This window comes from Thunnus thynnus, chromosome 9 (assembly GCF_963924715.1).
Source record: "Thunnus thynnus chromosome 9, fThuThy2.1, whole genome shotgun sequence".
NCBI lineage: Eukaryota > Metazoa > Chordata > Actinopteri > Scombriformes > Scombridae > Thunnus > Thunnus thynnus.
Window position 1 is genome coordinate 13,011,675 of NC_089525.1, and position 288,358 is coordinate 13,300,032.

Sequence of the window (288,358 nt, forward strand, 5' to 3'; positions counted from 1 at the left end):
AATCGGTGCTGGATTCTTGTTGTGCTGTTTGGCGTAAAAAAAGAAAGGAATATGGCTAACCAGGGGAAGTGTGCTGCAATTGAAATAAGATTAAGAGACTCTAGTCAAAGGACAACAAATCAGATAGCATCTTGTGATGGAAAAGTAACGTTTAGCTGCTGACCATGTAGGCTCAAGCTTACAAGTCCTCTCAAATGGTGAAATTAACCATGCTTGCCACCTGAGCTGCCAAGTCCCCAGGCAAGCTATGGCTCTGTTCAAAGCATGGAAATTTGCTTTGTGGATTGCAGCCATGTCCTTACTCTGTGGTATGTATAATTGCAGTGGTGGCTCTTACATTCACATGTGAAATGCAAATGCCTATAGCGATTGTTCTTCTTCTCCCAGGTTTCCTGCTTCTTGTCCGTTACGCTTCGCTAAAACAATTCCACATCGCCTTCAGCAAATCAGCTTCTCTTTTGCACTGCTCCCTTTATTCCTCTGTTCATTAAAGTTTCATGCCAGATTTTTACTTTGATAACATATGCATATTGTATGTCATGCTGCTGGATGCAGGTAGCATCATAGGGGCTGAAAAAGTCTGAAAGAAGTCCACATCCTTCATACTGAGGCTTTGTAAACTGTCATATGCTTCTGCTGTTTCCCTCATATCTTTACAGATGTGTCATTGCAAGTTATGAAACACTTTGACAGCAAGAAGAAACATTTTATTGTGATGTTAAAACTCATTCATCCGACCGATCACACCGTTATGAGAGGCTGCGTGTGTTATCGGATAGACTATTTGAATTTCCATAGGTTGTCACGCAGCGATGACAGGCTATATTTCCAATGCACACGCAATCTGTGATACACCATCTCAGAGTTTTGATTAAGAGAATAAAGTATGAGGAGCTCTATATACAGACAGATGGAAAATGCAATTTCCGCACTCGACAACCATATGTTCAGAGTTTTCCATATTGATTTCTAATCAAAGACTCAACTGGAATCTTACGGATGTAGTGAAACAGGATGCACCTCCCTTAGTGTTTTGAGGATAGTTATCACCTGTGTTTAATTCTTTGGTCACCCTCCACAACCTGCTAGCTTTGGTTTTCTGTACAAAGTTATAGCTGATCAATAACATATCACAAATAAATACAACCCCTCCCAAAAAAACAAATGTATAAACTATAATATGTAAATAAAATATAAATATATGTGCACTGAGAGCTATATCAAGGTAAAGTTTTAGTACTATCAAAGGTGTTGAGGTGAATGAGTTTCAGTTGTGCAGAGGTCCAGGCTTGCCAGTGTAAAGGAAAAGCAAAGCAGTATAGAAATGATTTATAGCACCCGTAATGTTTTAACAATTAGATAAAATATATTGGTGTTTACCAGCATATCTGGGCCGAGGCCTGACAGGGTAAATAATTTGATGCTGTCGAACTCAACAGGGAAAGTCCCAGCCTCTATCTTTCTCTCTCCTCTCTCAGTTTCACTTTTTTTTTTTCCTACAGCTTCCTGATGCATTTGCGCTACTCTCTTCTTGCCCCGAAAAATCACTTTGTCACATAGCGACGCATCATTTCACATGCTAAATTTTTAAAAACTGGAACTGGAAATCCTTTCTTAGCATGCAATATCCATTAGGGAGAAAATTATTCATATGATTCCCCTGCATTATTTATCACTTAATGAAGAGAAATATGTGCCCCTCACGCTCTCACCATTGTTACCCGCCAATACTTTACCTCTCAGGATTTCAGGTCCGTCTTTACAGGATCCCACTGTGCCTTCACCGGATAATCTAGAGTGAGAAACGACTTTTGATCACATAGTAATGGGATTTAAAGTGCCCTCATTCCTCCATCACCTCTGGAAGATTCACTTCATGGAGGTCCCATAAATCTCTCTAGAGGTTGTTGGGGTCTATGTTGCTGCTTTTTACTACACATTTGCTTTATTGTGGGATTGTGGGGAAGATTTTTTGGTCTTTAGGGCAGACATACATGAATAACTAATACCGTACCAAAACCTACACTCACCCTCTTTCCTCTCCAGCACTGTGTGCTGCACCATCTCTTACTGAATGCACCGGCAGACCATCAGCTTCAAGAGTGGAGATATAATATAAAACACGGGCAGAATGTAATTTAGAAAGACAGAAAAATATCTTTGAACACCATCACATGTATTTATTCAGGAGTCAATTGTAGTCGCTGAAAATAACTGCAAAGCATCATGCAGATATGCCTGTGTCAAATACAAACTGTCATAGGGTGTTACAGTCAAGGTTGGCTTGACTGTGTATTGGGTTAGGGAGCTTTTTGTTGTTCTGCTGTGTAGGGGGAGCAGATGGAGACTTTGCAGGTGGGAGAATCAGGCTTCTGTTCCTGGTAGAAGCAGGGAGTGGAAGAGCAGTATGTCTGCTGCTTATATCCCAGCCTCTCCAGGGTTTCTAATATCACAGTATTGAGGGTGATAAATGGACCTGCAAAGGCGACACTAACCAAGTTCATGGTTCAGTGATTTGGTCACCCAGTTTTTTTTTTCTTCTCTTGTACACATTTCAACAGAACGGATAATAATTCTTAAAGGATCCTCATCAAACTGGACCTAACAAATTTCAGCATGTGTGTGTGTGCTTGTGTACATAATTGGATTTACGAATGCAAACACAGGATTGTATATGTTTATAATACATAACAGGAAATGCAATCAAGTTTGGCCGCTTGTGCGCATATGCTTACATGTTTGCAAATTGAGGTAAATACCAGAGACATTGTAAATGTGCAGAAGCTGACCTTTTACCACAAATAAACAATGCTACTGATGCTGGTTCTCTACACCCTGCAGCTTTCATGGGTCACCAAGAACACTTGAATCTGAACACACATGTAGAAACACTAATGTTTTTGACAGTAGTGTGTGTGTTTAAACAAATAAAAGAAAAATGAATAACTGTAGCTTGGTTACAGTATCACTTGAGGTTTGATTATTTTCAGGATATTATATATTTGAATTATTTTTGATGTTTGTGTAAGGCTGTGCTGGACATAGCTTTCCTTTTCTGTTTCTAGTACCATCCTGTAGACCTTTACCTTTGTTTACGCATCTGCTCTTATGATTTTTCCCTCACTTGATAAATAATTGACATGCTCTTCTCCTTTGATATGTACTTTTAATGCTTTTTTCACCAACCTTGTAAAAGTCTGCACTCATAGTACTCCTTTCCTGCTGAGTTTAGAGTGCACCTCAGCACAGTCACTGATTTCATGGTGACAGCCTCTTTAATTTAATATTCACATATTGTTCAATACATTTTTATTTTCAGAAAGAAAAAGATAAACATGCAAAACACAAATTGTGTGCCTGGTGTAACATGAGTATTGCTAATTTACAAAAAACAACAGTAGGTAAGTGCCTTTCTGTTCACTTGCATTTGTACCTGGTACATTGCATTATGTCAGTACAAAGGCTTTTTATGTGGCTGTTTTGTACAGTAGGATGTTGTTAAACTCATAATGCACATCTACAGCTCATAACATTTAGTGTATTGTTGACAAAAGTTATTGCCTGCACACCGGAGCCTCATTTATTGTGTGCTCCAGGCAAGAAACATTTCAAAGTGAGAAATTGTCTTTGAGAAACATTTTTGCTCTGGCAAGTGCATTTTTAATAGAATGGTTTGACACACACACTGCATAGACTCAAAACAGTTTGAATGCAGCCTTTGAAATGTTTTGATTTTCTCATTTTAAGATCACATCAAGGTTTCAAAGTCTTGGGAGGAACCCTTTCTATCTATTATTCAATCAATATCTAAGTTCAGAATTATTCAGTATTACATCGTAGATCAGTCTTTGCACACTGGTGTCAGTATACTTGTTTGTGTTTATTATGATGTTAATTGCAATGGATAGCAGAAACTCAATTTTTAGAGAGCAGGCCATTTAAATGAACAAACCACTGAGATAAACAAAGTAGTTGAGGTAGCAAAAGTGTGAGGGACCAGTAAAAAGAAGGTATGATTATTTGCTTTCTTCTCCACCTGTGAGACCTTGCTTATGCTCATCGGGTGGCAGCAATGACAGGAGGAAACCTGCTAATTAGTTCCCTCTGTAAAGGGGCGGGGCGCCAGGAGTCTCCAGCTGTCATTACTAGCAATGATAAAGGGGAAAGAGATATGGCTGCACAGGGGATACGATGCTCTAATTTGTCCTTTTATATGAGGAGAGTCAAGAATCCGTTTGGAATAGAATCGGTACATCTCTGTGAAACATCTGATTGAACGTTACAATAATTCCTTGTACAGCATTATGAAACCCATTTATGGGCCAAGAGTGATGAATACTATCCATTCATTCCCATTATCTTGTGTTTGAAGATTAATATACTGCATAAAACTACCACATCATACACACAGGAAATCCCCACAAGAAACATGGACGCAAAGTTTCAGCAAAAGTCTAGGAAATACAATAGAAAAAAAAAAAAAAAGTTCACTAGCATCTTTTTCTGCTTATTACAACTCAATGAAGACAATTTGACACAAAAGTGATTATGCATCCAGGCTAGAAAATGTGAAATAGGAGCACCAACGGGACGCAGATTCATAAACAGGCAGAGAAAAGTGATATTCTGTTGAAATGCAAATTCTTTGAGGGTTTTGTTCCAGAGGCATGCAGGGTGAAATTGGCCTTTAAACACATTGGCATACTAATGTCTTGAGGTGTCTCCACCTTCAGCCCGTTCAGAATAACCATGGCATTATAATTGACTCGTAGTTCACAATGGTAATGCATACATTTGCATCAGACAGAATTAGACATTTCTGTGCTCTTAGGTGTGTCTGAGAGTGTGTGTCGAGTGTGTGCACATATTCCAACTTATGGAGACAGAAGAGAGACCAGATGCATCCTTCATGCAGTGCTTTGAGAATCTAAGTGTGGTGCTGCTGCTAACCCCGACAAGGTTCGACTGGTCTGTTAGTTTGCTTTGTCCTGCAGCTGTTTGATTTGTTGCATCTTTTTGTTTTTTCATTTTCTTTTTTTACTCTCTATTCAGTATCTTTCTCCGTTGTAAAGTGAGTCTTTCAGGAGATCAAGGTCTACAAATTATATGAAAAAAATATGTAATTCATTTAATTGGACACAGCAAAATGTCATAAACATACACACATTCTTGACACAGAAGAAGAACTATTTAAATATGAAGTTTAGTATTTAAGCTCCCGGCCAGTCTTCCTCTTACTTTTAGACTCATGTCTTGACCACAAACATTGTTCTTATCCTCTAATGTATTAAAATACAGCTGCCAGTCGAGTGTATCACAGTTTCAGTTTTGATGCAGTCAACTGCTAATACTGTAACGTTTAGCTTGAAAAGGTAGATTTTAATCAATCAGGCATCATGCATTATGGGGTCTCTGTTGTAGTGTGCAGGCTGCAGATGCATATTTGTCTCAGTGAGTCAGCGCTACGATTGGCATTCAGTTGAACTCCCTGCAGGATTTCAAGCAATAAATATGGAAATCTGAGCATGAGAGCCAAGCTCTTGTCTAGCTGCTTTTTGCCTATTGCACAGTTTAGTCAAGTATCACTTCAGCATAAACAGACTGATAGCAAACAGTGAGATTTGAGGTTTCTCAACTGGCAACTATTTACTTCAACATGATCCCTCGGAAAACATTTAACACATCAAAATTAAACATCGCTGCCTTTCCTGGGTACCTCTACGACTGTGTGCTAGTAATTATACTTAAATATACTTTGCTGATGTGATAATGAGTAGAAGAGGCACTGAATCATCTGTGTACATGAGATTTTGCAGTTTAAAGACTTGTATTAGGGAAAGACCAGCAGATCCCTTGGCGCTTGGCACAAAAATATCCCTAAATCCCCTCTCCTACCCTGGGCAGTGACACATGCTGTGACTAACCCTTTTTTCGAATAAATGCCGTTTAGATTATTGTACAGAAAAGCGTGTCCTAATAAATACAGTGTGGTAGTAAACATTGAACTGTGTCTGATGAAAATATTATAATTAAGAGCATGCATCAATAGCTCTATTATGACTCTTTGTTTCCTCGACTATTGGGGTCCCAGGAAGATCTCCTGATTTCTGAGGCTAGTACTGGAAAAGTACCTGATGTGGGACACAGTAATCAGCCTCTTCCTGAGATCAAGCCACTGTGAGCGGAGTGTCTCAAAAAAACATAAATGTGTTTTGAAACCACAAAAAAAGCAGTTCAACCAAGCTTAAAAATGGATGTTTACAAGGAGAAATGATGAAAGAGTATGTACAATTTACGGGGGGATTAACGTGGGTTGACTGGACATGAACTGCGAGTAAAACCATGAAAGTATTACAACACCATCAAGATTCCCTGAAAGTCTGAGGACTGAAAAGATGAATTTTCTACCATGCCAAACAAACTATTTATGCAGTTTGAAGGTGCAAAAATTGGCATTGGATTTTTATTAATTTGACCAATATTTATCTTCTTTTTGACTTTGCTATCTTTAAGATAATTTTGGGGTTTTGTGGCCTCATGACTGGCAGCTGCTCCACCACATTTTGAATACGGGACTCAGGACCACATTTCTGTGGCCTTGTGTTTGTGTCAGTGTGCGTGTACCCTGAGCTGCTTGATGGCAATTGAAGTGAATATTATGAAAACAACAAACTAAATGGGGGAGTAATACATTACAAGGTTATCATTCCATCACATTTTCGGCCGTAAAATGAGAAGATTGTGGTTTAAAGTGGAAATCTTACACTTTAATACTTGTGTTTATATACAGCTGGCACCATTTCACAGTGAGCCAACAATGTAATAACTTCTATGGGTTCACATTCATGCCACGGTTACATCTGCCCCCTCTTCACTTTCTATCTTTAATATTCGATCTGCAAATCAAAGGTGGAAGGGCATGAAAGGTGCTGAGTAAGTCGGTCAAGGTCTGGCAGAGATTACTGTGTCGGTCTCTGGGGTAAAGCTACAATAAGAGACACAAATAGGACGCAAATTACTCAATATAAAGCAGGAAGTATTTTATAGTGCCCATATGTGTAATCCTGGACATCTGTTACAGATATAAGTGACAGAAGCACTTGATTCATTTTATTGTAAACAACAGAACAGAACAGGATAGGCTGATTAATCTGTAACATGTTGAGATTAATCAGGCTCTCCTTTGTGTGTGTGCTATTCTTGATCCTTGATCCTATTACATATACGTTTGTGTGTATTTGTTTGTAGTTGTAGTAATTTGAGTGTGATAGTACCTACTTAATATGATGACAATGATAGTAATATTGTACCTATATATAGTGTAATATTATAGTAGTATTATGGTACTTATAATTGTGATATAATCATTTGTTGTTCATCTATCTTCATTGTTCATAGAGTATGTTGTTGAGCAACCTTTGTTCCTGAAACCTTTGTTGAATAATTGCTGTGAATCCTGAGTTGATGCGTTGTGAAATTATTCCTATAGTGTATATATGCTGCAACCATCTAATACCACTGTATGTGTTTGTGCAGTAGGATACATGAATGGTAATAATAATATAATCTATCTATAGTGCTCTTTTGAGGTTACTCAAAGACACTTTAACACACTAACAACATATGACACATATGACACACAACATTAGTCACACATTGAAATCAGTTCTGAAAAGGTGAGTTTTGATTAGTGATTTGATCGGTGCAGTCCCGGATGTGTTTAGGGAGAGAGTTCAAGAGGGAGGGGGCAGCTATGGAGAGGGCTCTGTCGCCCCCAGGTCAGGTGCTTAGGTCCTGAGTGGTGGAGACAGGAGGTTAGCGTCAGAGGAGCGGAGGTTGTGGGAAGGAGTGTGGTGGTGGAGCAGGTCGGTGAGGTAGGAAGGGTTATGGAGGGCTTTGTGAGTATAAATAAATCTAATTGGTCTAGTTGTCAGACTTTGTTTTGATGAGCTGCCTGAATTCATGAAAGATGCTGAAGCACCATTGTTGGCTAGACTTTCAGTGTTTTATATTATAAAGGAAGATGTGGTGTGTAATAGGTCTATTATATATATGATACCATAACATTTGTTATTAAGTAACTCTGGGCAGACAAAGCTATTCCCCCATGGAATGTTTTTCATATGTGAAATCCATATCCCAGGCCAGTTTTTACTGCACTGCACCTGTTTTTTAAGAGGATTGCTCAGAACCCAAGAAATGTTTCTGTACGTTTTTGAAGCACATGAAAACAGAGTTCAAAGCTATTACTTGATTGTCTTTTGTTGTTTCCAAGTATGACGGTTATCTGATCATTTTGCTGTTACATCTGTGATCAAAGAAATCACGTGTTGATACAAAAATCCAGCTTTTAGCCTGTAGTAAATTACACAAACCTTACATGCAGCAGTGAAGCACCATGATCAAGTTCTGATCACTTTTAATATTAAGAGTTTGTGCATAATGGTGTAATGTGTGTGTCATCCTCCATCGTCCGTACCTCTTGTCGTCTTTGGGGATCCCAAACTCATTATTGAATTTTCAAAAGCACAAGTGTTCTGAGAACACCTGACCACACAGCAGCATGAGCCAAGGGCTTTATCTGTCATCACTAGCAAATTGAAGCTGTATTATCCTTCTCATTATGTGGCTACTTATCAAACATATTAATCATTTCACACAAGATACTGATTTAAATGATTTTATTACAAGCACAAGTAAATTATGGGCCTCTGGGGAAAAGGAGTTTCACTGGTTTGAAAGCAAAGAAACACTGATGGCTACCATCAGATTTTTGTTTTTTTACAATATCCAAAGCCATTTTTTTTAATTGTTGCACATAAAAACATACATTTACTGGTCATATCAACACAAGTATGCCATTAACAATTCAAGTAAATGTCAGGAATGTGGACTGAGGACACCACCACAGAGAAACACAGAGACAGATTTTTCAAAGGTCTTCTTAAAGCCACAGGCGTCACAAGACCCAGGCACAAGGCAGAGCTCGAAATAATAAAGTCTATTACTAGATTAGTAGGTTAGTCTCAACATTAACTCTCTACAGGCCTATCTATACAATGCAATAAGTGTAGTTTCAAACCAACACTGATACTATCACCAAGCAAAGAAATGAACAGAGGGACTAAAGTAGTTGAAAACAGATGAAAAAGAGCAACTTTTTGATACATGCACAAGCATAACTATACATAAAGAGATTGGCCTGAAGTATCTTTAGTGGTGTTATCTTGCTAACTTTGCGGTAATCTCAGGTTTTGTTTCCATGTCACAAGGATGGCTGACTTTTAACTGAGGTAGATTGTAACATATGCTGCATCTTAAGTTCAGAGCAAAGATCAAAATATTTAATTAACTAACTAATCAGCTCTTAGAAAAACTAAGAATGAGGGAACTGTACTCACATTAAAGAGACAAGAGGCCAAGAGCACTGGGCATAGTAAAATCAAGTGTTCACTTTGCTTTCCATGTTAATTTATCAGGGACGTAATATATGTCAGATGAACAGGTCCATTCTTACTATTAAACATGCTTCTAACAAATGCAGATAGTTCACTACAGCCTGTTATAATTGTACTTAAGTTTTCTCAACAGTCATTAGTTCACTGTACAGTAGCTACTGTGTTGCTATCACTGTGCAACATGAGGCGAACTTTTAATAGACAACTGAAGATTGTGTTGTCCCTGCAGTGCCATAATGCTGGGCGGTGTTAATTGTATATGTTTTACGTTTCTAATGTTTTTCTTTTTATGTCTGTTGTTCTGTCTTTTATTGCTATTGTGAAGCCCTTTGTGACATCTGGTCTTGAAAGTTGCTATACTTATTTACTTACTTACTAATAAAAGAGAAACTAACAGCTCAGGAGCAATGCTCAGTGAAATAACTATTGATCTTCCAGCGGAAATGATGCTGTCCCAGCAACTAAAGACATTATATGATTAAGTTGGGTTTAAGATAAACACATTGTAATAGTTAAAAGCAACAGCATTACTGCTGCAGAAGCAGACAATTACTGAAAAAATACTGCAGATAGAGTAAATGTGTAGCCTAAATAAAAAAAAGGTCTGAAAGCCTCTGTGCAGTACTGGAGAACCTGTATCACATGTTGATTTTACCATTTAGCTTTTCTAATCTGAGAGTCAAGAGTGTTGATGATTTCTGTGGGAATATATTCTTAAAAGAAATCAATACCTAACCAAAACAGGGAACACAATAATACTATATAATATTACTGCATATTGGGTTATTGCCCAGATATTCTTTTCTTCTGCAGAGGACAATGTAAGTGGATGGTCCCTTTTAAGACTATTGTCTTAAAAGGGAGTCTTATTAGTACAAAGACAACAAAATCTTAATACTTTAAGTACTTACTGCTTATTTTCTGGGCTGAAATAATTCTTAATTGATATACAGCTCTGGTCATCAGACTGTCAGTTGTCTTGTCTTGCTTTTCTGTCTTATTTATTTATCTCTTCTCCTTGCATCTCCTGCTTGACATTTTGTCCTTAATCTTGACTGTATTTGACAGATCTGTGCTTTGTTGTCCTATGTATGTTTTTTTCTTCTGTTTTTCTTTTCTACTGTTCTGTGCATCCTGTAGTCTGTTGCTATTTCCCTTCATGTTTCTTGACAGGAGTTGTTAACTTTGCAGTTCTATATAAAGAATGTTGGGTATTTTGTAACATCTGGCCACAGACAAGTGAAAAGATTTGCCATTTAGGACTGAGGAAATTTCCACTCATTTGCATTTTTATTGTCCATTAATGATAATCAAGCTCAGAAATAAATCTAATAAATGGTATCTAATGGTGGAACTCTCCATTAGCAGACATATATTTTACCACAGTAAGGATAGTAATACTTTGAGAGAGATTTAAATAGTGGTTAAAATTTTATGTATTTCTTGTATGTATTATATATGCTACAAATGTTGTTTTCAAATTAAGGGGTCAATGTTTATTCTCAATTCAAAGTGATAGTAATATCACTGTGACACTGTGGTGTAAGAAATCCTACTCATAGGCTAGTTGAGCTCTTGAACTTGTTTCTATCTGAGGGTTGTTTGCTGACCTTTGAGGTTAGCTAGAGATATCTTTGCCTTAAGCCTTATGTCTTAGAAACTGTGTGGATCATGATGACCTTGTTTGAAGTCATTGACCATGAGGTCTCTGTGAGATCATCATATGACCATACTTGTTTGTAACAAGGTGTAACAGTTTGTGGAAGTGTCCATTTAGGGACCTGATTGTTTTAAATTTTGCTTCTGTAGAGGTATAAAGCTTTCTGTTTTGTGTTTGCAATTTTCAGAGAAAAGGCTGACTGAACAACATGCTTTCTCTCCAAAAATACAAGATAATCATATTTTTGTTTTGTGTTTTTGTATTTGGACATTTGCATAATTGTTATTGATTGTGTGATGGATTGTACAATGTCTACAACTGCTTCAACAAGTAACAATGTTTAATGCTTTCTTTATGTCTTTGTGTGGTTTTTGAGCAACGATGAAAAATTTCCACGTCAAAACAAATGATGTGTCTGGCAGTGTATCCTTGTAAGCTCTGTATGCTGTTTGTAAGTTACTATGAGATAAAACTACCTGTGTGTAAGAGTCATTTCAACCTCAATCAATCAAAAGACTAAATCATGTTCAAATATACTGCGTATTGTTCCAAAAAAAGTGTTTTTTTATGTTTACAGTCAATTCTGTTCATTTTTAATAGTCTGCAATTTCTAGTATACAGAAGGTGTTGTATGCAATAATGTTGATAACCTTATTAAGCGTGTTAACCTTAGATCATTAACCATGTAGAGCATACTATTTTGTTATTTCTGTCTTTCTTTCTTTCTTTTTCTTTTTTGCTCCTACATTCCAATTCTTTTATTTTTATGAAACAGTTTTCTGATTGTTCTGATTGAAGGCGAAATAATATGACTTTTCCTTTTTTTGTTTTGTTTTGTTTTTTTACTATTTATCACATGTGGGCAAATTAATTTGAATCAAAATAATGGAATAGAAACTCTCAATATTTTGTAGTTTTGACACATCATATTTCAAAAATTGTCAGAGAAAGGTAGTGGGATAGTGGGTGGAGAGCTAATATGCCTGCATTCTGATGTTGTGATGCTCATACTGACTCCTAAGGCATAGATATTAGTCTCCGGCATGCTTTTGAACTAACCCATCCAGTCGCCTTGGGCACAACATTCATCTGTTTGTGACTGAGTTGACACTCTCCTTGAGAGAAAAATTGTCCCTGTGAGTATGAATGACTCATCTGTACCCACCTGAAAAACTCACACACCCTCAACATGGTGTATTGACGTCCAAGCCCCCTCTCAGAAACCCTTGCAGTGTTGTTTTTTTGTTTGTTATGTTGATGGCTGTCAATAACTCCTAAGGGAGATGGGCAATTACATGCAACAAAAGTCCTTGTTCAGACTTGGACGAAGGACATTGTGAGTCATGGTCAACACCTGAAACTTCCCAACTATTGCTTCCTGTGCTTAAAACACAACAGGTCATACAGTGTGAATACATGCATTACATCTGTCTGCTGATGTTTGTGTCTCTGCCTCTTCTGTGATGGATTTTTTTTCAAGAGGAATTTTCACTGCATGATTATTGAATGTCAGTAAAAAAAAAAAAGTCAACTCAAGTGTTATTGTTTGTTTAAACCTCAAAAGCAGTGCTGTTATTTTATTCAACACTTTTTTAGGTTTGATGTATGAAGAGCTTGATTTCATCTCCCTATAATGCTGCAGGAAATGTAAAAGTCTGCTATTCAAATTCATAAGAAAAGCCAAAGTCAGCTTTATTTAAACAGGACATTTAAAAACAAATGGAGTACTGCACAACGGATAAAAAAAAAAAAAATGAAACACATAACAGACTGACACAAGGACAATAGAGGAGTGACACCGAAAAGACAAAACACTGATGATACAGTATTGATCTCAATTGGATTTAAAGGCCAAGGAGAAGAGATGGGTCTTCAGCCAAGATTTTAAAATGTCAACAGAGGGAGCAGACTTATGTGGAGGGATCAACTATTCCATATTATCATGTGGCCACTGAAATCCGCTGGAGTCATATAATATATAACAATTAGCTGATTCACTGATTAGTTGATCCACTAAAAAATCTGCAACTGTTTTGATAATCAATTAATTGTCTACAGCAAAAAAAGCCAAAAATTCACTTCTTCCAGCCTCTCACATTTGAATACTTGCTGGTTTTCTTAGTCGTCTATGATAGTGAACTGAATATCTTTGGAGTGTTGGTCAAAAGAAAAAAAAACAAGAAATCGATAACAACTTCAAACTTCATCCCTGCAAAAAACATATTATGCAGCTTCTTAGCTGTCTAACTAAACTATGCAGCATGAGGAGACCTTGGATTTGCCTCCTCTTCATTCATTCACTATATTCAGCCTCATAAAAGTCCTTTACAGTCTTCTCTGCTCTTAACAGTTTACTAGTATTTTATCTTGATTTAAAGGGAGATTCCAAGAAAATGTAATAACTGTGTAAGAATTTCCCCGTAGGACCAGATTGTAGCACTAGAAAGAATCCTTTATTTGGATGATATAGTGTTTTTTGTGAAATATGACAAAATCCCAGTTTTGATGAGCTGTCAGAGAAGGCAGAGTTGCGAGGCATAAATCCTCTACTCCTTTTCATGTATGATGCGTGTGCCCTTGGTTACCTAGTAACTCTCCTCTCCATCTCCAATCGGCGCTCCCAACATCCAGGCCGAGATCGCGCAGCGCGCTCTCGCGAAGCTCGCGTTGAGCCCTAGAGTCAAGGCAAAAGCGTCAAAATGCACCAGGACTATAGGAGGAGCGCTTCCCGCTGAAAAAAAAACACAACAAACACGGGAGAAATACATTTAAAATGACAGAGGAGTGAGGATAATGAGAGCCGTTAACGCTTCACAGGAAGGTCATTCCCGAAAAACATAAGCAGCGCGCAGACTATACGGATATTTGGAGTACATACCCGACTGCAAGTGAAGACCCCGAAACAGTGAAACATTGTCCCGGCTTTTTATTTTCAGAAATCAAGGCATGGGGGGATTTACATCTCGGCAAGGCAGGTGAGTCATTTCATGATACTTGATAAGCAGCTGTGGAAAAAAAAATCTTAAGGCTGCGTGGTGAGTGACTTAAAAGGATCCGGGATAAATTGGCACATCGGGCTACTTGGATTGAAATTACATGACTTGCATCTCTATTTTTTTTTCTGAAAAAAAGAAAGAGTGGCAGGCTATTTTGCAATGCTACCTCGACGCAGCGCTGTAAACTGGCACGAAGCACGTATAGACAGGCTACTTCCAAAACGCATTTGGATTTTTGTGACTTGAACGGACTACCCGGAGTCTTTATTAGAGGCTGGGAAAACTGCGCCTTGTGCGCACACTGGCACATGTATCATGCTCCAACACCCTGCGCTGCCCACGTCAATGCAGAAAATAAACGCCTGGGATAATTTGTTCAGAGCACTTGTTACTTGGGCATAAAGACATCTTGTGATGGAGCAGTGACGCGCAAGCTCTCTCTCTCTCTCTCTTCGCTCTTCCCCCCTAACAGAAATGAAATAGCCAGGTGACTCGCTGTAGGCAAATGGAAAAATAGCAAGCTCTGAAGAATAACGGAAATGAAACGAAGAATTCAAAACCGCGCAGGATGACATCAGATTTAAGATTTTATAACGCGAGTGGGATCTGCCACTAGAGTTTGTGGCAAGCTGTACTGAGGATAATCTGCCACAGGCGTATATGTGGGGATTCCCAATATCCAATTCTTATTTTTAAGTTAAGCACATGAATTGGTTGTCTTTAAAGTTCATTGGTGAATACACAGCTTGCTCAGTTTAAATGCCTAATTGTAATGCAGGAGGTTCAGAGCTTTGTGTCATTTTGAGTGACAAACACATTGAACTTGAGTCATATCTTTAATTAATGTGGTGCATATAGGTATTATTTCCATGCCTACTTATCTCTGACATGCTTTCTGATAGTAGCATTGAAATCCACCTCTACATTACGCAAAGGCATTGATCTTTTAGACTTATGCCATGAGTCTGCTAATTTTTTTTTTTTTTTGTAGTAAACAGCATCTTTGTTAATCCCGAAACCACATGCACAGATTTCTTATGGAAGGAGAGGTGTTCATTTTAAAGCACCATAATGATCCCTGCAGGCCTCATACATCTACTTTCTCACATTGTGAAATTCTTGGACACATGGCGCAAGCTTACCAAGATAAATAGTCTCTTTGTAGTCAGTGGGCAGAAAGAATAATTAACTGTGAGAGGTGAATTCCCTAAAAGAAAGAAGAAAATGTCAAGCAAGAGTTGTCATGGTGATTGGTTGAATAAGCAATGTGTCCCTGAAACATAAGCATTTAGGAAATGATCCAGCCTTTTATTTGGCATGCATACCACGTTGTTGATGAAAGAAGCCCTTAATGGGCAATAATAACACAGACACATAGAATTCCTAGATCTTGCTGCGCGCCTTTAAAACCACCCTATGAAATCTGATTAGGAGTCTTTGGATTTCTGGTTTGATTTGGAGGAAAATTGTGCTCATTTATATTGAATGTGTGTCTTCAATATCATGTGTTATGCATTCTGCTGCTGCTGCTGCTTGCGAATTCTCTCTCTCTGGCCCTTCGGTGTTTGTATTCCAGTCCAGCAAAGTGCTATTTTTCAAGTTCCCTGCTGTTTTACTATCCATTATTCACTCTTTTACTGAATTATTCGGGGCTATGCTCGAGCTGTGTAACAATCATGGCAGCTTAATTTTTTTACCACAAAAAAATGAGGCTTTCTGTTTTGGCTGTTTGTAGCGTAATTACCTGGAAGAGTGCTCAACGAACATGCTCATTTGCTAGGCAGATTGGACTGGAGGGGCTGGGTTATCCAGGAGTGGTCAATGTGTGATCACTGACAGGCACACACACACTAACATACACTAACACACACACGTTTCTAGCAGCATTTCAAAGTGTAGCATTTAGTCTGTTGTTTACCCCCAAGTCTCGGGACTGCTCAAGAAAAGCTCGACAAGACTCGCTGTCTGCTGGAAAGGTCAGCAAGGCTTCGTCCTGACCTAACATGAATACACCTGAGTCCGTCTTGGCCTGTCTTAACATGGATGAGCCACTCATTGGTCTCTAGCCTGAGAGGCCTCTTGTTCTTTAGCCTTCACTTTCTCATTCAGCATGCTCTGGTTATTTTTCTCACATCCAATCGCCTGGACGGAGGTGTGTGGGCACACGTGCTCCTGCGTGTATATGCCGAGGTGTGTTTTGTATATATGAAAGAGGCTGCGGAAGGTTATTTGTGTTTTCTAATATTCTTCATTGTGTTTGACATGTTGTCTTGAAACAGCAAGAGCGGGAGCTGAATATTTTCCCAAATGGATACCTCTGACCTTCTGAAAATAAGTCCTATCACTGCTTATCCTACACCCGAGGAAAAGCCTGTCATTGTTCTAGCACGGTTTTCACAACTTGTGCAATGTCATGCACCCATAAACAAAACAGGTTATTGTGAAGTATTTGGATTTAATGCAGATTAGTTTTCACTAATTTACCAAGCAAACAGCATGATTCCATTGGCCTTGATGGCTGATGGTTATAAAGACTCAGTGTATAAATGTCTTACCAAACTCCTTTTAAACTATCACTTCTTCTGTTGGCACTAGAGAAGAGAATCATTTAGAGTCTTCACATTATTGCCACTTAAAATGTAAATGATTTGAAGCCATCTCAGGGTTTTAATTGCCCTAAACAATAGCAATGGTGCATAGAGGTCTGAAAACCGATGAGGCAAAAAGCAGAAAAATCTTTTCAACTAAAGTCAAACTGTGCATGAGGACTGAGCATTTTCTTAATCCATTCACAGACGTAGATGAACAGTGACTAATGAATTAGGATAAACTTGTCGCTTCATATTTGCTCAGGACGGCTTGCTTTCATCATCATTAAATCACACCTTTTGTGACGGAAATACCGAAAAAATACCCCTATTGTGTTTTTTAAAGATATTGCTAGAAATGAGCCACAATTCACTAGATAGGTTTGTGTCACAGTCATTTTAATAATGAATAAGACATATTTGTTCAATCTGTGAGAAGATGAAAGAGCCTTTGTTTGACTAACAAAATGGTTTTGGCCTTAGGCACAAAGATATGCCTCAAGTCTACTGCACATAACATATTTAACAGAGATTTTACATTGTTGATGGCCCAAAAACATCTCCCCTGACTAACAGGTTTCCCTGCCAAAGACCAATGTCTGCTTAGTAAACAAGATTCTTTTGGACATCGCCATTCTAACTACAAAGCAGATGTCACACAGTATGTCTCCACTCACTGTCTGCCAGAAGTTATCTATTTATTATTTATCTATTAATTAGACGATTTACACTCAATAACACACGGACCGCACAGGCAGCCTACTGAGTTCAAATCAGAGATGTGACTTGATGTGCAGCAGCAGCGAGGAGCTATTTTTGATTGTTTTTCCCTTTTTTAAAGAAGACTTTTTAAAAATGCATCAAATGGAGAGACACAGCGAGAGGTGGGGGTGGGGGAGTGAGAGGCTGTCATGATAGGGAGAGAGGGTTCTCAGATGCAAAGCTGTATTTTAGACTTACATAAGCTTAGACTGGGATGAAGCTCAGTTCAATTTCATTCATGTGGAACATGCAAACGACATGAATGACCTTTTTTTTAACTCTGGCGTACAGGAATCAATCCACTGAAGCAGTGTATGCAAGTTTGTTTACATCCCATTGATTCTATTTTGTGGCAGCCGCTTGGTTTGCACACTGTGATGCTCTCCACTTTCACTTTAAGACAACTAACTAACTCTCGAATTTATGTCTACATTTCTGCACTTTCTGTCCTCTAATAGTCCACATCTGGAGCTTACCAGCTCATTTAAATTTTAAAAATCTTAAGTCTAGAAGGAACAAAAAAAAAAAAAATCAGTAATTCTGTGCTCATGTTGTGGCTGACAGAGGTGAAGTCCTGCCTGTTTGTTTCCAAAAAGTTCACCTTAATCCGCATGATTCAAATTGCATTTTATTCCACTTAATCCACCCTGAGAATATACAGACAAGTGACGGGGAATCAACACTTTTAAATCCTGGGGATGAACGTTACTGTCCAGGTAAAGTTGATGTGGCAGAGTGTGCCTTTCCCCTGTCAATTCTCCAGCTTCTTATCCAACTAAGCAATCACTAAGCCCCTTTCTCTCCTCATTTTCTTAACATGGAGTGAGTATTGTGTGGGTCTGGCAGGACACAGAGGCGAGGGCCCGTCTAATTCATGGGGTAAATTAGTGGAGATAAGGCCTGAGTCAGTACCTCCAGCCTACCATAGATCCCCTGGGGCAGGCTCTTAAGGAGCTTAGTAAAAGCCTGTCGTATGAAGACATGACATGGAGCTGGCTAAATGGGCTACGTTGGAGTGTCTTCCATCAACCTAATATTCATATATGGGTCACTGTCGTTCAAGCTTTAATCCCATTCAATTTATTCATTCTCAGTTATTAATTCAGAGTTTCAGGAAAATGTGGCACTATGTGTAAGAAAGGTGAAAGAGGGTGTATTAGTGAGGCTCTAATGCAGCTGCACAGCAAACTGACAAAACACTTAGGCCCACTCATAAGACCATGTTGTGTAAGACTATGAGTCTGTGCCACTAAAAATCAATAATGAATGCTGGTTTACCCAGAACTCCTCCAGAGTCACTGGGTCACATACACTGGGGAAACAATTAGAGGCTTCCTCTCGCTTCACAGTACTGCAGCTTCTTTTTTTTTTTTTTTTTTTTGTAGCTGCACGCATTTCCCTTAATTTTCCTCTAGGGTCCAGCAGCATGTCTGTGCTGCTGTTGAGAAATTACAGATACCGGCCGCAAAGTCTTTTCCAGCAAGAACTACAAAAGGCCACGTCAGGTCCCTGTGATATATATGTGGGGCCATGTGAAGTGGAAAGCATGGTGACGGATAGGACACCAGTCTTGCGGGTGTGTGTTAACCTCATAATGCTGACAGATTACAGATTTAAATATTTTAAATCTCACAGAGCACATGCTGCTGGTGATGAAGAGTGTGGAAATGACTGCAGTAATGCAAGAGATTAATAGAGATCTTTTCTCACTCTCCCACACACAACGCCACCAGTCGGCCATCGTATACTCACAGAACCCTGCGTCGCAAATTTATCGTCTTTTTTTTTTCCACTCCGACGTTGCTTGTTTCATCTCCACACGAACACACACACATCTGTTACACTGGCAAACAAATATTGATGTTTTTTTTTATTATTATGTTTTAACTTTATCCAAATCACTGCTGTTATTGAGCAAGCATCAATGTCATGCTGCTTCATCTCTCTATCTCTCTTAAGGCAAATTGTAAATAATGTAGAGGCATTTTCTGTTTTTAGGCAGACTGAGCACCACACTTTTTTTTTTTATCTGTGATTGTGATCGCACACAGAGAAGGCGTTAGACCTTAGCTAGAGCTCTAGCTGCTAGAGACCTTGCTTATTTAGCTTGTATTATTCATTTCACTATTTTGACCACTGAGGAACCTGATGAACGAATAAAAATATTATGTGTGTCATAAAGATAAAGTACCAGAGTGTGATGGCTCAGTCGTTGTTGCCTCTCAGCAGAAGGGCCCACGGTTTGTCCCTGTATTCTACCATCATTCACAGCATTTTTTTATTTTTTTTTTTACTCATGGCTGCAGCCAGGATTTCACAAACACTGAGGTCAAGAGTTCAAATTCCCTCACAGATATTTGACTAGCCCCTCAAAATGAAAATAATATGTTCCCCCCAAATTTTCTATATTAATTCAAGTGTTAAATTGATGTACTTTTACTTTTTTATTACCAGAATCAGACCTAAAAACTCACCATGTGTAACAGAAGAATGTAAATTCCTCTTCAGGTTATTAAAAAAAACCCAAATTCCCGCAAACAATAGTAAATATGTGTCCTTGGTGTCCAGTGGTAGCTACATCTGCATCTTTACTCACATTTCCTCCCACATTCCACATACATACAAATCAGGTAGACTGGAGACTCTGAATGCCTGTAGGTATGAATTTGATGGAGTGGATGTCTGTGTATGTGTCAGCCCTTTGATTGGTGTCCAGCGTGTCCTGTCGTAGTTGTAGCCTGCAGTAACCTGAGTTGGAATAAATATGGATCAGCAATTAGTAAGCAACCAAATCTAATAGTTTTATGATGTGGAAGCTTTTTTTAAATGTGCCTTAATGACCTTGTAAACCATCTACCTTAATAGGATACCTGCTTTGGGATTGGTTTATTTTGGTGCTTACATGTAGACCTGCTCCTCACTGTAGTCTATTTATATCTCTTGCCAGCTTGGCAATGCTTCCTGATAGCCTTTGAGGACAGAGAAATTCCTCCATCAAGCTCAGGGCCCATCTGTGCCCATATTCCTCCCAAAAGGAGCCATCCTCCACAATTATAGCCTTCTTCCAATGATACCATCATCATGCCATCATTTTGTGTAAGAACAGGCTCCAGGAAATTGACTTGATATTAATCTGACAAAATTACCAAGAAAGGAAATTAGACTGGGGATTTTTTTCTGGCATTGATTGTGTTTTAAAGGCAAGATGCACGCTTTGCATTGCTCTGGGAGCTTTAGTAATAGAACATTTAGCTTATTGATTATTAAAAAATATTCTGTGACAAAACATATCAGGCTCTAAAACCCATGCTAAACAGAGTTTATTTCACCTATCATGTTCTCTATGACATGCTACAGCTCATTACATTGATACAGATCCAGATTCACCTGAAAATCTGGGTCATTACAGAAATAGTCTTGTGGCTGACTCTCCCAAGATGGCAGCTCTGATGAATTGGTGGCTGTAGGTCACTATGACAATGGTTAGTGTGGAAAAATGAGGATGAGAGGAAGGGCTCAGGATTTTGATGAGTGTCTTGTTGATTTGAGGTTTTTTTAATCAAGAAAAGTTCAATTTTTGAGGAGTTTGGTGATGTGGGCGAACACATAAGACTAAGGGGATCCTCGAGGCACTTTTCTGATCCTTTAAGTAGCACAGATTTGAGGATTTTGCTATAACTGCCCAAATGATATGCTCCAAAATCCATAATCGCATATGATTTGTAGAATGCTGTACCTACTGTATGTGGGATGCAATTTGAACCATGAATATTAATAGGCTGCGTGGCATTTTAAATACATCTTGATGTTTGTCTTGCCCAGTGAAAACCTGGAAAGAGACACATGTATTCAGTGTCTTGAGGGACTACAACCGGAAGGTAGATTTGCGGCGAGAGACTCCAGAGTTGTAGTTTCTCTCATAGGTCCTTTCGGCCTGCATTCACTGTGAATTTCAACCGGGTTTAAGTACAGGTGTTGAATGATATAATAGTGGTGGGCAGTTCAGTCCTGAAGCTGAAGAGTGAAATGATATTGTTGGATAGAAATGGTTCTGTGAGAGTAGCAGGAATGGAGAAGGGATCAGAGAGGATAAGAGCAAGGACAGGAGGAAGAGGTGAGATTGAAACGAAACAAGAGGAAAATGGTTAGGTTGGAGAAAGGTAAGCCTGGATAAGCCTTTTGACAAGTGAGCTCTGGGCTGGAGAAAGCCAGTCAAACAAAAATCTCCCATGTTTGTTTTATTCATGCTGCGGACAACTATGGCTTTACTATCTTTTTTTTTGTTGTTGTTGTTGTTTTACAGCGATACGCAAAGTACAAGCAGAATACAAATGCTACTGAATTGTATCCTGGAGTTTTTCCTGTGCTCTCTCTTTTATGTGAAGATTTTTGATTGAGCCAGATCTCCCTGCCATGTTGAAAATAACTAAATGATTCAACGTTTTTCTGACACCCCAGAATTTACTGGCATTCTCATCTCTTATTCTCTTTAATCACATCCTCTTCCAGTCCAAAACCTGCTGCACACACATTTCATGCATTTAAAATTCTACAGAACCCCTAACTCCAAAGCAAACGGTGACAATAGGCATTTATTGTTGAAGCTTTTTGGTAGCCTGGCACTCAGTAATATGTTAACTAATGGGATGTCGAATGGAGTTATTTGCTGTTGCTGCTGAAGAATAACAATTCACCAAACAGGATATTGAATTTACATTCTCTGAACCTCCTCTTGATTTGTATGACCAAGCTATCTCCCAAGTCTACATCCGAAATAAATTATTGAAATGAAGAAGCATTGTGAATTTTACAGTGCAAAAGGCATCAGAACTGCAAAATATATTTTCAGGAGGACTGCTAGACTGCTACACACCATTTTACTTGATTGAAAATACACCTGAAGGAAAGTCATTAGCCAGCGTACACACATACACACGCACACTTACACACTGCACCCCAAGACTCCTCAGGGTTGATTCTAATGATACCCATGTGATTTATCCAGCAGATCCATGATCAGTGTGTAAAAAGGAATCCAGAACTGACCTAATAAGCCATATCTTTGCCTTTGTTTCCCACTGTGCTTTTTGAAAGACATTAGGAAGCACGAATGAGGAAACCTTATCACAAAAGATGTCGTAAATGTGACATATATCCTCAGGGACGATTGCGCTTTGTGTCTCTGTGGCCCACTTTTCCTTCATATTGGTGCTTTGCTGCACATGAATGACAAACAGTAGCATCACATGTAAAGGTCTTTCTAGTCGAATCCATTAGCAAAGGTCCGGAGCAGAGGCAACATATCCTCCATTGAGGAAATGTTTACTCTTTGCATTTAATTGTTCAACACAGTGTGAAAGGACTTGTCGAATTGGGTTAAACGTGGATCCTCAGTTTCCCTTTTAATCTGAGACTTGCACCCCATACCCACGCAAAAACAAAATGCTGCTACAGATAAAAAGCAACCAAAACAGTAGAGCATGGATATAGTGGTGAATGGCTCATAGAGGATATTTATGTAATCTCGGGGCACCAGGGCTGACTCAAACCCGACTCAGAGCTGCTGTTGCAGAGAGAGGCCCAAGGACAGTAGCAAATTTTCTAAATCCCTGGTAGACACAGAAAGTTAAGACAAGCAGTGTTGCAATAAAACAAAGCCCAACCCATTTATCTGAGCATCCCACACAACCCCTGGCCCAGATTTACAGCCCCGGGCATCCAGAGCTACCAAATCTTCTGGCAGCCTCTGCCACAGATATTGATAGGAAGCGCGAGAATTTTGAGCTGGAGGGGCTAACTTCCCAAAACATGAGCTGTCCCTTAATGCAGCTTGGAATCACACACCAAAAGTGTTTGATATAAAAATGTCATGCACTACTGTATAATCACATTGTAAATTGTGGTAAATTGTTTCTCATTGATTTTGCTCTTTCTCTGAACTTGCCTAGTAAGTATCTGATGGTATGTGGCATTAAGAGTTTATGGATTGTTTGACAAAGCCAGGTCTTTGATGAGCATTTGTACCCTCAGAGACAGAACACAGCCGCTATTCCATCAGCAACAAAATGCCTGTTTGAAAACAAATAAAAACAGGCCCTCTCTCATCATTAGATCTAAAGAACTTAATCCTGTGCAGAGGCGGTTCCTCTCTTTCCACTAAAAACCTTTTCTTTGTATCCATCACTTATGGATTTCCGTCATGGTGTATGTCTGCATACCAAGTTGCTAATGCTAACCTCTGGAGGCAGAGGGCAATCTTCGCCATCATGCCCCCTCTTTAGGTTATCCCGAGGGTGCAGATACAGATACTTTTTAAATTATCCACAAGATAAAAAAAAAAAGATCTGTGGATTACAATAAGTCTTGTGCTGAGCTAGAAAAAAACATTAGTTATTATATCAAATGCTTTTGTTCCTGAAAAGTTAAAGCATTGCAGTTTGCTGCTATCATATAGTACAAACAAGCTTTGAATAAAGGATTTTATTCCTGCTGAGTGAAAATTTTCCCTTGATTTATCTCAGCATTTTTTCACTGCCAACTCATAAAACATGAAAAGGACAATACAAATCACCCCCACACACAAACATACACTCCACCACACAGAGACACACCTACACAAGCCAGTATTTATGGTAGCCAGTCTTTCTGTCCACCGCAGGGGTAAATATTGGTAATAGGTGACATACCATTTCGGCTCCGGGGGCTTTGCTTTTAGTATCTATGAAAATTGCAGGAAGGCCTTGTAGTCACATGAAATTGTACAGCAGGCATGGAGGCACTCTCATTGTTGTGTTTGCTCCTCGCAGAAGCTCCAAGGCTCTTCAGCTGGAAAACAACAATGGCCTCGTTGTTCTGTCTCTTCTACATTCATGCCTGGTAAAAGGAACATAAAACTCCCTTCCCTCTGCGAGCCCCTGCTAGTTGCTCTTGTATCGGCACAGTTCAGGCACAGAGGAATAGTTTTCAAAGTGTCACCGTTTAGGGCATGGTTTGGATGTCAGCAGCTAAATGAATAAATAATGTGCCCTCAAGTTGCATTTGATGTAGCGGGATCTGATCTGATATGACTTTTCACTCAAGCTAGCTAACATCCAGATGTTAGAGGAAAACCTTTTTTTTCCCCCCTCCGGTTGCTAATGAAACATGGAACAGGGAAAGCATTCGACGACAACAAGAACATTACGAAGAAGGTTGGAAAGAGGCAGATGGGTGGGATTGTTTTCTCATAAAAGCAAAATTGTATTGATCTTGCTGTGTTGCGTTGTGTGTAAAATCCTTATGCACGATCACAATTAAACAATGTATCTACAGTGTGTGTTGGTATTGCTCTGGGCTTCTTTGCTGCTAAGTAGGCATAGAATAGGAAGAGAGATACAGTGCGTGTTGTGTGCAGTTTTTGAGGAAGTGCAGACAACCCGAGGCCAGATTTGCCTGCAGTGTTTGGACATGGCCTACTTCTAAGAGTCATTAATGTGGTCTTCTACTCTGTTTTAAGTACACAAATGGGATTTTAATTCATACTCAGAGTTCCGTATGCAGAGTGTCTTTTCTTTCTACTGCAGGCTAACCTAAATTCAGAGCTGTAGTTTACAATAATAGAAGATCTTGATAAAATATCATGGATTTCAGAAAGTGGTGACATCCTGTATGTGTGGCGCCTCACTGTATGACCTTGAGTACCCTCGGTAAGCCGCAGTGTCTGAGGATGTGTGCGGTTGGTACCGTAGTGGCCCACTCTTGTCTCATGGACTTTGTAGTGCGTGTGTGTGTGTTTGAATAATGTCCTGCAGGAGACACTCTAAGTGCAACGTCTAGGACTCAGGCGTCAGCAGTAATATCAGGGCAACCTCTCCTCTCCTCTGTGTGCAATGGCATGGGGGATATTACAGCATTAGAGCGCATGAATTATAGCCATATTGTTAGCTCAATGTCAGGGGACATTGACGTGTTTCTGGTACCAGCATGGCATCAGTCAAAAGCTAGAAAAGGAGAAATGGGGATTATGAAATGTATTTTAAGTATTTTCCTGCACACACTGTTTTGGACTCTGGTGATAAATGTAAGCCAATTTCACTGAATAATGCTATATTGAATTAGGATGCCACATTTGTCACAAACTGTTGTGAGCTTAAGGCCGCTCCACTGTTTGATCTGAAGGCTGCTGCGCTATCACAGAGCCAGGTGTGACTGAGTATTCTGTATCATAGTAAATGGATCTGTGCATTTCCCCAAAGAGAGATGGGGGGCGGGGGGAGGGAGAAAAAAGAGAAAAGACCAACCAGTGCAATAACAAAGGATGCATTACCTAATAGATTTGGCAGAAATACAGAGTTCAGGGTGGTCTGATAAAGCTGGGTTACAGTACTTTAATCAATCACTAAGAACACGAGCAAATTTAGGAAGAAGCCTGACATTCAAGATAGGCTTTCAGACAGGATTAGAAATAGTGAATGGAGAGTAGACATATCTGCCAGGGCGAGCCGAAAGGACTGTTGTCAGGGGACAATGTTCCCTACTCCATGTGTGATATTGAAGCATGTCTCTGCCTTACACTCCCCCCACACACATTCTGTCTTCCCGGCCTTGCCCCTCAGTTACACTTGTTTTTTTTTTCAGTGAATGCAGATGAGTATTAGAAACAAGACAGCTTCGGTCTCCTCTATTGTTTACTCTCTCCCCTCAAGAAAGGGCACTGTCATTTAAAATGTCCCTCAGAGCTCATCATCATGTGGATTCTCTGGCCTGACTAATAATATCTAGAATATCAATGTGAACATGCAACATGTTTTTCTATACAGACACTGGAGGAAAAGCAGCTGCTTTTTTCCCCTCTAGGACATCTTTCTTGGTGCACCAGAAACTTTGTTGAATTTCTGATTAGCTGTTTTCTAAATTCAAGGATAAATTTGAGTATATCCTAGATTTTTTTTTTTAATTATCTATTTCCTGAAGCTTTCAGGTCCTCTAAAGGGAAATCCATGGCTCCAGCTCCAGCCCTTTAGCCCGAGTGGGATCAATGGGAAAAGCAGTCAGGGACTGTGATGGTGCTGGATAAGGGGACAGTTCAACTGTGGTGATTGATATCACCTCACTAATCCTCCTACATCTCCTCTAAATCCACCTGGATGTAGCTCTGAATGAGCCTGTAATGTGATGAATTAAGATTTAAACGCTCAGACCTCATTTACATTTCCAAATTTTTCATTCTTAATACAGTATAGATTATTTATTATTTGACAGAAGTGAAAACTAAAACTTGTATTTTTTTATGCTATTTTGTAGCATTGTAGCATTTACAGCATTTAGGCTCTGCTGATGCTGCAAATATCTTTATTTACATTCACATCTCCTTTTCATAATTTAAAAGCATTCCACTGCAAACCAGGCTTTCTCTGAAATGTCAAACACTGTGTCACATAATGAATATTAAAATGTTATTCATTTCTTAAACAGCTCTTATTAATGGCTGAGACTGGCCATGCGGTTCAGCATGTGTTTGTTTGGTCTTTGTTTACGCTGAAGATGAAGGTCACCCCCTCATTAGTGCAGCAGCATCTTTTTTGATGTTGTGATATACATAGTAATCAAGTGTGGCTCACATTGCTGTTTACTGTTGACCTTTAGTTAAAAGCACATCACTGTTGGATTGGCTCGAAACTTAATTATGCTCCCATAAAACTCCAGGCATCATGTACGGTGGACAGACCTCATTTAATCTGTTGTCATTAGGCTACAGTAACCCTGTGCTTCCTCTGTAAATAGGGCCCGCGCCATAATGCTCATGAATCTATTATGCATTTTTTTTTTATGTTATAAAAAAAATAGATGCTGTGGGTTTTGCTGTGTCAAGCGCACTCGTGTACATCTCAGCTTTCAACTATGTATTCAGAAATCCTGCTTGTCACACAACAATACACTTTGGCACCTCTCACTTCTCTGCAACTACCAGGCATTTGCATGTCAATAGCATCATTCTACCACTGTGCTTTTGGCATTTGTGAATACTCTGCAAGGAAGCCAAGTAGTCGAGGTCTTTGAAAAGAAACAGAATCATGCGTTGTGTGTTGCTGCGTTCATTAACACGTTATTTTCTCAAAATCCATCGTGGCTTAACTGTTCATCAATCACAGTTATGATTCAGGACAGTGGTAACAGTATGTGCAGCATTTGAAAGCACATGCCTGAAGCTGAGGATATATGATGCAACAGGAAAAAAAAACACACTGTGATGCTTTTAGATCATAACAAATTAATTAATTCGTGTTCTTACATGAAGTCTAGGGTCTAACACCATATTTTACCAAGATTTGAAATATCTCTCTGTTTGCACATTACTGTAACTGCTGCAAATGCTAAGGCACCTAATGCATTATTAGCTCATTAATTTTACAGGCAGCATCTGGGTCATGTCTCTGCTCAGTATATGCATGATTCTGTGGAGCCCTTCACACCGAATGATAAAGCTGATCTTTTAATTTTCACTGAGAACTGCAGCCTACTTACCTTAAATTAAAGCTGTTATTTAGCTTATTAGGCCATGGAAAGATTCATTTTCTCAGCATACTTACAGTATATATTGTACGTGCCTTGCCTGCACACATGCACATATACACACACACACACATGCACAAAGCTATTACGTTTCACAGTGCAGCTCCAACAGCTTTCATTTTATTGTAAAAAAAATAACTAATTTCACATTCTTCTGGACAAGTTGATCTGAATTTTTAATCTTTGTCTGCAGAAAACATAATTCAAAATGCAGTGGATGAAAGTGGTGAATTACATGCACTCAGTGCAGGGCTTCACTGCTTTTTGAAATGGTGCATAGCTAAGTGTTGTCCTCAGGATGATCGGCTCTTCAAAGGCCTGGCTTTGTACTGTATGGTTTATGAGGATACTTCTGTTTGTGTTTTAGTTGCTGTAATGGAGGGGGGGTGGGGGTTGTGCATGGTAGTGGCATTACAACCGCAAGAATTAATTTTCTCTGTTCCTAGCAGGAAATGTCCACCAAATTGCAGACATTACTGCATTGCAAATTACCCACATAATCCCATTTTTAGATGTATTTTGTATAGTATTCATTGGAAAGATGGTCCAAATCACATTATCGCGAGAACCATCCTTCTGGCCCAGAGGAATAGTTTTGTTCTTTTTAAATAATTGCTCACCAACGTGGGTTTCTTTTAGCTGCATTATCTGCATGCGATTCTGTCTCTGCAAAATGGTTATTCAGGCCAAGGACAGCTGCATGGCCTCTTTAACACTGAGTAAAAGAGTCAATAGTAGCCATAGGAGCTGATCCATCTAAGATTTTATAATGCAGTGCCAATGAACTTGGAACCCTGATTGTGAGAGATCAACTCCCTGTTGTAATTACCATCCAGACCTCAATTAACTCACAGCAAAACCCCAGTTCAACTCTATATGTTTGTGAAGTGTTAATAGCTGCTTAAAGAAAAATGTTTCCCCCCGCCATCCCTGTCAATTCTTCACTTGGATCAATGTTCAATGCACTGCATATTGTTAGATACATTACTTAAAATGACACTCTTTAAACATCCAATAAAGAGTTTGAATTGGAAATAACCCATTTATCCCAAATGATACCCTCATTAATTGTAGAACCATAATCAATCAATAAAGTTAAGTGAGTTCTGTTTTCAGGCAGTAACTCTGATAACTGGCAGGGAGTTACATGACAAGCAGCATTTAGACCAAAGAGTGCAGCAGCAGTAATACACAGCAGTTCACATTTAAAGTGATTGTCATAAACTTTGATTTGCTTTATATACGTGGCGCCATGCCAGCGCTGCACAGGTTCCTTGCACTTGCCTGAATTTTATTAGGGATGCATCCCAGAAGGCTAAAAATCCTCCTTTCCACTGTAAGTCAGAAATTGATGTTAGCGCTGCCATGTTATACGTGCTGTCCTCACAGCAGAGGAGATGAGATGAGCTGCTTGAAATATCTGTTGAATTCTCCTTGGTATGCTCGAGTGTACCTTCTCTAGGAATTCAGTCATGTTTCACATGTGTAGTGCAATCAAATGTATTCACAGATGTAGGATGATTTGACCAACAACTAGCGAGCACAGCATTCAGAATGTTGTATGTTAGTAGTCTATACAGCAAATATCTGATTCACACTCAGCATGATGCATGAAAATGCTAATTTTTGTGAATTTTATCAGGTTATAATGCTGAATATGAAACACACAGAAGCCATAAAAATTCAGGCCTACTCCTTTTTTCTTTTACCCTTTCTTTCTCTAGTTTTTTATGATCAATATTGTTTGAAAAGTTGTGTCAAAGAAAGAAAGGGAAGGAAAGGAACAACACCAAGTCTACAGCCATGCTTGTAGTGGCTCTGTGAGGCTGTAAAGAAGCACAGTGGTGCCTTGAGCTACATGCTAATTTCAGAATGCTAACATGCTTGCAATGACAATGCTGACATGCTGATGTTCAGCAGGTATGATATTTATTTTGTTCACCAACTTCGTTTAGTGTGCTGCCATGCTAATATTTGCTAATTAGAACTATGGTGATAGGAATGTCAGTAGTTTTGCTGTTTTGTATTCAAACCAAAGTATTAGACTAATTAAAATTTTGACCTAATGATGGCACTACATGAAAACTCAGGGGATCCCCAAAGTCGTTAAGAGTCACCCTCCATGAATGTGAAATGTCCAACAGTTAATGGAGATATTTCCTTCTGGACCAAAGTGGTGAACTGACCGAAAGACTAACATTGCCATTTCTAGAGCTCCTTGCATGGCTAAAAATTCTCCAAAATTCATGGCTTACTGTTTGTATGTGCATTGTAATAATATGGCTGTGAACACCAATGAGAGATTGTCTGTAATGGATAAATGGATGGATGCCAGCTTTTAATTAGATATGCCTTGTTTATTGTCAATGATTTGGTCATTTCCGAAGACACAACGGAAGAAATTTTTGTCTTGTGCTCTCTCTTTAGCAGCACTTTGGAGCTGTGTTGGCAGGGTGATAGGAATTGCACACAAAACACTTCGTCAAGAGAACACATCCCACCCTGCAAACGGCATCTGTGGGAGCTTGGATAATGAGTATGCCATGTGTAAAGCCTTAATGTGTTTACATACAGCTAGATTAGAGACGGACCCAATACTTGCCCCTGCGGTTTCTCAAAGAATCCCTGTGGGCTACTTGAGTGATTAGCTACTTTGAGTTTTTTCAGTAGGAGTGTCTAGTGGGACTCTGCAGTGGATCAATAGGAGTTAGGATGATGAACTGTTGGGGAAATTTCTCTATTTATCATTTTTTAAATGTAAGCTCCTCAGTCCTTTCCCGTCTAATTGAGTCAGTTAGCCTTGATTAATATCCCTGTACCCCCACATATTGTTTCACGTATCGTATTACTGCCTAAACTGTATCTGACACTCAGAGGCGTGCACACCCAGTCAAGAGAAAAGAGAGGCAATACAGACTGCTTCTACTTGCTGTTTTAGGACTTCTAGATCAAATCTGTCCCTATCATTTTAGTCAGAAAGAGCAAACAGTTGTTTCAAGCACCGTCAGCAGTTAACAGAATGGCCATTATTTATTTGCTGTGCCACCACTCAATTCATCTCAACATGTACTCACCTGGAATCTGTCTTTATTTGGCCCGCCAGGCTCACCTCTCTATGCTTCCTGGGCCGTTTGGCTAGTAATGATACTCATGGCAGCATTTATCCGCCAGCCAGAAGAAGGGGTGGAGACACACAGCTTAGCAGGCGGCCGCAGCAGCAGCAGCGCTTTCATTCCTCACCGTCTCCCTTTTGCTTCTTTAAAAATATGTCAGCATCACCGTGGTGATTAGCAGTCAGAATGTGCTGCGTCTTTGTCCTTGATTTAATGCCAAATCTCCTAAGTAATAATGACTGCACAGGCTCTGTGTCTGACGAAAAAAGCAAAGGATCCTTTCCTTTGCTTTTTGCTAGTGGGCTCTCATCCCTCACTGTTATAGCAGCACTGGTTCCCAGCAGGAGTCTTATGAAGCCACACTTTGGTTTTGACATTTTGTGAATGCTGTTTCTGAAACATGCCAATCTCCTTGATTTGATATGGCGTGCTGTTGTTCGTCAAGCCCAGGAGCTTATATAAAGTGCGTGCCAGAGAGAGGAGATGGTATTTGTGTATACATTCATTATTGATTTTGCTGTGTTGAAATCCATGTTTGCCTATGTGAAATAAACATGTGTAAACAGACAATTTACAGATATGCTTTCCACATCATTGACACACAGAGGCCAGAGAGCAATCCTATCATCATAAGCTGAGCTGGTCTCAAAATGGAGTTTTCGCACTGATGTAGACTAGTGTCTTTCTGGAGCACAAATGGAAGGTGAAGACACTCAATTAAGTTTCTGCCGTTGCCTCTCACATTTTAATGAGTTCAGCTGAGGTAACAGCCTGGCTACATAGGTTCCTGTCTTCTGGTTCCTGTCTTGTTGCCTGTCTCTTATTGTTTCTATAATGGCACATTCAGCCTTGCTTATAATGTAACAGCACCAGAAGCATTTGTAATCAGTGATTACACTGCTCTCAGGTCAGGACGGCTCACTTCATTTGAAGTTAGATGTTTCAGAGGACTAATACAGCTTTGTGAATGCTTTTGTTGCAGACTAGCTACTATAATAACAGAGTGGGGAGAGTCAGAAGCTCCATCTACTCAGAACTCTTATTGGTTCCTTTTTTATCAGAGTCCATTCAGCCTCTCTCTAAGGGATGTCAGGGCGTAGGAGTACATTTGGCTCTGTGCTCAGACTTTTATTGCGATGCAGAGATCTCTCCGCTGTAGGAGAACAAAGGGTCTTCTACAGTAAGTGTACATGGCTGTGGGCTCGGACCAAAATAAAGAGGAATAAAGTCTATGTATTTCCTTTTAAATGTGGGATCCGTATGGGTACAACTCACATGTTGTGCCGTTGAATAATGATGAAAGGGGATTGGACCGGATGAATTTAACATGTCTTATTAATCAGGAAACGGAGAATAGGGGAGGCGGGTGTTTAACGGCATGTACTTGGTGGAGTGCCGTCTTGCATTAAGGGCTAATAAGAGCGTCAGCACAACACCCAACCAACCCACCACCCCCGCCCCTCCTCCCCCACCTTCCCCTCTCCTCCTCCCCCCGCCTCCATCAGCCCAGTTGTATTTATTACGGGCTGCAAGGCCACGGTGATGAGACGATCAATATTTCTGGGATGATGAGGGAGAACTCATGCAATCTCTCTCTCTCCCTCTGTTCCTCCCTTGGCAGTGCTTCAGCAGGTAGAGAGATCAAAGCAGAGAGGACCTCTGAGATGCTGTTGGAGGGGAGACTGATGAAGAGTCCTCTGTGCTGTGTGTCCTCTAAACACACACACTCAATCACACTGTCCTATGTCCTTGCTATGTCCTGATTAAAAAGTTTGACCTGATGTATTTTATCTCAACTAGAATTAGTGTTATCACACTTATTCTGCTGCTGTCTGCAGATCTAAACAGAAATTGCTTTGGTTGAAATTAAAAATCTAAATCGGGGTGCACCTACTGTATGGGGAATTATACTAGACCTGCAATGATTAGTCGACCAATCAATTAGGCAATCGACAGAAAACTAATCAGTGACTATTTATAATCGAATAATTGTGTAATTGCAAAAATGCCAAATAGTTTCTGATTTCAGCTCCTCAAATGTGATGATTTAATGTCTTTACTGAATATTGTTGGGTTTTCAACTGTTGGTTGGACAAAATAAGGCTTTGTCTCTGGAGGATTATAATGGGCATTTTTCACTGTTTTCTGACATTTTATTGACAAAATGATTAATTGAGAAAGTAATCAGCAGATTAGTCAATAATGAAATTAATTGGTAGTTGCAGCCCTAAATGATACAGTGCATTTTTGTAAAACCTCCTTTGGACAGACATTTTAAAGTTATTATTATTATCTGTCTTAGTTTAGGAAGTTTCAATATGTGGAGGTCCTTATACACAGAGCTCAAAATAGATCATAAACAGAATTTAATTAAAATTCAAGTTGCAACTGTTTTTGAAGAGGGATCAGACATGTAGACACGGGGGAGCTGATGCTTTATAGGATTTTATAGTGTCGCCAGTTTATTAGGTACACCTAGCTACTGTAAAACTACTGCAGTCTAATACATCAGCCCAGCAAATACAGTATATCCTACATTAATGAAGGTTATTATGTGTGGTTTCTGTTAAACAAGAGGTGCCGACTCAACTTTCAGTGATTTTGGTAGTAGTTGTGCTATATTGGGAGGTGTTTCTAATATTTAGTCTTTCCTCACTGATATAAACAGGGTGGACAAAATATTAGAAACACCTCTCAGTGTAACAGCCCGACAACATAAAGCCTCCAAAATAACCATACAGTAAAATCAACACCTCTGTAAAACACCTCCCAGAAAATTGAACATTTTAACCCTCATCAAGGTTTAATGTAATGCAGGGTTGTTGTATTTAACAGCACTGGGTTTAGATAGGTATACCTAATAAACAAGCAACTGAGGTTATTATGTCACAGGTTGTATTGTATGTTATTTGTAGGTGTTTTCTTGTTGAGCTGTGCTATAAATGTTGTAGTATGTGACATTGATCGGTACTACAATATGTACTTGTTTCTATAAAAATAAACAGGAATAAACAGGATTGTTTACAAATAACAATATATGTCATACAGTCTTTTAACATGGCAATAATGTCTTCTAGGTTTTCTGCTTGTGCTACTGGGACCCTAGTGAGCAGGGAAGGGACTTTGTCAGTGTGACTTTTCTAGCATTTTGAAGCCTTTGCCCATTCTTGGCCCCCAGCAATGCATGCCTCTTAGTCCCCAGATTGGATACGGATGACTTTTCATGTATTATCACATAGCAGGTGCTCTGTGTGCCAGAGTCCCTGAGCAGAATCATGCACCACACACATTTCATTTATACAAGTATCGACGTCGGTGGGCTCATCAGCTGTATTTACAAAATGTATGTATGTGTTCTTCATATGAAGTGAGTGCTTCCTTGTACAACTACGCGTGCGGAATCCACCGGCAGGCTTTCCGCTGATCCGCTGCTGCAGCAGATGGGAATAGTTGCCTAGCGATAACAGCACCTCCAGGAACGTCAGGATTGCTTTCTCTCAGTGGTTACTGGCCCTCCAACGGCTGCTGATACATTATAAATCATTTACACAGTCATTTTGGAATGCAATATCCTCCTCTAAATGCTGGCTTTTTCTTCTCCATTGTTATTAGAGCGAACGCTGCAGTGGGTGCCCAAGGCTGAGGGGGACCCTAAGCCACAGAAATTGAAAATTGATCAGGCAGTGTGGGAAGGTGTTGTCACTGGCACCACTGTGGTTCACCCCGGGACTGTTGATTAGCATTTACAGCAGTGTCACTGGAAGAGCCTGTATTGCCTGTAGCTACATCCTCCTCTGTCCCTTCCTCTCTCTTCATCCCAAAACCAAAAAAGGGAGTTGAAATTTAAATTCTACCATGTTCATATCTATACCGAAGGGAAATGTAGAGAAAATGCTGCATGACATTAAGCAGTACATGAAAATTTTATCATGTTATGTTCTTGTGTGTGACTGCTGCTGCTGGGTTGTAGCAGTGCTTCTCCTGTAAATATTGCTATTCTTTAACTATTAATGTAAACTTTGGGCTTTGAAGTAAAGAATAATTACCCACTGACAGTATGCCTTTCACATTTCAATTGCCCTATTAGCATTATTAGGCAAGTTGCCTAACAGTTAATTGCAATATCCAAGTCATAGGCAGGTTCTTGATTATGTGGATTGATGGTAGCACTAAGAGCTCTGTCATGTTTATGTGAGCTATTTTATGTCATGGCAGAAAAGGACTCTACAAGTCAATAAAAATGACTGACTAAAAATTGGAGCAAACTGGTGGGCTGTCAGGGAACTGTCATTAATTTTCCTGTCCTCTTCTCTTGCAGTACGGGATAGAAGATCTGACGAGCGGCGAGAGAACAGTGAGTAAGGACCTCGTTGCAGAGAGGAACTGCACAACTGCAACTGTTTCTCCTCATCTGTAAGCCGCCAGGCTTCACTATCACAGCTGATGACTGTCCCTCAGGTGGCTGGACTGCAGGGCTGAGCGAAGGCACGGGAAGCCTGTGTGTTTGCTGAGGGGCTGCCCCGGCTTGTATGTTGGTCACTTGCAGTTGCACTCGCTCACAAGGACCATGTGGTTTTCTCCAAGGAGAAGTCGTCTCCCTTCACAGAACTGGCACGGTGCCTACAGTTGCACCAATAATTTCAGCGTGTCCTTGTGGGTGTTAAGTTTTTGTTGGTGCTTTGCGGCTGTGAGAGGTCAGAACTATCACCCCACTGTGAACACACAGTACGGGAAACTCCGAGGGGTTAGGGTGCCCCTGCCTAGTGAGATTCTTGGACCAGTGGACCAATATCTGGGGGTACCGTATGCCGCCTCCCCAGTGGGGGAAAAACGCTTCATGCCCCCCGAGCCTCCTTCTTCCTGGTCAGGGATCAAGAATGCTACTCACTTTGCTCCTGTCTGCCCCCAAAATATTCACAACGCCGTGCCAGACATCATGATGCCAATATGGTTCACCTTCAACCTGGATATAGTTACCACATACATACAGGATCAACACGAGGATTGTCTTTATCTAAACATCTATGTTCCAACAGAGGATGGTGAGTGTGTCGAGTAAACAGGATGAAACCAAAACCTCTTCTCCTCTCTTCTGTCTCTGCCTCCTTCTCTCTCTTTCTGTCTTTTCTCTAAAAATTTTATGTCACCTCTGTGTTTTGCGCGGAGCATGACCTGTTGTCTGGCGCATGCTGTGTCTGTGTCCATCATCTCAACCTCCCATCTTGACTTGATCTTTCATTTAGTCTTTTCATCAACTCTCCCCTTCCATGCCACTGTTAGAGGTTCCTCTTTTGATGACTAAATGACTTATTAAAATGACTGAATAATTAAAAAAAAATCTAATCATACAAGGAAGAGATTGGAAAAACTCGGTGCACCTTCCTACCCTCACTGTCTTGACTGTTCTGGGGATTATTAGCCATTAGTGATCAGTAGCTTGCCTCATAAGTGAATGATCTACTGTAGGGTTGGTGAAATATTCTGTCTGGTACACGAGAGGCCTGTGGCATCAGCCTGACCTATGTAAGACCCTTTACTCTCCTCGCTTCAACCACAGTTTGTCCTTGCATAAAGCAAAATGCAAGACAGCCAGTTTTGTGCAAAAGGCAAACACAGATTGGGCTCTACCATGACTGAAAATCTTAAAACGTTCAGATTTCTTCATGTTGACCCTTAAATGCCCCCTATTATTTCACCACTTGAAGGAGATCCACACATGAAAATGGGCTTGAAATGTTAAGCACTCTGACAGCCAAATGGACAATGTCAAATAACACTTATCAGATTAGAATGTGAACTGCAACCTTGGAAATCTAGCTTCTCTGCCGAGGCAATGCTCAGTTCTGTGTGGCTGTAATGGGTCTTAAATAGAAGTGCATGTGAATATGGGCTTCCTGTGTCCCAGGATGCAGCAAATTCATTCCACCATTTTGGAATATTTCTGCAGCAACACCCCAGTTACTTTCTCAACAGGTCCTCTGTTGTTCTTGTTGTTGATGACTGGGAGGGGGGCGGGAGGAGGGAAGAGGGTATAGAGGGGGTCTGACTCAGTCTGAGTTGTTGCATGTCACATGCGATCTTTTCCAGAGCACCCTGTTATTTTGTAGTTTTTCCATTCATTTTACAGTCAAAAGAATATCCAAGGAATGTGCCAGGAAACCCAACAAGAAAATGTGTAGAAAAGGAGGTATGTAAAAAAGAAAAAAAAAAAGCCAACACGGAACGAAAGAGAGGATTTGAAAGAGTGAAAGAGAGAGGAGAGTGATGGTTGCATCCTTCCAAAGCCGCCAATATCACCACCTATCAACTCCCAAATCAAAGTGCTAATTGGGATGAACGTGGGACTTGTGACTCAGATCAACCTTGACATGAGTGTGAGAGATGAGTGAATGGTTGTGCTGTGTTGCATGTGTGTATGTGTGTGTGTGTGTGTGTGTGTGTGTGTGTGTGCTGTAGTGTGGCTTTACTATGAGAGAGTGTGTGTCAAGGAGTGAAAATCCAGGTCCCTAAATAAATAATGGAGTTTTGTCAAGCAATAGATCATGATGTCTAAGAATAACCTGTATTTTTTTTTTTTTTTTTTTTAATGTCATTGTATGGCTCGCTCATGTTCAAAGTGTAAGATGTTTAATTTAAATACAACTGTTGATTAAGTCAGAGGCAAGAGTGCATTTGTGAAATATTTGCACATAAAATGTGACTTGGTATGCAAAGAACTTTAGTCATGTTTCAGATTGCTCTGACAGCACTTAAGACACCAGCTTATTGCAAGTATTTGTCAAACACGACACCTGAAAGCGTCTGCGCCTCAGCCCTTGATTAAATTTACACTAAAAAGCGGAGGGCCACCTCTCTCTTAAATGTATTATTCACAATTGTTCAAATAGGGGTGGTGGGGTATTTTATTGGCATGACAGCTTTCATCTATCCATGTGGCAAATGCTCAAACACACTGCCACAGAGAAACACAGTCCAATTCCATTAACAACAGCTAAAATCTCTAATTTTCTAAGCCTGCCTAAAGGCGCTGGAGGATCTTACGAGTAGCCTTAAGACTGTGATCCTGAGCGTATCTCACTTCACAGTAAAGATTCAGTTTCAGCTGCGAGACCTCTGCTGTTGATTTCCATTGAGGCAGGAGGCAGCTATTGGCCTCACTCTGTGCACTCGTACATTCTGCTTTGGTAAACCAATTTTGTTAGAGACAGACTGGCCCTCCAGGCACTTCTGCTTCTGAATTAGTCCCAGTTGTGGAATATACACAGAAATATCTCTTTAATATTCCCCTTCCTCTTGAAATTTTTCAATTATCTTCCCCATGTTTGGTAATGAGAAAATGGTTTATCATAAGTTTCATATGTTGGTTTTGTGACACATTATTGTGCAGAGGGGTGATTGTTGAATAGCTCCTCTGTTGCCATAAACACGAAGGTTGTAATTTTCAGTCCGGCTGGAAACTCTTTATTTCAATTGCACCTTAAAAAACTGCTTCTGCTAATCTTGGCTTATGTTGAATTAACAGTGCAAATGAAGCATTATTTATCCGTCTTAGGCGATGTAGAAAGCAACCTCTGAAGCATTCTTGGTTTTGGTTAAATATTTCCAACAAGGGAGGAGTGAACTGGGGAAACAGTTTTAACAGTTCATCAGTTCCCTCATTAAAGTTTTTAATTAGTGTCATTGCAATAGTTAGATCTGTTCCATAAAGCTGTAAACACCAACTGGGTTACATATTTTCTGTTTCAAATTTGCAAAGCTTTCAATAGAGACTTGTACGATGCAGTAGAGTCATACACACTGTGCATATTCAGTACTAATAACACCTTCACCGCAAATTTTACAATGTGTAAATCTATGAATATGGTTCCTCTGGAGGAAAGAGTGATTTATTTTCCAGAAAGAAGTATGATATTTGACTCTTGATGAAATGGTTGTTTGATTGTTGCCAAGCAACAGTATGCAGTTTTGACAGGAGCACAGTAAATGGCCCTCTTACCTAGCGTGAAGCACTTTTGTTTCAATGGTGATGCCTATCAAGTGAGAGAAATACATGACCCCTGAACCTTGTAAAATGCATAGCATGAGATCTTTCTTCAGTTTTATGAGACAAGAGGTTATGTAGAGTGTTGATTTGTAGAGTGTAGAGCAACTGTAAATACAGAAAACAATCTCCAGTATGAGTTAGAAGAGTGATGGTAAGGGAATATCTCATTTTACAATTGAGAAAGTCTATCCCATAGATCCTGTGCTGTTGGGATCCTAGTGGGCATTGTGCAAGGAAACAACATAGTTATGCTGATATCAAAGATGTGGCTCATTTTCCTCCATAAAACACCCTTAGACCAAAAAGTAGTGCCTTGATAAAAGATCAAAGACAAACTCATTCACAGAATAATGGAAGCCAAAATTGTAGTAGATGTTGCCTTTCTTCAGTAAATGTATAGTTGGTTGGTATTCAGAGCTAGAGCTGCTGTGCAGCCAATTTTGCAAAATCAGCAGTGTATTCATCTTTGTTCAGAAACAATGTGATGTTTACACTGGCTAAATATAGTTCAGAGAACAACAACTGTCCATTATTTTGCTGTTCCATTGCAGCACTGCATGTCCAAGATGTCCGAGCAGGTAGTCACCGAGGTCATGTGGAGGTAGTCCAATGTGCAAGATCAGCACCGTAGCCCGTTGCTCTCTGTGAAGTAGCACACAGAGCACAGAGCAGTGACGGAGTCTGAGACATTGTAGCCTTGGTTATATCACTCACTCGTTTTCTCTGCTCTGAGTCAGAGTGAATGGGATGAAGAGAGGGGTGATGATGTGCAGGGACACATCTATGCACTATTCAGTCTCAGAGTGTTAGATTGGCTCGAGATGGGTCAATTTTGCGAGGACAAACCATGATGAGGTCAATCTTTATCTTTAAAAGAGGTTTACATTGTTAAATTGACTGACAAACTTTAAAAGAGAGCTGTAATATTGCATCCTTTTGATGAGATCCTCATTGAGGCAGAGTTCTGGTGATAAGGTGCACTCACTATGCTGCACGCTGCCTGTTTATACAATATTCACATTATTTCCTACAGGGTTTTTACAGCATGTCTCTTTCACTGCTTGTAACCTGCTTGTAAAACCTGTCCGTAGAGTCCTTCACAACGGTCTCTCTGAATAACAGTGTTTCAGAGACACACTGAGATCATTCTTCCTGACTCCTAAATTCAACCCTCATCATGCGTCTATTTGAGATAAGTGCAGCGAAATCTGTTGTACGTTTTGGCTTGATTTGTACCACTCAACTATCATTCCTATGCAGCCCTCACAAGCAGCAGGCTGCCGTGTGTTACGCAGCCCAGTGCCAGTACTGAACAGCCCAATCAGCTGCCAAACCTGTAGATTAACTACGCCAGCAGAAACATTGGACATCTTTTCCTCTTACCAGATGACCTCCAGATGCTAGAGAGCTGTGAAAACTGTGAAAGAGCCCCAATCCTGGTTTGACTACGTCTGGGCCATGGCAGACAGTAACACACCATGGTAATCCCATTGGTTGGCCGACTCAACCCAGCCTTGGGGAAGGAGGGGCTACTCTCTGCTGAGTGCTGCTGAGGAAATCTGTACGCCAAGCAGACAGGGCAAAAACTTTCCAAGAAGAGAAGAACAAATATTGGCCCATTTGAATTGAAAACAGAGCAGATGTCCCACTTTTTGTTTGACAGAAAATTACTTCTTTGGTCTTCTATGATCATCTATCTGGGACAGTTGATAACCCCCAGTGAGTGAAAGCTGTAGCTAGCCAGACATGGAACCGGTCACACTGACTTGAGATGCAAGACGCGATCTAAGCAGGAAGTTCCTATTCACAGGCCTCCTGCTGCTGTGCTGTCCAGCTTCCACAGTCAACCCAAGGCTCAATATCTCTGTTCTCTTCTTTGTTTACTCCAATAGAGGACACAGCCTGTGCAGTCCTAAAGCCCTTTTAAAAGGGAAAACACATTTTGTTGCTTCTGGTATCTCTGTTAGCTTAAACCTAACCTCTTGAGCCCTGATTTCCCCTTAATTGTATTAACTTTAACATGCACCATTTTATACACCTGTCCATGAAATTCAGCCTGACATTTATAGTATTATTGGAAACAACTGGATTTTGAATTTGAACAATGCTTTCCTACACATCATACATTTGTAATGATACACCTAAAAGTACATTTTACAGGGTTAAAGGTACCCTGTGGAGTTTTCTTGTAAATAAACAAAAGTTATGTTTACATTCAGTCCTTCTCCACAAAACACATTACTTGTATCCTTGAGGTCCAACAAATATGTTGAATGCATTTCCTCTCTCATAAACAATTTGCAGAGCTGATTCTTCTTCTACATATTTTAAATTATGCATTGTTTACATCCACGTTTGTTTCCTCTCATTTGTTGATGTGTCACTGTCATCAACAGGCAATCAGTAGAATAGCATGAAAAATTGATGTGAATCGCTTGATTTTTAAAACATTGCTCCATATCGCTTCCAGTGGTCAAAACCTTTACAGGGCACCTTTAACCAAAATCCAAAAAATGCAAATTCAGTCTGTGCTCTGTTGATTCTGATCAATTTCCAGTGCATCTCGAAATAAATATACAAATTCTTGAAATTATTCTCCTGGTTTAAATTCTGAAGGCTACATACTGACATTCTTGTTGCTTTCAAAGGCTTTGAATGAGTCAGAAATCAGCAGTGATGCATATGGTGCAGCACTTATTCAAATGACTGTTAAGCGTATGAAGCTTAAGAAATTTAAAGCCCGGTGATTGTTTTTGTAAGATGTTTGTGCAGTGTAGTCTTTGTTCACTTAATATGGGGAATAAATGGTTCATTAGGACTCAAGAATGGAGGCAAGCGACCCCGATGTGTTACCTTAGGTTGCTTTCATACTCAGAAGCCTGTGGTGTCTGTTAAACATGTCTCTTTCCATTATCAGGCTGTAAACAGGCAGAAAGACTACTTGGCTGCCTTTTATTTGTTTTTGTTTTTTTTATTTTGGGAACAGCTGAAGCGCAGTGTGAATTTTGGCTGTCCTTTACTGCAGGATTACAGCCTCCTTAACCTTTTAGCTGCGTTCTCCATCATTCTCTCTTATGTGTCCCTCCCAAGCTGTTCCTTAACCTCTACACTGGGAGACAGATTGAGAGAGATGGAGATAGACAGACAGAGGGAGAGAGAGAGAGACAGAGAGCAGACAGGACAGTAGGAAAGACAGGAGGAGAGACAGATCCAGGCTCTCTGAAAGAGAAAAATGGCCACCTGAGGATTAGAGACTGGATATAACTGCTCTAAATTGTCAAGGCTGCAACATTTCACATTTCACTAAGTCCCTTTCCACATTCTGACCTTTCTGATATTTAACTCCAAGGCCCATCTATTGTCAGTGAACCTTTTTCCAGCAAAGGAAAGGCAGTTAACATTCAGCCCTTCCACAATGTATTGAGTGAATTGTGGATTCAGTCAAGAAGTCTCTGGAGTCCGAGAGCACTCTATATCTGTGTGTTTGTGTGCATGAGTGTGTGAGTGAGTCTGTGTGTGTGTGCACATGTGTGTACATGCTTGAGTTTCTATCATGTATACCTTCACGGCTAAGCACTAGAGTGTCTTTTGTCTTCAGTTCCATCCTGTTCAAATGATAAATTTCAATACCCTTCATGTATCAAGTAGGCCATTCAAATGTGTTTTCTTTTAATCTGATTTGATAAATGCGACAGGTTTCTATTTTGCTTGTCAAGGAACATGAATAATAGCTGTTATTCTAGATGCCGCCTGTTTTGAGGCGATGCAAATGTCGACTCCTGCAGGCTGGCCGTGCAAAAAAACTCCTCAATTTATTGTAGTTTTGCTTTAATGTCACACTCTTTCACCGTGGCATCACTCTAAAAGACTGAAGGTCAAATATAGGCTCGCTTGCTGAGTCACTGCAGATGTCACATGTTTGCAGTTCCTATTATAGATCCAGCATTTGACAAACACAGGCTCACAGACAACAGGATTCAAATTGACAGAGCTTCCCTGTCGACACCTGCCATCCAATCTATGCCTGTCTGAAGCGCTATCACTCAATAACCTCGCTGTTTTACCATGTCAACAACACAGTGAATGCTAGAATAACCGTAAACGCTAAACAGGCCATAAAGAAGGCTGTTGAAGCAGTTGAAACCTCTTTGTTTGGGTGCTGGCTGTTATTCTGCTGAAACATTTTTGTAGGTCCCCGTAAAGCCTACTTAAGAAAGACATGATATCTGACAACTTCATGGCAGTCATTTCCTACACCATGAAGATGCTCCTAGCTGGCCTGATGTTGCTCTGAAAGGTGCTGTACCTGCCAGACAATAAGACTGAGACCATCATCAGGCCAACATTATCACTGATTACTTTGATGACCTAGATTACTTTGTAACATGAATTCCCTGTTTCTACTGTTGACCAGGTGACTGTCACAAAACTCTCCAGAGTTGTAAAATGAGTGTTCCTGTGTCAAACAATATGCACCAACCAAAGCATTCTCTTAATTTGGTTTAATATGATCTGTTTACAGTCTGAATGCCTCAATTTATTGAGGTGCCTGAGCTACAAAACTTGACCAATTCAATCACCAGTATCTACAGCCAGTTTGCAGTATGTGGGCTCTCACACCTGTTACACCTTTTACTGTATTTCCAGTGACTAATGCAAATTAAAAGGTCACTGCCCAGTTATACATTTAAGCTCTAAATTGTCATAGTCATATGATTATGTTTGCATGTCTAAAGCTCATATAACAGCCAATACAGACTGATATGTTCATTACACCCCACAATACATAACAGATGGACATACCGAACAAGGTCATTGTACCAGTCGTGGAATCAACCATTTCAAAAGGCTTCTCCACTTAAGAGCACATATGTACTCAGTAAATGTCATGACACTCAGCCTATTACATTATGCAATATATTGCAACTGTCAATTAACAATGGATGAGGTATTCAAACACAGCCAACCATTCATTCAAATAATAGCTTTTTAACAGACGCCTATACCAGAGAGGTTTTTTTTTTTTTTTTGATATATCTTTGGCCTTTTTTTTTTGCCTACTTTTGTGTCCATAATGTAGGTGCATCACAGTGTTTTTCACTGACTCCACCTGACTGCCTGGCAGGCACAGAAATAATATCTTGATAAGACTCTTGGTGGATTTTAACTATAAATGGGGTCTGACGGAGGAGAAAGTCTTCTCTGGGCCTGAGGGCATCATGTGACTTACAGTTCCAACTTTGGCCACCATGGCAAAATCACTGCGTCTCACTAAAATTAACAAACAGAATAGACCTGTTTCTGGTAGCTTGGATCATCCTCTGGGAACCATTAATATCACCAGGAAAAATTATGTCACTCAGGCCGTTACTAATGAAGGGTGGAAAGAGTAAAATCTAAGATAATCAAGCCATTAGATTTTGATATTAATTAGTATTATTGTTACTTATTCACAGTGGAAAATGTGTTCTAATGATGGCACTAGAGGTGGTGTACATCACCAAAAACATTTTATAATGTGCAGAAGATGGCAAAGATTCTTGATTTTTAGGGCTGTACTATTGAATTGATTGACAGACCAAATGACATTGCTAGCCTGAGGCCCTGCTGCTAGCAGGCAAGAAAAAATTACAATACATGGATATCAAACTCTAACCAATTCAGAATATCACTGTGTAAGTGGTAGGCCAAGACAGGCCTGTACACTTTATCTGTACATGGTGCGCAGGCGCCCTAGGGGGCTAGATTTTCATACTTACATGTAGCACAAGGACAACAGCACATTACCTACTGTTTAGAGCAAAGAGACAAGCTGCACACATCAGTGAGTATATATGATACACACAATCTCGTGATTTATTCAAATCCTCCCTCCTCTAGGGAAGTTGGAATCCTGCACTTGCTTCTGGATGCAGTTTAAAACCTGTTCTTTCAGCAATTTTCTTCATCCCAATTTTTATGTCATTTAGCTGGCCTGTAACTGCATGGTCTGTTGTCATTTTATTGTTAATAGGTGCACACTCTAGAGAGAGTAGAAAGTCATGAAAACCCTTTTCAAAAAGTAATTTCCTAAATATAATTAATACCCATCAGAATTGCATACTGTACTATAGTTGTTCAGTTTTTCAACAATCCTTTCAGCTAATAATGTTGTTAACCAAACTTATAGGATTGGACTCAGAGGGTTTTCCTGATAAATCTAAAAACAAAAGGTTTCTCTGAAAATGCCAGTGGTGTATGACTCTGCTCCAAATATGTTGTGTTTCAAAGTTTCCCTCTGCAAGGTGATGTGATTTTTTTGCTCAGTGTCTTTTTTAAATGAGATTTGTATTCTATTAAAACATGTATTTTTCTCTTATTGTATTGTGTATTAATAAGAAATGCCAAATGGGAATTGTGTATTTACATTAACATTGCTATTATTCATTTGTGGTCTCAAATACTGCTGTGGCTTTTTATTGAACTGCCTCTTTTCCCATATCTGTGTTGCCAAACATGCTATTTTGAATTTCCCTGTGCCTCTCTATGTCTCTCCCTGCTTCAATAATAGGGGCCCATGCAAAAAAACAGGGCGAGGATTTATCGGATAACGACGGTGATGAAGATGAAGGTATTTTCCATGGTGAACAAAGATGGTGCATGATTTCTTCTAAAAATGTCTCTGTTTTCTGATCATTTATGCTATTTTTTTAAATTATTTTTGTTTTTACTTCTAATTGCAGATGCAATCATCAAGCACCCCTGTCACATTACAGTCCGTAGAGATTGAGCAAATGTGTATGTGTGAGTGAATGTGAGGTTTCCTGATCCTAAGCTAAATTCAACCAATGAGTAGAGTGTTTGGTTTCAGAGTAAGATGAGATCTAGTAGCAGTCTAGATAACCAAGCCCAGGTTGAGTCATTTTAATATCTCACATAGTGACTGGAGCAACTGTTATTACAAGGGCAGCAGTAGTAGTGAGAGCCCCTTCTTAAGGTGTGGCTAGCAGCTGTATTTGTGGCGATAATGGCAGAGGGAAAGTGAAGCAGCAGTGTAATATCAGACTGTTCACCAGGTCTGCCAGCAGATTTAGATGAGGAGCGGCAGTTCAGGAGTGCTGCTGGAGAGGATTAGAGGCAAGAGGTGTAGAAAATGGGAAGTTGCTGCTCAGCAATCGCATTGTTCACTTTCCATATTTATCTTGGGATATTCCTGGCTCAGGGTGGATCTCTGCCGAGATTAGAATGAGAGACGATTCTTGTGCTGCAACAGAAACGGCTTAAGTCTCTGAATCTAAATCAAACCCTTGATATTGCCCCGCCCTTGTCTTCCTTTGCTACTATAGGGTGATGCAAGCATGATGTTGGGTATCAAGGATCAAGCCCTTGATTTATACTGCATTTGTTTTTCATGAGCAGATTGGATTTTTGCACATTGTGTGTACATTCTGTGGACATGATTTAATTGTATGTCTGGAGCGTGGCTGTTTGGGACCTCAACACATGTTTAAGGCATATGGACCTTCTATTTGGCAAGAAAAATGATAATGTTGGCACTGTGAATGCTGGTTTTGCTGTGGGTCCTGTGTTGGGTTTTAAACCCAGCTGAGGCCGGCTGGCCAGGGATCTCTCCAGATGTTGAAGGGTTTGTAGTGAAGCTCCTTCCTATTTGCCAGTGGGCTTTTCTCTCAAAAAGAAGCCTCATGCTGGCCTTGATCACAGAACAGGAAGCGTTGCCATGGCACCACTTTGACACACAGGTGTTTCCTCATTCAAGCCCAGGGCGAGCTGTTGCAACTGAAGCCAAATTGCCTTCGGTCTGAGGCTTGACTGTGTGTATACGTGCGAGCGTGTGGATGTTTGTCTTCCTTCAAGCAAGCCCACATGCGTCAGTGTATGGAGCCCTAAGTCCGTTCAAAATTGCTGACAAGTGCCGATCCCTTTGTCTGGCAAGTCTTTGCATGCATACACAGTGGCTTGGTCTCCAAGCTGTTGTGCAAGACTAGCCTCACTGAAAATGTGACAAGTCTATTCTTTACAGAGCGCAACTAATACTATTTACAGAGCATCACCGTAGAAGCACAATACGGTCCCAGCAGAATCTCCGCCACAGCACTGTAACTAATGTGTGACAGAGTTGGCCATCAATCCCTAAACATGATCCAGAAGATTTTCATTGTTCTGGTGGATGTGTCTATTTTTTTGAAGTGTCATAGCCCGACACATGAAACCAGTGTTCAGAGACTCCCCTCTGTTCTTCTATATTCCCTCCAAAGAGAACTGTTACCTCAGTGGAAAAAAAAGACTTTCCTCACTGAAGGATGGTTGAGTACACAACACAAACCACAAAGTCCTTATAAACTGTCTTACATACTACCACTCTCACAAGTGGCTGTACTATTATTGTGGGCAATAGCAGCCTCCTTGTCTACAATAAATGCACTGTATACATTACCGATGAAAATCAGACAGTTGTATTCAAGTTAAAGGGCAAGTAGAATCAAAACACAAGTAGAACTCCCACTCTCTCACTCTTTAAGTGATGCACCTCTCATCCACATATTCTCATTCATTCCAGGGAGCTGCTGTCTTGTCTGGCTTCTCTGTCTAACCCCCTCCATCTCTCAGTCTGTTCATCCCAGCATTACCATGCTGTCTCAGTTGGCATTCTGTCTATCCTGGGCTAATTCCTCCCCTCCCTCCACTATATTTGAGCTGCCCTCCTCCTCGTTAGAACCCTCTGGCCATGCTCTTAAATTCTAATTCAAATATGTTTTATTGGAACAATAAAAGGGTTTCTCACATTACCAAAGAGATGAAAGCAACATATGCAATTGAATAGTAATATAGAAATTTACAATAAAAAGATTGTGAAACAGCCAATAAAAACATCAAAGTGAGATGAGCAGATAAGCAAAATGGAGGAATAATATAATGACATTTATATACATACTGTATCTCTATCTGTCCGCTGGCTGTCCCTGAGGCTCTCCCTCTTAGCCACTCTGTCTGTTTGTCTCTTCCTGCGTCTTTCCGTCTGTCCCTTTGTGTGACCGCCTGTCTGTCGGAGCAACAGTCAGCCCCCTGGCACCCCCCGAACTCTATTCAAATTCTGCGCAACACTCCCTCCAGCAACATGAGTGTGTGGGCCAAGTTGCTGTGATTTACACCGTCCCACAATCAAGACTCAATTTTAGAGGCTGTTATTGCACTGTAAAAGGGAGCGCAAGCTTTCAATCAACTACCTGCTGTTGTTAGATAAAGGTGGGCATGTAAATAGAGGAAGTGAGGCTGTGTAGGAGCTAAATCTCCCAGGTGGAACATGGCAGTGGTGCCGAGGTACTGTGCCCAGTGTTAGGCAGAGTGAAGCAGCCGTCCCCACTCCACCTCTAGAGTGTCTCGCACCAGTGCTGCCTCGGCCCTCTCCCACTGATGAAAAATAGATGAGTGTGTGTGTGTGTGCGTGTGTGTGTCTGTCTGTCATTTGGCACTTTGAGACTCCAGCTCTAATCAGGAGGAATGCTTCCACCCTGTGTGAATGTGCACACACTCAGACATGTACACCCACATCCATTAAATCAGTGAAGCATGCACACATGCACGCACTTGTACACATAAACAGTGCTTGCTTCCAAGCTCTAGAAGCAAGCACTGAAGAAGACTACACACACACACTCACACACACATACATATCCATACACACACGCACACACACACACATATATATACCCCCACCCTTGCAGAAGCTCTCCATCGTTGCTGTGCCAGGGAGCAGAGCTGAGCTCCACCTGCCTGGGTATTACCATTAATTCCATTGCACAGGCCTGACTGGATCCCCATCCAGCAAAGCCCTCAGCTCAGCTCAGGCAGCCTGGAGACTGGTGAATCGACAGTGGGGGCAATTCACACACCATTCTCTCCATTCTGCCACTATCCTATTCTCTCTGATGTGGCAGGGATGAGGAATCATGCCCCTTGAAGCCCATTTATGCAGAGATATTTGGAATGCTGCTTCTCAGCTTCTTTCCAAGATAAGCATTGCTGCTAATGGCTGATCCACAAGGGCATCATTTGAGCCATTTCAAAGGATCGGAGAACCAGACTGTTACTGTGATCTTTTCTCTTTTTTTTTTCGTTTGTCCTTTACTCTTGAGTGGCACGAAATAATTGGCAAGGCAAAAACATGCAAAAACACCCTGCTTTTGAAAAGAATGGAACAAGAGTGGAGATACGCTTTGAATTAGTTCACTGAGGCACTTTGACTTTTTCCTTATGCAATGCCACAGCATGTCTGTTTGCTGTGTGCACTTTTGTAATGTGTTTATTGGTGTGCTGTCGTCAATCCTTCAGTGAGTTTGTACTGTATAACGACAGCTTTTGTGGCTCACACCAAGGACAGCGGGCTTCCCTGAAAGACTAAAGGGTTGGTCTTCTTTCACTCTGTGAGACTTAGGGATGACAGCACCTCTACAGCTTCTTCCTCTCTTCTAGATCCAGGCCAGCTGTAGGGGGCTTTGGCTAATAGCCTTGTAGGCTTCTTGCTGTGTCTTCCCTTTTATTTTCCTCAGCCTGCGTCTATCCCCGTCTCTGTTTTCTCTCTATCCTCTTACATATACATGCCACTCACTGTTTGCCCTGTTGCCAACATCAAATTTAACGCACAAACACACCAGCCAGCCAGGGAGCAAGAAGTCACCTTCACACAAAGGTCATTCCTCACGTTACATTTACTGTAGTGATGTCAAGATTCATAGTAGAGGCAAACACATCTCCTTTTCATATATCCAATGCCAAGATTCCCTTTACATAAGACATACTTCAGTTACTCCCAGAAATGTCAAGCGTTGTAGAGAACACTGTGATTTTGACATACTGCAACTGTAAGGTGCTCCTTTTTTTCTGCCCACCCCATCACTCCTGATGATGTGCAGGCTCTGAAAGTCAACTGTCTTAAAATAGCAACAGCTATGCAACAGTTTTTTTCCCCCCCATGGTCCTCCTTCCACTGTCTTCTGTGAGTCAAAAATAGAAAAATTTGTTACTGTGTGTTCCTTCACTTTAGCCTTTTTCCCTCCAAGGCCTAGTCACACACAGTGCTAGTTCATTTGATTCTGCATAAAGGGAATATTAAGCAGACATTCAGTGACATTCACAATACTGTCAGCGACTTGTACAGCCGCACAAGCAGCTGTATAATTTGGTGTAATTACACTGCCTGTTTTGCGAAGCAGCTCCCCAGAAAAACTATATGCCGTTCTTAAATGTGAACATGGCCAGTAATGGACTTGTCATGAGTGAAGCGTGAAGCTCGGCCTGACAAGAGCAATACAGTAGGGTGCATGTCATGTCCTGCCACATCAGGACATTGTCACCCGTTCTCCCACCTCAGACCTCACTGATAGCCACTGACAGCCACCATGTTTCACCAAGTGTTGACACAGTGAATGCCACCGACACTTATCTCCACTCGCCTTTGTCCTGTCCCACTACGGAGTGTCAAGGCCAGTTCTGGGGCGCTTAACGTCAGATATATGACTGACTGTTTTCAGTGGAGTGAGAGGCAAAAGGACAAAGATACGGACTTAGAGTTACCAAGCGAGAGAGAGCCAAAATAAGATAGAGGAAGAAGGAAGGAGTGCTCCCAGCCCTCCTGGTGGGTTTCACTTGCAGTAGCAACACTTAGAGGCTCGGCTCAGGACTGAGTTATGCCTCCCACTGACACTCCAATCAGTCCAGGGCTACTGTGATGCACCTATGAAAGGTTATGCTCCTCAGGTCCTCCTAAAATTCATGCTCTGTGATGTATTTGAAGGTAGGACTGTCCCCAACCCTTCTGTCTAGCAGGAAGTGAAGTGCAGCAAACTGTAGACCGTTGGATTATTTATTGGAATTTCTTTTCTCTACTTTCTACTGTTTTAATAATGTGCTCTGAGTGTATGTGACTGTACAGTAGATGATGCATGATCTCACTTGTCTGTTTGAGAGAAATACGTGAGAAAATGATCTGTTATTCAAATGATGTTTCTGTTCAGCTCACTGTTCATCGCACATCAGCTGTCATCTACATTTCAATCATGCACCAATTTTTTTTGTTTTTGTTCATCTCCAGATCATGAGTTTATTTGTCTTTTTTATTTGTATCTCATTGTGCATGGAGTTCTATTGCAAATATACTGCTGTGTGCATTAATGAATGTATCTCTGTTTCTTTTCTAGCACAGAGCTCTGTGCTACATTTTGGACCTTGTGATGCTACTGTATGGATATGTGTGTTAATGTAATGATGTATTTGCCTCGGAGAAGTAGTGAATCAGGAAGCAGTTTTTTCGAGGTAGCCAGTTAGTCACCTGTTTCACTAGATTAGGCTGTCCACAGCAACTGTTAAAGCTCTGATCTGATTGGTTAAGAAGAGCTACTCACATCATTAGCTCCAAGTCATGCCGTGCTGCAGCCCCGATTTGTCTGTAACCAGAAAGCATTATTATTATTTTTTACTGTAAACCAAAGTCCAATTGGGATCTGTTGCATGTATATTTTCCTCTGACACAAATCACTGTCAGTGAGTTACTGTATATCACATCTGTGTGGCACCTCCCACATCAGATCAAGTCAATAAATAGATTAGAACAAATGGAGCTTCAATGTCTTGTATCACACTCCCAAAGGGATTTAACTGTTGTCATGGAGACATGATGTGAATCAACAAAAGAGGTGACTGATAACATTGACATGACTAATCTCTTTTTCTTATTTCTGCCCCCTGTTCCTTCTTCCTCTTTGCCATTCTCTTTGTATCTATGGCCCATTTGTTTGAGTAGCTTGTGTAGGATATCGTTTTGCTGTTTTTCTCCCTTTCCCCTCTCTGCCCCCCTTTCCCCTCTCTGACTGTACCTTTCCATGCTTTCTCACCCCATGCATCCCCTCCTCCTCTTGTCTAAGATAAGTGTGTGCATAGAGAAGTGTCAGCTATAAATCACATTTCACTGTGTAGCCTTCTCAGATACCAGCAAGATAAAGAAAGCCATAAATAAGGCCACATCATATACAAGTTATTGCTTTGCTTTTAAATGTAACAGGGCCATGAATAACCAAGGGAATAGTGAAAAAAAAAAAAACACTTGTGAATCAAGGCTGAGCTCTACTATAGGGGTTACAGAAAAACCGTGTCTCTACAAAATGCATTTAAGTAGTTGTCCTCGGTGTTGAGCATGCTAATGTGATGGGGTGCATAACGACGAGCAGTGCCTGCAGATGGATGCAGATTGGGCTGTGCAGGATGTGGTCTGCGATTAGCTGTTCTTGAGGATTTTGAATTTTGGCTCTCAGTCACCATAGCAACCAGAATACAATACCACCCTTTTAAATCGGAGCCCATTGCTTTCTTTCTTTCTTTCTTTCTTTCTTTCTTTCTTTCTTTCATTCTTCTTTTTTCCATCTTTATTCACTTCTTTCTCCTTTCCTCACTCTTTTTTCCTTCCTTCCTTCCTCCCTTCCTTCCTTCCTTCCTTCCGGTCTGTCTTTGTGTGTGTGTCTCTCTCTCTCTGTCTTCCTCACTCTTTGCCTTCCCACCCCTTCTCATTCTCACCACTCTTAGGGCTTAGGGGGAAAAAAGAGGCAGAGAGTTGGACAGAGATGGGGGGGGAGGCGGGAGAGAAACAGGGAGAGACAGGGGAGAGTCTGTGAGTGAAAGCGATACAAAGTGAGGGAGGGGAAGGCGAGAAGCTACACAGAAAGCGGGGGTAGGGGAGAGCAGGAGTGAAAATGAGAGAGAGTTTCTTGTCTTGTCTCTCAGCTCTAGCTAGCCAGTCAGTAATTCAGTCTATTCCTCAGACAGAGGCTTTTTTCTTCCCTCTACCTCTGGATGTGCTTTATCTGGCTGGAGTGTCGCTACAGCTGGGTATCAAGCCCTGGTTCGGGAATAAAATAAACAACATTTTACCAAAACTGAAGCACAAATTTAACTGCCTGCAATGCCAAGCAGGACTGTGCAAATAAATTGTTGCACAGAGATAGGCCTGTGTAAAAAGGAGGTGCATGGTAGCATTGTGTAATTAGCTGGTACGTTTTCCCTATCACTGTCAAGCCAGATTAGCCTTCTCCCTGGTTAGGAGATGTGTCAGAGTACCTCTCTCTTTATTCTCCCTAATGGCTTCCTGCGTGTCTATATTGGGAAGTGGGTCTGCCTCCTGTAAGGCAACACAGAACCAAATACAACCCTAATAGCTTGGTTTCTAGGTAAATGACAAGTCACATTTTCAGCTGAGATGGCCAATTACTATGAAAGAGATGAACTCGACATAATGAGTAGACGTTAATTTGTTTCTCATGGAGCAGATATGATAGAATATTGCCTCCATTGCCATTAGTAGGCCAGCAGACTGTATCCTTGCAGCTGGTATCTGGGAGGTGAGCGTCAGCTTGTCTGTTTGTTGGCCACCATGTGCTGTATCTGCTGTATCTGAATCTAAGCTGACCCATGAGCGGAGTGGGTGGACGACAATGTGAATGTGTTAATGATGGCCGCTCTTGCAGACATACGAGATACTGGGGCCAAGCCTGTGATGGTCTACATCCACGGAGGATCCTACATGGAGGGGACGGGCAACATGATCGATGGGAGCGTCCTGGCCAGCTATGGAAATGTCATCGTTATCACTCTCAACTACCGCGTCGGAGTTCTTGGTAAGCATCTTTTCTTCTTTTTTTTTTTTTTTCTTCCTTCTTCAAGGACATTTTTCTGGGGCATCTTTGTAGGGCAGCTAGGTGTAATGAGCTCTGCTGATTGCCACATACACATGAAATAAGGCTGAGGGAGGAACCCGGCACTGTAAATACACAGACTGGTTCCTGTGCTTCTTGTCGATGTGGCGCTCGTGTATCAAAATCACAGTAATTGAGTGTGGTGAATGTGGGTTTGTTGTTGTGACTGGGGTTTAGAATAAATTAAGAAATTATTGTAATGAGGTAGAAAAAAAAAATGATGAGATGGGTGGGCTGCCGGAGAGATAGAGACGAGGAGAAGAGTGTTGGAGAGAATGAGGGGTTCTCTCTCTGAGTTGCGGTTGGTTGCAGATTGACTCACACAGCTGAATCCTCTTTCAGACACGTGTGTGTGTGTGTGTGTGTGAGAGAGAGAGAGAGAGAGAAAGAGGGAGAGTGGAATGGCAGAGAAAGAGAGAGAGAGAGAAAGAGAGAGAGAGAGAGAGAGCTCCATGGAAACAGCTGCAGCAACACAAAATGGAGTTTGTTAGCACACTACCAGAGCTTTGTACCTATTCCATCCATCTCTCTGACACAACTGATTTCCCTCCTCACACATTTTTTTACATTTAGAGTGGTTATGTACTGACTACAAAACACTTTGAATATAAAATGAAATTTCCATGTTGATGTTTGCACTTGTTGAGAATATTGCCTCAGATTTGGGCAAAATAGGCAGCTATTAATATTAAGGGGGATGTTGGTGTTATTCGGTATGTTTCTTATTGTCAACAAGTCTGTCTGTCAACACTCTCAGACGTAACGACTTTGTCTGTGGCAATCTGGTTCCAGCAGAATATGTTCAAAACGGGTCACAAATAGCGCAAGTAATTTCCTAAAACTGAGAAAAGCTAGGAACTGTAGTTTTTAGCAAATGTTAATCAAAGAGAGGTACATATTGCTTTTGTTGGAGACAGTTTTCAGCAGTGGATTAAAGCAAGCCTATTTGATGAACAGCAAACACTGTGGTCACAAGGAGGAATTGAGGAATAATATTAAAAGCAAACCTGTGGCGTAAAGTCAGAATACTGACTCAGAAATGGTACACAGCAATATCTATATTCAGAGTAATAAAAGTACATGTCACCCAGTGCAACAGTGTGGCTTGTTGGTGTGTTTTTAATCGTTTTTTGAACTAAAATGGAGGTCTATCGCACAGCGGATATATCAGTGGTAATCAACCTCTGGGTGGCGACCCCCCTGAGGGCTCACTCGATAAATCCAAGAGGTCACAGGATGATTAACTAGATAGGAAAGGAGAAAAAAAAATATCTGCTACAGCAAATTGTTTTTCTCAAATCTTTTCCATTTCCCTGTTACACATTGGATAGTTTTACATTACCAGGCCACTAAAATGTTTTCAGATGAAATAGTTTGAGACGAGAAAATGGTTCGGTTGAATATACACCCTGTGATGAGGTGTCATAACTACACTTGGCTTTCTTTTAAAGGGTCAAAAGGTTGGTCGAAAGGTTGGGGAACAGTGAGCTATATCAGGCTTTGACTACATAGGAAACACTTGCTAGCTTTCATTCAATCAATGTTGCTTTTGGCCTTTTTGCAGTATTTGACATTGAGTAAAATATTACATAATATATATATATATAGCTTTTTCCATGATGGAGTGGTTTGCCTCACCTTGCTGCTCAGAGAGCTCCACATGTCAAGAGCAGGAGGTTGACTGAGGAAGAGTGCTGCTTTATCCTTCCGGACATTGAGATGACTGCTGCAGTTGAATCACAGAGACACAACTACATTCATCCTGAGACTTTCTTTTTGATGGAGATGAGAGTGCTACGGCCTATCGATTTTGTCATCAGGATTGCTCGCCTTGAATGCTTTGTGTTTTCCTCTGTCATTTTTGTGGAGCATCATTTTGAGCATCGTAATCAGCCTTCAGGGTGGTAAGGTATAGGAGTACTGGCTGTGCATGCTGCTTCCTGCTCCTGCCTCTGGTTTAAAGCTGAGCACGTAAGCCTAATACAGATTCATGATCATATTTCTTTCATGGCACTTCAATTATGAGTCAGATGTTTCTTCTCTCACTGCCACATTTCGCTAAATGTCATTCTCCATGCATGCACACACACCCTCAAACACCACGTACGAGACAGCGAGACACAAAAACAACCCACACACACATTTACAGATGCAGTTTACCCCACATGCACAAACACACACTTTTGAAAACATGCACAGACATACACACATGCAGCTCACAAAGCAGCTCTCTTGATGCAGCTCTCCAGTAGCCATTCTGAGAAATGAGCAGAGAAGAAGTGATGCATGTAGTTGAGCGATAATGTCCATCGCTGTAGCATGGTCTGATAATCTCCCCATGGTACGGCTTTAAACTGTTATTACAGACACACTCATATAAACCAAATAAAACCAAGGCCAGAGAGAAATCAGACCATGATGGGCCAATTAACACTAAGCTGTCTGAAGATTTTCAGTCATAAAGTGTGGATTGCAAAACTCAGAACATGAGAAATTGTAATCACATGTCTTCATTTTATTTTTGTTTGCTGGCTTTTTTATTGAATATGGGTGATAATTTAGTCTAAACAGCATTAAGTAGAGTAGATTAACTGTTTTTATTGTGGACACACTGCACATTAGCTACTGCACTCATCGTTGAAAGCTATGCTCTCGCTGCGTAAGATCAGGTCATCTGACAGCAAGCCGAGAGCAAATACTCCAGATTTTATTTCTCTTCTTCTGTGGCTTCAATTCAAGTGCTGTGCAGCAGGACTGCCTTCATTTAAATAATGAAAAGAAAGAAAGAAAGAAAGAAAAAAAACAGTGATTTAGATTCTATGCAGGGTGAAACAGTTTCATGTAGAAATGCAAAATAAATAAATAAATAAATAGATAAATATTAATGAAAAAATGAAAGCCCTTTTAATTAGGCTGCTTAAAGGGATGAGGGAATAATGGAGACAGAGAGAATTAGACAAGATAATGAGTTTAAAGTGAAAGCAGACAAGGCAACTCAAACTGCACTCTCTGACACTAATATAGCTCTCTCACCGTCCCTGGGCAAACTGAATATGGCATTAATAATGCAGTAAACACCTTTGAAATGCACACAACAATCTGAATATTTAACTCATTTCACAGAAACAATAGGCCTAAACTATTAGGCAACAACAGCCCTCACTAACAAATCTGTACTGAAAGCATTTTTAATGTGCAGAATGAAAAAAAAACATTTTCAACAGCAAATGTCAACAAATTGGACAGCACCAAATCTTTACAAACGTCCGTAATGAATGTTTTATTTATGAGTTTCATTTATTTCATTTTTGTTACACCATATTTGCAGTTACACCATTTCTAGCTTAGCAGGGGCTTTTCGACACTTCGCTCAAATGGAGCAATCGTATTGAGAGACGGTGCTCAGAGTGTTATAAAATATAGATTTAGCATTTGTTTAGTGTTTCCAAAGGACAGGCCGCAGTGGATTTAATCTATATTTCAGCATGGTTTTATAATGTGTGCATAGCAGTTACACATTCCACAGCAAAACACAAACTGTGGGTACATGTACAGTGAGAAACAGACAGAAAAGGGCTGAGGGGAGAGAGGAGAAATACTGTAGAAAGAAGGGGTAACACGGAGGAGAGTTGTACAAATTCTATTCTGAGACTATGATGTGTCGAGTCGCCGCCACTCCTGTTCCAATTAAAGAGGAGTCCACTAAGTTTCTAGTGCCGTTCTATCATCCCCCTGCAGCTTTTAGCCCTGCGCTGCTGTAATGGTAATTATTGCTTCAAAGGGTGGACCACAATTCTCCTGAGGCCCCATTTGGAAACTTTCATATCTCAACCTTTCACTATTTAGATGAATGGGAATTCATTTCAGATTTAATCTTTAATTACTTATTGACCCACCGCACTATGATTATCACCAGATGAGATATAGAGAATAGAGTTTTACACGGTCCAGACTGTCCTGTTAGGACTTGTCACGCTCTGCTCGGGGTCAGGGACCTGAAGAGCAGAGTTTGTTTACCAAAGAGAAACAGTGTTTGGATTTCATTGATCTGTGTGTGCGAGAAAGAGAGACACTGTGAGTCTCAAAGTGTGTGACTTGTCTACCCTCTACCCATGTGCGTGTGCATACGTGTCTGTGTGTATTGTCCGTGCACGTGGTGCGCGTGCGTGTGCCTAGTTGCCGCGCCTCTCTAATGATGTGTAATGAGTCCCAGTCAGAGGGGAGTATCTTGTATCACTGCTCTTTACAAATATAATTACTCACTGGCTCTCCAGAGTATGTCAATTTCCCAGTCCATGGGGGGGGGGTGGAGGGGGGAACTTAATTACTAGTTTCCAAATGCATTAAAAATTAACAAAGGCTGCCTCTCTTTCCAAAACCCAAGGTGAGACTTCCTCTCAGCCAACTGCTCTGAAAGGAGAATGGTCAAGTACAGTCTGTACTTGTGGAGAGTTTTCACCTCTGACAGGTTTTATTTGTGACCTCTGATGTCTATCTCCCATATCTCTCTGATCGCAGCCATTTTATGGTGGGATGGTCGCCGCTGAGGACTGTCACCTCAGTACACCCAAGTTATTCAGGCCTTCAAAAGAATAGTTTTAGATCCAATCAAAATAACCTCAGCCTACTCTAGGAGTGTAAGTGAAAGCGGTGGGTGATTTGGCATTGATTTGTAGAATCGCCAAAGTTATTCTGTGTGTGGTAAGTGACTCTGCCTTTCTCTGCAATGTCGGTTGGTAATTCAGCCAGGGGATTTTGGGGGCAGAGGATATTTGTTGCTGTGTGTGAAGAATATTATACAGCAAAATCTATCACACAAGTTGGAAGAATTGTTTCTGACTACGGTGTGCAGCAGAAGCACAACTGTTTAGCTCCAACGGGAGCTGAGCAGCACCCAGTGAGTTCATGGCCTCTTGACCTAGATGCTAAACCCTGCTGGATGTTGTTTAAATAGTATTACTATAAGATGGCATCTGGATGCTTCCTGTTTGAGGCCATTGGCATTAAAAGCACATGAACACTATGACCACAATCACACTTTCTTATGATTTCAAGTGTACTGTATCTGGATAAAACCCAGATACAATTTTGTTTACTCTTAGTCACATTTATGCGTCTTTGTTGGCCAGTCCGTCTTTGTTTACATGGAATCCAGAGGGTGGTGGTAATGTACCTGAAGCTGTTTGGTAACTGTCAAAAACACCAGAAGAAGAATAACTTGTGCACTTTGGCAGTCCAGTTACAAAAATGAGCAGTTAGCAATAAGCTAGCAAACAAAGTATTCATAAATCAACACAAACATATGGAGGAATTATATGTATGAACTTTGCTTGAGATGGATTTTTACTTTATTGTATCCTTGCACAGCTTTTGTAAAGTGATGAGTATGAAAATTACATTTTTTACTACAAGTTAATGTGCAGGATATGATCTGTCTGTTTGTGGCTCATTTTTCAAACCGGATGTCTGAGATCACAAAAATCACTCTGAGTTACTGCAAAATAAAATTCGACATGACAGCCTCCTATGTGGCGAGGGTGAATCGACTTAAAATAAACTCTTCCTCTCACACGAGCTTCCCTCAGTAAGTGTTCCCAGTCTCAGTCATTTTGGTTATCATCTGATATATGAGCTCGGCGGCGAGCAAAAGAATTCTCAAACAGTAGGTGGAAGAAAAAAACGAAGGCAGAGTTCTCTTTGTCTTCTATTATCAGGAGGGGAGCTGAGATGGATATTTACTTGTTTTCATTGCCATTTGGATGAATTCATCCAAATTAAGCAGAGAACAAAAACATTTATTCATCCTATTAATGTCAGGGAGTGAGGGATTGAAGTAATGGTTTTCATGCTCCAGTCTGCAGCAGCTTGTTGAAGCTGCTCTCCTACACATCACTGCCAGAAAATTAACTCTTAAGCTGCTCTTGCCAGACACACTGCAACAAACGTCTGGCTCTGCAAGACAGGGCTGAGATGGAACCTATTGTTTCTCAGTGCTCAGCTCACCGTCCCCAAGAAGATGTTTCCTTTCTAGCTTAAAACTGTTGAAAAGTATTAATTAAAAGTGAAGGGGAGAATGCTGAGTGGGACTGAGCCCTAGATATAATGGAACAATTGCTGTCAAACAGCACTTACGCAGCTGGGGAAGAAGAATATACCGTATGTATATTACATATTATTCATGCATTTCTTCATTACAAAACTAAGTTCTCAGTTGCAGTCGGTGCACTTTGCTTTGATTGGCAGACAGCACAATGTGCACCACACCCAGAGAGTGTGTCATTTCAGATGCTGGAGACCTCCCTGATTGAAAGAATTTACTCAGTTGTTGAGAGAGGGGAACCAATCAAGACTAATTGTGTTTTCACACACTGATGGGAAAAGTCCAAAATCTGGAAGCTCCAGCTGAGTTGCCTCACAGTGTTGCCTTCATGCAGCATGTTGTTGGAAAATCAAGCCCAGGCAGACACCAGATATCCATAGACATTTTGTAGCTTTTGGCAAGCTATTGGAAGTTGAATTGAAAGGTGCCATACAAATTAAGTTTGTTACAATAATAAAGTTAGAAATAAAACGTTTTGTGAGAGTTTTTATGAAATCAAACCTTTTTTTTGACACTTCTTTTTATATATGGTTGAAAAAACTATTCAGTGTATTTACATTATGCATCAACCCCCCTTTATTATTAGTGGTAGAGTCCATCATTCCTGCGCAGGATTCATATTACCAACCCACACACTAGACGTTCACAGGAAATGTATGAATGTAGTAAAAAGTTGCAAATACAACATTTCCTACTGCTGTTTGTTCACATTAAAAGCATTTAATTTGTGAAACACAGCGCGGTTTTTATTATGAGGCAGTCACAGGAAATTTTTGACTTCAGATCCGTTTTAAATATGTTCAGGTAATATGGCAATCTGCATTTTTCGTGATGTTATTTTTCCAAGAACAGTCATCATCCAATCATATTTTGCTCACAGCTGTGAGAGAATTGAAATTTGTTTTCATTAGTTCTCATTGGATACATCTGGCAAAAAAAAAAAAAAATCACAGATACCAAATAAGAGAGTGAACTATGGACACAACAAAGCAGCAGAAATGTGGGGTTTTTTCACCTTTGGTCACAAGATAAAAGGTATTTTGGACCATTTTATGAACGTGAACCCAATTTCAACTATGACATGGTCGACCCAAACCCACTTCTGACACATATTTTTCTGTTTTTCACCAACTTTTATATTCTTCTTATGACAATTCCACATCGGTATCTATTTTTTTTTTTAGATTGATCCAGTGGCATATAAAGCATCACCTTCATGTTTTACAGTATTGTTTCTTTAAGTCTAACTACCTGCTTAGGATCACAGTCATAGCAGCGTTGTATAAAGATGTTCCACACTGAATGAACAACAAATTTCTCCTCACTGTTGTGACTCCAACTCAGATTGCTGATGTATCGTTAATGAGAATGCGTCTTTCTTTTTCATCTTACAACTAATGGATACAGGAACAAAGCTCATTATATTTCATAAGCATGACATTTCAGAAAACTGTGCCATTAAGAAATCAATTTCCACGGTACAGTAGTGCTTTTCTCTATGCAAAACACACTTTGCTGTAGCTCTGCCCTGAGATGAAAACATGTTGAGATGATCGCAGTACTTTCACCAAAACAGTAAATATGCATTACAAAGACATCAAAGAGCTAACCCAACAATTGCTTTCATCTGGTCAAGGGGTCCGCTGCAGCGTCTCATGTAAAAATGGAACACTTCACCTAAAGATGGCAATATGAAGTGCACAGATTGAACGGCAGTTCACTGAAGGAAAATGTCAGCCTTGTGTCAGTGTTTGTGGTTGAGATGCTTTATTGCTGGATGTTTGACCTTTATTGTTAGTGATGGAGGATGCGCTTCTTGTAAAGCTTTCATTTGCATCCTAAGCATTAGTAAACATTATTTCTATTCAGTCTTGTGGCGCACGAAATTTAGAGTTTTGTGGGGTAGAGATTTAAGTGCCTCCTCAAAAACAGAGAACTAATGTTTACCAAGCAGCTATCTCACACGCCCTGACATAACATGATACAGCAACAAGAGAAGGCATTTCCATTTCCACTTTAGCAAAATCTGACCCAATACTGATTCAGGGGTAGAGCTGCAATTTCCAGGTATGCCATTCGCTGCCAAACGTTTTTTTCATATTTTCAAGTGGTCCTTAAATTGAGTGTATTTGGGTCTGAGACTCAAATAAAGCACCCAATAGGCATTTCAAAATGTAGTGCATGCACAGTGGCAGGTGTTGCCAATGTAGTGATTAAGCTATTCTTTTACCTTTGGTTTTTGTGGTAGGGGCTATTAACTTACACAAATAGACGTTTCACAGTTTTGTGTGAATCCCTGGCTGGTCTTCCCCTTTGCTTCCTGAGCCAGATGCCCTTTTAACAGCCACACCAGTAAATCCCAAAATATATTCACACCAACAGGGGCTTTTGTATGATCTGCTATACTTAGTCCTGTTTGGACTGGTTTATTGCCCAGCAATTGCGAAATGACCTTGGTTTCTCAAGGATATAAATTGAAGGTCCCCTCAACCTTTAATGTGTCATTGCAAAGCATATCAGCTATATAACATCATGACTGTGGAACATCTAGCTAGTATAATGGATGTATTATCCTGCTTGCTGGGTCAGACTAAACTACATAAGTACTAAACTAGGATTTCCGGACATGTCTGAAAAGTTGTAGATGCTAATAAAACAGTAAATGGATTAGACTGTGGAACTAAATAATGCAAAATCATTAGCATTACCAAACTCATATACATTGAGGGGGACAAAATGCCACATAAAAAACAATGCAGTCTGGGTAATGGGAACTGCAAATTACTGTTTTGCTTCTCCATCGAGATATTGACACAGGGGCTGAAAATCAATTAAAAGAAAACAGAACATATCATTGTATGAAGTCTTTGAACAAATATCACTCTGTCAGAGGATGGCACCAGCAAGATGTATTGTATACCTGAAGGTGAATATTTGTATTTCTGAGACTTTTTATAACTTTAGTCTATTCCCAACTCATATTGGGCTTCTTGTTTACGGTGCCTGAAAGATCTATCTGTGGTGATTCATTGCTTGAATGCTTTGTTTTGCTTTATACTCTGCTCTAGGAGGGAGTATGGGGTTCCTAATGGCAGCACAGCTTTTCTTCTTAGTGCATTTGTCCTTGAGGGATTTTTAACTTCACAACCAAAAACACACAGGCGCTTCTTCTTCTTCTTCTCTTCCTTAGGGCAAAATACGTACAGGTAACAGCCTTATCGAACGGAAGCCAGCATGTACACCTTCCAGATGAGCCCAGTGCGGTATGTTTGATCATTCAGAGAAGGAGGAAAAAAAAGTGTGTGAATGAATAACCCCCAACCCCCCCTTTCAGTTTTTTACTCCTTCGCAGCAGTGTTGTGAAGGGTTGGAAAGGAATGATTAGAGCAGGTACAGCAAGAGTGAGGAGGGGGGGGGGGTTGAGATTTGTCCATCATCGGGTGTATCCTGTGACAGGAATGATGTGTGTAAGAAGATATATATTGGCTGGGCAGGTAGAGGTACTTGCTTCTTGTCTTGTAGAGGCATTAATCATAGCAGCGGCCAGGCCTAACCACCAAGGTCAGCAGTCCTCACATGTGTAGGAGGCACTTTCCACAGCTGCCACCACAAAGCGCTGCTGCAGAGGGGCTAACAGAGGCGGGAGCCTGGAGTCTGAAGAGGGTGAGGAGCAGGATGTTGATGAAAGTAGGAGGAGAGGAACGAGGAGGAGAATAAGGTTGGATTAGTGACGACCCCCGAGGGCGTGGTCGGTAAAGAGTGGCACTTGAGGTGGTAGTGAAGGAGATTGCTAAGCAAAGGTAGGTGGACATTTTGGGATAATGGATTAAAGTAGGCAGCACAGCCGAGGGGGGCAAAATAACAGCGTGTGATGCACTGGTACAGTGGGTGGAACTACACACTTCAGAGGGAGGAAGGTTCGAAGGGACAGCATGTGAACAAGGTCTGGTCACAATGCTTTTAATCACACCTCTTATGTAGGAGTTTGGTAATATTAAAATAGGACAGAGGTGAGAAAAATGCCTGTTCGGGGAGTTTGTTCGTGACTGCTTGGAGCTTTGAGAAAGATACCAGATGATAAAAATGCTGCTAATTTTGCAGAATACAGAGTCAGTGCAGTGCTTATACTTGGTATAGTAGTAAAGTATCCACAGAGCAACAGTAGTAAGCAAATAGGTAGCAATATAGCCTTGACAGCCTATATTACACATCAGGCAAGTGTCATCTTTCTCCTATGAGAGCTAATTTTATAGGGTCATGTGTGGTTTTGAATGTGTCGTAACAAAGGTCTATCAAATGTGTGAGAGGGCATTTCCACTCAACCACTATGAAGAAAATATAATAATTCTCTGCTGCATTATGAAACAGAAGTGCAATATATCCTTACAGTAGCTAAAAGGAGCCATGGCTGCAGTCCAGCTCAGTCCAACTACATCTCCCTCACTATTTAGAGGCCTTGATTGGTATAAAATTGATCCAAGTGGGATTTTCTACCATCTCCTTTGCCCATCCATTCTTTTCAAGCCCATAAAGGAGGAAACACTCCGGAGGGAAATGTAGAGAATTAGAACACACTGGAAGAGCTTTGTTGTAGTAAGCCAGCGTACAAGGAATTCTGTGGGCACTACCTTTGCTTGACTGCCTTCTGCTTATGTAACTTTTGCAGTCATTTCAGGTAGGTGGAAGGGAAGTGTAGTCTTAATTTTGTGGCTGTCTTTAGTCATTCTAATATTATGAATCTGATTAGTTTTCTCTTTTATGAAAATTACTGTTTTAATGAGCTGACAATCCATATTGGTTGGACAAATCCACAGTAAACTGTTTGAATAAAGTCAAGAAAAATTGTTAGATAGTTATGGCTGATAAATTACTGTATGGTTAACTTGAGGCAACTAAAACTACTCTGTTAAGGTAAGGGAAAGATTGTAGTCATGGTTAAAAGTGAATAGTGTTCACTGTTGGTAGGAGACAGAAAGGAAATTATGGTCCCCAACGTCAAAGTCACACATTTGATCACACATCTGAGCTGTTCACCTTGATCTTTGTGGGGGAGTATAACAACGTCACGGTTTTTCCGCGTTTGCTACTGAGAGATGTTATCTGCATGTCACATGAGGTCATTTGAAAAATTTGACAACTGGCTTTAGAAATAGGCCCATAATTTACAGAGTTATGAAATGAATGGTGGCTACAGAAGGGGAATAACTAAGAAAAACTAATCACCCAACAGAGACACATCAAACCTTTAGGTACAATTCAAAATAACCTTGTAAAAATAGCCACAAAAAAAAAACATGTAAACTTTCTCTGTTTCCTTAATAATTCCTTCAATTTCAAGATTATATTGAAAATGTAGATTTCACAACATCACTAAGCATTCAGAGGTCAAATACTTTTGTTTGTACAAGTCAGTCTGAGAGTTATTGAGAGTTCAGTCAATTTAACAATGACATACTTTATCTTTTTTGTTTTAACGTAATGAAGTGGTGACATCACCTCTGACTATGACTATAGCTGTGGAGAAGGACAGACAGACAGAAAACTTACTAGCATTTTTGATGCTTTGAATTAGGTAAATGTTAAATGATGTTAAGATTAAGATGTTTATTTGAAATTTTAACTATGAAATAATGACAGTCCTAATGTTATTTCCTCAGCGTGAAAATATGAAATGATATCAGTTTCAAGACACTGGTGCTGCACATTGTCAGCACAGGTAGAAAATCCTTATGACAATACAGAGAAGTCTGATAGCAACGCACAGCTACACACCTGAATCTCATCTTGACCCACCTGCCTTCGGTGCTTCATGCCCAGAATTCAAATCTTCTCATCAGTGTATTGCTCAGGATTGATTTGTTTTGATTCCAATGTAAGCAAACAGCAGCAACAACAAAAGAAATTATGTATCAACAGCAGCCTGAAGGAGGGAAATGAAATTACAGCATGGCAAAGCAGCTTACAGAAAGGAAGTAGTGCAGATGGTTGATACCTAACAATTCATTTGTACATTACATATCTACAGAGAAAGTTTGACATGAGTTGCCTGCAAATAACCTAGAAAAAATGAAGGGAAACTAATTAAAGTGCCATCATAACATGCAAAGGTTATCAGGTTAAACTAAGGAAGCTTTGTGAATGCACATGGTGTGTGTGTGTGTGTGCGTGTGTGTGCACATGCATGCACAGCAAGCCAAGACATCTACCTTTACTGAAATGGAAATTTTCCCTAATTTGCCAAACTGACATTTCGGTACTGCACACATGCTGCACAGTTCTACTTCTTTGGCTTTTATCATTTAATTTGATTTATTATGTTTATCCAAGGATTTAAATATGTTTTTCAAGGGTTTGGATTTCCAGCACAAGAGCTTAAAGGGTTATTCACAACAAATACAACTTTCAGTTTTGTAAATATCAGTATCATAATACCACACTGACAATGTCATGATGAGTGATGAAATGATGAATACTGAATCACAAATATATGTTCACAGCATCCACAGACACATTGAACTTATAGTGTAATAGAAATAAAATGCACAAAGCAATTTTCATATAGTAAGTTACACAGGCTATAATTCAATTTAATGGTTAAAAAGAAAGACAGGGATAAAAAATAATTTGTTTAGAACTCATGCTGATGGATTTGGCTTACAGGGTTGGATTTTTTTTACAGTGTCCATTCTGTATAGATTTTCAGAAACCGTGCACAAGGTAATCAACAGCAGGGCTTAATTGAGATTAGTCCGTAGAACAGAAAGAAGCTTTGTTCCTCACAGGCAAAAGAAGTTCAAGGGATTCTTGTAAATATCATGCGGGACTGATGTGAGCATCAGGTGCTGCCGAATGCCAGTTTCTCATGAATAATAGCAGTGAATGTGTTGATAAATCCTGAATGTCTTGTTGGAGTTGCATGGCTTCAGGTGTTGGCTGACATTCTCTCTGCGGAGCTGCCTGTCAAACCGACGCTGGGCCTCTGGAGCACTGTCTCTGTCTCTTTCCGTGATATTTTCAATAGCACAGTCACTGCACTTGAATATCCTGCTTCTCTTCTGCAGTGTGTGAGTATTACTGAAAATCCACAACCTCACTAGAATACTGTACCAGGATTTCTCCCCTCATATTCTGAGGTCTCATCTGTTCCTGTTTTGTTTACACAGATATGAGCCTTGCTGTGTTTCCCCATATCAAACTGTATTAGTTTCTGTCATCACTAACACGACGTAGCAGGCTAATAAAAGCATCAGTGAAGTGTGTGGCACATGGCAGCCGCTCTGGGAACGGTCGCTGCAGAGCAGCAACTCTTGTCTGGTTCCGGAGAATAGTGGGTCCTGCTCCCATATATTGGCCAAGAGCCCATGTGAGCGGTGACCGCATGTCACTTGTCCTTTACACTCACTGGCTGCATGCTGGCAAGTTGACCTTTATCATTAACCCTGCTGCGTGCCTGTCATTTGAAGTCTTTATTATTCATGCTTCCCTTTGGGTATATTGTATACCGGTGAGCATGGAGAAGGGATGTAGAACTAGTTAGCACATTTACACTCAGCAATTATAGCATTTAGCTACTGCTGAGACAATCTGAGAAAGAACACAAATCCATCAAATACAACAATGGTGTCTTCAACCCAGTTACAACCGTTTCTCATACATGCAGCAACGCACAACAACAAACATGTTCATTTTAATTCTTGCAGGTACACATATCCCTCTTTACTGATGCACACACCCACATTCAATGCTTTGAGAAAAATACAACAACTGAACTGTCTACATATTCTTTTCTATTGATTAGTCTCTTCTCTTCACCATAGTCACACTCTCTTTCATACAACAAAATTTTGTTCCATTTTTTGACTTTGATGTTTACAGCTGAGGCAGACGAGAGGCACACACTGTGGCTGAGCCACTGTTGATATTCTTTGGACACTCGTCTTTATCCGCAGCAGCGTTAATCAGCAGCCATTCTAATTAAACTCAGTTTGCACTTGAAATGCTTTAAAACATGTTCAAACACTTCTGAACGACAACTGTTTGATAGGACACATTGCTGCCTCCGTCCTGTTCGTAGGTGATAAGCGCGCCGTATGCAAAGTGAGTCGGCGGGGATGTATTTTTAAGGTGCAGATTGTCCGTGTGTAATCAGACCAAGTCAATCCACGTCTCACACCTTCCCTATGATATTATTCATGAATGTTTTTTACCTCTATCCCACATCCATTACATCTTTATCACAACTATTTTCATTATCACTCGGCTCTGCCACTTGCCTTCACTCAACCACATTCTGCTGCGTGCCAAGTCAGCAGTCTCCCACAAAAAGTAATCCACTGCCTTTACTGATGGGCTGTGATATAGCCCTCATCATTTCAGTGCTGCGGCGACAGCCGCAGAATGTGGCAAACAGGCAGTTGACACCCCACTTCTGCTCTGTCAACTATTCAATTTGAATAGAGCACTATCAAAATGAATCCTATCAAATTACCTGATTATATTATACAGCCAATTACAATGTTTTGATGCCGCTATCACCAAGGCATTTCCATTTGTAAGGGAGGTGAAATATCAGCATTATACTTTGAGCCAAATTATACAGCTTAGTTGTGCATACAGTTTGCATGTGTACTTGTTTGTAGTCCTGTCAAAGCCCTAAAAGCCCTGTATACCATATTACATAAAAGTTAGCCAAAGGACAAATTACAAAATGCTTTCGCCTCACAGAATTTTCCATCATTAAAAACAGTGCGGAGGAATGCTATTCGTTTTACAAATGGGAAAATTGCAGATGCATATTTTTTCCCCCCTTTCCTTACCCTGTCTGAATCAATTGAACAAACCGGCATGATATTTGATGGCCTGTGAGCTCCAATTATTAGAACAATATTATGGCTGGGGTAAGTCAGGGGCACACCAGTGGAATTCCAATAGTGTTTGCAAGCTATTTGTATTGGTGCTAGTCCTTCAGGGGCTGTAGAAGGGCATACAGCTCAATAACTCAATTCTTAACAATTAGCCCCTGACATGTCCCCCAGAAAACAGATAGAGAGGACTCTAGTGGATAATATTTTCCATACTGTAGAGATTATTGTTTCAAAGGCCCAAACAGCATTGGCACAGAAAGTTGTGTCTCTGTTTTCAAATCATACTTGCTGATAAGATCAGAGTTGATAAGTACATAATTCTTCATCTCTCAACTGTTTAGGTGGCTTTTATTTTGTCAGCATCAGCATGACTCTCATCACGAGCACCGCCCGCTTCTCGCTGCTCTGTAGGGAAAAAAGCTGCCTGTTCTCCTGGGTCACTAATTATCAGCAGCACTTGCAACATTTTAAATGGCACAGACCTTATCACTCTCAATTATAAATGTATTAGACTGTAATCAGAGGGGCTCGTGGATCTCGGATCTGATCTCTAGCTGGTCATGTGCTTACTGCTCCCCTCCCCTCCTCTCAGTGCACTTCCTCAACTGTGGACCCAGCAGAGAGTGACCTTGGACCGGGGGCGACCTTGCTGCATCACCGCGGTCTGATGTTATTAGATTGTCCAGGAAGGAGAAAGGTTGAAAAAACATATGCAGTCCATCTCGGCTTTCGTTTGGTCTTCGGTGTACTTTCAAGGGGATAGGGAGAACAAATAGAGCTGTCTGAGGGTGTTTGACTTTTGTGCGTGTGGGTGAAAATGTGTGCTTGTGTGCTTGTGTGTTTGATGTTTGTGTGCACACCAGCACTTGTATCTGTTCAGCCGCATATATAACTCGCAGACAGACATGGAGGTGGCATTTGGAGTCGTCTGCTCAGGGGAGAGCTTCTGCGCCTGAGGGGATCGTACTCAGTTGGGCTCTCCTTTGGATTCTGATGGGCCGTGCGCTGGGGTCTGATTGGAAAGAGGTCATAGCTTTGTGAAGGAAACCCCAGAGGCCAGCTAAAACAATTAGAAATATGTGTTTCTGGGTCACTGGAGCACCGTTACAAGTCTTGTAATACTATTTCTATTTCCTGACAGTGGAGGGAGAGGAAGTGGATTTACTCTGGCTTTTGTCTGATTCTTGATGTGATATCTCTGTGCTGGAAACACCATGCATGCTGCTTTGTTTGAACTGCTTTACGCTTGCAACAATGATGTCGATTTTCAGGCTTTTACATTATACTGTATATTCTAATCTTGCTCTCCCAAACTCAGTAGTCCTTAAGTCAACAGCAAGCTGTGCTGCAAACATAGCACTGACAATACAAATGCATGAACAGTAACCCCGCTACAAGTACGCTAAGCCTAATGTAAACATGGCCATGATTTCACATATGCACAGTGCAGCATGTACGAATGTAAGAAATATACCCACGAGAATGTATCTCAGTGTTCCATAAATATTTGATGAAATCAAAAATACCGAGTGTACAGTCTACACAAAAACACATGTGTAATTTAATTCATTGTTCCTGTAAGACTGCTGTGAGCCTAATGCTTTCATTGGAGCAAAATTGCCCGAGGCTATATACCTCTCTCTGAGGCAGCATATCTGGTGCTTAATATAGCAGTAAACAAGTTAACAATGCATGACAGGGATTAAAATGGATATAGATTCCTGAGCGACAGAAAAGCAGTGACACAGATCATATTAGTTGAACTGTTAAAAGTGTCGGAACATGATAAATAGTGATATGCAACTTAAAAAGTGATACGTGATACTCAACTCAAAAAAATCGTGACGCGCAGCTTAAAAAGTTGCATATCACTATTTTTCCTGACTCATAAAGGAACTATTATTCTTTGACTGAAATGTCAAAATCACAAGAGCTGCATTCAAAAGGCTTTCCCCCGACAACAACAATATATGGAGGGCGTTTCACCTTTTTTATTTTTCTTCATGAAATATGGAAGGGCATAGGCGGGATGAGTCAAGCTGTGCCTGTGATCAGTGGCTCCAGCTGTTATGTATGAGTGAGAATATGGAGCAATATGAATTATCATAAGTGGTATAAGGGCTGCATCAAAACAGATTATCTTCTGACTCAATAATTTTACAGAGTTGTATCACACCAGTCTAACTTGATCATCCACCCCCATCATTTTAGACATGAATTGTGTATCAATTATCTCCCCAGCTACAGAGCAGGCTGGGTTCTTAGTACAGCCTGGTATGATTTGGTATCCCAGTTCTGGCATGTAAATGCATGCACATCCTAAGGTTACATTTTTCATGCAGGATTATAAAATGCTGACTGCATGCTTTTACTCACTGCATTTGCATTTTAATGTAAACACCCATTTACATTTACTAACAATACCACTGTGGTCAAAATTATAATGGTAATATCAGCAATTGGGTGTGAATAAATAGTTTGTGGGGGGGAGAGGGAGGGGGGGTTGCTCTTAAGAAAAAGGAAAGTTTTGAGATAGAAAGCTAACACATTTTTCCATGCAAACAAGTCACGGTCCAGTGCCATTTGCTGGTGGCACTACTGCTCTGCCCATTTCCCCCCATCTTGTAAAAGGCTAAATTAGCCTCCTCTGGAGCCAATTTAGCTGAATTAAGCAGCTTAGAAAGGTCATACTTACATTTCATTTGAACTTAATAGACATTGCAATAAGAGTGCTTCTCTGTGTTTGCCTACATCACCAGCAGACACTTTCAAACTTAATAAGACCAAATATCCAGTCATTATTTCTGATCCTTCATCATCCAGAAGCTTTACAGGTGGCTAGGGCGAAAACCTCAGGTATCCAATATCTTTATGGCATTTTCCCAAATTAGGCTTCCGATCCACTGTATGTTTGGCCGCCGAGCTACCTCGTTAATTTAAATAATGAATGAATTGCGCGGGTAATTATGAAAACTGCTCACACGCGGGACTAATGCTTCTGCTGGTTTAATTAGAGCAGGAGCCTGCCACTCAGAGCTGCTCCCCATGCCAATCCGGAGGACAGAATCGTGGATTCTCAGGCTGGGAGATAAGACTCAACACAGGAGCTCAGTATGGTAAAAACCTACCACCAGTGCACAGGCAGCCACAGGTAGAAAGGCTGTAAGATTTGCAGCAGCTACAGGTAGGGATGTTACTAATAGCGAGTAATAACACAGCACACAGTCTGGTCCAGTTATCCTAAGCTAGAGACAAGAAGAGCAGTTAACCACCTGTTTTCCAATGTGGGAGCCGTTGCAATGTAGTTAACCTGTCAGAGACAAGAGGAAAGTATTGTCATCAGCATATGTCTTGATAGCACCGCAGAGAGCATTAATAGACATTAGAGAGCATTATCCATTGCACAGACAGTTAGTGGACGCTCAAGTGAAGGAATAGATGTAGGGTGATAGAACGAGGGATGATTCGATCAACACAATTGCCTTTATTTCTGTTCTGCACCTGCTAGCTGTTTGCTGCTGATGCTATCATAGAGCCAGAGGGCCTACTGGAGCATTGACTGAAACAAGATGTCCAGCTAATAAGATTCAGAATCCTTGCTTCCATTAGAACGTGTCTGTTTTCCTCCCATTATTGGCATTGTTGTTGGGTCAGTAATCCACCCTTGTAACCTCTAGGCAAACTGACTCTGACGGATACAGAGTTAACAACAAAGTGTGTCAGCTTGGATATGGCGTGTGGGGGCCGCGAGACAGGCAGCGATGCCAGTAAAGGCTGAGGCCAGACTGAGGAGAGGTGACATTGGCCTTGACTACCCAGAACCACCACAAAGCAATCTGTATAATGAGTGGTTTCCCCTCTGACTGACATGCCTTGTCATTTCATTCATAAGTCGTAGCTCGATACATCCTTCCTAACTCTAGTCAGCCCTCTCAAGCCTGAGGGAGGAGGAGAAGACAGTAGGGATGACATAAACACAGAAAGAGATGAACTGTTCTCCAGGGGAAAAGGGAATATATACTGTATATTCAGTGAAATAAATTATCACGCTGATTCAGTTGCTCTGATAACAATATTGCAATTACCGAGTAACCATGTTAACTAAAATGTGAAAATTTAGTGTTTGAATCTTTGTATTAAGTTTTTTTTTTTCTCTAAAAATGCTAATACAATTCCCTCAGCACATTTGGCAGAAATTGGTTATGCTCATTTATGTCCTCGGTGTATAACAAACGTCTGAGCTCATGTTTTTGTTTACACTACGTCTGTTTTGAAAAGTATAAGCATGTGCCCCAGATAAGCCTATAGGCTTAAGCGGCATGCAGCCGTGGTTCAGACATATGAACTCATAAACGTCTGCTATCAAATAAAGCAAAAGAAACTCAATTAAGGGAAGAGATCTGGTGGGGATTGCATCAAATTAGGTGACTGACAAGCCCAGTAATCTGGAGCATATAGCATTTTTCATCTAATAACACTCAGAGATGTCCTTGGAAAATGGAGTATGTGATGATGCTCAGCTGATAGAGAGGGAGGAGAGCCGAGCTGCCGGGGTGGGGGTCATGTACAAGTACAGTGACAATTTCTTCCGACAACGTCCCGTCTTCTTTTTGCTTCGTCAGCACGCTCTTTAAAGCAGGGATGTCGTATTTAATCAAATTACCTGCGAGAGCTGCTCCTTCTTTTATTAATTTATTGAGGGGGGATAAGGGGAGTCGGGGGTGAGTGAAGGAGCGCGGATGAGCTCCTTTGGGATGAGTGTGTTTGTGCTCTCTGAAACGTGAACCAGAGAGGGCTGACTTAACAGGAGCTGACAGTGGCAACCGCCCTAGTGCTCGGCTGTGAGAGGACCAGTCGGCTTTTTCGCTTGAGCCCCGTTAGGGAAACAGTGAGAAGAGTCATTTGAGGCTCAGAGATGGGAGCTTGGTCTGGTGCTGCTGCCGTTCAAAGGAAAACGGATCAGGTTTGACTGTAGATGTCAAGAGTTTGAGCCTCCGAAGCTGTTATGTTAAGCGATAGTGAGCTGAATCACATCTTTCTGTGACTTATTTGTGGTTTAATCATATAGCTCTAAGGTTAAAACCTCTAATCTAATTGTCCATCAAAGCTGATTTTGTCAATGAAGATAAAATGCAGGCAGTTAACAAAATGTGACAATGGCAGAGGCAGCAAAATTAACAAGACTGGATACTGCTCTGTCTCCACACCACCTCTTTCACCCCTCTCTCACTGTGTGCTTTGGCCTTCGGGCTTTCAGGTGTACAGTGCATCTGGCCAGCCTATAGGGCATGTGGAACAAAGCCACGGTGACATTTTATCTGACGGTAGCTCCTGTGGGGCCTAAGCCATGCTGCCGAACTGTCAAGCAGATTTCAGCTCGATGAGGAGGGGGAAGAAAGCCAAACAAACAGAGCCCTGGCAAAATCTCCCATCACCAAACAGTGCAGACGAGCACAGAGAGACATCCCTGGGGATCGCAGGAGGCCGAGATGAAACAGAAAGCGAGATCTAACCTTTTTGTTGTTGCTGGAACCTAGTTCTTTAGTGCTGCTAGATTAAAAGGAAGAACGGCGAAGTGAAATGAAAAAGGAATCACTTCAGCTGTTTGAACACGGAGACCCTCACTGGAAACAGGACTTCAATATCAATTGAAAAGGAAGAAAATAAAGCAAATATTGTCATCCTTTGTAGGACATGGGTACAAGTGTCTTTTGTATAGTGCATGCCCTTTGTGTTACATGCAACAATACATGACAGGCACACTCCCTCTATTGTAAAAGTGTTATGGTAATCATACACACTATTTCAAAAGCTTTTCATCCATTTTTCATTTCCCACTGTTCTTGGGGTGAGAGAACAGGCATGTTTCATCAACAAAGGAATATGTGAAGCCAAGCAAGCCAAGCACCCTCACAAGGTGGAAGGTAATAAATTCTGCATATGTACAAACCTTGCGGTTTCAGTTTCTATGAGGGAGAAATACATGCAACTGCCAATATCGACATATCAGATATGTTCAGTGTTGGCAAGCATTGTTAAACCACATTACTGCAGATTCACAATCCCATGTCATCCACCTTGATTGCTTTCCTTAGTGTAGGTCATATATCTTCTTTTGATTGTATTAGTGCAGTGCTGTTCAAAATGTGTCTGTTGGGAACGTGCTGATTTCTCAATACCTATAGAGAACAGTGCCCTTCCCCTAAATGCCTCTCATGCAGACTATTGGTACATGCTACAATTTACTGATGCTCCCTAAACACCTCACATGCAAGCTATCAGTAGACTCTACAATTTACTGATGCCCCCTAAATGCCTTACATACAAAATATTGGTAGACACTACAATGTATCCATATTCCCTTAACACCTTACATGCAGACTTTCGCGAAACTAAAATTTTTGAGCTGAGCTAAAGTTGACCGGATGAATTGTAGTGCCCGTTCAAAACATGCCTGAGACATCCTGCACTATGTCTTGAACATACATACAAAGTTCCCACATGAGGAATGGGAATGGTAGAGCATAACACTTTTTCAATTCATTCTCTATGGTAGTTCTTATCACTATGGATGTAATCCTATCTCCAACCACAATGTGGGTTGAAATGACAGAGTGGTGCTGTCCATATTAGCTCCTTGACTCCATGGACAGAAGAAGAAGCAGAAGCAATGTTGTTTATGAGGTATTTTTTATTTATTTCTGAATGTGTCTGAGACATCTTGCACTAAATCTTTAACATACATGCCAAGTTTCATTCCCAGTACACAGTTCAATTGTAGAGCTTTAAAAAGTCTCTTAAACCTTTTCAAGTCATTAACACTGCGGATGTAATCCCATCTCTTACCACAATGTGGGTTGCAAAGGCAGAGTGGCGCTGTCCATATTTCCACTCGTTGACTCAACAGGCAGAAGAAGACACAAATCACTGTTTTTATGAGGTATTTTTATATATTTCTTGAGAACCACTCATCCAAATAACACTCAACATTGCACTTCCTTGGATCCCTAGCAACACATCTTCAAGGTATGAAGTAGATTGGATGAACAGTTTTCGAGATATTCAAAGGACAAACATACATACAGACAGACAGACACACAGACAGACAGAGATTCCTTGTTTTATATAGAAAGATAGTAAATAAAATTCTCTTTAGGTCACAGTCCACAGAATGGATTCTGCATTGAAAGGTAATTATCTCTAACATCTGTGATCATAAAGCTTAGCTCTTAACCATTACTGTGTGATACTGAGTATAGTGCTTTATTGTTTTTCTCAAGCGTCAGATTTTGAGGAACCTTTAAAGTGGCTTTAATGTGCTAAATGCAGATGTGGAGGGGTCTAATTAAAGCTGCGGCACAATGAAGTTCCTCCCCCCTCACACTCATCTCTATGGAGTTGGTATTAACCTCCTGATGCTTTCGCAGGCAGATGAAGAGATACCAACCATTGATGTTAAGCTGGAACTGGAACTGCAGCCCCAGGAGGCTCTGATCAAATCCTGAACTTAGCGCTCTATTGTGCACTGTGTAGCCCAGTTCAGCCTCACATGGCCCAGCCTACCCTAGCTTATACCAAAGTGATCCTCTTGCACTATCCTCCTGGTGTGAAGAAGACAAAGATCGCAGCAGAAAGAGACAGAGATCAGCTGGAGAAGAAAGAGGGAGGAAGCAGAAAATGAGAAGGTGCAGATGGTGATTGAGAGGTACTTTAACATAGAGGGCTTGGAGGAAAGTCCACAGAAGAGTGAAGTCCTCCAGTGTCAAAGTTCACAGAAGACAGGCAGGAGTATGAAACAAGGCTTACTGCCTCCAGTTAGCATCAGACCTTTGAAAACAGGGCTTAACACTTCGTTCATAGGTGACAGACACTTTAAAGTGAGCCCTGGCTCCATTAGTTAGTGGTGTCAGGCTGTTAAGAACAAGGCTATAAACAGTTAGCGAGGTGGTTAGGCCTTTTATACCTGAACTCAGTTTGTCAGAACTGCTGCTCACCGTGATGGCTGGTGCAGATCTTGTACCCTTTTCCACATCAGAGAGTAAATGCATGCTATTACCATTGGCCCAAACGACTGCTCACATTGCCGTCGTTCCAGCACTTCATCAAATTGATATTGTGGGAAAACACACGGGCAGTGCCCAGTCTTTAGTTCGTAAACACACCTAGACTCTCTGCCAGTTCCCACTGGCTAGTGTGCTGGCCGTAGACCTAGTCAGTGTGCTTGGCTGATAATATGAATGGTAATGAGTGACTGGCTGCTGGGATTGAAAGCAAAAGTGCTGTCATAATTGAGTTAGATTAATTAAAGGAGCTACACTGTATTCTTACAGATCAGTGCATCTTGTTAGAGGGCTGTGCAATGGGTTAGGACACCAGAGGGGGTGTGTTTGTGGCCAAAGTGTATGTGTTTGTGTGTGTGTAACCTGCAGATTGTGGGTTAGGTGGGTTGCTGTGTGAGGAACTAATTGAAATGAGAGGCGATGTGCGAGTCTCAGCCAACATGGCCGGTCCATTTGTCAGGGTGACATCACTGCACTCACACCCCATCCATCTCCGCCCGGCGCCACAGAACCATGCTCCTCCTGGTGATTAATATCCATACCTCCCTCACCGCACCGCATACACTCCCCCCCTCTGAGTGCTCGCACACTGCCGCTGCTCCACACATGCACACCCACAAACAAACAAATACTCACACACACTGTGTTGGAAGCCCTCCTCTTCACTTATGCACACAGTGGCTGCGCACTCACCCGCACTCACTGCCATGGCACTCCCATTTACTCTCCCATGCGCACATGGCTGGAGCCCAGCACCCAACCAGTCACACACATAAACTTCCTAATTGTTCCAATTATAAACTGTCCTTGCTCTTTGCTGGATTTGGATGTTGTAAAGATTTTTTTGAGTCTGTGTACTGATTTCAGTTCTCATGAAAAGCTAGTTCAAATTCTCATATTATTGTTATATCATTTAGGTAAGTAAACCAAAATATTTTAAAAGAAAAAAACACCTTTATCTCTCATGTATGTGCTAGCATGCAAACATTAGGTGACTCTGGAGGATAAAAAAAATCCTAGCTATAGCAATATTCTATATTTTTGTTACTGTCTCATATGCCATAAAATTTACTAAACCAACAATGAATTGTTTGTCTCACAATATTTTCAGTCTTCCCTAACCTGTCTGTGGCACAAAACCCAAGCCTGTTTATTCCTATTGAATATATCATAATTGAATATATCGTTTTACTTTTTTTTTAAAAAGTCTAAGTAATTTTATAAAACAGCAGGGCACTGTAGTTTTTAGTAAACATTACTAAAACAGGAGTAAATGGTGTATTTGTAGGGACTATTTTCAGCTGTGGATTTGACATGCTAGCAGGTATTTAGAGCAGCAGGATGGTATATTTGGGACAGATTCAAATTAAACTACAGTGCACATGTTCATCGTAATGAAGGAAGGAATAATTGTTAGTAGGATCAACTCATTGTTGGTTTTAGTCTTTTCATGGGATTTGTTGACAATTGGAAAAAAAGATTGGAAAAGGATGCGCTGTATTGTAAACACTGTACAGGTACACGGACACATGATTAACTGCAGATGTAATTGAAAGCAGATCCAAACTTTATTTTCAGCATATGATAAGCCGAATCAAAAAGCATGTTTCTTAACAAATCCTTGCTTCTTGTAAATTTGGAGCAGGTTCCAAATCAGAACACAACCCCACTGGCAGCAGCACTACTTTTTGTAGCCAAAAATATTATACCCTTCCGAAGACAAATAAAACATCACTCATACAGCACACACCACAGTGCTAAACCTCCGGAAAACAGATGTTCATTTAAATTGCTGCCATTGATTTACAACTAAAGTTGGCAGGGTTTTACAAATGAACGGTATCAGGAATAAAAGCTGTAGAACAGGCTGCCTGAGCTTATTTTCACAAGTTCTCATCAGGAAGGGTCAACCAAAACTTAGCTCATTACGGTCAGCTATCAGAGCAACTCCAACCTGAGGAGAGGTGGAACTGGGCTTTGAAGATCCTCTAAATTATGACCTTTCTCTCCTACTCTGCTTCACTGATGTGCTTTGATAAGCCGTGCTCTGATCTCCTCTGTGGTATCACAGTGCATCACTGCACACTGCCCCATGCTTCCAGAGCTGGGTGGTGCTAAACTTTCTCACCACGCCCTCAAATTACATCACCCAGGTTTGATGTCATTTTTCACACCATCCCTTTGAACATGTGCAGCCACCAGCCAAAAAGTGAGAGACAGCACCCTACATGCAGTGTTATTTTGTTTATACAAAAAAAGAATCTTGAATATAAGAACTGTTTTAAACATCAGACATAGGTAAAAGCTAATTATTGAAATCTCTCCCTATGACGCATGTCCCTCCAAGTGGAACCAAAGCACTGGTTAACCTCACAGTTGTGAATCTCCAACACCAGTCTCTCCCTCTCCCTCTGTAGGAGCATCTAGACCCGCCTCCGCACCAGCTGTGAGATGCAAAGCTTCACTTAATGTAAAAGCATTTCGCTGTCTTTGACGAGCCACGGTCTGCGCTATTCACCAAAAGGAAAGATGTTGAGAGATACAGGAAAGAGAGAAGGTGATAGGTAGTAGAAAAAAGACCGAGGCATAGATGGAGAATAGAGAATGACACTGAGAGCAGAGGAAGACAGGAAACATGACAGAGAAACAGAGCACAGGGAGGGCTGGTGAAGGGTGGGCGGGAGAGAAGCAAAGAAGGGCGACAAAACTGAAAGCCGACAGCCGCTATAGCCGATGTGTGATTGATTGAGTGGCGTTCCGATGCCAGGGGTCATACATATGCAAACTGCTCATTTGTAGTTGCTGCCAGGACTGCTGTTCACCAGAGCCCTTGAATAGTGTCGCCTGACCACCGGGACACATCACACAATCAGATTAAGCGGCCCCAAAGTCACATGCAGGACGACCAACAGCTGCCACGTGCACCACCAGCTCTGACTTACAGTATCTGTTTTTCATCCCTGTCTGCTGTAACAAGCCCTTGTCTGTCTGTAAGAGATCTGGGTTTTAGGGGCTCAGATACGTGTCAGATGAGCTTTGGTGTTTTGTGCGGCACAGATTGTCCCTCTTGACATTTTATTGTTTGTTTGTTTTTTTCTCAGTGCTTTGTTGCACACAAACCACATTTTCCATTCGAGTGGCTCAGTCTGTATACAGCAGCACAGTATGCATGTTGATCTATCTCCAGCATCATGCATGAGGCGATCCAACTACCTTTCAGTGCAGAGTGTAGTTGCAGTGTTGGCTCCTGCTGCACACCCTGCATCTATCTGTGTCATTTTGTGCAATTGAGGCTAACATTTGAATGCAGGCATTTAGGTTTCTGTTTGGTCGCTTCACATTTTCAGCAAAGACCTGCTGTTTAGTGAGCGTGTTATCATTCGGTTTGAACTCATCCAGTGTCAAGGGGCAGGCCCCTGAAACATCACATGACTTTGTTGCCATTCAAGGCGGTATGATATTTTCTTTAATTATTGATTCGTGATGAGGCCAGCAGGAATCAGGGGCTCATACATAAATCCTTTTCACCATTTTCCAGTTTGATTCCACTATCATGTTATATTCATTCATATGGAACTAGTAATTTGTACGGGTGACAATCAAAAAGTATGGCTTTTTTTTCCCCACGACTCTTTATTTTCTCTTCCACCGGAAACAAGGATGTGGTGTTGGGTAAATGGTCTTCAGTGTTCAGGATGCCATAAAGAGGCTCTCTTGTGCTTGGCTGCCCTTCTGTCCCCCTCTCTCGCTCTCTCTCTCTCTGTTTCTCTATCTCTCTCTCCCTCTCCTGCTCTCAGATCAGACTGTGCTCCAGCCATGCTATTGGGCAGCGAGCTGTAAACAGGAGGTGTACACTGATCCAAGTGGCAGTCACCTTCATTCAGGCCCACGCCCCCCTCCTGCCCCCTTCCCTTCACACAGTCTTTTTTTTTTAGTCATGTCGGCATGCTGAAATCTTCCACCACCCAAAAAGAGAGAATGAAAAATCTTGTGGGAATGACTCTGTGCGTGGAGGATGGACCACTGGGTATGTCCCTTGCTCATCGTCAGCCTGACACACAGGCCCTTTATGTGGCTGTGTGGAGGGTGGCCCCTTCCCTCCTCTGCTTCTCATCCACACCCCAGAGGCTCCTATTCAGCCAGGGCCTGGCTGGGGGGAAGTTGGAGCTCTTTTGTAGTGGGGGATTCTTAGGGGAGGCTGTCAAGGCTGTGACTGTGTGGGCCTTTATTTCCCCAGAGAAGAGAAGAGGGAGAAAAGATAGAGGGAGAGGGCAGGAGGGAGACGGGGGGGAGTACCAAAGGAGAGTCTGGACACAGACGACCTTGTTAACCGGCACCCCCAATGAGGGAGAGGATGAGAGGGAGAAAGAAACAGGGAAAAGGCGAAGTAAAAAGCAAGAATGAATCCAGCAGAAAGCCCCAAAACTTTCCCTCCATTACGTCACCGCTGTTATTCCCATCCTCCTCCTCTCTTCTCCTCCACTCCTCCCTATCCGTTCCCTCCATCTGTCCCTGTGAAAGCTCACTCTTCAGCTCAATAACAAGCTTTTGCCCTCCCCCTCACCCTTCCTCACCCCCTTCTCACCCTCCGCCATTACTTTACACACATTCCATTATCTGGGAGACCAGGCTAAGAGAGATGTCTGGGGTCGGAGCGATCATTATCATCGCCTCTTTCCGCTACACTGTGAGTTATAGCCCACCATATAGGAAACAGACATTTAAATCATAATCAATAGAGCAATATCAATGCTGAGAGGCATGGCTAAAGGAAATCACTGCCGCGGCTCAGGAGGAAACGGAGACGCTCGCTGAGATAGTGGTGCACGCTTATTGATAAAAGACGATCAAGCCACAAAATGCATTATGTGGCATCACGCTTGGCGCTAGCTTTTCAGACAAATGAACAGTTTTGCTGATATTCAGGTGATGCAATGATTGTGGCCGGTGTGTGCAAATATGTGGAAATGGAGAGGATTTGAGCAGTGATCTCCTGGTCTTTGAACATCAGTGTCTGCTGCTCATGTATTGCTTCCGGCACAATGGCTGAAGCTCACACACCGCGGGAAGGGGACACTGTCATGCTGTATACATTAACTGACCCTCTGGTCATGTTAAGGTGACAAGGGCGGCTGAGTTCCTCGCAGGGGGAGCAGTACTACATACACACAATGTTTTCTCCGACAAGGACGATGCAAGGTGACAGGTGTGACCTGACCTGGCTGCAACCAGTCCACGGTTGCCACTGCCACTCCGGCTGAGATCAGGGCTGAATCTCTGACTGTGCTGCCACAAGGAGAAAATACCAGTTCTCCATACAGCGGACGTGCACCACATCACTGTCAAGGAAGAAGAGCTTTGAGACATGATACAAAAAACACATCATGTAATCAGTCAGGACAAATTACAGTTCTAACATGCAGAGAGGGAGCAGAGAATAACTGTTAATAACTCATTGTTTGCTGTGAATGAGAAACTCTCATGCAAATTTCATGTCTAATCCAGCTGACATGTGTAGACAGGTTAGACTCCATATTTGGAAATCTTTGTTTTTGAGACGATTTGATATGTTATTTGTTGATGACCTTTTGCAAGTGATGCATGTATGACTAGTTTTCCGAGCAGATCTTATTGAATGAATTTTGAATTTGGCATGCATGATTTAAGAGGGTTGACTTGAATGAAGTTCAGTTACATGATTCCTTTTCTCCAGTGCAGTTCAACTTCAGGGCATTTTCTTTTCCTCTGTGTTCCTCTTTCGTTTGTGAAAATAAAACATTTTCCACTGAACCATTTGAGCTTGATATACAAAACAGTGTCTTGTTTTGTAAGATAAAAAAGCCTTTGGCAAACCATATAGGACATTCCTGTAGGTATAAGGCTTGGGCTTCAGTTATTGAGACTGTTGAAAAAGCATCCCAAGTTTCATCTACAGAACACACAACAGGCACGCTTCATAATGTCACTGAGAAAATTAAATGAGTATGAATTCATTTGTGAGCACTTTACTTTCAAAGTATCAGATTAACTAGAACTATTTGTTATCTAATGATTATTTAGTTTGTTGAATTAACTTGACTGGGACACTGTAACTGTGTATACTCTTTGTGCCGAAATTAATTGGCTAAAAAAGAAGAGTTTGCATATTCATTTGAATTCAGACAGCTAACAATTATATATTATATGATACAGTTTATAATTAAATGTTTATTGTAAAGCAGCACCGAGTGTGTATTAAAAGTCTCAACTGAGTGTTAGGTTGAGTAGTGCAGTCAAGCACATAACCAGCCTGACCAAATAGTTCAGAAGCACTGAACTGCAGAATCCCAAGGTCCTGTGTAGGTGTGAGCTGTGAGCACTGCACATCGCGGTTCATGTGCAGCCAAAGCCCACGCAGTGCTGATCAGACAGGGATCATCTGCTGGATCTAGAAATCTATAATGCAATCCCTGGTGAGTAAGGAGGTTCGGAAATTTGGATAAGATATTATGTATCATTATTTAAGTAATCAGATTGTGCGTTAGGGTAATAGTATGTAAATTATTCTGTACTTTAATATTCTAGCAAAGTAGAGTGAAAGTCTGGAGGTGATTCATAGGTGATGGACATAAAGAAACAGCCATAAAACGAAACAGACCAAACATCTATAAAGCACGAAATAAAGACAATGGCCTGCTATAAATGTAAAAATAGAAATAGCCATGCCTAAAAACAATTACTTTGCTATCTTAATTGCTTTCCAAAGAAAATACTTTCTGTCACCTTTCCAATTAAAACATAACCAGCAGCTATATTAGATGTATTTTTAAATGGTGCCTGCAGCCTGTCTTGTTGTCTAAGATATTGGATTCCACCTCTACATTTTAATGACCAGTTTCATTTATAGATGCAGAGGAATAAGCTCAGCTAAACAAAAAGTCACCACAGAATAGGGCATTGAACGGCGTTTTATTCCACCAGCTGGGTATTCAATTCTAATGGTTTACATTTGTTATTTAGTAATGCCTCATATTACAATGCCAAATGGATAATGTTTACTATATCTTTTCAATTAGGCTAACAGTTGCACAGAATCCCTTTTACATGCCGGTCTCCTGACATTTCGTAACCCATCTGACATACACTTGGTGAAGTGTGAACCATTTTGCAAATGAGGGTTATTCCGAGAGAGTCGCGTCTCCTCTCTCCCCGGCACCCGAGAGAGGCTTGTAAAAGCTGTTGTCCTTTAGTTATGACGGAACACAAGTAGGAGCCGCGTGAGGAAAAAGAAAAGGAAAAGCTCTTCAATTCCTCTCTTCCCCTCTCTCTCTCTCTCTCTGTCTGTCTCTGTTCCTCTGCCTGTCTCTTTCACTCTCTCTCTCCGCATGTGCCCTGCCGCTCTGTCATCCTCAGGGATGCGTCTGAAGGAGACCATCTGTTGATCCATTTGTCTCCTGCTTTGCTTCCTGTGCCACTGCCTCTCTCCTAACGATGATCAGGCCTGGCCTTTCCCCTGCCCACCCTCTTTGTTGCTGCCAACAGGCACTCGGGGCGAGGCGGGTGTGCTGTTGGGGGTGGGGCAGGAGGTTGTGCCCTCTATAGTCTCTGATTCACACAAAGAGAGAAAATAGGGATCAGCAGACTCATGCTCTTTGTTCATATACATACCATAAACTGCTAATGAGCCCAGAGCAGCTGCTTTCTAATCTGTGTTTATTTAAAGTGAGCATCACTGTTCTGACCTAAGTCAAAAAAACACACAGATTTTATCTTTTTTTATTTATTTTGTTTTACATTGCTGATATCAAAACTATTTCCTTTTCCCCCTTAGGACTTAAACACAGAGTACTCATCATTATATGGAGGCATAGACCATGAAATAGATGTTGGAAACAAGGACCATCACTGGAGGCTTGCGAGCATTTACCACCAACACATTTATTGCTTGTGAAATGTTCGGCAGTGTTACCACTAAAGAGAAGGAGTGTGTGAGTGTGTGGGGGGGGGGGGGAAGGTTGTGGTTTCCACGCATGTCTCCCAGCTGTCACCTTGCATGCATGTTCATAGGTTTGATGGACACTGAGTCCACCATGGGGACTTCAGGGATTGCTTGCCTTTGATCTTCTCCCGCGACTCTCGATTACCCATCATTCAGCAGGGCTTAGGCCCTGGAGAGCAGCTGGGAGAGGATGGTGTGTTAACACGAGCTCTGATGTACCCAAGAGAGACTCACCGTCCAACTCAGACATCGTATAGCCGATTACACAGACACGGAGGGAAATGTACATGGATAGTTCCTGTTGTGAGTGTTTCGACTGAAGGTACAGTATGTGAGGGAATCGAAATATGTCAGCGGAAGATGGTAACTCTGATAAGATATATCATAAGGGCGCAGTCCATACGGAGGTTTTTGCAGCATCAAAATGATTGTAAATCTTATTATCACTTCTTTTTCTCGCTCTGTCCGTGGAGTTTTCATAGATCCGTAAGGTTTTCATCAGGCCTGCTCAATATATCTGATGATGGGTGTTCACCTGGGGAGACATGCCATTGATTTCCCATAAGGTGCAGATGACATGTGGTCACACGCACTCCTATTTTACCAACAACCCTGTCATCTAATAAGTCATGATTTCACCGCTGCTGTCACCTGGCTCGATGGTTCCTCTGACAAAACTGGGATTGGGTTCATCATCGCAGATAACCTTTAACCCTACTTCGTTTTTGTTTCTTTGGTCAAGCACACATTTCAGTATTCAGTACAACAATTTGACTTATTTTATTAGCTTCCTCTATGTGTATTTTTAAATCTCTTTATCTCTGTGTGTGTTTCAGGCTTCCTCAGTACAGGTGACCAGGCTGCTAAAGGGAACTACGGGCTCCTTGACCAGATCCAGGCCTTAAGGTGGATCAGCGAGAACATCGGCTTCTTCGGAGGAGACTCCAATCGCATCACTGTGTTTGGTTCTGGGATCGGAGCTTCGTGCGTCAGCCTGCTCACCCTTTCCCACCACTCTGAAGGTAGAGTACAGTAGGGGGAGGTGGGGGATGGGTGATACAGCTGTGGAGCTCATGCCTGCCGGTGTGTAGGCTGCTTGATATTAGAAACTGGCGATGCAGGAAGCGAGTTATTGAGTAATGTATTCCACTGTACTGTACAGCATAACGAATGTTTTAAGGAGCAGGTGTTTGCATTTAAATGATTGTGATGTTCATTCCCATCGGGAAATTGAAACTCTACGGCAGCTTTCAAACCACCACATGTGGGTCTTGTGATGCTCTGCTGGTTTGCTAATATCCTTCCCTACTGTATGTCACAACTGAACATGTAGGTATAATGGGGATTTTTTGTTTTGTTTTGTTTTTTGTAAGCAAGATATAAAAAAAAAGATGTGATGTGCTGAGTACATCATGTAGGGAGAGCTATTCAGTGGTCGTGCTAAATGACACGCACACTTTGCGGTTCTCTTTGTAAGCAATGTTGTTTATCTGCTGACTTCCTTAATGCTACTTCATAATGATTTACTGCTCGTGTTTGCCATGTCTTTAATACAAAATACAGCAAGCACGCTTAAGCTGGACATGCGATAAACATCCCTCATACTCATGCTCCCTTAATGCATCATTGAACTAAGATGGAACCCTGCTGCTTATAGGTAAGTTCTTGCAGGAGGTGATTTGGCTCATGTTTGCTTTGAGCTCCATCCATGACTGTCAGCCTCCAATTGCACCCTGCAGAGCCAAATGGACACAGCATCATCCTTAACCTGGAATTATTACAGTCAGTTATGTATTCGCCATCCATTTAAAAGCTGGCTGTTTCCACGTTTAATTGATAGCAGCATCGTGTACATGACAGGCTATCAGAACATTAAAGTGTCTGTGTTGTATAGCAGTGTTTATGTTTTTCCACATTGTTTATGTGGTGGTAATATTCCAAATGAGAAATCTTTATATTCAGCCATGCTCCCAGCTTGTGAACATGTTAACAAGCCACACACATGCTGCTTTGGACACACATGGTTGGAAATGTAACATGGGGCTTTTACTCTACATTACATGCAAGTGAATCACATTAAAGAAATCACTCTTGCATTAGATAGAGGGCTGGTCTTGGGCAATGCTGCGGTCAGGAAACTATTAAGTAGCGCAACTGACACCACTCGACCACCAAACACACACACACAATTCTTTTCCTCGTCACTAGGCAGAGTAGAATCTCTGTTCTCGTATTTTTGATTAGTAGACCAACGTGGATTTGAAAGAGGTCATTTGAGCTGCTTGTCTTCAGTCCCCATTACAGTGCCAGGGATTTGTGATGTGTTTTGCGTTCTCCAATTTGCATTTAAGTGTTACTAATTGCCTTGATTTCCTCCGATGAATGATGACTGCTTTTGGATTGAATTTTTACCATAAATGCCTTTTTTATTCATACTCCATAATGCTACGCTCCATGTAGCATGTTATTATACTGCCAGTGAAACCATCTCCTCTGCCTCCCAGTAAATTGGATATTACCGGGTCTGTTTTTTTCCCTGAATGGAAATGTATGCCCCACTGATGGGATAAAAAAAAGACCCAGTAAAAACTTGAGGGATCCTAGGAAATTGAAACAGGAAGTCTTCTATCACGCCAGGACTCTTGCTGCGAATGTTACCAATGGCAATCAGATTTCACACAGTCTCTCTCAGAGCACAGATTGTTGTAATTATATAAAGTTTAGGACTGGAGTGGGCTGCAGGATGTGACAGGAAATCCAAGAGAAGAAATGTCTTTTTGCACCTGCTTTCACAACCTCCGCTGTACACTACCCCTCCTTTCCTCATTCTCCTCCTCCCCTATAGTGTTGTTGAAGCGAAAACTGGTAGGATGTTCTTGTTGCCAAGACAACGCAATAAACAAGAAAGGAATCAAAGTGTCTGGATTCGCGTAGCGGTGAAAATTGAAGCAAAAATCTATAATCAAATGAATTATACACTGTGGCATGAGCACACCTGGTTTCAGGTGGCCTCTAGTAATGGATTTCTGTAATGATTTTCTATCCATGTTAGCAGACTGTTGCATCTCGGGAAGCGCGTCTTATATTGAGTTCTCTACTTTGCACTCTGAATGGAAATTAAGTCAAGAAACAAGATTGTAAACAATGCATCATAGTTCCTCCCTCATCTCCTGATTTAACTTTGTAGTCCGACTTGCTCACGAATAAAAAATTCACACTCGATCCGTAGAAATAGAGGTAGTGGTGTCACATTGAATATGACATGTTCGAGTTCTGGGGTAGAATAGGGTCGGATTGATAACATAGGATAAGACTCACATGTCTGCACGCACACATATGTGTGCACTCACACACAAACATTTTCCTTCACCTGCTGCTCAGATGCAGGATAACGAGGCACAGGTAAAAAAGAAAAAGTAAATCAGCGATGACACTCTTCGGGAGTTCCCTAGTGCGTCAGTGTATTTAATGACAGTATTCCCACTCTTACTGTACACAGTCTGTCATCACTGCCTACAGTGCACTCTCCATCTAACAGAGACTCCTTTTATGCCTGTTGGTGGCAGAGTGACAACTTACTTCAGATGCGCCATGCTCCTCCTGAAGCCTATTTAATAATCTGGATCCTCCTATATCATCTTAGCCCTCCGGCCTCTCTCTTTGATTGCCTGCTCCTCTGGCCTGGCCTTGGTGCCGTCTCCATGTGGGCGTGCCGAGAGCTCCAGTCACAGTGTACATCCATCACCGAGCCTCCCCCTTCTGGACTGCGTGAAGGCTGGCCTGGACGTCCTCTTGTGAGGGCTAGATTTTTTAGACCCGGTCCCTGCCCTGCCTCCTCCATCTAATCTCCTCCTCACTGCACCCATCTGTCTCCCTGCCTTCACAGACAGTAAATGCATGCAAGGGACACACACTTTCTCTCCATTTGCTCGTGTCTCTCTCTCTTTCTTTCTCTCTTGGTTTCTGCTCCCTCGTCTGCAGCATGTGTGGTGCGTTGCTATTAATAAGATGGCTGCCTTGTCTGCTATGTGGCAAGCAATCTAGCAGCACATCTGAGACTTTGGAAGCAGAATGGTCATTAAAAGCATAGTCTCTCTCGGTAGGAGAGTGTTTTTGACCAGCTTATTAAATGTAGCTCAACAGTTGTGTTCCCACAGAGGGAAATCTCTGTCCTCATCTTCTTTTGCTCTGGCTTCAAACAGAAAACGGCTGAAGAAGTTCAGAAGCAAGGACATTAGCCAGTCCCATGTATTATCTATCTGGCATCGCACAGGCACTAATTGAACATGCAGATTTGGCTTTTTCCCTATCTGCTAATAATCATTATGATATAAAAAGTGAGATGGCTTTTCTGCACACGAACAGAATACCAAGTAGCCAATGACTCAGACGTGTATTTGTACATGTATCTCTTAATGCATGCATATCAGAGTGGCAATATGTATGTTTCTACCTACACAACCTGCAGAAAACATAATGTATATCTGTGCACATGTGTCCAGCTGTCGTCGTATGTGCACACAGGCATGTCTATTCGCGGAGCACACGGGAGGGAACGGCTACTTGTAGAGGCGCTGAAGGTCGTTTGGTTTCTTTTTTTCTTCTCTTCCTGTAAGCAATCAGGATAAAAGCTCCGCTTCTGAGGAAGTGCTCCCGTTTTAATGGAACGTATTGGACATTAAAGACAGCTAGTGTGGAGGATCCTTCGTGCCAATGTCAGCTTTCATTTTTATTAAGACTTCTGGGTTATTGAGGACCATAAATGTGCATGTTAAATGCTTGGGTTTTATTACAGCAGTGCAATGAGAACCAAGGCTTTTAATGCAAGACACCACCTAGCAAACATTGAAAACCCTTGAACCATGAGTATTAAGAGGGCAGTGTGACAGGTACTCGGTTTTCGGCAAAGGGTAACAAGTTTTTGAATCCATTTAGCGTGAAGGGTACCATAGAAGGTGATTAAGTGAAGGGATGCATCGTGGGATGTGAAGAAATAGAGGATCAGACAGATTGAAAAAAATCAAATGGTGTGTTTCTTAAATCAAATCTGAAATATTAACTTTATTAATGGCTGATATTCATAGTGAACTACTTGCTGTGGATTTTCTCTCTAGAATTTATGATTCATGCAGTCTTGGGAAGGATGTGACTCAGAAGTCATAGGAATTGATGCATTACTGTACAATTTCCTGCAGCTGATTGGGTGAGGAACTAGGGCTTCCATTAGAGTGACTTGAGTGTGATGTAATGATTACAGTGAGACACACTGCCATGTCCTTTACAATCAAGTATGGTCAGTGAATCATCTGAGAGCACAATGAGTGGCAAACTGTTTAAAAACCAGCACTCATTATTAATATTCTGATAACGGTTGTACGTTATGTTAAACATCAGAATTCAATTCAGACACATATGTGCAATCACTTTCAACTTTTTAATATTCATCACAAATCCATCAACACTTGATAAGTGATCACTGAGTTTGAGCTAGTCTGAGTTTTTATTGTTTAACATCTGCACCGGTCACTATTTCAATCATAAGCTACACTCAGCAACACTCATCACGGTTTGTTTTTTCTGTTAACACGCCTTTTTTTCCCCCTCCACCACTTCAGACACAAGAGTCCAACCCCTGCAGTGTAAACAAAACACACTGATGACACAGATACAGAGGCAGATAAAAAAAATAAGTGAATACTAACAACGACAATCTATAATATTAATGATAATAATCATCATCATCATTATCATAATTGTAATTTGTAATATATTACAGCTTAAGGATGAATATTTGTATGTATATCAATATTAATCAAATCAGTTGTTTCAGTAATCCAAAAGTGCTTCGTTATCACATTTATTGGCTTTACACACTTGTGTTAAAACACTTGGCAAGCAGTGTTCAGATAAATGCATAGTAGTACGATTAATTCATATATTGTAGTTTTAATGCATATTAGTTTGAGCAATACAGTACAACGTTTACAATGCTAATACATAATAAAGTGCAAACATCTCACTTGGAGGAGTGTATTGTTCTTATAATTTATTATAAGAATGTTATATATATATATTCAGATTTTTTTGCTTTAGTAATTCTGCTAGTAATAGTAATTTAGTAATAGTTAAATAGAAGGTAACATCCAATGTGCCACTTTAAATTAAAGTTTTTTTATCATTTGATTTTTGTGTTGATTGTTGGGGAAGATACAGTGTATTTGATTTTATTTGTTGTTGTTAGACTATTTATTCTTTTAGCCATTTATGTACACTATGTACTATATTCTATGAAACTATGGAGAACTACAGTATGTACTATAAATTCATATATACTTTCATACATTGTAGTTTTAATACATATTCGTGTGCATTACGTATAACATTTCACTCTCATAATTTTAGTGATTCTGCTTGAATTGCTGAATATTTTAAGGTGTAATGAGATTCTGAGTGACTAGCCTGCATGAGTTCACATAGAGCAGAGGAACATCAGGGAACAGACCTCTTTGTAAGGTCTTGTCCTGGCTCTCTTGTGATTTCACTGCACAAATCAGTACAAGAGACTCCTGTGCTGTTTCGGGCATGTATTTAACTCGTGGACATATACAGGAAGGAAATAAGACTGACAACAACGTTTATTGGACTTTGAATCAATCTGCCTCTGTCAATCTTGCTGATGCAGTGCTGCCGCTGTGGGATTCAAAGCCCGCGTTGCTATGAGCGCCTAACCTCTGCTCAGACAATCATTTACCATGTACATGCAGGCTTGCAGTTGTCCTTTGAGGTAACAACACAAACACTGTTGAACTGTGTCTGCTGGGAATTGTGAGGATGCATTGAGCCTTGAGAACTTGTGCAGTTATTCATCGCTGTATCTCAAGGTATCGACACGTAATCTAAGGCTAATATGAATGCAACTCCATATATACAGAGCAGAGACCGAGGCCAACAAGCCATATAGATGAAGGGTGTGTGAGTGTTGCACATATCACTGCTTTAACTGTAATGTTACATCTGGCTATGACCTTTGAAAATAACACGTGTGGGTTTCCTATCTGAAACAAGACCCATGGGAGTTTCTCCATGTGGAATGGCCTACAGGCCTGCACACCCCCACTCCATAATGTCCCTGCACTGCACTGAGCTCTCACCGCACAGATCTGGAGGTGCGATCCATCCACACTCAGTGTTGACTTCATTTCTGTGGGCTCAAGCATCCTGTAGCAGCCATCGCCTGTCGCCTGTGGAGTTTAAACATCAAATAAAGGCACCTTGCAAGAGCTGCAATGTGAACTGGAGTCACCGGGAAAGATAGCTGCATAACCACTACCTGGGATGTTATTCATACACGATGCAGCTGCCATTGTTGTGCAAATGCTTCGTGCTTGAGAAAAACCAGGGACAATTGTCGAAGTTGAATAGACCCCATTTCTGAGGTGTCAAAGGCATTCAGCGACTCGACACTGTAAAGTTACCTGGGTGTTTGGGGCAACAGAATGCCTCCATCACAAGGTTTGATTTGGCTGTTTGCTGAAGGGTGTCTGTGCATCTCAGGGTGTGAAAAGGGCCTATGCGAGATGAGAGAATGGGGACGCTCCTTGTCAGGTGCCGTATTCTTCCACCTCGATTGACAGGAGCGATAATTAAACCAGGGGGATGCCATCTCTGCGGAGCAAGAATGCTTGTATTTATTTACGCTGACTACTCTGCTTTGTTGTCTGCCATATCTTGTGGCCGCCATTGTGTGGAGAAAGCAAACTGCTTTTAACAAGTGGCCTATGTGGCATTTTTCAGTCACTCTTTGAACGGCAATGCCTTTGACTCTGTATAGCAGAGCAAAATTGCTTTATTTTTACTAAACAAAGATGGAGTATTACTTACCAACTAAAAGGTATTGCTCTCTTTTGAACTTGAAAGAAATTGGAAATGGCCTAATTCAGGCAGTAAATAGGTTTTTTTCTCTTCACTACTCACCATTGCAAAGAGAAAATGAAGCCAAAGTTGTATTGAGCTGGAGAAAAAAGTTGGCCCTGCAGAGTAATGCAGGGTGGGAGGGTGTTATTAGGGTAAAGAAGACTCCACTGAGGTCAGATAGTCAGTTGGAGGTAACACCCTAGAAAATAATATCTAGTTGGACTGTCCATCAGAGTGAGGCAGCTTTACCTATCCCTAGCCAGAAGAGAGCAGAGGAATGAAGAATTGACAAATGGCCCGAAAACGGTGAAGGCAGTTCATTCAGGTAGTCCAGCCATCAGTCTGTCTCTGCTTGCAGCAGGTAGTTGAGCCTATAAAGCATGGAGTTATAGGTGTTAAAGAGCCCAGCAGCAGGTCAGAGAAAGAAGCAGGGGATAATTGAGTACTTTACTAAATCCATGCCTCCATCAACCAAGGTAATAGCTCAGAGCATTGCATATACCCCAGATCCACAACTGTACGGATGAGCTTCGGCAGCTTGAGCGACATGTGGCACGCATGGGCTGTCTCAGCAATATTCTCCAAGACAATACAATGAGACCCATCTGGTGATGTATCGCCGAGATTGCTTTTGGAATCTAATCGCGGCTGATGAACGAGGTGACTACAGAATATGTCATCTGTTGATGACCTGCAATCCCCAGTGAAGACGCTGGAAAGTGATTATTAGTTCAGGTAGATGCCATCTATGAATCATTCTTGATAAATCATTGTCAAGGGCGCATTCATACACCTCCTAATGGACAGTGACAGTTGTGGAGGGGGAGTAGTGGCTGCAGCTCCTGGCTATGCCCCTGCGTTCTTTGATCCTGTTAGGCTTTAGATCAATTAAACCAATAGCTGCATCATATTGCTCCCAGACTGTCTCGTCTGTTTCCCCTCTTGAGTGGTCTAATGACTTGATAGAGGTGTCTGTCTGTCTGTCTGTCTGTCCATTTCCTGCTACACTTGCCTCGACTCCAGCGCCTTAATCTGAGGCAATTTCTTCAGCTCCCTTCCCTGTTTCTTATAGCAGTTTCTTTCTTTCTCCCACCCCCATGTCTCCCTTTCGTCTTCTCACCATGTCTCTCTCTCTCTCTCTCTCTCTCTCTGCCTCAGTCTTTCTCTCTCTGGCACCAGTGTAAAGCATCCATTATAGAGCGATGCATGGGTGTCTGTGTGAGTGGGAGAGAGGGACTTGGCACTCCTCCTGCCCCACCTGCAGAGGAAGCACTGACAGCTGAGCACTGGGGGCTCATCTCTCCCCCTCCTCCTCCTCCGCCCATCTCTACATCTCTACTGACCTCCCTCCTCCTCTCACACCTTCTCTATCTCTCTCACTCTCTCATCCTCTCTTTATTCCCTGTTGTTCCACACATATTGGCCCAATTTCTGCTACCACTCACTAGTTTCCCTTACACTACTTTCCCCTTTCATTATATCCATCCATCTTTTTCTTTTTGCACTGTCTGTTCTCTTTTTTGTCTTCTTCACTGCACAATTTTGTTTCTTATCCAAGGTTGTATATGTGTTTATTCATTAAGCATTCCACACCAGGCAACACAGTTGGCTGGATGTTGAACCATGTGTTGTTAAATAGACTGTTATTTCCGTGTTTGTCTGCCAGATGAACAACCACGGTGTAATTAGATGAACTTTGCCCTTTAGTGATGACCACGAGCACTCTGTGTTTGCTTGTTTTTGCTGACAGCTCACCTCTGTGGCTAGCTAGGTCAGTCCTTCAGTGTTCATACATCTGTTTATCTCTGCTGAGAAAAAGGCGCTCAATGCCTCTGCATGAACAACAGACGGATGGTGTGGAGCTACTATGCTGTGCTTGAGAGTGCCGGTGTCAGTTTCACAGGTTTTCATAACGTGATTTATATACATCTGCTGTAGCGGGAAGGGAACACTACCTGGTGTTTCAAACTGTTTCGGGTGATGTTTTTCAAACTTCCAAATTATTTTGAAATAGGAAATGAATGATTTTGGGCACACTTAATTCTGGTTTAACTGCTTCATCTGTGCAGAGAGGCAAATACTTGTTTACCGCTTTACTTCATGATTACAGGCATCCAGGAATATATCATTCTGTTTAAATAGAGCTTGCTTGCTGCAGTCTGTGCTTACAGACAGAATGATTTGGAGGGAAAATAGTTTTTTCAGTGTGTGATAAGAAGTGTCGCATATAGAAAAAAAAACATCAGTCCAATTACTTTGCTGTAGGACTAAGCTGGTGTGATTTGCTTGGTGGGAGCCTATAACAATGTGATACAAAGAACGGAATCCATGGTATGCCATCTGGATCCCTATAAAATGCTGTAACTGTCCACTGTGTGTGTGTGTGTGTGTGTGTGTGTGTGTATGAACATGTGCACTCACAAGCCATAGCCTGCCTACCAAGACGTTCAATTCTGGGCATTGCAAATGCATTAGCCTTAGCTGTGAAATTTGCATAGTCTGAGCACAATGAAATCCCCAATGAGACGAACTTCAGCAAACATGCTGACAAGCAGAAACCTCTACTATAAAGGGCCAGCATTGTGCAACCTGACAAAAAGACTAAATCTTTAGCTCTCAGGCCCGCAAGGCTGTAATAGATTTTTAGCTTAGAGAGGTAACATAAGCTATAGATCCTTTTCAGTGGTAAAAGAGAGCGACTCACAAAATCGAATGCCTCTGTCGGAGAACAATATTGCCAATGTGCTATCTCACAACTTCAAGACAATTTCCTCCTCTAGAAGAGGAAATTCAACATCAAGTCACCATGTTCATATTTGGTTAATGTCTGGGCTGCGTCGCTACCTGTTGCTGTAGACTTTAAAGTGAAAACCTACTTAAAGAAGAAAATGGCACATGACAGCGACACTTTGACTGTAACAGAAAATAGCATCCATATGCTTTTAACAAACTAGCTTGTACAATGTTATTCACACCTTTACCTAAATCAAACGTGGGGTGAGAAACTATCTGACATGGAGAAGCACTGGATTATAATCAGGAAAAGCACATGTGTAGCTCAGGGGTTACTTTCTGAGCTTTTTGTGCTGTTTTTCTCAGTCAAATAGGAATCTCACTACCATCTGCCCTCAAAGAAGCACATAAAATGGCCAACTTTCACGGTATTAAAAATAAGATTATCCCACAGTGGCTAACCTTACACGTAAATTGCAACACTTGGTGGAGCTGCTTAACAGAAAAAGACCTCAAGGGGCACCTTAAAGCCTTTACAGTATGTGTAAGGATTTGAAAATTTGCAGGAACTAATCCAGGGACACATCAACTGCACCGGTTTTCAGCACCCTTCAGAAGATTGTCTCATTTTTCAACAAACAAAAACTTATTCCATCAGAATAATTTAAATAATAAATAAAGATGCTAGAATCACATAAAAATTATAGGTCTACACTTTTCTTTGATGTTTCAAACTTTGGGCAGTTTCATCAAGCTGTTTTGGGCTTCATATGATTTCACTGTAAAACATAATGGCTGACTCAATTCATACAGCAGTCAAATAAAAAGAAAAGTAATTTTGCTCCCCCTGAACAGCTGGAAGTCTTTTATTGTGAAGCAGCTGCAGGAAGTGCTGAGGAAGTGTTTGCTGACGGAGCACAGCCATGAAGTGGATCAGAAACCAAGTGAGGCTCCTATCTGTCAGATGAAACATTGGAACAAGGAACATAGGAATAGATCAAAACTCCCAGTGCGACTCCTATGTTATCTATGAACTAACAAATGCAGATTAAAGCAAACACTAAAAAGCAAGTTTTCTCTCAAAGCTGTTCATGATGAGCAGTTTAGTATTCACTGCAGTGGCAGAAGTAGCGGTGTGAAGAAGGAACAGAGAAGAAATTGCAGAGTACTCGAAACCCTGCCTATTTTCACACCTAAACACACCTGGCTAATTGCTGCAAAATATAAGTGTAGACATTCAGAATCTCAACATCTCTTGCCTGAGCTCTGACCCTGTCTCTTGTTCAGAACAGCTCTTCATTTAAAGTATGCAGCAGCCTTGACAGCTAAAGTGACTGCTGAACAAAGGAAAAAAGAAATGCCTGCAAAGTGAATCTTAACCCATGCATCATTTGAAGGTAACCTGGGCCCTCGTCAGACAATCAAGCTTCTGACAGACAGTCAACATTTAACTTAAACAAATAGTACTATTTGCCGACCAAAGATAATGCTGCATCATGCTTTTATGAAATGAAAAATAGGCATCGCTTGTGAAACATTTCCTCTCGTTTAAGTGAAGGCTGTTCGGAGTGCATGCATCCTACGCAGTATTTCAGATGTTGACAAACCCATATGGCATGCCACTAATCTTGATCGATGCCCACCACTGTGAATACTGCTCACACTGTAGAGGATAATGAAATGTAGCAATACAACATTTCACAAAAATCATCACAGTGATCTATTTATTATCCATTATGAGAGGCATCATGCCTTCTGCTGTTTTCCAGTTGGAAAAACAATGCAAAGAGTGTTTACTTTACAAACACAGAGCAGTACAGAGTGCTCATAAAAAAGTGTGCTCTCGTCCAACGTGCTATTCTTAGGGTTCTCCTTAGAGCCACTATCTAATTGGAGCCTTGGTTGTCCTACCGGTGAAGCTATCCTCCACACACACTTTTTATGAGGCCTGTGAGTGACTGAGATCCCCTTTCTGGGTATCTGTGGCTGTTCTCCGGCATGTCCCGGGACTCCTGCTCATCGGTGAGGGCTTCATTAGCCGGGGATGGGAGGTGGCAGCAGAGAGAGAACAGCTGTTTAGCTAACCACTTGCATTGTTAGCCAGCCTTCTCCGTATGCCTAACTGCCTAAATCCGTCCCCTAGCTGCTAATAGAATGCTCATTAGGAGAGGAGAGGGAGACTTGATGGGAAACAGCGCTACTGTGCTACAGCCCTACCAGCTTCTGCTTCTCCTCCTCTCCCTCTGGTCTCTATTAAAGAGTTGTACGGAATAAACCTTCCCTCTGTGGATCAACTACCTACCCAGCCCATTTTGACCCCCGACCCGGACCCCCTGGGAAAGACAGGGGATGTATGGTTACCTGAGTTGTCCTAGGAGACAGCCACCGGCTTCTGTGATAGCAAAACATGTTCCATACACTTGCAGAGATACAGAAAGATACAAGATTACAAAATCCCAGAGGACAGACAGATGATACCTTCTGCGCTGAGCCCTGAAGATAGAGGGGGCTAGTTTGGTGTGTGTATGTGTGGTTTTTTTTCACAAATTTACCCTGAGCGGTACGGTGTTAAATTATTCAAACACTGTAGATTGTGCTGCCGTAATTTGTCAGGAACCCAAAAGCACAAGTCTATTTCTCTGTGTCAAAACTGATGAAGCTGGCAAGGAGGATGGAAAGCTGCGACATCAGAGATGGCACGAGATGTGAATATCTGATGGTGTTCATGGGAACAGCCACATATCAGAGCCAAAAATGCTGCACCCCTGTCACAGTGAAAACACATCTCTGGCTGAAAAAGGGTGGCCCATGTTTGATTAAAATTCAAAGGAGGAAAACATGATGCCATGGAAGTGCTTCACTGAATTAACATAGGCCAGTTTCTAACATTCTCATTCCCTATGCAGAATTGCAGGGAAACAAAGTGCACAGTAACATGGGGGGAGACTGGCAGAAATCAATGTGTGGTAGAAGTGATATGCTTCGAGCTATTTACAGTAAGTGACAACATCTGTAGACTCTGCTGTCGTGTGGAAATGTACTCTGGAATAGTGTACACAGAATATATATATATATATTGCCTGTGAAGAATAAATGTATTGGCCAAGTATAAGACAACTATGATAATAAGACACGTCTCCCTTTTACAAAACCTGTTTTTGAACACTTTGTGAAGAAAACTGAATAATCAAAAAAGGTAGAGTGATATACATATCTTTTAAATTAAGATTGGGCAACATGAAAATACTATGAGACAATATAAATTTGTCAACTGCCAGACATTTTGTCGTACTGTTATTTAACCATTGTGAGCAATGTATGAGCAGGACTGCTTTCTGGAAATAATGGATTTGTAGGTGATTTTTGCATCAGTGTGATGAAGTACATTGATTTGTCAGGTATTAAACGTGCAGGATTTACAAATTCTTGGTTATTTAATTTCTTAGTGAGTTTCTTAGTGATTTTTCAGAAAAATGCACAATATCAACATAGAAATCAATATTGATATCTAAAATTACATATACCATGATACAGGATTTTTTCTTGTTAAAATGTATTCTCACATTTTAATTGAAATAATATATAGTACATCAATAACACATAAAGATTTGAAAAACATGTTGTTCAAATCAAATGCTAAACATTATAAAACTGTAGCCTACTGGTATCTTTAATTCCATTATACCATTTCAAAGACAATCAGCATTAACTGATGTATTAGTGTATTAATAATCATAAATGCTGAGCAGATGGTGAAGGTATTTTCCCCCCTGCTTACTACTCTTCTTTTCTAAACCAGCAACAGAGAAAGAAAAACAGACAGACAGGCAGGCAGGCAAACAGAACAAAGTCAAGAGAGACTGACAGAGAGTTTAAATGCGTAATGACATTTATGTCTAGTCCACAAATGTAAGAGGACATCACTTTTTAAAAAAAAACAACATTGTCTTATATTTAGGTCAATATGGTAATAGAACTGGACTTTATAACAGCCATATACTGTCGGTCATTACTTATGTTTTTGTGACTAATTTCTTGAGACATTTCTTGTGACTAATTAGACTCACTCACCATAGAAGAACAACACTACATCAACAACATCCAGTCTCTCACTGCAAGCAATATCGACATCCAAGGAGCATCGGCTTTCTGTAGTTTCAATCCAACAAAAGTTTTAAGGACCACCTCACTTTTTGAACATGATGTCAACTATGAAACTATGGATCACCTGAAGAATTTTTATTTTTCATGCCAGAAGATGCTTTGCAATAAGTGGCGTGCAGTTAAATATATCAGGAAAGAAATTATCCCACGAGGCCTATGTATCCTTAAGCCTTCCTCCTTTGGTAAGGACAATCTAGCGTTCATCACTGCATGGAACAGTGTTATTTCTTTCCATTAATAGCCATCACCATACAGTTACCTTAATGGGGAAGAAGGCAAACTCCAAAATGAGGCACTAAAGAATGAACAGCACCTTGAGACTTTTGCAAGAGAAAACAAGGACGTGCTAAAACAAATGGAGGACATTGACATGAAACTAACTGAATATGAGAATGAAATCAAAGATCTCAAGAAAGACAAATCCTTAAGAGATGAGAAGGACTACAAGAAGGGATATACATGTCCCTGGCGCAAACATAATCATAGCTCAGCACCGAAACCTCCCACTGCACCTGAGCATCATCCAACACACAATCTTTAGAAAGTTTGATTTAAGAACACAAGGACCAACATAACTCCTCAAGCCATTGTGCCCATCCCTTTTTATTTTACAAGAGTCAGTTTCCACCTCCGAAATCCCAGACCAGTGGAGATCCAAAGCCAAACACATGACGGGGCAAGAGGAAGAGATCAATTCAACTCTCTGTGGGCCAGATCTGAAGGTCAAAGAAGAAATCGGCGGTTGTCAACCTGAGCAGCACTGAACTGACCTCTACTCAGCTCTCTGCACTTGAACTTGGCCTTTCCTTTGTTCCAACCCCTTCTGTAAGTCAATGTGAACTCTTTATAGACCTATAGAAATTTCTCAGAGATGTGAGACAAAAATTATTTTTCATGAAAAAATATCCCTCTCAGAACTCTATTCCAAATAACACTTTAAAATTAAAAATACATCCAAAATCAAAAGCAATTTGTATCCACCCAAGAATAGAGCTCATTCAGTAGAGACATATTGTAGACTTGTACAACTGGAATCTGAAAATCATTTTATAAGGAAAAGTTTCACTTCACACAATTTGACAAAAAATCAACAGAAAGCATTGTCTGAACTTGAGAGTAGCAGATCCATCGTCATTAATGCAGCTGACAAAGGGGGTTCCATTGTTATTATGGACAAGTGCAATAATGGCAATGAAGTTCTCAGACAACTTGAAAATACATTGTTTTACAAAAAGCTGAAACGCGACCCAACCAAGGAATACCTTAAGGAGTTGCGAGCATTACTTGAAGAGGGTTTTCTTGATGGTGATATTTCTCTAAACATTTTAGCTGAATGAGTTTCCTTTAAAAACCTTTTTATATTTTTTATCTAAAATTCACAAAAACCCACACCAACCACTTGGGAGACCCATTGTTTCTGGGATTTGAAGTCTAATAGAGAGAATATCAAGTTTTGTAGACTACTACATTAAAGACTTTGTACCCACTTTAAGGTCCTTCATTAAAGACAGTTCTCAGTTCTTAATTTTCCTTGAAGAACTCCCACCAATTGATCCAGATGTAGTTATATGTACGTTAGACACCTCCTTACACACAAATATTGACCAGCAGCACGGCCTAGACATGCTGGAACATTTCCATAACATCAGACCAGTGAGAACACCCTCTACCACTTTCCTAGTTAATTTGGCCTCCTTTGCTCTTAAAAGTAACAACTTCTCTTTTAATGACATACCAAACTTCCAGACCTCTGGCACTGCTAAAATAACACCTCGTTTTGCATGTTTTTTTGTTGGTCACCTGGAAGAACAAATACTGTATGAATCACAAAAGAAAAAAAACCTTCCCTTTACTTGTTTCTTGGAAGCGTTATATTGATGGTGTATTTTTACTTTGGAAAGGACTAATCCCCACTCTATTACAGTTTATGAATGGCCTGAGATTCACACTTAACTATAGCCTCAAAGAAATGAATTTTCTCAATATAAATGTAACAAAAAAGATGATGTCCTCTCTTCCTCTCTTTACACTAAACCTACAGATCGGGATACACTTCTTCATGCTGAAAGCTTTCATCCCATCCCTCTTAAGAAAGTCTACCAATAAGACAACTCACTGGACTGAAAAGAACATGCCATATATCAGAACAATATGATTAAAGTAAAGAAGAGATGTTATCCACATTTTAAAAAAGAAATTACCAAGAAGATTGGCTTGTATGTGCAGAAAAAAAGTGGATTCAAAGAGCAGAGAGAACTTATCTGCAAGCTAAAAAAAAATCCTCCAAATCAAACCTTATTTACTTCACTACATTCATCCCTAAAACTCTAGATCTACATATGGTAACTTTTAGAGGAGGAAGAAACATAAGGGTCATGGGTTGTTAGAGCATGTCAGCATTGCAAACTCCTGAACCATAATTCACAACTAAACCTCCACAAGGCAACTTTGAGTGTGGAGTCTGCATATATTGCCAATATACCAAAAACCTTTAGTCTTTTAATTACCCTACCAATGGAAAAACCATTAACATTAGGGACTTTATTACCTGTAAAACAAAAATTGATATACATGACACAGTGTCCATGTGGTAAAATATATATAGGTGAGCATATCCCTTAACAGGAGCTCCATTAAGAGGAATGATATTACCACTCCTGTTGCAAGACATTTCAATAAAAAGCATCACATTTCATCTCTATTTTTATAGGCAAAGAAGTGATTAAGTCCAGCCAAAGAGGTGGTAATGTCAATTTTCTCAGGAAAAAGAGAGAAGCATTTTGGATTTTCTATTTCAAAAGTTGAAATGAATGAGGGCTTCTCAGTTAATGAGTTTTTATAGTGGTTCTTAAATGTCTATCATTTATGTGGTTTTATAGTGGTTTTTATGATGTAGCTTGCTGCTCTTCCTACTCTTTTCCTTCTCTTCTATATAGCACAAACTGCACAAACATATAAAAAGTTTTGTTTTTTTTTTGTTTTGTTTTGTTTTTAATTAAAGTGTTTTTAAAGTATGCCACATCAAATAGGTGCATTTTGGATTAAGGTCTCTTCTGTACAAACTCAAGTACCACCTCTTAGTTGCACTTCTCCAGTTAATGGACCAAATATGGTGTTACCCATGTCCCTTATTGGACACTTTGCCTCTCTGCCAGTCTGGGACATACCTACCCTATTTAAATGTTGTTTGTAATGTGTTTCATGATGACCCCGATGAAGGCCACAAGCCGAAACGCATTGGTCAAACAATAAAGTTGTTCTATATTCGACAAGTGTTGCTGGAGTTTGACCTATTTAGATGTATATTGATTTGTCAGATATTAATTGTGCAGGATTTACAAATTCTTGGTTAATTAATCCTTAACAGTACATCAATAAAAACACATAAACAAATCTTAAAATCAAGTTATTCAAATCAAACACTAAACATTATAAAACTGTAGCCTACTGGTATGTTTAATTCCATTATACCATTTCAAAGACAATCAGCATTAACTGATGTATTAGTGTATAAACACTGAGCAGCTGGTGAAGGTATTTTCCCTCCTGCTTACTACTCTTCTTTTCTAAACCAGAGACAGAGAAAGAAGAACAGACAGGCAGGCAGAGGGAGAGAGAAAGGGAGACAGCGAGGGAGGGACAGCAAAACAGTCAAAAACACAGACAGAACAAAGTCAAGAGAGACTGACCTGACAGAGAGTTTAAATGCGTAATGACATTTATGTCTGGACACAAATGTAGGACAACATCACTTTTTTGAAAAGAAAAAAACATTGTCTGATATTTAGGTCAATATGGTAATAGAAGATGAACAAACTGGACTATTTGTCATTAATGGCCATATACTGTCGATCATTATTTATGTTTTTGTAACTAATTTCTTATTTCATTGTTGAATTTCATTTGGTGAGGACAATTAAGAGTATTCATATATATAATCATTGCAATGTAAAAATTTACCACCTACATTTGTAAGAAATTGTCAGCACAAGTGAACCAACGTCAATACCCACCTACTCTATATGCTCTCTATATCTATAACCCCACAGCTGCAGAAAAGAAAGAAAAAAGAAAGAATTGAAAAATAGAAATAATCAGATTATGAAAATGATCATAATACTTTGATTATTCCTTCTCTTGTATTTCAAACATTTCAAAAAATGTAAAAGCTATATAGATTTAAGTATGTTTTGCTGTACATGTAGAACTCAAACTGTGATTGTTAATCTTAAAAACATCATGTGAGTTGTACAGATAAAGAGCAATATAGATAAATGCCATGATGCTCACAATTACCATCATTAATCATAATATCTTGAAATCTCCAAGAGCACCATAGCAACAACCTGAATGTAAATTTCTAATCTGTGTGTTACAGACCAGACCCGTGTGTTATTTTTTTTTGTGGTGATGGAGGCTGACAATGACACACTCTATAGTAATGGCAATAGGCTTACCGATGCCACTCTGAATGTGTGCTGGAAAAGAATGTCTGTGGGTGAGATATGTGTCAAGTGTTGTGACGTTAGTTGCTGTTGAATATGTGTTAGCTTGACATTGAGATAGTGGAGCGTGCCAGCATGCAGCCTAACTGATTACTCTCAGTCACACACACACACACGCGCGCGCACACACACACACACACACACACACACGAGCACGCCTGTACACACATAACTCATCTCCACAGACTCACATCGATACTGCACAAACATAAACCTACGTGCACAAACACTGGGACGCACATTCTGAACACACAGCGCACACACACACACACACACACACACACACACACACACACACACACAGACACACACACACGCAGCTCTGGCTCTGGCAGGTCCAGACCCATGGGATTGACTGTCATTAAAGGTTCGCCTGCGTAAATATTTCCCCCTATGCTCGGCTCACCTCAGCTCAGCTTCGCACACATGCAAACACACACACACACACACACACAGAGTCCATGTGTACATGTAAGTCCACATACACTCCCACTCCAGGGGATTTCATGTGGCTACAGCTGTGTGCCTACTGGCACTGGCAGCAAGAGACACAACAGAGAGAAGAGAATATAGAGGAAGATATGGAAACGGACAGCTTGCAGTGAAAGGCATGTTACCATGGAAAAGAGGACAAAAACATGAGAAAGAAAACTGTGCAGTCTTGCGTACGACCGTGATATTTTTGCTTTCCTTTTTTCTTTCCTTTCCTCCATTGCCTACAGCCTGGTTTGAATGTAAAAGACTGATAATCTGAAGTGTGACCGTTGAGGCAGAAAGGCAACTATTGAATGCCTTTCTTACCTCAGCGAGGCAGTCGCACAGCTCCACAAGCAGCATGAAAAGTTCACCAGAATGCAGACGCGTGTGTGTACGCACAAGGACACAACATAAGCAAATAGAATGACACAAGGGAGGACGGCCAGCATGCTCTCTCTCTCTCTCTCTCTCTCTCTCTCTCTCTCTCTCTCTATCTCTCTCACACACACACACACACACACACACACACACACATATACACATACCCACAAATAAATAGTGAATGAGGCTGCCAGGACAGAGACGCACTGCTCCTCACCATAGCTCAGCTCACAGCTCTCTGCCCTTGTGCCGGGACCTCGGCCTGTCACTCTGCGTTTTACTCCGTGCACCACCACTCCACTGTAAGCAGCCAACACAATTTTAGGTATTGAGGTGGTGAAGAAACTGTCCACCACTACCCATTTGGCCTTTTCAGAGCTTGACAGAAAGGACCGGAGGTAAAAATACACTGCATTCTGTCCTGCCAAAATTGAAAACGGCTGGAGTGCTGCTGTGAAAGGGGAATGTATATAGTCCTTGTTATTTGGCTGGGCCGGTCTGAAATGAGGTTGACACAGCGCCAGACATTGAGATGTTTTCTGTCACTCCATTTTTTGTTTCATATGAAATTCAATATGATACATTAGTGTTCCAAATGGAGACGCAGTGCAATAGATATTAATTACTTGTCCATTACGGTTTGTGACACTATCAATCTGTTATCAGCTGGCTACACCACTGACTGAAATTAACTGTCACTTCTCAATATCAGCCAAGTCATCTCCGTGCTTTATTGCCTTCATTACAATATTCAGTTCTTAAACGGTATCCTTATGAGATCGGACAGTAACCAAGATGTTGCTAATGCAAGAGACGGATGTCACGGCATTTTTATCTGCGCAAAGTTGGTAAATATCAAAGTAAATGTCAGTGTCAGTATCAAACACCTTACAATGGAGCAAGAATGTGTTGTGGACTTGAGGAAATAATGGGAGCACAGCCATATCATGATTTCCTGAGGTTCATGTATATTTGATAGGGCCTGCCAGATGTGGTCTTGGATGTGTGGATGTGTATCAGCAAGCAATCTCTCACTGAGCTTGCAGAAATTAGATTTCATCTCAGGCCCCCAAATCTAATACACAAGCTTATATTTACTCACAGTTGCAGAGCATCATAAGCCAATATGACCCTATAGAGGACTGGCAGAGCCGCGCAAAACACAGTTAAATGAAAATGCTCTGACCAAACTGTTCCGAAAGCCATTGAAGCTTCTTAGCCACGGACTAGCACAGAATGTAGTTGTTTCTCTCTCGTATGGGCTTAAACTGTCATTTAAAATTAAACTGACAAAAGCCCACTGACAAATAAAATAACACAAAAAAGTTAGTATTATTTAATCCGCTTACAGAGAATCATAAGTGATGTGATGAATCTGATGTATGTTTCTAACCCGTATAGAATTATCTTGCTGTAAAGAAATTTAATTCAACAAAATCATACTGAAATCATTGCAGAGCCTTTTGTATTGAGCTCAAGAACTACGTATATTGAAGATGAAATGGTTGCATGAGTCACTCGGTGCATTGAGATGCCTGTGTCTTCTTCACAATGATTGCAAAGTCACAGTTAGCATGCGGAGAGCCATTTTCCTATGCAGAGAGCCTTTGCCTGCATTGAATACTCTCCGGGGACAATAGCACCCACTGAGGAATTTTAAGAGTCTTCTTGCTTTTCTTTTCTTTTTCCTCCCCTCTTATCCTCCCATGACCTCCCCCCCATTTTTTCCCTCCCTCCCCTCTCCGTCTGTGACACAATGAGAATAGATGTCTACAGCTCAGTTCATCCATATATCTGTCTGTTTGTTTTGCTAAGATATATTTTCTAGTTTGTAGGACAGATAAATGTGTAGTCAGTGTGCTTTTGTTCAGAGGAGGCAGAAATGAAGGATCTCAGATTGATGAACACTTTGGTCAACACATTTTAATCTCTATTACCAAAGTCAACATCTCAGCAACTCGGTGTATTTCCTAATCAAAATAAAAACATTTGAACGGATTGATTTAGATTAGTTTTGCAGCAGATCGATGTTCAGTGGCCGAACGCTGAGTTCAGATAGGCTGCACAAATAGCTCTTAATTGTTGGGATTTCCAGTTGACTTGATTTGTTCGAGCATATTTTCAGGGAGCCCTTCGCTGCCAATGGAACTTTTCCAAGCCATTTTTACAGCAGGACATGTCATAACCCAATTGTCTCAACGTCCACTTACAGTAAGTGGCTATGGTGGCTAAAGAGTCTGCCACAGTAATTGACTCAATGGGAGTTTACAGTATGAAGCATGAGGCAGGGAGGGCAGACATAGTGCTCTCTAGGGATGGGCTGTTGTGACAGTGCTGCTATCTCTCCACCGTGTTACTGGCTACTCACACACACACACAAGTACAAATGCCCACACACTCACTCAATGCATGCACAAACACAGCGGCTTTCCTCTCAGCAGGTAATTCCCCAGTCAGGTGCTGCGATCACGTCTGCGCCATTCCTATCCCGGGCCTGAGTTTCATTCTCAATCTTTAATGTGTGCCCAAGAATGAGGGCGAGGAGAGGGCGACGCATATCCATCCTATTTTTGTCCGTTGTTTGCATGGTGTGCCGCCTTGAATTAGACCGAGCTTGTGTGGCTTCTGGCTGCAGGGCTACTTGCACAATGGGCAGAGCGGGGAACAGTGGTATCAGATGCTGTGAGAGAGGAACACACAGAGTGACATAGGCACAGCTAGAAGAATATGTTTACGCTGTTGGAGACTGCGCCTAGCCCGGCACATTCATGCCCGGTACAATGGCTAATCAGCTTGGACGACGCTGCTGGTGTGACCACTGACCCTAAAAGGCATCGTTAATAGGGGGAGTCTTTCTAGTAGGTAGAGCACTATAATTCCATGTGGGGTGCAGGAATTACAGCACATCCACGGGAGTTGTTTTTTTTTTTTTTTTTCCAAGTGTTTCCACTGGTTCTGGTTCATTAATGGTGGTTTAGATTAAAAGAGTTGTTGATGTTCTTGGTCAGAGAAAAAAGGTTGCTGCCCACTAGGTGCTCTGTGAGTGATGCCTAATGAGCTTCCTGAATTATATGCGTGTGTGTGTGTATTTGTGTGTGTGTGTGTGTTTGTGTGTGTGTGTGTGTGTGTGTGTGTGCATACACGCTGGTAGCTTTTATGTGGGTGGGCTGTATATTATACATATATTCCATGTTTCCTGTAGGTATTTTTGTGTAAGCTGGAGAAGGATTGGACTTCCCTAGACAAACTATTGATGATATTGAAGATAATACTGAGGATGTGCAGCTAAGCCAACATGTTAATGCTCTGTTTGTGCATGAATACCATGCACTTTGTTTGTCTTTGTATGTACACTACAATCAAATGTAATCGGGGACATATCCTTTTCTGAACCAGACTCAAAGGCTTGTAAGCAAGTGATCTGCTGTATTGGAAGACTGTGAAAAGGGCCAGGGTAAGCAATAAGCTTCCACCCACCTCCTGCTTTTAGTCGGGATGTGCATATCCATCTCAGTTTCACCTCCAGTACCCCTACAGCTCACAGCTAATTTGTTTCTGCAAGACTTGTTCACTTAGACCGACGTCCCTCTCTCTCTCTCTCTCCTTTCTCTCTCTCTCTGCCATTCTTTCTTTCCTTCTTTGCTCTGAATCCCTCTGATTCCCCCCAGGGGGGTGTACATCCCTTGTGATAATTTGTCTGTCACAAATGCAACTGCACCCTCTCCGTGGCTTTCCTTGGCCCAAAAATGAGTTTCAGCCATCCCATCTGGCTGTCACAGGCAAGATGTCGCCAAGAATAGAAGCTTCCCATCCTTCCACATTTCATGGATGAATTGTCATATTTGTGTGTGACTTACATCTTTGACCCTCCCATACTAGACATATTTTACATCAGATTTGTACTTATGGAGCTTCGCTTCCTTGAAGTCAGGGCACTCTTTGTCTCTGGCTGTCACTACTTGCTGCATGTATAAAAATGAGCCACGCTTTGGGGGCTGCTTCACAATGCAGATGGGGTGTAAAACATGGTGCATATATTTAGAAACAGGAGTCAGATGTTTTTCACTGTTATTACACAGCATCCAATTGCACAATCCTCCCATGAAAACCAGTGTCTGTGGGAGCTATAGGCACTAATCATTTCCTCTCAGCACACTGATCTGAAATCTATTTGTGGACACAGTAGGAGAGGAGAGAGGAAATCAGAAAACATCTTTAACAACTTGTCTCATCTAATGAGATTAGCAGCGCCGCTTACACAGTCATGACATGAAGATACACACAGATAACCCTGTAATAACTCATTATTCTTCCCATTTCCACATTGACGCCTAGTCAAGGCTCGCTGACAGCGCATGTTGTTGTGCGTACACAGCTATCAGGCCAATCTAGGCACTGCAGCAGTGTGGAGTGAGCGCGGTGAATACCGCTTCGAATGCCACAGCACAAAGAGAGCTAGCAACAGAGGCACACGGAGATAGCATTCTCTGCTTTTCAGAGGCTGCAGCATTAGTGACACATGCATGAGTGCAAATGGAAAAATTCACCATGCAGGCTCTCAGTTTCTCTTGGTTTGGCAGGGAGGCTGCCAGGGGAGAGAGGGACAGAAATCAATTCCCTATGTGTGTGCACGCATACATGTGTAGTCATGAGAAGTCACAGATGACGTGAACAGTAAGTGCAGTATGAGCATTTTCTTGCAGGTGCATACATTATAAGATCAATAATTATAGAAAATTAGTCTATGTGATGTCCTTCATTTGTCTAAACTTTTTTTTATCTTTTTCCTCGATAACAATGTAGCTATAGGTTTTGCATAAATTACATATTTCTTTTATAGGCTTTTCAACAAACATAAGGAAGGGTTTCTCAGTTACCAGATGTTAACTAAAGAAAGGAGAGCCTACTTGCACCCTGTGATTGTTTAATCCATCAAACACGGTGCCACACGTTTTTCCGACAACGGCGGCAAAGTACTTAAAAGCTACTGTAACCTTTAGGTGTCAAAAGATGCTTTTTAGTCTGTGGTAAGTGAGTAGGTACGTGCCTTATGCTTGTGTTGGTGTCTGTGGGCACCTTAACTGGATCACATAGGATTTTCAAATAAATAGCAGCATTATCCTGCTAAGAGTGCCAGATCCAATTTGTCGTATTGGACAATACAACATAGAAGCACCCAAAAAGTTTAGACAATCACATAGACGTGTTTGAATAGTCAGTTTAATCTGCTTTACTATGAATGACAACACGCACTAATCTGAAATGTCCCAATGTAATAAAACCCTGCCCACGCCAATGCAGGGAAATTAATTCAGAGAAAGCCCAGAAATACTGTTTGACTCAGGTGTGGTGTGCATGCCTGTGATTAGCAGCCAGATTGATGAGTTCAAGGAGGAGCGGTGGCCCTGTTGTGCTCTGCGTGCAGACAGAGGGAAGCTTGCGTGCGTGTGATGATGAGGCCTGGAGTGTGTGGTATTGACCAGTGGATGTCACGTTGTGATTTGTAGGAGATATCACACTCACCAGGCTCAGATGCACATCGATCCTGGAACCTGGGTACAGCCTGTCAATGGGGTCATTTTTATCCTCTCCTCTGCTCTCATGCCTTCTCCCCTTTTGCTTCCTGCCAATCCCCTATTTCCTCTTCTCCACTCATACCTTCTCCTTTCCTCTCACCTCCTCTTCTCCCCCATCCTTTTTTTTTTTGATCGTATTCTTCTCTCTCCTCTGTTCTGCTTTCCCATTCCCTCCCTCTTCCCTCCATCCGCCCTCATGGATCAAACTCTTTATCTGGCCTAAGCCACAGCCTGCAGGCAAGCAGGCAGTCTCTACAGAGGCTGGAGCAGAAGACCAACAGCTTCAAACAACATTATATAGGGCTGGCATGAAGCATGTCTCACACTGATAGATGAAAACACTGGCCCCTCAGACACTGCCTTTATATGGACATGAAGAAACACAAGCAGTCCTTCTGTTTCAAAGTCCACCGCTCTTCACTTAAATATTACTACAGCACCTCCCAGGATGTGAGACAGATTTAAATTTTGTCGGAATTAGGCAACAGCGCACTTTTGTGTTCTGATCCATGCAAAACAAATCCGTCGGTCTCTGGGATGAAGATGCATTTTCTTTGGCAGCTATCCTGTTGGATCATCTGCTATGAAATCAGAGTAAATCTGGTTTAGAGGGAAAACATGTGAAGCCAGGTAACAAGAATAGTTGCAGCCATAAAGGAGCAAATGCACGCAATGAATCATGGGTAGTAAGACCTATTTTGGCCATTTTATGTCATGTTTCATTTTTAATGTTTAACCAAATAAGTACTACAAATAACAATCTTGCATGGATTAAAACTCATGCACACACACACACACACACACGCATGGGCGCGCACAGCCTGGATGCTTTTGTGCTGGGAATCCAGGAAGTGTATTCAGTGACACTATTACCGTCTCAGAAATCTGTGGCTTGCCCTTTTCCTAATTCCGTCAGCTCTTGTTTTGTAGTTGATAAGTTCGATGTTAGACAGAATTTTTAATGGAACATAAAACAATGTAGGTGTTGTTTCAGGGCTGCCAGACCAATGTGAAATTATCCATGGACTAATGCATGATCAGACCAGAGGCACTTGTGATTAAGTGGATGCAGCCTGTGGTACTGTAAGCTGTAGCCATGGAGACAGCAGCTTTAACCCTGTGTTATGAAATTGCAAGTGGCCAAGGATGTAGGCTACAATTAGGCAAATTTTATAAGTATTCATCTCCCGACAGGCTTTAAATATTTCAGGTGGGATTAAACCACTTCATATATCTTAATCATTTGAACACAAACAAAAAAAAACAATAATGTGGATTCCTAGTATGAGATGAGAATTTTTTAAAAAAGAGTGAGAAAAGCAGCACTGAGAAAGAGAAAGAAAACAAGAGCCTGAGTGAAATGCTGCAAGAGGGGGAGAGCAACATTTATTGAGTGTGTCCAACTGAGTGCTAGCCTAGTTTGACTGTAGACAGAGAGAATGTTTTTGCAGCACAGGGGGCCCTGCATAGTCCACGGGTCTGTGGAGATTTGCTTACACTGAAGAGATGGTGGAGGTAAGATGGCTCAGAGGATTCAGGCTTCGCTGAACGCAGGCTTATGTCTAATAATCAGCAGGAAGGGACTCAGCGTGGTCCCTCAGAAAAGGAGACAGAGAGAGAGTGCTGTAGAGAGAGAGAGAGAGACAGAAAAACAGAGCAGAGGAAAGATTGAAGGCGAGGGAAAAAAGGAAGTACAAGATCCAGCAGGAGAGAGAAAGACATTTCCCTGTGGCCACGCAATGGCTTTTATGTGTATGACAAAATTTTGATAAGATTTGGCTGCTTTACATATTTTCACCCCTATTAGCTCTTAACGTCATGTGGGATGTTGTTGTGATAATGAATCTCTGACCTATAAAATGATACTTGGACAATCCAAATTTTCAAGGCCATCAGATGGACGCCGCATTAACATTGGTTGTTTTGGATGACATTGTTTAAGGTTGTAGTGGTTTTGCTGGATGGATTTTACAGTCGCATATATTTCAGGGCCAGACAGATAAAACTCACCACCGATGCTTCAGTGATTTTTGCCAGCTGTTCCAGATTACAAAGTACAGTCATTTATAGTGCTCACTGGCATCATCACCAACAGAACATCCTTGTCCATTAACACGGACTGAAAACTCACACATGCCCATACGTGCCACGTAATACATCAGCAGTGGCACAAAGCACAGCCACGTCATGTTACTCTCTCTCTCTCTCCAGAGATGCAGCATTGGCTCATTAAAATCAGCATTTCATCCATATTGCTGGTGTCAAAACATGACCTAAATGTGTGTGTGTGTGTTTGTTTAAGCCTGTGGATGTGTTTGAGTGTGTGTGTGTTTGTGTGTGGATTGTGGCTCTCTAACCTATCCATTGGTCGTCAAACCCACAAGGTCAAGCTTTTCTTTTTTTTTTTTCTCCTATCAGCTGTGAATTATCTCCACAAGCCACTCCACCAATCCGTGGCCCGAACCGCATGCCCATTTAACGGGCGTCTAGAGAGGGGGCAGCGCGGTCGAGGTCGGCAAACCGCGGCGCAGAGCGACGCGACGGCATTTTAGCAGGGGCCCAATGAGTGATTACCTCAGAGCTCCAGTCATAATTCAGCGTGACCTCAATCTGCCAGTAACGCTATGGCTTGATGGATCTGCTCACAGTTTGGGTGTCGGGTTCTCGCATGTCAAACACAGACAGATGATGATAGGGCTATCTGTTGCTTTTACAAAGTAAAGCGTGCTAGATATGAATGTGACACACATGTTGCTCGTCATCGTGTTCTTTTTGTTTAATTCCTCGGGATGTTGAGTGAGGAGGCATTCGCTGCGTAGATGTCACTGTAGATGCTGAAGACAAAACAATGTCACATATGGTTAACCCCCACCATGATGATGCCTGTCGTCCGACAGTCGATTCATCATCTCTGCGTCTTATCAATCAAAGTCAGCACAAATCCATGTGCATTTACACACACACATGCGCGTGCTCACTGACGCACACACAGTACACCTCCTACTGTGGATAATTAGTGGATTCCCTCAGTGGGTGATAGAGCCTGTGCTCTTCTCTCCTCTCTTTCTGACCTTCCCCTGTGAGCCTCCTACCACAGTGGGGCTCATCACATGCAGCTCTAATACATATTTATCGGTCCAGTGACAGCTCATGTGCCCTGGATTTATATCATTCTCGACAAACAATAGTAAAGCCTCAGTCACTCTTCCTCCCTTTCATCAACCAAAGGAGGAGATAAATCTAGTAATGTCAACCTGACTCCATCCTCCTCCTCAGCAGCTGGCCATCTGTGGGTTTCAGGTGCTGACAGACGTGTCACCAAGCCTTGTTGCATTCAAACCGCTCTCCTCATTTATGACAAACGGATTTGATATACGTATGTCTGTCAAATCGCCTTGGCAATCGCAGGAACAGCTCTGCTGGCAAATGTTTTCCTACAGCAACTTCTGATCAAAGACATTTAGAAAGTGGCTGTGGCATGGCTGGCAGCATTGGGATTCAGGACAGACTCCCTGCACCATGACTGGCTCTGTTTGCACAGCGCAATCGAGTCGAGATGTGAAGAGAGGCAATACCACTAAAGAGTGAGGGGAGGGGAAGGGACGGGAGAGGAGGAGGAGAAGGGAGGGATGGAAGGATTAAGCCCCAGCCCCCCTCTCTGCCTCCGAGCAGCCATCTTTCATCTTGCGGCCGCCCCTCTAATGCTTTCAAGTGGGTGAAACCCTCGACATCTGCTTCTGCTCCCTGGGACACAGCACAGGGCACCGTCCTGCAGTGACACACTTCCACAGGACATCTCAAAGGGCAGCGTCAGGGCAAGGCCACAGAAAGCTGATGGTCTCATCCACGTAGAGCGAAGCACATGATGCAGAAACAGAAAAAACGAGCATGACTTCTTGCACCAAGGTTTCATCAAAAACTTGTAGTCTGACATGTATTGAAATTTTCCCCAACAGCCACATTCACGCCCAAAAATCATTGTTCAAATACACAAATTGTGGCTTGTACTGGTAAACACATTCACCATAGATACATTTCACAGTTCACTCACCCAGACACATTAATTCTACTTACTACTTGCGAACAAATAAATGTAAATAGCTCTGTAAATAAACACTTCATCTTCGCCAAGAAGAAATAAGCCCCCCGCCGCCTCTGATTAAGACTACCAAAGTGATATATCTGGCACTTAAGTCTGCTGTTAACCTCATAAACACAAAGACTTCAACACAGCCACCCACACTGGCGCTGAAATATCACACAGAGTCTGCGTGCGTGTATGTGTCTCTGCTCGTCTTTGTGGCTTAAATGTGGAATCGTCTAATGACTTTTTTTTTTTTTTTAATACATGCCATTTCTGGAGCATTTTATCTGCTGTGGCTTTCAACATGGAATTCCTTGACTCTGGCAGCGATACTGCCATGAGCAATAAAGCGGCATGGTCAAGTGGTAGAAGCTTCATTAATGATTTTTTTCTGAGATCGGTAAAAACAGCACTTGTGAATTCGATACCATATCAGGAGGACGGATGAGTGGTGCTGTCAAGACAGAGATTGCAAGGCATTGGTGATGATGTGAGGGAGGCCTACTGGAGACACAGAGGATGTCATGTCACTTTCACTTGACTGTCTGTAAGGAGAAATTTTTCAAAAGGGATACAATTCAATTATTTCTGAGGAAATTATGTTTGTTATTTGGGATCTGTTCCTCATGGTGAAAAGTCATTTTAGATTTTCTTCATACTGCACTGCAACCAAAATGTAATTTACTGTGATTTGTGAAAGACCCTGTGAGACTATACATTTGTTCTCTTTGGCTTCCAAACCCCCCTCCACCCTTAAAGCCCACCCATCCACCCACATACACACGCCAAACTCTTATGTAGATTCACATTATAGATGGTCTGTTGACTCTTGGTACGGCATGTGTTTATTTCTGTATATTACAAGCAGGAGACCGTGGTGTTCTGTTCAGATTGGTCTTCTTTCATTATGTGCCATGTTTCATTGTGTTGCCAGGTGAATGCGTGCAGCTCCATTCCACCTGCAAAGGCAGGGAGTAGGAGTTTGGTTTTATTTATAGCAATCCACCCACAAACTCCTGTAGAATTTAGTGATCTTTTAGGTAAAAAAAATTACTTTTAACTTACACAGGGCACAATTGATGCAGAGGTACTGTGTGTGTGCGTGTGTGTGTGTGCGCGTGTGTGTGTGTGTATGTTGATGACTGCAAAAAGGAGCATCTGTGTCTATAATTGCAGTGTTTGAGGTTCATCCAATTTAAGCTACCTTGAAAAGTACATTAACAGAGGGATGGCATGGGCACAGGGTTCATATATTCGAGAACACTTCAATCGCACTCTGTTGCATTTCTGCATCTCATACTGGGGAAGGAATTCATATTTTGTACGGTATAGTGCAGCCAGTTTTGATGCATCCTCTCTTTGCAACAAAGCCTATAGAGCCATACTGGCAGCATCTGCTCCTGACAAACATAGAGATTATTACAGAGAGAGCATATAGAGATAGATTGAAGGAAGGAAGATGACAGAATGCTGATTCCCTCCTCTGTCTGCGAGTTGTCTGTGAGAACGGGCCATCTGCACATTCATTATCACAACCATGATTCCATTATTGTTCTGTGTGGCAACGAGTACTTATTCTTTCTAGCCTTTCTTATTCTTATCAACTGTGTAGCTGACAATCCCCTTTTGATCATGGCAGCAACAAAATTAACAACTATCGTGTAGTATAGTACATAACTGAATTATCCTTGTGACTCACTTAATACAATTCTGTCTCTTGTTTCCTGTGTCCTTGTGCAGGTCTGTTCCACAGAGCCATCATTCAGAGCGGGTCGGCGCTCTCCAGCTGGGCGGTAAACTACCAGCCGGTCAAGTACACGCGTCTCTTGGCAGAGAAGGTGGGCTGTAATGTCCTGGACACCTTAGATATGGTGGACTGTCTGAGGAAGAAGAGCTCCAGGGAGCTGGTGGAGCAGGACATACAACCTGCCAGGTACCACGTGGCCTTTGGACCTGTAATTGACGGTGATGTTATCCCTGATGACCCTGAGATCCTGATGGAGCAGGGCGAGTTCCTCAACTATGATATCATGCTGGGGGTCAATCAAGGTGAGGGGCTGCGGTTTGTGGAGAACGTGGTGGATTCAGAGGACGGCGTCTCTGGAAATGACTTTGATTTCTCCGTGTCGGACTTTGTGGACAGTCTATACGGATACCCGGAGGGCAAGGACACACTGAGGGAGACTATTAAGTTCATGTACACAGACTGGGCAGACAGGGACAATCCAGAGACCAGGCGCAAGACACTGGTGGCTCTGTTCACCGACCACCAGTGGGTGGAGCCTTCAGTGGTGACTGCGGATCTCCACGCTCGCTACGGCTCGCCCACCTACTTTTACGCCTTCTACCACCACTGCCAGAGCCTGATGAAGCCCGCCTGGTCAGACGCCGCTCACGGGGATGAGGTGCCCTATGTTTTTGGAATTCCCATGATTGGTCCCACTGACCTTTTCCCCTGTAACTTCTCAAAAAATGATGTCATGCTCAGTGCTGTGGTCATGACCTACTGGACCAACTTTGCCAAGACTGGGTGAGTAAAATGACTGTTAGATCTTATATTTCAACGATTATCCTAATTAGGGATTTTATCGATATCAATATTGATACTGGTACTGCTAATAGGTATTTATACTCATCAATATTCCTCCTTAATATTGATAATGGGATTCAATTTTATAACAAGGCACACAAATGCTCAATGTTTCCTTCATTCATTTATTTATTATTTTTTTAGAATCATGATCATGGTATACTTTTAACTGTTCATTGGGTGGGAGAGAGAATTAGGGTGTGAAATCTCGACCAGTGACTGGTTGTCTAGGTTACACAGGTTTGTACAGGAAAAACAACAAGCTTTACCCTCCACAGTAACAATAATTGCACACAGTTAGTAAGTTGCTCCATAGAACAGGTAACACATCAGATATAAGGAGGAATCAGGTGTAATGGCATACATTTAGGGGCACAGAGTTGCTTTATTTGGATCATGCCACCTAAAGTTATAGTGTTTAAATTTTTTCCTTACTTTACAGTTAATAACTGTGGAGTTGTTTTATCTGGTAACGAGTGTTATCTTGACTTGAGGTGGACTCCGGGCTGCTTGCCAGCTCAAACTGAGAGACTGGCTGCAGGAACAGTGAAGCAGGAGCCTCTTTGCTCAGCAAATCCAAAACACTGCAAATATATGGCATATTGTCCCATTAGCTCACCAGTGTTACCCTCGTTACACGCAACAACTGCTATACGTGTAGCTTTCGCTGTGGGTTTTCTTCTTCACTTTGCCACAGCTATACTGTTCTTCATAGCATTTCAGCCTGTCTGCTACACGGTTCACAGAATGTAAACAAGCCCACAACATAGTCGCACAGCATTAAGGAACACATCGGCTGCACATTTGGAAAAGGTTTACTTAACATTTGGCAATCTAAAAATGCTTAAGGTTAAATGAATGAATGACATTCAAATCCAGATAGCAGTACCACCCGCTGCAGGAGTTTATCAGTATTCTGGTTCTGACCAATCAGGAAACCAGTGCCAATTTAAGACCAGTCCTCTGCATTAGTCCCTAATCCTAGTTTAGATCAGACAGATGCATCGTGGGTCTAATAATAGTAGCAACAAAACATTTGTCTTTTAAACGAGTTCAGCGACACTACTTGTAAATTAGTATAACAAGTGATCACGCAATTATAAACTTGCTATGTTATTAATAGAAAGTAACAGAGAGAGAAATGCTATCTCAGTCCTATTAAAAGGACTTCTGTGCTGCATGAAAGAGGCTGCGGGAAAAAGGAAGCTCTAAAATGGATAGTACAGGACAGAAAAGGCATTTTTCAACAGAGCCATTTTTTCAGAGGTGTTTTTTGCCTGGACTTCCTGGGTCTCAGTCTGAAAACCTGAGACATATTGAATCTGAGGAAGATTAAATGTTCCTCCAGAATGTGTGCTGTGCTATTCGTGCTTGGCTGACTGTTTGGGTTGAGTATGAGTGCATGGCAAGGCCGCCTGCCTTTCTGTATACGTCTTTGTGTGTGCATGTGTGTGTTTGGCTGGAAATACTATCTATGCTCTATTATACTGAGGCCCAAAAGACACAAACTTATCAGGGAGGCATATCAAACTCTTGCCCTCGGCGGTATCGATTCACTCAGCCCGGACCTAGTCGATCACTCGTGCCCTGGGTGACTCCCGCTCCCCACCATGCTCAATTTCACCCCCACCCATCACAAAGGATGGCCATTTTGTATGACTACTAGTTATCATTTCTAACAACTGAAATTTAATTTGACAGTCCCTGTTACCAGAGAGGTATTGATCCCATCCTGAATGGGATGCTGCCTGAAATCTTGTTCTGTTTTTTTATCTGCCTCTATATCATCTGCTGTCCTATCAGGTGGCATTTACATCCAGTCGTCTGGCTGATAGGCTGAGCCCACAGGCCGCCGGCTCTGCTAGATCCTTGAACTGCTAATGGCAGACGAGTGCAGATGGACTGATGTCGGCTGTTTTGGCTCCTCAAGGAAAGCACTGAGGTCCATCAGTGATGCTCGGACTAAACAGCTGTCTCCTCTGCCTGGCAGCCATCTTGTGTCGGCACATACAAAGCGGCAATTTGTAGATACAGATGGAATCTATTACTTGTCCTTCCAAGAATATTATCGGCTGTTATAAGAAAAGAGGATGTGTTTTATTTAAATGAGAAAAGTTAGAGGCCTGGAGGTAACAATGCCAGCTGAACTTGAATCTTGAGATGTCAGTGAAATTAATTCTGATGGATGATGACAGCCTGCCTGTCTTACCTACGACCAGATTCAGCACAGTGCCATGGGCAGTAATCCCACTGCAACCTGAACCTGGCCTTCACCCTAGTAAGCAGCCAAAGTCGAAACAACAAATTGCACTTTACTGCCGACCCCATGTCAGGTTTTGTAGTTGAGATTAGGAGCAGGGCAGTGGGAGGGTAAACTGGTTCCACATCCATGCTCGCCATGTTACAGCTACTATCCACCCTATGATGTGTCACCTTGGCGTAACTCCAGACAGGGGGATTACAGGGAGACCACAAGGCACTCAGATGGTAAAGAGCCCGGGATTACATGCCAGGATAATAGAAAACTCACTGTGCTGCTCCAAAGGGTAATTTTACTCCAGTCCAAGTGAAGGATTCTACCATCAACTCTTTGGGGGTGGGTTCATCCTCCTTATTTAGCCCACACTGGGGGATATAGATCTCTCCTCCAACACCAACCAAACCCAATCTAACTCTAGAGGACATCCTTTTAATTAAGACCCAGTAGAATTCCCTTTTCCTTCCCGGCCCATCCAACAGCCATCTTCCCTATATCTGTAAAGCAGCTCTTGCTCCCCTTCCAGATGTTCATAATGAACTGACCCAGATTGCACTTCCTGCCCTCGTCTCTAAATCGGCTGTTGAAACATGTGTGACATGATGTTGAGACACTTGGGCTGCATGTCAACAGTGTGTATCATAGCAGCATTCCCCCCAAAGCTCTTCCTGTCCCTGGCTCTCATGTGTCATCTTTACAGGGCAAATCCCTGCCCATGCGCCTTTTTTTTTTTTTTTTTTCCTCCATCAGTGTCAGTGAAGCATAAAAGCATACAAAGAGTGCACGCTGTCAAATCTTCTTAGTGTGTGCGTGTGTGCATGTGTGTGTGTGTCACTGTGAGAGAGTGTGTGTTTACACTATGAGGCTGTACTTTCCTGAGAGTTCGGGATGTTTCAGAAGCTAGGGATTTACTGAGCTCCAAGTTATTTTTCTGGCTGCAACATTTGTTTTACTATTGACAGGCAAAATTGGCCTGTGCTTTATTGCCACAACAACTTCTTCTGAACAGTTTCCTCCAAAACTTTTGCCACACGTCCTCACGCTGCGATTTCCACACCCCGCTCAAACAACAAATGCAAGCGCAGCATCGGCGCACAGACGTGACTATACACAAAAACACTGGCAGAGCACTTCAGAAAAGACAGAATGATGAAAAGCCACAAAAACATCAATCATTATATATCATTAGTGCTATAAATATGTTGGTCCATCTTTCCACTATTTGTGTGGGTTTTTTTTTTTTTTTTTTTTTTGCTGGCTGGTGCTCATTTTCCCTGTTCTGTGTGCGAACTGTGCCACATGCTGTGCAGGGCCTTGCTAGGTAGTTAAAGAGCAGAGCGCTGTCATGTGCTGCATTTTTTTTCCTTCATTCTCCTTCACTGCTCCTCCATCCCTCCTCTCTCTCATTATTCTATACAAAAAAAAGAGAAAGTCTACTCATGTATTACATTCACAACATGAGCTAAAATATGCAGTATTGATTGCTTTGTCTTTAGTGACAACGGCTCCTCCAAACAAATGTAGATAGAAGCGACTACAGTCTGTCTATACTGCAGTTTAACAGCCAGCGCCTTGATTTACAACCCTGATAGTTGATTTTTTTTTTTTTTTTGTTCTCCTCCCGTTTGTCAATGGAACAACCCTCCTCTGTAGGGTTAACGACACGTACACATCAACTCTTTCTCCCGTCTGACCTCATTCACGCACTGCTTCAGCCTTTTTCTTTTACCCCAGCTGTCTAGTAGTTACATCACTCATCCCTGATCCCCCTCCTTGTCCTTTCTCCGGATTATCCCCCGTTCCCTTCAGCTTCCTTCGTTAGGGCCAACTCAACCTGTACCAGGAGTGTGTGAATGCACGGCATTGTGGAATAGCACAGCCACCTACCTACTCCATTAAATAGGCACTCACTTGATAGGAGATTTGTAGCCAATATCCTGATTTGCATTAGAGAAGGTAAGGAAGTGGTGTGGCTTGTTAAGGGGCCTGGATGCCATTGATCGGTGTCCATGCTGTGGGCTGAATGTAATGAGAGGAAGGCGACAGGGGGAGGAGGAGCAGAGGAAGTAGATCTGCATGTGTACATCCATAAGTAAGTGGTTGTCTTATTAAAGAGGAGGAGATAAATACTAAAAAATAATGATGCAGCATAATAAAAATAGATAATTAGAAAGCTGCTAATTGGTTAAAAGAAAGAGAAGGGAATGTAGGGAAGGTGTTGGGGGAGGTTCTTTCATTTTCTGCCACTCATCTAATCAAACAAATCAATAGCATCCATAATAAGGAGTGGTCCGAGAGCTGTGTCCTCCAACACTTCTGCACGCCCCAAAGTCACAGCACCTCGCCCTGCATCACTTAGCCTGCTGAACCGAAGGCTGCCATTAAATATGAACCACGCATCACTCAGCCCTCTGCCCCAGCGTGCAGCCACATGAAGGGTAAAAGAGCACAGCCTGATAATTTGCCTGCTCAGTGCTGAAGTTGCCCCCTACAACGCGCCAAGCCAAAGTCGACAAACAGAATTAGATTGAGTGTATTTATTAAAAATTTACACAGAATGCAGGGGGAAGGTGTTGGAAACCTTCTGTCAGAGAGGAAATTACAATTAGGTGCCTACTTTGTGTTACCTGGTAAGTAGATAAACAACTGCAGGGGATGAATTTGTTACACAACAGTAACAAGAATGACTAAAAAAAAAAAAAAAGAGGCTTCAACTTTGCATATTTTAGCAGCTTAGCAAAATGAGTATCAGTGCCACTGAATTAATGCATGTTCTTTGTTTTATATTGAGAAGCTATACTCAGCGCAGGATTCAGAGACCTTGAGTGTAGTGAAAATAGATTCTTGTCTTCTGCCTTAGGGCACCTAAATGTGTCTTTTCATATTTGGTGATGGCTAGGTCTATGATCATTCAAGCGCTTCAAATTACATCAGGATGAAAAGGGGAAGGAGGTACATGGGGAATGAAAAAAAGAACGAAAATGAAATTCATTCTTTCCCCTTATCTACCTTTTACATCAGTGCTTGCAGATAGAGCTTGGAATAAGTAATGAGCTCGGGCCCCCGTTCTGCAACATGTGTAGGTAGAGCTGGGAGTTGTGTCTGTCATCCAGGTGGCATGACATCTTATAGAAGAGCTGTTTAACACTTACAGAAGGCTTTTCTTTTATCAACATGAAGAGGCTCGCTGTCACCACTACACGGCATGTATGGCTTTGTGAAATGTGACATGTCTTGTGTTCAAGTGCGGCACTTGTGAGTCCCCAGAGGTCATTACACCAGGATGCGTCAGAAGTACAAACGTGCGCGCCCACACACGCGCACAGGTATACAAGTTGACAGACGCGAGATGAAGCGCACACACACAAACTCCCAGTCAATCACAGATACAAACACATGGAAGCACTTAAACACGCATGGCTGGTCAAGGTTAGCAAAGGTCAGCAGGTCATGGAGAGGGGAGGGGAAACTGAGGAGGGGATGAAGGCGATGGTTTATAAGACCACAGCCATATGAACACATCAGAGGAAATCTGAAAGGCCATTAAAACGCCTGCTTTTATGGGTGTAATAATCCCTCTCTCCTCTGCCTGGGAGTCCAGCCACAGTTCCAATGACCATCCGGATTAAGTGGGAGGTCTGACAGGAGGCAGGCTATCAGCTAATGCAGGGGAGCTCTGAGAGCCCAACAGGACCACAAACATCACATTATGCCAAGGCTGTTCATACAAGTCACAACGAGGCGTTTGCTGTAGAGCTGGACACATAGAACGAGCTCGGGAAGTGTTTGGGCAACGACGCACTGTTCAGCGTTTTATCACCAGACTGTTATAATAATTGAATGTGAAACGATACGATGACCGCAAGGTTTGAGTGCAAAGTGTCAGCTTTAATTTTAGGCTATTCAGGCACATCAAATGAACAGACAAAGCATTACAGCTCTTTTTTTGTACTTGCAAGAAATATTTTGACAGGTTAAGATAATGTTCAATAAGTGTTTTCATTTTTTATCTCTTAATGAAAATTCTTCACTGTGAGGTGACTTCTGAAAGTGTTCGGCCCATCAAGTTAAACAGACTGTTGTTATCTTATCGCCATCTTCTCTTTCCAGCCTTTTTAATTCTATTTTGTTCCGTCTGTATCACAGAGTATTCAACTGTGACTAGTCTCAGCTGACTTCATAGTCATTACATTGTTTCACATACAAACTAATAAAAGCACAAGAGCCAAAACAAAATGTCTCTGTTTACACACTCATGGCTCTCACTGTAGAGATTAAGACTTTCTGCACAGTAAAGGTACACCAACTTAAAAGTTTCTTGTTTATTATCTACAAAGGGTAATAGTTTATGAAGCTTATTTTTTTATATATATATATTTTTTTTTTTTTTTGCTTCTCTGTCAGAATAGGAAAGTGTGTCCAAACTTTTGACTGGTACTGTATGTTTGATTATGTTTTTTGTGATATTTTGTCCTCATATGCACTAGGGGTGTGCTCAAATACGAATACGTTATTCAGCAAAGCACAAATAGTGGGTTTTTTATGAACATTTATTTCGTAAAAAAATTATTTGTTTTCGTGAAGAAAACAAAAAACATGTCAAATGCCAGCACACAGGTCGGTTACATCACTATCTCAGTCTATCTCTGCTATCTTTGCTTCGCTGTTACGTCTATCAGCAGGTCTCAATGAGGGGAGTCACATCCACCTGCTACATGACGCACATTTCCTTATAAAGACATCACTCCCAGAGTTGAGGGTGTTCCCCAGAGATAAAGCTGAGCTACTAACACACGCAAAGTGCACCCATGGGAGGGTTGTTCCCCTTCACCTTTCCACAAAGTTAGGTTGTAAAAAATAGGCACCTTTGAAGTTCTTCTCTACACATTACATGCTGTGCTGTCTCTGTGTTATGGGTGTATAAATAAGTAGAGGTCTGTCTGTGCAACGGTGATGTACTCAGTTTAGCTCAGTAGTCAGTACAGTCCTCTATGATCTGGGAGACTTGAGTTCAAGACCTGGAGTGGGGACTTCCTATTTCCACTTTTATTCAAATACAAATATAAATAATTTTGCTGCCTCAACAAATATAGATACAAATACAAATACTGGGCTCTCTGCGCATCCCTAATATGCACACAGAGTGAAGACCACATAACATCTCTCTGTTAACATTCTCAACAAAAAATGCATATCACCAGTTTCAGAATGGCTGTATAATTCATAGGACTATCATATAGGATTATATTGTACAGGTGTTATAAGGTGGACCACCTGAATTCATACAGGTTGCCACCTGCAGAAAAACTATGGCAACAATTGTAGTACTCTATTACCAAGTTTGGATGGAAAACACACAGCAGCACAGCACTCAGGAAACATTATAAAGTGGATCTGACTACGTTGCTTCACACAGCACCCAGTACGCCCCAGTACAGATATATAGAGCAGGGTAACCTAGTAGCCCTCTGCACATTGAATAGTAGCAACCGAGCACAGATCACTCCTTCTGACTCTACAGCTCAGGGAAGGACTACTTCAAAGCCAGCACGCAGCCCAAAGTGGGGGCAGCAGTGGTAGAAATTGTTCAAAGGAATGTAGCCTGTTTACTATTGACTTTGCAACAATTACCCAAGCATATGTGTGTAATTAGATAAGGCAGCCAGTTGTTCTCTAATGCGGCAAATCAAATTAACTAAAGATGCCACATTGATTTCTTTGTGTTCCCTAAATTATTCATCTTCACTTGCACTGAACCATCCAGCCAGCCACCAAAGAGCTTTTCTAACTCCTCTGCACCGCCGCTCCCTTGCTCCCCGCACACACTGATTGTTTTGTGAGATCCCTCCAAGTACCTTTTAGATATTTTTGCCATCACATTTCAGCAAATTGACCCTGTTGAGAAGAGAGCATTTGCAGTTTTATGGAAATGCCCGGAATTCCCATTAACTGAGATAGCTCTGACCTCCATCATAGTTGTCATGTGCGTGCATATACATATACGTGAGAGAGAGTGAGGGAAAGAGAGGGCGGGGGGGACTTGCTTGCACATGTGGTTTGTGTGTGTGTGTATGTGTGTGTGTGTGTGTGTGTGTGTGTGTGTGTGTGTGTGTGTGTGTGTGTGTGTGTGTGTGTGTGTGTGTGTGTGTGTGTGTGTGTGTGTATGTGTGACTGCACGCACAAGACTGCTGGGTGAATTCATGATGCACGCAGGCTGCAGACAACCACGTCTCAGGCTGCTTCATTGACGTCCTGTTCTCTGGCATGTTGCACTCAGGGAGATCAATATGACCTTACCTCCACCACCCGCTCCTTTGAAACTTAATTACTGATATTCACCTACAAAGTCATCATAGTCTGGCTGTCAATATTCATTGGGGATCATTACGGGCCTAATAAAAGAGGTTATTTACGGGCTGCTCTGCTGACACCGGCCCAGGTCCAGAGATTCAGCTTCAGCCATCTCAATTTGCTTTACCTCTCTCACTCTCTCTCTCTTTCTCTCTCTCTCTCTCTCACCTCTCCCAGAAGCACTGACCTGAAAAAGAAAAATTGACAGCAGAGAAACGAACAGGAGAGAGGATGGAGGGTGAATTCTTCTGGCATGGCTTTTAATTCTCTTGGCCGTGTTTGGAGGTTTTCAGCCCGTGCCAAAAAAACACTGTAGCTGCCATATCCCTAAATCCCCAACTAAATTTGAACTTTGCTTGCCACTGACATGGCAATCAGACCCACAAAGGGATATTTCATGACATTTAGAGAAATGCCGCGCAGATCTTTGCTGCCTCCTTGCAACAACAGTTTTAACTTCTCTGCTCCAACATCAATTATTGTGTTTTCAAGGCTGCAGCGCTATTCTTCAGGTTCTTCCACAGAAAGTCATTTCATTGGTACGAAAAGCAATAGCTTGGACTGCAGAACTCCCACTCCTGGCATTGTACAGCAACAAGGCAACAAGGAGTTGTCTGATTGAGGGAGATTGCGATATGTTAATTCATTCAATAAATCAATAGCTTCACTATAATTGAAATGGTTGGCCATCCGGTGTTGATGCCAAGGTGTCGAACACTGAAAAGTGGAACAGTGAACTCTGTAGATCAAAAGAGGTATTGCATCCAGAAGAATCTCTCTCTCGCTCTCATTCGTTCGCTCTCACACATTCCTTTTGTCTCTCATTTTCAGTCTCACACACACATACATACTAATATCCATGCACACATACACACACACAGCTCTGAGTTCCCTCTTAGTGTCTTGATTAATATGGTCCACTTTACATCAGTACACTGGATGCCAATGCACACTGTGCTGCCTTCCCTGAGCAATTAGCAGAGGGGCTCCACCAGTGTTGGATTATCAACAACAAGATGCCTCCTGACGCGAGCCCTAAAGCCTGCTGACTTATTCATATGTGTTTACTTTAAAAGCCTCTGCCCTGGTTTTTGTGGGTGGGCTGCATCAGAACTGAATTAAGAACAACATCTGGGGAGAGAGAAGCGATGGGAGTGAGAGAGACAGGCATACTCTGCCTACAGAGAGGCGGCACAAATGTTGCGTGGAGATCTTGTGGTATAAATAAAATTGTACATGCCTTGAGAAAATAAGTAAATAGGAGAAATCTGTGCCAGTTGGTTCAGCTACTGAAGGTGTGTATATACCACACCACACACACCTCGATCAATTATTAACTGTAGTCTGTTGGTTTCTTTTGAGGGTTTTTGCTTTCGCCGGTGTGGGTTTCACTGAGCAAGATCAATAAAATCTCCAGAAGTGACTGAACCCCTTTCACACCAAAGTATAAGCTGTCTCTGATAATGTTATGTTTTTCTTTTAGTATTTGCATGTGCTTCCTATCCCCACATGAAGGTCAGAGAATGAATAATTAAACTTACTGTCAGAATCTTATTTAATACCCTATATCGTTTGTCTCATTTCTGTCTGCAGGGATCCCAACAAACCGGTTCCCCAAGACACCAAGTTCATCCACACCAAGGCCAACCGCTTTGAAGAGGTTGCCTGGTCCAAGTACAACCCCCAGGACCAGCTGTACCTGCATATCGGCCTGAAGCCACGTGTGCGCGACCACTACCGTGCCACCAAAGTGGCCTTCTGGAAACACCTAGTGCCCCACCTGTACAACCTCCACGACATGTTCCACTACACCTCCACCACCACCAAAGTGCCCCCGCCAGAGACCACTCAGAACACACTGTCCACCAAGAGGCCCAATGGGAAAACCTCCTGGCCATTCAACACCAAGCGGCCTCCCATGTCCCCGGCCTACAATAGTGAAGACAAAGACTCTTGGAGCGACGACGAGGAGCCGGGGCCTCTGGTGGTGGAGAACCCGCGGGATTACTCCACAGAGCTCAGCGTCACCATCGCTGTGGGAGCCTCGCTACTGTTCCTCAACGTACTGGCTTTCGCAGCCCTCTACTACCGCAAGGACAAACGGCGGCAGGACTCCGGCCACGGGCAGCCAAGCCCACAGCGCCAGAGCACCTCCAACGACATTGGCCACCACGCGCCCGAGGAGGAGATCATGTCACTGCAGATGAACCAGACGCACCATGAGTGCGAGGCGGGGAACAGCAATGAGGGGGCACTGCGCTTGGCCTCGCTGCCTGACTACACGCTCACTCTGAGGCGCTCTCCGGACGACATTCCCCTCATGACCCCCAACACCATCACCATGATCCCAAATTCTCTGGTGGGCATGCCCAACCTGCACCCCTACAACACCTTCACAACCGGCTTCAATTCCACCGGCCTGCCGCACTCCCACTCAACCACCCGCGTATAGCTTTAAGGAGGCCAGGGGCAGCCGGCGCAGGCGGGGGAGGAGGAGGCGGCAGTAGTGGTGGTGGATGAGGAGGAGCAGAGGGATGGCTGAACGGAGGAGAGGATTGTGTTTTATAAATATCACAGGGAGGGGGAGGGCTGCGAGGGGGAGGGGAGGGGAAGGGCAGGAGTCGGATTAAAACGTGAAGAGATTTAACTAGACTTTTACTACGAGGAGAGTTGCTGAGAGCTCTCTATGGATGTCAAGTTGTGCAGAGCTGCCAAAATCAAACTGCTTCCCTTCTCCTGATCGGGGAGGGGGTCTTTCTGCGGTGTTTTTTTCTAAAATAATCATTTTAAAAGCCTTTTTAAGCAGACTGAGGAGATATCAACACTTTTTTTCTTGAATTCATAACAAAAACAAAGAGAAGTGCTTTTTATTTCCCATCCCTTCCTCCTGAGGGAGACACATCTAGAACAATGGCCTCTACGTCAATATTCGCAAAATGTTTTTAATTGCTTCTTTGTTTGTTTTACGTTTCAATGCCTTACAAAGCTTGTTCTTTTTTGTCATTATTTCTATTCCCTGAGACTATTCCGAGTGGAGTGTGTTACAAGCCGATGAGACTCAAAGATGAGAGACTGAATCCAGGATGGGAACCTAGAGGATATGCAGATGTAGAGATTTTAAACCCATTTTGGGCAACGCATTTTTTTTTTCTGTTGCGTACCAACACAACAGCCACACAAATGGTGTTATCTTTTTTTAGCTCATATAGAAATGATTTGTCTGGGACAGCTCTTGCCGGGAGATGAGAAGGCAGAGATAAATACTATGTTACTGTGATTGTTTTGTTAAGAAAAAAGTGCATCTTTTACAGCCAATTTATCTGTTAAGCTATCTGATATTATCTCCACAAAGTGTGCACGTACACATGCTGCTTTGAGCACCTGTGTGTTTGTGTGCATGTGAAAATGATTTCTCTTTCCTAGCGTGCAGAGCGTGGTTAAGAGGCTGAGATAAAGGAAGAGACACATTGTCGGAACTTGCAAAAGCAAGAGTGGTGAGTGAGTGAGTCTGTATGTGTGCGAGCGAGCGAGCAAGCAAGCGAGTGTGTGTGTGTGAGCGAGTGTGTGTGTGTCCGTGCACCTGTTTTTTTGTTTGTAGGTTGTATAATGTGGTTTTGGGGGGGGGTGGGGGCTGAGTACTTTCTCATGTTGTTGATTTTGGTTCACCACCAGTAGTGTTTCTGCTGCGTCTCTGGGTGTCTGTCTTTGCGAAATAGCACTTTTGTTATTTTCAAAGTTATATATGTCTAATTTTGCTTAAAGATTACAAAATAAATCTATTATTTTACGTGTAAGAGAAAAAAAATAGCTAAAGATTCAACTGAACTAACTGACATGATTCCATTGACTTTGTAAGAGTTCCTCTTCAAAAGCAGACAGTGGCCTGTTTGCACTGAATAAACCTACATCAGTGCACACTTGTATTTCTTTGAATATATATATAAATATGGGCATACATACATATATGTATAGGGCTCCTATGGAGATATCGCTCCCACTTACAAAACAATTAAAACACTGTTCAGACTGAAAAGCACCAAGACAAATAATTTCTATGTATTGTTGTTGTCATTTTGAAACATCCCAAGCCAAGACCGCTCTAGGTGTCTTTGTAAGAGCTCTATATGTATATTTATGTATAAAATATTTAATATTTATTTATGTATACCAGATGCATACATGCTGATTGTGCCATGTGCCAAATTAAAACTGTAAAAAATGAAGAATATAAAGTTTCACTAAACTTTTTCTTCTCGCTTGATCAAAGTTCTTTTCCTCCCTTTTATGATTTTTTATTATTTCCATTTTGAATGAGTTAAAAAAGAAATATTCTTGCAGCAAGTGCAAGTCTCCCCCCAGGACTTCCTCTCTACCTCCCTCTCTCTCTCTCTCCCTTCCTCCTTGTGTTCCCTCTCTCCTTTCTCTCACTGAAACCTTTGAGAAAAACAGGCTAACAGCTTGGGGCCTATCTGCGTGCATAACTCCAGATTTTACTGTAATTCATGCAAAGTAGTGCTGCAGCAAAGGGAGATTGTGAAAAGATTGCCTTGATGTACTCACATTGCATCCTATTATATGTTATTCTCGGGGAGAAAACTGGAGTTATTGATTCTGCTAGTAAAACTGACAATTTTCATTAAGTATCTTGGCGTAGCACAGATTGTGTCCCGCGTTACAGCGAAGTGCAGTAATATGACCTGACCAGTGATCGTAGATCATTGTTGCATTTCTTAGATACTTCATGCACATAGACTTCAAAATTTTTATGAAGTATTCCATTACAACTTCCCCTCGTATTTAATGATAGGAGATGCAGCAGAGCGAGAATCACAGTCTGGTCAGCTCATCACTGATCCTGCCAGTAGCAGAAAGAGAGAAGGGGTTATTTCAGGGAAATTGCTCGGAGACTGATCTATATGAGTCATCTTGTTTTTTTTCTCTTTCTGCCTTATATGGGGCTCACCTCCTAATCAGCCTCCATCTTCAACTGAGCTGCAGCCAGTAGGAAAGAAACATGCAGTTGGTTTCTACCTGGAGCTGTCTCATATATGCAGAAACATTTAATAATGTCTCTGTGCTTGTGCTTATGAAAGAGATTGACTATGTAAATAGTCAGACTTGTTCCAGTAGCAATAATATCAGCTGTACCTTATTTACTGGCATAAAATGAATAAACATTATGGCATCAATGGTATTTTGATAAGCAAAAATATTTTTTAAAAAGTCCTAACTGCAAAATGGATGTGAACATTTCTTAATGGAATATGTCCTTAAAGGTTTGGTTCACCCAAATTACTTAAAAGTATATTTTATGACTTGCCTATTGTGGCATCCAGCCATGCTGATTTTATTTGCCAAGGTTTTGAGATTTCTGCTGCCACCCCAATACAGTGGAGGGTTGTTTGTGGTGCTCAAAGCAGAAATGTGACAGTTAAAAGAAAAGTCAAGAAACGTAACATCTATTTCCAGAAAATTGTCCTTGTTATTCTGTATAATTCATAGAACACATTGTTTTAATGATTCAATTCCAGTGAAAACACAACAAGCTATGTTTTATTCAGAGTAAGAGGGACATTGTTTCAGAGAATGAAAGTTGCTGTTAAATACTTTAAAGCTGCTATAATCATTATTTTCATATTACAGATTAAATGACTGTGTTTGTGTGAAAAGGGTAGTGACAAACCCACAGAATCTGAAGTTACCCTCAGCTCCAGGGAGCATTTTAGCATCTTTTAGCATATTGTTTTGATTTTACAGCCCACAACTTTACTGCTTTGGGTTACTCTCACCACTCCTGCCGTTTCCAGACATAGCAGGTGCATGGAGCTCTGAAAAGCTCTAAAAACACACTGTGCACCAAATGACAAACAAAGTTAGCGACTATCTGGTGCACATAGCAGAGCATTTAGCATTCAGCATTTAAACAGATTTCCCTCTGGAGTTGGTGGAGAGCAAAATAGAGCTAAAAGGATGAGTGAATATTGGACTTATATTTATCAGGTGAACACAAACATGACTCTAAATGACTCTTCAGCTGGATGTGTAAAAAATTTTATTAACTTATGTCAGTTTTGCATTTATAGTTTGTTTCTGCTGCCAGAAAATCAGTTTTTGTAGGTTAAAATTCAAATTTTCAGTGCTGTTAGCACCACAAACAAAATTCAAGAAATCAAAAATCTCAAAACCTGAGCAAACAAAATCAAACCTCTTCTCTTTAGGTTGATTAGGTAGGATCATTATTGATTCATTATTTATTACATTAAATGTTGATTACTTGACATTTTTATTTTGTTTTGTGTGTGTGTGTGTGTGCGTGTGTGTGTGTGTGTGCTTGTGTGCGTGTGTGTGTGTGTGTGTGTGTGTGTGTGTTTGTGTGTGTGTAATTTGGGTGAACCGACCCTTTAATTCAGGATATGAGTCAAAGTAGACTGTCTCCTCATCTGATCCGTCTGCAGTGGTAGGAGGTCAGTTTCCATTGGCTTCAACACACACATCCACACACACACACCGACACACACACACACATCAGTGGCACAGGGCTAAAATTGAGTGGTGGAGTTGAGAGTGAACTATCAAAGGGAAGAAATGTCATGGGAGGGCAACTTGTTTTTTGCCATGTAATTTTCCCATATGCTGTTAAAGCAGAGCAGATGTCACCGAGTATTGGCTTGGGCAGTCCTGGTGGCCTCTGGGACACGTTTTGGGATATATGTGCCGGTGAAGAGCCCCATAATTAAGTGGCGGACCAAAGAGAAAGACCATGGAAACTGCAGTGGTATGGTGCAGCCAGAAAAAAAAAAAAACAGGGTCAAATTTCTTCTGCGATCAGACACCTGAAGGCTCAATGAAATTAGTCCAAACTTCCTATGACAAGAATCACCAGCATCAGAAAAATGGGACAGTTATGAGCGAGACACTTCCACAGTCGAGATTTGTTTGCAGTTCAGTGAGTGTTTCCAATGTGACATCATTCAAGGGTTGGCTGGAATACCCCGATGGGGTTTGTGACTGCCTCGACAGCACTGAAGACAAACCCAGCCTAGGAAATGGATGTGCCAAATTACACAGTGCCACCCGCTGGGAGAGAGCTGCAGGTGTGTGTATGGGCGTCGGCGCATGTGTGTGCACGGCGCTATGTGTGCAGTTTGTGTGTGCAGATATTGAGAATTTGATTTCTACCACAGTGAACGTGTTGTTACCTATATTTCCTCTCACCCTCTCTCTCACTTTCATCTCTCTCTTCCTGTGTCTCATCCGTCTTTTCTCTTTTCTTCTTTTGTGAAAAGTTGTTTATTTTTCCTCCCTCACACAAAATGCAATCTTAGCAGCTCTACCTCTGTCTCACACAGACATGACTTCCCCATTTTCTCTTTCCTCTACTTTGTAAGGGTCATAATTTGGACTATTCACTCATGTCCCGTCATTAAAGGTCTAATTTTCTTGAGTTACTGTGTTTCTCTGCTGACTAAGCTAATGAACATTACTTATTGCAGAGCAGAGTAGAACCAGTTACTGAACCAAAACTCTTGTACTTTACATTTAAATAGCCTGTTTTTCTCCAAAGGGCAATCATACTGCATTTTGTTAAAGCATCAATAATCTATTATTTCAATGTGAACAAAACATTCTTGACAGTTTTCTTTTGTACCCACAGAGCATAGACAAATCACTGGCATATTTTTCAGGTTTGCACTGGAGCTTTTTGGTGGCATCAAACCCAGATACTGTAACACATTTTTTTCACTAGAAAGTAGGTCTGAAATCAACAAAATCAATGGTCTTTGAGGCCAAATACATCATGATAAATCTCTGTTATCTCAGTGTCATTGTACAGATTACTAAAGATGCCCTGTTACTTCTATGTTTATGTCCATAGAATGTATTTATAATCGCGCAAACTGGAGTAATCAAAATAAAATATCTATTCTTTCTGTATCTTATTGTGGTTCTCATGAATATAGAACATGACATCCATTTTCAGTGGGAGTGAGACCAAGAAGTTTGGTGCTGATAATAGTGTTGTGTATATTTTTCATCCTACAAAATGAGAAAGCATCGCAATCCAGGAGAGCATCTCTGTAAGTGTTGTGTTTGAGTGCTCTGTTCCTCCAAAAATCACACTGCTTTTGCATTAAAGGATAAGCCTGGTATATTTGATCTTTTTTTATTATTATTATCAACAACAACTCACAAACAGACCAAAACCAACAATGAATATCCAGCTAACAAGTAGCTACTGTCTATGTTGCCACAGCTAGATGTAACGTATGCCTTTGTGCCATTGAACTCATTACTGTCCAAAAACCATTAAAAACAAGGAGAAAAGAGCCAGACTGTTGCACTGGGTGACATATTCTTTAATTACCATGAACACAGCCAGTGTAGTTTATTCCTCTCAGCCCATCAAACTAACAGAGCAAGGAGTTGCATCTCCCTGCTTTTTTGTTGATGTCTGCCCAACATGGAGCTACTGTCTAGAGCAATGGCTCTCAAAGTGGGGTCCAGGGACCCCCAGAGGCCCTCAGGGGGTCCCAAGCAAAAAGGGGAATAATGTAAGTACACTATAATTCCATCCATAAGTAACACAATGACAGCCCAAATAGCTAAATTGCTTTGGCCCAGATCCAGCCCACACTTTCAGCACTTTCATCCAGCCCACATACCACGTGGAATGATGGCACTTGGGCGGTCCGCTCCTGTTTCCCAGATCTCAGCCACAAGCAAGCCCTATGTCAACCAAGAACAAACCAGATAAACCAGAACTGGCCCACATCCAGAATACACATACCTGAGAGCACCACATCTTTACGAAAAAAGGCATCCATTTTTTCTGGACCAGAAGACAGCCAGAAGTGCTGCATCATTGCCTAAAGTGGCTCACTTCCGTATGCTATCTGGGAGAGTGTATAACTATTTTGGTCATGGGTTTCATACACTTTCTGTAATAAAACATCTAAAAGCAAAAATCTTATCAAACAGGGGTCCGTGATCTAATTTGTGTCAGTTTAGGGGTCCTTGACATGAAAAAGTCTGAGAACCACTGGTCTATAGAAAATGCTATTCCAGAGTTGTTTCAGAATAAACTAGAATATCACCTGATGGTATAGCTGTTTTATGTGATTGTAATGGTTTTTGGATGACTATGGAGTTCTGTGGTGCAGAGGCATAAGCTGCCAGTTGTGGCAACACAGACACGATGATGCTTGTTAGAAAGATAAATTATTTGTTATTTTAAGTCTTTTCAGGTGATTTGGTGGTTAAAAATAAATATAATAAAACTAGTATGATCCTTTAAGTATAGCTTTTGGTGCAACACAATGTAGCAGCATTGCAAGCATGGAACAAGTTCAAGTGTAATGTACTATCTAACAGTAAAAAGGGCTGGTTTGGTTTTTATAGAGGTCTAGTAAAGAAGAGTAGCAGCCTATAGTTCATCGTGTACAAGCAGTCCCACCTGCCCCCGGCCTAAAGCTGCCTGTCGACTACATAATGATCTGCCCTCTGTAAGATGGATGGCCTGGAGATACCACTGAGGCTGCTGAGACTAAAGCCTGTACGCTCCCACTGTGTGTGAGGGAAGTAACAACAGCAGGCAACAAGCACATTTTAAACCTCTACACATTCTCTGTTTTGTATCCTGCCTTGTAAACCCTCGCACCACGAGATGCTGCAAGACTATTTTTTTCCTACTGGCTGGTCCAGCTCTGATGGCCGGATTTGGAGAAAAAGTTTAATGGCAAGATTCACAACTTCTAGGCTGTTTAATTTCTTCTCTAACTGCTCCCATCATTCACAGCATTATCTTGCAGATTCAGAGCTATTTTGCAAAGTCGATCCCCGCCAGCTGAGGCCAGGCCCCGCGCTATCTCTCAGTTGCATCAGCTGGAGTTCACCATCAGATGGCAGTCCACTAATGCCTTTCTCAGATGTGGGTTACTAGTGGTGGGGGGAAGGTTGCGTCAGTGGGACCTTTGGTGTCTGAACTCGCTGGTCTGTGCTGCTCCGGTACAGACTACAGAGAACTCCCAGAGGACTTCCTGAAAGTATCTTATCATTTAGATCACATTACAATGACTTTCAGTGGCACCAATTTGATCTTTAGTGCTAATCCAGGCTACCAGGCTTTTCACAGATCTTTTAGATCAAATACACTGAGTTTGACTTCAATATCTGAGATTACTCCGAAAAAATCTGCACCATTTTTTTCTCTGTGAAATACTGGAAACATCCTTTGAAGTTAAGCCTATTTTTCCCCCCCGAGAGGCAGAGATATTCATTTGTCTGTGATGCCTAAATGTTAGTCCTGTGCGGTGAATTGTTAAATGATTAAATTTCCAATTATTCTTACAAATAAGACAGATTTTTTTCATGGTAATTTTTACTCAAAAAGACCCAGATATTGTTAATACTTAATCATAAAGTCCAATAAATGTCTAACTTCATAAAACTTTTACACAATTCTTTTTAAAGATATACTAGTTTTGCTGATGGGAATCTAATTTGAATTCCACCATATCTCAAAATGAGTGTTTACAAATGACACAAATTGGAACCAGGTTTAAAATAGATTTAAAGTGGTATAATAATGTCAGTGAATTGATTAGACAGAAGCATCATCTCAGCTACAAAAAAATGTATCACACTGCTGAAATATACACCGGGCACCACAGGCAACTCTAAAGCCGACTGTTAGATCTTAAAAATTTCACACATTTGTCTCTCGCTCTACCGAAACTACAAATAGACTGGAAACATTTTCCACAGCCGTAAAGATGCACTGAGACCTCCTTGTGTGACTGACAGCTTACTGGCTTGGTACATTACAATAAAGAACATGCATCCACATTATGTCAATGGATTGTTTTTGGTGCCTTTTCTCTCCAGTGTTCAATTTATAACTAGTGGATGTTATTTACAATACAAAGGCTCTCCTTATTCCAAGAATGATTATATAACAATATTTGGTCCCTTTGATATGTTTTATGTTGTTTGTTTGAGTTTCAGTAATGAATTCAAATAAATTGTCTGTTTGGGTTGAAAGAGGAAGAGTGAAGTCACGTCAAAAAAGTGAAATCCCCAGTCAGCAGTGATGTAATGGCTCATTTGGAGTCCAGAGAAGGCTGGATGAGTCACATTCTTTGGGAATGAACATCTCTGAAAGGAATACACTGGTTTCCTGTCCCATACAATGAAGTCTGGAGAGTCTGAGAGCAAAACAGGAAATGACATGGCTACAGGAGGAGACTTTGATTTACGTGAGGACAACCACAAATATCTAAATAAGTCATTAAAATGTTTCCATTGCACTAATGGCTTTATAATAAGGGAGTAGTGTTTTTTTCTCTACTGAATGGGCTGAGTATTGCATTGCAATTAGTTATTACTGTTTTCTGGTGCTGTGAAAGGTTTGTTTACATCTGTAATTGTGAACACAGCAGGAAAACAGGCTAATATTCTCAATTATGATAAGTTAAGAAACACACAAATTGCTGATTTTGCATCATTTAGATAAAATCCTCAATTAGCATAAAAATATCACTCAAATTTACTATTTAATGTCAAAAAACAGCCAAGACAGGAGTCTACAGTCATGCTAATGGCTCTGTTAGGTGGGGCTTTGAGCTAAATGCTAAAATCAGCATGCTCACATGAGTGTTTACATGCACACTATTATCCTGGTTATGATTGGGGTTTTTGGAGTATCCTGGTTATGTGTTGTGCATGTGAATACCATATTTTGGTTTCAGAAACCTGGATAAGGCCTTATCCCGGTTTTTTAGAAACCTGGATATGATACATGGAGTATTCCAGTAGAAACCAGGATACTGTCATGTGTAAACACCTTATCCAGGTTTCTGAACATTCTTTGTTGGTACAGAACATAGTGGCTGGATACAAATGACCAAAACCAGGATACAACTGAGCATGAAAACACACTCAGTTACAATGCCAACATGCTGATGGCAGCTTTACTGTTTAGAATTTCCACCATCTTAGTTTAGCATGCTAGCACGCTGATATTTGCTAATTGGCACCAAAAAAAAGTACAGCTGAGGCTGCTCGGAATGTCTTTAGTTTTGTGAGCAACCAAAGTATTAGACAAATTAAACTTTTGACCTCATGGTGGCCCTAGATTATAAGTGAAGTGCTCACCAAAGTTATTACAAGTCACCCTTAGGGGGACATGAATAAATGTACCAAATTTCGTGACAGTTCATCCAAAAGTTTTGAGACATTTCACTCAAAATCATAAAGGTGGACATCCCAGTGGTGCAAGGGGAAAAGTCGGGATCACAAAAGTCATCAGGATACTGTTGTCTGAAGATTTTGTGTTAATCCATGAATGGCGCAATATTTAATTTAATAAGTGAAAGCTTTGACCTGTGGTGCTAAAGGAAATGTCAGAGGATCACCAAATTTAGTATGATTTATCCTCTGGGGACCATCATGGATATCTTCAAATGGCAGTCAATCCAATAGTTGTTGAGATATTTCAGTCTGAACCATAATAGTGGGCCCACAAACCAACCAACAGACAGACCAACACTGCCATCAAGCAAAGCTGTTAGCATGGCTAAAAAATGAAGCTATATAGGACTGTTGTAGTTTATAATTCGTGCTGCTGCAGATCTGATCGGTGTTTACTATCCAGTCATGTCAGAATATCAAAATAACAGAGAAATGTTTTCACAGTATTTATGGCTTACATGAATATATCATATGACTTGTGAAGCGGTGTCATATGAGAGATTATTTCACAGCGCACCACCAAGTCCTTTTATGGTTCAAGCTCCTCGTTCTGCCTTTTGTGAGTTCTGCAAGAATAACAAAGCAGTGATCTGAGTCCTTGATCCAGGCTCAGGGACTGGTCTCAGTTATGTAAGACCCAGTCAGAGTCTGACAATTCAGTGTGTGTGTGTGTTGGGTTGGCGGATTGGTGGGGTGTGTGTCTGTTGGGCGGTTGAGCCAGCTAATTCCTTGGGAGAGCGTTGTTAGCCAGGACCATTTCAGAAGCTCTCAGGGGAGAGTCGTTGCGCCGGTTTCTCATCAGGCAGATGACAGAACACTGCGTGCTCTGCATGCTGCTCTCATCTCGGCCAGGATAGCCTCACTGCACAGACCATATCTCTGCTTCATTTACTCATTGTCTGATAATAACAAGTGTCTCCTTTCTGCTATACTCAATTACATCTTCATTAGCTTTCTAACTAGCTTAAAACAAACCAGCATTGTGTGCAGAGATTTTAAGTCTATGTGACATTTATTACCAAGATGCCTGAGTCTATAGGTGAAAGCCGTGAGAGGTACAACATGATATTTATTATGTCTTCATCTCTCAAGACCATTCCCTGCCTCATCATAACATCAATTAATTTTAATTTATCAGCTAATGAACTCAGTTCATTCATCATTTACTCTGTCTGTTATCTAAACAAGGCGACTGGCTGACATATTGGCCTCTTACTTTCGTGTGCTGCCAATCAAATACCAGCCTCGTAGTAATTAACAGATAAGCAATGGGGAGGTGTTCCCATAAGACAAACTGATATATTACATCAGATCCCATTGAAGAGCAATCTAATAAAAATCATACAGCATAATTAGCTGCCGGTGACTTTTCGTGTACAATGAAATGACACTGTGGATTAGAGCAGGTGAAGTGTGGCAGCAATGTCAAGCACCAGACTGGATACAGAGCTACACCTCTCAAAAATGCAGTTACAAAGACACAGCAACAAACACAAAAGTGGGAACCGAATTCCAATCGAATGCCTTTCAGTTTCATCTGCCCTGTAGCGTCACGTTTCCTGCATTGTTGCAGTTCCTCGCCTTCTGTCTCCTCTGAAAACAGGATGTGCCCTTCGTTAGGGAGGGAAGTTCCATCATGTCAAAGCCAACTTTGTTTGTTACTATCCTGAACAGCTGTGGCCTCAATCAGTCAACATTGCTTTTCTCTAAGTGGAACAGACAACACAGGAGGAGCAGGTTACTCTATACCACCCCTGTGTATTTCTCTATTGTTTGAACACTTTCCCTTTTGGTCTCTCTCTGCTCCCATTATTCTTCTTTCCTTTACAGTATGTCACATTTTAAGGTAATTCTCTTTCACTTCCTCCCTCTCCCTACAGACGAGCGGCGGCTCCTGTCTCGGTCAGCAGGGTTAAATAGTTGGCCAGAGTTCAGGGCAGAGCTAAACTTTCTGAATAAATTGTCTTTTAATAAGACATAAACAGACAGGGAACAGTATCTAAAATGTCCAGCCGTCCTTCCTTTGGCCGCTGCTACTCACATCATGTCAGAAAGCAGGTCCAACCAAGCATCAGTCTATCCATAATATATTACCAGGGGCCAGTAGTATGGATGGCAGGTCGTATCAACTGACTGTCAGGGGATTTTTAAGGAGAAAACAATGACAATTCAATAAACTGCTGCTCCCTGACCTTTGGTCCCTGGTCTCCGTTTCCACGAGGGCAAAGCTTCCCTCTGCTCTCACCACTCCAAAACCAGACTCTTATGTGTGATTACAGTAAGCTGTGTGACTAAATTTGAAAGATTGTTGACTGTTGGTTTTTTCAGCATTATACTCGACTCAACTTCTTCAACAGAGCAAAAGTAATTTTGCATACTTCAGCTGAATTTTACACTCAATGAGAGAACTTGTGACTGAAAAATCACACCTTTCAACCACAACGTTTACTTCTGCCTAGTTTGTTTCTATGCTGTGTTGCTTTGACAACAGCGAGGAGTCAAGTCAGTTTTATTTGTATGGCACCATATCATAACAGAAGTTATCTCAGGGCACTTTTCATATAGAGCAGGTCTAGACTGTACTCTTTACAATATTATTTACAGAGACCCAACATTCCCTCATAAGCGAGGAGACACCTGTAAATGGATGATACTTGGTAGACCTAAACTACAGTGAAATGACAGCCAAATATAAACACAACTATGGAGGGAAAAGTCATAGCTAGGTGATTGCAAGGATGCTTTTTTTATAGCCGACTCAAACAGAGCAGAGCAACTTCCGTCCTCCAGTTCAAAGCTTTGATTTGTGGTAATAAGTTACAACAGAGTCAAAGCCCCCACCAAAGAATTACAGCACAAAGTCTAAATGATCATTGTTTCTCACAGTGCAACTGACGCACTTCCCTTTTTTCCCTATTTGAGCTAAATTTGTTGGTTTCCTGATTCAGTGGCAGAAGTGAAACTCAAAGCATAATGAGAACAGACGTACAGGAAACATGGCTACAAACAAAGACAAATGGGTGATGGGCTCCTGAGACATGTGGTGTGACACTAGCAACAGTCAGTTTGGGGGAACGTGAAGGTGTAAGCACACTGAATATAATTTGTTGTCAGTAGTGTCAGGAATATTTTTTGGAAAACTGAAAGGCTTTCAAAGGTGTGTGTGTGAGTATATAGAATCAGATGTGGGCAAGCAGATTCGATTTTGTTTTAGATCAAAATTTAAATTCAAAGACAGAAACATGGTAATATAGTCAGAATTTAGTTTTATTTATACGTGCATTCATCTGTACAACAATTTATATAAAAAAGAGTATTAACAAGAACTGTACATTGAAAACACCAGCATTTAAATGACATTTGATATTACACAGCAGATCTGAACTTGGATTTGAAATTAGTTTAAAGTGCCGTCTGTAATTTTGAACTAGACAAAGGTCAGCTTCCTTTAAATGAAAATATGGAACTGAGAATTTAGGGCCTTTTCCTGCTATTGTACTTCAAATGTGGCGTTTACATGTCCTCTATACTCCAGGCAGCATATTCTCACACATACATGGACAGATGGAAGCTTTGTCTAGTTTTAGGAATATGTCACACATCTTGGACCTGATGCTGCAGGGACGTCGCCTTGCTGGTTGGACGCGGCGTTGCCAGCGGTCTGTGTTCTTGCATTTTGGAATGGAATGGCCTTTTAATTTCTGATGTTAACCTTTTCCCCTGGAGCAGGCAGGAGAGCGTTTGCTTCCTCAGATCTGCTCTGGCGTAGATCTGCCTGTCTGCTCGGCAGTAGCCAGCCGTGTCGCCCCCAGCCTGTTTCTCCCCCCTCCACGTGGCTCTCTTCATCTCTCTGTTCACATCTCTGCAAGAGTAAGAGAGAGAAAAAACTACATAAGCTCAGGAGCCAGAATAAGAGAGAACACTGGCATGCATTGACTAATAAGCCTTGTTAAGATAAAGGGGGAGTTACGATTAAAATGTAACGTTCATGCTCTCTGTGTCAAAACCACTGATAGCACCGGATGCATGCTTTGCTTTTTGTGGTTTGCTTGTGCACATGCAGGGCAATGAAGGTGTTCATAGGACTCTGAAACACTACTGCCTTAGCGCTGATAGCAGGATCATGATGCTCATGTAGTGAAGTATGCTATTATCACTAAAGGGCGTGTAGATAGTCCACCTGAGTCCCCAGACATGGCATTTACACACAAGAGGTGCTCAGAGATAAACGGGATAGAAACAAGGTGGCTACTACGCACTCTGTTTTTCAATGCGTTACAAACATGCACTCTGTCAGCGTCTCCGCCACCATTACACACTGCAGCCTGCTGGCTTGTCAGCTTAAGTGCAAAAGGAATAAAGAAAAGATTGAGTGATAGGGGGTGTAATTCTCTTAAATACGCACCAGCAAGTTCCCGGTCCAACATGTCGATAAAACTCTCAAGTTCCCTCGTGTCTCCTAGCTTGGCTGCAGAAAGAAGACAGAAAGAAAATGAATTTGAGGAACTACAGGGAAAAAAAAACAGCCATGGAACATTTTTGTGGAGAAATGCAGCTCAGTTCAGTGGTATTTCCTTTGGACCAAATGCTGAAAAGTAATCTAAGTCCCAGAATTACATATGAACCAAACTGCTTTTGGGGTGGAAAAACAACACTTTTAGCTTCTTTTCTACAAACTGAGATAAAGCTGATCTTAAGTGCTATAAAACCTCCACAGCTCGATAGATCCCACCAAGATCTCAGTTGTAAACATCTTTTCATATTCTGTATAGTCACAGACAGAGCGAATGGCACCTCCTGGTCATCTTTTTTGTTTTGTTTTGTTTTCATCCATTGAGATGCATGCAACAAAAATACAACAGCACCTGAGCCGTCTTCACTGCTACACAACAACACAAATAACCCCTGCAGGAGACGTCACAGTCACAGCGGCAGGCGCTTTGTTGTGTAAAAACAAAAGAGCTCCCAGCCTAATGTGGAGGGTTTTTTGTGTAGCTGTGATAGTGATCAGAGCAAAAGTGATAGTGATCACTGTAAGAAGGAGGGCTATCTGGATGGAGATAGTCTGATGGATGCCTCAAGTACCTTTCGGTGCCAGCGTTATGCCTGCTGTGTGAAGCTCCTCCTCGCTGGTGTTCAAACTGTTTCCCAAAGAAGCTTCACTGCCTGGGGGGGAGAGAGGGAGGCAAAGAGGGGAGTCAGTGGAGATAATAAACAGAAGACAACCACTTAGGCCAGCCCATGCAAATGATCAACAGCAACAATGACTACAATCGAACACAATGCAAGAGTTGCACATAATGATAATAACACGCAGTAAAATGAAGGTAAACGCTTGTTCGCTGATAGCGACTCCCAAGCGTCAGCTTTTGAAAGCAGCTCGCCTGTTGAAACATTAGGGGGGCCAAAATACTTTCAATAATGACGACACATGGGAGCAGGGAAAAAACACTTTCTTCTTTTATCTCATAACCGTTGACAAACAGCAGCAAAAAAAAAAAAAAAAAAGCAAAAGACAATCGCAAAAGATGAGTTATCCATAATTGCAGTTCATTCCAGTACACAGCTATTGTTGTGAGCAAAACAGCCACTTTAATAGAAGTGTACAGGGATGTGTCCTCTTGTATTGTTAATTTCATGCAAATTAAAAGTGTCAAGCTGCAGTTGTTTGGGCTGATAAAAGGGCTCAACCGGCACCCATGGGTACTCCACACACCCTCACTCACCAGTAAATGATGCACTAAATAATGTCTTTCCTTCTCTGAGCTTTGTACAATAAGCGAACATTATTTTAATCACAGCGATGGGTGTGCTGAACAGTAACATTGTTCTCTGGCGATGATATTGTCACTCACTGTAATCTGAGTCCTCGACTCCGCTATCGTCCCCTTGCACAGTGCGAGTCTTGGCCTCCTTCAAAACGTGCTGGTAAGCGTGAGGTTTGCTTTGGGCCGGGGCCTTCAGCTCCTCCACCACATCCTGGAACTCCTGCAGCAGCTCACCAAGCTCGAGCTCCAAGTCTGTGGAAAATGTGACAGCAGTTGGAGAGAAATCACGTTATTCCACTGGAAGAGAATTTTAAGATCGTCTGAGGTTATTTCACAAACTAAAAAAAAAAAGATACAAGTCTGGGTAAAATGTGATGGGTACAATATCTTGAAAGCCCTAAATAAACTCAGTGTATTTTGTATTTTGGAAATAAAAACATCTCTGAAAGGTTTTTGACATTTTCTGATAGGACAAATAACTTGTAAGACAAATATTGTGTGGGTGAAAATGAAATTAAATAAAAGTTAAAAGCCAAAGCCTGCAGTTGAAGTTTATGTCAGTGGGTTGTGTCAGATAACTGGATGTGTGAAAATAAACCTAACAGCCCACAAGGCATATAAAACATCTAACAGCAGCCTGTAAAACACCTGGTCTGTAAACTGTGACATAAAAATATTACATTTTAACCTAAATTCAATGCTTTGGACTGTGGTAAAACAACATTTTAGGCATTTTCTTGAATAAATGCACTACCATAAGTGTAGGATCAACGGATCTCAGTTTATCCACCGTTTTATCACAAAGTCATTTTATTAGGCTGACATGACAAAAATTTTACAGTCTCCTATGGGTTATATAGGCTATACAGGCAGAAAAATGTAGTAGAATATTGCAAGAAAATATAAGATCACATATTCAAGTAAAAATGTAACAAATAAGTAAGAATAAGAAGTAAAAACGACAACATGTTCCAGAAATCTGCTGATTCTCTAAGTGTAGATTTAAGTATTATCAACGTGTTGTGATATATAAAAAAGATAGAGCAGGACATGGGTTTAAAAAGGTAAAATACACCCATTTTCTACTTTCCAGCCTCTCTGAAAGTATTATACATGTGGCTGCTGTTTCTTACAGACCTGTAATCATTATCACTCTACCATCATTACAAACTAATGTCTCAAGTAGTCGTTGGACTCACCTGTGGTCATTTCTGTGGACATGCTGGAACAGTGAAATAAAACACCACCAATCTGCTGTGTGTCTGGCTTCAGAGCGGTTTTAAACTGACAAACTGGGACTGTAGTTTTATTGTAAAGCCCTCCACACCCGCTCAGCTATAGCGCCGCGCCAGCCAATCATGTCACAGAATTAAAAAAAAACCCAGGTTCACTGTAACTGGAAAAATGTGGGCGGAAGGAAAAAACCCCAAACGCGTCTAAAGACAGAAATGAACTATTACGTAACTGAAGTTGAGGCTTACAAAGTTCCGTCGTCTCTTCATTATTCATCGTTCATTCGATTTTAAGGTGCAAGCAGCTGGCTTCAATAAGATTTTACAGTCGCTCTGGGTTTGAAGTGATGATTATCACTCCGTGTAAGAGCCCTGTCACACTGTGCAATCAGCTTGAAAAACATATTTTTACTAGATTAATTTATATTCAAATTCCTGGTTCATGAATAAACGGCACATATGTAGAAAAACGAGCTCTTTCTCCATCTGTCAAAAATAAAACTTTTAATATCACGCTATAGTGGCTGCTGAGTAGTAGTTTTATGTACTTTACGAAGAATGTCATACCATGTACGGACTATTCTTTTGGATTGCTTTTTTATTCTCTGTGTTTGTTTGTTTTATTGTGTATGTTAAGTTTTGGGATAATAATAGTTCATCTATAGCTTAATTGTAGTATATGTATAGCTGAAGCGGTGCAGTACTCTGCTCTACCGAAAGAGGGCAGGGCCAGTGCAATTTCTGTTCAAACTCCCTCAGGACAGCTGTGTGGGTCTGAGGGTCATATTATGCAATTCCCACTGAGGCAGCCTGGCATCTTTATCACTTATAACTGGTGGAAGAATGATCCTTGAAGATGATCCTGAAGATGTATCGCAGTGTAAAAATACTCCATTGCAAATAAAACTTCTCCTTCCAGACTTTTACTTGTGTATATTATATATATATATATATATATATATATATATATATATATATATGCATAGTCTATTAATAAATGTTATTATCGATTAATTATTGTTTAATATATGAAAATCAATTATATTTATGTGCTGATATGTTTTGTATCTTCAATCTGCACCTGCAAAATAACCAGTAACAAAAGTGCTAAATGTAATACAATTCCCTATTAAATGTACTCCAAAATTGTAATCGAGTAGCCTAAATGTACTTTTCATCACGGATGTTTAAAACTAGTATTTATGTTACTGTGTGAATGCAGTAAGAAGATTAAGCATTATCCAATCTGTTAAGGATATCACGATCATGAAGGCTTTTGTAGTTTAAAACTACAACTGCAACAGAAGACAAATCTGAGAGAAAAATGATTCAGAGAGCGATAAAACATTAAGAAATAGTTTTTAAAAATCAGGTGACAGGTATGCTAACAAAATAGTTGTGTAAGCACATACGGTATTGGCACATTAACATGTCTCATACAATTTAGAGGCAAAATATGTACTTAACACAAGCCCAATGATTACTCATTCTTTAGAAACACTTGAGTTGCGACAAAAACATGCTTTCAGCTCATGCAGGTAAACCAGTTGTTCTTCTAACGTCTCCTGTGTCAGCGTGACACACAAGGTAAGTGTTGTAGGAGGGGCATGTAATGAATTATGCCTTTAGCTGTGCAGTTTTAGGTTGCTGCCTCAGTCCTCAGCATTCATTTGCTGCCGGGGTAACATGTGTGATGACGATGGGCCATGGGACTCCTGATAATATGAACTGGGCTGGACTACTGCAGGTCAGTGAGCCAAATGAGCTGATGTGAAAATACAGAAATATATGTAAATGTTTTGGAGGTTTTTTTTGTAAAAATGAAATATACGCTTCATTATTTGCTTTTTGTTTGTGTGTGTGTGTTATCTCTGGGTGAGAGTAATTGGTTGAAGATAAGCAAGGGGCATCATATTACCTTTACTGTACAGTTGCCTGCTTTTAAAAGAGCTCACTGAGGCATGAAGTTTAAACCTTATCACTACCCGGGAAAACTTCCACACTCTTTCAGGTTCAAATACAACAATCAGGGCTATCAAATCATAAGAAAAAAAATGAAATGCCGGTGCTGTTTTCAAAGACATTACTCCTCACAGCTTATTTCTTCTCTCGTCAGAATCTGCTGTTTTTGGTCCATCTCAGGCAGATCATGTGTGGTTCCGTCCGGTTTTCCATCCCAGAGGAACAGGAACCTGGTATTCTGACCGGTTCACTTAGTAAACACTTTCCACCTCCGTACCAGCTCCTGACCCAGGAGTATCTATGGATGGACAAAAACAGGGGGAATTTTTACACCACTGAGCAAAAGATGGATCGCGAGGCCCTCTGCCCTGAGGAGACAAAAGCTGAGGAATGCATTATTCTACACAATGCTATCGTGGGGCCCTCAAGAGACCTTATACAGTTTCCTGTGATCATAGAGGACATCAATGACAATGCGCCTCATTTTGAAAACAGTGAAATACACCTGAGGGTGTCTGAGGACGTGACAGCGGGAACCAGTTTCTTATTAGACGCCAAGGCTCATGACAGGGATATTGGTCGTAATGGGAAGGTGCAGTACCACCTGGAAGGTTCTGGTGAGTTTTTCAGTTTAACAGTTGATGAGGAGTCTTTCATCACCCTAGTTGTGCAGACAGCTTTGGACAGGGAGACTCAGGAGCAGTATCAGATGGCGCTAGTGGCCAGCGACTGTGGCTCAGACCCTTTAAGTGCTACAGCAACTTTAATAGTCACAGTGACAGATGTTAACGACAACTGTCCAAGCTTTAGCTCTGATAGCCCCCGCAGTGTCACCATCCCCGGAGATTCCCCAAAGAACATGGTGGTTGCTCAGGTCACAGCCACAGACCCAGATTCAGGCCCAAATGCTGCCATTGTTTATTCCCTCAGCCCCAAAGTCTCTGAGCAGGCCAAAAAGCTCTTTAGCCTTGACAGCCTCACAGGGTACATCAGACTAACACAAGACCTCCAGAGTGACAACTCCGAGGAGCTGGTGTTGAAAGTGTTAGCTAGCGGCCATCACTGCCCCCCAGCAGACACTCAGGTAACCGTAACTGTGCTCCCCAAGGCAAACCAAGAGCCAACAATAAAGATCGGGTTCATAGCAGAGCATCAAAACCAGACTATGGTGTTACCAGAAAACCAGCCCCCCACTGTCTTAGCTGTTTTAGAGCTGGAAGGTGACAGCAGCTTTAAAGGCTCATCTCTTGCCATCGAGGGTGAAGTGCCTTTCACTTTGAGCCTGCAGAATGGCAAATACCTGCTTTCCACATCAAAGCCCCTAGACTACGAGATGAAAAGTGAACATCATATTTCTGTGGTTGTTCACAGAAGATCAGCTGAAGGATCTGTGATCGCTCCTACTAGGCATGTGATCAGGGTGTTGGTGGTAGATGTCAACGACAATGCTCCACAGTTCCTGCATTCTCACTACCAGCTGGAGGTGGAGGAAAACAACCAGCCAGGGATGTCACTGTTGCGGGTCTCAGCTTCAGATGCAGACAGTGGATATAACGGCAGGGTGACCTACAGGCTGGACAAACACACATCTACCATCTTTAACATTGACCCTGCGACAGGTCAACTGTCTGTGTCAGCTTCTCTGGATAGAGAACAGCAGTATGTACACATACTGACCGTGTTTGCACGAGACAGTGGCTCTCCTACCTTGGAGTCTGTGGCAACAGTATCCATTCGTGTGGTGGACCAGAATGACAATGCACCTGTTTTTCTAACCCAACATTTCATCTTCTTCATCCCTGAGAATGTAGCACAGTTTGCCCAGGTGGGGAGGGTAGGGGTGACAGACCCAGACGAAGGGAAGAATGGGAACACAGAGTTGCATGTTGTAAACAACAGTGAACCTTTTGTTGTGGATAACACCCAGGGGACATTACGCACCACAACCAACTTGGACCGCGAAACAGAGGACCGCTATGAACTCTATCTGCTGGCCAGAGATCATGGTTACCCAGTCTCTTTGACTTCCACTGCCAGGGTAACCATCTTTGTGGAGGACATCAATGACAACCAGCCAAAAGTGATCCTTCCCAACAGCAACTTCTCATGCCTGACTGTCTCCCCAGAGACGATGGCAGGTACCATGATAACAAAGATCTACGCCATCGACGAGGACTCAGGACTGAATTCAGAGATAACGTACACTGTTGTGGCGCAAGAGCCAGCACACAACGGCAGCCCCTTCCGGGTGGATTCAAGGTCAGGGAACATCACATTAGCTCAGCGTTTGGTAGGAAACAACCTGGGAATGCATCACCTGTTTATCATGGTCAGTGATGGGGGGAAACCAGCTCCACTTCATACTACTGTCTGGGTTAATCTGCTGGTCAATGAAAGCATGGAGCCCTGCCAACTTGACAGTGCACCCACCTGGACAGGGCCAGCTGACTTATTGGTTCAAAATCTCTCAAAGGCCCCCATCTGTGAGGTGGAGGAGAGCGCTACTAGATATGCTCAGCTGACACTGTTAGTAGGCCTGGGAATGTTGTTGGCATCCATCTGTTTGCTCGTGGTGACAGCTGTTTTATACCTGAAACAGAGGAGAAGACGTCCACCACAGAAAAATGAGATTCCACTCAGGCTCAAAGACAAATATTACTCTGATGACTAACAGAATAAAGCAAGCAATGTGTGTAATCCTCACTTGCACAGTGTCAAGGATAAGATCAGCCTGTGAATAAAATACATTCTGAATAATCCAGAGGCTTCTTGCATTTTAATCATCAAATTTGTTGAATTATTCTGATACACAGTTCATTCAAACATTTGTCAACTGCACAATATTGTGGAAATTAAGTTTATCCATTTTCTGATAAGATCCATGTAAGCTACCAGGAAAACATTAAAAAATATGATCTGATAAGTGAAGTATTTGAACCACCAGCAGAGACTTGTACCTTGTGCATTCTGTAGAAAACTGTATGGTGCTGTTATTTAACACAGGCACCTGGTGATGTGTACAGTATTAGCCACTATAAAATAGAGCATATCACAGCAAGGCATTGCTAAAATACCACTATTACAGTCATTATCTTTAAGGATTATTCCCCATGACCCCTGCAGCGAGAAGGCGCCTGAGGTAATGGTCCGCTAAGTTGATTGGACCTTTCTCAGATTTCCGACTCTGAGTGATGGGGAGTCTAAAGTATTTAGACACACAAAAGGGTTTAATGTTCCTCCAGTGGGGAAGTGATGAAAGTCTCTCAAGAAGCAACTCTGAGACGACCACAGGAGGCGGAGAGCAGCTGTGGACAGGTGAGAGACAGCAGAGGGAAGGCACACCATCATCTCAAGTCACTGCCTCACACCTGTTACCCGATAGCGCCGCTTCTCACCCACAGCATTGGATCGCACCCAACAGGCAGAAAACCTACTGCACCCAGTAACCCAACAGGCTTGTTGTTTTGATGACAGATGTTTGGAGCGAAATCACACTGTGTTCAAAGAAATCTTTACAAAAGGCAGTTTCTCTCTTGTGTTACTGATACATTTGTATGCTAAGTAACAATTGGGACATCAAATCAGGTTAAGTGATGCATAAAGTATGAATGAGTCAGGGTAAAATGTGTTTGCAAAATTTGTGAACACACAATTACAAAAAGAAGGCAGAGTAATTATATTAGCTTTTACAAAAGAAAAACGTTTTTATCTTTATGGTATTATCAACTATTGTGCAATCCATTCATGGTTCACCTGTGTAATAGAGGAAAGGAGGAAAACCACGAGCCAGAGTCTGTAAAACACAATGTACAACAACCTGGTTAGTAGAGAACAAGGCTTGTATAACATGAGTGGTGTCTCTGAGGATTTCTGAGCTAGCAGCTCAAAAATAAATAATCTAATAGGGTTGTACTGTGAGACTAACTACATTAACTGAGAGGAAATAAAGAGCTCCATAACAGAATTACATATTCCCCATTTGAAAAAGACGCATCTTTGCATAAGAATTATTATGCCATTAGATTAAAACATGTACAAAATTAATATTAAATCAGGTCTATTGTAGGTTTTTTAAAGAAGTTTTGTGCCTGCTTGACAAAACAGCTAACATTTGGATTTTTAGATGTTTCTAGATGCTTTCGAGTTTTTTCTTTTTTATAAAAAATGAACAAAATTATGAGGTAAAACTCTTTATGTGGCTGCTGCTGCTGCACAAATGCTGTGTCAGGAGGAAGCCTGCCATCTACTGGACACAGGTGAAGCCAAATCTGGCTCTTTATTTCTGGTATTTTGGCTAGAGGGTGAAGATGAATCAGAGGACAGTCTCTCAGTCCGCCACAGTCAAGTCACCTGAGATCAGTGAGGTTTCCGTGCTGCATGCTCCTCTGGTTCACTAACAGCACATATCAGTTTAAGCAGATTCAGCTGAACATTTGATAATGAGTTAAAGGTCGCATGAGCTGACATGGACAAAGAAGCTGGCACAGACCCAAATACCCAGGGGATTACTTCTGAGATAGACATCAAGGGTTTTATGAACATGAATGACAACAATCGAGTGCATTTTAAATACCAATGTTGCTTTCACTGTCAGAGTGACTCACTGTTGTGATTCTGAGAAATAGGTACACCTCAACAACAGCTTAAAAGGCACTATCTGACTTCATCACAAGTTGAATCATCCACATATTCGTGGTCTGAGTGCCACTTTAAGATTGCTTTTAGAGGAACATAACAGGACTAAATAGACCCATTTAAGAGACAGACGATAAAGCAGATATCAGTGTTGCCAGCTGGTATGTCACATCTTTAATTCTCAGTACTGTAATTCAAACACTGCCGTCTAACAGATAGTATCTGACAATTTCCGAAGTCTGGGGAGCATCACCTGACTGTCCACAGGCCCATATTGATGGTGTGTTGTAACCTCAGACAAATCACCTTCACTGTTCATGGACATACGGTGGCTCATTAGTCCCATAGACCACCTGAATAATTCATAAGCTGTTTCTCATGTGGTTATATTTATCAGACTGAAACTCTTTGCCACTTGGGCTTTTAAAACAAAAGGCCTTGGTGAACCTTTCCTAACTCACAGAGGTGGAAAATTTATATTTCTCCAAAAATGTCCCCTCCGCTGTATTTGCATAAATTGGTCTCTGGTGGTGCAAATATGCGTCACAATGAACATTTCTGCAAGTGTAAGATACTTGACCTCCTCATCAATCTCCGCCTCGAAGTTCATTGAAAAGCGACATTGTTTCTTTAAGATTGCACTCGCAGTCATCAGCGGAGTCTGTCCATTGTTGGGGGGAACAGAAAGCGAGTTGAGATTGATATACGGGGGCCGAAGACAAGTTGCGCATATCATCAGCGGACCAGCTGCAGTGCAGGCAGCAGTAGCCAACAAGTCCTGAACGCATCCTTCCAGACATGGGTAAGAAACTCCAGCCGCCGGAATCTACCTTTATTAGCTTTTAGCAGGTTGCACACCTCATATTGTCACATCTGCACTTTATTTTATGCGTTTGCACACTGATATGAATAGGACTATAAGAGGGCATCAGGAGTTATTAAGTTTTTTTGTTTTGTTTTGGGTTTTTTTTATTGTCAGTGTAGAGGTCGGCTACTCGGCTGATGCTCCACTGATATGAGATTTATTTCATGCTTGAGATGCGACAGGGCTACTTTCAGAGGAGCCCTGTCGCATTTGCTTTTGGTCGCAATCTCTCTCAATTTTTAAAGAGGCGAACTTGGCCTCAGCTTTGCATTTTCTTCAAGAACGAGGCCTATATTTTCATTTGAGTCTCAACCGAGAGTTTGTGAGATTTCTTGGCTCAGAGGCTCAGAGTGCTTTAGCCGGTTGTTAGTGATGTCATTAATTGCTTAATTGGTACAAGGTGTATCTGAATGCACGCGGGCAAATATTTATAAAACTGTATGTTTAAAGTTCAGGATTGTGTGCATGCTGTTATTTACTTGGTACTACTTGTATTCCTGCACTTCTAGTGACCAGAATTACTTGTACAACAGTGCAAATAACAGCATGTTACTTATTTCCTTATGTAAAAATACTGAAAATATTCTTTGTCTGTTATTTGTTCCCTCTGTTTAGACTCGCTCTTCAACACTTTAGTAAAGTTGTGCAATCTGGACAAATGGTGATCAGTCCCTCTCTGTCTGTCTCTCTCTCTCACGCGCACACACAGCCAACACTGCCGAGTAGACGTGTTCAATTAGAGTTATATATTTGGCACTCCTACCATCTGTGTTTACTGTAATGGTACCAACCACAGTCTGTCTGCTTCCATTGTGCGTGTCTGTGTGCATGCAAGCGTGTAATGGCACACATGCACACAGTTGCATTGTTTGCTTTTCCATCCTCTTCCAGCACAGAGAGCTCCCCACTATCACTTCTTGTTCCTGTGTGTCCTCCAGAAGGAAGTCTATGAGTGTGCGCATGTGTGTCAAGCATAGAGGTGCCTCTGGTCTTTGTTTGCTTGACATTGGTGGCCCTTGTACCCCCATGATGCTGTGGGACAAAGACTGTTGTCTCTGCAGTCACAAAAGCAGCCTCTCTCTCTCTTTCACTTTGTCTCTCCTCACTGTCTTCCCCCTTTTTCTCACACTCTCCATGCTGCGTTGTGAATGGAGCCAGGGTGCGAGCTGGGGTCAGAGCAGACACATCCCCATGCCCTTGGCCCTTGGCATCCATTCAAACAGCACATGACTATTAGGAAGAATGCACAGCTTTAGCAAGTGAGTGAAAAATGTTTGCAGCTGCAGCTGGATCTATAGTGATAAAGTAGCGTGAGTATATTTTCTTTAAAGGGTTGGTTTACCCAAATCACAAAACATAAATGAATAACAGAATACCCTTTGTGTAGCTATGCAGATAGTTATGTTTTTATGTGCCCAGGTTTTGAGATATCAATCTGGAGATGTTTTCCTCCATCCCAGTTCAAAGGAATTCCATTTGTGGTGTTTACAGCATTGAAAAATGAAAAATCCAGCTACTCCAGATAATCCACAGACCTTGTTCTTTCATTGGAACTACCTTTTACTCAACAAACAAACAAACAAAGTCCTTGAAAACTACTCACAACTGAAAATTGTTTCTGGAGAGCAAGGTCACTGTTGAATATTTCGAGTAGTAGGATTGAAATGTTCAAAATTGATTATTAAATCCACTGAAAATGAACTGCCAACAAATTTGATAGTAAGTTCATAGTATTAGTTAATTATAAAGTAAACAAAATATATACCCTCTCCGGTTCCAGCTTCTCCAATGTAAGGATTTGCTGCTTTTCTCAGTTTTGGACTGCTAGTCAGACAAAATAAGACATTTGAAGACTAGATTACTTTGGTCTCTGAGAAACTGTAATGGACATTTCAAATATGCATTGCAACTTACAACCTAATTTCAAGCAGCACAAGCGAAATTCAATTCCACTGAACTGCATTAGAGTAGACACAGAAATCTTATAGGGGGATATCTCAAACCAAGAGCAAATAAAACCCAAACTATATGCATGGCTAGATACCACTAGAGTGAAGTGAGACAATGTTTTTATGCAATTTGGGTGAACTGACTCTTTAATAGGTTGTTGTGCATCAGTCCTTATTGACCTAACTAGTGGCAAAAACAAAAAGGATCTGTGTCTTTATCAGAAGCATACAGTACATTTTAAGGTGCATAGTTTGTACATTGAAACAGATGATTTTTTTCTGTGCTGTCAGCTGATAATGATCCCTGATTTTCATGGTGCTCCATCTTTATTAACAGGTTGCTATGAGTGCTGTATGCGCTGTTTGGGTGGGGTGCCATACTGCTCCCTGGTCGCCACACTGCTGTGTTTCTCTGGCATTGCCCTTTTCTGCGGTTGTGGACACCAGGCACTCACAGAGACGGAGAGACTCATCGAGACTTACTTTGCCCGTAACCTCCAGGACTATATCACCCTCGCCTACATGTGCGTGGTAATATTAAGTATTCTCATCATTCAAGTGTCATCTTTTTAACCTTGCCATTGGATCTTCTCAGGCTGTTCTTTCTTTTTCAGAAGGTTAAGTGTCTTTGTAAAGCTGTATTTTAATAGTTTTTTTTCCCTTTTTAACCATATCCTTTCTCAGCATTCAATATTTCCAGTATGTCATCTATGGTTTGGCCTCCTTTTTCTTCCTCTACTGCATCGTGCTGTTGGCTGAGGGCTTCTACACCACAAGCGCTGCCAAGCAAACCTTTGGAGAGTTCAGGAGCACCATGTGTGGCCGCTGCCTCAGCTCCACGGTGAGAGGCCCAGAGTGGGACAAGTAATGGGGATTGGAGAGATTGGATGGGATTAATACACATATCACTCCCTGGTGGGCACTGAGCTGAAAATCTTAAGACTGCTAAAAAACCTTTGGGGACATGCAAAGATAAGCATACAGTGTGTGTTTAAGCGGTTGGGGGAAAAAAAAGCTGAGTGGTTGGAAGAGGAGGAGAACAGACAGTGAGATAATAAGTAAAGCTAATCAGAGAAAAAGTAAATGTGGTCACTAAATGAGTCACTGCTCATAAAAACTCACTTAGATTGCTTATGTACACCAGTGTATTATGATGACGCACCCTAATGTTTATTCTGCTTTCTCTGTGTACAGTTTATAGTGCTGACATATGTACTAGCTATGCTGTGGCTGTTGGTATTCGCCTTGTCCGCACTGCCCGTCTACTTCTTCTACAACATGGATGCCACCTGCCACACCATTGACGTTCTGACTGAGACGCCAGCAAGCATCAACCAGCTGTGTGTCGATGCAAGACAATACGGTTAGAAAAGAAATCCGTTTATGCCAATTTATGTAACAGGCTTCTCAGACAAGTTGTATTCAGTTATAGGATAAGGTGATAGTCTGTATTTTTCTTATTTTCAAAAAGGAATTGATGCTACTAACAAGTACTGTCCATGTAATCAAAGCCTGATTTAGCTTATTCCTCTCTGCCATACAGCGTCATTGTTCAATAAAACCATTAAAAATGCATCAATTAGCCACACTGTTGCTGTGGGTGACATGCTACATCATTACCATGAATATGGGCACTGTCGTTTAATTTGAGTCGATTCCACACACTCCTTCCTGTTGCTGTAAATAAATACTTGCGTATCAAATGTGTATTAATCCGCAGCTAAAAATAGTCCCCAAGAAATGCACTATTTACTATTGTTTGGGTAACATTTGCTCAAAACCACAGTGCCCAGCTATTTAACGAAATTATTTAGCCCTATAAAAACATTCATTAACATTAACATGTTCAATAGGAACCTATGTGCTTTGGATTGACTTCGCAGACAGGGTAGGGAAATCAGACAGTATTGAGAGACAGATTAATGCAATGTTGGTTTTGTTTTTTCTTCATAGGATTTCTGTACAGTAACAAAACTATAGAATAAACCAACTTTATCTTTTAATTGTATCTGTGAGATAAACCTTTATACATTTTCCACAGGGCTCCTGCCATGGAATGCAGTGCCAGGAAAAGCTTGTGGTATAACTTTGTCCACTGTTTGCAAGACCAGAGAGGTAAGAAATAGGAAATAACTCTGGCTCTGCTGCCACGTACTACAACAGGCCTGGACATGAAATAGCCTACAGTAGACATGTTATCACCACTAATGCAAATCTCTCCCTATCAGTACCAAATGACCTATGACCTCTACATTGCTGCCTTCGCCGGTGCGGGCATCACTCTCTTGGCTCTGGTGAGTGATTATCCTTCAGCCGGGGCCAGCTTGGCTGCACTTCCACAGTGGGGTACAACAATAGTGTTATGGCTCATGTGACTTAGTGACGCTCAAAGTGTAGGCGGCGAGGCATCTCAAGCCTCCATGACTGATGACTTTTGTACTATCGCTCTCTGTTCCTTTTTCTCAGCTGACACAAACATCATAATAATGCTGTAATGTCTGGTGGGTTTCCAGCCAGGCAAATGGTGCACCCATTATACTTGCATGCTCCATTACATAGGCTGTTATACGGATGGCATCTGCTATCAAATTAATGTCATAAACAGTTAATTGTTTTAGTTTGTTGTTTTTTTTGTATTTGAGTTTTCAGTTGATGATCAGAATCATCTGTATCGGCCAAATATGTTGACGCATACAAGGAATTTGACTCTGTTTAGTGGCTTTCAATGTACTTACACAGAATAACAAACACAATTATCTTCAGAAATATAGACAAGAAGTGACTATATATGTGTGAAACTGTTTCTGTGAACTGTAAACATGATACATATAGTGCAAAGTAGTGAAGACTGCAGGGAATGATGAAAAATGACTTTACTTTATATAGATATAGCAGGTGGTTATGTACAGTGTATATACAGCCTGTTCATATATACAGTAGTGAGTGAAATGTATTGCACATTTTATATTTTAGACTAAAATAAATATGTATAATTTGAAGATACAGTGGGTATTATAGTGTTTCAGGGCTTTCTTCTCTTCACTTCTGTTTTGACAATCCCTGTCTGTGCTTTTTCTTCCTCCAGCTGACCTATACTGTGTCAACCACCTATAACTTTGCAGTTCTGCGGTATCTGGGGAGAAAGGGCATAGGTGCACGGTGTTAGGTCCACCAGCTTCCTGTCCGCTCTGTCATTATTTCACCACCAACATGGGGATATAAAGGGACGGCAACAATTCTCTCTTCCACATCATTTGCACAGAACCACTTGTGATGTTGGTTCTTTGGGCCACGAACTCTTAAAAATTAAAAATCTCTTCTTTGTAATTTTACTTTTCTTGTTGGGAAGAATGTCATTATTTTGTTTTTCCTTTCATTGTTTTTTTGTTTTTTTTTTATGGATGTGAGGCTTGCTTTGACCTACATAAAGTCTTGTCAGTATTTTCAATGCTATGTCACCAAAATATTTTTAAACCATTGCTCTTGTTGCTTGCTGAGGTTAGTGTCTAAAATTCATTTCTGCTTCCCATCGCGCCCAAAATACAAATAACACACCACTAATAAATTAACATCTGTAAGAATTAACAAGCAATTTGCAACACATGTGCAGCTAGAATGCAGCTGTTACAGAGAATAGGGATTATAGGTTACCATGGCTACCATCCCTCACATCTGGTTGCCATGGTGGCAGACAAGCACGCATTTGCAGTCTCACGCTGACCTCAGGACTTTTCTCACGGGCTGGAGAAAAGCCTCAACAATGGAGTCATGCCTGTTTTAAAAGCTAGCCAATAAGGAGCCAGTTCTGGGGGCCACCTGCGCTAGAAGTCTCTGCCAAGGGTTATATTACATGTCAAGGGAGAGGGTCCTCTGGACAAAGAGAGAGTAAGACTTCTCTAAAGCCTCAATGCAGCTCTTCTGGGACAGCAACTACACACACAACACATCCACACGCTGCTGCATGACCCCCACCTCCCCCCGAATAATGGAATTGATGGATTCAGAGTTGGGGGGGGGAGGGAGCTAAAGGAAATTTAGATCATTTTGAATAGTTTCTTTCTAACAAAGGGACATACTTGTTTAGTTCTGATCTAGAAAGGTCTGAAATTGTTTCTCATACTTTTGAGATGGCGAAAGCACTAGGTGCTAACTTATCGAGAGTAATCTCATATTATTAGACCTAAAACACATTGTTGAGGTGTGACTCCCCCTGCTGTTAATGCATGAATGAGGTACTATTATAGAGATAGGACAGCTTTGTTTTGTCTCTAATTCTTTAGGAATTTTGTCGTAGTTATTGTATAACACATCTTTTACTTATTGTAGCTAATTTTACTACTATTTTTACACTTTGGTTATTACTAACAAAACCTTTTGCAACAAAATAAGTAGATTATTCTATTTGTTGGAAGCTTTACCTAGCTGTGAATGGTGGATTTGTCAAGTGGCAGCTGGCTGTTTGATGATTATTTTTTTTCTGTTGGTAATATTTGATAATAAAACGAACATTCTTTTGAAGTATTTATGCAGAGTGCCTCCGAAAATCATTTATTTGTAGTCTTTGTACAAGTGCAAGTCTGGTGTAGTATCATGGTGTTTAACTGGTGCTCCATCCTTGGCTTCTAGCCACATCTAGGGGCCAAAGTGTTTTGTAAGGTGTTTTGTATTCTCTCCTCTTGTGCCCACAGGTGCACTGTTCCCTGCACTTGGCTGTGAACCAGGTGAACCTGAGGAAGCTGAGGCACAGAGCGAAGGAGGAGAGTAGAGGCTATGACCTGTATGGGCAACTGCAGAGGGACAGAGGAGGGACTCTGTGCTCTCCGTATCCCGCGAACACATCCGACAGCTCCTGACAGCACCTATAATTTATTTGTATTTTGGCATTTGTTAAACTAATTCCCTTCATTATTTTTTGTTTTTGTGAAAAAATTGGGTATTTTGTGTTACATCAAAATTTATAAGATCATACAAATGCAGTTGGGAACTTTGATTTTGAACTGAGCCATAACAGTTCAATATTTAGTGCTGATTTCCTGTTATGTTGTTCTGCATTTGACCCATGTCTCTGTACTTTCTGAATGTCTGCTCATGTCAGCAGTTTAAGAATATGCAAGTTGAAAGGCACATATGATGAAAAGTTAAAATGTTTTCATCATATGTGCATGAAATGAAATGTTTTTTTTCATGCATAGGTCTGATTTCACAGTATGCGGTGCATGCTTGATATCCTTTTTAATGAAGGGAAAATAAAAATGCAGAGCATGCTTGATATTCTTTTTTAACAAAGAGGAAATAAACAGCATTCACTGTCTCTCAGGTTCCCATACACACACTTGGTCATTCAACCACATTCAAGGTCTTGTGTGATGAAATTCAAACAAGGTGAGTTTGGGGGGTAAAAATGAAAGACCCTTGTTTTACTCATGATCTTGCTGAGAAATGGAGAAATGCTAAATTTTAACATTACTGCTTGTTTCTGTAAATGTTGGGGCTTTTCCTGATAGTGAGGTGGAGAGCTGAAGTACATTGGAGTGTCATATTTTCGTTTTTAAAACAGTTTCCAAGTGATTGTTTTCTAGCTTTAAAGTCATTTCAAAGTCATATACATACTTTCATGGATTTTCAAGGCATGAGCACAAAAAAAGCACAAAGAGAGAGATCTTAATTTGGTATATCGCATGTTTTATTTGTAGCCAAGCACTGGAAGAGTATTCAACGCTTTGCCAGCATGTTGGCACAGTCTCATCCTCTGTAGTGCAAAAAGAGGAGTAAGGGAAGTTGTACGTTAGATGAACAGATAATCAAGATCAAGTTGGACAGTTTAACTTTCACACAGCTTAAACCACACTCACGGGTTGAGCACTGGGGAGAGCGAAACAGACGTTCAGTGTCATTTTGTACATTATTATTATAAACTGAATGTCGTTTGCAGTATACATCAGCCATTAATAAGATCAGCCCAAACAAATTAGTTTTTACATTCATAAATATTACAGCAACATTTAAAAAAATACTGACATTAGACAGGGTTGCAGTTATATAAGACAACACCATAAGGGAAACATACTGTAGATTATTATACCAGCTTATAAATATCAGATTCTCAGGTATATTAGATTTCAGGTGAACGCTGAGGTCAGCTACATCATTTTAACGGGATAGAAAATTAAATATTACAGTAAGAAGAAAACATTAACCTGACAAATGATAAGCTAACAGCCCTCATTTTTGCTTTGGATTAATGTAGGCTAACAGCTCGATTATGTAAAAATGCCCAACTCAGTTCACAGTTTATTAAGTTTCTCTCATACACTGTGAGTACCAGTACTCAAACACACCTTATAAAACTTACAGTAATCATATAAACAAGCTATTTATTATAAGCCTACATTAAACCAAAGAACCATATTATAAGTAAATATGACAGTACCTGATTGGATTGGGTTCACTTTCACAGTGAAGCTCTTTGTAATGTTCATCATTAGTCTGCATGCATACTGATTTATGATGCAATTTTTGACTTGAAAGGCAAATAATGTGATCTCAGGCTAAGACAATACACAAGAAAACCCTATGAGAACACGGAGCTATAATGAGACCCATAGTAACTTTGTGCATTCAGAAGATGAAAACATTTTCTCTTATTAATGCAACAGGTTTGGTTGTTTGAGCAGACACAATATAAAATACTATTGAAGCAGCAATTAAAATACTGACGAGAATGAATTCAAAACATGTTAAATTCAGTTTGAAGCTTCAAACACCAGCCATATTATTTTCTCAAACCATAAAGGCAAAGAACAATGCCCTGTGGCCAAAAGCAGTAAACCAAAGTCAAATGTACCTACGGCGAGTAAGCCTGTATGTAAAAACATTGAAATAAAAGTAAAGTACCATTCAGCTGAGAACTGGTAAACATCATAAAGTCCTCAGAATACTCAGATATATGTTTGAACAGAGAGGACAGGTGATGCACATTGCACGCATTAGTGGTAACGACATTATCCTTGTGCTCAGGATATTTCACATTCGGCTGAGACCTAGAATGACCAGACAAGGCGTATGTAATATGTAATATGTAATATACCATAGAGCAAAGAGACCTTCAGAATAGGCAAAGCTAAAGGACTGGAATGTTAAGGCTTGGCACGCAATCAACAGGGCAGACGCAGGATTACAAACATGCCATAATTATGAAAATTATTGTTAATTCTAATAATTATAACCTCCTCTGCACATCAGGAGTACAGACTCTAATCAGCCCCTGATCAAACACCGAAGCCTAATGTAAATATCAGAGCATGTTTGCAAAAAAATAACACATTAAAGGATGGAAATGTGCTTCACAGCAAAATAAACAGCAGTTTATGAACAACAGTAGAAAAAGCAGTGTAATTTCTGAACTTTGAGAAACACTGAACCTTAATATACAGGTTCATGTACCTAAATCATGGGACATAAAAATGATCTGTTAATGCCTGACTTGTACACTTGACAACACATCGGGCTACACTGTAGTGTAGTAGTAAGAGATAAGAGCACCACAATTGTTTAAACCCAATTCTTACACAACTGCAAAATTCAAGCTTGCAATTCCCTTCCCATTGAAGACAAACATGGTCATCTTCCATATTAGTGCAGCAATCATTTATCTTTTTCATACCTTAAATCATATTTAAGTACCGTCATACTGATAATGGGAGTTCTGACACACAATATCTGCCTGGACAGGGAACACTGTCAACTCACTGTCTGTCTCGTTGTCTGTGTCCAGAAAATACATCAGTTCTCCTGCAACAGCTAAAATATCTGATAACAAGAGAAATCGATGGTATATTCAAAGTCCCCCTAAAACTCGGGAAAAATCAGCTCTTGGACAGACAGTTGAGAAATAACAAGACCTATGTTGCTGTGCCAATAGTAGTGTGCTCTTCAAGAGAGGATTTGTAAAATCGTTTGTTGAGTGTATTATTTAAAATTTCAATTATGTTGATTAAAATAAATGCTCTGGAAGCATTATTTGATACAACCCCTGCATAGGCAGATAACGCTGAAGCTGGGTAAAATGTTTTGTGCAGCACTACTGAAAGCAGACAGAGTACCAAGATGAGTGTGCCTGTTACAGAGTGCCTGTGCCTTGGTTATAGTAACAATTCAACAAATCTAGACACTGGTCAAACCTGTGACACAACTCTCCTCAGAGCAGCTGTATCTTATCCATATTATCTGTAGGTGATACAGTATCAGTACCTTGTACCTACAGTACATGTACCATAAACAATATCTGACTGGCTCTCCAAAACTGCCCCAGGCAGGTTTCAGTCAGAGAGATTATGAAAACGTGGGTTCACACCTGACCAGTCAGCAGCAAGAAGTGCGAGCTGTTTTGCGGTTGCCATGGAGATCTATAGTACCACTCAGTAGCGTGTGGTCAATCTGGTCCTCAGCAGCCAGAACTTCCTTGACAGCTGCCTCGAATGCAGCTGTGACATTAGTGTCATCCTTAGCACTGGTCTCAAAGTAAGGGCAGCAGCCGTTCTCCTCACACCAGGCCCGTGCTTCATCCTCCCCCACTTCCCTTTGCTCCATGTCTACCTTATTCCCAAGTACCACAAAAGGGAACCGCTCAGGGTCTTTGACGTCCGAATAATGCATAAACTCCTTCTTCCAGCCGCCAAGGTTCTGGAAGCTCTGCAGATCGTTCACAGCAAATGTGAGCAGGCAGCAGTCGGCGCCTCGGTAGAAGGGCGTGCGCAGGGATTTGAAGCGCTCCTGGCCCGCTGTGTCCCAGATCTGAAGAGTAACTAGGCGCCCGTCCACCTCCAGGTCCCTGTTGAGGAACTCCACACCAATGGTGTGGAAGGACTGGGAGTCGAAGCGGTCTGTGACATAACGGTTCATCAAGGAGGACTTGCCCACTCCTCCGTCCCCCAGCAGGATCACCTTCAGCAGCAGGCTCTTCCCGCTCATCATTCTTCCACCCACCCCTCCTGACTGGGTTACAGCCCTCCACACCAGGTGGCAGACCAGGGTCAATTTAATCTAGAAAGAGGAAGACAGGCAAAAAATAGACAATGGCTTGACACAAAGCACTGTTGTAAAATAGGAAGTGAAAGATACTGACATCTCAGAAAAAAATCAATGTGCGTATGCTGATGATTCAGTGTCAATAACTAAGAGAAAGACCAGCTGTTGTAGCAACTCTCATATTCAACCTCAAATGAACCTGTCAAATATTCAGCCATATGACTGATGTGTAATGGTTGACTAGTCTGAGTGACATAATGACAGAGGTGAATGACCGAGAGGTCTGCTATAGCTCTGTCAGCTTTGTCTCTGGTTAAAGTAAGGGAGACAGTGCTGTGCTAAATGACAACAGCTCTGTTGTTTACTACATGCCACATTAATACTGACTCATTGTTGTCTACTCATGTACTATGCCTGGAAGACTAAACTGAACCGAACAGGTACCAGACTGATGTAGTGTAGGATATAGACATTATCCTAAAAGACGAGGTACAAAATGAATTTATGACATATATTGGGGATGCCGTGTAGGATTCACAACAACAGGGGCGAGTCAGGATCATGAGCCGACTCTGGGAGCGACCACTGCACCTGCGCAGACCACAAACGTGTCCCAGCTTGTTGTCAATTGTGGCTGGAGGCTAAAACTGACTAAGCCGCTTCGTCGATGGTCTCTGCGAAGCTCTACGTGAAGTGTTTCAGGACAGACGTTAACTAGGTAACAGTCCTCTTTAAAAAAAAACAACTTCCGTGCAACAAACAATAAGACTGTTCTGTAGCTTCCCTGTTAACTAACTTAGCAAGCTGGCCGGCCGGCTAGTGTGGGTGTCTTGTTGACATCCATCCTGGTCAGGCTAACGGTTAGCTTCAGTGCATGAGCCACAAAACTAATTTTAAAAGCTTTGTAAGCAACGAAAGACCAAATGTCGCAGTGAGGTGATATATCCATAAAAGAATGCATCTAATACAAATGGAACAAAAGTGTATTTTAACTCACTCAGTTTCTAATAGTTGATATGACGCGGTCTGCCCTGCTCCCCACATATGACTGGGATCGAGCGTCGTTACGTCATGTGCGCGCCCCCGTCGACGGGATAGAAACCGGGGTCCTAAAGCCCGAAGGGTCCTTTTCCGTACAGGGCGGCAACAAAGAAGAGGGGTCTATCTATAGACCTACATCACACACCCACTTTACTACACGACACACCCACTTTACACGCCCATAGGACACACCCCACCTAATGTTGTCACTTTAACAGCATGCTATGACACACCCCAGTCACCCCGAACCCTAACCATCTCACTGCTCTTGCTTAATCCTGACCAGTGGGTGTGTCATGTAGTAAAGTGGGTGTGTCATGTAGATTCTGCCAGTCAGCAGATAAACCTGTTTACAACAAAGTGTCACTGTGAGGTGTATATGGAAGCCAAGAACAGCCGTGCTTGCAATTATTTTTTAATGTCAATATCTCAAGTTCAAGAGAAAGCAAAAGGCCAATTTCCTGAGATAACGAGATGATTTAACACGAGTTATCACTGGTGGAGCATTGTCATTTGTTCATTCCTGTCTTCTCCTCTCCATGTCCTCCAACACATGGATAGCTCAACTATTTAGATCAAGCCCAAGAAGCCTTCAGGTGGCTCTTCAGGACATGGGTTCAAATCTGTCATATGTTGGTTTTCATTCCCTCTCTCCACTCACCTTTCCTTTCTCTCATTAAGTATTATAAAATGAAAATGCTTGAAAGGTAGTTATTGTTTGGTACTTCTCCCACATGAACCATCCCATCATATTATGGAGTTAATCAACCTGCCATTTTGCCGTCACACAGATGCCGTTAATAAAGGTGCTGTTAATAATAATGGGTATTCCTTGATCCGACATTTTCAGCTTAAATCAGTCGCTACAGTTGTCAAGACACTGGCATGGCACTCCTCATCTCTGATAAACATTATAAGTAATTAGAGGAAACAACCCTCTGTTTTCTCGAGATAACGGGTTGATTATACCGTTATCTCGAGATAACAAAGCTCGTTTTCTCGAGATAACGAAATAATTAACTTGTTATCTTGAGAAAACGGCATTCAAAAATGTAAGCGCGGCCTTTCTCAGTTTCCGTAGGCCTGTAACAGTGCAATAATAATCGTGTTTACTCAAGTATTGTGCTTAAGTACATTTTAAGTTTCTTATGCTTCAAGATGTATATATAAAATACTCTATTTTGAATAATAATTTGTGTCTGATGGTTTCTCCACCAATAAGTTCAATTATCTTGTTAAAATCCTTAAAATTACATCTGCTCCTTCTTTCCTTATTAAAAAGCCCAAATCTATAAATATGCAAATATATTTAATTTGAGGAGTTGAACTGTTGGACACAAGATGTTTCCTACTTCACTGTTAAGTCCATTCTCAGTGTTCTCTTTGTGCACTGGAGGCTTCAAATTTCCACATCACACCTGTGTAAGTTGCATATTGGACCAGGATTGGCTTTAAAACTAGTCGTGATGTCACAAATCCTGCTCATAGGTCTACCCCTTAAAATTGGACACAGAGAAACTTTCCACTTTCAGCAGATGAATGTGAAAACAGCCTTCTAGTGTCAAACTCTGCACATACATCATTCTGCACAGTGAAACTCAAACATAACTGTAGGAACCAGAAGAAAAACACGTTTTGGAGTGGAGGGGAACTTTAAGTAGCTATTCTATTCTGTGCTTCTTCTACTCAGAGCTGCAAGTCGATTAATCGGTTAGTTGATCAACAAAAAATTCCTCCCCTACATACTTACTCACACTCCACCAAACACACAGAAGTATTTATCACCCATCATTTATGTGTATGAATCTGTTTATCACTTGTGTGCAATACTGCACCTGCACAACAATGTGCAATATAATATATATTTGTGTATATTTAAATATGTCTCTCTCTTATCTTTCTCTTTTCTGTCTCCTTTTTTTTATAATTGTAAATATTTTATTATATACTGTAATTGGAACTAGAGCTCAAAGAAGCCAAATTTCACTGCCTTCAATGTTGCCATCTGCTGTGTTGCTGTGCATATTGCAATAAAAGCTCTTCAATCTCTCTTGAATAATCAAATAATAATTTCAGTCATTTGTCAAGAAAAAATGCCAAACACTCTGTGGTTCAAGCTTCTTAAGTGTGAGGATTTGCTGTTTTTCTTTGGCATATATAACAGTCAGCTGAATATCTTTGGGGTCTTGACAGTTGATTGGGCAAAAAAAAAGCAAATTGGAGTCCTTACAGTGGGCTCTAAGAAATTGTGAATAGCATTTTTTCACTATTTCTTAACATTTCATAGACCAAATGATTAATCATTTAATCAAGAAAATAATTTCAGATTAATCAATAATGAAAATATCGGTAGTTGCAGCCCAAGATATATTGTATCTTTCACTCCAATAGATGTATTTGCTGCAGTCTACTAGTTACTTTGCAGGTTAAAATTCAGTGTGCAAAACTCATGTTGAACCTGTGAATTGTTAAAGTTAAATTTTTCACGAGTATGAAGACAGAATTAACTGTACCTCAACCAGCTACAACAGTGATGCTACTTACACATTAATGTACTAGTATTAACAAACCAGTCATATAACATATAATAATATAACACTCACAGGAGCATTTACTTTTAATACATGTTGTTCAAATGTCTGTACTTTTTTACTTAAGTATGATTTTGAATGTTTTTAATGGACTTTATCAAAATTGTAAAGGATCTGAATATTTTTTCCACCACTTTTAAATCAGAGGGCCAAAATACCAAGTCTCATTTAAACATGACTATTTGATTAGAAAAAACTTTCTTGCAGACATTGATTGAATTTTTTTTTTTTTTTGCTTAAAATCAATGAAGAAAAGCAAATGAAGGAATGATGTTGATACTTTTTTTAAAATCAATGTCATTGTACATTTATACTAGTTTCACAACAGCAAAAGTAAATGGCCTATGACAAACATCTGTTTAACTTTGTATATGAGACAATATTTCAAAGCTGTTTTAAGACTAATGTCTTTTAGGTTTTTGTATGAGGTATTTGTTATATTAGATTTACTCTAGACACTTTTTGTTTTATATGTACCTACCCTATATACACTTGAGGTACTATAGCCTATATACTACTGCTGGACTACTGTGCTCTAGTTTTTGCAGTATAATATATTAAAATATCTTGGGAAAGAAAAAAAAAACGATTGTTGCACACTGAACACCCATAACTGTTAATTGTATGTATCTTTTTTATAGATATATTATTATGTGCATATTTTTATTGTATTTTTTATTACTTTACTGAGAGATCCACACAAGAATTCAAGAAGCTCTTGTACACCGGTACCTGAGCAAATGGCAAATTAAGTCTTGAATCTTAGGATAGGCGAATTTAGTAGTACTATTCTTGCTCCGGAGGTGTAAACTAGGTGGCGGTATAGCCCGTAATTAGTTTGCGACCAAAGAAGAAGAAGAAGAAGAAAAAGCGCAAGAAGCAGAAACGTAGAAGAAGAAGCCAGCTGTTTTTATTCCCGCTATAGCGCTGGTTGTGATCGGACAGTATCCCATTATCAACACTCTTCAAAGCGTAAAACTTAAACCAAGGATAGCTTCGTATTTCTGGTTTGGAGAACTGAGAGGAAAAGGCACCTTCATGTGTTTGTCGCAGTGACCATAAAGGTAGGAAACTGTGTAAATGCTTCGTTACTGATGCTCTGACAACACTGACACGTACGATTGAAATGTTAGTTGTGAGGCTGTTTGTTCAACCAAGTTAGTTGCCAGCAAAATAAGTACAACTGTAACACTTTCACTTGGGTAATGAGCACCAAAACAGAGCTTGATTTAATTTACTACACTGAGGAGTCACACCACCATTAAACAGATTTAACAGATTGAATTGGTTTTATTCTTTTGAAAGGTGACCTACTTCTATCTGAGCAATGAATATATTTTCTGTTCTTTTTCACCTCTCAGATGGCAGGTAGGGGCAGGCTGGTGCCCTGTGTGTGTCTGGGGCTGTTTGGCGTCCTATGCTGGGTCTGGGTCTCCTTTGCCTCCTTTCCTGATGACCAACTTCCCCTGGAGGCCTTGGATGCAGTGGACCGAGGAGCCTTTCAGCCCCAGAGTGCTCTAGCAGAGATGGAGTTCGCCTCCATCAGCTCATACAGAGGTCCTGGCAACAATGACCGCCGCAGTAACAAGGAGCTGCCCATTCTCCTGTGGTGGAGCGGAGGTTTGTTCCCACATTTTCCTGGAGACACTGAGCGCATCGATTGTGCCACATCCTCCTGCCTGGTCACAAGCAACCGCAAGGTACCAGAGATACTTAACCTTTATAAAGCTCGTTACTGAAACTCGTGGCTTAGACAGAGAGAAGATGCATGCACACATTAATATTAATAATCATCCAAAGTTGTTCTGCCAGTAATCTTGAGCTTGTTCTTGAAAGGTCCAGCTGTATAAACGGACAGCATCCATCATCTTTTATGGGACAGACTTCCGTGCATATGAGGCGCCGCTCCCTCGTCTCCGTCACCAGACCTGGGCGCTGTTCCACGAAGAGTCACCCATGAATAACTACGTGCTCTCTCATGGACCAGGAATCAGGCTGTTCAATTACACTGCCACGTTTCGCAGGGAGTCCGACTATCCTCTGACCCTGCAGTGGCTGCCCTCTCTGAACTACCTGCTGAAACCTGTAGCCGTGTCCCTGAAGGAGAAGAACCGGCTGAGGAGGGAGGGCCTGGCCCCTGTGCTCTACATGCAGTCTCACTGCGATGTGCCATCAGACAGAGACAGATACGTCCACGAGCTCATGAAGTACATCCAGGTAACAGGGCATAAATGTTCTTTCAGGGCCATATTTACTAAGAAGCACACTAGATTAATGTAGATGTTTCCAGTTTGGTGCCTGACTTATCAGGATTGCCTCATGCAACATGTATGTTAAGTTGGAATTTTATAACAACTAAAGAGCAGTCACTTCTGCATGCTGTGGCTTTGCTCTCAAAGCAGTAAATGGTGGCAGTCAGAGCAGACTGATGAGGCACATGTTGGTTTGAAGTTCCTTTTTTTTAAAAGTAAAACAGTGGTAATAGAGTCTCATTTGGCAGTTAATTAATTTAATCTCATCCTCTGGTATTTGAAAGAGCTCTTCTCTAATAGAACACTCCTTTTAATTGTCTTGTTTTGCCTCTTTTCATGTTCTGCACAAATTTTAGAATATCTTTCTGCACAGTGTTAAATACCATTATTAATAATCTCCTTTATTTTGAACCCTAATAGAGACACCCTTTAAAATAAATATCAATTGGCTCTCATGCACTGATGATCTCTAGTTTAGAGTCTTCCTCATTTCCACTTGCACATACTTGTTAGCAGGTCAAAATCATGAATGCAGTAACACCGCTGTAAGTTTAGACCTCAGTGTGATGTTTGTGAATTCCCACCAGGGAATAAAATATTAGAGTTCAACTAGGAATGTCTATTCAGGGCATTTTGGAAAATGTAGACCATTAAAAGAGTGTCAGTGTCACATGAATAATCTCTTGGCAAATGTTTCCTAACTATGCCTCCGTCTTTCTCTTTTCTGACACCTTGTTTTTCTCTCTGTAGGTGGACTCTTACGGGAAATGCTTGAACAACAAACCCCTACCTGAACATCTGAAGGACACATCTACTGCTACCAGCGAGGATCCCACTTTCATGGGTTTTGTTGCCCGCTACAAGTTCCACCTGGCACTGGAGAACGGCCGGTGTCCAGATTACATGACAGAGAAGCTGTGGCGGCCTCTCCATCAGGGCTGTGTGCCCGTCTATCGAGGCTCCTCCGTGGTGGCAGACTGGATGCCCAACGACCGTTCTGCGATCATCATAGATGACTTCCCCTCACCTAAAGCGCTTGCTGACACCCTCAAATTTCTGGATGAGAACGATAATGAATATGCAAAATATTTAGAGTTCAAACACCCCAGCCGTATTACCAATATTCGTTTGCTGGAGGCTCTAGAGACCCGTGAGTGGGGGGTTAATGACATGAGTAAACCCAACTACTTGAATGGATTTGAGTGTTACGTGTGTGACCAGGAGAATGCGCGACTGGCAGCAGAACGAGCATACAGGAAGGCTCCTAAGAAGAACCAACCTCCTCAGCCAAAAATGGCTACAAACTCTCACATGGGATGTCCACTGCCCAGTCCGGGGTATGGAAACGTCCAAGACTTACCTGCAGATGATGGGTGAGTTTGTCTTAAATTATTCACTGTGCCAGGTGTGAAAGCCCTCCACTCTTTATGCTTTAATGTGAATAATAATGTCCCGAGGGGAGAAAAATCAGTCTGTTTTAATCGTCTAATTAAAATACTCTCTGTGATGAGCCTAATCTGTTTGTATATCTGTCCGCAGATGGTTGCAAATATGGCCTCAGGATTACTGGCAGAGCCTGGACCAAGCAGAGGGGCTGGAGTCTCTGATAAGACATAACGAGTCAGACCCTTCGCTGCTGTGGAAGCACATCCAAAACATTGCTGTGAGCAGAGCCAGAGGAAAACACTGACACAGGCCCTCAAAACAAACCGAGGATGGAACACATCCAGGATTACAGGGGTGTCCTATATTATGCATCCCCTCTGTTTAAATGAGGGAGTGAAGCAGAAATGACTCATATTTTGCACCTGAGCCAAAACTCCTTTACCCATATGAGCAGTTTAGTTATACTACAACAGATTTTGATATTGATATGACCTACTTTTGTCCTTTTCGCTAAGTTCAGTAATGGGAAAATAATGTTTTAGAATGTAATATGCTAATTATTTCAAGCAGTTTTATTACCATAACTGAGGTGCCATCATTGCCCTTAGTCTGCCTTGCACAGAGGCGCATTCTCACAGGAGGCAGATTTTCATTGCACTGGGGCAGAGCCAAAGACTTGTCCTCTGTACCATGGGAGCTCTGCCTAACTGTGTGTGAAGACCATCAAGACAGTAGCCAATGAACAACACTGGCTTTTTTTTTTTTTTTTTTTTTTTAGTTACTCAGCAGGTAACTGATGGTTATTAGCTAAAGTCACATTTATATACACAGCTATTTTAAGTGACTATGCAAGGAAAGTATTATTTCACCAAGGAGTGGAGAAAGGCAACTGTAAAGTCAAGCACAACTCTCCAGACGGAGATCACCACTGCATTTTCAAAGTAGTTCTCAGGAGCAGCTCATCTAATGGACATCTTGTGGTTGATACTTTATAATATTGCTCTATTTTCTGTTACACGATGCTAAGCTCATCAGTATGTGCAATAATTTTCCGAATTATGCTTTTCTAAAACATGTAACTGCTTGAAATTGTCTTGTGCATCTACTAGCACACTACTTTTGTATCACATATTTATACCAGGGTTATATAAATCATTTTATTTTGTTAACAAAGCATCATACAAGTGAACACACTATTTTGTATCAAGAAGAACAAAGGAAGTAAACATTTTGTAAAAAGTCATTTTCTCGCATATCTAATGTACTAAATGATAATATTGTACCCCACTTGCCAGTATTAGTCTGTTCACAGTTATATATAGCACATCATAGACATATAGACACGTACAGACATATCCTTCATAGTTTACTGAGGCAGATATAGCTTTCACCACCAGGAAAAACACAAGCTTGTATAATATATAACATGTTTGCGAAATTGGAAATTTAACCTAATGTACGAATCAACATTAAGCAATCATATTGTTCATCATTACGGTCTCTTTGATCACCCAAAACCACATCATTCCTAAGTTCAAACCAAACACATTCCAAACTTCGTGAAAGACCAGTTCTCACTTTATATGCAAATGAACATGAAGGGAAGGGGACGAGGATAAGAGGCTGCTGGAGAGTCTCAATAATCAGTCGAGGGCTTTGGAGTAGCAGCTCTCACAGTGGACTTTCCCACCATGTAGGAACATATTGTAGAGAAGGTCTCCCATAGGCTTACTACACACACCACACTGAAAAATTAGGAGACTGTCGTTAGAAAATGTGATTATGAAGAAAACTGCAAAAGGCACTGTTTTTATCTTTGAAAATCATATGCCATTAAATGCCATATGCTCATTTGCTCCATAAAACACAGTAAAAACACATCTGTTGTAGCTTCAAGAAGACAGTTAACTGATTAAACCTTTGATTCATGGACTGGCAGTATGCAGCAGCTAAACATAATTTGTATTTGAGGAGTTGACTTTCTAATAAATAACTACGAAGGAACTAAGGTAAGTAATTGTACAGTACCGCTCAAAAGTTTGGAAAAAAGTTTTTCCTCCTGTGTGGGAAATACTTTGGCCAGTACCCAATTAGCTTAGCACAAAGATTTGCCATGGGGATCTGCCTACCTGCATCTCTGAAGCTTACTAAATTAACATGTTATATTTCATTTGTTAATCATACAAAAACTGAAGTGTGAAAACAGTACATTGTGGTTTCTCAGGGTTATGTGCAGGACTATTTCTTGGCTAGGCACAATGACTTCCTAAAGTCTCAGATGGTTGCTTGGCAACCTCATGATGACGATAAGACTGCAGGAAGTCACAGTGCCTGGACAAGAAAATAGTAGCTAAATTGACCTTCTCCTAGCTGTAGCGTAGTGTTTACCATTCAAACATGAGGTTGGTATCAAAGTTCTCATCTAACTTGGCAAGAAAGCGAATAAGTATATTTCAGAAAATGTCAACAATTCCTTTGAGGGGAGCAAAAGGTTATTTTCTTCAGTTCCTTCAAGGACACAAGAATTTATACAACATTTTATGGTCCAATATACACCAAATTCCTCATCCATCTTCAGCAGTATTATACAGACAATTTACCTTGAAGCAGGCAGGGTGGCAGTTGATATTGAGGTGCTCAATGGTGATCTTGGCATCATGGCCCACCAGCTCCCCGCAGTATGTACAAGTGGACGACAGCAAGTCACTTGGGACACACAGTGATTGAGACAAGTAAATTTGGGCACTGACTCAGAAACAGCTCTTGTGCAACTGCAGCTCTCTCTGGTAAAATAACCTGTGACCCTCTGTCCTGTGCAAGGGAATTTAATAAGTAAATAATCCTTTGATGTCCCCGCTTAGCCTCCTAATGAGCAGGCTTGGTGGAATTTCTGCCCTACTGCTTACACATATCTAGTTTCGTCAGAGCTGGAAATAACAAGCCAAGGGGAGAGAGGGCTCAGATTTAAAGCTGGTTTAATACAGGTTTAGGGAACTGCGTTATTACCTGGAGTGAGTGAAAGGTTTGCTGTGAGAGTAACTGATGGAACTTAATGTCAAATAATCTGATCTGAACAAGAGCAACTAGGGGAGGCTGAAATTTTCTGGAGAAAAGCAATGTGCACCCACTGCTGAAAATTTGCTGTTGAAATATTTGAAATTGTAATGCTGAAAGAAGTTGAAGTGGCGGTCGCGATACAAATACACAAAGCAGTTGAAACGAAGAGCTAAAAGAAGTTGAAGTGTTAATTTAAGGGTCAGCAGCAGGTGAAGTATTAGTTGGAGTGAAATTTCTGAAAGGAGTTGAAATGTCACTCAAAATGTAAGTGATAAATTGAACTGCAAGTGGAAGTTGAGGTGGAAATCCTGAAATCCTGAAAGATATTAGTGCCAGCTCAAATGTATAAACTGAAGGGAGACATCAGTTGAAGTATTGAAGTTGAAAGGACTCAAAGCATTTCAAGTAAATTATGTATGAATAGTGGAAGTTGTGGAAGTTAAAAGAGTAGATGTTTTTGTTGTTGTTCAAAAGGTGAAGTCCTTGCGCCTGAAAGGATTTGAAGCATCAATCAAAGTGTGAGCATTGAAAGGAGTTGAAATGCCAGTTGAAGAGAAACAGATGAATGCAGTTGAAATATCAGTTGACGTGTGAGTGGTAAAAGCAATCGAACCATCAAGAGATGAAGGCAGTCAAAGTGTCAGGGGAGAGAGGGCTCAGATTTAATACAAGTTTAGGTGATTGTGTTATTACCTGGTGTAAGTGGAGGGGCTGTTGTATGAGTCGTTGACAGAGCTTGATGTCAAATCATCTGACCCACTACGGAAACAAGAACAACAGGTAAATCATCATTAGAACAGAGTTTAGTCCGCAGTAGTTAGCTGCTGTTATTTGATCACATAAATAATATATCAGTCCTACCTATCAATGTTGTTTTTGGCGTTATGCAGGGACAGCTCTGTTGCATTGACGTACTCCTTCACATACACAAAACCCCTAGAGCAGAGGCAGGTGAAGACAGTTAATATCTATAGTTAAAATGGATTTTAGTTGTCACTTTAATATAAATGTTTAATTTGTAAAATCACTCACTTTTTGGTCTCAGGTTCTGGTGTTTGGCCATGCCGGTCCTTTTCCATCACAGTCCTGGTTTCGTAACAGGAAACAGAGTGCAGAAGCGTTAGTCGTATCTCTCACTCACTGATGACAGTAGTGTGATGGGTTACACAGAAGGACTCTACATCTGTCAAATGTAACTCAGGAGATAATCATTTTCTGCCATTGCTTGTTAATGGCATGCTGTTTAACGGACTGTGATTTGACAAAAGGACATCTCTAATACACATCATTAATCTGACATCTGGAGACTGGTAATTAGAAGGAAGGAAATGAGGGCAAATTGAAAGACAATGGGAGAGCAGACCTTGTCATTTAACTTCAGTAATAGAGTTGATTCAGGAGTCTGTCTAACCAGGCGTCACACGAAAGTTGCAGGTAACTTTAAACCCAGTATTAAGCGGATACAGCTGCGTTCCCACAGGGTTTGGCCTAAATCTCTCAACCCATAACAACCACAGAAACAGATCTGGTAGGTGAGTGTAAAATAAGCCCTTATGCCCTACATATGAGATGGTACATGTTTGATTTTAAATACACTTCATTGAATGAAACATTCATTCCACTCATAACCACAAAGAGTAATGTATATTTAATACCACATCCTTGCTTAAAGTTTCTAGCGTCATAAAAAAACGAAAAGCTCTGGTTGAAAAAAGGTATATTTACAAAAGTGAGAAAATCAACAGACCAAATAGTAGAAAATAACACTCTTGAGAAAGTATTCTTGCATTATGCTGTGTCTGACGTTAACAAGATCATAAACTCACCGATCCATAGCAGGCTCTGGCTCACTTCGTGTCTCCCTGGAAAGTAAAGAAAGCTGTATTAGACTTTTACTGTTGGCTGTAGCGGTCAATAAGCTGGACGCAATCCAGTGAACAGGAATTCTGCAGTTTTTATTAGTGTATGAAGCTGATCTCTCTGATTCACAGCTCCAGTGGGGTCATGGACCAGATTTAGTCTGTTTCTATTGTGCTGCAGCATGGAGCCCTCCTCCCATGCATTGTAATTGTAAACCTAACCTACACGCCTCTCATTTCACTGTCTAAATTCCTAGTAATCTCCCCTGTTCTTGATCATAAGTGAGTTTTGAGAATCTTAAATGTGATTAGAGGTTTATTTTCCCATCCTGATGGTGGTGATTTTGTTGACTGTGTGTCCTCGGGTTTGCAAAACAGAGGACATTCCGATATTATGATACGTTTGGCAGTGCAGGCAAAGAAGTGAACATATTCAAGTAAAAATAACACATCGAGAACAAGTTGATTATTCTTTGACAGAGCCACGGGGAAGTTTCAACTTGTATTTAGCTCGCCCTCGATTAAACGGTTGACAGCCACTGAATTTTAAAGGTGCTATAATCACATCCTGCTAAAAATGTTGGTAAAAACAAAAAAGTGCTTTAATATGCATTTACCTCTCCTCCTTCTCATCCTCCTCCTCTTCCTCCTCCTCTTCCTTCTCCTCCTCCTCTTCCTTCTCCTCCTCCTCCTCTTCCTTCTCCTCCTCCTCTTCATCTGAAGTGGTAGTGGTACTATAGTCGGTGGGTAATGTCCATTTGTCCCATGGGGAGGACCTAGAGCACAACACAAACAAAGACATGACTGGATAATGAGAGGATGAAAGGATAACATAATTGATAGTGTGCACATTGTTTAAAAAAAAAAGGCAGGAAGGGGATCTGTTTACTGCAGTTGTGAGAGAAAGTTGTAACAAATATATATATGACCTATTTTCATCAGCACCAGTGCACAATGTCTTCTGGCTCAGTGATTACAGTGTTCATGCTGCAAAAGCCCTGTTACTTCACCGTAGTGAAAGGGAAGGAGGTTATGGGAATAAAAGGAGAAGATATGCACCCGGAGCTTTTAATAAAAACATGACTTACTTTTTCTCAGACTTGACCAGCGTCTGTTGATCTTCAGCTTGGCCTACTGGTGCAGCCTTTTGGCTGAGAGGGGACATACATTGAAAGGCTTTTAGCACATAATAGACATGGATGGGTGCATGCAGATGAATGAAACATAGTGGACAGCATTGTGTGCAAGAGGATATCGAAGTGTGTCATCACCTCTCTCCTGTGTTCGTCTTCTCGGGTGGGCTAGTTTCCCATGCGCGTGCCCATGACCGATGAGAGCTGAGAAAGAAAAGCCAAAGCGGAGAGAAAGAGAGACAATGCAGAAGTTGTGACAGATCAGGCATATCAGACAACGGTAATGTGCATTGTTTGAGAATTTGATTTCTGCAGGTCCGCACTCTTCCTTTCCTCTCCATCTCTCACTCAGACATTCATAACACAATTATGCACCAGACGGGTTTAATACCTTGTGGTGTCAGTGTTGATGGGGATAATGTCATCTGCGAGGGATTCCAATGCATTACAGCTTATGCTGTCAAACACAAGCACAAAAAAATAGAGAAAAATCTAATTAGAATTTAACAAAGACTACATCACTGTCACACTGTATACAGAAAATTTTACTTAGGTGCTGAAATAATTAATCATATAGTCAATCAAAAGAAAATTAATTGCCAACAGTTTTGATATCTGAATAATTGTTTTGGTCATTTATTATTCAAAGTGGCAATCATTTGCTGGTTCCAGTTTCTCAAATGTAAGAACTTTCTATTTTCTGTTTTATATCATTATAATTTGAATATTTTTGTTGGTAGAAAAAAAATTGTAATATGAAGATATCGCTAGAATTTCTGTGGGAAGTCACAATGAGCATATTTCTCAATTTTCTTCATTTTATAGCCAGATGAATCAAAAATCTCTAACAAATGAATTGATAATTAAAAGAGTTGTTAGCAGCAGTCCTATTTAATTTAATTGTTGGCTCAAAGGCAGAAAGATTTGGATAAGTGCAATTAAGTTACTTGGTTTTTGGATCTTCGTTCTCCACAGAAGTGGGTGACACTCTAAAGAAATAAGAGAAATAACATAAAATCATCATTAGCACAGTATCAATAAGATGTAACCACAGGGCTGATTGCCAATGTGTCTGCTGATTGGGAATAATAATTATTGCAAAAACCTACAAAGCGAAACAGTTGTAGTAACTTTGATATTATATCGTAACATGATAGTATCAGTAGTACAAACAGAGGTTACAATACAGAATAGTGGAATTTGCATTATCATTCTCGTACCTGTTGATGGAAATATCTGCGAGGGGCTGGAACAGGTCAGAGGAGCTGTAATAGAGAAAAGTGGCTCATAATCAGAAACTGCTGCATTATGCATGCCGAGATGCTATCTGGCTGGCTGGAAAACAGTCACAGCTCCAAACCAATATGATTACCTGTTAGGGGATGTGGTCCCTATCGGATATGGATCAAACGGATCAGCCGAGCTGAAAAACAATTTCATACTGATTTCACTCTCAATTGTCAGCATGGCCCATCTTGTGTTGGAGGAATTCTGATCACATTGACTCATAATGGAAAGATTAAATGCAGTTTGAATGGTAAACAGAAACACAGAGGAACCCGGGGCCCAAACTTAATCAAAATCAGAATCTAGATGTATTTTACAAACGGAAAGACTATTCAGCCGCTGCATGGCAAAAATCAGTGTATTTCAGTTTTTCTTCACCTATAATGAACTCTGATTTCCGTCAATAACAATTATACCAAACACCAAATCAAAGATATTTTACCAACAAGAAAATGGTGGTGAGATAGAAAACTAAGGAGGATGGAACGCTTGAATGGCGTGATGGGAAGAGAAAAGAGGGCAAGTGAGGGTTAGCGTGGTGCTTCTCATACACTATTTACAAAGCCAGTCCATTACAAAAGCTTGAAACCCACTGAACTATTTAACGAGCATGAAAACCATCTGAATATAGTACAGAACAGACTTTTATTCTGTGCGTGTTTTCATACCTTTTGTCAGTAATGATCACAGTTTTGGTGGTTGTAGTGACTGCTTCTGTGGGGCTGGCGGGCAGAGAGACACAGCGTAGTTTCAGGCAGAGTTAGTATAAATCATTACAAGGCGTATCTGAATAGAATACATTTCTTAGCAGGAACAGCTCTGCATAGATAGATAATTGTTTAAGAGCAGCCTGTCATCTCCTTCTACCTTTGTGTTTCGCTGGATGTCTCATCTGTCTGCTTCTCCTCCTCTCGCTGCGTGCTGAGGCTGGCGGAGACAAAACAAAGACGCAATACTAATCAGTACAGAACATTCTCTTCTATTTCCAGTGGCACGCAGATAAGACGCGGCTTTCTGTTTCAAAGTATTACTCAGTCGCTTCAGGAATCTGCGACTTTGTTTCCTTCTAACACAGAGCAGGGGTTAAAATAGAATGCCGAAAGTAAGGAGCCCTGATTTACAGATCAAACTTGAGGCGGATTGGGTTTATTAAAAATCTTACACCTCAGGGAGCCGGAGCTTGGATATTTGGCCCCTTTATCTGTAGTGATAAGAATTAATGGTGCAGACAGAGGGATGGGGAGGAGAGGCCATCACAAGTCTGTCTCTTTCTCACCTGCGTGTCTCTGTGTTAATTACAATGACATCATTAGCCAGGAGATCCGGGGTGCAACTGGTCTTTGTCGGGTCTGACTCACTAAGACTTCAAACACAAAAGTCAAATACGGAAGCAGCATTTGTGTGCAAGCTCCCCTTGAAATTGTATATCCAACTTTGGCAAGGTAAGTTAAGGTAATGCTTTCAGCTTGCCACTGTCAAGGGAGCTATTGATTTTTTACTGATGAAAGGATAATTCTTCGCATAACTCTGTATTTGGGGTTTGGGTGGGAAAGAGCACTTCCTGTACCTGTCCAGTTCACCAAGCAGATCCTGACTCCAGTAATGTGGGCTGGGGGGAACCGGCTCTGCTGACTCCTCTGGACTGCGGAGGCGGAAAGAGGAGAGGAAAGGGAAGTGGAGAAGGTGATGAACAAAGAGGAATTTAGGATTCAGAGGAGATTTCAGGGCAAGAGCAGGACAGTTGAGGTAGAGGATCATTAGAAGTCCAACAGTGCCACCTTGTGGGTAATATTTAAATAAGGCAGTTTCTAAAGTGAGGATCACTTAATTGCACAATCAGTATGAAATGTATTTTTAACAAACCCATCACTGAGAGCCAGGAGATCCCCTGTTATTGGTTCACAATTGCTGAGCGCCGGAGTTGGCTCCTGCTCAACTCTGCAGACAGTAAGAGGAAAAATATATATCAGTGCACCTGCTTTGGCACACGTCTCTATTAAGCACCACACTCTTAATCAAGTCTAATTTGGGACATCCTCTTGTGTAAGGTAATTTTAAGAACCTGAAATTGAGATGTGGGTTATTTTGTGATTATTTTAAAGTGAACACAGTGGCAGTTAGCTATTATCTGTTTTCTTGCCAACCCTGCTATGACATGAATGAGGAAGTTGTTGGTTTCATACCCATCCTCTGTGTGACTGTCCGCTGAGCCTCCCTCTTCCTCTGCCAGCCCTGGCTCATCATCCTGAGAACTGGAAAGGAAATAAAAACTCTCATTATCGGGGCTGCAGGCTCTAACATGTTAGTGCCATGTTAATTTTTTTTTCATATTGGTTTCTGCTGCTTTCATCTATTTCTGCCAGTACCTGGTTGAACTTGTGTCAAAAGAAATAAGGGTGTCGGACAAGGCGGTGAGCGTGTCAACACCAGACCTGTGAAAATAGATGGAGAGCAAACACATGGCATTCCAGGGCAGCTTCCAATTTCACATGTGAAGAGAAGGAGAGCAAACATACCACAGAAATACACAAAGAAAACTACCTGAAAGTGAATTTAAAGGCCCTCAAAACTGATTTTCTCCATCAGCTTTTTACTACAGTGATTGTTCCCACATGAACAAATAACCTTCTGCTAGAACAGTTTTGATGATCTTACATTAAATATTTCTGTATTTCTTTTATTTTTCTCTGTGCTCCACTCACTGGTTTGAAGTGGGCGGGGCACATTTGGGAAAAGATGGTCACATACTTCCGTGCACCAATTAGGAGATACCAACATTTGAATCAGACAGTATGTGGGTTGTTGTCACTGTCAATAAGATCTGACCAAACTGCACAAACACAGTCCTAATGAAGCAGTTAAACAGAGTTAAACTCTAAATAAAATTTGATTTGGTTTTTGCTTATGTAGTCATGAATATAAATGTTGTAGAGAAATACTGAAGATTTGAAGCCAAGTCTTCAGGGGCTTTAAAGCTTTGCTTAAGAATTATGATATTCAACTGTTCTAGAAATATTGGAGCAAACATTATGTTGATGTTTGAGACTCATTATCACAGTTTTAGATACAATTATATGTTATACTGATATTAATAGTATGAAGTGGTGGAAAACTATTCAGATCGTTTATTTAAGTATAAGTAGCAATGCCTTACTATAAAAACACTACATTACAAGTAAAAGTCCTGCATTCACATTTTCTAAGAATTATCAGGAAATGTACCTTAAAGAACCAGTGTGTAAGATTTAGTGGCATCTAGTGGTGAGGTTGCAGATTGCAACCAACCCTTCCAAGTATGTAAGAGAACGTACGGTAGCCATGAAACTCGCAAAAAACGCAAAAGGCCCTCTTTAGAGCCAGTGTTTGCTTTGTCCGTTCTGGGCTACTGTAGAAACATAGAGGTGCAACATGGCGGACTCCATGGAAGAGGACCCACTCCCTATGTAGATATAAAGGGATCATTCTAAGGAAACGAAAACACAACGATTCTTATTTTCAAGTGATTATACACTCATTAAAACATACTTATGATTATATTCCATTACTGCCAATAGAGCCCCAAAATCTTACACACTGGTCCTTTAAATATCACAAGTGATAGTGCTAAATGCAGACAAATGGTCCCTATGTATGGTATATTATTATGTATTAAATTACTGCACTGATGCATCAATGTGCGAGCAGCATTTTACTGTTGTAGTTACTTGCTACTTAATGTATTGCATGGTAGTTTAATCTATAATAATAACAATATTGTATAAATTGATATTAAGTTGATCTTTTCATATAAAATGTCATGCAATGTAATGCAGTAAAAAGTGCAATATTTTCCTCTCAAATGTATGAGTTGAAAGGTAAAGTAGAATGCAATAGCAATACTCACCATTTAGTCTAGCACTTAAGAACAGTACTTGAGTAAATGTACTTATACTACAATATGTGGCAGCACTGATTTTGGTTAGTGGAAATCTGACCTTGGGTTTGGAAAAGGTTCTGGCTCTGGCTCTGGCTCTGTCTTCACTGTGTCCTCTTTTACAGCAGGAGATATTGGAGTAGATGCTGGTGGAGCAGGGGTTGGTGAAGCAGGGGATGCTTGAGTAGGTGACACTGGGATTGGTGACGCTGGGGTGAGTTTAACCAGAGGAAGGCCAGAAACCTCTGAATCATCGTGTTCTACATCTGCACAGACTGCTTGAACATACACAGGGATGAGTTCAGGGAGGGGAGTGGCCACCTTGGTGCACCCTGGTTTCATGTCTTCAAAGGGGTCTTTTTCTGTAACAGACACTGGCAGGGGTTCTTCTTTCACAGGCTTTGGGGCAGCATCATCATTGACATTAGCAGCTGTCTTCACACTGGTGTTGACTCTGTAAACCACACAGATAATGAAATAGTGCACTGCTAAGGACAAGGCGGTTATCTCCAACAGTAAGCTTTGAACAAAACACAAAGAAATTGGGACAATCATGTTTCTACCAACTCAGGAATATTTCCAAGATCAGGGCAATGTTATCTTTTAGCAATACAGAGAAAATTATTCATGCTTTTATTTCCCCATGCCTGGAGTATTGTACTGCCTTGTTGACCTGCCTCAGTGCCCGAGCTGTAGCTCGACTTCAGACTGTGCAGAACTCTGCAGCCAGACTTCTGATGAAGACCAAATGCTCTTCTCACATAACCGTAGTTATATCCTCTTTGCACTGGTTACCAATTTCTTTTAGAATCCATTTTAAAATCTTACTCAGACTTTACATGGCCAGGCGCCAGAGTACATCAGTGAATTCCTTACTGTCCAAAAAAGGCCTCTTAGATCCGCTGGGTTAGGCCTGCTGGCTGTTCCAGAGTCCAGGCTAAGGTCAAAGGGTGATCGAGCTTTTGCTGTACTGGCACCTTAGCTTTGGAACAGTCTTCCAGTTAGTATTCGATCTGCTGACACTGTTTCTGCTTTTAAAGCCGGTCTTAAAACACATGTTTACAGACTTGGCTTTTCGCCTGACAACTAGTCTTGTTTGCTTACATAATACAGCTCTGTTGTGCTTAAGTTTATTTCAGTAGTTTCTTGTTTTATCTTTTGGATGATTTATTTGTGAATTTCTTTTATACAGTCTTTTCACTGTATGCTTGTATTCTGCTGTTCTTGTGTTTTTCTTTTTATATTTGTGATTGTTTCTTTTGTGATGTCTATGAAAAGCGCTTTGTGCTCCTGGCTTGAAAAGTGCTATACAAATAAAAGTATTATTGTTATTAGAAACAAACTGAAGGAACAGAAACCACTTGTTGCACTGAAAACAGAAACATGGCACAGGACTTACAGTTTCCTTGGTTTGGGCTCAGGCGCAGAGGCAACAGATGTGACAGGGACGACAGGGGGCGAGGGCGGAGTGCTGACAGGTGCAACACTCTCATCATCATCAGTAATCTCCACCCTGCACATTTGTAGCCAAGCACACATGTACACACACATGAATGCACATGCGGAGTTGGAGCGTGTGCACACACATAAAAGCAGACACACGTAGACATTTGATCACATACTTGAATTCACAGATTGTGAAATTTTCTTTTCCTGTCAGAGATATTAGAGGGATCATTTACCTTTTAGCCACAAATGATGAATCGCTGTTGACTGGCGAGGTGTCATCTGCTTTGTCTTTAGAACTGTGGTTTTTCAACACATAAATAACCCCATAAATATATATACTTAAGAAACAGATTGAGTTCAAAATAAGTATTAGCATAGCAACATAAGGCATACATACTCATATATCTTAGCAGCAGAAAGCACATAAGACCGTTGCCTAGCTGCAGATTTCTTCAGAACATTGTTGGCTGTCTCTGTCCTGCAAAATGAATCATTATGATGTTAACGTAATCTCTTTTCTGGCCATATAAGTTCTAATTGGATGGCGTTCTTTGTGTTAGGAAAGTCTTACCGTTTCTCCTTCTCCTCAGGACTAAGGGCGCCCTCCTGGTTCTCTGAGGTGGACCTCACAGTGTGGGGGGCTCTGAGGAAGAGAAGCGCAAACACACACCTCATGAAAATACATTCTCACTCAGTTGCCAGCAGTTCACTGTGGATCTGATTTGTGCTGCTTGCTCACATTCTCTTGTAGTTCTCTGAAGGTTTTTTGGTGAATTGTGTTGTTCCACTGTGAATAAACACAAAAAAAATAGCTTCTATTAATGTGGGAATGGGAGAGGTCAGTCACTGCATCTCTAGTCATGCTAATAACTCATTAGCTTATTCAAGTAAGAGAAGCTCCTACCTATAGCCGTTAGATGTTGAGGACGGAGCAGGCTTGTCTAGTTTAGTGAAAACGCCTCTGAAAGGAAAACAAAAAGTTTGAATGAATAAATCATTTTTTTTCCTTCATGTAAAAAGCCTCATTCTATGCTTTTGACTTAAGTTTCTAGTTTCAAATTGGAGGCTAAATGTTTGAGCCAGAAACTGACTACGTACTCTAAAGTTTTCCAAATGTTTTGTTGCTGTAAATGTAAAAGTTCTGCTTACTCTCGCACTGTCAGTCAACACTGAAACAAAACTACACTGTATCTGAAACTAGATTTAGGTTTCTATGAGATAAGTGTCACTCTTACCTGATCAGGAATCCTGTTGGCGCTCTAAGTTCAGAACAGAGACTTCATATCAGCACGATCATGTTTTACGGAGAATTCAGAGTAGATAAGTGTGATAATAGAAACCAGTGTTTACCTTTCAGTGTCAGACTTGACGGGTGATGGAGTGGATGTTGTCGGTGAAGACACCGGACTGGTCTCGATAGGAGCCCCGTCCACACGGCCGGCTCTCACCTCTGCTATCCTACATGGATGCACAGGAACATGGTTTTGTCTGTTCAGTTAACTGAGTATGGGATCATATAGACAACTCCCTGTTTTTCAACATGTGGAAACAACATATACTAGGGTGTTCTTACCATGGCTTCTCTTCCACGGTTTCATTCTCAGGTTCACTGCGGCGCTGCAGCCAGCTGGCGTCTCCCTTCAGCTTGGTCCGCACTTTGGTGGTACGGAACACAGCTGCTCTGTCCCCCTCTGAGACACAAACACGTGCATGTCACACAACCACACACAAACACACACACACCATCTGAGATATTTTACACACTGTAGGCTGCATCATAGTGACATCTTAATCACCATCTGCTTGATAGCATGCATGATATTCAGTCCCCTTTGGGCCCACATACACCATAATCAACTGCTTGTATTCTGCATTAAAATCAGGTCAATGACAGAGGAACAGAATTTATCATCAGTCTGGCACAGAGTTACACCCTCTGATGCCCTCTGCTTCTATTGGAGGAAACACATCATCTCACATTCAGATCAGGTCAGTCAGCCTGCTCACCGTTTGACATGGTTGTTCTTGAGGTGTCACTCTCGCCTTTGTTATGTTGTCTTCGCAGGCCACCTGAAAAATGTACATCGCGTTCACATTCATCACATTCAGGTAAGTTACACGGGTTGTGTCAAAAGAAATTGTACAGATTTAACAGAAAATTGCTCTTTATTATAAATCAGTCAGTTTCAAAATGGTCATTCCCACGCTATGTTCCCTCCCAAGGAATATCTGCTCTGTAAAGCATTCCTCAGTCATCCTTTAGACATGTCGATGATCCTGTCCTTCCACTTTCCAAAAAATACTGCTATTGCCTAAATATGAATGGATACACAAAGACATGTAGCTTTGTGACTGATAGAAAATATACTCCCACAGAATGAGGCAAAAACTGTTTTCTTTTACACATATCCAAATTAGCTGACCCTTCAGTTATTTACAATCAAAAATGAACTGTTTAGAGGCAAACCCACTTCACTGGGGTACTTAAGAAGGAAGTAAAAATGCAATGAAATACTGATGAGTGCTCCTTTATCCCTAATGTAGGTGAAGACTGAAGCTTATGCAAAATTGTGACTCACTGCCAAATTCATAGTTCAAATGTAACTTGTAAAACTCTGCTGTGAATTCACTCCTTCTAAAAGCATGTTGCCACAATATTTCTTGAGGATATCCTGAATATTGATGACAGAACAATTACACTGAGGGCTCCGAAAGCATATTTATCCTAGGTTTAACACATCGGTCCACACAAGATGATTGAGAGCAATTGCATTTTAGGCAAGCAGGGTGCAGGATAGATAGACACTGACAAGCAAAAATGAGAGGGCAAACACTGACAAACACCAGTTAACACATTCAACAAACAGTTTATGTAGCATGATTGATCACTTTCACATTATCTGTCCTCACAGCTGCTGATTAATGACGATAGAAAAAGAGAAAGTATCCAAATTATTTGCTAAATCATGTTGTAATAGAACCTGCCAATCAGAGCACCTACCTGCTTAACCTTTATATCCAGCAGATTTATATCCAGGTGAGTCGAGAGTCTGTGACTGTGTGTCCCACTGTGTGTGACTTGTGTGTGCCAATGGAAAGTCTTTTCTGTCTGACAGGTGTCTGATCCCTGAGCTAGTGAACAGGTACGGGCGTGAGCACCAACAAGCCTAGCAAGTCAAGGAGGGTAGATGCGGGGTGGAGCAGTATGTGTTTGTCTATCCATGTGTGTGTGTGTGCGCGCGCGCGCGTGTGTGTGTGCGTGCGTAATGGAGGTTGCTAAGAACTCATTTTTTTTTGTTTACTACATTCGTGCTTTGTTCACAGGAGTGAGCAAGCACATACCTGGCATACAGGTGACCGACAGTCAATACTGAGGCAGAGTGCGACAAAGGGGAGCGGACAGCAACAGAGTGCACGGCATGGCATACATAAATGAGGCGAGTCGTAGCAACGTCTCCTGTGGGAACGCTCCTCTCATGCTCACTGGGTAGGAAAACCCAGGAAGCACACATCATTAAAATGAGATCAGGAGCAACATACACAACTTAAACTGATATGACCAACACTGACAGTGGTCCACACATTTTTACAAATCATACAAAAGCCAAGCTTCAATTTGAAACACATTAAATTCAAATTTTATATTTGAAGTTTGAGTACTTTGTGTTTTGTGTTGGAGGAAAACAAAAAACACTGACAATAATATACAGTGTGTTTTGGCTTGAAGACAAAACTTACATTATGACTTGTTTTAGCCTTTTGTAGTACATAATGCAGATAGAAAAGCAGATGGAAGCCTGCGATAAACAAACTGTGAAGTAACTGTGTCTGCGTATGTTGGAGAAAAAGAAACAAAATGACAAGTCTGTGCTCGGGCATTTGTCCAACAATTTCTTCAACAAATTGCAACAAAAAGCACTTTCTAAGCAATTGGCCACAGTATGCACTCTTTCAAAACACAACATGGAGATCAGCCTACCACTGTTTCTATAGAAAAAGAACAATCTCTCACATACTTTGCATATATTTACAAAGCCTGTTCAAATCAGAAAAGGGTGTGAATAGATTTCGCAACGTCAGACAGTGAAGGTGGAAGAGGAAATTACCAAGTCTTAGAGCCAAAGTTTCACTCTGGTGAGCACAGTGGCAAGTGTAAATGCTCACGTCTATTATCTACCTCGATCCCTCTCCCTCTTTCCCCTGAACAAGAAACCAGTCAGACGGCCTTGCCCAGTGCCTCTGACTCTAGCAGTGAATCATTAGGGTGCTGCTGGCGCAGAATTAAAAAGAGAATGCAAAGTATCTGAACTTCACCCCCACCTTGATTTCACCACACCAAGACATGGAATGACAAAATGCTTGACCTAGAAAAGACAAAACTCTACAGCAGCAAAATATTTAATATGAATACTGTGAAAATGAAGCATTCTGATAGCTACAGGTTCATCCGTTTCTTAACCTTGTGAAATTATGACAAATCATCATCAGTGACAGGAAAAAAAAATGTATTGTGGCTCAGGGTTTTTTTCATCACCCATCCCATTATTGTATTCGATGACAGTCGTAGAATAGTATTCTAATCACTAGCAGACACACATGCCATCCTGATGATATGCAGTATCTAATACCGGAGTTACGGTATTGCGGCATCATAAGCCCTGGCACACAGTCAGCCTTCTAATTCATCCTGAAAGTGTTGGATGTGGTTGAGGTCGGGGCTCAATGCAGGCCAGTTAAGTTCCCCCACACTAAACTTGGAAAACAAGGGGAGCATCATCATGTCAAAAGAGCAAAGGGCATTCCCCAAAATGTTGCCACGAATTTGAAAGCACACTGTTGTAGCATTAGCTGGACAGGAACGTCCACATACCTTTGGCCATACCATGTAAATGTATCACTTTAAACAATCATTTTCAACCGAGTTGTATCAGAAGAATCATTGTTTAATGGAATGTATTAACGTATTTTGACAAAAATAGCAGTCTCTCAAAGTGTACAGCACAGAGTGAAACACATGAGAATGAAGCAATAATATCTGTAAGTATTTTCACAGTGTAAGATCAGTATATTTAAGTTTGCATAAACAGTGCTGTAAATCAAGATCTCACTGCAGTGTCTGTGGACTCAAACCAGGATCATCTGCTGCCCTCTGCTGGTCAAAATGGTGCATTAATATTGAAAAGGCACAGCGTGAGGAATAAAGATAAATTGTCTGTTTTGAACTGTCTATTCAGTGTAACTGTACTAACACCCTCGGCCTTCCATGTCTCAACAGTCTTCATGTCCATGTTGCCGTCAAGCCCCTTGTCTGAGGTGAGGGTAGCTCTGCACCGTGCGTGCTATCCCCTCCTTCAGACTGACTACAGGTTTATAGCCCATGTCCTGTTTGGCACGGTCACAGCTGTAGTAGTGATGTGTTCCAGCCAGAGCCACTCTCATTGGTGTAAAGGTGGGCTTGAAGGACACTAGAGGGCGCAGGATCAGGGCCAGCAGCCAGAGAAGCAGGGCCAGTCCGTACACAAGGGCGTAGGGGAGGTGGTAGCGTGGAGCAGCATATCCCAGACCTACCAATACCTCAGACATGAAGTCCCAAAACCGAATCGGCTCATCATTAGTGATGTGGTAGGGCTGAAAGAGAGACAGAGGAGATTTAATCTTGCAGAGTCAGCACAGATTTATCCTTCCAACACAAAACCATTGGTGAAGGCATTCACTTATTAAAAGAAGACTGGTAACAGGATTTTATTTAACATCATTTTCTCAACCAGCTGTACCATGAGGTTGGCTCCGCTTCAGATTTTATTCTCACTCACTTTTCCACATATGGGGGAGTCTGGCTTCAGGCGTTCAGCAGCCAGGATGTGACCGTGAACTACATTCTCCACAAAGGTGAAATCCACCAGGTTGGTTCCATCACTGACGGAAAAAAAGAAAGAGAATGAAACAGCAGTACAGCAGGCTGTGGGCCACTACATCGCTACCATTTCCAACTTCTCAAGTGGCAGGTAAGTTGTGGGTAAGCTTAAGACGATGAGTGAGTGTGTTCAAGACAGGGAAGAGTGGGTAATAAGGTGTATAACTAAGGTTCATAGATAATCAAATTTCAGACTCCAGCAATTTCGGCACCTTTGGATTATTAATGTTCATCTCAATCTTTTAAGTTTACACACTGTCAAGGTTTTAACAAGCTGTCTATCTGTTTTTGGAAAGTCAAAATGCAGCCATATATAGGCCTTCAGGTTTAGAGGAGCACTGAAACTCGGCTGGTCACTCTTTTATTGCTGAATATCAACAATTATTTATTATAGCAGATGAATTCAGTTGGAAAGGCATAATTTATAGTTGAGGCATCAATGCAGCAAATGAACTGTCACATCCATTTGAACTCACCCAATAATGAACTTCATCTTGCCCCTGCGAGCCGTGTCCACCAGGATGGGGACCAGCTGTGGATCCCGAGGTCCAAAGATGCCATGAGGACGGATGGCAACTGTGAGGAAACCTTTCTGCTTGTCACACGCTTCGAGGACCAACTTAAACACAAAGACGGGATAAAATATTAATAATATTCAACATTGAAACTCCACTAATAAATGAATTAAATAATCTTGTTTTGAGGCAAGAGTGCCACCACTGGTTCACTGTAGTGAAACCAACAAGCTAAAATTGAAAATACCGCTGTCCTACCTTCTCTTGCTGAATTTTGGTCTCTGTGTAATAGTCAATGGGCTTCTTGGCGTATGGTAAGTCCTCTCTCCCATTCTTAATGTCTGTCCCCTCAAACACCACACTGGCACTGCTCGTCAAGACCAGTTTCTGGACAAAACAAATAGTTAAAACACTTCACATCTCTCATCCTTGAACAGTAAATTGTAGGTTTAAAACAAAAAAAGAAAAGCCCACTCTCTCATCCCCGAACCCTCACCTGTACTCCAGTTTCAACGCAGGTCTCAATAACAGTGCGCGTGCCCTGAATGTTGACCCTCTCAAACAGCTCGCGGTTATCGCTGGCAGGGGCTGGGGAGGCACAGTGGAAGACCAGGGACACATCCTTCAGAGCTGGCAGAAGAGCCTGAAGCAGAATGAAACAGACACCTCAGAGCTCTTCAGCCACGTACAGAGCTGTTAGCGCCTTCTAACACGTCAGTACAAGATCTCCTACAAATGTTCAACTGGGTTGAGATCTGGTGACTACGAAGGCCATAACATATGATTTGTGCCTTACGGATTGGGGTATTGTCATCCTGGAAGAGACCACTACCGTCAGGATAGAAATGTTTCATCATAGGATAAAGGTGATAACTCAGAACAGCTTTGTATTGATTTGCAGCGACCCTTCCCTCTAAGGGGACAAGTGGACCCAAACCATGCCAACAAAATGCCCCCCAAAGCATAACAGAGCCACCAGATCCCCTCACTGTACGGGTCAAGCATTCAGATCTGTATCAGTTTTTCCTTTAACTTTTCACCCATCTGTATTTCAGCCAAGTTAGGGACAAGTAACTTTTGCAATGCATAATTCAAAGACAATTTCATCATAAGGGTAATTGTTCTAGGTTAAAGCTACTGTAGTTTTTTAAGTCTTGAGGCAAGTCTCAAGTGTTCATTAACAAATTGCAAGTATTTCAGGGCTCTGAATCATTAAACTGACCTAAGACTTTTAAACTTTTTCCTTTCAAAGCTGTATTATTGGTTAGACTTGAAAAAACATGAACCTGTCTTAAAATAATACTCACATGTCCATTGAAATAATATGTAACAAAAGAGATGGGGACACAGTTGTTCTGTGCAAAAATACATTTGAAAGTTCAGCTGACACTAATTAGGCTTCAGCAGTCCAAGTTAGACAAATTGAGAGGGAGGTTACAGTGATTTTAGTGTACAATTCCCTCTTTGAGTATTCCAGTTATGACTGAACTTAGGAGTCAATTTTTAGCACAGAATGACAACTGCAGATTTGTCCCTCATACCGTACCACATACTTGGACCTGTGCTGGGAAGGGATCTCTTCACTGCCAGAAGAACAATTACAGCAACCAAAAACTACAAAACAGTGAGCTTATCCTTTAACAGTGAGTTACACATAGCTGGGATCCAGTCCTTCCATTGCATAGGCCTGATAATTAAATATCCAAGCTGTGTAACGTTAGATATTATTTACCAAGTCTAAGCTTGAGACATGGAACTTTTTGGTTATGACAGCCTACAGAGCTCAGGCTGAGAAGAAAGGTTACCTGTTTGTCGCAGAGGTCTCCCTGGTGGAAGCTGACTCCAGGCAGCTCGTAGCTCTGACGGATGTCAAACACAGAAACTGAGTAACCTCGATCCAACAGCTTCTCCACCAAGTGTCTGCCCAAGAAACCAGATCCTCCGATGACTGCACATCGTTTATTACTCTGTAGGACATGCAGAAAGTGATTATTAATACATTTAAGGCAAATAGGCAGCATTAGCATCATGAAAAGGTGTAATTTCCACTATTTAACGTACCGGTCGAACGCGCGTGGCCATAATGAGTCAGAAGTAACCAACAGGTGAGCAGATATCAGGACTTGACGTACTCTGTGGTGAAAATATTTTCCCTTACAGATGGAAGAGTGAATTCTGTCCCTTATTGTCTAATACGAGGGACACGAACAAAAGACGGCTATTGATTGAAGTGGCACGCGATATTGTCACCTGCAGTCAGTCGGCGCGTGCAACTAAACTGCATACATGCCATAAACGGTCTGCATGAGCTGAGTGAGGACTGCTCTGTGATTGGCCGAGCCGGCACCCAGCACAGAGGTGACGTTTACGAACAGCCAATAGTGTGCAGAATACGTAAAAGAACGCCACAATTTAGACCAATCAGAGACCACAAAGTGACTCTATCCGCCTCTTTTCCCAAAGACCACGCCCCCTGTTATGCAGTCAGAGCAGCATCCACAGAGGCAGACACTGGGGAGTTAATTAACTTTTATATTAATATTTTTTCTACTTCTAACACTTGCATTCTTGCCATATTACATCTAAAAAAACATGAAGGCAAAATAAACATAGACAGATTAAACCAATGTTAATACGTCAGATGATTTCTGGTAGACTAACTGATCTGCGCAACTGGGAATACTGCATGAATTCAGAAACATGTAATAAGAGAAATAATACCATAGTGATAAAAGTATAATAGCAAAGTTAAATTAACAAGTAACTAACTAGTTTCAAAAGAGTATCTGAGCATATATTTCAATTCAATTCAAGTTTATTGTCATTATGCAGTGCAGAGAACACGGACAATGAAAAAGTGTCTTCAGATTGTGCAAAAGGCAGATAATTTATTTTTTTAAAGAGCAAATAAGCGCATGCAATTAAAACATAAAACAATCTAAACATGTGCAATCAGACATGTTTATAGTATAATATTTGAGAACATATTTGGGATTTGGTTATATACCTGCACCACAGGGTATGTTATGCTTTACTGTGGACCCTGATAATAATATTATGCTCACTTCAAAAGTGACAGTGTCCCTCTTGGTCACAGAACAAATAGATGTTAGCTGCACAGAGGCAATATGTATTCTCTATCTTATTATTATGATATTCTGCTCTATTATCTACGATCTTATCATTATCTTTCTTATTATTATCATATTCTACTCTATTAGAAGAAGCCCTAATACATTTGTGATCTGAGGTCTAATTTAAAAGCTGACACTAGAGGGTGCATTGATGCATTGATGAAGCAAAGCAGCTGCACCATTCATATACAATATGTATTGTGACATATTTTGCTAATACATATGACACAAACACTGATCCAGCATCTCATATTTCTATTAGAAATCCAAAGAGGTTTAACTTTAGTCTCTGCAGCTTTGAATTTTCTGATCGTGTCTTGCGCCCCGTGATTTTCAGCAGCCAATCATCTTTTTGCCCGACTGGTGTGTTTGATTTTTACTCCAATGTGTGCCTTCTCTGTACTCCTTTAGCCTCTGAAACGATGCGCTTGTTTCCTGGCACAAAGGGTGATCAAATCAAACGTCTGGACTCCATGACAGCAGCTGCTAGAAAGCAAAACCTGTGCATGCTGTCAGCAAGAAACGTTCATTTTCTTCGCATTTTTGCCGCTGATCCCGCGAAATAAATACAAGGTTTTGAGGAATAAGAGACTATCTTATAATTAGAGTAATTAAGCGGTTAATGCGTGCGACTGATGTAAACCAGAGGCCGTTTTATAATCTCCTCCCTAAATGATAGGGAGGCTTCATAGCCAAGAGGAAAACATTGATTGCCCAGTAGATCCGCAGTTCCTTTTTGTCAGTCAAACATACATCAACCAATGGTGAGTGAGAATGTTTTTAATCTGATAAAAACCTAAATGTATCTTATTGTGCTGAATTTGAGCCGCAGGTGATGGATGTTTACATTATCCCTCATTCTTGTGAAGAGGTTGGTTTTTACAGGTCAAGGAAAAATAACATTTTCCCCCGAGACACCTGTCAGATCTCAGTGTAGACGTGGCTCTTGTTCTTGGTGCCATTTAGAGGTTGATTTTTTTCCTCCTGTGTCCCCACCAGGCAACCAGTGCCAAGAGACCATCCCTGCAGGGTCCGGTGCCCCCTCCTCGCAAGAAGTCAAGCCCCAAACCAGAGCTGACTGAGGAGCAGAGGCAGGAGATCAGGGAGGCCTTTGAGCTGTTTGACACTGACGGATCTGGATACATCGATGTCAAGGAGCTCAAGGTAAAAAGGGGCTCAAATGCTGCTCAGAGACAACATGTGCCAGGGGAGAAGAAAACAGTAGCATCCTTGTACTGTAACCATTTTTATCCCCACTCTACCAGGTTGCGATGAGAGCACTGGGCTTCGAACCCAAGAAAGAGGAGATCAAGAAGATGATTGGTGAGGTGGATAAGGATGGAACAGGGAAGATCTCCTTCACTGACTTCTTGAGTGTCATGACACAGAAAATGGTAGATATATCTATGTTCTATTTCTTGAACTGTTATATACGGTTATATACTTATAACTGTGTATTTCTATTTATTGTGAATCCACCACTCATAGTGAGCTAAGACTGTACTGTAGTTGCTTTTTCTCTTTAGGTTTGAAGTAAGTTGCTGGTTTTGTTTCATGGCAAAAAAAAATACAGATTTAAATCTATTAGAACCCACTTTATCAACCCCTCATGAATATCTTGTACTGCCTTTCATCAAGACAAATTCTGACCATTTTTCTTTTCATTTTGTTCGTTCTCTTGTCTCATTTTGTGACTACATGATGACAACATGACATGATTTAATAAAACTGCTCTCCATTTTATCTGAATTCAGGCTGAGAAGGATTCCAAAGAGGAGATCCTGAAAGCTTTCCGCCTTTTTGATGATGACGAGACAGGGAAGATCTCGTTCAAGAATCTGAAGAGAGTAGCCAAAGAGCTCGGAGAGAACCTCACAGATGAGGAGCTGCAGGTAAGGCACGATATTGTGTCATAAAACAATATTCACATCCTTCCAAATACAGGCAGACTACTGCAACGTGCAGGCCAAGAGTCATGACTGCAATTTTGAATAATGTCACAAGAACATTTGCTCTTGAATGCTATCAAATGACAAACTGGTTGATTTGCTCGCGTCTACTGTATCCATCCTTGTTTTTTTTTTAAAAATCCTCTTTTACTGTGTGTTTCTGAAGGAAATGATTGATGAGGCAGACAGAGATGGAGACGGGGAAGTGAACCAGCAAGAGTTCCTGCGAATCATGAAGAAAACCTGCCTGTACTGACGGAGGCGCAGGACACAACGTTTGGTGATACAGCGTCGAGGGGATCGTGGGTGGTTTTACATGTAATGCTGCTCATACATCTGGTTCTATCTCAGAATTTTACCTTTCCTTATTATTGTGTTGTGCCATGCATTTTCACTTAAGAATGAGTCAAATCATATCAAAAAGCTGTCACATGCTATCATTGAAAGGAAATAATTCAAAACTTGAAGAGGAAGTCCGGTCAAATGCCAAATGATCCTGCTTTGATTTACATGATAATCTACAAGACATTTGCCAAAAACAGTAAAAACTCAGTGCAAGATTTGTCTTGTTCGGAATGCTGCATACTTTTTGTGAAAAATATATTAATATTGATTATGTGGAGGTTATAATGTTGTTAAGAAGATTCTCAGTGCCTGCCTTAGAAGGTGACAAACATACTACATTCCAATGTGTTGTCTGTGCATTTAGTTCGATCCATCTGTAGATTGTTGAGTTGATACCGGCAACTGCAGTGTTTCATGATTTTGGCTATTGTATACTGATTGTCCAATTAATGTGAGCAGCTGGTTAACCGCTGGTGATTAGAGGGTGCTGTCTCACCTCAGTGCTGCCTGTGGATTTGTGCCTGTGCCTCTTTTAAGGGGCGATCATCCCAATCATAATCAGGGAATCTGCCCGACCTCTCTGACCCGCACGCCTTCCCCACAAACCCCACTATCTTTAAAAATATGATTGCTGATGTATTTTTCTTGTAGCATTGAGTACTCATCCTTCTGTTGTGCATACTTTCCCCTCTGTATTTTTGAATGTTTTGTATAATATATAGTGAATTAATGAGTAGATAAACAGTATATTAGTGTTTAAGGTACAAATTAAATATCTTGAAGCAGTTTGTCCTGTCTTATATGTTTCATTATTATCCAGTAAGTATCAGTGTTTGATTAACTTCTTTTATTCACATCATAAAAGTTTGGTTTTATCCTACTGCCACTAATAAAACACATATTGTTTGCCTTTGAAAAGCAAATGGTTTACAGGAAGATGATGCTATCAGCTAAATTCAGAGCCTGCTCTGCTCAAGACAAATAAAAGTTTCTCTTCATTCAGGCAGCAACAGCTCTTCACACAAATGATCATCAGATTGTACGACTTAACTTTGGATGTTGACTTTGGAAGATATCCCCAGGTTGTAGGTGATGGTTGTTGCTATATCTAGAGCATCACCGTGCAGATAGACAGGGATCAGGTAGCTGTCCATGACCACAGGAACTGAAAGGAGAATGGTCTGAGCTGCCTGGAGGGTCAGGGTCACAGAGGCTCTCTTGGTGCACAGCAGTCCTGTGTGCTGAGCAGACAGAAGCATCCCAGGATGGTAAGGTAGCAGAGAGGCAACAACACAGCAGACCCCACGGTGCAGTACAGTAATGTCACGGACAGGTAAGGTGCGAGGATGATAGATCAACAGCAGGGAAAGGGAGAAACGGACCTGGATGGTGTTGAGGCTGATACATAAAGTCACACAGCTGAGAAGGCTCATATGGCTGCAACAGTTTCTTTCTTCCTTTGAGGGCTAATCAAGAATTCATGGCGCAGGGGCCACTTGACAGCTACAAAGCGGTCTACAGCCAGAGTGGCGCTCAGGAAGAGGTCCACCTGTGTAAAAGATGAAGTCAGATGGAAACCTCAGTTTGGGCATCACCTGACAAGTAAAGGTTTTAGTAGTGCAGTTCATGTAAAGAGGGAGGCCAGAGCATGAATTTAGAACATATTCATGACTATTACGACATCCCAGCCAAACTACTTCCCATTTTTAATCTAAAAACATTGTTATTGCAGGAAGTTGCACTTTCAAGGAGGTCTCAGTTAAAATGAGTTGTTGTTACTAGTGAGCTTGACTGTGCTGCACTTTTCCATCCTCTCTCCTCAGTAATCCTAACATCTTCCTGCACAGACATGTGATTTACTGTAATATTGGACATTTCATTCAGTAATATCATTACGTGGAAATCTCAACAAACATGTCAAATTACCAATGGGTGTAGATTATCAAGAATCATGATACAAATGATGCAATCATTTAAACCAGAGTAATGCCACACATGTCCAGAAGAGCAGGATGTTAGGGCTAGTCTTGAATTAAAATAAATTCTAATCTCTACAGTAATTTAGTGTATTAAGACTGCATCTAACAATTATTTTCATTACAGATTAATATGCAGATTATTGATTGATTGATTTATAACTGATAAGTCATTTGATCTACAGAGTGTCAGAAATCAATGAGAAAAGGCCATCACAATTTCTCCAACCACAAGGTGACATCTTCAAATTGCTTGTTTTGTGTGACCTACAGTTAAAATCCACTAAAATTAAATTTATAATGATATAAAACCAAAATCCTCACATTTAAACAGCTGGAACAAACAATTCGTATTACATATTTTCTTAGAGATTATTTATTGGGCAGAACATCCGATCAATCTCTAGCACCTGGATAGTCTAAAAAACAAATAAAAAAACACTTTCACCTCATCTAAAATGGAAAAAAATATGCATCACTCACTCTTAGATCTACCTCAAAGTTAGTTTTCCCTCTTGGTCAGCTCAGCATGGTTCAGCAGACACATGGTCAGAAGTGACTTTCATTATAATGGTTGATTTTCCTGTTATTTGCCAGCATTACAGGCTGTCCATTTACTCAGCTTCACCATGTCAACATGTCAGACCTCAGGCTTAAAACCTCATTCCCCTTTCACAGCGATGTGTCAACAGTGAGTTTTTTTTTTATGAATTATGAATTATATTTGCTTATTTATAAAAAAAGTCAGGGACTATATCAATACATCTGTACAGAACTGTATTTTACTGGTCAATATTTACCTGACAGCAGAGGCACAGTCCTGGAAAACATAATGCCATCCTACTTCACCCCACACACTTATTACCATATCTCTGGAAAGATGCTTCAAACATGAACTGAACAATTATTATACTGCAATTGAAAGTTATTTTGTTATCCAAACATTCAACTGGTGTGGAAAAGGACATTAGCAGAGTTTTAGACATAAATTCATGATATAAGGAGTGTAATTTAGTTGACTACTACATGCAATTTCAAGTCCTGTGAAACCAAGGCATTGAAATTAGATTAATATATCTGAATTATATACTGTATGTAACTAATAGTTAAGACTAACTTCCACAACCTATAATGTTTCCTGTTCTAATCATTTAAAAAAAACTAACATGAATTTAAATATTATTTTTGAATAGTTCTGTGAGCTGGTCTTGAATTACTTTTAACTGCTGATAAACAGATATCAATACATACAGATGTCAGTGTCCATTTGACATACAATAACAGATTTAAACTTTATTAACAGAGTTCACAGTGACAAAACCAAATCAAACATATAAAAAGAACGTAACTGTACATTTATGGCACACATATGCCAGTACCTTAATAAGCTGATCTCCAATATATATACACACACACACACAAGATACCAGAGACACACCCTCATCTACATGAACATGAAGTTGCTGATTGGGCTCAGTTTTTCCAGTCACAGCAGTTTTCCCATTTTCAAACACAGACATTACATGAAAAACAGAAAGGTGGATTCATTTTGAATCAACACAGCTGCCCACTAATGTAAGACGACTTCACTGAGGTATTTAAGAGTTTTTAACAGGTTTCCTGTGGTTTTGTGTTTTAGTCCATTTCTGCCGCAGATCTCAACTTTGACTGAGTTTAGTCTTGGAGGCAAAGTCGGCACTAAGTTTACGCATTACTTCTGCATGGCTTTGTCCTGACAGCTCTTGTCGTACAGTCCCGTAATTCTCTTTGACAAAGTTGGCAAAAGGTGTGGGAGCACGCGGCTTGGAAGGCGTCAGTAGGACAAGTTGACCTGTGCAGAGGGCGCACACGAACCTCTGCGTGTCCAGCGACTTGGAATGACGGCCAATCCTGTGGAGAATCATGATTAAAAGGAATATTACAGATTGGAAGTTTAGACAAAAAATTGTTAATGCAAGAAGATTGAATTAATCTGAATTCAGCCAGACGTACGTATTCTGGCAGCGGGTGCACTGGTACTGGAATTTGTACTTGATGTCGTAGCTGTGACAGCGAGTGACCATGGGCAGCTCAGGATGCACCAGCGTGGCCTTGCGAGCATACAGCTTCCAGAAGGTCCCGTGTCCGTCCCTTACACCGTTAATGAGCCATGTTGCAGCATGACACATCTCATGAATCAGTGTGTCCCTGAGACGATCTAAGAGGGTGGGACAACGAGAATCTCTATGTGATGATAATGATTCAATCAAAAATATAAACAAACATCAAAGTTTACTGTGCATGAAGGATGACATTCCAAATTCATGGACTTTCACAGAGACACAGTTTATGACTTTAAAAAGGATTACCTGCAGAATCACAGACTTTCTCTGACAGTTCAATGCGAGCGTAGCGGCTCCCTCCACCTCGCTCCTGCCCACTGATGCAGTGGCCGGCCGTTTTCCGCAACTTCTTATTCCAAGTCACTGACATATCGATGGGGAGCTAGAAAAGAAAATGATGATATGATATGTTACCGAAGCAACTGAATGATTTGTAATATTTATATACATTCATAATCAGATGACATTTACAAGGATGTAAATGGAACAAAGAACAAAACTGCTGTTCATTACCTTACTATCAAACACACTGGTATTGAACAGCTGGTAGAGTTTGCTGGTGAGGTCTTCCTTGTTCTGCCGAAAATTGCGGCCATAGCTGGTGCCAGGGTTTGAGAGGGACTGCAAGAAGCAACCTGGGGTTTTACACAATGCTAACCTAGAAGGGAAAGAACAGAGTTAACTAGAGACAAGTGTCTGCATATGAAAGATAGCGAGCGGCTGAAGGCACATTATACAACAAACATTTAAACTGTTGAAGCATTTCGACAGCATTCTCATCTTATCACTGAAAAGCTGGTTAACACATGTACCTGCTGCTGGGGCCGTGTCTGGGCTCTGTTTGACTGACGGGCTTCAAGATAGTGGGTTTCCCTGGAGTTTTAAAAAGCTTAGAGGTTTCCCCAAATGATTTAGAGCTGGGTGTTGTTAGCCCCTTAGCAGGAGGAACTAACACAGGAGGATCCTTACTGCATTCTGGATTAAAGAACAAAAACAAGAGAGCCTCATAACTAGACTAAAAATAAAAGCGAGACTGATTCAAGATGATAATCAAGATTAAGCAGTTACCTTTGATGCTCTTAGGTGAGAATGAAGTGCTTGGGAGCTTGTTTTTCTTTTTCAGTCTGTCCAGTAGGGATGTGAACTCCTCTTCAGAACTGGCTGAGTCATCCAGCTTAGGAGGAGCTGACAGAGTACGTTTGGGAGAGGCCAGTAATGTTTTAGTTTTGTGAGGAGGCAGAGCAAAGGGAGAAGGAACCGGAGGCAGAAACAGTGATGGTGAACTGTCCTCTGGGTCACACAGTGCATCGTTATTCTTGTGAGACCTTGGCAGGGACTTAGGCTTTGAGTGACGAGTCCTCCATGTGCTCTTGACCGCAATATTATCATCTTCTTCCTCACTGTCACTAACAAAGACTGGAGAGTTCCACTCAGACAACGGTCTCCTCGATGGACGCTGGGCTGCTGGAGTATTGCTCTTCTTGGGTACTGCAGAAAATGAAGAGGAGAAAAAAAAAGTCTGTGTTATAAATGTAGTTCTATGTTGCTTTTCGTGTAATGATCAAGGCATGCAAGTACTGATTAGCTCACTCAGGGTTACCTTTAGTAGATGATTTTGTCTCAATAAAGTCATTGTCTGATGAGTAGTCATCCACTATGAAGTTTTTGAGGCTTTATGATAAACACACATAAAACAGATATTTTTCAAAACAAACTTTCCAGACAGTAATGATACCTCCAGATGAAAAAAAATACATCAAAAACTCACCTGTCTTCACTCCCACTCTCTGATATTTTCCTAGGCTTGGTGTTAGGGGTTTTCACTCGTTGCAGAACTTAAATATGCAAAAAGAGTCCACATTATATGAATATTTTAATCTTACTGATAGAATATGATTCATTCATCGTCAGTGGTTGTACTCACAGCACACAAAGGAAAATGGCAACTTACATTTCTCAAAACTGCCTTCATCGTCCGAGCTCACCACAACTACATTTGAGCTAAAAGAAGAACAAAACTGGTTTTACATCTGTAACTGCAATAACCAATACTTTGATGAGGAAAAGCAGAAGCGAAAATGAAACCATAAAAAACACAGAAAACACTGATGCTGCTTCACAAAAAACATATTACAGTGTGCTCCATACCTGTTTTTCTTTGCAGCACTGCTTGGTTTCTGTGAGGTAGGTTTAGCTTTTGGAGTAGCCCTTCCCGCAAGTACTAAAGAAACATAAAGGGTACAATGCACAAAACAGTGTTTATGCAACCTGAGTCACATTTTTAAGTTTGTACTTTCAAAAGGAGTTAATAGTCATCTCACTCACATTGGTCAAAGTCATCATCACTTGACTCGATCAAAGCCTTATTTCTGTACTCGTTGCCCCGTGAGTACTGGTTCTCCTTCTCTAGGTCATCTTCACTCTCAGAGAGGAGAAGCTGGACAGGCGAGGCTGATTGATCACTCGTGGCACCATGACGAGACTTGCCGATCACAGCTTTCAGCTAGAAACAATTGTAACAGAGCGTCTCTTTAACTTAATATGTCATATACTTCCACAAATATGCTCAAAAATTTAAAAAAGTGCCTATGCACTCGTCTTTCTCTCAGTAACGTTAACCCAAAGACACATATCTTAGTTTACGAGTTATTATAATGATAAGAAAGCACGCATTACTTTCTAAATTAAATAAGTAATGCAAACCTTCTTTTCTGCTGTGTCCAGTCCTCCATCATCCATCCATCCCATCTTTTTAGCAACTCTTTCAAATAACTTGCAGGTGTCATCATTCATCGTTTTCTCTGCTCTGTGAAGACATTTAACATTTAAAGTACAGCGCCAATGCCAGTCATATGATTTATTAACTGTAAACTAACTACTAATTGACTATAAAATCACAAAGTAAGGCTATCTGATGGTTAAAGTTTCTTCTTTTTAGTTAATACAACACAAAAAATCTATTAACAAGAACAAGCCAGATATTGTAAGTTAGCTAGCGTCTCAAACCTTAGCGTTACCGTTAGCAACATGCTAGCTAACATTACGTTCAGACCCAAGCTCACTTTTTGAAAGTGGTTCAGTGTCTCAGTTCACGTGTGTTATATTAACTCCCCAATTAAGAATAAATTGCATCAACAAAATTACTTGATCTATGGCAGCCAAACGCGCTTCTGTTGTGTAAAATCAAAGGGACAGACGGAGCAGACGCCAAATTCAAATCTAGTGAGCGGAAGTTGTCACGAGGACAACCGACCAATCACAGCGGGTCTCCAGTGAACCGGTGACGTTTTGTTCACGCCCACCACCACATGGACAGATTCTACAAATGAAGCACGTAGTAAATGGAGTAATAGACTTAACTGAATATCTCCATTAAATCATACTCTATAGGTCTACTCCACCACATTTCAAAAGGAAGTAATGTACTTTCTTTCCCCCCATATTGATTTTTCAGATATTGTTACTTTGCATATATATTATTTAATAAACATGACCACTTGATATCATGTGTTACATGTTGATAAATTTACCCAATGAATCTATTTCTCAACCAGCTGCGATAAAATTCTACATTTTTTCTATCACTTAATTTTTAATTTATTTTATTTTTTTTTACATTTTTCTGTAAAGTACTTTGGTCATCTTGCTGTTTTTTAATGTGCTCTATAAATAAATTTGACCTGGTCTTTTCCATATAATGACAACTTGAAATATTGACACTTGAGTACATCTTGCATTCATCATTTAAGTAAAATTGTGAATGTATGACTTTAACTTGTAGCAGCACATCTTTGCATGTTTGGTAGGCCTTAATTTACCCCAGTTACATAAAAGATCTGAATATGTTGTCTTTTTGATGTCACCAACATGTTTTGAGATGAGGACAAACAGCAGTACCTGCTGTAGGCCAATGTGGAGAAGATAATGTACCTGGCAGCTCACTGGTGACTCATGGGTTCAAGGGAATTAAATATTTGCATTGCTCCCAGGAACTCAATACACTAAAAAAGGGCAAAAATTTACTATGCAAAAACACCCTAACATTTGTCTGCTAGCTTCTAAAACAAGGCTGACGGTTTTAACTTTTACCAACATCTGGGCCAGGACAGTGCAAGACAGTACAATATTTTTGCCATCTCTTTATTTTTTATTTTATTCAGAGCCTTACGGCATCATTGACAGCATACAGTTAACAGACAATACAAAAACAAAAACTGCTTAGAAAATACTTACCTAGGCCGTTCCTTGTTTGAGTGATTAAAAAACAAGATCAATTTGTGAACAGCTCTTATAGCTAAACTGAAATTTAGGCCCTTTCCAATGACTTGAAGCTCCTTTGTCCAGCTTTGTCCAGTCATCTTTACAAGCATAGTGCGACATCAAACAGGACAACAGCTAGTGAACATATTCCATAATTGACAGCAAAATTAATCAAAGTTGGCATTTGGTGAGGGGAAGAAGTCTTCACCTAGACTGTATTCCTCAAAACTTGCACATCTACTCATTGCAGTCATTTAATAACAACTTAAGACAAACTAAAGAGCAGTCTTTTGTAAATCTATGTTTTACAATTGCATGTTAAAGCTGATGAAACTTAGATTAGAGTTACAATTTTCATGGTGCAACATTGTCCTTTTAAAACACACAACACCCTTAATCCATTTATAAATAGATCAACAAGTAATGACGGCTGGGCATTCTCCCCACAAGCTGCAATTAGTCCTGTATGTACACAGACAGGAGACCAAAAAAAAAAAAAAAATTCCACTGATCCAAGTACTGAAGGGAGTAGCGGGGCATTCACAATCTTCTCATGCTTACCAAATATACTGTGGTTTAGGACAAGAGTCTCAGACAAAGTGCCTTAAGGCCTCAGGCTCTATCTGGCTCAGGAAACACAGATGTGTGATGCAACGACGAATGCGATGGACAAAATGTGATGGACAAATGTGTACATCTGAAGGCTCCTTTGCAAATAAGAGTTCCGTTAATAGTAAATGAGAGGGGTTGAGACAATCATTCAGGGGAGAGGGCTGGAGTGGACCATTCAAGCTAGGAAGCTGAAAATGTTTGTTTTTTTAAAAAAAAAAGATGGATGGTGGGGAGGACTGCACATGGTTGGGGATGTATGGGGGAAGAAAGTCAGCGTGCTTCCAGTTCAGGCATTCTCACTGGTCTCTACTGTCTGGAATTTGACCAGGTGTTCTGGCTTATTGCCGTTGCTATGGTGCTCCCACATCTGCAGATAGAGCCTCTCCAGCTCTATCGTGTACTGCTTGGTGTTGAAAAGAGGGCTGCAAATTCGCTGCTTCCAAACGCGCGCTCTAACCATCTTCAGGCTGTGGGAGATAGATATAAAGTGGTCAGAGTTCAGCAAACAGAAGAGACAATGCTTTTCAAAAAAGTCAGAGAAAATTTCCACTTACTATTCCATGTCAGAGCCTAGTTTGACTGCTATGTCCTCATAGTCCTGGCGACTGTGGGCTATTAACTCAGGACAGCCCAGACAGTTGAGCTGCGAGGCAGCCACACGGGAGGCAAGTGTCTCACCTTCACAAAGAGTTTACAGAATTAAGAAGCAGCCTTAACTTGTTTTACAGATGCTAGTTATTGTCTCCTAAGAAAGACTAATTATGTTTTCAACTATTTTTAGTTCATTAAGTTGTCCACTTCTCTTAATATTGTAGTTAAAATGATTGAAAATTGTATTCACTAAGTAACCAAACTGTAATAACATGAGAAAACAGTCTGTCTCTTAAACCCCTGATGCCTCACCTGGCATGGTGACCATAGGTGTTCCAGCCCAGAGAACATCCATGCCTGTGGTGTGACCATTGCACAGAGGGGTGTCTAAGCACACATCAGCCAGCTGGCCCCTTCTCACATGCTCCTCTTTGGGGGCCACAGGAGAGAAGATGATGCGAGAGCCAGGGAGACCCATGTTCTGAGCATACTGCTGGATGTTGGGCTCGCCCACAGCGGGGAATCGAAGAAGCCATAACACGCTGTTGGGCACCCGTTTTAGGATCTGCAAGAAGAAAGAGTTCAAACAGATTTTTAAACACAAAAGAAATTGAGTATTCGTCTTTAAACGTAGAGCTGAGGGAACACTCGAAGCAGTTATAACCCATGTCTGTCAAACTTACGTTGGCCCACATCTGAAGGGTAGGGGGATCAATCTTGTAGAGCTGGTTGAAATTGCAGTAGACAATGGAGTCCTCTGGGAGACCATATTGGGAGCGGGTTGTCACAACAATTGTGCGTGGCACCTCCTCCCCAGTGGCAGCTTTGTTATTGATCTAAAATAAGGGACAAAAGAGTGTTGCTGAGAGGTAAAGTGGCCACAACACTTTCATCCATAGCATTTTTTTAGTGTTAACAGGCCTCAACTGTTGTGATAATGTGGTGCTTGTAAAGCAAAGATAGTAGCACTCATTTTACAGCCGATCCAAAGTGCCACCTCGTCCCTCACCAACAGTTCTGTGCCTCCACCTTACTTTCATAAAACACACCATACCTGTAAGTGCACAGTCTCAGAGACTACAACCTCATCTGCTGAAAAGATCTGGAAAGGCATCGAGCAAAATTAAACTGCTGCTCTCGCCTTGTTCCTGCATTCGTAGATGTTTTGTACCCATGCCATATCTCCTAAGATTTGCATTTACACGGACGAGTGTGCGTACCTGCGTGGTGGCCAGGCCGTTGCTGACAGTGAAGCCATTGATTGTGACCTGGATTTGGCCTTGGTTGATCATGTTGATGATTGCTTCAGCCGCCGTGTTCATGGGGATAACTGGCATGGACAGAGCGCCATTTGTGTCCCCAGCAGCTTCCTGGTTGTTGTCGCACTTCATCTGGCCAAAGAGAACAGTTCCAACGTTAATGCTTGGATATGGTTAAAAGACAAATATTCAAAAATATGCCATCTTGGCAAGAGACAGGCCAAGATTTTCTCATTGACATGACCCAAAACAGAAATAAAGTGATTCATTATGTTCTGTTATCACACTTAATGTCAATGGTATGACATTAATTGGCAAACAATACCATCTACATATACTGTACACTTTGGAATACAATAACCACTTGGTTCATCAAGGCTGAGGAAACTTTCTTTACTCACCTTTATCACTTTGACATCTGGCAGACTGTCCAAGAAGGCCTTCAGATCAATGCCATTGAGAACAATGCGGTTGTCAAAGATGTGTCCATTAGACTTGAAATCAATCACTGCTTTTTTCTGAGGGTCAAAAGAGAGACATTAAACTTAACAAAACCCCACATTATACTGACAAGGATTACTTTTTTGCATCTCTTCAAAAGACTCACAGAAACAAAATGACGGAAATATGAAGCTGGACAAACCTTGAGGTGTGGGAACATGTTGGCGTGGTCTCCAATGAAGAAAGTATTGGGCATGTAGGCAAGTTTCTCAGAATACTGCTCAGCTACTTCCAAAGGTGATGTCTCCTTGTCAGTGATGATGTAGTCCATGAAGGGTGCACCGCTCGTTCCTGGGTAACCTAGCCACATAGCCTGTTGAATGAGTAGAGACAAACAATTGAGGGTGCATTCTTTGATGCAAACTGTCCATCTCCAGGATACAGCTCTGCATCAATCAGAAGACATATGTAAAGCTTACCTGAATAGGGGCAGGGCGGAGGGCAAACAGCTCATTTCGGGCTCCCTTGGTGTATCCGTTCATGTTGACCAGAATGTGGATTCCATCCTGGTGAATGCGATCAGCTGCCTTGCCATTGCAAGGAATCTGGAGGAGGAGAAAGATATTAGTTTCAGTACAAATGGGTAGTGTTGTTATATTACTACAGCAATCTTGTTGATATAACCAGTCAGTTAGAAATATATTTCTTTAAGATTAATAGACACTTAGTAAATGTGCAAACACTGATGACACAGTTACAGTTACCTGTGAGAGGTCTGTGAAATGGTGAGCCTCTGCTACCACTTTCACTCTGAAGTTGGTGCTATCATCAGGGCTGAGTGCGTAGCAGAACACCTTGAAGAAGAAAAAAGAAAGAAAAGCAAAAACTTATGAGTTTCACTTGCATAAACACAAACTATCAAATATTTCAATAAACTCCTTACACATGACTTCCTTGACCATGCTAGCTGGTCCAAGTTTGTAACTTCTAAAGTTCATTACAATAAGAGTCACCAACCTCAAACTTCTCAGGATTGTGCATTCCAGGAATGGACTGCATTAGGTGGGAAGTGGGGTGGTTGCCGAAGTCTGAGCTGACATAACCAACACGCAGACGCCCACCACTGGCCTTCAGATCTTTAGGATGCTCGAAAGCAGGTTTGTGCAGTGCATTGATCTGTGGAATAAGCAATGATATGAGAATAAAACTACTGTAGGACAGCCAATTCCAGATGGTACAAGTTACACTGGCTGTAGCAAGGTGGACTCATTCTGATTCTGAATAATAAAAAAACTGCTACTAAGTCATCTCAAATCATGTCCAACCTTATACCATACCCTCAGCCCTGCAAGCCATCCATTCACCACCACCGGTCACCTCTTTTGTCACACAATAAAATATATCTAGTATCTCACCCATCCCTTACCTACCCCATATCCCTGCAGACAGCCATTGCATCACCAGCCAACTTCAACCCCTCCCCCACCACCCCCCCAAAAAATGAATCAAGGTTACTTGCTTTGATCAGTGCGTGTACCTTGTCCAGGCAAAGGTTTCCATGGCGTTCAGCAATGGCCTTGCGGAAGCCGTGTGAGAGTGGATACAGCATACTGTGGTGTGGGTGCACTGAAGGCAAGCGGTTCTTGTCCAGCTGGTCAGCCACAATGCTCACAAGCTTCTTCATCCGCTCATCATAATCTGTCCAGTCACACACAATCTAAAAGAGTAGTAGAAATAAAAGTAGTAAGAAAATGTGCTTCTATTTCAACAGGAACAAAAAATAAGTAACTACTGCACATATAGTAAATATTTGACAAATATATTAAAACATAAGAACCTGTAAGCAATGTGCCAAGTTGCAGTACGCATCAGGGAAGTCCGGCTTGAGTTTCAAGGCTGTGCGGTAAGATGCAATAGCCTCTGGGATGTTTCCAGAATCCTAATAGTAAAGAGAAACATTAGAATACAAGATTAAAATGCTTTAAGTTGCAAAAATGCATTGTTAATTTCTGTCTTATTACAAGACACAAAACATGAGACATATTAAACACATTTGCATTACAATGATAATTCTGGTCATTTTTAACCCCGGCTTTATTGTCCAAGTTTTTGATATCATGATTCTGTTAAAAACTTTATCATAATGCAGAACCTTGCAGTTTACCAACAGCATGGCTCTGCATGCAACTCCACTAAATCAAAACATATCCTTTGAAGACAACATTGCAATGATCCCGTCTATATCTAAAGTCCACTATCTTGCCTGAAACATGAGTAATATGAAATCCAGTATATATAATTTTAACTTGCATGAACCTATTCTTAAGTTTGCCATTATTGATCAATTCCAATTGTTTATAGATATGTAAAACTACAGTTTGGTGGAGCACACAGAGCTACAAGCAATCTGGACACAGGTGCAACCCTATGCAGTGACAAACTTCTAAGCACCATCAATTCAAGTGCAAAAAACAATAAAATAGTGCCCAAGGCAAAAGGAAGAATTATCCCTACCTTGTGGATAGAGGCCAAATTGCTGTGAGCATCAGCAAAGGCAGGGTTGATCTGGATGGCACGGGTGTAGCATTGGAGCGCTCCCTGTACATCTTGCATTTCCTTCAGTGTATTACCCATATTTGAGTAGGCATCCGCAAATGTGGGACTGATTCTAAAATCAAAACAGAAAAAAACTGTTAACACCAGCATAACAACATTATGTCCTGTAAAAAGTCTGTATAGTGTCATCAGTTGATTAAGGATCGATTTACCTAAGAAAAGACAGAGTAATAAAAAAACAAACAAAACCCCCCCACCAGAGGGGTGTACTACGAAGCGAGATTAGTGGGTTAGTGAGGCATGTTGAGCATAAAGCCAGGGTTTTCAATGTCACGAAGTTGACTCTCTTTTAACCTGGCTACATCACCATGGTAACTTTTACTGCAAACTTAACCTGGTCCGGAGAAGGTTATGTTCCGAGTTTCGGCCTAAATCGGCAATAAAAAGCACCGTCCTTTCACTAACTACCTGATTTGATATGTCACATTATAAATTTGTAATGGTGCAAGAGGTTAGGGTTACTTGAGATGGGATTTTGTTACAATATATCAAATTGTATTTCAAATAAAAAACAAAAAACAAACAAACAAAAAAGAACTAATGAAGAAATCCTTTGAACAAAAAAAGATTAATCTATTGATATTTATCACAGATAATATTCAATCTATAATATTAATTTCACTTTGATTTGGCCAGAATCTAAAGTGATTTCCACTTATCCTTCATTATGGGACAGAGTCAGACCTAAATGCACTTCTTGAGTATAAAGTTTAAATCTGCTGCATCAAGTTTAAAGTTTAAGAGCTTTTGATGTGGGAGGCACAGAGAGTGCATTGAGTGGTCAAATAAGTATATAAACTATTTACGAAATTAATAAATTAATGAATTTGTTTTTTAACGAACGAGTTTACATCAGCAATTTTCTGCCAGCATTCCTCTCTCGCCTTATTTGCACCGACAGCATCATTGTTTTTTGCTGTGATAATGTATTTATATTCTTCATATCTCTCCGTTATAATGATCTGTTCCTCCTGACTGAAGTAAGCAGCACACGATCTGTCCATTTTGTGCGGAAAAGGAGTCAAACGACATGCAAAACGCCCCCTTGTACAAACCTGATGGCCTCCTTATAGTGCATGAGGGCCTCCTGGAGTTTTCCCTGCTGCTGCAGGACACTGGCCAGGTTTGAATGAGCTGCTGCAAATTCTGGGAAAACCTGATGAAAAACGCAAAAAAGCAATCGTGTGAGGAATCACAGCCACCATGAAAGTATAAATCTTACCTGATAGGAAAACATAAATACAAAAACAGTCAACTCTGTGCTCACCTCTAGGGCTTTTCTATAGAGCTGAACGGCCTCCTCAATGTTGCCCTGCTCACGCTTGATATTGGCCAAGTTGTTGAGGGAGTCTGCATGGGTTGGACACAGACGCAAGGCTGTGTTGTAGCACTCTTCTGCTTCGGATACCTGGGAAATATATTGGCATATTAAAACTTAAATTCAGTAAATTTTAAAAACAGACTCAGAAAGGACCTAAAGATTTAGATATGCAAGATAGCCTTCACAGGAAACACACATGAAGTACTGCCTTACATTGCCTTTCTCTTTCAGGGCATTTGCCAAATTGCAGTAGGCATCAGGGAAGTGGGGCTGCAATTCAATAGCACGGCGGTAGGTGTCAATAGCCAGGTCAATGAGGCCCTGCTCGTAGTAGACACAGGCCAGGTTTCCATGAACAACCGCATGGTTGGGACTGAGACTCAGGGCTCTCAGGTATCCAGCCACAGCTCTGGAAACATAAGATACAAGTCATGCTCAAGATCAAACTTTTGTTAAAATTTAAAACAATAGTTCACACCTTTTTTAATACCTACTCATACTGGGGCATTAATACAGTGAACACAATAATTATTAACAACTTCAGAGCTGTTAGAGCATACAGTGTTATGACTTAAATGTTGAAAATAAATCCAGTGCTTCAGCAGTTGAGTTAAAGCCTTGACACGATCAACACAGACAGGGAGGTAATCCGAGTCACAGTGTTCTTGACTCATTATAAACTGCACACAGGGTGTGGTAGGGTTGTACTTTACAAGACAAAGATTAGACATTAATGTATAAGAGTATTGTACTACCATGTCATGATTTTGACTAACCTGTCAAAGATGCGGGCTTCCTTCAAAACATTTCCTAAATTGATATATGCATCAAGGAAATTTGGGTCCAGAGTCACAGCCTAAAAATAGAAACGAAGCTTAAAAAATGCAAGACAACACAAACTACTCCAAGACACAAAGATGTAGGACTACAGAATCTTAACATAATTATGTAATTACCTTTTCAAAATGGTGTATGGCCAGCCATATCTCTCCCTGGGCATTGAACACACAGCCCAGGTTGCTCCAAGCCACAGCAAAGTTGGGCTGAGTCTCAATGGCTTTCAGGTAGCAAGCCTTCAGTGGGTTTATAATGAAAAACCACAGGAAAGGAGAATAGGTAGAAAAAAGGGAGAGGTATAGTATGTAGAGGGGAGGACAAGGGATTGTAAAGTAAAAAAACAAATAGAAGATTGAGAATAAAAGTAAGAAAAACAAAAAGGGCAGAGAAAGCAAAATTAGTGACTATTCTCCATGATGGCAAAAAGTGAGTCTACAGCATGGGCTCGCCTGCGCACAAGTCTGCCGCGCTAAGCTGCATTGCTTTTTCCTACGCTGCGCAGATCCAACCAACACCCACACGTAGGCCCTCATCTTGCAGTTATGACCACATTTTCACCAAAAAAGAGTGGTACCCCTTACCCAGTACAGTTAACTACCCCTTCTGGTAATACCAACACTGATCAATTATAACCCAAAGTACTGAATGTAATGATTAGATCTAAAATTTACATTGATATGCATGAATTCTCTATATTCTATGTGGGAATGATATCTCACAACCTGGGATGCTGGACACTTCGTGCAGGTGATGGTCCCTGTAATGCATGCGCAACAATTCCATGCGGGCGCGCGGGTGTGTGTCTATCGCCACCATCACCACCACAATGCACCATAGAAAGCTGCGCGACCTTGCTCGTGGCAGAGGTCAGTATTTTGCTGCTGCGCTCGCTGAATGGCCAAGTGAAACAGCTGCAGACCAACATCCCCTGGCAGAACACCTGCAACACCAGACTGGCACACACTCAGTACCTAGTTTCTCAGAACAAAAAGGTGGGGTTTGTGGGGAATTGAATGACCACAGCAACCAGTGGCTACACTGTGATGTGAAGACATTTGGAAGTAAACATTTGTCACAGAATAAGACAAAGTACTTGACGAATATGCCAAATTTAAAAGCCAATTATGTCTGAGATTTGGGGGCATTTGGGAGCTAGGCTGGTTCAGAGTGGGGAGAGGTCCGCAACCAACAGGCCAAAGGGAGTGGGGGGTAGGGATCGCATGCTTGCGCGTTCCGCCTTTTTGGTTGCTTGGAGGGTATCGCTGCGCAGCCCCTGCGCTACTGCAGACTCACAGCGCACTATCTGCATCATCATCAGAACGCTGCAACTCCAAATAAAGAAGGAAAAAACAAAACAAAACAGGAAAAATAACCAACATGTGAGAGTTAGAGGGTTCTTACTTGTTTTTCACGATTATTGCTTCCAAATCCAAGTTTCTTTTTACTTAATAAAGAGCTGGGTAATTAGTATAGCATATTTTAAGAAATGCTTACTATAATTTCTTTTGTTACTTTTTTCTTTTGCTCTTCAAAGAAATTATTGCTCAAGCATGAAGTGAGGTGGTTTTTCTTTTGTTGGCAGTTACAAACCCGTTACCATATTTTTGGACTTTGTCAGAGTGATGGCCGCAGCTGGCTGGAAGAAGAGGAGAGGACTGAGGCTGCCCTAGTGTTCCTTTCCGCCAGGCACCTACGCAGGAATAGTGTCACCCACCTGAAACCTTCTAAATAACAATATCAGTCGTGGAAAAACCAAAAGAGACAAAATCAGAAAACAAGATCGTTAGTAAGTTTTCAAACAATACATTCTTCTTTAAATATCGAAATAAAACAGGTTCTTCCAAAACACATCAAACATAAAAACAGACTATTCTTAGTTTTCATTCATGCAATGAATGTTTCATTTCAAAGAAAACAAAAATAATGCTTTGAGGGTAGCTGGGAGGGAAGAAAGGCTTTGATATGTACAGTTTATCTGTAAAATAGAGTCCATCAATTCAATTTTCAAAAGAAACTACGGGAGGGCAGTTACTGGCTTGATCTTGCCCAAATGAACTGATCCCATTTCTTTGGGAATAATAGTACATATTTGAAGGAAAAGGGAAGAAGTATTAATCATTGTTTTCTTTTATTCTTTTATCATTTCCATGAAATATTTAAATACTTTGATTTTCTTTATCCTGGCCTGCTTTCTTGAATCCTGGCCAATGGGGTGGGGAAAAAAGTCTGTGGTTTAATTATTTGTATCTAGAAGCCTCCACAGTTCTGAAATAAAGAAGTCATCGCTGTTGCTGCGCGTGCTTCTGTCTTTCTAACCCAGCATCTGACGCAGGCGGTGGAGTACAAATTGTGAGCTGTCTGCCTGATGACACTTGGACCATTTTAAGTCACATGAGATTTAGCCTTCTTAAACTTACATTGTTTAACACTGGGTATCAGATAAGATAACCAGCAAGGTAAAAAATTTGCATCGTCAGCCAAAGTAACAAAACAAGTAAAGGTTGTGTGCATGAAGCACAGTTGAGGTGTGCTTGAGCACTGATTGGGAATAGCTGAAAGGTCAGGAAGACAGCTCTTGGCGCGCACACTCCATCAATCCTAAGCAAGCGCGCGGGGGGTGGAGCGACAGAGCTGGGGAGCTTGTCACTCCCTGATGCTCCTCCCCACTCCTTATCCCCCCTCTAGCACGAAATAAGATGGCCTGTAACCAGTGGGACAACTCCACATCTCCAGATTTTACCCACACCAGGTAGCCCCCCTTAATATACATACAAGTCTTAAAGTGACAGCTTAACACTTTGGGGAAAAAAAAGTAACTGGCAAATGTACTGACAGCAAAGACCAAAAGCTTGTCATTACATACTTTAAAATACTGGAGTATAGTGGTTAGGTTAGAAACCATCTTATCTTTTGCACTGCAAAGATAAACTAGCTTCTCATCAGTTCATATATTCTTCAAAGACCGAGCCAGCATTTTCCCTCCAAAGTCAACTATATGAAAATGCATGTGTCAAGACAAATGACAATATAGATTTCAATTTTAAAACTCCAGCCTTTCTTCCTGAAAGAGGAGGGGAGGGGGCTGACCTCTGGTAAAAGGTCGGGGTAAAGCAAAGGACATTTGGACTTAGAGTCATATAAAGTGGGGATAAAACATACATACATATATATGTATATATAAATATATAAGAAACTGTCTAAAAAGTAATCAACAGAAAGTTGTTTTTTTACTATAATTTTCAAAAAATTAAGTTACAGAAAAGTTGGTGGCCTCAAACAGGTCTTGACTCATTTCAGTTCATTACTTCCAAAGGCTTTTGATAAGTTAGGGGTGTGAAGCTCACTGCAACTGAGATATGAGATAAAAACTGTTTTTTTTACTACTTGTCCTTCACTTGGCTGAAGGGGTTGAAGGGAAAGGGCTCCGTGTGGCTTAAAAATGTCAAAAGGGAGAAAAGGAACATCTATGGTCTTTGTGGGGGACACTAAAAACAAAAAATTATGGACAAGAAATAAAATAAAATAATAAAAAAAATAAATAAATAAAAAAAAAAAATACAAACACCACATCTATGCAAATGCCATCCCACTGTGACGTACCTTAGCCTCCTCCAAACGGCCAAGTGCTTTAAGCAAGTTGCCCAAGTCACTACGCACACAATAAAGATCCTAGGGGAAAAAGAAAAACAATGACAACTTTTTCATTATCCTGCAACAGTAAACTGCAGACCAATGTGATGACTCCGTATGAGCCTACAGAGCTCACTGATTTCAACATAATGGCATGCAACTTACAGGGTTGTACTGTAATGCAGACACATAAGCCTGCACTGCTCCCTCCATATCCCCTGCGGCCACCAAAGCTGCTGCCAAGTTGATGTATCCATCAATAAAATCTGGTTTCAGTCTCAGAGCATGGCGATAATGCTCTATGGCTTCCTGCAGTTGCCCTCGCTCCTTGTACACATTCCCCAGGTTGGAGTAGGCCTCAGCCAACATCGGGTTCTGTTTGATGGCCAAGGTACTGAAGTGAGCAGACCTGTAGGGTCAGAGATGATATAGATTGGTCACAATCCAGTGTTGGATTTAAGTGTTGCGTAGAGGTACAAAGGGCGAAAAGCTTTTTAAGGAACAGTGTGTAGGATTTAGTGGCATCTAGCAGTGAGGTTGCAGGTGGCAACCAACTGAATACCCCTCCCCTCCCCCTCCAAGCGTGTAAGAGAACCTACAGTGGCTGCAAAACTCGCCAAAATTTGCAAATGGCCAGTGTTTGGTTTGACCATTCTGGGCTACTGTAGAAACATGGCGGTGTAACATGGCAGCCTCTGTGGAATCCCTTTAGATATAAAAGGCTCATTCTAAGGTAAGGAAAACAAAAACAATTCTTATTTTAAAGTGACTATACATTAATTTAAACATACTTAAAAATATTATATTCAATTTCTGCTAATAAAGCACCCTTAATCTTAGACACTGGTCCTTTAAAAGTGTTTAACACAACCAAAGACTTAAAAAGACGTGGGCAAATATACAAACTACACATTAAGATGAATGTCCTTAAAATGTTGGAAACATTAATTCATAACACATATTTCACCAGCTCCCAAATCTACTGAATCCATCCACTGAGTGTTTATTTAGCAAACTAAACAAATGATCATGCTGGCAGTATACTCCAAATCTACTGTAATTGCACAGACAAAGTGTTGCATCTATGATGCTGGATTTGACTGTCATCATGACTCATTACAATTTATCGAGTAATAATTTGAAAGTATACTGCTGGCATTGGGCACACTGAAAGAGAAATGATCAAACATTTAAACCACCAACTTGCAAGACCCGAAACCTTCACCATGGCACCTGTAAAGCAAGATTACAGCCACCACCGAAACTGTGTTAGAATCATGAGGGAACAGAGCAAGATTTGACTGAGCAGCAGGATTTCCAGAGGACAGTTCAGTTGTTGCATTTGACTACCCAGAGCAGCTGTGTGCACTGAAAGTCACAGAAGACCCATTATTCTCTGCAACTCCATGTCACATACACAGTGCGCATTGAGTCAGCCCCCCCACACCTCACCTGTCGAGTCTTCGGCACTGGAAGTGGATGGAGGACAGGAGCAGCAGCACGCCTGTGTTATCAGGCTCTTGCCGCCATAGCTGCATGCAGTGGCGCTCTGCTGCCTCAAAGTCCCCTGACTGATACTCCCGGTGCGCCAGCTCAGCCAACCCTTGGAAGGAAAGCATACGTTTTGTCGGTTCTGGAGCACCAACACAGCCCAAGGAGGGAGGGGGGGGGGAAACAACATGTTAGAGGTGATGGAAGAAAATAAGGCAGACAAATGAAAACAAAAAAAATAAATGAAATAAAAAGATGAGGCCACTGCTTTCAATGACAAATCATGGCTAATGATTTGAACTCAACAGAAAACAAGGCAATTGCCAAAAATAAAAGATATCAAGTATTGCAATGATATCAAATGCCAGAAAAACTTTAATTACACAACTACTTAAGTCATGTAACTCAAAGACAGTAATCTTTGGGGATTTTAAAGTTCAATTTTAATTCACTATTTGATCAAAAATCAAATCACTTCTCTGTTAAATAAAGCTAATGACAGCTCTATCTTTTGAAGTGTTATTTAATTATAATATAGCCTAATAATGATAGTTTTTCAAAATGTTCCCTCGTTGTGGAGTTGCGTTATTCACATTACTGCAGAAGACTTCCAGCAATGTTTAAAATGATTGCAGTTACCCCTTGAAATACAAGAAAGTGCATACTGCCACACAAATGAAGCACACTTTATGCTTCATTTGTAAATTTGAGAATTATTTCAGCTGAGCCAAGTAAGAATAAAGGCCTTAATTAAAGATCAGGCTCATTAAATTGATTAAAGTCTTCCTTCTTGACTGCACTGTGCACTCACCACAAACTTTGCAGGATTGCAATGTGTGATCATGGCTCACAATTTAATTCTTTCTGTCCATCAGTAAAACCTCTTTAGTGAACACTGTTTTACATAAGAAGTAAACCAGGGTTTCCAGTTGCAAGTAGCAAAAAGCAATATAAAATGTGGGTGGGTGGGGGGGGGGGTGCATGCATGAGATGACACAAAAACAAATATTGGAAGGGGGTAATACACTGGTAGAAATTCAGAAGTTCTTCATATTTTAAAAGCCTGACAGTACAGCTGTCAACTCATGTTTGGTGGATGGGTAGAGCATGTGTTCACATCTAACATCTGGCTTAATACCACACAGCCTTAAAACTGCAAATATCTAAGGCTGCAATTAATCATTTTAATTCATTTTGTATCGGTTTATCATTAGCTATGTTTCTCTTGTACAGAATGTGTCTGGTTACATTTCTAAGCTTGTTGTGTTGTCGTTAAACTTATCATCATCTTTCAGGGTTATCAGTGAGGCTTAACTGTCCCGGTCACCCACTTCATAAGGAGTTTGACCTTCCTCCAGGCTGCCGCTATAGGATGCTCAAACAAACAACAAAAAACCATGGCACTTAAGACTCTCTCTTACTCCTGTGGCCATTGAAAGACTGAATCGCAATGTTATACAGAGAAACCTACACTTTATCCCACCAGGAACTGCATTGTGTTTGGCGCTGCTACACTCCTCCGCTTCTTATATACAGGATGAGAGTGGTTCTATTTTTAGCTACATCTGCAGCTGTCTATATTCATCTTTATATAGTTAATTTATTAAGCGTCTCTTACAGTTCATATCCCTGTTATCAATAGGCTCCGTGCCAGTACAAATGAAAACGTCCATTCCAGATGAACCTATAGTGTCACCTGAGGTCAGGGTTATTCAGGGTGTGGCATAAAAGAACATATAGCCACAGTTTAAGGGACATTTCAACTGGCATAGTGTGAACCCACACACACACACACACACACATACACACACACACACACACACACCTGCGCATTGATGCCATAACGTCAGCGCGCACAATAAGATCTCAATACAACCTGCTTAAATTCATCCTTGACAATTACGTCATTGGATTGCATGTGAAGGCGCTTTGTGGTTTTCATTACATAACGCGCCCACTCACGGTGCGAGAATTAAAAGTCAAGTGAAATGCAGATAATGACCACAATCTGATCATCAATGATCACATTTCGGGTGAACTCGAGAGCACAGTAAGCAGGAAAAAAAAAAAGATCAGCCATTAACCTTGGAAATTTGCGCCAAGCAGTGATGTCTGCATGGCTGGTTTTATCACCAGGACGCTGCAGGGCCCTCGTTGTGTCAGTGGCCATAACAAACAGCAATTTATAGTCGTCATGAGAACCAAATATGGAAACGTTATTCCATTAGGAAAAAAAAAGAAGAGGTGCCTCTTTTTTTGATTTTATGTCAAACAAATGTGCGTCAAAACACTACTGCAATTTAACTAATGTCGTTCGGGCTGCATGTTGGTTAGCTAACTTAGCTAGCTACAACGCAACCCGTTTTGTTTTAGACACAACCCTTAAAAGACTACTTTACACGACTGTTAATAGTTCACACTGTAATTTATGTTCCTAACGTTAAACCTTGTTAGCCAAACCGACACTCGTAGCGTTAAACTACAGTTTCATCTCAAGCGCTAACGTTACTATCATGCTAATGTTACAATTAGCCAAAGACTGCCTCTTATTCGAGTGTAATAATATGACGAAAGCAGCAGAAGCTGAGCCCATATAACTGATGCCATCATGTCCAGATATATGACACCAAAGACTATTTCTGAAATCCCGGTTAAGTTGTTGTTGTTTTTTTTACTCATTTTAAATGTTTTGACGTTACTTGCTAGCCCATCTAAGCTAACGCTGCAACACACGGGTCGTCTTCACAAGCTTCCTACGTTACTCGACATGTAGTTTAACAGGGGAAACTAACCTGTGCTGTCAGCCACATTTCCCACTGAGCTCGCCATCTCCTCGGTCTTCGTGTCTTGCACGGTGGTCGTCAATGTGTCTTCTGATGGATAACAGCTTCAGAGAAAATGTGCGACGAGCAGATAGTCGTCTTTGTCGGCTGCGGCCAGCAAACACGTTGCAAGCTCAATAGCTAACCTAAGTTACTCTTTGATCGTCCGTACCTTTCTTAGTGCACGGTGGTTAGTATATAGCTGGATAACAAATAACCACCTAATCTCGTTACAATATATAAATTTTGACTGACATTAAACGTGCTATTTTATGGCTCCTACTGGTTTATCTCGTCACAACAAAGCAGCTCTGAAACATAAAATGGCGAAATGGGTGGAACTCGTTTTTTGAGAGAAACTAGATCCACACCTCGCCATTTCGACGAAGCATAGGTGAACATGTAAATGAATGTTGTATTGCTTATAATGATAATGATAAAAATTGATATGATGCGGTCCTCAAATATTGTTTACTAACCATGCGTCAGAAGATCAATATTCGAAAAAGTAAAACGATTACGATAATGCTGCGCGGATGAATACATTGGTGCAGTGAGACAGAGTGCAAATGATATCAGAACAGCATCAGCTCTTCACATATACATGTGATCGTTCTTCCACCGCTGTGCTGTACAGTCATGGTAGAAAAGAAACCTGTATATACTACAAATGGACACATTAAACTACTTAAACATGATAGCAGGTTACTCCCTATTTGACCTTGCACTTTGACAAGAGAGGTCCTAAACTTATGCAGAGAGTTAGCTTTGTTGTAGTTAATAATCCTGCTCTGGGGATAATTCCCTTGTCATAGAAACATCAAAAGCAAAGCAATGCAAGACTATTTTACCAGAAATAAATTATTTTGTTAAGGTGACATGTGTAATTGTGTCTTTCTTTACCAAGCGCAATTAATTGATTAGAATATCATTCTGATCTGAACAGTCTATAAAGTGTAGGCTACAATGACTCACCTCTGTAGACTCCTCTGACAGGAAAGACCGACTCTTATTTTAGTTTATTACATTGTCCATTACATCTGTTGTATTTCATATTCATATTTTGATCATCTTTGGGGTACTGTCTGTATATGCTATTATCATATGTACACTCACCAGCCACTTCATCAGGTGCACCTGTGTAATCTAATATAATCCAATACAACAGCTCTGCCATAAATTTTACATTTATGAAGCTTATACATTTTCAGTTTTTGTTGACATTGTCAGAAAGCTGATAATTCTACTGTATGTTTATTACTGAGGTCGTAGTAGGTGGTGGTGGTGTACTGGAGTGCATTATATTGAATGGTGTTCCTAATATTATTTTATTATTATTATATCTATCTATCTATCTATCTATCTATCTATCTATCTATCTATCTATCTATCTATCCAAAGTTATTATATTGGTAACAATGTTAAGAAATGCAATTTCTTTATTTCCTTGTGTTGATTGGTATTAAAATGTGCTATCCCAGTGTGCAGAGACAGAACGCATACTTTGAGTAACAATTTTGTTGATATGTTTTTGGAATGAGCGTATGGGAACTGTATCTTGTTCACAATGTATAACCAGGATAGTCTGACAATTCAGCTGTGAAAGTACTGCATGTGGGCCGTTGTGGAGATGGTGTGCAAATGTCATAATCGCCAACAGGGGGCAATCTCCGTAAACCAATGTTGAAGAAAGATTTTCAGAGACTTGCAGACCAGCTTTGAACATGATTTTGCCTTGTTATTCCCACATATATGTTTACCTGTCTATAAATGGCAGTAGAATCCTCTGCCTTGTGTTGTAGCATGGTGTTTGTACTCTACTTTTGTATAGTTGGTGCACATTTCACCCTATTTGTTTGTTAAGCAACCACTTTCTGCAGCATCACGGTTCAATTACAACCCCTATGCCAATATTAATTTGAACCATAAATGATAGGCAAGACAGACCCTTACTTCTTTCCCTCATTATTTACAATATAATATAATTTTCATTTCACATGTTTAACATGTCAGTTTCAAGGATGTGGCCCATGAAGTGATAGTCATTAACATACCATTCTGCCCTGAAGATGTTGAAAAGGGGGCTACTGCTTGCTGCACCCCAGTTTTCCCATAGTCCCTTTATGGGAAAGTAGTTGACATCATTGGTCATGTTGGGTTTGCTCTGTGTGCTCAAAGCATGCATAGGGTGCAGGGTTTGTGTACTCTTCCACACGTTCCTCTCTTTTGCTCTCACTCTTCACACTGCTTAGCGGTCACTTGTGCACAGAATGATGTCATGGCCACTGTGTGTCTATGGCAATTGCATCTGACATGCTTTATCTTTGTGCAAGCTGCAGTCACTAGCCTGGCAGTCAGGGTGAACACATCTTCTCCTGCCTAAAGGGTCAGTGACAGCCCTCCACAACAGACCCTGCTTTCACACAAGCTATTTTAGGACGCACGTGAGAGCAAGAGGTTTAGTCACTCACTGGTCAATTTAGACTGTTAGCTATTAAAATCTCCGATTAGCCTGGAGAAGTCGGGAGTTTGTTGTGCTGTTTAATTGCTGGGCCATGAGTGGCCTAAATGATTTCAGCCCATTTATTCTAGGATCACATCCAATCCAAGCTGATGACCCAAATTATTTGCAGTGTTTTGGAATGCTTTCCTAGATACTTGAATAGGGTTGCTTTGGGATAGACAGAGGGAGTTATTTGTTCATTAGTAAGATATTTTGCTCTATTCAGTGGCCCATAACTCAAAGCTGTTTGAGTCTTTGGGCTCAGACAAACATATATTTAGTGAGTGAATCTTCTCTTACTCGCACAAACTTGATTTTATGTCGTTATTATTGATGCTTTCCAGAGATCCTCAGTTCTCACTCCAGCTTTGCAGGGATACTAAAAAAACAAGTATTTATTTCATTTATGGATGAAATCAGACTTAGCCATCTGCTTAAACTGTCAGGTGGTGAGAATTAATGAAGAAGCTGAATTTAATTTTATGATGCTGACATGACGAGACCCAAATACTTTGATGAATTAAGTAACTGAACTAATTGCACTCTGTGCCGGATATAATTACGTCTTTGTAAATACATGTCCCGCAAGATAAAACAATTACAGCCAATCCTGCAGCCGCTAATCATGTCATTGGTATTCTAACTTGCATGAGAGGTGACAGCCAGTAGATGGACTCTGTGCCTCCTGAATTTGTTGGCTGTCTCATGGAATAAAACATAAACGGCCATAAGATTTCTGATAAATGATACATGAGATGAAGGTTCAGACTTCAGACAATTCAGAGAAGTAGGAGACCAACATTGCTGCATGAGTGCAACACTTTATTGCTTTGCCAGATGGCCTACAGCAACAGACATATTTGTCACTAAGCTTCCCTTCTGTAAGACAGACAGAAAAAAAAAGACACAGAACAAAGGCATTTCCTCAAGAGCAACTTGGCTGTTGTAGAACAAACCAGCATTCCTACAGTGATTGTTTACACACTTAAACATGGTGTGACACTTTTAAATGTGTCAATGCACAGCGACGTGATTTAAGGTATTATAATCCCTATTTTGTCCATTTTCAAATAATTGCAGCGTGTGAATAACTGCATTATATGTCAGGCAGATATTACACTTGCTGCCAGCCAGGTTAATCATCATGTACCAGCAGCTTGATTCATGCCTCTGGCCTTCATTTAAGACATTTGTCAGGTGCAGACTGATGTTTTATAGCCGTACATTTTGTGGTTGGAAGTTGTGTCTGAACAAAACAAGTTTGTGCAAACATGCACTGCTGCAAACAGTTTGTTTCTGTTTGAAGTGACTTTTAATACTCATCTCTTGCAGGGTTGTAGGTTAAAAGTGATTCAGCACAGGTGGAAAAAAACAAATAGGCTCTGTTTTAAGTTACTTTCACACTTATTTCTGCCAGTGTTATTGATTTGAAGTTATTGGGCACAGCTGGGAAAACAAACTGCAGATGATTCATCATCATTCAAGTAACATAGCAGCACTTTGAAGTATTTTTATATTGCATATGGTTATGTTCATTACGCCTGTCTGTTTCTATGTCAATCACAGTGTCAGAGAGCAGGAACTGGACAGGTCAGGGCTGGTACTTGTAGCGTGTTAGAAGGTGTCGGGACCTGTCTGGTGCCTCCTTTAAATCTCTGCATTCATCACCTGTCGTCCCCATGACTTCCTGACCTCTCTTACTTCACCCTGCCCGCTCCTCTTTTCTTGGGTCGCTCTTTCCTCCTTTTTCTGTGAGGAGGAGAGCGGCAGTGTGGAGGACCTGGTGACGCCCGCTCACGACAGCAGCTGTCAGTCTCTGCTATCAATTACACTGGCTGACTGACACCCTCTGCAACCCTGATCTTAGCCTTTTATTCACCCTCTAGGAATCTCTACCAGTTACAACAGCACCCACATCTGGCCTTCGTGGCCTCTCTGATGCAGATCCCCTTTTCTCTCCAAGACTACCACCTCTTGCTCCCGAAGGTCAGACACTTTTTCTCTAACAAACACCGCAGTGCATTTTCATGGTGACTATGTGGCTTCTCCCAGGGTTTAGACTAAATCTCCCATGTAAAAAGTCTCTTCGGATGAAAACTCCACTGATCCCGGCTTTGCCAGATCTCATTTAAATCCACCTGAGGGGGAATCGGGTGGTGCACAATTCCAGAGACGGGATGTCTGGGGTGGGGAAGGATTAGAGGAGACTCCCCCTGGCTGGCTGGGGTTTGGGACTATCCGAGAGGCTCTCCTGTGTGCCTACATGGTAGTGTGTTGTGCAGTTGGTTTTCTGATGTTGTTGCATTATTCCAACCTCTTTGAACTCGTGTGCACCCTCACATCAGGCAGTTGGAGACTAGCAGAATCACTAGCATTTTTTTAATCACTTGCCTTCAATGCCATTTATTTGATTGCTTTTACACACTTTAAAAAAAATCTTTTTATCTCGTAGCTCTCTTCTTCAGACTTGGTTTAATTGATTTCATGAGTGTGATGTTTGCTTTCATTTGCTTATTAAAACACTATGTGAGTCTTATCTTCAGTATGTTTTATGGTGTTGTTACCTCTCCCTTTTAGATTATCATTTATTTTATAACCTTTTATTGTTTTATTGCGTCTTCTCACACGAATTGAAAGTGACTTGGGGTATCAACCACACGTCTCCACCACCGAAACCACTCCGCTGTGACGTCTCTCCTGTTTTCCACTGTAAACACAGCACTTGTTGTGGCCTATCCCTTTGTTTGTTTAAGATCAAATGGAGGTGGAATCTTACATCCTTTAAATGAAAAACACAAATAAGCTGTCAGAGGTTATCCTTGTAATTACTACTGTACACGCACTATAAACACAGTAATTTCAGTGGATGTACACGTGGGAAGATTGATGTTGCTCCGTGGGTGTAAAGTATTCACACACCCTGATTCTACCGAATAACAACAATCGGCCTACTCGATGGTCCTCTCTCTTTAGATGAATGAGTGGCTCTTTCGTCATTCGCGTGGCAATTTCTCTGGATGTTTTGGTTTCTCTCTTGGTTCCTGCACATCACCCAAGCAGCTTTCTTCGCCAGTAACAGTTGCAACATACAGTAATTGAACTGCGGCCAGCCTTGAGCAAATAGGACTTGCCGTGCTGTGTCCCATTCTCACGCGAAAACTCATCGACTTTGTGAAACCTTTTATCCAGAAAAATGGATCACCCATCACTAACCCCACTCCCCTCTTCTAGCCCCTCTCCTCCCACGGGTTGCGTAATAGGCTGTACCTTGTGAGTCATGGTGAGAGGAGGGGAGGTGAGGGAGGTTTGGGGGGGTAGTGGGGGGGGGGGACATTTTGTCCAGAAAGAAGGTCACCACCAGAGAGTAGAAATCAGCCTCTCACTAGGCTCAAGGCACAATGCAGCACTGTTCACCCTAAAACCAAACGTCTCCACTTGCTGCCTTCCTTCATATAAGCAGCTTAAGAGTAAGGCCATGTGTTTGAACTGTACTTATTGCACCTGTTCACATTACAGGTTCATACGTCATGAGCAACTTATTACGGTCTTCCTGTCTGTGTGAGAACTTTTCCCTTTCTGACTTATTGATGTCGTTCCAAGTTATGTAACTGCACACTATGCCACAATAAAGGATTAGACCAACTTTGAGAAGATAAGCTTCATAATAATAACAAGCAGCAGCACAGAGTAGGTTTTCACTACTCTGAGGTGTTTATGTTTCATATGTAATCTCACTCACAATCACAAGTTGCAGCTCCAAGCTATAGTTCATAGGTAAAGCAGTTTAGTCTAGAGTCTTCTCCTTAGTTGGATGTGTTTATTTGCCCGCCCTCCCACGAAGTGATTCACTAGTTCCTCTCATACAGTAACTGTATTATTTATTCATGCGCTTGTTTGAATAGTTTACCACCAATCTCAGCCTGCCTCTCTGTCTTTTCCCACCCTGTTCTTTTCCTCTTTAGGTATCCTGTTTATATGACACACACGGTTGCAGAAATATTGCGGAAACTGGGACTCATTTCAAGAGACAATACACACTTGATTTGAGTGTGTACATGAAGGAAGATTTTTGACAACATTTTGTAAATATTGTCATTCTAACCTGACTTCGCACAGGGTTGGGTCTTTCCATATGCCAGCTAGATCTTTCAGAGGTCACCGGGGTGTTAAAATGTTTTTTACTTTAAGAATTTATGCGTTATTTCATGCATGGAAGTGTACACGTGCAGTCATATTTGGCCAGTTTGAGTGCATATTTCTCTGTGTGTCTGTATCTGTGTGTGCACAGCCTAGGTCGGAAACGGGTTGGACCACAGCAGATGTGGAAGGAACAGGGAAGGAGCCCAGAGGAAAAGGCGTAACTGCAACCTTGTCGACCAATACATCCACTACCCTTGCCACAGGGTGCAATAAAACATTCGCTGGAGACAATGTTGCACTCACGCACCACACACACACACACAGGCACACACATAAACAGGGAGACCATAGTGACAAAGTACAGAGTTGACCATTATTGTAGATTTAATGACCTCCTCTTGTAAAATGTCATGTCACGTTGAAAATGACAGAGAATTCTGGGCACAGAGTGATGGCTGTGGTTTTATTTTAAATGTGAGAACAAAGTAAGACATGAAAGTCAAACTACTAATCTGTGTGGGACTGGACGAGGGTGGTTCAAACACAAGAACACTCTCACTTTGGTCACCCCAAATGTGCACTGTTCACACCCTACTCTGACCTTGAGCTGTTCTGTTAAGTACAGACAGTGAATTGAATATATCGTTATCCACTGCAATCTCTGTCTCACACTCTATAACATAACAAACCAAAATCTTTTAAGAACATTTAGTAATCATACACAAAAAATAAAGTGAATTATTTAGTTTATGTGTTCTTTTTGACCTTGTGAGACTAAGCTTTTCAGGAAAAAGGTTTGTACTATTCTTGCACCAGTCCTTTAGGTTAAAAGAATAGTGAGTTATACTCAGTGAGGAGACAGGATGGAGTGGCATTCAGACACAGCTGTGTTCTGGTGAGGCCGCTAGGATCAAAGACCAACAAGAGAGCAGAAGGTATTGCCATCTACTTCGTACAGTATGTCTTATATTACTGTATGGGCAATCTACTAAATTAATTTGCAAGCTTTGATCAGTTTAACATCCACAGTAGTTATTTTCTGGTAAGTCACAACAATAGGGACATTTTTTCCCCCTATTTATCTGCAAGTTGTTCAGATTCATAGGATTACATCCTCTCTTTTTCCTGTGTTATCTCTTGCAAAACAATTACAGGAATCAGCTTTTGTCTTGCTGACTGTGTGTGAAAAGTGAAAACAACAGCATTTCCTTGGACACAGAATTATTCTGTATAAGATTTATATGAAGCACAATAACTGCTGATCTGTATGATCTTGCATGGTCAGCAAACTATTAACTGAACTGATTTTGATGTAGTTGTGGTAATAAAATAGGTAAGAGGTTGAGATAATCACAGTAATGTATTGAGAAGTCAGTTCAGTCTCAATGTCAATGTGGCTCAAAATTACACAGAAGTGTTGAGAAGTGTGCTTCTACTGTACGTAAAGTTACAGGTGTTGTACAGAAATTTTACCTCCCGCATTAGCAGGTCTGTATTCTTGAATGATCTTTAACCCTCTCTCCACAACTCTGTGTCCCTTCTTGGAGACAGGCCCCAGGAGATGGGAACAACCAGGGGGAAACATGGGGGTGAAAGGTCAGGGGTTGCTGATGCAGAAACAAGGGTCACTGAGGGAGTGGATTGACATTTGACATCACAGCCACAGTTGCAGACTCCTAAGTCTTTAGATACCAATCAATTAAAAATTACTCAGTATATAAGATATCAATGTACAGCTAGTTTACAAGCACTTAATGATCCTGTGGAGGGACCGACAGACAGATTTGGTACAGCAGATACAGCACAGGTGCAACTAATAACATTAATTATGCCTCTTTTCCATTTAAGTGTCCCAGTAAGCTATGACTGTGAGTCAGCATGCACAGAAGCAGAGCCCTAGAACTGACCCTACTAACTGGGTTTTAGCCATTATTAATGATATTAATTACACCTGTGATTATGCTGCTCTGGCAAGCCAGAATGTCTGCTGTGAAAAAGGCCTAAATGCAGAATTTCCTTACAGTCACAATCTACAGACCAAGTCGCCATTTCCTTGTCACTACATTTTTTACTCTCATATCCATATCCATAAAAAACCTCCACCTTCTTTCCAGAAGCTGTTGCCCTACTAAATAGCTGAACTGTTGTCAAACTAGACTCTACATTTCACATCCCTCGTTTAATCCCTGCACTTCTCACTTTCATATATTTCATCAAACTGGACTTAACGTTCTACATTGCATTCAACCTCATCTATTACATAATTTAATTATATCAGTATTTCATTTCATGTTTTATATCCCATTTCAAAACTATTATAATCCCATTCTGTGAATAGATTTTGAGTTTTAGATTTAAATTTAATTCAAATAATACTTTGTTTATTTCATTCTTTATTATGACCTTACTTTTGTTCTACTTTTATTCCTCTATGTTGCGTTTGTGGGAGCAAGCGCCAAGACGCATTCTCTCAGCTAATAAAACTGATTTCTTTTTGTTAGGGGATGGTTTGATTTTTCTCAAAAGCAATAGGCCTTTTTCACATTACTCATTCTGACTTATCATAGCAGGAAAAGCACAAGTGGAAGTGATGTTGTTATCAGTGATGTCCCTGTTCTATTAATATCTTGTATCCCATTAAACCAGACCAGTGAGAGAGCACAAAACCTGGACCCTGGGATTGACACCTACGTGGAATGCAGCCATTATTAATGTTATTAATTACACCTGTGCTATGAGATGTCAAAATATCTGGTTAAAAGGCCAATTACTTGCGACTGACCTATAGTAGGCTATCTACTTGCTGTTATATCACTCAACACTGAAGCTGGCCTACACTCAGCAAACGTTAAGCAATAATTTTTCAGAGAATGGAAGAAGTAAATATTGAGACAACATGTTTTGCAAAGACAATTTGCTTGTTAAATAGGCGACAGTGCATGACTATATGTCCTGATTTTGAAAATAATAGAGCAATAATGAAGAAAAAAACAACCAGCAAAATAATGTACTCCATTGTAATCGATGCAGTCAAGAAGACATGCTAAAGACTATGAGTACTCGTGTTTTAAGCAAGATAGCTAGCTTAGCTAACTAAGTATCTAAGATGACTCCTGGTCCTACAAACATTTGCAACTTTTCTCAACTTTTCGATTTTTAGTGAGAAAAAAAGGCGGGGTGTGTAAAGAGCAGAATTTCAATTTTAGCCAATTTATTAGCTAACGTGGCTAGCTATATGTTAGCCAGTCAGCATTGTCAGGGTATCATCAGTAGCCTTGGTTTACTAATACTGAAGATAACAAGCCCACCTTTATGAATGTGAATAGCTTGATAAGATTTGAGAACAATTCAGAGAGCGATTTTAATGGGCCTGCCCTCATGTTTTTGTTGGACTAGCAGTCTGTTGGGTGAGGCTTTGAAGGCTCAGAAGTAGACGATAACTGAACACCCCCAAGAGGGGAAGTGCATGTGCATTAAGAAATGGATATTGGCTCAGATTGTGGCACTGACTCAACTGCAAGTGAGTATGTTTGTTCCTGATAAGGGCCATTATTTTTCGACTGAAAATAAGACAAAAACACAACCATATGAAGTCTGAAGGCTGTTGGCTCCTGCAGCAACTGTAAATGAGAACATTACACATCAACAAAAGCATGGGAAGGATAGATAACAAATTGTGACCCAAGTGTTTAGTCACTTTGAAGTGTGGCAATTTTTCAGGCTAAAACAAAATAGATTAACACTTAGCTGAAGGACAATGGTGGCCGTAGTAGCCCTGCTGTCACGTTTGCTGCAGTCCTGTTGAGTGACTTTCTCTGGCTGTAGAGATGAACAGTATGGGCTCCTGCATGGCTTTCTGCAGAAAGAGGAACTATTTACTAATTCATACACGGAAAATACACGTGCATGAATTAGTACACGGGTAAATAAAGGATATGGAGGCAGAGAATAGATTATAGCATGAAGACTGAAGGCTGGTAATGATCAGTTTTTTAGAACATTTTTATAGACATACTTCACTGTTTTATCTACTAAGCTCTCATTGTGTGTGCATGCGTTACTCATTTGACTGTCACCAATTAATATCTGGCAGCTGTCTTATTTTTATTGTTTTTAGACTATTTGCAAACTATTAATTATCAGGCCTGCTGTTGCTGTTGTTATTATGTTATTGTTATTATCAATGTTAAATGGAGGGAGAAAAAAAATTATGTAGTGACATAACCTGCAATTCAGACATCCAGGCTTATATGCATTGTGTGCAGGCCTGTTTGTTTAGCATGGACTTGGTTTGGAGCAAATCCCCTTTGTGTGACATACAATGCTGAAACCAACTAGCTCATAATTAACATAGCCTGGCAAAGACCTGCCCAGTGCACCTGGGGAAATGGGAGTGGAAGAGGGATGGATGGATGGTTATATGGAGGCCATATAAATGTAGGACACTGCTATTTGTCTCAATGTCCCCCTCCTGGCATACTGACGTTAAAAATATTCAACAGATCGTCCTGTCACAAATGTTCATGCTCATTTATTTATAATCTACTCTGATAGAGCAAGACCAGAGGATAACACTGTACTGCACAGCACACTTTATCATTGCTGTCAGCTGTAATAAGTACCCTTAGCTTATCTGCTATTTTTATGGGAGCACTATGTTATTATGGCCTGTGGAACACTGTGGCTGCACAATTTGTGGCCCTCCCCTGTTTTTGTACCCATATCAAGCACCTGGTGGGAAATAGTCTGAGAATTAACATGGTGACTCAAACATGTCATTAGAATTCCTGGCTTATGCGTTTCTTCTCTTGACATATATATCTTCTTTATACATCTTCAGTAAAAGTCAAACATGGCATAGCATATAGAGGGGAAAATGCGCTCTATGAGATCTGTGAACATATGTGATCACTGAGTGAGAATACAAAGGATCCATTTCAAGATGTTAAAACAGCTTTGGAGTTTAGGCCTCACCAAACAGCACTTCAAAGGAATTTCCACATCAGTCAGGGTTCAAAGGGCCTACATATGAAAGGCCCACTCTGTGCCCAGAACTATACCCCTGGACCCTACAGCTCTCATGTGCCACATAGTGGCACCCTTCTCTACTTTGATGCCCATATTGTCACTGAGTACTATGGAAGTAATCAGCCGTGCTCTGTTTATGTTTGATCGCAGCACTAGTGAAAGCTAGGCATTACGACTGCCGTGTCTCATATGCGACTCCTCTGCGGGTCACTGGAGATGACTGAGATCAGCCTGAGATACACAGAATTCATGGTGGGGTTTGCTGTGCAACAAGAATCAAAACAATGATGACGAAGCCAAGGCGAAGCTGAGAGGGATGTCCTAACATGGACAGAGCTGTTGTGGGGGTATGTGATGTGTACTGACTGCAGTTCCTAATAAATGCTATCTACCAACAAGTATTTCTGAGGTTAAAAATACAGAAAACAAGCTTTAGTGAGAGGAATTAAATACACGAGAAAACAGAAATTCATGATGAAAACCGCGACAATAAACAAATGAGCAAAAATATTTTGATATTAGGCCAGTGAGGACATAAAATCTAGTCAAAGCTTTTTGTTTCCAAGGACTCCTTCTTCTCCTCCCTCTCTCTCTTTTCAACACTCCCCCCCCCCCCCCCAACCCCCCCACCCCCCTCCCTCCTCCTCCTTCTTCTTCTCCTCCTCCACACCTCATGCTCAGGTCACAGTTGGGAGACCATTAAGAATGCACTGTAGTACATCCCACACCATGCTGAATGTGGGAGGCGTCAAACAAGAGCCCTGCTATTATCATTCACATAAGTGTGTGTTTGTGTGTAAGGGTGTGTGTTTGTATCGAGGGGTGATTGTTGTGTCTGATGTAGCTGTATGTACTCCGCCAAGCCCTCAGGTCTGACAGAAATGAATAATTTCCATGTCTTAGTTTGGTTATTGTCTAATTAATTGGTTCCTCTCTGTTGAAATTCATCACTCTCAATATACAAACACGGCACCTCCTGCTAACTCTTCACATTCTCTGGGAACAACAGGCAGGTGTGACCACTGACAACAGGATGACAGGGTTCAACACCTCTGCTCCCCACTGACTTCCTCTCACACCCCAGCTCCACATTCAACCACACCCAGACCCACAAGAGAAACAATTCCCAGTGTGTCTCCCAATAAACAGTATACGTGCACAAAAATGTGAGAGTGCATATATGCTCTGTGTTTGTGTCTGCGGGATGGATGTGGGCTTGCTCTCCGGTTTTAACCCCTGAATACCTTCACTGGACTGATCCATTTAACTGTAGAAGTGCTCATATACTCAGACAATTGTAGTTAACCCAAAACAGTCGCTGATAACCTCTGAGCCTGACCTGCGACCTTTGACCTTAACCTCAGGGCTCTTCAAACAAGACATTGGCCTCTAGGGATTCAAAACACAAATCTTCTTTCTCTGTTTTGCTTTCTCCTTCTCGGTCTCCCTCTGCACTTCTATCTCATTCTCCTCTCTCTGGTTTTTGTTTAGGGTCAGTGCAAGATAATCCTTTGAGTCTGTTTCCTTTAGAGCCCCCCCCCTGAATTTTCACAACTCATGAGGTGTACACATGAGGAGTAAACAGCAATGCATAGATCTGTTTATCTAACGCTCTCTGGGCTTGGCGATAGTTCTCTACACAGTGTTTTACAGCTGGTACAGCTTGATTCTCTCATTTCTTACTTGGCTATGAATACCAACTGTTTGCAGTATTTTTCCTCTTGTCAACAAATTCCATGAGGAAGAATCAAAACCAATGATGTGTTAGGACATCTCTCAATACTATTTGACTTTGCCAGCCTGTTTCTGGCTCTGGACCCCAAGGCCATTTGTACCCACTGAAGTTGTAAATCACAAGTCATAATTATGTATTTTCATCTTTAAAACAGGCAAGTAATTTTGGGCACCGTAGTTTTTTAGAAAACATTACTAAGACAGGAGTCAGGAGTGTATTTGTTGAAGACTATTTTCGCAGATGTTGTGCACTAGTGAGTATTTACAGCATCCAGGACCTTGTACCATATGGTGGATTGACTCAAAATAAACTACAATATGTATGTTCATGGTAATGAAGGAACATGTCACCCATGTGCAACAATGTGGCTCATTGAAGAGTTTTTTTGTTTTTGGCCGAAAATGGATGTCTATGGCTCAGAGGAATAAAATATGTCAGGCTTTGGTTCTAAATACTTGTTATTAGAGTCAATTCATCGCTGGTTTGGACATTTCATGGGATTTCTGGATGAGAAGAATCTAACTAGTGTTTTTAATGTTGTTTTATCATTTTGATCATTTATGGTACCACCCATTGCTAGTACTGCTGTCATAATTATGTAAGAGATAAATAGGGGTGTGATTTATTCTTTTCGTATGTTTTGGGGTGTGGTGCTTTGTGGTAGAAAATAGCCAGTAGATTAAGTAGAGTGAGGAATATAAGTGTTTTTATTTGATATGACCAATAGTTAACAATATGCAAATAATTACTTACCGCAATTACTTTGATTTATATGGTACTTAAATGGCAAACTCTCAGTGGAGATGGTGTGCACTTTCAAACATTCCTGGTAAATCCTATGTGTATGCTTTTTTGCACCCATCACTCACTACTATTTAGGCTCTTTTCCAGCCTCTTGGTAAGTCCTTTAGATCCCCTCCACAGGTTGAGTGGTTAATGAAGGCTCAGGGTGAGTGATAGGAAGTAATAGTGGGTAATAATACTAATTGGTGGTGATTGCAGTGCTTCTGGAGTGCTATATCTGTGTGAGTAAACAGAGGCCTGGTTCTTTTCAATGAGCTCAGCCAGAGTGCTCTCTCTTTCTCACAGCACAGCCTAGCAACAGCCTGTCCTTCCATTTTACTGGGTTTTGACCAAATAACTCAGCTGGCCATCCCAACTCTGCACTGGTCACTCATCCTTTTGTTCCCTCTCTTTTCTCCCTCTGCCAAACATGCCAGATCTCCTTGTGTCAGGCAGAGAGGAAGGAAGGGAGAGAGGGTTTGCACGTGATTTCCAGAGAGTAGAATAAACCCCATGCTGTCTTCCCATTTATCTGACCTACATTAAGTCATTTCTCCTCCAGTCTGGCCCTCCCCCTCGCTGGCTTTGAGATCATCTAGTCATTTTAGATGTGAGATTAACTTCTGTACACAATAACTGTGATTGGCATGTTTGAAATGATAAGACCTCATGTCAGAGACAACTTCATATCAATACTTAAAGCAACAGTTCAACATTTTAGGAAATATGCTTCCCAGCTCTCTTGCCAAGAGTTAGATGAGAAGACTGATACCAATCTTGGCTGTATGCTGAATATTTAGCTACAGCCAGCAGCCGCTTAGCTTCGCTTAGCATAAAGAATGGAAACAAGGGGAAACAACTAGCCTGGCTCTGTCCGAAGATAACGAAATCTGCCTAAGCTCACTAATTTACACATTACATTTTGTTTGTTTAATACGTGCAAAAACTGATGCGTAAAAAACAAAAAATAATTGTGGTTTTATCGGGGTTATGTGCTAGACTATTTCATGGCTGTATGCTAAACTAAGCTAACTGGCTGCTGGCTGTAATTTCATATTGAACAGACAGATATCATAGTGGTATCCATCCTCTTATCTAACTCTTTGTAATAAATTGAATAAGCGTAAAATAACTAACTATTTCTTTAAGCTATCAAACAATTTATATGCCACTCATTGATTTATCTGAAAGTCCAGTCACTCCTATTCCAGCTCCAGCCTCCAAAGGCTGCCCCACAACCTATGAAACTGGCCTTTGGGTTAGGGTTAGGGGGCCCAAGGGTGCCTTGTTTTACCAACAGCTCCCGTGCTTCAGCAAAAGGCAGGCCGCATTGTTATGCAACAGTTTAGTAAGAATCAATAGGTTTTAGCTCAGGCCCAGTGAATGCCAGTGGAAATGATGGGAAGAGAGTAGCAGCTAGGTTAATCCCAGAGGGAGTCCCCTTAGGGCCTGGCCCTCATAACTCCTCCTTGTTGTCCTTTCAGCCTTAAATGTGTTGGCTCTATCGGAGCCGGAGAAGGAGCAGAAAGGAGGAGGCTGGATTCTATGGGTACAGCAGCAGAGCAGGCTGGTTAATCCCTGCAGCCCCAACAGAAGGGCCAGCCAAAACTCCGGGGTCCCCTCCTCATTTTCCTACTTTGCTAACCTCTCAACTGCTAATCTTCTCTTAACTTCCTCTCCTCTCCTCCCCTCCCGTCCCCTCTGCTCTCCTCTCCTCCCTTCCCCTCCCCTCTCCTCTCCTCTCCTCTCCTCTCCTCTCCTCTCCTCTCCTCTCCTCTCCTCTCCTCTCCTCTCCTCCTCTCTCCTCCTCTCTCCTCCTCTCCTCTCCTCTCCTTTCCTCTCCTCTCTTCTCCTCTACTCTGCAAGCATAGCTGCTCTCAGGCTCTGAGCCAACAGTCCCACTGTCTCTCTGTGGGTGACATCACTGGTTGGCACAGAGAAGCAGGGGGGAATAATTAGGTTTAGATTGTTGAAGTAACTGTGTGTGTGTGTGTGTGTGTGTGTGTGTGTGTGTGTGTGTGTGTGTGTGTGTGTGTGTGTGTGTGTATGTGCATGGAAAGTGTGTGTGTGGTGATGTAGAAGGGAATTTGCAAGGCTTTACTCACCATGAAGCACGTAGATGTTACAATCAATACTCAAATGTGGTAAATAATGCAGTGTAAATGAAAACTTTAACAGTAATGTTTTATGAAATAAAGTTAAAATAAATAATAATACAAATACAAATATATAATCATATTGAGCTTATTTCACTTCATTTTTGATATATTTTGAATTCCAACAACAAAATGCAATGGGGATCAAAACTTGGCCCTCCGTTCAAGCAATCTTGTGACAAAATTTAAAAAAAAAAAACCCCATCAAAGCCACAGAGACATGAAATGAGGGCTGTGTGGTTGGGTTTAGAGTTAACTGTGACGGTGGGAGAGAAAGAGTGGGGGACCCTGCTTTAATAACTCACTATAGACTCCATACATGACCACCCCAGCAAAGCACAGCCGTTCACTGCTCTTCATGCTATATACACAGCCTACTTCGAGAGAAGCCTTTGTTGGTACGACGCGCTTTGTCAACCTCCATTTAGTGGCTTCTTTACAACAGACCCGGCCCTTTGAATATTAACTGTGTGATCACTCTTGCCACACAAGCAGCCGCTCTGGACCCCCTATCGACGCAGCCCAGCTCCCCTGCACTCTGCTTCAGGGCTTTGTGCCCAAACCACAGCTTAGTATACAGACTCTTGTGGTCTCTCATCAGTCAGTTAGAGGGGAATTTAGTTTCCATTGCTTCACTAACATCATTTATGAAGCATTTGATTCATTTTACATATGAGGAGACTCTAGACCAGGGATAAAATATGAGAGGTCACAAAAAAGAGATGCAAGAAGAAAAGGAGAAAGGAGAAAAGGAGAAAGAAAGAAAAGGGTTGATTTGTCGCTGTGTGTCACTGTGTCATTGTAAGTGTCTTGTGAAGTGCAACTGTTGCTCTGACTAGCGTAATGACCGTAGCAGCTGGGGCAGGAAGGCGACTGAGGGTGGGAGGGTCTGAGCTGGTGTTTTTGCAGGCCAATAATCCCTTTTATTGAGTCTCAGGAAATCCTAATTGGAATCGGAAGTGGCTCTAGTGGCCAGATGTGCAAAGACAAACACAGACGACCCAACCCCCAAGGACAACTGACCACCAGCACCACAGCCTCCCTTTCACCCTGCTGAGTTTAATTTAAACAAACACACACACACACACACACAAGGACAACTGCCCACAAGCATGCTCACCATCTTTGGGGGAATTCAACTTTTTTCACAACACAAAAGACACACATGTGTACTCACACACATCCAATGCTAAAAATGTTGTGACACTAGACAGCTTGGTAAACACAGCAAAGCGTCAGCTGTGCAGTTAGGACAGTCTATGAAAACAATGTGGGGAACAGGGCTCAGTTGTGCCTCTTGTCTGCTCTCTCAATCGATGAAGTCCAGAGAAGCAGCAGCCAATATTCTTGCAAAAGCACATAGTGGAGATTCTTTAACAATCAATGTACGGGAAGCTTAAAAAACTGAGAAATAAAGGAGAAAAAACTAATCCCACACGTCCGTTCTGACTAAAATGAAAACTAAGAAAGTGAAAGCTTCCACAGATAGCTCTTTATAGCGTGTTTTCTTTCTCTGCAAGTTTAAGTCATTGTCTACACTTTCATCTTTCTGTCTCCATAATGTTTGTATCATCGTCTAATGTCCTGTCTGTGAACCCCCTAAGCAGTGGCAGCAGTATGTGGAAGCCTCTTTGTGTGTATTTTACTATCATCTATAACATATGTATGTGTAGGAGTGGATATACTTCCAGTTCTCATATATGGAGCAGTCATGTATGAGTTATTGTGAGTGCAGATGTGTGGTGTTTGAGAATTTGGGAAAAAGAGGGCAAGACGCAGAGATAGACTGAGTGTGGCTGTGTTGTCTGTCTCTTGCTGTCTCTTCTTATCAGGCCGGCGGTCTGACCAAAGCCAGAGATCCTTGTCAGGCTGTTCTGACTAACTGCACGTGATCTGACTGCAGCTGGGAAACCAAGAGAGATCTGAGGAACCTGGGTTTGATTAGGAATACCTCCCCAGACCTACTGTCCCAGTCTGGGATCAGATCCAGGTGTGTGTGTGTGTGTGCATGTTTGCTCACACACACACACTATGTCTATGCATGAGTTTAAAAGCCCTGCAGAGCCGCAGTCACACTGACCTATTTACTCCACCATGGAAATGGCCAAGACCCAGGAGGCAGACCAGACTCACCAGAGGCAGAATAACACTAAGCCCTCATACGGTTACATCAATAGTTTCACATGGAATAGTTTTCAGCCATTTTTACACGCCGTATAAATGGGGCATCTGGGATAAAAATCTATTGTATTGATTTCTTCACATCCGGATTCATTTCTACATTGTGAAAAGCCAATTGCAGCAGAGGCCACTGTATAGAATTTGATCACCGTAGCAAAAGTTCTGTGGAAAACAAATGCCATTTTGCTGGTATGCGTGTGTGTGTGTGTGTGTGTGTGTGTGTGTGTGTGTGAGCACCCATTATTATGTATGTGTAAGTTAGAGGAGGAGGGAACTAATAGCTGTCACCTTTATGTAACCCTTCTGGGACTTCAAAGTGAGATTAAGAAGGAGAAATGGTGAAAGGCTAACACTTGGTGCATAGCTGCAACCACCCCATCACACTAAGGACTGTGTTTCTTAACGTTTGTTGCTTTGAGGTCCCGTGTGTTAATCCTTATTTCTCCAAGGGTGGTAGGTTTCCATAACACATCAGAGAAATGTCATACCGCAAGATCAGGACAAACATTTATTTCTCACCATAGGTCTACGCAACGCAGTTTAAGTTGAATGCATGGATTCCCTCTCACATTCAAACTGGCTCACACACAAATCTTACACATGAACACCCTCATGCACATTCATTCACTAGAGAATGGGCCAAGTGAAGCACAGGCTCTGAAGCTCACTGTTATGCAAAGGGGGACCGGCTGGGAGTGGGCATGTAAACACATCACAGACTGTTTTGTCTCTTGCAATTTAACCATCTTGGTGAAACAAGTGAGGGATGCCAAGTTAACTCCTTACTATTCATTAATCACTGTCGCAGTGCCCGTGTTACATGAATGCTGGCATAATATGTGGAATTGTGTAGGGTTGTTCAGGCCCTTTATGGACTATAAAGCAGACGTCTCTCAACAGTGGCATTTCCTTGTATTCTGAGAAGTGCACTGTACTCTGAGAATTGAGTGACTGAATAGAAAGTGAAGTTTCCTGAGAGAGGTTTATTCTGGCACTGGTACACTAAAACATGCCCTGCCGCACAGGAACAACAATGGCCAGATCTTTAGGGTCGTAACCCCCTAATTACTGCAGCCCAAGAGGTGATGATGACTGCCTGTCAGCGTGGCCCGTGAAAAGGGCTACCTGAGCCGGACCAGGGAGCACCAGGTGACATGAGCCAGGAGCGCTCCAGCACCTCGGATGAAAGGTCGGTGTTATGGGTCTACATCCCAGCACCTGGACCATTTCAGCACCCTAGAGCGACTTCTAGCCTCTTGGCTTTCACCTATACCCCGTTTTCCTCTGTTTTTCCAGGCTGATCATAGTTCAGGGAGGAGATGTGGACATCATTTCCCATGTCTGATAGCCATCTGCTCCCTCTCTCAGGTTCTCAATAGCATACTCTTCATAGCCTGATCAAGGCCTTCTGCACCAATTACAGATCAGAGTCCTACCTACTATGATGATTAGTCTGAAATAGAGACTTATCAAGCTGTCAATACAGCTCCTGACAGCTGGCAAGCTTTCATGTGCAATCGTATCTGGACCACATGAGGTATTAAGGCAATTAAAACAATCCTTACAGATTAAAGAACCGTTTATAAAGACGATGGTTATTGTTTTCATTTTTTTTCATCCTTTGTAACTCAAACATTCCAGAAATTCAGCCCCATCATGACATGTAAAGTCTAGAAGTGGAGTAAAGTGGAGTTCAGATCGAGCGCACCCCCACCTGAAAAACCCCTAAAAATCCGCCCATGGGAAAACTGGGAGGATACAATAAAGGCATATCAGCGTGCAAGAGCGCGCCTGCGCGTCCTGGATGAGCTGTGTGGAAGTTTCCCCGCAAGTTGAGAGACTGCAGCGAGTGGAGCGGCGTAAATCACCGGGACGAGGAAGACACAACAAACCAAAACAAAAAAAGTGGGATTGAAGTGTATATTTATCGAGGTTCCACGTAAAATTAAGCCTGGATTTCTTGTTGGGGTTTGTGGAGTTACTTCTCTGGAGAAGTGCCGTCCACAGCAAGTAAGTAAAATAACTTTATTATTGTCTGGAATCAGATACATAGGAACAACGTCAACAGCGCTCTGTCATTTCACTGAGGCATCGTTTTTAATGTTAAATGAACTTAAAAGATACAGAAATATACTGCCTGGTTGTTGTAAACCTATACCAAATATCAACATGAAAAAATGCTGAAAAGTTTGTTAAATCTAAATCAAAACCAACTAAAGGAGGCAAACGTTGCATGTTTAGGCTACTGTAATAACTTATAATAACAATTGCTCTTTGTGTAATCTTCCAGCGAACTCTTGAGCAACTGGTTTGTCAAATGATTTTTTGCTTGTCAAGATACAGATCTCGTTAAATGATGAGATCACCGGCGGCGGTTTGTGCAGCGCGCTCGTGCGGCGCTCTGTGGAAGAGTTTGGCAACCGAGCGCACCCCCTTCAAGTTTCCCAAAAGTTATGATTCACTTAGAGAGCGCAATGGAGGGCGACGAGGAGGATTTGTTCTCAACCAAATACAAACTCATGCATGATTCAAGACTTTGAACCACAACACCTGAGACCTATGATTCATTCCTAATTGCTTTGCTAATCCTGCTTGAAACTTGCTGGTGCAAGTGCGCGCAACGAGTTTTCAGACGTCAACCTCCCATAACGAGAGAAGAATATTTAAAGTCATAATTTCTGAAGCTGCTGAAGCCCTCTACTTTTTTTAGGCTTGTGGTTAGCTGTGCATCTTCCCACCTCGCCTTTGGTGTCTCCGTGTTTTCTAATTAAAAGGGAGAAGGTGCGTGATGGAGGCGTGTGTGCACGCGGCCAGGTGAAACTGAACAGGATGGGACAAGCTGCTTCAAACAGCCTGCTGTGGGGGAGAGAGCTCATTTTGTTCAGTTAGTACCTTCCTACAAAAAAACGCCTTGAACTTCCATTGAAAGTTGAGCCAGGGGTTACATTCTTAGCTCCGACTACTTGTCAATGCGCTGGAGTCATGCTAATGAAAGGAGAAGTCAGGCCAGGTGTTAGACAAACTTACAATATTCAGGTGAGGTCATTGGCCTCAGCTACAAAGAGTGGCGTTCTGTTGCAATATTCTTGGATAAGCCTGATTTCCTGTCTCTTTCTGTGCTCAATAATGTCTGAGATAAGATTTTTTGTTGTTGTCTTGTTTCCTAGGCTGGAGTTGTTGATGGACCTTTGAACTAGAGCTCACTGGAGGCTGGGAAAGACGTCACTGACCGAGCAGACACCGATCACCCGCCAAACACCCCTCCCCTTTAACAAACCCGGCGGCCTCTATGCTCATCAACCTGACTGTAGCCATCAAGGAGTCTCGTGCCTTTCATGGAACACTGCCTGCCCTCCCCGCCGCTGCCCCTGACGCTGTGGAAGTGACAGCCATGGATTCACGTCCGGTGCTGGTCGCCCCACCGCCGCCTCCCCTAGCACCTCCACCACCTCCACCTCCTCCTCCTCCCCCCCCTCCTCCTCTCCCACCTCCACCTGCATCATCCTCACCTTTTAGCCGAGCGGACAGTGCCCGTCGGAGCCGGCTGAGGAAGCTTAACTGGGAGCGTATCCCCAAAGAGAAGGTGGAGGGGAGGAAAAGCGTGTGGACCGGGGCGGCCCCGGGCGAGGACGAGTTCCCAATAGACCTCCATTCTCTGGATGAGCTGTTTGGTCAGAAGGACAGTAAGCCTCAGGACAGAACCAGCACCCTGAGACGCCGGTCTGCTCTGATGCACTGCAGATCCTCTCAGGACAAGTCAGAGGAGGTCAGATCATTGGGATACCAGTGATGTTTTTCTCATTAAAGGAAATATACAAAGATAGTGAGACTTCTTCCTCTTTTCTTGACCTTATATGTGTCCTTTGCCTCTTTACAGATCTCCCTACTGGACTCCAAACGCAGTATGAACATTGGAATATTTCTTCGCCAGTTCAAGATGTAAGCTCATTCATTTCTAACTAGAGCTGAAATGATAAGCTGATTTAAACAATTGGTTGATCAACAGAAAATTCATCTGCAACTATTTTGGTAACTGATTAATTGTTACAGTCATTTTTTAAATGCTCCAAATTCACTGGTTCAAGCCTCTCAAATGTGACTTGCTGTTTTATATCATTTAGGGCTGCAACTCACAATTACACTCATTATTAGTGATTAATCTGCTGATTATTTTCTCTATTAATCATTTGGTCTATTAAAAAATAGTGAGAGGAAAATGTCATTCGCATATTCTTAAAGCCCACTGTGAGGCCTTCAATTTGCTTGTTTTGTCCGATCAACAGTCCAGGAACTAAAGATACTCAATTAACTGATATATGTCGAAGAAACACAGAAAATCCTCATATTTAAGAAGTTGGAACCAGAGAAGGTTTGGCATTTTTGCTTCTAAAATGTTTAATAGATTATCAAAATAGTTGCTGTGATTTTCTGTTGATCAATTAATCGACTAATCTTTGCATCATTGTAAATTCAGAATCTATAGGTTTTGGACTGTTGGTCAGACAAAACAATGTTAGACGACATCACATTGGGCCCTGAGAAATTGTGATGGACCTCTCACATTTTTTCATTTCATAAACAATTAGTCAATTAATCAATTATTAAAATCATTAGTAGTAGTGCAGCACTATTACTAACAGTGACCAGTTTCTGGGTTTTTTTTGCATTTCCTGGAGGTCGCTATCAGTCAAAATTGAAAGTAGCTCAAAGAGCAGGAAACAGAAGTGTGTTCAACTGTGCCCAGGGGAACAGTACTTCACTTGAGTGGAAGTGGAGAGTGTAGCCGTATATCAAGGAAGGATGGATGTGCAGTTTTTGTCAGAAGTGTGAGGACTCATCGGGAGAGAGGATGACTGGTGTCGGGGAGGGGACATGAGTATATTGCGGGGGACAGGTGCAGGGGAGGGTGCACCCTTAGCAGCTGGACTAAGCGTCTTAAAAGAGGGTGGTGAGTAAGTGGCCGGGTATAGCCCTAGGAGTCAAGAGTTGACACCTGCTGATGCCCTTAAAGAGTGTCTAATGGTAAAGCTACCCCCTACAGAGAGAGACCCCACTGGTGGCCTGTCATATTCATCCATCCCTTAAAGCCTCTTTAGCATGTTTGCCTAACTCAAACAAAGCTGCAGTTCTCATAATGAATAGGTCTGTTTTATAGTTGTTAAAGCACACTTACATGCAGTATGACGTCTGAATCACTCAGATTAACTTTTTGATGTTGGAAATAATGACATATTTAACTGTTGCTGGTAGAAATAAAGGCTAAAGGAAGTGCTGAGTTGCTGTATTGTCATGCCTCCACGTGTGCATGAAATGTTCATGGAGACTCAATTGTGCGGGTCTCAACTGAAGAGCGGCTTTCTTCTAAACTAGATTTGTCAAGACTTGCAGGGAAAGCCATTATGTGAAAAGAACCTCTTCTGTACAAACATTGGAAGCTTATTTGCCCTCTAAACCCTCCTCTACTAGACTGTTTTAAACAGAGATAGATCTACTTTTGAAATGTGGGTGTAGTTTAAACAAAATCCAGTTTTGTATTGCCAGATATCAGTGCCTGAGTAGGCACTTCAATATCATCTCATTATGTGTTATTTATAGGCTATGTCATTCAGTATTTAGTTTTCAATAGACTGAATTGGAACAAATAACAAAAAGCATTTTTAAAGTGAGGTCCTGAAAATGATTTATCCTTAATCCAACTTAGATTCTTAATAGTCGTGATTGTGATTGTCCATAAATGAGGTGAATATGTTGGAGAACAAAGATCTCATAATGGAATATGAGTGTGTGTGATGGGCTGATAATGGAAAGCTGCTGGAGTGAAGGACAGATGTGTCAATGGGAGGAAGTAAATCAGAGGTCAAACAGTCAGCCGGATCAGTTTCTTGTCTTTCACCTTGACATCCCAAGGCCCTTCAGACGTTTGCCTTTTATTTGTCCAGTGGATATGCAACTTTGCGTCGCCAGCGCGGCGTCAACCAACCCTCTTTCCCCGACACTTTGGCTGATAAGAACAGGATAAGCCTCAATATTGTGTGATCATGGCAAAACAAAGAGCTGATACCGTTCATAACATGGGTTTTCCTGGGGGTTGGGTGTCTGGGGGTTCTTGCCTTTTCTCAGGCTGAAAACTGTAGGACACCACTGCCGGTCTACCCAAGATAGCTCCATTGCGTGTTAAAAATGATGTCATGCTTACGGTGTGTCTGTTGTCGTTTTTCCACAGGCCTGCGAAGGAGATAGTTGAGGATATCAGGCATGGTGCTGGGGGCCGTTACGGAGTGGAGAAGCTCACAGAGCTCTGCAAATTGCTGCCTGACAATGAGGAGGTAAAGTGCCTTTTCTGTCACACAAATACAACAGTGACAACCCCTTTCTCCTCCCCTCCCCCACTCTCTCCTCTTACTCATCATCTGGCCCTGGTTAGGATGATCAAAAGTTTGCCATTACACCATGTCGTATAATGTGGTCTGTTTCCGGAGGAGTGCGGTGAAAGATATTGGAATTGACTGTTAACGGCATGTTGGTTTTAGTATTCCATATTGCTTTCCAGATTTGACTCAGCATCTGTTCTCTCTCAGGAATCTCGCCTGAGGAGGTTCAGTGGGGAGCGTAGCTGGCTTGGAGAGCCTGATCTTTTCATTCTGCTGCTGGTGGAAGTCCCCAGGTACACCTCACCGTAGCACTAGATAGGATATAATTACCAAGCATGTTCCCAGTACAGATTCTTTGTTTTTCCAGCTTGATTTTTAGCTTTAAAACTGCTGTTTTTATCTGTTTATTTTAATGAGACACTTACTGCTCATGTGCTTCTCTTTGTACTGACTTGCTTATTTAAGTGATGATTGATCAGGAGTGCCTTTTCATCTCCATCATCACTCACCCCTGCCTGTTCATTCATCCATCCGTCTTTCTCTTTCCTCTTCCATTAGTTTTCGGCTACGTTTGGATGCCATGATCCTGCAACAAGAGTTTGACCCAGCTGTGACCTCTCTGTGTGTGGCAGCCAGATGTCTGAGGGAGGCGGCCAGAGGTAAAGTAACAGCAGGGAGTTGTGTACTCCACCAATATAATGATCTAGGTCTGTTTAAATGCTCCTATCTAGAATTAATCTGCTGTTCAGAGCAACTTACTGATTTAGGAGAAACCTGCTTTCAGAAGCATTTTTTTTGTATGAAAGTTTAGTTTACCACTCAGCCCGAGTGCCAGTTCTTCAGAACAGTTGCTGACTCATTTGAAGGCCTCGCTGTCAGCTGTATACACTACTCATCATGTTTCAACCTTGAGGCAAAATATTGAATCTTTGTCTTTGACTCGTCTAGAACTGCTGAGCTGTCCTGAATTACACTCCATCCTTCGTTTGGTGCTGAAAGCAGGGAACTACATGAATGCTGTGAGTGCTTCTTTATTTTATTTTTTTCTTTTCTTTTCTTTAGCCCGACAAAGCAGAATTGGCCCTTTTATCTGTGCACAATACACCAGGGGTCTGGGTGTGTGTTCAGGGGCGTCACTCTGACTGTGCACCTGGGTTTTGTATCATTGTTTGTTTAAAGTTGTCACGTTGGTGGAGTATGTTTGTGTTGTTCTGACCTTGTACATGGCTTCTCAGGGTGGATATTCAGGGAATGCCGCTGGTTTCCGAATTTCATCACTGCTCAAACTGGCTGACACCAAAGCCAACAAGCCGGGCATGAATCTGCTGCATTTTGTAGCCATGGTAAGATCTGAAATTTAAATATACAGTAGAAAAAGAAGGAAGTAAATATTATCAACAAAACAGGGATTAAATTTAAGAGTTGTTAGTCAAACGTGAAATGAAACACCCTCTTTTTTTTAGAGAAGTCAAATGCATCTTCTTGACAGATATTCAATTTATTTATTATTGATGGACATGAACTGGCTCGAAACATTCTTGGGTAAATTAGTTTTAGCACCATTTCTGCAAAAAACAATTGTGTCTGACTGCACAGTGTTTACAGAACAGACCCTCAAGCCAGACTGCTCCACATAGCATATCATTTTTGTCAACATTAGCGAATGACGTGTTGCATCTTTTGGAACAATAGCTGGATAATCATTTGTGTTTGTCGCCACAGGAAGCTGTAAAAAAGGACCAGAGTTTACTGTCATTTCCCAGCCAACTAGGCCATGTTGGCTCCGCCTCCAGGTCAGTCTCTTCCCAAAACCCGGATTCCATCATGTCAGATAGTGATCAAGGCTCAGGGAATACACAAACCCCCTCAATAACACCAACACACCCCAACAGACTCCTAGAACAAGTGTAAATTTAATCAAGACATTCTTGTGTCAGAAAAAGGCACCCAGCTGCTATCAGTAGCTTGTAGTAGTTGTATTACTTTTCATCATGCTGATGTTACCGAGCAATTTCTCTACAGTTCTAAACACAATTGCGTATTATATAACTTCTTGTTTTCAGGTTGTGTGAGGAGTCTGTACTGGAGGACTTATCCAAGTTAAAAAGCAGAGTGGTGGCGCTTAAGGCAAACATCCAGACTGATGCTGAGATTCAGCAGCATACACAACCTTTCCTGGAGGTATAACATACATTGTTTTGATGTACTCATTCTTCAACTAAAAGTTCAACACACCAGCCAAAATGTAACATGTTTTTTATGAAAGATAATAAATTGGTAGGGTAAAGGATATGAAGACATTAGTGGAAAAGGTGACTGTAAAATATGTCTTTTCCATCTGTGTGCAGGTGGCTGAGGAGCGGCTGAAGGAGGCAGAGGATGAGGTGGAGGGCATGAGGATGTCAAGTCAGGCTTTGGTGGAGTTCTTCTGTGAGGACGACAGCACTTTCAAACTAGAGGAGGCTTGCAGGGTCTTCCATTCATTTTGCCACCGCTTCCAAAGAGCTGTCCAGGTTAGATCCAGAAATTGAAAAGGAAAAGTCTTACAGAATTAGACACACAAGTTGAAGTCATTACTAAGCGTCACTGACAAATGATTCTCTCCTTTGTCTACAGGAGAATGCAGAGCGGGAGCTGAAGGAGCAGAAACGGCTGGAGCGTCAGCGTGAGATGGGGGGAAAGCGCCGCTCTTTGGCTATTTGTACGGGGTTGGACTTGAGCCTCAACCTTGCCAGAGAGCCTCACATTCAGGAGAACCAAGATGAGCTGGAGAAACTCCTGGAGAAGAACTTGAGCTACACTTGGAGTCGTCGTAGCCTGAGGAGCTCTGATTCCCGCAGACACTCCCAAACCCTCCAAAGCGATGCCCATCTCCATATCACATCGATACCTAAGAGCTTCCCTGAGCTGGGCAGCAGCCCGACGTCAGCCAGTTATCACTCTAATAGCTCCTCTGACCATGAGACAGCTGCTGTGCTTTGTAGTTCTCCGGAGATGGATGGCACGTGTTCCCCCGTTGATCAAGGAAATGTTCTGGGTAGAGGGAGCAGGGCTCAGCCCCACCAAACAACCAACCAGAGTATGGAACCTTCATTTAATCATTCTCAACATGGACGTGGCTTCACAATCAAGCAACAAGGGCCAGAGAGCGTTTCATATGTCCTACAAGGCCAACTGAAGGCAACAGAAACATGTGGACTTAAAAAACAAGCTGAGATGTCACGTGAACACATGGCTTCAATGAACATTGAATCTTCACCCAGTCCCTGTACAAACTCTGGTGCTATAAACACTGATACATCTGCCCTGTGTGTTAAAAGCCAGCCTTCGACTCAAAGACATAGTTTTGGCCTGCCGCTGACAGACCATAGTCATCCTCTTCAGAGTAAATCTAATAGCTCTTGTGTTGATGAGTCCACTCCTCAGTCTGTTAATAAGAATGGAATTCTTTCTCAAAGTGACAGCACGGCTAGGTCACTCAGGTACCAGAGATCTGAGAGCCAATCACAATCATCCATAAATGCTTCAGATAAAGTAGAGTTACAACCACCGAACAGAGGGACACCTACCATTACAAGCGCTGTGATGCCTTTACCTGATGCAGGCCTAATAAAGCAAACAGACACAGAAGAGGCGTCAACACCTGTAGAGGAGAGCTGGATGCCTTCCAGTCTACCAGAGTTCAGCCAGTCACAGCCAGGAGAGTACTCTGACTTAGCAAGTCCTGAGAGGGAGATTGCAAGGTCATACTCCCGTGTGGGTGAAACACTGGAGTGCCACACTCTGGTGAAAGGCCTACGATCCTACGATGCCTTGTCACCCCCAACATCCCCACTACCACGACCTGCACCAAGCCTCTGCTCCAAGTGGAGGAAAGAGAGAGAGGGTGACTTTCGAGAGGGGACAACTCCAACGTCTCCTACATCAAAGGAGGAGACTCGAAATATGAAGAACCCTGTGCGTAGTGGGATAGGGGCCAAGAGGGGACTTGTGTCACGTGTGGGACCTTCCAATAGCACAGGCATTCCTAGGGTGCGCTCCAAAACTGAGCCTTCAAATGGAGCCCCAGCCCCAACCAACCCACCCACTCCTAGCCGTCTGTCTGCTCCTCGCAGCCTATCCATGCGCTCGTCCCCTGTCACACGGCCTGCTGCTGCTGCTGTCCAGGCAGATGTGAAACGAAGTAATAGCGCACGTGAGAGGACACAGACTGTAAGTGAGCCACAGACTCCAGGAAAGTCCACTCTGACCCGCAGAGTCTCAGACAGATCTCTGCCCGATAAAGTCTCAGGCAACACCCAACCAGCCTTCGTCAGAGGAACTCCTCTCCGTGTGTCTAAACGAGTCGCCCCAAACTCTGAGACTCAGGTTCCCTCCCAGCCTCGCACTGCCCACAGCCCGTCCTCTGCCACAGCCAAGACCATACGCACGGCTGTCATATCCGCAGCCAGACATAAAACTGCTAAGACAACAAGCACAAGCGTCTCACCAGCTAGCTCTAAAATCCCTACAGCTTCACGAATACCTGGTCCCAAAATGCCTCGAGCTACTACAGCTCCGCCACTGTGGAGGTGATAGGAGTGAAAAAGTGCAGTTTGTACAAACGTCTCATGCCTTTATGGATTGCTGTCAAATACATAACTTGCAGGTCACTTTTGTGTCATCAGTAGATTTCTGGTCTTGATCATCTCTAGTTCCACTAAATTCTACTTCTATGAAATGGTTGTCGTGATGTGCTTCTACATTTGTGAGAAGCTACACTGATAGCATTTCATGCACCAGCAGAACAGTATATCCTCTACATCCTACCTCTTTTCACATCCATTTGTGTCCTATGCAGGCAATAGGATACTATAAGAAGACCCATCTTAACTGTTCATATGTAGAGCAATTCACATCAGTAAAATGCAGCCAAGTGAACACTCTCCTGTGCCTAGTCAGTGCTACAAGTATGCTTTTAAGAATTGTAATCTGGGAAACTGTTTCAATCTCTCTTGCATTTAATTTTATTTTAGGGAATTGTCCAAATGTTTTGAATACTGTGATCCTTCTGCTAAGTGATCGTTGCGTTATCACACTGTCTCTACAGTCTGAACAGAACTCGGTACAATGTTGAACTCTTCATCCTCTTGTTGAGACGCCTCATCGTTCTGATGCACTTTACAAACTGAAGAGGAGGCCGCAAGGAGATGATATATGTAATTTTTGTTTTATATAAAAAGATTCTATAACTTTATTGAATAGCATTGCGTGTTATTCACTGTATTACGTGGATTTGTAAATAAGAAAAGACGAATAAATGCGGTGATATGGATAGTGGTGTTGTTCCTCTCTGAAAAAGGTGCTCATCAGCCAAATTAAAAACTACCTGTTTGTGTGTGTTGTTGACATATTCTCACAGATGTTTTTTTAAAATTTTGTATTCAAGGCGAGCACTTGCTTTAACAGCCTTCACGTTCACGGTCCCCACTCTTCCTCCTCAACTTCTGCTCTTGCATCTTGCTGTCCTCTGTCTTCTTGTCACCCTCAGTTTTCTCTCCCTCTCATCTGGGCTCTCTCTTACTGCATCTCTTGACACAGTCACCCCCAATCCTGTCAGTGGCTGTTGTCATGGAAATGCTACAGACGTCCCGGGGAATCTCCTGGCAGAATAGTGGGGTGCAAGGGTTGGGGTGGAGGGTGACTGTGGGTGTAGGGTCCCAGTGGGAATTCTCTCTTTATAGGCCGCAGTGACGCCAGAACCTCTTGGGAAAGGCAATAAACTGGTGCCTCTTTGTGTTCTTGAGTGTCCGGTTGTCGGTCAGTGCTGGCCTCTTAACCTGCCTCAGTGTATAGAGGTGACATCATCAGCGGGTCTCCAGGGGTGCAGGACAGAGTAGTCTAAAGTGAGACCTCTTTTAGTTGCCTTCGAGTATTCTGCTTGGATCTGAAAGCATTGGCTTAGAAAGAATAATGACTTGTCTAAAGGTGAATAAGTGATATATGGGCTTTAAGACCAGTGCTGACCAAAGAGAGGATGCGGTCCAACAGACAGGAGACAGGATTGTTTTACGTTGAGTATGTATGCACAGACAGTGACACACACAGTGGCATTTAATGGTGAGAATGTAGCAAGTTCAAGAGAAAAGGGTAAAGCCAAAGCAAGAGTGCAGGCGTCCATGCATCCAGTCTCCTCTTGAAAGGTTAACAGACTGGTAAAATCCAGGAACAGCCTCCCTCATTGACAATGACAGTTAAAATGTTGGATAGGAGTCTGTCAGGTCAGGAAAACACTTTTCAGCAGGTGTCATTTTTGAAAGACAGGTTGCACAGTGTGTGGGTTTACATTATTTTAAAGTGATTATTAGTCAATTATTGGAGTCATCAGGTCACGTTGTCCTTTATCATCTTTGCAGTCCAGAAAGAAAGATATGTTGTCTCTTACACAGGAAAAATGTCATGCCAGACACTATTCATAAATCTGGCAGTTGAATGTGACACTGATTACAAGCAAATGTTTGTAGCTGGGTCCTTTGTCTGCATTAGTGGAAACACTGGTGGAAAGTACTTCACTTAAGTACAGTTGTGTAGTAAGTACATGTACTTGTGTATTTCCATTGTCTGCTACTTTATACTTCTACTCCACTACATTTCAGAGTCACACATTGTTTTACTCTGCAACATGTATTTAAAATATGTGGTTAGTAGTTTGTTTGAAGATTAAGATTTTATATAAAAAGTGTAAAATAAAACATGACACATTGTTACAGATTAACTATGCAACAGTATATAAAGTGATAATACTCCACCATGACCAGCTACATCATAAACATACTGTTTACATGTTGATGCATCAGTAGTATTGATACAATAATCCAATCAAATAACATAACACTATGAAAGGGCCCATTCTGCATGACTACCTCTACTTATCTACAATTATGAGTTTGTGTGCTTTTACTTATATTATAGTAATTTTTACGGAGGCATTTCTACTTTTACTTAAAGTCCCCCTCCAATCAAATACATATTTTTCTTCTTGTTCCTACAGTTGAATGTTGAATGTAAGCTTCACTGTGCGGAATGATGTATGTGCAGCGTTTGACTCTTGAAGGCTGTTTTCACATTCATCTGCTGAAAGTTAAAAGTTTTTCTGTGCTCACTGAAAATCTGATTTTTATGAGCAGGCCTATAATCATGATTTGTGACATCACAAATAGTTTGGAAGCCAATTCTGGTCCAATATTCAACTTAAACAAGTGTGATGTGGAAACTTGAAGCCTCCAGTGCACAAACACTGAGAATGGGGTTTTCAGTGAAGTAGGAAACATCTTGTGTCCAACAGTTAAACTTCTAAAATGAAATATATTTACATGAATAGATTCTGGGATTTTTAATGAGGGAGAAGGAATAGATGTGATTTAAAGGATTTTAACAATATAATTTAACTTATTTTGAGGAAAAATATCAGACACAAATTATTATTCAAAGTAGAGTCATTTATATGCATATATCTTGTCAAACGTGTGGATGGGATCTTTAAATAAAATATATCAATACTTACTCCACCACTTGCTAAGTCACATCACTTGAGATGGAAGACAAATAATACTTTATTTAACAATTATTCTTCCTGTCGCCAAACTTCAGAATACAGTTTTCAACACAACTCACAGGGAGGTTTAAATCATAGAAACGTTTTCATCTTAACTCATATTAGGATTTCTTTATGTTGTGTGTTCTATGTTATTAAGCATTTTAAGTTTCACTATCAATGAAAAGTGCAAATTAAGTGTATTATTATGATTATGATTATGATTATGATCATTATTATTATTTTTATTATTATTATTTTTATTAAAGTCAGAATGGCTTAACACTGCCATCTAGTGTCATGGAAACAACTATCACAAAATGAAACTACAACTCCCGGCTTGCATTGTTTCCGTACGTCTCTTTTTACGTAATGGACAGCTCCCCGGATGCGGCTGTGATTGACTATACCAGGCAAAAAGAGATCGAAAGCCAAGTGGCGGTAAGTCACAAAACCCTTCAAATTTCCTTGTTACAGCAAATTTCTACCTCTAGGACATGTATTAGAATAGAATGTAATTTTCCGAGTAACTTGTAGGGAGTTGTCGGGTCGTGAACAGACCTTTTTAACATGTGGCTTGCAAATTAACTTTCAACTTGTTTGCTAACTAGCTAGCTTGTTAACCACCAAAGGCGCTAGTTCCTTAGCCTGATGCTAGCCAGTGGGGAACGCCTAGTATCCTAAAGTGATCAGGGCGACAAAATAAACGCCAGAGAATCGCCGTCTCGCTTTCGATTCTATTGTTGTAGTGTAATCAATCACCAGTGATTTGAACTTTCCAGAAGTTCTTGATAAATGGACGGCTGAATCTGTAGCTAAGCTATGTAACGTTAATTACGTCGATGAGCTAATGTTGGCGGCGGCTAGCTGGTTTGCTAGCTGGGTGAAAAGCTGTATGAACTGTCTCTTCAGAGTTATAGGCCAGCAGTTTCTCCCTAATCAATTAAAGTTGAACAATTAGTGCCATATCATTTAGCTTAGCTTCACAGAGTTGGAGTATTGTAATTGGTAGTCACCCAGGTGCCCTTTTTTTCTGTTGTCAGGTGCTGCAGCCCCAGTGGTCGTAGGCAGGATGCAGACCATAAAGTGTGTGGTGGTGGGTGATGGGGCAGTGGGTAAAACCTGCCTACTCATCTCTTACACCACCAACGCCTTTCCCGAAGAATACATTCCCACAGTGTTTGACAATTACAGCGCTCAGATGAGCGTTGATGGCCGTACTGTCAGCCTCAACTTGTGGGACACAGCAGGCCAGGAGGAGTATGACCGCCTGCGCACTCTCTCCTATCCCCAGACCAACGTCTTCATCATCTGCTTTTCCATTGGCAGCCCCTCCTCCCATGCCAACGTCCGGCACAAGTGGCATCCTGAGGTGTCTCACCACTGCCCCAACGTCCCCATCCTCCTGGTGGGCACCAAGAGAGACCTGAGGAGCGATGCAGAAACGGTAAAGAAGCTGAAGGAGCAGGGCCTGGCTCCCACCACCCAGCAGCAGGGCAATGCCCTCGCCAAGCAGATCGGGGCTGTTAAATACATGGAGTGTTCAGCTCTGCTGCAGGAAGGTGTCAGGGAGGTGTTTGCTGAAGCTGTGAGAGCGGTGTTGTATCCAGTCACGAAAAAGAACACCAAGAAGTGTGTGCTGTTGTAATAAACGGTTCCCAGATTTGGACTGTGGAGGGGGATGATGGGGGATCCACAGATGCAAAGAGAGGCTGAGGAACGAAGGTCGTCATCTGGCTGCCTCCATGCCACCTCCAGCAGTTAAGACTTCGTTTTTCAGCTCTTCTGCTACTCCTCTCTTCCTTATTCATCTCCTGGAGGATTTCACGCCGTTGCCAACATCACCAAAGTGACAATGCCAAAATGGGGGCAACAGACCGGATCTCCTCTATTTTTCTTACATTTTAACTTTTGATATTTACACTTTCTTCCAATTTTACATCTGTTCTAGATTTATAGCTTCTCTGCTTTGCCTTACAAAATGCTGATCATGGTTGTCACAAGCCATAATAACATCCAAACCAACCAACCGAGCTACCCTGTTTGACTGGAGAGAAGAGATCTACCTTTGTTCAGGTGGAGAAATAGTGACTACCTCATACTTCTCACCTAGGTTGCATCTCATGAGTCTCAAGCAACTTCACCATTATGAATGCTTTGACTTGCCTATTTAGATGTAATAAACAACCAAGTAGAGGGTGAGCAAGTTTTAATTTCAAGCAGCTTGAGTCCAGACAAGGTGTGATGACTCCCGGACAAATGCCAGTTCCCCTTAACCAGTATGCACAGATTAGAGTTTCAACTCTAAAGCTGCAGTTCCCCTTGTGCTCAGTCTGGCATGTTAGAGCTGTCTGGCAGGCTGTCCTTCCAGCCTCTCTCACTGCTCTCTCACTGCCACGCATGGAAGAGCCAGTAGGCCTTTGAAGATAAGCTGGACCCATTAAAAGCAGCCGACCATTTGCCCTCTTCAGTAATAGAGGAGCAGGTGTAGTAAGGCCTCTGCCAAATTAACCCATGCTGGTACTGGATTTCTCAAGCGGACGGTCAGAAAGTCAGGTTGTCGTACAAGCTCTCCTCTGTCTACGTCTTACTCTTGAGACTCACACCGAGTGCCATTAAAAACATGCCTAAGAATGACCTTTTTGACAGGGTGGGGGGTCACAGAGACTGTATTTTGTCTAATTATGTTGAATTTACTCTGTAAATTTACTCCTCAAATGTTTTTTAACCTACGAGTGCGGTTATGGCCAAAGTTGAATATATTTTTTGTAATAGCCTATGTTTATTTGATCAGTAAGATTGTTTGTGTGTTGTAGTAAATACTCAGATTTGTTAAACCAGAACTCCATGACGACCCTTTGTCAATTGCGTTATTGCCTTACATTTAAGGTCAGCAGACTATGACCACTGCATAATTGATTCAGTATAGCATATAATACCAGAATATGTTTAAACTGGCTTGTGCTAGGCTATATATTTCTTTTCCTATGTTGTCTGATTTAGTTGAATTATCACTTCGTCTTGGAAGAAGCAGTGTCATAGCTGCCTTGTTAATTTTTCTACCATGTAACAGCAGTGTATCTACAATATGATAGGAGCCTTTTATTTGGTCGGGTGCCTTATCTAAACCAAAGACCACAGCAGCGCTCCGTTGTCAAACCCGAAGGTTCTCATTATAGTGCCACGAGACCTTTTCAAAATACAGGTCCAACCAACTCTGGGTTTCACTTTTTGTAATTTTTCAGAAGCTTTCTGCTTTTAGTTCCAGCCAGTAAACACACTTGCTCTTGCAGCCCTCCTTTATGAGACGCAGGTGCTAAACTGACATCTCGCTCAGCAAGTCTGTATGCATTTGTGAAACAAGAGCGTTCACGGCCCACAGCTCTTAACAGATTGTGGTTTACATCCCTGCATTGCATGGTGCAGAGAGAGCAAAGGCACAAGCACAACTCGCACATAAAGTTAGCAAGTGCTGCGTTGGTGGAACGTGCCTTGTCACATCTGAGGATTTTTATACATTTTATAAAAATATTTTTTTAAGTAATGACTGGTTGCTCATTTGTGCTTACAGCTGCCAGTAATAACAGCAACCCTTTTACTATAGTTATCTTCATTTACTCATTCGAATGGATATATTACAAGTCAGCCTAGATTATGGCCTGTGTAAAGTTAGAATAAACGAAGTGCAACACGAGTGAGAGGTGTAGTGAAACAACAGCAATGCGTGGTTTGAGATCTGCCAAAAGATGTGTGAAAATTTCCCAGATAGGCGTGTGGAAGGTTGAATGTAAGTACACAATACGTCAAACTGTCAACTGTGGTGAGCTTTTTTTTTTTTTTTTTTTTTTTTTTTTGGCCATGTCCTAATTTCATTCAGATAACGCTGTTGAAGTGGAACATACACCTGTGGGCTTTGTCTGTGTCCCGGAGCTGTATGCTACCGTGCGCGTGGTACTACGCTTTTACACTGGGAACTTGATTTGTAGAAATCTGTTTGTAATTGTTTTATATATAACAAAAGCATATTTGTATAAATGAACTAACAGTGAGATGATTTTAAATTATGCCAAATAAAATGGTGGTTAAAGCCAAGCGCTGTATTTGTTTTTCTTTTTTTTTTTTTTATTTAAGCAGTGAAAGATTTACCCCGGCTGCCTTGAGACTTGACAATAACTAGCACTAACACATAATCAAAACATCACTTCACAGCTGTATGACAATGATGGAAGAATAAAGTCATACTGAGGTGTAGAACAAAACTGAGTCACACACTGACACACAGCTACTTGTATTTTCAGCTCAGGAAACCACACTACATTCCTGTAGAATACAAAACATAGTTCACTTTCTCTCATATAACGCTATTTCAATTACCATGTCCGAACACTAGATGGACACAGTCCTCAAGCTCAGCTCCATATCATCCACAATGAATGCCATTCTTCAAAGCCAGTTTTTTTTTTTCCTCCCTTTTCTGTAGATTTGGAATTAATGATCTATACCCATCCTGTTTTCAGAGCCATCATTCAACTTAGCAGACACCCACAAGTTCAATCAGTAGCAGAGGCTTAAAAACTCAGCATGCTGCATACTTTGAAAAATTCCCTTGACCTTTATGGGTGGTGGCTCTGACAAGTGACAGATGTGTTGAACTCCACCAAAGGCTCATTACAACATCACTGCAGTAACATTCAGAGCTCATTTCCTCTGCGGTCTGTCTCTGAATGTTTTACAACCACGACAATGCTGAATGTATGTTTACAGCTTGTAAAACTTCGGTTGCTGCCTGTGATAGTCCTTGATGTATTATTTCAGTGAACTCTGCCAAGAATGAATTGAAAAGGCATTCAGGAAAAAACAGCGCTTAGAGGCATGCCTGAGTAGTGTGATGGCCAGATAGGATGAGAAAGGATGAGCGAGTGTTGCTGTCTGCAATACGCTTAACTCAGGCAAGCGGATTAATGAGACTTGGGTCACTTAAGGTGATCCATTTTTAGGTGAGTGGATGACAACAGGCGTGTGATGTGTACATATGTCAGTCATCTCATAACTGTTCCTCCTCCCTTTTTGTTTATAGGAGTTAAATACTTCTTCAGTTCAGGCTTAAAATAATGATGAAAAGCTCTTATCATAGCAACAACAGGCTTATTCACAGTTGGCTGGATCATAACCAATAATTTTTAGGGTGTGCCCCAAACATGAACCCATTTTGAGTGCTTAAAATGAGTCCTGAAAAATGTAGATAAGACTTGAAGATGTGAACATGTTGGTTAATCTGTTGGTGGAAATCTGACCGTTAAAAGACCAGTTCAGCTGTGGTATTATGAATTTGTCATTTGAGTACTAAACTCTATTAAATGTACTTTCACTTGTAGACTGTATGTAGTTGGTATCAAGACAAAAAAAATGAATTGTATATTGCTACAAGTTCATAAAAGCATGAGTAGATTAAAGTCTAATTCTAAAACTCAGAGTGTTCAGACAGAGGAAAGATGATCTAATATAGCTAAGAGAAGACTTATGAGCTGAATAATGGTTTTATAATCAACACAGCTGTATCAACAATGATTAAAAATGTAATATTATCATTAACAATTAAGCAATTATTACATTAGGGAGAACTTCACCAATCAAGTACAAAAATGACTCACAGTCTAATACATTTGCTCATAATAAGAAAATTGGAATAATACAATAATGGAAGTGCGAAAACATTGGAGACGGTGTGGAGTACAATAACAGCATTAACAATGCAGGAACATGCAGAAAATGACACATATGTTCATGAGCCTGTTGCCTTGGTGCATGCTGGAAGGCCTTTCCTACACACCCACCTCATATACTGTAAATGCAATCATATTATATACAGTATGAGTGCTGAGCAGGGCCCATCCAGCTCTCCACATTTGTATTTATCTTTTTATGACACCAAACAGAACAGTGCACTGTAAATTATGTGAATCTTTCCATGCTGCATAGTCACACATGCACCCTTGTGTTTTAACCTCGCATGGAATGAGTTCTTCTCTTCTCTTCTGCGTTTTGATTGAAATGTACAGCTCAGGGTGAACCAACCAACAGATCTCCTTTCTTTGAGTGATCAGCGTGGAGCGAGTGGGAGTGCTGGCCTCCACCGGGATCACTCCTCAATCTCCCTTGTGCCTTTCTTCCTTCTCACTGTCCGTTTGATGATGTGCTGGGTAAAGCTAAGAGGCCGGGCAGCTCCCAGCACCGTTCAGTCAAGGAACTGGGGAGATTCCTCTTCTTCTCCTTGTCTAAAGATGAAAAAGCAAAGGCCTTGATCTAATACATGGCCCGCAGCAAGACCGAGACTGAGAAAGCTGCAGTTCTGCATTCAAATCAACCTGTTCCAGCAGAAGGAAAAGGGAAAATGAGATTGCAAAGGAACACAGAGGGGAGTGAAGGCTGTTGGCTGTGTTCGCAACAAAATAGTTCTGAGCCCCTGGGGTTATCTGAGGCAAAAAAAAAAAAGATCCATAAAACTGTACTCTCGGTTTAGAAATCTGTGCGCACGATTAATAAACCGTGCTCTTGGATTCATAATGCGGGCCCTCGAATTACGAATCCATGTCCACGGATTTGATTTCAAATGGAATTTATTGTAAAATGAAAAGTTGCTCATTTCATTTTACATTTCCAGGAATATATGGCTGAAGATATTTAATATGAAATCATTCTTACACCATAGAGTCTTCCACAATTAATATTGAGCCACGTCATCCAATAAAGCACCTCAGTGTTGTGTGTGTATATGTGTGTGTGTGTGTGTGTGTGTTTGTGCTGGGGGGAGGGTATGACTGAAGGCACTTTCAGGGACACACATCAAACTTAAGACGAATTGATTGGGGACGGCTTGTGCAATTGGGGACAAAAGCTGTGTACAATTGGTAAAACTTTTGGATTGGATTTTTCGGTCGGTGGTTAAGGTTAGTGTTAGGTTTAGGCAAGTAGTGGTTATGGTTAAGTAAATAGCCCAAAAGTGACATTAGTAAACCTGTGTGTGTGTGTGTGTGTGTGTGAAGGGGATGGACTCCATGAACACACACAAAATCTTAATCAGTTTGCAATAAATTATGGTTTTGTAATTTAACCTTCCGCTATCCAAAACTGACAAAAGTGGGCCTCAGAGGGGTTCTGTAAGATAGGACTCCTCGGGGCAGAGAGTGAAAGTTTGCAGTGCTGAGACAGCAATGAAAAGACAGCAAAAGTGCATAAATGATGATTGAGAAATCAGCCAAGTTGTTTTGAATGTAAAATGAAGGCAAGAGGGTGGGGTAGAGGATGTAAAATTGATGGGTAAATTAAGATAGAGCGAGGTGACCCTTTCTACCTCCTGAGGTCATCTGGACTGAGCTGTTGGTTTAAAGGAGTAGTTCAACATGTTGAGAAAGATGTTTATAGACTTTTTGCTGAGAGTTAGATGAAGCTATTTCCAGTCTTTAAGTTCAGCTAAGCTAACTGGCCGCTGGCTGTAGCTTCATATTTAGCATACAAACATGACGGTGCTATTAATGTGTCCCTTGGCAAGACAACAGAATAAGCACACTTCCCAAAAAATGTCAAATTATTTCTCTAAATGAGCAGTTTATTCTAGTGTTTACATCAATATTCTCAGACAAAGCGGAACCAGCCCAAATGAAGACCTGTAGGCGCTGATCTATTACGAGAGTGTAAAGAGAGAAGCGAGAAGAGGAACAGAACAAAGAGAAGAAAAGAACACACACCCAGGTCTACTTAAGTATTAATTATGTTGATTTGCAGCTTGGAGGTGGGAAAATGCTGCCTGTGAATCATTGAAGTAACAGCGCTGGGAACAGAAAGTCCTCAAGTGCCCTCCTCGCATTCTTGTTGCTCAAACGCTTCTTCTGAAAACAAACGCAGAGTGAAACCGGGCTGATTAGATGTCCCGTGTATGTGGCCGCCCATTGTTGATGCGCAATCCCTCTAAATCCACAAGAGTCTGTTCACACGCTGTCATTCACTGATGTCTGTATCACCGCAGCGGGGAGAGGCCAGATGGCATGAGGTGCCAGGGCAAGTCAACGCTGACACTTTTCAGAATCACGCTCACACCCTCTCGGGTCTTGGAGTGATGAAGTGAGAAAAGGAAAGAGACAGAAAAGGAGAGATCTTTGTGGGATAAACTGTGGTTAGATGTAAGCGAAGCGAGTTAGAGCTTTGTGGTTCTTCATTAAGATTGGATGGGACATGTGACTGCCTACACGGACCACACACAGAGAGCCTTTTGCCCTATCCAATTACCAGCTATGACTTTGGTGTTATGCTCTGTCTGAGCTGTCATAAGTCTAAAAATTACAAGACAGCGTGAAACCAAACATTGTGAAGTCTAAACAAGCCACATTTCCACATTCCTATCCTCTCCCCCCACCCTTTCGTCCTCTCTCTGGCTTTAGTTTGCTTTCTGTGTCAGCTATCCGGGGGATCCATCAGCAAGTGAGTGGAACCTTTTCACAAACTTGTCAATGCAGGCAGCGAGCAAAAGGTCACTCAGCAATTTAGGCTGCGTGGTAATAAACCCCACCCCAACGCTGCCAACTCTGAATACATCTGTAAGCCTCAGCCAAATGAATATGCAACTTGACGGACGGATAGAGCAACCAGACACTCTCTTGATGTTTGATTGCAGCTGCTGCGGAAACAGCGACACATATAAGAAGGGTTGGTGTGTCTGGGACTGTGACCTCCGCCTGTGTCAAGACAGAACATCCTGTGCCACCTTGGTTACTGCAGCTCTCCTGCAGCGCTGTGCCTGCTTTGATCTCACTCGTTTCGTCTTTGAGAAGCAGATTTTACCGTTCTGCTCACATCGCAGTAGATTGTATGGTTTAACCAGGTGGAAAATATTTTCTAGAGGAGAAGGGAGCCCATTTTTCTTCCCATTTGGACCTGGGGTTTTTTTTTTTCTGTGGTCAGAGGCAATCACTTCTTACTACGGATCTCTGCTCTTTGAAATGCACATTTATATCTCTCATTGGTTTAGCTCCATTTGTTAGGGTTTTGTTGTCACAGAGGATGACACTGTCACAGCACTTTCAGGTGCTATAAGCTGTGAAGGAAAGAGTCCTTACAGTCCGAGTGTTAATCCAATTGTCTTTAGTTCCATGTGAGGAAAAGGGGATTGGGTTTTCTGTGCGCATGTGTGCGTCTGTGTACGTGTGTGTGTTTGGGTCTGAGATGTTTATGGATTACTGAGAGGTCAGCCCCCACAGTTGAGCCTCTTCTGGACAGGGAACACGTCACTGGCGTGGAGACTGTTGTACTTGGCTCTCAATACATAAACCTCATAGCTGCCTCTCAGTGCGGTGCAAAATCTGCATTTCAACAAAAAGACAAAATGAAAAATGATCTGCTGATTAAAAAAGCTGTTTCCCCTCAAGGAGTAATACAGTAACTGATGTTGGTCCCATTGTCTTTAGGCACAGCTGTTAGTGCTTCAACTGCTTAAGCTGCAGTTAGGTAGTCAGTGAGAACTATGTCAGATAAAAGGAAAAAAATGCTACTTTCCCAGGGGTAGCTGCTTCCCACAAAGTAAACAAAGAAAAGTTTTCTTGCTCCCTGCCTCTCCCTCTTTTATTCCATCTCCCTCTGTCCTTTTTTCTTTGTTTCTGTCTCAGTAGATCCACAGAGGAATGTATGCATTTACTGCTGCCTATGTTCATTGTGTTTGTCTCTTGTCCTGATTTTAAACTTGGAAACCCAAAGGATCCAGACGTGGGTGGATGGATATTTTCGTCCTCCTTGGTAGAATTTAAGATTCATATTTTGAGATGTTTGGTGATATAAAACATAAATGAAACAAAAATGAGTCAGAATACAGCTTACAGAAATATAAGACATTTACATTTATACATCTGCTGATGAAGATCTTGTGATATGATCGAAAGCTCCGAGAATGGCTGTACTAAATGGACCTTGTGATGAGATTGCTCTCTCAACAAAGTCACACTTATAACTGACTTAAATCTCTGAAGACTTGACTTGACTTAAAAATTGAAAGCAAAAAGTCTCAAGTTGAAGCTTGGGGGAATCACACAAACCTTGAATAATTAGGCTGATCAAAGGGACTTGGTTCCTGTTCTATATTAAAAAAAGAGAAAAAAAACACCTACTGACAACTTTAATGAAGATATTCAAATATCATCTTAGTGGTAAGCAGTCAGAGACCTGAACAATTTGCAGTTGACTTGGAATTTGCATGGCTTCAGAAGTGACTCAAACTTGTCTTGAACATGCCCCAAACAAGTACGTGCCACAAGTCAAAAGTATAGATAGATATTCATTAGTACTTTCAAAAATCCATCATGTGCCATACAGCAATTGTCAGACAAACAAACAGACAACCACAATACCAACAACAACAGAACACCTCAACATAATCACAGACTTATACACAAAATATCACCAAAGTGTTCTTCATATTATAAGGTGCAGCACCCACCCTCACACACAGAGGTTCAGTTATCTCTGTTTCAGTTTGTTCAGTAATGCATTACTAGTAGGCACCAATGATCTCCGAGCCTGGTTGATTCAGAGGGACGGCGTTCTATATGGGATGTGATACATCTTTAATAATTGCCTGCCCTTTCCTCACCACTCGGGACTCCCGGGTCATCGTTATGCAATTTTGCTGTTGTCCAGCAGTCTTACTGGACATATTGACTATCTTATGCAGTTTGTTTTTATTATTCACTGACAATGAAAAATACCAGGCAATGGCACAGAAAGTTAAAAAGCTCTCCACAAAGGAGCGATAGAAGAGGACCAATATATCTCTGTCCACTCTAAACTGTCTCAGTTCATGCAGGAAATATAGACGCTGCAGACCTTTCTTATAGATAACAACTGTGTTGAAGAGTATGTGGACTTTCCACTGTATTTTGGAACCTGGCTGCAGGGATTTTCTCTCATTTGCCCACAAGAGGGTTAGTGAGGTCGGGTACTGATGATGGATGATAAGGCCTGACTCGCATTTGGCTTTCCAGTTCATCCCAAAGGTGTTGGATGGGACTGAGGTCAGAGCTCTTTACAGGTCAGGCATTTTTTGCAACTCCAAACTCACAAAACCAATTCTTTATGGACTTTGCTTTGTGCATGGGGGCGTTTGGCATTCTCCAAACTGTTGTTGCAAAGTTGGAAACACAATACTGTAGCAAAGGAGCAGGGCCGAAACTTTGAAGAACAGCCCCAGACCAAAAGTATACATACAGGCATGTCCACATACTTTTGACCACAAAGTGTAAAATTATATAGACTCACATCAGCACTTATTACAATATTGGGCAACACTCTATCTAAATATGTCTTTTTTTTTTAAACATTCTACTAATATCCACACCAAAATGGATCTGTATTTCAGTGGTTTCACCTCTAAAATTCCAGTTTATTCTGTGAAATAATCTGATTTATATTTTCAACATCTGTTGTCATGTTTTATATGTACACAAATACTGACTTTTTTGCAAATATCATGCTCATAGATGTCAGAAAGCTTCTTTCTTGGAAGATAATCTTCTACATGAATAATGCATACACATTGAGAGCTGGAATCTGGAAAAAAAAAACCTCAAAAACATTTTAATACTCACAACCGTCATTTGATAAAATGCACATCTGTAGAAATTCTGACTCAACATCAACAGGAAATAGCAACTTTCCAGTGTTTTTTTCTTGTGACAAAATTGGCTGAGATTATCTCAATGTGTGTGTGTGTGTGTGTGTACCTGTGTTTGTGTTTTTCTGTGTATGAAGCTGAGTGTAGATGGTGCATGTTTGAGAGCTCTAATAGATGGTTTGCTTTTATAACATCTGACATACCGAGACTGACAGCTTTTTCTGTGACCATGGAAACGGGAAATTAGCTCGTTCACAGGCTACGGTAATCTGCAGGCTGACACTTAGACACTCGCATCCTGAAGAGCGTAACTGAAGAGAGGAGAGGGGAGGAGGTAGACAGGTGGAGGAAAAACAAAGATGAGAGATAACACTTTACATGTTTATGCAACCTTCCGTACAAATCGCAGCTCTGTCCCTGATTGAGCTCTTCTCCCTCTACACTGAAGTCTATCTGAGGTCTGGTTGGCATGACAAGAGAGATGTCTCCTCCAGATGTGGTATCTGCAGCTTAGTAGAGTGCCGTTAGGCTTCCTCAATGGCTTGGGAAGCAAGCTGTGTGCAGTAATTGGAGCTGGCTCCCCCTGGGGCTCTGCGCTAATCGCTTATAAAGTCTACCTCCTCCTCATCACTGCCACCAGCACCCGGCAGAGTGTGTTTGACCCCTACCTGCCTTCTCTGTGTGGTCCCATAATGAAGGTCAGGATGACTATAAACACTCTATCACACACACACAATGTTTGACTAAGCCAACATGCACAATCATACAGCATACAGATAACTCACTGAAAGACATATAAATATACACCGCCACAGTACACGCTGTACACTGTAATTACAGTGTAGAATCATGCATGGAGCATTTGAGCATGCTCAGACACAGATATGCTGTTTGTGCATGCATCACTGCACGCAGATGCACATGCACATGTAGGGTCAGCCACACATTTCTCTTCACAGCGCTTCTGCGACGCCCTCCAGGGTTCTTTTTTTTTTTTTTTTCCACAGTTTTAATTTCACAGCTGAAGAGAGGAGACAACTATGTCTACTTGGCACAAAGCACATTGGTAAATGAACAAGATTTGTACTGAATAAAACATCTAGTGAGAATCCCTAATGCCCACAGTGTTCAGCTGAATGTAAGCTTTAGAATTAAAAAGAGGATCAAGAAATGAATCTATTAAGACTGTTTAAGTTGGTTTCATAGCCTTTAAGACCGGGGACTGTGACCTCTGCTCTTGTGCACTTTAAAATGTATTATCAATGTATGTATGAATGCAGAATTTGTTTTAAGCTTAGAGATCCTTATTCAAAGAGATTCTATTAATTTTTCAAGTTTTTAGTGTTCATTTGTTCCTCTGTCAAATAGTGACAGTAGTGAGATGGCAGGAAATGATGTGAGAGAGGATGAATGACAGGCAGGCTGGACTGGAACAAGGGAGAAACAATTTAATAACACACACATTGAAGTTGTACATTAAAAATACATAATATAGCAAAAACTACAATTAGCCCCTGAACCCACTTTAACATTCACAGTGCATAGTGTAAAATAAAAATGAGAGGGGTGTATAAAACAATACATAATGAATACACAAGTGAGCCAGTAAAGGAAAAATAAACAAAAGAAGAAACGAAAATTACAAAATGTAATAATAATAATAATAATGATGATAAATAACATTAAATGTAGCAACATCTCATTACAACCCTTCGTTGTGGGTTGCATGTTAGTTGTGAGCAATTCAATCGAAGAGCATTTTCTCATCTCGGAGTTCTGAAAGGGTAAAACTACAGAAAAATAAACATAATTTTATCAAGCAGAATTCAGCTTTTTCTTATTCTTATTTCTCTTGATTCATCTCACAGCCTTGCAGGGTCTCGATCCCCATGTTGGGCACCATTTCTCTGAGTCATATTTTCCAGGTAACCAGTCATCAACAGCCAGACTTAGAACTGAAACCATACATTACGTATAATAGGTTTCAAATCTGTAGGAAAATAGTCTAGAAAAGGTGACCTTCTATTCCCTTTTCAAACAGCTCGCACTGTTTGAGTATTTTATCCCTTTTTATTACTGACAGGAAATATGTAGGGAGGGAGAGATGGAGAACGTCAAACCCTGAGGACTCCAAAACAGCATATTTCTTGATGAGGAAGTGTATCTCTCTGCACCGAAGACTAACATTGGGTGGAGAATCAAATTGTGCAAAATATGCTTGCGGCAAATGAGGAGGAACTTGTCAAACTTGTTTATAATATGATGAGGAAAAATGTAATTCCCTGGTTGGCAAACCTCAAAGAAAGCCTTCTTTCTTAATTTTCACCGCAAATATCCCATTGAAATACTAGTAAACAAAATCCTGAAATTTAAGGGATTTTTATTCTGTGTCTGTATACGACTGTACACTTGTGGACATGTTTAAGTGTGTAAATGCATGTTACTGTGTGCTTGTATTTCCTTTGCATGTGTGTATTTCTATCAACCTGCAGGGCCCATCATGTCCTGGTCTCTGTCAGAGTTCCCGTCACTGACAGAAATGACTGTAATTATATGCTCAGCATTGCTTCTCTCCAATACCAAAATAGATTTGTGATTCACCAGCCCACGCAGTGTCCACACATGCAAACACACATACACACACACACACTAACGCCACGTGCAGGCACACAAACAAACATGTGCACACCTCTCCTAGTAATCAACTCTGATGGAACACAATTAATATCCAATTCCAGCAGCCTTTGTTTTTTGCTGTGGATTTAAAAAAAGAAATGAGGAGCTCTGGGGGGAATTGACTCATGAAAACCAATATTTAGTGCTGTGACATTGTCTGCTTGAGGTCAGGGATAAAGGACTCGAGAGCTCAGGTCTGAATCGTCTTTGAGAGGCAACAACGCTGACTGGATGCAGAGTAAAATGAAGAGTCCCAAAGCTAGCGCAAAATACCCTCGGTGGTTTTTATTAGGATGTGAGGGGTCTTTAGTATGCCGGAGGCCTCAGGTGTTTGGAGACACAGAAGATTCCAATCTTAAGCTTCCCGTCTGGCTCTTGATGACACACCAACGGATAGCCAGCCGATTCATTCCCCCTGCTAGTCTTCAATCAATAGCAGAAGCAGTAGGGGAGGGAGAGGTATCTTGGCTTCCCTCTGTTTCCCCTTTAAATCAGACTTACTATGCAGGGAAGGAAGACAACCCCTTCATCCTTTATCTTGCTGGAAAGACAAGCTCAAGGAATGCCTCAAGGCAAACTGTGTGCTTTGCACTCTCCTGCCTGGCTGCCTCAGCGATAAACTGTTTCTTTGTAGCCTGCAGTGGAGTTATGTGTGTGTCGGTATATTTGGCCACTGTGGTTAGACATCAAGACAGACTGGTTTGAGGGTGAAGGACGACGAGATAGGGGAGGTTTTAAAATCCCTTGTGGTTGTTGTAGTCGTGCCGATAAACCAGGAGGTTTAACCTCGAGGGTCCTCTGATAGTTTTGGACAGTTGTTGAGGTGTAACTTAATCCTTTTTCTCTGATAATCTAATGAGATCATAGTGGTGCTTCCTGAATAAAATTACTCTGGAATTTTCTATCAAAGTTAGCATTTTAATCATTTTTTAACCAAAGTGCATATGCAGAAATTTTAATGATACATATACTAAAGCAAAGACCTGATGTGGCATAATATTTCAGCAGAAATGTTGCATCACAGACTTTTCGTAGCTTGCAAATTCATAATCCAAAAGAGAAGTATTATAGCAACACATAAAGTAAATAGTTTATTATGGGGAAAAGAGTATAGCTTCTTTATTACACCATCCATTAAAAAAAGACAAGTTTAACAAGTCTTCTGTCTAGTTTTAGCTCTCCTACAATAGATCTGTCTACCTTAACACCCACTTTTCTGCTTTACTGTCCTCCTCCTTCCTCTCTTTTTTGCCCGAGAGATGGATGGGAACACATCAGGATGGATGTGGCTGCTTCGGACAAGCCTGATGGGGAGCGCAAGTGAGCCATCACTCTTGTAATGAGGTGTTGGGACAGAAACTAGGGTGAGTGGGAGAGAGGAGGGAGGAGGAGGGATCAGCTCATCAGAGGTCAGCCTGGAGGTCAGAGCGGAGAGGTGTGACAGGACAAGGAAGAGCATAAACACTGGGATATTAGTGGGAGACCAAAATAGCTGCTACAGGGGGCTTGGTTGTTGGAAACAGATTGAGGTCAGGATATGCAAGTGTGTATCTGTGTGTGTTTAACACAAAGAGAGGGGACAACAGTTAAGGCAGGGACCCCAGGAAAGCGGTTAAGGGCGTATACGGCTGGTGTTATTGTGCAAATATGTCAGAGTCTTCGGTACCTGTTGCGAGGGGAAGGGTAATGAGAGCAGTTCCCGTGTGGAGGTGTTTGTTTAGGGGGCACCAGGAAGTATCTAATTAATGCCATCCCAGAAGCCCTGTTGAGGCCTGACCTTCTGTTCAAAGCCCTGAGCTGCCTCCCCTGCCTCACCCTGCCTGCACAGCCATGAGTGAGGTTTGAATTATTGATAAGTCTGAGAGGAGAAGCAGGAGAAAACGGCGGGGACGGATCAGGATCTCTCCATTCTATGTGCATGTGTGTATGGGTTGGCATGTGTGCAAGCAAAATGAGCTCAGAGGCAGTTCAACAATCTATAAAGGGAGGGTTACATGAGACTAACCCCAAGGTTATGTCTCTCAGGCCTACAGGGAGAGGAGCATCCTAAGCATTCATAAGAGACTGGGGTTAAGGGTGATGGGAGAGAGGAGGTGATGGAGAGCAACAGGAGCATGATGAGAAAGCAGGGAATGATAGGAAGAGACAAACAGAGAGGAGAAGTAGTGTGAAAGGAAGAAAAAGAGGCGATATTTGTCCGAGCATTTAGGAATGTGCCTGCGTGAAATGCAGCACGGCGAGCCTCAGCATGACAGAGAGTGGAAAGGGGGACAGCGGCGAGAGTGCTCTGACTCCTAAATCAGGCTGATGCTTTTCCCAAATACTCGGCTGTTATTTTGACGCAGCTGGGGCTCGCTTGCAGGAAACAGATGGATGTAATAAAGCTGGGAGCTGGGTGGACGTTGCGATCCCACTGGGCTGTCTGCGAGCAAGCACACTCCATCCCAGCCCCGACACACATAAAGCCCGCTGAGAATTGAGTAGGGCACGAAAGGCCGGCGGGCAAGGTGACCAGCGGGGCAGGGATTCAATCTGGGGGAAACAGGCCGTGTTTAAGGCTTAAGGTTCAGGAGTGTGAATGGACTCCAGAAGAAATACAAGGCCTGGGTCTTAAATATCAACAGCGAAGTCATAGAGGCTGGAAATGTTGCTCAGAGCGGGTTTAAAGTTGCAAACACACTGATAAATCAATACACAGCACAAAATGTTGAATCTTGATATTTAAAAGAATAGCCATTTGTTGAAGTACACTCATTCGTTTTCTTGCAGAGAGTTAAATAAGAAGATTGATACTGCTCTCATGTGTAAATGTAGCTGTAACCAGCAGCCAGTTAACTTAGCTTAACAAAAAGACTGGGAACAAGGAACAACAGCTAGCCTAGCTCTGTCCAACGGTAACAAAACAACCACCTCAAAGGCTCACAAAATAACACTTTATATCTTATTTTATTACATATATTATTTTAATTGTGAAAAGGGAAAAATCTGCAGGGACCATTTCTTGGCTGGAACCTCCAGGAAGTTACTGGTCCCAGACAAGAAATAGTCCAAATCGTCGTTTCTACACTTCAGTTTCACTATCGATTAAACAAAAGAAATCTAATGTGTTAATTAATGAGCTTTAGAGGTGCCAGGCTAGCTGTCTCCCCCTGCTTTCAGTCTTGGCACTAAGATAAGCTAATTGCTGTCTCCAGCTACATATTTTATGGACAGATTTAAAAGTGGTATCAATCTTCTCTCAACAAGAAGGCAAATGGGCACAATTCCCCCAAATGTCACACAGTTCCTTTAATTAGAAATTAACCTGAGCTTCACTATTTTGCAGATCAAATTCATCATCTGCTCCCAAAGAGTCAGATGCAACAATAATTTGACAGTAATAAACAACGCTGTCATCGCCTGAGTTACCTTGAAATCGCACAGATTGCATGACATCTTTTCAGACTAGAAACCTGAGCACTTTTGCATAAATTTGAAAGAGTAATTAGCCTGTGGTGATTAGCTCCTTCTCTAGTTTATATTCCCTTCTCTTTTAATCCCAACCCACCTCTACACCTACGCTCTTCCTCTGCTAAGTCATTAACGGCAAACCTCCCGTGGGAACTGAAAGCTACCTGCACCACACAAAACAAATAGACTACTGGCTTGTTTCATGCATCAGCCGCTGGAGCCCCTGGGACCAGCAGAGTATGAAGTCAGGAGACGGCTGCTCCTGCTAATGTATTTTTAATCACTTGTGTACACTTTTTACTCTCCTATCCAGACAGGAGACAGATGCAGTCAGTCCTTGTGTCACCTTCCTATTATTTAACATTATTAAAAAAAGTATTTTGGGACATGTTTGAACCAGGAAATAAGCCGTTCTGACTCATTTTTCTGGCTCTGCTATGTTCTGTATAAACATTTCATGCAGAGACAGAGAAGAGGAGGAATGTGTTGCTGCCAAAGTGCTGTTATATGTTTCTACGGCCATTGCTTCTGTGAAAAGCTGCACCCTTGGAGTCACCGAGCGCGGAGAAGAAAAAAAATGTCAGCTGTTCATCCTCGTGCACTAAATACTGAATAAAGAAACACTGACTTGGCACGAAGGCAGAAACTCTGCCACCTCACTGAGATCAAGAGCAATCAGATCCCATTAGTATTACAGGCTATTAACTCCTTGTACACACACACACACACACACAGATCACAGTGCCGTCAGGACACTGTCTTTCCTCTGATGCAATAAACAGAGCACTTGTGTTTACATATAGAAGCTTTTACTCCATCCAAAGCAATTCTTTTCTATCTCAGGCAGCCTCTGGCCTTATTTTATTTGGCAAAGGCAATTTCAGTATATATTCACATCCCCGAATACATAAACACTCACAAACAGAAGGCTCTGACATCCTGTTTTTGACTCACCTTCGCTCTCACTGTAAGGCTTACTTGCACTAATATTCTCTGATCTCTCATTTGAGGTTCAGGGTGTAGCTGGTAGTAAAAGAGGAAGAGCCAAAGAGGTGAGAGGAGAGGAGAGGAGTGTATAGCAGAAGAAGCACATAAAGGAAATAATGTGATGACAGTGATAACAGAGATGTCGGAGCTGGTTTGAGCTTTTGCAGAAGCAGCAGCCAGCAAGCCAGATGTGACAGTCTGTATTTTGTCTTCCCTGACAGAGCGACAGTGACGGCTGCTTTGATCCAGCACAGGATCTGACATATTCTCAGTTCATATCTGAGCACTCAACACATCCCCACTGGCACGCGTAAGCCCCCAAACACGCTGCCGTTCGTAAGCCAAGACAGAACTGCTAGAGTGCTTGAAAGAAAATGTCCCACAAAGCCACCTGTCATGGGCTGAATGTGATGTGATGTGATTACAAATTGTTCCATTACCTCTCATTTCCTCCGGGGTAGAAGCTGTGAGATTTCTCTACTCAAGGTAAAGCTGTGCAAGGAAAATTTGTTTCCGTCCATCTGTGTGGGAAATTTATTACAGTGTGTTCACATCGCACGTCTTTTTTGCTAACACCCCACCTGCAGCAAAGTAAATGTTATCATTAGAGAAAATGGGCTGGCATGCATGTACGTATGGAGTGGGGCTTCCAAGCGGAAAGCCACAGTTAAACAGTGAAAAGGCCCTCTGAGTCTCTGTAAACAATGGATAGACGCTTCACCCTCTGGTTAGATTTGGGAGCTGCTTTCACCTTCTGTTTGTCTCCTGCTCGACAGGCACTATACTAAGAACTCCAGAGTCAACCAGCCTTTAAGTAAAACAAGAATTAGGCCACTTCTTACAGCATGATCTGACCGCAGAGTGACACTGACTTCATGACACCCTCTAATCCTTAATCCATGATATGAAGTTAAATATGCAGTATGTAAGATTTAGTGGCATCTAGCAGAACAGACTTGGCAGAAATGGAATATAATATTCATAAGTATGTTTTAATTAGTGTATAATAACCTGAAAACAAGAATTGTTGTGTTTTCATTACCTTAGAATGATCCTTTTATATCTACATAGGGAGCGGGTCCTCTTCCACAGAGCCTGCCATGTTTCTACAGTAGCCCAGAACAGACAAACCAAACACTGGCTCTAGAGAGGGCTTTCGCATTTTTCACGAGTTTCGCGGCCACCGTAGGTTCTCCTACACACTTGGAAGAGGAGGGAGAGGCTATTAGTTGGTTGCAATCTGCAACTTCACCACTAGATGCCACTAAATCTTACACACTGGTTCTTTAACACAAGTCAAACATGAGTTCTGAGGGATTTACCTCTGGACACTCTTTGGTGTATCCCCATATAATAATGTGCATGTCTGTGCATACATATTAGATTCCTCTTAAGTCTTCAGATTGTAAATACACACTCTTTTATGCTACTTTATACTTAAATACTAAAAAGAAAATACTGTACTTTTTACTCCACTGCATTTATTTGACAGCTATGGCTACAAGGTGCAGTAGTCTGCAGATGATGTTCTGTCTTGACATTTTGTAAGGTTTTATATCATAGCCCCAGAAAAAAACAATATATCACTTTAACTGTATTTTTCTACAGTTGGAATCACAGTAAAAATATATATTTTTTAAATTAGTTTTGAAATTTTGAAAAAATTAATATGAAATTGAAGCATTATGCATGTATCGCTTCATCATTAGGTGTTATTAATTAAGATTTTAACAATCAAAAACTGCAGTTTCAGTCAGGACAGTGTGGGTGTGTTTTGATCAGAGTTGGGTGACAGATGACTAACATGTCATCATCAGATTTTGATTCAAATGTTGCTGAATCCTGATTGGACAGACGTATATGACATCACCTTCTTCCGACTGAGTCCCGCCCACTTCAAACCAGTGAGAGGAGCCCAAAAAAAATAATACAGAATATACGGAAAATCTCTCATGGGAATTAACCTAAACAGTTCTAACTTTGGCAAAATATCATGTTCATGTGGGAATCCATTACTCACAGTAAGAAGCTGATTGAGGAAATATGTTTTCAGGGTCTTGAATGCATTAGGAATAACAATGCAATAATATAAAGTAAAGGTGAGGGAGGATGCATCATTGGTATGACTGTACTGCAGCGGATCAAACAAAGACACACTATTGACCAATGTTCCATTCTCTTTTAAGATATAATACAACAAAAAAAACAGAAAAAAGAAATTAAAATAAATTAAATAATACATAAAAATAAAACATTTTGCATAATGAGGTACAGAGTTCATTCTTGACTTTGACAAGGTAAACATTATCTGCTGATGAAGATCATGAGATTGAAAGCTCCAGAACAGCTACTAAATGGACCTTGTGGTGAGCTTGTTTTCTTTATATTCTGTACAAGTACTTTTACTTCTGACTCTTAGGTATATTTTGCTGAGAAAACCTCAGATACTGTCATTAAATCCTGTGGGTTTATGTGACTGCACCATTAATCTGATTAAACTGATATTGAATCTTTTTTCCAAGAACTGAAAGTACATTCTGTAGATGCTCTTAATCTTAACAACATCATTTTCATTTTAACAGCAGCCAAGAGACTCGTTTTATGTCCAAACATAAGAGTTAAAGGTGTTTTGACACTAAAAGTCCATCAATTATGACAAACCAGCTCTTCTGCTCGTTCTTGGACCGATATCCTGAAACCCACAACCAGTGGGCATCTTAAGTGCCTCTCATCAGCAGCATCTGCCTCATAAAGGATCAGATTGGGCTGCTGATGCACACACAGCTGATCCCTCACCCTTGGGGCTTGAACCAAAGGAAATGTTGCAATCGTATGCCATGGATTTAGTCTGGGTAGTGTTTATCCACCAATCTGTTTGGATTACTGAACAGCACAGAGGATATTTTTTCTGATACGGTTCCCTGACGTGTAGAACAGAATAAGATATATCTGTCTGTATGCTTAGCTCATACAGAGGAAGACAGGGATCCAGATGTAATCCATAAACACATGAAGCGGTAAGGAGACAGCTTCATCGAGGAGTCATCACTGTCTGAGGACAATGTGAAAAAAGAAATGTGTTAAAGAGGGAGAAGTGGTATGAGGTGTGATCTGTGCCACCTGGCAGTTGAATTTTAACAGTTTTCTAAATTCATTTGATGTGTAAATGTTTAAACTTTTTTTTTATACTAATTTACTGTTTTTTCATAATCTAGTTTTAGTTAAACTAAAAACATGTCTGAAAAGTCTCAAAACTTTTTAGAGTAAATTTTCATATTGTGTCTTGGTACTAAGGAAGAAGCAGCTGCTTATTGATATCAGCCTGAAACCCCGAGTGACAAAAAACAGTATTATTCTTTCGGCTTAACCACAAAATTTTTCTGCAATGTACACTTTCTGGTAGTTTTTGGATTTTCATAAAAACTTAGTTTTAAGCCATGAAAAAAGTCTGATTTTTATGCCACCATTCAGTTTTACTGATCACATACAAAACCAGACTTCATGTCAAATCTCTGACACAGCAGTGAATTGCTCTTGCTGGTTTGTGGCTCATTCGGGAGGCACGAAATTTCAATCCGAACCCTCCACACTCTCTGAGTGAATGTGTGCTGACTGTCCACGTTGACCCGCGCTGAGCAGTGAAGATTTACTGCTGTAGTATTTACATAGACAGTCTATATATATAATATAGTTACAAAGCTTTATGGTATTTTTCATAGATATATATGTAATATATGATTGTAATTTGAATATATAATAGCTTTATGTTTGTTTCAGTCAGAGACTCCTGACTGGTAAAGAGGTAAAGTGCTATCACTGGTTCATGAACAACCCAGCAGCACAGATAATGTTATGACACCAGAAGAGGAAATGTTCCCATTCCTGCATCCCCCCCCTTCTTATTTCCCCCCAGTGTGTATCCAGCCTGTCAGATGTGGAAGCCTACAGCTCTTTTCCTGTTTTGACTTTTCCTGTCTCCACTCTTTCCTGTTGAGCGCTGCTCCGCTGCGTTGTGTTTGTCTAACTGTCTGGATGTGAGATGTAACATTTGCAGGAGTTTGGCAAGTGTCGCCTTGAGTTGGAAACAGGTGGGATTGCTATTGATTTTCTCCATGAGCTGGCACATGTGCATCAAAGATTTAGGGGGAAAAGTGAAAAGGGAGAATGACCAGATGTGTTCATTGCAGCTCAATGGTGCAGAAGCTCTCATCATGGAGTTCATCAGTTTCTCTGAGGATGCTGCTCTGACCTCCAACCCTGTCCAACCAGGAAGAGGCAATCTTTTATTCATCATTGTCTCCTTGGATTTCAGACCAGTTTTGCTCTGCAATCACCTGCATATCCTTTATTTCCACTGTTGTTTTCTCAGCTTTTTGTACACAGCTTTGGAGATGTGATTTTTTGTTTTGAGTCACTGAATATAGCCTGCCAAAATATGTTAACGCGTAACACATTAACACACTCTGTAAGTTTATACATTTGATTCTCAGAAACTTGAACAGCCGCTTCACCAAGATGTTCTACTACTGTTGGCAGCTTGTGTGTGTGTTTTTATCTGCCGGTGTGAGATAGAAAACTCGTGAATGCCTCCATTCTCGCTGCTAATTTATTTATTCCTGACAAAAATCCTCTTGATGAAATTCTTCCTCTTACAAGACTAAGCATCAAGGTCTCTCAGCAACCTCTCCAACAGAAAAAAGAGAGCTGGTTAGCAGCAGCTGTAGTAGCAACAATGTGAAGGCGTGTGTATGCGTATGTGTGTGTGTGTGTGTGTACAGTATGTGTGAATTGATTCAGCATTGCTGGCAGTGCAGTGTGCTGCTGTGATGAATCACTGTAATTTGCGCAGCCTGCAGAGGAGGCGATACCACAGACTATTAAAGACAGCAGCCCTGCATTGATTACCATAGCAGGTAATTGCTTGGTGAAGATAAAATCAGTGCTAATCCTGGGATGTTGTCAGGTTTTGAAACAAGAAAAACTTTTGATCTTGCCAGCGGGTATGTAAAAGCCCGGCCATGCCAAAAGAGATAAGCTGAAGTGGACCAAATCAATTCCTGCAGTGGGTTAATTGCTTTTCTGTGCATGTCTAGCACATTTTAAGAGTGAGGGGGATTGTTTTTATATTGATTCACTGCACAGGGAAGATTTTAATTTCCCCAAATCTCTCTGGCAGTGCTGACAGTCTGAGGTTAGGAAATCCAATTATCCGGGCTCGCCCCAAAACTAACTAAAACCACAGGAGAACCATGATATTGAAATGACTGACATCATTCAGCGGGCCTTTTAAAATTTTGAATGAGTCGAGATAAGGATCGATAGATCAAGGTTACAATCGCTGAGATAATAAACAGGCTCAGTGAGCCCTGCATGCAGTGTCCTCTGTTGAAGACTTTGTCCTGGGGAATATGTGAAGCCTGAAACACACCTCTGCACAGGCGCTGCACGGAGATGCTCAGTGTTGCAGCACTGTTGCGTGTACCAAACCAGAATTTAATTCTAAAAAATGTTTAGTTTGTAGCATGTTTGTAGGACAAAATGAAAAATGATCAAAAATGCAAGCGTGCAGTATAAAATTGCTGTTTTTGAATGTAGTATTGATGAACACTATTTTTTCCTGCAACATGAGGAAAAACTGATATTGTTTAGTGACACTGCTGAGAGCTGGAAAAAGTGTAAAATATTAAACAGAGGTGTGACAGCTCCGACACTAGTGGAATATATTTTCTCTTGCACTTGCATAAGAAATATGGTAGTGTTTTTCCTATCCAGCACCTCAAAAATGAAAAAACGTTCTTAAAGACCTTTTCCATGAATTAAAAAACAAAAAAACAATTTGAAACAGTAAGAAAGCTGTCTGTGTGGTCATATTGAATCCATAGTGTGAAACAACATACAGCAGAAATGACTCATAATCATAACCTTCTGGTGTCACAGAACAAATATTTGCGGTTTGGCTCCTGTGACACCTTCACATCCCACCTTTTCCTCCTGTGACTCGTGGACCTTTTTCCATCAAGTATAGGTCACACAGTAGATTGCACAGAGAAGCAGAAACCCAGCAGCAAGACAGCCGAAATACCTGACCTCAGATTTAAGTATCAGTTGGGGTAATGTGATTAAACATAACTTTATTTCAGAATGTGATCCACTGGAGTGCAATATAAACTAATTAATTAAGGTCTTGAAATTGAATTTGGACACTGAGCTCCTCTATTAGACAGCACCACAACATGAGGTAATTTTGCAAGACCCATTGTAGTTGATATTGTTTTTAGTGGTGCAAATTCCCTTACACATTTCAAATTTATCATAACGACCATAAAACAAATGGTGCACAGTGAACCTGGAGTTTCAGGGACCCATTGCTCACTTTAACCATTTTACCCAGCATTGCTTCTAATGACACTAAAATGCAAAAACCTTGTTTGGGACATAAAGGTTAGTTTGTGGTTTAGCAGAGATGTGTATAGACACCATTTCAAATCCTTTTTTTTATTTTTTATTTTTTTATAAAAAACAATGAATTTAGGCATCTTATCTGTAACCCTGATCTGCTATGAACCCTTAAACCTGGATTATCTCATGTGAAGTCAGGGTTCGTGTGTGAAAGTGTTTGCTTGAACGCCCGTTAAAAAAAAAAAAAAAGCTAAAAAGCTTAATCTCAAATGCACTTCCATTTAGAGGTTTACAACGACACACTGGCTCTTAATGCAGTTCTAAGAATATGTGGGGGGTAACAGGCAGGAATTAGCATTTTGCTCTTTCAGCCCTCCATTAATCCATTAATTCAGCCTTCCATTAATTGGTTGCATTCAGCTGGAGTGTTTTCAGTGCGACAGGCTCTGATTAAATCTCAATAAATCCAACATGTTCTGTTAGTGGTGTTTTTTAATTGAATTCTGTCTGTACATTGTAATAGCCGATGCTGCAGGCGAGAGCGCTCCCCCCCCGCTCACCTTGATGTGTTGGAGACAGAGACACAGCCACGGGCCATAATAGAGACTTCACAAGACTCTGGGAGAAGAATACAGCAGTGTGATGATCACTTCAAAGCCGTCAGAGGGTCTATACATAATGGATGACACAAGAGCAGTCCGCTCTGAAGTGCATTGTTCTTCCCTCCCAATTAATTTAGAGGTAATTATTCCGTAGGCACCTTAATAAGATGAGAAGCCACCTTTGAGAGACTGCTTCTACTGGTGGAATTACAAAATGCAATCACAAGCAAAATGCTGATCACATGCCAGTTACTCTCATATCCTCTGCAACACTGTCAATCTCCTCTCTCCGCATGAAAAATGTGTCCACCCACAAAAAAATATTTGGCAGGCCTCTCTGGAGAAAGGAACGCAATATCTTAAAATTTCAACAAACCGCTCAGAAAAGTCTTTGTGAGTTAGTTTTTCCAGGACACGTCTTGAGGACTGAACTTGTGTGTGACTGGCGGTTTGTCAGCGAGAGAAGGGCTTCACTAATGCACTTCGCATTTGGATGCAAACAGAAAGAAAGCCAACGCATTCCTGGTTTATTTGGGAACAGTGGAGAACTCGAGCAGCCTCTGTTGTTGCCGCAGTGTGTTTGTTTGTTGCTCAGGAGTCTGCGGGGCCTCGTGGGACGCCGGCAGACAAGACACACACACACATACACACATACGCACACAGAGTATACAGGGACTGATGATGATGTACAGCCTTGGTGCGTTGAGGAGCCTCCTCAGCAGTACACGATGCCAAGAGAGCTCAGTCATTCAGGCTGACATAGTGGGAGTGTAAGGCCAAGGCAACTACTATCTGCTCCCAGCGCACCACAGCTCCTCCACTGCCATAGACAGTGCAGCTTTTGCAGCTTTTGCAGCCCAGTTTCCAAAGGATCCGTGGCCCCATTGTTAATGATAATGTTGTTTGTTGTTTCATCTTGCTTCCCGCGTCCCTGAATGTCGAACATTTGCAATTCCGAGGTTTTATTTTATCTCTCCTCATTCCCAAAAGAATGAAGAAAGAAAATCTCTTCGATTTTTTTTTTGTTTTTTTTCCCTTTCCACATTGTGTTAAATAAGTCAAAAAGCACATTGAGTCCTGCAGACATTCTTGGTAAAATAATGATTCAAATAATAATAATAACAAAAGAGACTCAAAATTTGGAGCTATCACCTTAGGTGGGGGTGTAAAAAAAAAAGACACGACAACAGCAACAGTCCCTGTGGTGCACAGAGCTTCAAAGCCTGACATTTTGATGGGAATTCTTTTAATATAGTTTTAATAACATCAGTGTTGTACACTTGGGAATTTCTTTAGACTGTATGAAGAGTATCCACAACTGCTGCAGCTATAGGCAATAGTTTCTATCTCTCTCTTTTACAGTTGTTTGTCTCTAAAATATTTGGGCCAAACTGTCCAAAGCCATATAAAAATTGCATGAATTCTGCTTTTGGGTAGATTTTCTCTTTCAAATAACAATAGAGCTGCACAGTATTTAAAGTTTCCTTCCTTTATTCTTTATGATCACAAAACCATTCATAGCATGAAAATGAGTTTGCTGATGAGGAAAAGAAGGATTATGAATTCAGCGATGGGATGTTGTTAGCTAAATTATGGTTACAGGTGACAGCATGGTGTTTGATGTTTGGCACAGATGGATCTTATTGGTGAAGATCAGAAGGAAACACTTGTCGTCTGAGGTTGGTTTGATGCTGCAAATGAGGATTTTGTGTCCAAAAAAACTTCTTTTTCAAGTCTTTATCCTCAAGTTAGTGTTATGTATTTTACATGAGGAGTTTTAAAAATGTGGAATAACTTACAAGCAGGCAAGGAAACAGCCTGAAAGCAAATCTCGTCTGTATGCACTCGTGAAACAGGATTGTTTGTGTTGTTGCTGAATGACAGATAAGACCACAGCTAACGAGGGACTTGTAGGTGAGGTTTAACGGTCTTAAAAATGTCATTAAAGGTGAAGTCATGTCAAATAGGATTAAGGGCTAATTGGTGTTTAAAAGGCAGCTTTCTCTCCGGATGTCAAGAGCTTTTTCCCCTTGCTAGTACTGTGTACTATAGTGATTTAAGCACAATTAGCAACTTTAAAGTGGTCAAGCCCAAGTGTGATACTCTTAGACATTAGCCTATAAGTGGGTTAACATTGTGTTCATGACTAAATATACTGTGTTGAGTGCTGGGATATTGTGCATCTTGTTTTTACTGGCATTTTCTGCAAATGCATTTCCACATCATCTGCATCATTATCTTCAGTAGAATGCCTTGCCTCATTCGTGCGCATGCAGTGCACTCACATCGCTAGAGTTCACATTTTCCACCATGAGTCCACTGAATTACCATCCTGTAGTTCATAAAACAGAGAAACAGGACCAGTCAGAAGACAGTGCACCCCAGACAGCTCTGATGCTTTAGATTAAACTCATGTCAAGCTGCATTCTCTGCGCCGCTCCTCTCTACGTTGACAGCAGACGGCCTGCAGGGTTACATGTCAGCAGGGCACTCATTGCTATTCATAAAAATGCAACAATCTGTAAAATGCAGGGAATTTTGTGGGACACGTTGCAGTGATTTACACCAAGGAAAGCATTAATGAGGAACAAAGCATCTCGGGACGACTGTCGAAATGACATTAATTGATTTGAATGATGTGCTGTGAGGACTATTACATGACTACTTTGAGGCTATAGCATTATTACATGTACTTATAAATATATTATTCTCCTACAGAAGTCTGTTTGATATTTGTTGCTATATTTGGTGCATTATAATTCCCATGCAGAACAAGGGATGCTATTCCAATCACACAGCAAAACAACAACAAGGCAATGTGCCTCATATTCAGACAGGCCATGTCATATTTTCCACAGAGAAAAGTAGCAGGCACTTGGCTCACAGATCGGACTATCAGGCCATCTGCCGCGCCATGCCACGAATTCACTCTTTTATGTGGTGCTCAGTAATCAAGTCATCTAATGTTGCCATTTGCTTCATGCTACTGCTCATCTCCACATGCCTGCTTCCCTGCTATTATACAGCACTACCCATGATGCTGCTGTATATCCTCTTACATACCATTAATCACATTCAGGGGGTTGACAATGATTGTGGAGATGGCAGAAATGAGCATTGAAACCTCTCCATTCACACTTAAAAACACAGAAGCATGTTCATGTAAAGGATTTAAAAGCAAGTAAAGTGACCCTACTGGAACACTGGAATTATGTGTGTGTGTGTATGTGTGTCTGTGTGTGTGTGCGTGCAGTGGAGGAGCTCTGAAAGCTTTTGCACGGAATCTATTGAAATACATGATTTTAAATCAGTGAGGGAGAAAGAGAGAGAGAGAGAGAGAGAGAATGAAACAGGAGTATAGTGTATTCAGAGAGAGAATGGTGCAGAATTAGGAGATTAAAGTAGCTGCAGGATTAGGCTCCAGGTTTTAATGATGGAAATGGAAAAACTGTGAGCAGAGTCTGACACATTCTCTCTGGTCCTCCTCTCCTGCCTCTCTACAGAGCATGTGTCTGCTGCTGATTGCGTGGACGGCCTCCGGGGAGAGCCAGCCCCGCTCTCTATTAAATAACATGCATTTGTTTAAGAACATTTATGTGCAGTCACATGTTTCCTGAGGCATCACAGCTGCCCTTGTTAACGAATAATATGTGGACATAAGCAAGTTACATTTCATTTGGAAGGATGTGTAGCCGCTTACTGGAAACATTTTATTGATGCAACAACATAGAGGGTCTTTGTTGATGTTTTGTTTTCATTTTTGTGAATTTGCAGGTTCCTTAATATGATTTAAGTTGCTTTCTAGCTGTAAATTGAAGGCTGATTTGCTGCCACCAAAACACTTTTACCTCCACTGCTGGCTGAGCTATTTTTAAAATAAAAAAAACAAGGTTGAGTATCACTGCATGACCTTTGGGGGGCATGCACAAAATCAAATCAGACTGTGTTTACACCACATTAACTGAAATAAATATGTAATTCTGGTCTGTGACTCAAGTTTGTTTTTCTTACTCTGATTTATACCTTAAGGCAACTATAATCAGTATTTTTATGACAATGTATCACAGGACAATGTCTAATGTGAATGGTGTTGCTCCTTACTGATGAACCTACAGAGAACTATCATTTGAGTATGCATCCTCAGGTCATGTACTCTCAACACACCAACATACAATCAAAACATACTGCGGCAGAACTCGGCTCATTTATATTGTACTGATAACACTAACTCATAATTTATAACCTACAACACTAACAGTAGACTGAATTAATAAGAGACATTTCGGCAAACATACATACAGGATATGGTTTTTCCCACCACACTACTCCATAGATGACAGAGCGGTTAGCCTTACATGAGGTTAGCAAGCGTGGTCAGCTTATTCGTCGTCGGTTAGCATTACACGTGGTTAGCATGGTTAGCTTTTTCGTTGTCATATGTCATTAACTTTCTTACTCCACAACACATGGACATACCCTAAAACCGTTACTTTCCTGTGCACATATACATATTCACACAACACACCTGTGAACATGAACTGTTTATATGAGGGGACTCATACCTGAAAAGGGAGTATTTGTATGAAAGATGCACGGACACACTCTGGTCTGTAATGACTGAGGGGAGGAAGCTAGGTGTCCCTTAACGTAGCTCAACAGCTCTACACTCCCCCTGCTGGAGCCCTCTGGTAACTACAACTACTCTTAGGACTGCTGGTGTTTGGGTGACATTATCAAGATAAAACATAAGGAAACACAAAGATTACTGTTGTCAAACTGCTGCAGCTGACAACAAACATAAGACATCATAATACATCATGAAAATGCTGGTAATGCACATTATTCCATCTGTCACATTAGCAGCTAAAGAGACAGATATTTCCCTCAAGAGTTGGTAGAGACCAAAAACAGAGCTAAAAGAGTTTTGCACTTTTAAGAATGACCCAAATAAAGTGTTGTTGCAATTAGTGGCATATTGCATTAATCTGGTTAAAATAAAATGGTTGGAGTTTATGTAAATGTACAATTTGATAATTTGGAATCTTTATTCCCAACAAGTGCTACTTATGAAAAGGTTGTAGTTAATCAACACTAATAACAATTGTAAAATCAAACCACTGATAATGAAAAACTGGAGGCAAAATTTGCACACCAGTGTCAACCTTGTAAGTGTGTTAGACAGCTTCACTGCCAACTCTACAAACCCATTTCAGGAGTAATAATTAGGCCTCAGTTCTCCTATCTTCCCTAAAGCCACAATTCATTAGGATAAACGTACTACTAGCACACAACATTTATATTCAAGTATGAAACTCCTCCTGACAGCTGAAATACTAAAATATCATAAGACCTTACTGCAGTACTGTATTTTATAAAGATCACTTTCAGCTAAGCTTTAATTGTCAGGAGGGTCGACTCTACTGAAGATAACTCATGCCCTGAAGAAATGAGATGCTAATGTATTGCTGGCCATTCGAAATAAATCTGCAAGGTGCTCTTTCATGCAAATGCAAGGCGCCCCATGTGTCAGCAAAAAGGCAAAAACGGATACATTTGAGGAAAGAAGATGGACGACTGTGCCCGGGGTGTTTGTGGTAAGTTTCCTCTGACACTCCACTCTGGCTTTTTGGACATTATACAAAAGAGCCCTCCTTGTTTTCTGAGAAAGCCTGATGTGTATCTCCATCTTAATTGGCATTCTCATTATGCCACATCGATTAGCAGATGCTTTTCTTTAACCAGATGCAATTTTAATGTTCAGCAAAAATTTGGACAGAGAAAAGAATTTGGTTAAAGGGATCTAGCACTTTTATTTAGTTTTCATCCTCTGTGTATTGGGTGCCAAACCAGTAGAGACTTTTGGGAGTGACATTAAAAACAGGTCCCATGGTTAGCTCTACCTCTGTCCAGTTATAATAACCACAGCTACAGTTCTTAGGTTTGATCTCACATGCTTAAATATTCTGTCAAAGAATGTTTTTCTGTCCCTGCTAGACTGTTTTACCTCTTCATTTCAAAGGGTAAGTATTCCCTTTGCTGAAGAGCTAGGCCTATCAACTTCAGAGATCAAATCCTCATAGTGCATCTATAATAAGTCAAAAGGCCAGCTTCAGAGGGTTATACTGAAGGAAAAAAACAAAAAAAAAAAACAAAGGGTGAAAGAGAATTCAGAACTGAACAGATTCCTATAGAGAGGCCTGAATGCAAATCAGGGACTGGTTTTGGATAGGAATGTCTGTTTTGTCTAACAGGACTCCAACACAACAGACTGTGCAGCTTCTGCCACAGTAAACATGAATTTTAAATAGGGAAGACTTGTTGTTTCAATCCTCTCTATGCATCCTGACTCAAGCGCACTCTGATGACACTCCTCTGAGCCCGGGAGCTCGGCCAGCATGTTGTCGCTGTCCAAGCCAAAGCTGAAAGATGAGAAATACGAGAAAAGAAGCTGATGAAGCAAAACTCTCTTATGAGTTGCAAAATAAAATCTTTACTATGGATTTCGCAGCAATCAGCAGCAAGTTGGAAATTGCTTGAGTGTTGACGAGTGTGAAATGTTTTAGCAAAGACTGACTGGATGGCATAAATTGTCACCATCGTGCAGCTTACGAGAGGAGTAGCCTGCTGTTTAGAGACTCTTGAGTACTGTGACAAACCCTAATCTGTTGTTAATCCTCTACTCAGAGCAAGAGGATATCTGTATTGCTCCTTAGCTGTTACCAGTGCGCCTGATAAAACTATTCTATTTGTCTGATGTTTAATGAGATAAAACGTCCCTCTCAGCCAACACTTGAGGATTAATGTCTTAACCTCAATATTAACCCAGGACAACACAGAGCTGAACTGCATCAGGCTAGAGGCACAGTCTTGATAGAAAGCTTTGGATAAGACAACATTGTTAAGACTTCTAAATAGAGGTACTGCGGACGGCCATCGGGCTCAGCATGATCAAAGGCAGAGCAGCAGGTGGGACGCTGGCTCTGTTCAGGTTGAAGAGCAAATGAGACAGTAAACAGAAAATAATATAAGAAAATAAGAGAAAATAAAATAACCAAAACAGACAAAATGAGTCAGCAAAACATGTTCAAGGCTGCATTCAATAAGTCTGCACTCTGTTATGAATGTGAATGTGGTGGAGGCTCTGCATAATATTTTATTTGCTGCTCTCTCGAAGCTCAATATGAAGCTGAAATTACACATGGATTTTTTTTTTTTTAATCCCAAGAAAACAGCAATATGACCGTCTCTTGCATCAGTTATTAGGCCTTTTTCTTGTGGAAGCAAGATACTGGTGGAAACTTGGAGGGAAAATGATCAAAAGGGTTCCAAAAATCAGAACTACTTGGTGTCTATGTTGAGTTGTCACAAAGTTTTGGAAGTAATTAGGAAAAAGTCACCATAAGTTTGATGAAAAGGGGGGTACAGTGTTTTTCAGGGCTGAACACCCAAAAAGAAACAGTGAAGGTGGTGAAGTTTTGGATTTTGATGGGGCACAAGAAGGCGTGTTACTGTTTGATATCCTCTGTAGACCAACTGGTAGCTAAGCCATGAAAACACTATACTGGAAAATACTGATTTCTGCCATGTTGAATAATGTTATTTCAATATTACAGCATCAGTAGTAAAATCATTTTATTTCACTTTTTAGGCATTTATTCTTGAACAATAAATAAATAAATATAAAATAAATATACTCTCTTGCCAAGGGTTAGATGAGAAGACTGATACCATTACCATGTTTATCTGTTAATCCTCATCCTACCGACACATTTAACATACAAGGACTACTGACTGGGACTGTGAGAAACAACCATCATCACAAAATGTTCACTTATTTCTTCTCAAATCATTATTAGTTATGTAATTATGTATGTATGTAGTCATCTAATTATTTCTGTAGTTATGTAATTTAAAAAAACTGTTTTATTATTTTAGGAAAGTTACAGTTAATTTGCATGTTGTGTAAAACAAAAATATATACTTTTCTTTAATACAAATTGCAGCTTTTATCCTGAGTACAATCTTTCCACAAAGCCTAAAAAAAAACTGACAGAGTGAAAATTTCCCAAAATGTCAAACTATTCCTTTCAGTAATACTATGATATTGAAAATTAAACTGAAAAGGAAAATGGTAAGTCATTTTCAATTTCAATATCACATAATGAGGGCTAGAACAAGTTGCATACACACACATACACACACCTGTTAATTCATTACTGAGGCTGGATGATCATTTTATGCAGAGCAGATAGAGGAACAAATGGCAGTGTGCACTGGTTCATGTAGTCATTATTGTCATTATTACTCCACATTCTGGCTGTCTGTAATTACCCACTTCCCTTCCCGGTACACCGCATTCTCTGCCTGAATTCTTGCCATTGCTAGCTTAGCGATAATGTAATCACAAAACGAAACCAACTGCAGAGTTTTTGAATCACAGGCAGAGAGGACAAGAAAAGCTCTGAAGTCATACGGTTAATATTGATGAGGTGAGATATTTTAGATGATTAGCAACAGAGATTTCACTTCTTTCTTTTATTTTGCATCAGCAAGGTCAAACGCCTAAAATTTCACACTTAGCTTACATTTTCCAGTTGCTTGATCAGTGCACATGGCAATTAATGACATTACAATATTATCCTTCGACTGAGTGAAAAGAAAATGATTCAAAATATTTATTAATATTTCCAAATAACTTTGGAACAAAGAAGTGTCACTAACAGTCTCTACAGCGGTATTGTTTTCTATGATGGGAAAAGACAATTCTCAGAGTTATAATCTTTATGTGTGATTGCTAGATTAGCTCAGCCCTAAGCACTAAACAATCAAGTCAAATAATTTCTGTTGACATGCAAAAGCTACTAATGTAGAGGTTAAAGTAAACTCGCCAACAGTCTTCACATAATTTGTATCCAAGCATCATTGAAATAAAGCTGGAGTCCACTGCTCATGATGTTCCCTTCATTATTATAAAATACTCAGATTGAAGTTTGTCCACCATGGTGTCGCAGCAAAGCTCTCTACGCGTTGTACTTCTTGAGCAAGTCACTTTGCCAGTGCCTTTTGCGATCTGGAAACGCTTTGGGCATGCGGATCCTTTTGAAGTCCTCAATGCATTTCTTGAGATCCTCCTCCAGCATCTTCTTCTCCTCCTCCTCCTCGTCTTCACCAGGTGGGGGGCCGCCGTTCTCTTTCACGGTGGGCCGTGGCAGCGTCTTTAGGTTGAGGGCGGTTGGACGCTGGGGGCTCTTAATGCGAGGTGGTGTTGGGGGAGGAGGACTGGAAGTAGAAGAAGGTTTGGATGGCAGCGGCGGGGGCAGGGGAGGGGGCGACAAGGGTGGGAGATCAGGATTGTCTGTGGCAAGAGGTGGAGGAGGAGGAAGAGGAGGGGTTGGAGGAGGAGGAGAGTCCAGCGGCAGCGGGTTTCGTACGTCCAGGGGCGTGCTGTTGCTAGTTTCTGGAAGGCTTTGGGTTCGGCCACTGCTGCCGAGCTCCGCTGTGGCTGATGCAGTATGAGCGGTAGTGGGCTCAGAGGTCACCATTTCATCTGGGGAGTCAGAGGTCGTCACCTTGGAAATCAATGATGAACCACCTGCAGCACACAGAAAGAATTGAAATTGTAAACACTGAATGCTACATTTACATTACTTACGTATCATTCAACATTTTTGGATATATTCTTATTTGTTGTCTTGCAGAGAATTAGATGAGATGGTCGATACCACTACCAAATCTGTGTGTTAAATATGAGCGGTCGATTAGCTTAGCTTAGCATAAAGCCTGAAAACAAAATTCACAAGAAAACTAATTCACTATTGAACAATAGCTGGGAAGTGCTGAGCAGACGGATTAACTGTTGTTCGTCAGAAAATAACCAGCAAGTAATTCCCCCCCAAAACCCCTTTTTTTAACATTTCTTTTTGTGTTTGGGTTAACAAACAAAATGTGTGTTAATTAATGAGCTTTAGTAAGTGTATTTTTGAGCTTTGGACAGAGCCAGGCTGTCTGTTTCCTCCTATTGCCAGCCTTTATATCTGTTCATTAGCCAGAAGGCTAACCATGAGAGTGGTATCAATTCTTAGCAAGAAAGACATTCCTTTAAAAGTCTAAATTTTAAGTGGTACAGTGAAAAAACACAGAGAGATCAGTGACTGAGTGGAAACTGGACAGAAAAAGGTTAGCTCTATCTCCCTTTTTAAGCTAAGCGGCTACTTTATATTACCATGCAGACATGAGAGTGGTATCATTTCTCAACTAGAAAGCAAATAAGCGTGTTTCCCAGAATGTCTAATTATCAATTCCTTTAATTGAGGATAAAAAGAATACTCGGACACAGGTGTTGAGTCTGTTTGAATAGAGGTCTCAGCAAACAAGGGAGCTTTGCACAGAAATTTGATTGCATTTCGCTTCTCTTTTTGTATGCCTTATCAAAGTGTGTCAGTAGTGTGTGGCTGGCATAGAAACAAGCACCTCAGCTTTGAGCTTTACAGTTTTTGTCTCCGAGAGCACAAAAGTAAACACATGCTGGCACAAGATCGTGTAGGAAAAATTATGAAAACAGAAATTAGCAGAGAAAGGAGCTCAACAAGGGAGGAAAGGAAATGATAGATAAGGAGAGCGTAGGACAGTTTCATTTAATTTCAGAGTTCCCCTTTACCTTTGCTCACATGTACGTTATCCTAGAAGGAATACTGTGACTGAAATGGT

At 41.2% G+C, this 288,358-nt stretch overlaps 14 protein-coding genes and 1 long non-coding RNA gene across 28 annotated transcripts; 7 read left to right on the top strand and 8 right to left on the bottom strand.

Moving 5' to 3' along the window:
- Positions 1-13,736: 13,736 nt before the first annotated feature.
- On the top strand, positions 13,737-128,506 carry nlgn3a (neuroligin 3a). Of its 2 annotated transcripts, XM_067598938.1 has the most exons (6): positions 13,737-14,093; positions 35,447-36,170; positions 53,683-53,832; positions 85,749-85,934; positions 116,487-117,276; positions 127,538-128,506. In XM_067598938.1, exons 2-6 carry the CDS (start codon positions 35,696-35,698, stop codon positions 128,394-128,396), a joined length of 2,460 nt encoding a protein of 819 aa, XP_067455039.1. In that variant the 5' UTR covers positions 13,737-14,093; positions 35,447-35,695; the 3' UTR covers positions 128,397-128,506. The 2 variants fall into 2 exon arrangements, with proteins under 2 accessions (XP_067455039.1, XP_067455040.1); XM_067598939.1 differs by lacking the exon at positions 13,737-14,093 and having other exon boundaries at positions 35,821-36,170.
- A 12,936-nt stretch (positions 128,507-141,442) lies between these two features.
- On the bottom strand, positions 141,443-145,317 carry si:dkey-27i16.2 (regulator of cell cycle RGCC-like). The gene is made up of 5 exons (XM_067598940.1): positions 145,161-145,317; positions 144,049-144,213; positions 143,279-143,359; positions 142,599-142,661; positions 141,443-142,055 (listed from the first exon to the last, which is right to left on the bottom strand). The coding sequence occupies exons 1-5, from the start codon at positions 145,180-145,182 to the stop codon at positions 142,048-142,050; spliced, it is 339 nt and encodes a 112-aa protein (XP_067455041.1). The 5' UTR covers positions 145,183-145,317; the 3' UTR covers positions 141,443-142,047.
- Positions 145,318-146,256: 939 nt separating this feature from the next.
- On the top strand, positions 146,257-150,025 carry pcdh20 (protocadherin 20). The gene has a single exon (XM_067598941.1). The coding sequence runs from the start codon at positions 147,253-147,255 to the stop codon at positions 149,824-149,826; it is 2,574 nt and encodes an 857-aa protein (XP_067455042.1). The 5' UTR covers positions 146,257-147,252; the 3' UTR covers positions 149,827-150,025.
- A 2,339-nt stretch (positions 150,026-152,364) lies between these two features.
- On the top strand, positions 152,365-159,868 carry plp1a (proteolipid protein 1a). Of its 3 annotated transcripts, none has more exons than XM_067598946.1 (7): positions 152,365-152,592; positions 154,942-155,128; positions 155,289-155,445; positions 155,799-155,967; positions 156,646-156,719; positions 156,833-156,898; positions 159,293-159,868. In XM_067598946.1, exons 1-7 carry the CDS (start codon positions 152,589-152,591, stop codon positions 159,455-159,457), a joined length of 822 nt encoding a protein of 273 aa, XP_067455047.1. In that variant the 5' UTR covers positions 152,365-152,588; the 3' UTR covers positions 159,458-159,868. The 3 variants fall into 3 exon arrangements, with proteins under 3 accessions (XP_067455047.1, XP_067455049.1, XP_067455048.1); XM_067598948.1 differs by lacking the exon at positions 159,293-159,868 and adding an exon at positions 157,690-159,129 and having other exon boundaries at positions 152,366-152,592; XM_067598947.1 differs by lacking the exon at positions 152,365-152,592 and adding an exon at positions 153,652-153,914.
- A 397-nt stretch (positions 159,869-160,265) lies between these two features.
- On the bottom strand, positions 160,266-165,136 carry rab9b (RAB9B, member RAS oncogene family). The gene is made up of 2 exons (XM_067598949.1): positions 164,629-165,136; positions 160,266-163,646 (listed from the first exon to the last, which is right to left on the bottom strand). Exon 2 carries the CDS (start codon positions 163,575-163,577, stop codon positions 162,966-162,968), a length of 612 nt encoding a protein of 203 aa, XP_067455050.1. The 5' UTR covers positions 163,578-163,646; positions 164,629-165,136; the 3' UTR covers positions 160,266-162,965.
- Positions 164,228-172,144, top strand: fut11 (fucosyltransferase 11 (alpha (1,3) fucosyltransferase)). Of its 2 annotated transcripts, none has more exons than XM_067598945.1 (5): positions 164,228-164,349; positions 168,625-168,963; positions 169,100-169,480; positions 170,266-170,888; positions 171,055-172,144. In XM_067598945.1, the coding sequence occupies exons 2-5, from the start codon at positions 168,625-168,627 to the stop codon at positions 171,203-171,205; spliced, it is 1,494 nt and encodes a 497-aa protein (XP_067455046.1). In that variant the 5' UTR covers positions 164,228-164,349; the 3' UTR covers positions 171,206-172,144. The 2 variants fall into 2 exon arrangements, with proteins under 2 accessions (XP_067455046.1, XP_067455045.1); XM_067598944.1 differs by lacking the exon at positions 164,228-164,349 and adding an exon at positions 168,114-168,327.
- Positions 172,145-172,165: 21 nt separating this feature from the next.
- znf185 (zinc finger protein 185 with LIM domain) lies at positions 172,166-186,809 on the bottom strand. 2 transcript variants are annotated; one of them, XM_067598942.1, is made up of 31 exons: positions 186,601-186,807; positions 185,607-185,669; positions 185,173-185,290; positions 184,950-185,057; positions 184,835-184,858; positions 184,504-184,560; positions 184,339-184,386; positions 184,171-184,242; positions 183,997-184,077; positions 183,833-183,895; positions 183,550-183,663; positions 182,212-182,604; positions 180,604-180,669; positions 180,421-180,489; positions 180,101-180,175; positions 179,805-179,879; positions 179,105-179,164; positions 178,906-178,959; positions 178,323-178,373; positions 178,171-178,215; positions 177,898-177,939; positions 177,342-177,407; positions 177,089-177,154; positions 176,906-176,968; positions 176,435-176,593; positions 175,785-175,820; positions 174,991-175,044; positions 174,820-174,894; positions 174,652-174,717; positions 173,502-173,607; positions 172,166-172,646 (listed from the first exon to the last, which is right to left on the bottom strand). In XM_067598942.1, the coding sequence occupies exons 2-31, from the start codon at positions 185,614-185,616 to the stop codon at positions 172,545-172,547; spliced, it is 2,418 nt and encodes an 805-aa protein (XP_067455043.1). In that variant the 5' UTR covers positions 185,617-185,669; positions 186,601-186,807; the 3' UTR covers positions 172,166-172,544. The 2 variants fall into 2 exon arrangements, with proteins under 2 accessions (XP_067455043.1, XP_067455044.1); XM_067598943.1 differs by lacking the exon at positions 177,089-177,154 and having other exon boundaries at positions 172,196-172,646; positions 186,601-186,809.
- Positions 186,810-188,521: 1,712 nt separating this feature from the next.
- On the bottom strand, positions 188,522-192,374 carry nsdhl (NAD(P) dependent steroid dehydrogenase-like). The gene is made up of 7 exons (XM_067598950.1): positions 192,090-192,374; positions 191,834-191,995; positions 190,525-190,671; positions 190,287-190,415; positions 189,990-190,132; positions 189,413-189,515; positions 188,522-189,227 (listed from the first exon to the last, which is right to left on the bottom strand). The coding sequence occupies exons 1-7, from the start codon at positions 192,108-192,110 to the stop codon at positions 188,895-188,897; spliced, it is 1,038 nt and encodes a 345-aa protein (XP_067455051.1). The 5' UTR covers positions 192,111-192,374; the 3' UTR covers positions 188,522-188,894.
- Positions 192,375-193,601: 1,227 nt separating this feature from the next.
- On the top strand, positions 193,602-196,244 carry cetn2 (centrin, EF-hand protein, 2). The gene is made up of 5 exons (XM_067598951.1): positions 193,602-193,926; positions 194,162-194,326; positions 194,428-194,556; positions 194,917-195,054; positions 195,278-196,244. The coding sequence occupies exons 1-5, from the start codon at positions 193,924-193,926 to the stop codon at positions 195,365-195,367; spliced, it is 525 nt and encodes a 174-aa protein (XP_067455052.1). The 5' UTR covers positions 193,602-193,923; the 3' UTR covers positions 195,368-196,244.
- Positions 195,516-197,147, bottom strand: LOC137189214 (uncharacterized). Its single transcript, XR_010929604.1, has 2 exons — positions 196,839-197,147; positions 195,516-196,697 (listed from the first exon to the last, which is right to left on the bottom strand). It is a non-coding gene; the product is annotated as an uncharacterized lncRNA (long non-coding RNA).
- A 1,547-nt stretch (positions 197,148-198,694) lies between these two features.
- On the bottom strand, positions 198,695-202,784 carry gcna (germ cell nuclear acidic peptidase). 3 transcript variants are annotated; one of them, XM_067598958.1, is made up of 13 exons: positions 202,679-202,784; positions 202,238-202,340; positions 201,860-202,037; positions 201,683-201,755; positions 201,486-201,535; positions 201,303-201,369; positions 201,135-201,205; positions 200,603-201,022; positions 200,347-200,509; positions 200,048-200,192; positions 199,781-199,916; positions 199,425-199,629; positions 198,695-199,322 (listed from the first exon to the last, which is right to left on the bottom strand). In XM_067598958.1, the coding sequence occupies exons 2-13, from the start codon at positions 202,325-202,327 to the stop codon at positions 199,091-199,093; spliced, it is 1,830 nt and encodes a 609-aa protein (XP_067455059.1). In that variant the 5' UTR covers positions 202,328-202,340; positions 202,679-202,784; the 3' UTR covers positions 198,695-199,090. The 3 variants fall into 3 exon arrangements, with proteins under 3 accessions (XP_067455059.1, XP_067455060.1, XP_067455058.1); XM_067598959.1 differs by having other exon boundaries at positions 202,597-202,784; XM_067598957.1 differs by lacking the exon at positions 202,679-202,784 and adding an exon at positions 202,541-202,578.
- Positions 202,785-203,658: 874 nt separating this feature from the next.
- ogt.1 (O-linked N-acetylglucosamine (GlcNAc) transferase, tandem duplicate 1) lies at positions 203,659-219,739 on the bottom strand. Of its 5 annotated transcripts, none has more exons than XM_067598955.1 (22): positions 219,385-219,739; positions 216,554-216,704; positions 215,267-215,510; positions 215,072-215,140; positions 211,591-211,707; positions 211,411-211,490; positions 210,848-211,043; positions 210,581-210,721; positions 210,369-210,469; positions 209,212-209,365; positions 208,535-208,636; positions 208,235-208,414; positions 207,715-207,873; positions 207,462-207,551; positions 207,177-207,302; positions 206,900-207,070; positions 206,658-206,774; positions 206,218-206,388; positions 205,681-205,833; positions 205,310-205,562; positions 204,961-205,084; positions 203,659-204,873 (listed from the first exon to the last, which is right to left on the bottom strand). In XM_067598955.1, the coding sequence occupies exons 1-22, from the start codon at positions 219,419-219,421 to the stop codon at positions 204,693-204,695; spliced, it is 3,117 nt and encodes a 1,038-aa protein (XP_067455056.1). In that variant the 5' UTR covers positions 219,422-219,739; the 3' UTR covers positions 203,659-204,692. The 5 variants fall into 5 exon arrangements, with proteins under 5 accessions (XP_067455056.1, XP_067455055.1, XP_067455054.1 ...); XM_067598954.1 differs by having other exon boundaries at positions 208,217-208,414; XM_067598953.1 differs by having other exon boundaries at positions 216,554-216,734.
- Positions 219,740-239,738: 19,999 nt separating this feature from the next.
- On the top strand, positions 239,739-249,627 carry fhdc2 (FH2 domain containing 2). 3 transcript variants are annotated; one of them, XM_067598960.1, is made up of 12 exons: positions 239,739-239,950; positions 241,108-241,706; positions 241,818-241,879; positions 244,164-244,266; positions 244,519-244,604; positions 244,870-244,970; positions 245,260-245,330; positions 245,547-245,654; positions 246,034-246,104; positions 246,375-246,492; positions 246,660-246,824; positions 246,928-249,627. In XM_067598960.1, the coding sequence occupies exons 2-12, from the start codon at positions 241,230-241,232 to the stop codon at positions 248,884-248,886; spliced, it is 3,321 nt and encodes a 1,106-aa protein (XP_067455061.1). In that variant the 5' UTR covers positions 239,739-239,950; positions 241,108-241,229; the 3' UTR covers positions 248,887-249,627. The 3 variants fall into 3 exon arrangements, with proteins under 3 accessions (XP_067455061.1, XP_067455063.1, XP_067455062.1); XM_067598962.1 differs by lacking the exon at positions 239,739-239,950 and adding an exon at positions 240,344-240,824; XM_067598961.1 differs by lacking the exon at positions 239,739-239,950 and adding an exon at positions 240,832-240,976.
- Positions 249,628-252,243: 2,616 nt separating this feature from the next.
- rhogd (ras homolog gene family, member Gd) lies at positions 252,244-255,976 on the top strand. The gene is made up of 2 exons (XM_067598963.1): positions 252,244-252,325; positions 252,928-255,976. Exon 2 carries the CDS (start codon positions 252,957-252,959, stop codon positions 253,530-253,532), a length of 576 nt encoding a protein of 191 aa, XP_067455064.1. The 5' UTR covers positions 252,244-252,325; positions 252,928-252,956; the 3' UTR covers positions 253,533-255,976.
- A 30,195-nt stretch (positions 255,977-286,171) lies between these two features.
- On the bottom strand, positions 286,172-287,315 carry LOC137189220 (uncharacterized). The gene has a single exon (XM_067598965.1). It carries the CDS (start codon positions 287,191-287,193, stop codon positions 286,672-286,674), a length of 522 nt encoding a protein of 173 aa, XP_067455066.1. The 5' UTR covers positions 287,194-287,315; the 3' UTR covers positions 286,172-286,671.
- Between the last annotated feature and the right edge of the window lie 1,043 nt (positions 287,316-288,358).

What these genes read in the sequence shown, in the direction of transcription:
- si:dkey-27i16.2 (XM_067598940.1), bottom strand. Translation starts at nt 145,182, where the DNA reads ATGTCCACAGAAATGACCACAG. An exon ending in GTCCACAGAAATGACCACAG is followed by an intron (nt 144,214 to 145,160) that starts GTGAGTCCAACG and finishes CATTTTCCACAG; the next exon opens with ACTTGGAGCTCGAGCTTGGT. An exon ending in AGTCGAGGACTCAGATTACA is followed by an intron (nt 143,360 to 144,048) that starts GTGAGTGACAAT and finishes TCTCCCCCCCAG; the next exon opens with GCAGTGAAGCTTCTTTGGGA.
- gcna (XM_067598957.1), bottom strand. Translation starts at nt 202,575, where the DNA reads ATGTTAGCTAGCATGTTGCTAACGGTAACGCTAAG. An exon ending in TGAAGGCAGTTTTGAGAAAT is followed by an intron (nt 201,370 to 201,485) that starts GTAAGTTGCCAT and finishes TGCATATTTAAG; the next exon opens with TTCTGCAACGAGTGAAAACC. An exon ending in GAAAGTCTGTGATTCTGCAG is followed by an intron (nt 199,630 to 199,780) that starts GTAATCCTTTTT and finishes CCACCCTCTTAG; the next exon opens with ATCGTCTCAGGGACACACTG.
- fhdc2 (XM_067598960.1), top strand. Translation starts at nt 241,230, where the DNA reads ATGCTCATCAACCTGACTGTAGCCATCAAGGAGTCTCGTGCCTTTCAT. An exon ending in CTGCTGGTGGAAGTCCCCAG is followed by an intron (nt 244,605 to 244,869) that starts GTACACCTCACC and finishes CTCTTCCATTAG; the next exon opens with TTTTCGGCTACGTTTGGATG. An exon ending in ATACACAACCTTTCCTGGAG is followed by an intron (nt 246,493 to 246,659) that starts GTATAACATACA and finishes ATCTGTGTGCAG; the next exon opens with GTGGCTGAGGAGCGGCTGAA.
- rhogd (XM_067598963.1), top strand. Translation starts at nt 252,957, where the DNA reads ATGCAGACCATAAAGTGTGTGGTGGTGGGTGATGGGGCAGTGGGTAAA.
- nsdhl (XM_067598950.1), bottom strand. Translation starts at nt 192,110, where the DNA reads ATGGCCACGCGCGTTCGACCG. An exon ending in GAGACCTCTGCGACAAACAG is followed by an intron (nt 190,672 to 191,833) that starts GTAACCTTTCTT and finishes ATTCTGCTTCAG; the next exon opens with GCTCTTCTGCCAGCTCTGAA. An exon ending in ACTCCCCCATATGTGGAAAA is followed by an intron (nt 189,228 to 189,412) that starts GTGAGTGAGAAT and finishes TCTCTCTTTCAG; the next exon opens with CCCTACCACATCACTAATGA.
- plp1a (XM_067598946.1), top strand. An exon ending in GCCGCTGCCTCAGCTCCACG is followed by an intron (nt 155,446 to 155,798) that starts GTGAGAGGCCCA and finishes CTCTGTGTACAG; the next exon opens with TTTATAGTGCTGACATATGT. An exon ending in CTGTTTGCAAGACCAGAGAG is followed by an intron (nt 156,720 to 156,832) that starts GTAAGAAATAGG and finishes TCTCCCTATCAG; the next exon opens with TACCAAATGACCTATGACCT.
- rab9b (XM_067598949.1), bottom strand. Translation starts at nt 163,577, where the DNA reads ATGATGAGCGGGAAGAGCCTGCTGCTGAAGGTGATCCTGCTGGGGGAC.
- znf185 (XM_067598942.1), bottom strand. An exon ending in ATCAACACTGACACCACAAG is followed by an intron (nt 177,155 to 177,341) that starts GTATTAAACCCG and finishes TTTCTTTCTCAG; the next exon opens with CTCTCATCGGTCATGGGCAC. An exon ending in GAGGATGAGAAGGAGGAGAG is followed by an intron (nt 175,821 to 176,434) that starts GTAAATGCATAT and finishes TTTACTTTCCAG; the next exon opens with GGAGACACGAAGTGAGCCAG.
- nlgn3a (XM_067598938.1), top strand. Translation starts at nt 35,696, where the DNA reads ATGTGGTTTTCTCCAAGGAGAAGTCGTCTCCCTTCACAGAACTGGCAC. An exon ending in CCTTTCCCACCACTCTGAAG is followed by an intron (nt 85,935 to 116,486) that starts GTAGAGTACAGT and finishes GTCCTTGTGCAG; the next exon opens with GTCTGTTCCACAGAGCCATC. An exon ending in ACCAACTTTGCCAAGACTGG is followed by an intron (nt 117,277 to 127,537) that starts GTGAGTAAAATG and finishes TTCTGTCTGCAG; the next exon opens with GGATCCCAACAAACCGGTTC.
- LOC137189220 (XM_067598965.1), bottom strand. Translation starts at nt 287,193, where the DNA reads ATGGTGACCTCTGAGCCCACTACCGCTCATACTGCATCAGCCACAGCG.
- pcdh20 (XM_067598941.1), top strand. Translation starts at nt 147,253, where the DNA reads ATGCCGGTGCTGTTTTCAAAGACATTACTCCTCACAGCTTATTTCTTC.
- cetn2 (XM_067598951.1), top strand. An exon ending in TCGATGTCAAGGAGCTCAAG is followed by an intron (nt 194,327 to 194,427) that starts GTAAAAAGGGGC and finishes CCACTCTACCAG; the next exon opens with GTTGCGATGAGAGCACTGGG. An exon ending in TCACAGATGAGGAGCTGCAG is followed by an intron (nt 195,055 to 195,277) that starts GTAAGGCACGAT and finishes GTGTTTCTGAAG; the next exon opens with GAAATGATTGATGAGGCAGA.
- fut11 (XM_067598945.1), top strand. Translation starts at nt 168,625, where the DNA reads ATGGCAGGTAGGGGCAGGCTGGTGCCCTGTGTGTGTCTGGGGCTGTTT. An exon ending in AGCTCATGAAGTACATCCAG is followed by an intron (nt 169,481 to 170,265) that starts GTAACAGGGCAT and finishes TTCTCTCTGTAG; the next exon opens with GTGGACTCTTACGGGAAATG. An exon ending in GACTTACCTGCAGATGATGG is followed by an intron (nt 170,889 to 171,054) that starts GTGAGTTTGTCT and finishes ATCTGTCCGCAG; the next exon opens with ATGGTTGCAAATATGGCCTC.
- ogt.1 (XM_067598952.1), bottom strand. Translation starts at nt 219,421, where the DNA reads ATGGCGAGCTCAGTGGGAAATGTGGCTGACAGCACAG. An exon ending in CCATACACCATTTTGAAAAG is followed by an intron (nt 211,491 to 211,590) that starts GTAATTACATAA and finishes TTCTATTTTTAG; the next exon opens with GCTGTGACTCTGGACCCAAA. An exon ending in ATTTCACAGACCTCTCACAG is followed by an intron (nt 207,303 to 207,461) that starts GTAACTGTAACT and finishes CTCCTCCTCCAG; the next exon opens with ATTCCTTGCAATGGCAAGGC.